The sequence below is a fragment of the Mytilus californianus genome, unplaced genomic scaffold (genome assembly GCF_021869535.1).
Source record: "Mytilus californianus isolate M0D057914Y unplaced genomic scaffold, xbMytCali1.0.p SCAF_1, whole genome shotgun sequence".
Classification (NCBI taxonomy): domain Eukaryota; kingdom Metazoa; phylum Mollusca; class Bivalvia; order Mytilida; family Mytilidae; genus Mytilus; species Mytilus californianus.
Window position 1 is genome coordinate 97,679,234 of NW_026262581.1, and position 240,721 is coordinate 97,919,954.

Consider the following 240,721-nt stretch of genomic DNA (forward strand, 5'->3'; position numbering starts at 1 on the left):
TGCTAGTGGGTCCTGATTATGTGTTGATGGTGTGTCTATATGGTATCAGAACAGCAATAAACAACCATTCTGTTGATAACTTTTAGCCTATAAGTTATACGTAACTCGCGTACATTACAACGGTTTTTTTTATTGTAAAAATCTTGCAAATTTCCTAATTTTGCTGACTTTCAAATCACAAACTGTCTACATATTGCTTTAAATGTCATAATCAGCGAAAGGCAAGTTATATCAAAGCAGAATATAGGATTTTGGGATTCGAATTATAGTTTGGTTAATGGTTTATTGTTTAGTCGTGATAAAATAAAACAATTGCCGTTTTCTCCCGACGTCCAACGGCTGTTTGCCAGACAAGCTGGGGCCGTGGGACGTCAGAGCTCGTCCCATATCAAAAAGTGGATATTTGCCCGTCCAAAATGGATGCGCTGCTTCGTTGCTTCTGGAGCCTACTGACGGCCTTGGATCCATATAAATCGTACCTCAATTTGTTCATTTTTCATTTATCTCTTTATTTATGTAGGTTTCATCTACCTGTCACCCTTTATTTTCTCAAATTTGGACAGTTTTCACAGTGATCCAAGGCCGTTAGTCGGCTCCAGAAGCAACGAAGCAGCGCATCCAATTTAGACGGGCAAATATCCACTTTTTGATATGGGACGAGCCCTGACACCCCACGGCCCAAGCTTGTCTGGCAAAACAGCCGTTCGACGTCAGAGTAATCTCGGACTACTTCAGAGATGCTCGAGGCAAAAATATTTGAAAATCCGAAACCTAATACAAACGTTGACGAGCTGATAAATAATTTTAACCGAATAGGACCAAAAGTATAGTCCAACACTAAAAAATTACCTGAGGGAATTACATTTATTATTTTCATATGCTTATTTAACTTTTATAACAGCCAATTTCAATGTAATAATATCCGTATATTCATGTTAGTACCAAAATAATGTGCTAATGGGCTCTATTCGATACCATCGGGGACGAACAGTCCACCAGCAGAGATATAGACCCAATGGTAGTAAATAGTACAAAGGAGTAGGTTCAGTAAGACCCCTTTTCGGCCCCAAAATATAGCAGTTTTACAAAATTGTTAAAATGTAAACTTTTAGCTATTCATTGGAAAGTAGAATACTTCTGTTACATACATATGGGCTGTTTTTGATAATACAATGCATATTTATCGGGTACTAGCATCATTAAGTCATGCTAAATTACTGAAATCTTCATAATTTTAGCATTTGAGTTAATTTTTAGACGGTTTCCGTCTTAAATGGACGTGGCCGCATTTGTGTTCATTCTTAATATTTAAATATAAGTTGTATTTGATGATAATACATAACATATATAAAGGTTGAGGATGAACACGGATGCGGCCACTTTCATTTTTGACAAAAACCATCTGAAAAGTGACATATTATGGCATATTTGATAGATTTATAACATTTAAGCTTGAATATGAGCGTCTTTAATGACTAAATCAGTTCAAATCTTTCACATAAATAAATTGATTCTACTAAAATAGACACTTAAGTGTTTAAAAAGTGTCCAAAATCTTTCATCAGATGAACCTGAAATTTGGGGCCAAAATCGGCCCTTACCGGACCTACTCCTTTAACTGCATCAGGTGCGCATTTCAACACTATTTCTATTGAGTGATGCTTATAAGGCCAAACTTTTCGAAAATACAAAATCTACTACAAACATTGAAGAGCTGAAATACAAAGTATAAAATTGAGAATGGAAATGGGGAATGTGTCAAAGAGACAACAACCCGCCCAAAGAGCAGAAAACAGCCGAAGGCCACCAATGGGTCTTCAACACAGCGAGAAAATCCCGCACCCGGAGGCGGGCTTCAGCTGGCCCCTAAAAAAATATGTGTACTAGTTCAGTGAAAATGGACGTCATACTTAACTATATTATATTCATTATAGACACCAGGATTACAATTTTGTACGCCAGACCCGCGTTATGAAAGTTTAAAAGGTCAAATACAGTACTATTTTAACCAAAAAAGGACCAAAGGTATAGCTAAACCCTAAAAAGGAACCAGAAATTTGCATTAGGGAATTAGATTTCTTAATTTCAAAAGATTTATAAGTTCTTAAACCACAAATTTCAATAAAACAATGTCCATGTTTTCATTCAAGTACAAAAATACTCAGCAACTTGGCTGGTGATACCCTCGTCCACCAGTCCACCAGCTAAGGTATCGATGCAGTGATAAAATTAAAAGGAACCTATTTTATTGCACCAGATGCGCATTTCGACAAATTATGTCTCTTTAATGATGCTTGAGGCCAAAATATTTGCATCAACAAATACTAATATCGAACAGCTGATATGCAATACAACCGAAAAGGATCAAAATTGTAGCTAAACGCGGAACAGGAGCTACAGCTTTGAAAGCAAAAAAAAAAAATCATCAAAGGTACCAGAAAGATGCGAGAGATACCTTCCCTAACTTCAAATAAATTTCTAACTTTCATTACTTCAAAATTCAATTAAAAAACAATATCCATATTTTCATGTATGTACCAAAGTACTTTGCTATTGGGCTGGTGGTATCATCGAGAACTATCGATCAACAACCGGAAGTATCGACCAAATAGTTGTTATTACATTATCTGATACCAATTTTACACCAGTAGATACGCTTTTCGACAATTTATATCTCCTCGGTGATACTCGAGGCCAATATATTTGAAAATCCATAAACGTGATGCAACTGTTGAAGAGCTGATAAACTTTTTAACCGAAAAGTACCAAAGTATAGCCAAACACGGAAAATAACCAGAATTAGTTTTATAACAACAGATTTCAATAAAACAAATTTTGTAATTCGTTATCACAGATTAAATTAGTTATAACGAAGTTTTTGAATACGTTATCACAGTTTTATGTAATTCTTGGGAACGGATTAAATTTCGTTATCACACATTTTTTTAAATTAAAATCATAATCACAAATTGTATAATTGTTGATCACGGATTAAATTTGTGATAACGAATTTGTTGAATTAGTTTTCACAGTTTGTTGTAATCCGTGATAACAAATTATACAATTCGCGATTATGATTTTAAACCGTTATCATGAATTGTAACTAAATGCCCAAAAGATCCGATATCGTTCACCTTGGTATTTGTGCATTTTCGACATTGAAGACTAGAATAAAATTCATGACTGAGGTCTTATCTTGCTGGTCATTTTTCAAGTTTTTCTTTATCTACAATGGTTTTGTGAAACATGCAAAATAGTGGTATAAATCACAATAAGGGTTAAATCCCCTTTGCAGTTAAACTGACGATTTCAACCGGTTGAAAAATTTATAGATCTCGTCTAACTGATCATTTTGCTTTGTAAAGTTTCCCTCTATTATAATTGAAAATAAGGAAAACCGCAAACAAATTGGTCAAATGGTGATTAAGGAACAATAACTCCTTTTAAGGTTAAATTGCCGCTTTCAATCGTGTGGAATTATCTGTAGATCTTTGTTTTCTGTTCATTTTCGCTATAATAATTGATTGAAAGATTCGATCTATCTATTATAATTTTCCAAATGATAGACAAAACACAAAATTGAAGAAAAAAGTCAATAAAGGAAAATTATTCCTATAAATAGTCATCTAAAAATTTTGATGTAAATAGACGGTAGGTAAATCTCGTCATTTTAAACAATTCCCTATCTTTAGCGGTTTTCACGATAAAAAAACAACTTGTATTTTACCCTTATGTTCTATTTTAGGCCATGTCGGCCATGTTGTCCCGCAAGTTGGTTCATCGCACACATTATTTAAACTGTATACCCTAATTTATTTCACTTCACTTCACTCAAGGCTAGACTTATCTAGTTTTGCACATTATATTCTATTTTCTTCTTCTTTATGTCTTTTTTTTTTGTTTTTAAATTACATGCACTCTTATTATGTTTTCGTCATTATCAAATAATTCTTAAATTATTAGCATGTCAACAAATACTTGAATGTGATTAGTCTGTTAGATTTTCTTTCCTAGGTTTTACACTTCGATAAACCATGTTGCCAAAACTACTTCTGTTGCCTCTGTGTAAAATATATCCATGTGCGATACACTAGAATGAAATTCGCCTGTCTAAAAAGAGTTTAAATAAAAAATAATGAATGAAAATGTATCGGTTAAGAATTATGAGGATTAGACACAATTTTTTCTAGAGATTATTGGTGTGTAAACTGGGTGGCTGGCTAACAAACTTTACATATCAGTTTGTGAGTTAACCCACTGGTTTACACGACAATTACTTCTAGGTATAATGTTTTTTTGTTTATATTTGTACAGGGAGAGGACGTCACTAATGTTGTTTCAGTTTGTGTCCAATCCCTTTTGCTACTTTAGCAAATAAAATGCGTCAAAACGAAATTGACTGTGGCAAAGTTTGTTTCAATTTGGCCAAAATGTTTCAGGGAAGGGAAGAAGATTTTTGTAAAAGTTAACGAACAACGACGGACGCAAAGTGAAGAGAAAAGCTCACTAAATACTTTGGGTCAAGTGAGTTAAAAATCTGTTAAAATGAATTTAATCCGAAATCACAAATTACAAAAAAAACTGTGATAACTAATTCCACAAATTCGTTATTACGATTGTAATCCGTTATAACCAATTATACAATTCGTTATAACGATGTTAATAGATATAAGAAGATGTGGTATGAGTGCCAATCAGACAACTCTCCATCCAAGACACAATTTATAAAAGTAAACCATTATAGGTCAAAGTACGGTCTTCAACACGGAGCCTTGGCTCACACCGAACAGCAAGCTATAAAGGGCACCAAAAAATAGTGTAAAACCATTCAAACGGGAAAACCAACAGTCTAATCTATATAAAAAACGAGAAACGAGAAACACTTATGAACCACATCAACAAACGACAACTAATGAACATCAGAATTCTGACTTAGGACAGGTGCAAATAATTGCAGCGGGTTTAAACGTTTTAATGGTACCAAACTTTCACCTTTATCTGAAACAATAGTGTAACATCACAACATTATAAGACACACTATAAAATATCAACTGAAATGACTTTACTCAAAAGACATATTAACACAAGTGAACATACACTGAACGAATAAATTTGATCTATGATACAATGTAAATACAAAATCAATAAAATAAGGGATGAATAATTAAAGTAACAGTATTATACCGCTGTTAAGTCTTTATCACAAATTACCAAAAAATGTGATAACGAATTTAATTCGTAATTACGAATTGCAAAATCTGTCATAACGAATTCCACAAATTCGTTATCACAAATTTAATCTGTGATAACGAATTATACAATTCGTGATAACGATTTAAATTCGTGATTTCGAATTCAAACAATATTTTTGGAAGGTCCTAAATGGGCTTCTGTAGGGTTAATGGGTTTCATGGCTAGTGAGACTAGTTCCATCGGGTACAGTCTACCAGCAAAAGAATCAACCTAGTGGTAGTTACATTACATAGTACCTATTTAACTAACACCAAATGGGAATTTCGATAATTTGTGTCTCTCCAGTGATGCTCGAGAGGCCAAAATATTTGAAAATTTCAAAAATGTTACAGACGTTGAAAAGCTGACAAACATGTACTTTGTTCATAGAGTGTCTATATGCCATTTTTGTATTTTTTTGTTGAAATAGTTTTTTTTTATAGTGATTAAGATTATAACACAATGTTGACTGCTGTACCCCAATCTTTGACATTTTTACCTATTATGTCTGTTTGTTTTGCTCACACATTGTTGTCAATATAATGGAATTCTATGCGACTGTCATACAAGTAAGAGGTTTAGCTAGCTATAAAACCAGGTTTAATCCACCATTTTCTACATAAGGAAATGCCTGTATCAAGTTAGGAATATGACAGTTGTTTTTCATTCGTTTGATGTGTTTGAGTTTTTGATTTTGCCATTTGATAGAGGACTTTCCATTCTGAATTTTCCTTGGAGTTCGGTATTTTTGTTATTTTACTTTTTACACAATTTAACCGAAAAGGACGAAAAGTATAGCCAGACCAGGAAGCAGAGCTATGAGTTATAGTAACTTCACCTTTAACCTGTTGACTTTTTTCCTGCGTGTATCAGTTTGAAAAGTAAGTGATGTTTAATGTAAACCTTAAAGTAACAAGAGTGCACACGCTGAAATGTCTCGCCTTCTTTACTAATCATTGATATTATGTTGATAGTCCTAAATATAAAGCTTTATTACAACTGTCACATAAACTTAACATTAACCAAGTAAACTAAACATTGACCAATGAACCATGAAAATGAGGTCAAGGTCAGATGAACCATGCTAGGCAGGCATGTACAGCTAACAATTCTTCCATACAACAAATATAGTTGACCTATTGCTTATAGTTTAAGAAAAACAGACGAAAACACAAAAACTTAACACTGAGCAATGAACCTTGAAAATGAGGTCAAGGTCAAATAAAACCTGCGTGACTGACATATAGATCATAAAATATTTCCATACACCAAATATAGTTGAACTATTGCATATAGTATAAGAAAAAAAGACCAAAACTCAAAAACTTAACTTTGACCACTGAACCATGAAAATGAGGTCAAGATAGGATGACACCTACCAGCTAGACATGTACACCTTACAATCATTCCATACACCAAATATAGCTGACCTATTGCATGCAGTATTAGAAAAAAAGACCAAAACTCAAAAACTTAACTTTGACCACTGAACCATGAAAATGAGGTCAAGGTCAGATGACACCTGCCAGCTAGACATGTACACCTTACAATCATTCCATACACCAAATATAGTAGACCTATTGCATACAGTATAAGAAAAACAGACCAAAACACAAAAACTTAACTATAACCACTGAACCATGAAAATGAGGTCAAGGTCAGATGACACCTGCCAGTTGGACATGTACACCTTACAGTCCTTCCATACACCGAATATACTAGACCTATTGCTTATAGTATCTGAGATATGGACTTGACCACGAAAACTTAACCTTGTTCACTGATCCATGAAATGAGGTCGAGGTCAAGTGAAAACTGTCTGACGGGCATGAGGACCTTGCAAGGTACGCACATACCAAATATAGTTATCCTATTACTTATAATAAGAGAGAATTTAACATTACAAAAAATCTGAACTTTTTTTTCAAGTAGTCACTGAACCATGAAAATGAGGTCAAGGACATTGGACATGTGACTGACTGAAACTTCGTAACATGAGGCATCCAGGTCTTCCATCTTCTAAAATATAAAGCTTTTAAGAAGTTAGCTAACGCCGCCGCCGCCGCCGCCGCCGCCGTAGCCGCCGCCGCCGCCGCCGTAGCCGCCGCCGCCGGATCGCTATCCCTATGTCGAGCTTTCTGCGACAAAAGTCGCAGGCTCGACAAAAACTGTATTAAAGAAAAAATAGAATTATATTTATTGATCTTTAACAATTATGATTTGCATTTTCTGTATTTTTCTACGTAACTAAATGTACTAGTTTTCGAAAACTGACAAAAATCTCTTAAACTTAATATTTTTTATTTGTTTAAATTGTTAATCTAAATAATATAACCTTAATTATGTATTACAAAAACTTGTTTCTGAAAAGCAAGATATAACTTTTATATACACGTGTACAGTAATTTGATGAATCTTAAACCTGGCAGCTGGAAGAAACAATGTTGTTTAATAAATAAATAAAAGGTATGAAAGGGTAGCACCACCAGTTCTTACTATTTCACAATATTTGCGTAATACAGAGCAGATGTACTTTAGATAGTAGTATTATAGCAAATTCTTGAGAAATTTTGAGAAACTTAACTGATCATGCGGTTTCATCCTGTAAATATGTTATTATTTTGAAGACAAACATCGAAATGAATTTTAAGTACATCTACGCAAGGTTTTTATGATTGAATGTTTACAAAGAAAATCATTTTTCTACGAATTTATGCTGTAAACATTCCAATTTAACTCAAAACCGAAAGCAGTCAGTAAATGAAGTAAAAATGTGACAAATCTGTTCAATTTGAAAATAAAAAGTAATTTTGATCGTTTTATGGCCGGATCATCCATTACACAAAATTTCGGAAGTCACTTTTGTGCATCACAATCGATTACGTCGATGAAAGAAATACAATAGTTTCATGAAAGCATATAAATCAGAAAATAAAATCCTCTTACACATAAATAGGGAAAAATACAAAAAGCAAGGTCACTTTCAGATAATAGTTCTATCTTTCAGTGAGTACTTATTTATCATATATCTGATCAGTGAAAAAGAAATTAAGGATTCAAAAGATAGTCTGCTTCATACATATAATTTAATGATTTCTTTATATTGACGCTGAAGAGAAACTCGAAAATAAGATCTATGACAAACAGTACGATTTTAATTTTCGTATTGTTAACTTTCCATTTGTGAGAAGAATCTTATTCTATGAATGCATTTTTTTTGTATTTGTATATGTATGAAAAAAAATTTATTCTACAAATCGGAATAATTACATTATATAAATATTCAATAACAACCCGTCATTTTGATTAGCTGAAAACAATCGCGAGACATTTCAAAATCCTATTTTATTCCCCAGTAAAATACAATATCCATGAAGGCACGTGCTACTCTCGGCAACGTTATTGTAATGTATAAGAAAACGAACGAAAAACTTAATTTAAAATGTGACTAGTATATGCCATCAAAACAAAATTCACGCCAAGACTTTAGGGAGATTTCCGACTTTGTAACAATTACATGATCAAGTGACGGGGATCAATTAGCTTCTTTAGTACTCAACCCTTTCCCTTTTAAGAGTTATACTTTGGTAAAATTAAATTCCTCTGGATCATTCAGTTGAAGGTATGTACAAAAAGACGTGTAAAAACGACGATAGTATATCCTCTGCCCCAAATGACCTTGGTGAACGGTGGTAATTTAAAAGCATATGAACACAATATGTGAGACATTTAGATTTTACGACATGAACAATTTATGCGAAATCACTTGTTACAGATTTTATTCGACGTGATAAACAACATTAAGATCCATTTGGATAAAATATAATGTTCGTGTATTTTCAAGCAAGACATATTAACGAGACTTTCGTCGTGTTGGTCATGACAACTACTCCAATTAAAGTAATAATAGCATCCGTAAAACTTATGAGGAGGACTGTAAACTTCCGAAACGACTTCAACTTTTTTATTCAGAACCCTTTGTTCAGTAGTCTCGTGTTTGTATCGAAAAAATCCTGATCCGAAACTCATGCTTTGGAAATATGTAATTCTTTGTAATGAACTAGTGGAACGTTGCTTTGTAAAATGAAAGATCCTTATTTGATAACAGAAGTAATTTCTCCTCTTTTTATGGTCAGTACTCAAAAATACTCATAATGTTAGTTGAAATTTGATTTCCGATGATAAAAGAAAATGCTTTGTTTTATATTCCATTGGTATTGGCTGTATAATATTTTAGATTTGTTAAATATTCGATCGGTAACGGCTGAATTACCCGTAAGATTTGTTTGTAATATATGTCATATATTCCATTAGTATTTGTTGAATAATCCTTAAGATTGGCTAAATAGTTAATAGCACCAGATGCGAGTTTTGACGATGGATATTAATTTCTTCAGTGATGTTCGAGGCAAAATATTTGAAAATCCAAAACCTAAAACAAACGTAGAAGTGCAGATTAAACTAAAAAAGATCTAAAGTACAGCCAAACTCCGAATCAGAGCTCTCCACAAGGGAGATATATTCCTTGATTCCAAAATAGCCTTAAAATTTTATATATATTCCATTGGTATTGGCTGCTTAACCCTTAAGATTTGTTATATATTCCATTGGTATTTGCTGTATAATCATCAAGATTTGTTACATACATCTTTGTCATTGGTATTGGCAGTAAAACCCTTAATATTTGGTATATGTGTGCTAGCGTGTATTTATTCATGATTGAATAAATATAATATGATTTTGTAATTTGCATTTTAGTTCTTATTTGAATTTACTTTAAAATAAAGATGATTTTATTCCTAATTCATATTTGTGTTTTCGTTTTCAAATAGATTAATTACGGATTGTAATTAAGTATGAGTTGTACTTTTCGTATTTTATATTCACAGACTTTGACGATTGACTAGTTTCGTCTTGATTGTTACTCACTTCTACTATTTTGATGTTCAGTGTTTTACGCTTGATTTGACCGCACACTTGCTGCTATTTCATTGGTTATATATCTTTTGGCGGTTTATTTCTATTGAAGTCTATAGTTAATTGTGGATTGATGTTCAAACCGAACAGACGTTTCGTATATTTTCTTTAGTCTGTATTTGCTGTTTCATATATTGTATTATTTGTATTGGAGGAATTCCACGATTATTTCAGGTCAGTTTGCTTACTTATCTCTTTAGATATTCTGTCTATATCTTATTTTCATCGTAATTTTATTACCGGATTAATCAGTATTTCACGCACGAGTAACTTTCCATTTTAGCATGACTTCGTAGTAAGAATGTGTATCGTTTGACTGGTGAATGAATGTTGTAAATTATTTAAAAGGTTAACGTAACTTTTATAACAGGCACATTATTATTTTACATTTGAGTTACATAATTTAAGCCTGGAAATAAATAAGTGTAAAGATAAACGTAATGAATGGCGAATATTTGAGCAGAATGAGTCCGAGAGTAAATGAGTAAAATGTTAACTTGATAAATACTTTTCAGAGTCTTTATAACATTTTTGTCTCAGATTAATAGATTTTAAGTACTATAAAAGTCTGTGCATAGTAACTATAATTTAGTATTTGTTATACAGGTTTTATGACAGAGTTCTAGATCTGCATATGATGTAGTAATACGTTGAGGCATAACCTTTGTACCTCATACGAGGTAAGAATGAGTGTTTCAATTGTAGTTGCTTATTATTTTATTAGCTTAGTTATTTTGCTTTGTTTAGCTTAGCTTAGCTTTATTAGTTAACTGCTTTTCGCTATTGGCTTTATTAATGCTTATTTTGCTTAGACTGTTTGTTTATAGTTTTAACGGCTAATTCGTATATTATAATGTTATTGCTAAATGAGAAACTATATTTCTATTTTGCTCTTTTGACAAGTTAAATTCTGTTTCGAATGTCACAGGAAGTAATATTTTGATAAGATAAGGTTTAATTGTGCATTTTGTTAATTTCATAAACTGTGACGTATTTTACAGTTAATTGGTTAATTTTTGTAAGTACACAGATTACGTAAATTTATCATATTGATATAGTACATGTTTTAAAAGAATTAGTTTATATACGTTGTTATTAAATGTGATATTATATTACAGGGTTTCATTTGATGCTTCGCGATAATAAAAACTATCCAGAACCCTACATAGTCTACTATTTATTTACGCCCCAGATAGTGCGACTACATATGTATTCCTTTGGTATTGGCTGTATAGCCTTTAAAATATATTCGATTGGTACTGGCTGTATAACCCTAAATATGTGCTAAATATTCCTTTCATCTTTACTGTATTACCTTTATGATTTGTTTTATATTTGATTGGTATTTGCTGTATAACCCTTAATATTTGTTAGATGCATGTTTTCCATTGGTATTGGCTGTATGACCTTTAAAGTTAGTTATGGTATTGTATTTGTAACAAAAAATTTGTTCCGGCGTTTTATTTGTTCCGCCGAAACTTATTTCATAGGAAATGTGTTCCACCGGAATTTATATCACAGAAAATTTATACCCGGAATATATATTATAAGGAAATATGTTCCAGCACTGTAAAATTTATTCCGGAACTTATTTTTTTACCAACTGTGAAATTCGTTCCGGAGCAAAAATTACAGCTCCATGAATTTTGTTCTAATATTAAATGTTTAAAAAAAGTGAAATAAGTTCCTGTGATATAAGTTCCAAAGGAACATATTTCATAGAAATCAATGAATAAGTTCCGCTCGAACCCATTTCACAGAAAATAAGTTCCTTTGCAACATATTTCACAGCGGTATATCTTCTTGTTACACTTCAATGATAATGCATCTAGTATCAAGCTGGATGCTGTACTGAGCTTGCATGGGATACATTTGCAATTGAAGGCTTGACTACAAGTGTAGGATGCAGAATAGAAATAAAAGCGATGGTAATGTATTATAATTTGTATTTGTTCATGTTTTATTTGGTATTCCTCCTTGTTTCCTGTTAACTGTCCTTGGTGGTATAGTTTAACGTGATGCATTAACCTTATATCAAGCAAAACATTCTATAGTTGTACCTGTCAAATTTAATGATCATCATTGAAGTCTTTAAACTACACGATAACATTCAAAATATGGCAAATCTTTTAGAAATTCACATTAAGTCACATATATATTGTATGTAGATAATATGATTAAAAAACAAATGCACAACTAAGATTAACAACTGTGATAAATATTTAATTTTATTAAATTTTGCTATACTCCACAGGATCCATATTGGATGTTTACACTTTTTATTTATTAACATTATCAATATAATACATGTTTTTATAATGTACTTGAATGATAACTTTAAACTCACTGTAACAATGCTCATTATTAAAGATAACTTGTATAACCAGTGGAACATATTTCATAGACAAGGAACTTATTTCACAAGGTAAGCAACAAAACTCACAAACTCTCTTATTTTTCTATTTAGAGTATTTTTTACTTCCCCTTAGCTTGACACCCTTTTCTGTATATTTTTCCTTTACCAGTAAATCAAATAATTTCGAAAAAAAAAACACAATGAAAGAAAGTCTGAATGGGGGATCTTCATTAAGGTTTCATTACTATTTTAGGCCACTTTCTTTTAGTGTATTCATTATTTGTTGCCCCTTATAATATTTTTTTTACTCTTCGTTTTTCTATATTCTTTATTCTTTCTGTTGATTATTCTCTATTCTTTATGAATTGCCCATCATTTATTATTTTTTAAACCCCATCCAGAACCATGTAATAAACCTATTTTATTACTCTGTTGACGTACTAAATTTTGACGATTCGAAATCTTTTTTCCAGGATAATACAAATATTCCATATCATGTTTTTCAGATATTTTTTTTTTATTATCCGATAAAAAGATTATATTTTTTTATCTTACATTTGATCAATTTGAAAAAAATAGAAAAGATCATATTTTGGAAGATCTAAAAATAAAATTTAAATCAAAATATCATATATGTTAAACCTTTTCAGATAATTCATAATTCATGTAGAAATGCAAAATGTTTGGATACTAGATCAAGGATGACTCTCACATCAGCTCTGATACAATCCTATTTCGACTATTCTTTCTCTTCGTGGTATAGTAGTCTGGGCAAAGGATGACAACAAAATTGCAAGTTGTACAGAATAAGGTGGTGAGATTCATCCTTGTTTGGGTCCAAGGAGTAGAATTGCATGTGAAATTTTAGACAAAGTCAATATGCTATGTATAAAAGATAGAGTTAGTCAACTTAGATTAAACCATGTATTCAATATATATCATGGACATGCTCCAGAGTATTTGTGTGAAAATTCATAATACCAGAAGTGCTGCACATAAAAATTATTTCGTACCAAATATTAAAAACTGTAATAAAAACAGCTTTGTCTAAAATGCTATACAAGACTGGAACAATCTACCACCCAATATAAAAAAATATATCAAATGGATCTGCTTTCAAGACTGCAGTTAAAGAACAATTAAAAATAACAGCAAGAAATATAGAAATTGGAGACCAAACAGTTCACAAAACACAACAAAGAAAACTATAGACTGAGCAACACGAACATGATGTTTAAATTAAGACCTTCTTAAATGTATTCTATAACTAAAAAAAAAACCTAAAAAATGCAAATTTCAATCGGAACAGTGCTAAAAAAATTGTCAGAAATAAACTTTTTATGATTAAATCAGTATTTATGTTGAACAGATTGAAAATATATTATTGATATTGAATATAAACAAAATCACATGCAGTTTGTTTAATGCGAAACATGTATTTTCATCTTTTTACTCAGGTAAATTAATCAATGAGTGATAGATTTCTCTTAGATTACACCCCAGTTCTATTGTTATACTTCATAGTTTCTATTTCTGAAACGTGTAAATTGAATAGATCTATGGTTACGAATAACAATGGATTTTGACCACAGGGTGTGACGAGCGGGGTTTCTGGAAACCCCTGCTTCTACATCCCGCAAACAAAGTCCATTGTTATTCGTAACAATAGAAATTGATTATTTTTTAAATAGCATGAATATACGAAATTACTAATAGTGTTCACCATAAATTGTTTCACGATATTAAAAAAAAACATTTTAGGAAATTCCAATAAGCATCTATATGGAATACAAAAATAATCCTTTAAATACTATTTTGCTTGAAAGTAATTTTGTTTTATCACAGTCATATGTCTCTATTCTAAAGCATTGATCTTTAAAAAAAATGGGGATTCTAACTCCCGGAAACCCCTCAATGTTAAATATTGTATGTTGAGCGTGTCTGGTAGTCGGGTTTCTAATGCAGACACACCTATCCCTTAGTATGTTCGAATATGAATGTTTGTTTGTTCTCGAGAAGAGGGAGAGGGGGCTTTTGTTTTTGATAAAATCATAAAATATAAAATACACTTATGATTACCTTTATCAAACTGATACAGGTAAGTACTTTGGGTTATAATATTGCCTTTATCTTTAGTATCTTCTACCAAATCCAACGCTTGCCACAAAATGTCGTCCGTCTTATACCCATCCATATTGACAACTGTATACCAGGAGCATGATGTATTTTTTGTTTGTAATTATAAGAATACACGAAACAGTCAACCTTGACCTGCTGATCCATATTAGCACATGGATTTAACGGGAATATGCAAAACAACTTTGACATTTGTAAAATATACTCACTTTTAAAGTTTGAACAAGATACCCTAAGAAAGGTTACTAGTGGGGTTTCATGTAATAAAAAAATATTCTTATAAATCATGGTTTGATATTGTCAATAAATATGCTATCGTTTTTTGTTTTTTTTTTCCATTTAATAATCAATGTTAACAAATATAGGGTTTAGAATGGGGTGTAAGTTAGTTATACACCTCGGGATACGGCGTGTCTGGATAAGAAACCCCTCCGGCCTCCGGCCGACGGAGTTTCTTATCCAGACAAACCTATCCCTCGGTGTATAACTATTACTGAAATTTAAAGGTCTCAGTGAAAAAACAAAACTACACAGAGAATAAAAGCTATTGTATTTATTCAATGGGAGAATAGTACTGACAAAAGTTTAAATAGATTGAACGATAGGAGATGAATCTGTGGAAAAGTTTCATTTGGTTCGCAATAATTTCACATTCATATATATTGATGATGTTTTTTCCATTAACAATCCTGACTTTTCTGATTGGGTTCCATAGTATATCCTCCAGAACTAGAAATTAACGGAGTTTGTTACTGGTTAGTCCATTTTTGGTAATATACTGTTGACGTGGCTCGGTACTTATACATCCCGCCATTGTCTTATTGTGCTATGGTCAATTTTGTATTCTTGTCTTTCATTTTTGCTTATGTACTTTGTCTATAGAGTGTCTATATGCCATTTTGTGTTTCTTTGCTGAAATAGTTATTTGTTTGTTATAGTGATTAAGATTATATTGCAATGTTGACTGCTGTACCCCAATTTTTGGCATTTTTACCTATTATGTCTATTTGTTTTGCTCATACATTGTTGTCAATATAATGGAATCTTATGCAACTGTCATACAAATGAGAGGTTTAGCTAGCTATAAAACCAGGTTTAATCCACCATGTTTTACATAAGGAAATGCCTGTATCAAGTCAGGAATATGACGGTTGTTTTCAATACGTTTGATGTGTTTGATCTTTTGATTTGTCCATTTTATAAAAGACTTTCCGTTTTGAATTTCCCTTGGAGCTCGGTATTTTTTGTTATCTTAATTTATACGAATTCACTACTTCTTATAAATTCTCTAATACACAATGATCTTTTTGTAGTTAAAATATCTTAAACTTAAACTTTAAAGGATTGAATCAAAATTTCGTCTTTTATGAACGCAAGCTTTTTATCTTTTCAAACTGTCAGAGTAAAGCTAAATATATCAATTACCTTTCAAATTTAATTGAGGCATATGTAATCTTTTGAGAGTATTTATGTTCAACTAATCTCATAATTTATTTCTAACTTTCATTATTTAGGAAAAAACGGCAACGTATCACAGTAACAATATTTATCACATTAACGAAAATGTGTTGGAAATACATGTCATACTGTGAAATAATATCACTTATAACATAGAAACCAAGGTTAACTACTAGTAATTACACAACACGTAACCTGTATTTCATTTAATGCGAACAAACAGTATTTGCGAAAATACGCACCTTTTACGTTTTTCTTTCCCTTTTTTTTTATAAAAATATAGGCGAGAGAATCATTTGTGCAAGACTACTAAACCAAAACCATCTTCCAAATAACCTTAACTTGGGAATAAAGACTACCTACATTTGATATGATTAAAATAAAACTTTACTAGACTTCTTAAAAGAATGAACCTACAGGATCCCATAATAAAACTAGTTAGGCAAGAGAGCAACATTAACGATATTATTAATAAAAAACTTCATAGACTAGATGATGCTCCCGCCGTATGTATGATTACAGTTCTGGTGACATTAGTTTTAGTTGAACTGTTCGTCCTTTTGACACAAATCAGGCTGTAGTTTTCTCGTTTGAGTTGTTTTACATTTTGTCATGTTGTGCTGACTATACGGTTAGGGATTTGCTCATTGTTGAAGGACGAACGTTGACCTGTAGTTACTTACATCCACATCATGTGGACTCTGGTGTATATTTGACTTATTGGCAATTATTTTGTATCTTCTCATTTTCATATTGATCGTAAATTTGTCACAAATTTGAATTGCATGTGTACTAAATCTTTGCATCCATATTGGTTCAAAAGTTTACAAAATGAAGTATCATATGCCATGAAAATTGGTGCGGTCATGGATACTGATTCACTTTTTGACGTTTCCTCATCAAGCAACACCCAAGTATTACTGCATGGAACTCTCGCAGTCTTTGCTAATGATTATATCTCATTTCTTAAGTAATAGTTATATGCTTATAAGATGACTATGGTCTTCTTTCGTTTGATATATGCTTCTTTTTGTTTTCACTCATGGTATCTACCAATGGTACTATTTGCTACTTTTGGTACTACAGGTGAATGAAGTGAGGATGCTGACAAATTTCTAGGAGCCCATTCATTCTGAATATCATTGAGAATACACATCAAATCGATGACAATTGGATAGCCTAAGAAATTTTCGACAAGGCAGTGAGGAATACATACAAAGATAGGAATAAACTATGGTAAATATTTTTCTGGTTGTTCACCCAATTAATACTCCAAAGAGATCCTTTAAACTCAAATGGAGTCATCTCATTCTTCAAAAACTGTCTTCCAATCAATATCTACGGTTCTTTTTATATCTATTGGCATATCTGCTATCTCGACATACTTCAATGTATTCTCGTTTTCTAAAATCTTCATTCGCAATATATTGTGACGATGAACCCAAATCTTAAAAGCAGAATGTTTTTAAAATGCATCCTTTTCTTGGATGAAATCAGAAGCTTTCCATACATAACTATGTTACCATTATAGATTAAAGATTCTAATTAACCAAGATATCTGGTGTTTTGATTGGCAGCATACTTCAGATTGACGATACACACACCTGTTATAATCCATACATTGAATTTAAAATCTTATGGCGACATCAACATATCATGTTTTAACCTTTAACCACTACAAACGAGGTTTGATTCTTGATAGCTTACCTTGAGGTATGAATCCTTGGCTGGCCTAATGGTGAACTGTAAATATTATGTTTTCTTATCTTTTGGTCTTCTGTGAATAGGTCATTAACAATCATGCCACATCTCTGTGTATTTTATATATAGTGACATGACTTCAGTTTGGTGCAAACTGTATCCTTCAATAGATACAGTGTAAACTATATCATTTTAAAAAATTTTACGATCTTCATCTCACATAGAGCTTTTCACATTGTATACGAGCACTAGACGGGATCATTTTTTTAATTTTTTGATAATGGTTAATTTCATGTTTGCAGTGGCTGAAATGTAGGAAATATAGCTATTTGACGGTATTAAATGGTAAGTGGAAACGGTATTCTTGCACAGTTTCATAATTGTACAGAGGTGTTTGCAAAAACGACAGCGTTTTAAATTACCAAAATTTAGCGAAAACGTAGCTGAAGTTGAGTGGAGTAGGGTGTCCTAATAACTTTTTCTATAGAATGATATTAAGTTGCATAAAAATGTATCAGACGTTGCGCACGATATTGGTGTCTCTTTGGGAAAATGCGGTAGATAGCGGGTTATTCCAACTCAGGCTCTTTTCCTATACACTAAATATCCATGTTCTGCATATCATTCGAAAGGTAATAAACCAAAGACATCAATAACATAGATGATTTTGTGCTTTGTATATTATGTAAAGAAATCTTTGCTCATTTCGATGCCCATAACGTCATTTTAGGGGTGTCCCGCTGTTACAGTTTTGTGTTGTGCACGTCACTGAAATCCCAGTGCGGATTAATAAGTAGGTTAAATGTGATAAAATTTTACAACTGTATTGTATACCTTTAACGAAAAAAGGCGTCATAGACGTTTTTAACTGTGAGTGAAAGAAGATCGTCAGAAGCGTTTACATTAGGAAGAGAAAAAATGTCCCACTGAGCTACTCAACCTTTATAAAAACTTTCTGCCTTCATTATTATAAGATATAACAGATGTAAGTGGCTTTTAATAATACCAGAAAAATTATACATGTCCTAAAGAAGCTATCTGAAGTCATCATTATGTAACTGCGGTCTTACTTTCAAAACATCGTCAATTTTCCCGTGTCCAATAAAATGTCCCGATGGACAAAATAACACAAAGAATAATTCGGAGGTTGTTTATCAAACGAAATTCTACTTGATCTCCAATTTTTAACACCTTTTAACTGGTATGAATGGAAAATACATTTATTTTCCCCTAAAATGATACGATATGTACAAGAGTCTATCCTAAATTGAGGTAAATTATATGGCCTTCCAAATACCGTTTCGATTCCTAACATCACTGAAGAGACATTAATTGTCGAAATCCGGATATGGTGTACAAATTTTTGCACCTCATGTTTGCGGTATACCATCTTTTCCGCAAGTTTATTGTTTTCTGTTTGGTAATAAATTAATAATAAGATCCATTTTGTAACATCTGGTGATCCGTTTATTTGGCAATCGCCAATGGCAGTCAGCAGGGTTTAAGAACATCAGTTGTTCGACCTGCTAGTCAAATGCGTTTTGTTAAAATATACTTTTTCACTTTTTTGGTCTTTTGGAAAATGTTGTTTGTGCTGTAATTAGACCACTCTACCAAGAAATTCGTTTTGCATGCACACGTATAAAATTGAGGTTTTTTATCCAACGCAATCATAGGTTTGAACGTTGTTTTCAATTTAGACTTGTATATATATATATGTATAAGTCTAAATTGAAAATAAGTCTAAATTGAAAACAACGTTCAAACCTATGATTGCGTTGGATAAAAACCGCAAGTTTTATACGTGTGCATGCAAAACAAATTTCTTGGTAGAGGGGTCTAAATACAGCACAAACAACATTTTCCAAAAGAACAAAAAATTGAAAAAGTATATTTAACCAAAACGCATTTGACTAACAGGTCTAACAACGGATGTTCTTAAACCCTGCTGACTGCCATTGGCGATTGCCAAATAAACGGATCACAAGATGTAACAAAATGGATCTTTATTATAATTTAATACCAAACAGAAAACAATAAACTTGCGGAAAAGATGGTATACCGCAAACATGAGGTGCAAAAATTTGTACACCATATCCGGATTTCGACAATTAATGTCTCTTCAGTGATGTTAGGAATCGAAACGGTATTTGGAAGGCCATACAATTTACCTCAATTTAAGATAGACTCTTGAATTTTGAAGAGTCGAAATAGGATGAACGGATCATATAAACCCGAAGGCAAATATAATACAAGCCCAAACGAAAAAATATAAACAAGTCTAAATTGAAAACAACGTTCAAACCTATGATTGCGTTGGATAAAAACCGCAAGTTTTATACGTGTGCATGCAAAACAAATTTCTTGGTAGAGGGGTCTAAATACAGCACAAACAACATTTTCCAAAAGACCAAACAAGTGAAAAAGTATATTTAAACAAAACGCATTTGACTATATATATATATACAAGTCTAAATTGAAAACAACCAATTGAAGTAAATTATATGGCCTTCCAAATACCGTTTCGATCCCTAACATCACTGAAGAGACATTAATTGTCGAAATCCGGATATGGTGTACAAATTTTTGCACCTAAAGTTTGTGGAATACCATCTTTCCGCAAGTTAATTATTTTCTGTTTGGTATTAAATTAATATTAAGATCCATTTTGTTAAATCTGGTGATCAATTTATTTGGCAATCGCCAATGGCAGTCAGCAGGGTTTAAGAACATCCGTTGTTCGACCTGTTAGTCAAATGCGTTTTTTTTTTAAATATACTTTTTCACTCTTTTAGTCTTTTGGAAAATGTTGTTTGTGCTGTATTTAGACCCCTCTATCAAGAAATTTGTTTTACATGCAGACGTATAAAAATTGCGGTTTTTATCCAACGCAATCATAGGTTTGAACGTTGTTTTCAATTTAGACTTGTATATATATATATATATAGATATAAGAAGATGTGGTATGAGTGCCATTGAGACAACTCTCCATCCAAGTCAAAATTTATAAAAGTAAACCATTATAGGTCACAGTACGGTCTTCAACACGGAGCCTTGGCTCACACCGAACAGTAAGCTATAAAGGGCCCCAAAAAATTACTAGTGTAAAACCATTCAAACGGGAAAACCAACGGTCTAATCTATATAAAAAACGAGAAACGAGAAACACTTATGAACCACATCAACAAACGACAACTACTGAACATCAGATTCCTGACTTAGGACAGGTGCAAACAAATGCAGCGGGTTTAAACGTTTTAATGGTACCAAACCTTCACCCTTTTTCTGAAACAATAGTGTAACATCACAACATAGATAGACACACTATAAAATATCAACTGAAATAGCTTAAATCAATCAAAGGACATTTTAACACCATTGAACATACACTGAACAAATAAATTTGACCTATGACACAATGTAAATACAAACTAAATAAATTAAGGGTAGAATAATAAAAGTAATATATATATATATATATATATATATATATATATATAGATATTTGGCAAGAGCCAAAGTAGTTGATACCAGAGAACTATAAACAACTAGAACTGAAAAAATTACCTGTGTATTACCATACGTTTCAACCTACAACCCAAGAAACAGTGAAGCATATAATAAATATTATGTATACAAATTTACCAACGTTAAATCGTAACTCAAGAATGAGAAGAGCCTTGGAAAATAAAAATATTATTAAAAGTAAGCGACAACCGAAATCTTTGAAAAAATTATTAACCAATGCTCGTTTGCCAACTGATAATAAGAGTAAACCTTCTGTTACAAAATGTAGTTCGACCAAATTGTGGAATGTGTAAAAATCTATCTGACGGTTACGAATTCTATTTTAAACAAGGCCAAATATTTTAAATAAAATCTGACTTTACGTGCGCTTCTGAAAACCTTCTATACATAAGAACATGTACTGGTTGTGGAGAAGATTACATACGTCAAACGGGAATGTCACTTCGAAAGAGAATGACGGATCACCGACAACAAATGCGCATACAGATTTATAGACAAATACCACTAAGTGGACACTTAGATACGTGTGCTAGTATGAACACCATCAAATACGACTACCTTTCAATTTTATCAGTGTGCTGATGGAACGACAGAACCACAGAGAATCAACAAAGAGACATTATTACTATACTATATAAAAAAATAAATGTTTTGGTGAACCATTTGGGTCGGAAAATTCCACAACAAAATTCAAGAGTAGGGAAAGAAATACAAATCATGTGAATACACAGAACCCCGATCCAATTCTTCTTTTGCTAAAAGAGTTCATTATTCCCTGTTTTATATCTACCACAAATACTGTATTTTACTATTATTTCCATTTTAGTCTGCGAATATCTGCATCAAAAATAGATATGGTCATCCACTGATTGGTTGAAATGCATTGAATATCTGCATGACAAATAGTTGTGGTCAAAATCAAAATTCCGCTGATTGGTTGAAATTTAATTTTCGGAACGCATTGAATGACGTCAGCGGTCTTCGGAATAATCTCAACTGACAGAAACATCTAAAAAAAGAAATATATAGGCCATCGTTTCAAAAGTAAATCGAACCAACTTAAACACTAACGTACTAGTGAGGACTTTTTTCTTTCAATTCTGAAAAGGGTTACAAAAATATATATATTCTAGCTGGAATGTTGATCGAATATTGAGAATACAGAAAATCTAGTGAGTCAACAAATTGTCTCCCTTGAAAGCATGCGGTTTTCTGTAACCCTTAAAATGTTACTTGTAAGTATAAATAAAGTACACCGATAAGGTAATCCTATAACACAATTTATGTAGGTTTGTATTTTCTCACCGAATTATGGTTTTATGAAGCTGTACGTGCACTGTGGGTACTATAAGAACGTACCCTGTGTACGCTGGGTACGTCCTGAGGGTACGGTTTAGTAAGGAAAAGTACCTGTGATAAAATTAAAGCTGCTAAAGGTGTCCAGGTTGAATTTACCTCAATCTTAAAGGACACCCGGGCTGCTGTTTCCGGAATCTTTTGGTAATTAAGTGGCTGAAGCTGAACCTGCACTTGCCATCATGGCAGCTTTAATTAAAATCATTAAAAACTTCAATATGCAAACATTCTAAATGGTTGGGGTACTTTTCTTCCTTCCAAGTTAACCTGGTTCATACATAAATATCATATGGCAAAATCAAAGGTACTTTATTTAAATCATTTGCACCACGTGACTTTGTCCCTTTTGATCAAATTACTTCCCTTAGCTTAAGATTGAAAATATAATTTATTATAGATTTGCGGATAATCCAGTCCTTTTCCGTCATGTATCTAAAACTAATATATCTTTAAAAACTTCCTTTGGCGGATATTTACAAAAATGCTGTGTAATTCTAAGAGAAAAAGCTTAAAATTTGATTTTTTACGAAATGGGAAGGTTGAAATCATCATGTTTTTAAAAGAATTTGGCCGAAAACTTAAGAAAGCAGGTAAGTTAAAAGTTATTTAACTCTAAAATTCAACCTACAAGGTGTTTCCCTATATGCGAACAAATCATGAACAATATCTTCTTGCATGTGTATTTCTGTTTTGAATCTTGCTATTTTACGATTTTACGTCATTTTATTTGATCTTATATATCAATTACACAATGGTTACGCTTCCGATTTTTAAACTAAAAAGGCCGAAAGATTTCAGAGTAGATAATGTCCATTTGTACACGGACAGAAGCCTAAAAACATGTACAATTCACCTATATGCGAACAAATTATTCATTCGACATAGGTATTTGCATATTGGCATTTTTATTAAAAGGGCTTATATAATCCTATTGTAATGGCTGCCGTCATGATAAGGCAAAATGGCCGCTATGCAAATTAGCAAATTACCCCAAATTTTGCCATATGTAAACCGAATTTAAGCAGATAATTTTATTTTCTGAATAACGGATACATAAGGATTGTGTAACACTTTATTTCAACATTACCTCCTTTGTTCCGAAGTGTGATTGTAACGTGACGTTACCACTAACACGTTTATTTTGTGAGATTGTATATAAGTTTCTCTAATTCTTCGTCAATTTATCCCTTTCTGCACCCATTGTATAAAAAAAATTTAATCAACGTGTTGTTCGTTTGATCTCAGTTCTTCATTGGTTAAAATCCGATTATGACGTCGAATTTTCTTGCTTTCCTCTGAATTTCCTATTGTGACGGCATGAAAAAAGGCGACCATGCCTGATGACGTCACATAGAAAGAACACATCTTTTTGCAGATCATTCGAAAAGAAGGAATAAATTTGCTTGCGTATTGTTTGAAAATCATTAGAGAAACAGATTCCACCACCAAATCTCGTGTAATACGATATTTATCCACTCTCAACAGTTAAATTTTAAATATTTAAAACGCTCGGCGAGCCTCGCGTTTTAAATTTTAAAATTTAACTGTCTCGAGCGGATAAATATCGTATCACACTCGATGCAGTGGTAGAATCTATATTTATCATGAATATCTTACGTGAGGAGTGAAACCGGTAGGAACAATGTGGACAATGTGAACGATTTTTAATTCAACGATATACATGTATATGCATTTTCTTCTTTTTTATTTTCTTATATATAAACATATATAAGTATACACACACATAGTTATTTCTTCTCCAAGTGTTACTATTGTCTTTTATTTCAATGGTGAATCAAATTAGTTTAGTCGATACAGTTTTCAATTATAGTCTTTATATTACTGGTAAACTTATGTGCAGTTTCCTCTGAAGTAAATTGTGACGAATAGTGGACAGAAATGTTTAAATTTAAATTTAAAACAGATGTCAGCACCAAAAATATTGGGGAATAATCTATTTTGACATCTGAAATGCATTGAACGTCTAAAAGTCGAAAGTTCTCTTCTATATCTGGTCTTACAACTACTTTATCAACGTTAGATAATGTGAAAACGTTAATGGACTTTCCTTTCCTCCGACCATCTTTAACCCAGCTTGGAATATCCTTCTGCAAAACTTGAATAGGTTTTCTGTTGTCTATTACCGCTGTCGTTTGGTCACGAATATTCCTTGCAATATCCCAGTATACGGTTTGTGAAGACTGTTTTGTGTTGACTATGACTGAAACTGGACACGGCACGACTGCTACTCCTGCGTAGTATCTATCATCATTGTCCATGTACCTACGTAAGTTTGTCCAAAAATTAAACTGAACTTTCACATCATCAGTACATCCTTTTGATTTTAAAAGGTTAACAAAGGATGTCACTAATGCTGCCAAAATTGCAGCATTTTTTGATACTTTTTCTGCTTTACATTTTGAAAAATAAATCTCTGTTATGTTGTTGTCTATTACTTGCCATTGAGTCGCAGCTATAGTGTTTAATCTTGTGGATAAGATATCGATTTCGTCCATGAAGAAATATTCATATGCTTCCAGTGCTGTAACAACAGGAGAAAGCCGACCGGACGGAACATCATAATCTGATTCTTCAAAAGATTCATCGCTGTACTCAAGACCTTTAATTCGTTCAACAGAAACTGGAAACAAATACTCTTCATAGTTTGTATTATGCATTTCATTTTGAATGTCTTTTAATATCGTTAAGAAATCTAAAATAATCACAAAAGAATATGGAAAATCTACAATGCTATGGTGCATTGAAAATACAAACTGAAGAAAATTATCTTCATTATATCTATCATTCTGTATCAAATTGAATCTCCACAGATGTAATTCGTCTCCAAAATGTTCTGCATACTGGTTTTGAGATACAGCATACCAATTAGTGTCGAACAAACCGAAGTTTATTGGCACATGTTTTTTTTCTATAAAATATGGACCGTTATTGTCCTCTTTAATGATCATTCTAAGCATAGGATGTCGTTTAACTAAGATCTCTAGAGCAGTTTGTATTTCACATAAAGCGACAGTCTTTTTGCAACAAAACAGTGCCATAGTTGGTATGATCTTTTGATCCATATAGAATATATGCTCAATTAAACCTAGAGGGCGTTGAGCTAGTGATGTCAAACTTTCAAACCTCTTACATACTCTCACAGAATGTAACCTATAATAGAAATGAACACAAATAAAAAATATAAGATAAGAGTACATACGCTGAAGTGTTTGGCCTGCTCCTTAATGGTTACTTTTGAGTTTTATGTTCAAAGTCTTTAAGATCCAGGTTTTACTAAAAATATCACGTAAACTCAACATAATCAATGAACTAATAACATGAGGTCAACGTCAGATGAACCCTGCCAGAAAGCCATTAGTATCACTTACAATTATTTCATAAGCTAAATATCTTAAAATATTAACGTTGATCACTGTGGTCCAAGGAATGAGGTCATGGGCAGATGAAACCTGCCTGACGGACAAATATATCTTACAATCATTCCATATGCTATACATAGTTGAAATATTGCTGAAAGTATATGAAAAACGGACCTAATAAAATAATCAACAATGAAAATGAGGTCAAGATCATATTAACTCTGCCAGAAGGACATTTAAACTTTACAATCATTCCATATACCATTATAAAGATGACCTATTGCTAATAGTACTTGAAAACTAGACCACTGAACCATGAAAATGAGGTCCAGTTTTGACGAACCCTGCAGACAGATACGTACACCTTACAGCCATTTCAAACACCAAGATTGCTTAAAGTATACGATAAAAAAACCTTACCACGAAAAAGTTGCTCACTGATTCATGAAATGAGGTCAAAGTCAGTGAACCCTGTCAGTCTTTAACCTTCACGAACACGAACCTTCAGAGGACACGGACTACGGACATATGTCTGACGGAATATTAAAACATAAGGCATTATATGTTTCACTTTCTTCGACATTCACAGGCGATACATTGATACAAGAGTAATACAGAACAGAGTTCCAATGTCCCCCGCGTTGCTCATATTTTATCTATCCATGGTACATGGACAATAACTAAAAAAAAAAAAACACTTTTTTGTTCTTTAAAATTTTTATAGAGAAATGAAGGCTTCAGAGCAAATGCAATGCGACGATTTCCGTTATAATTACTATTTCCAAGGGGCATAACTCGTAAAAAATATTTGACCAGCACTCAATTCAAAAGTGTCAAAGACATTGCTAATATTAACCTATGATGTAAGTTTCATAAAATTCTAAGGGCATAACTCTTTTAAAAATAACGTTGCGCGGGAGACAAAAAAGATACAGCGGGGATATGAGTAAAAACTAAACAGAAAATATTAGTAAATGTCAGCAAAAATCTTACCAAATTTAGTGAACTCATAGATGTAAAATATACATCTATGGTGAACTGGAACCACAGTTTACGCTCATTTATATTAAAAATAAAGCAGGTTTGTTCCAGAAAAAAATAAATCTGTCAATTACAGCAAGCGATATTAGAGTGTAGAATGTCAAGATTTCTTATCAGCAAGTGAAGTAATACTTGGAGCTTGATTTCAATAACTGATTGTATAAAAATAAGATGCTGTATGATTGCCAGTTAGATAACTATCAACTGGAGTCATATTGGCGTGGATGTATGGTATAATACTGTTCATTATTTTATGTTTTTGTTATCTGTTATTTTTAGTAGTAATTTGGGAAATTGTGTGTCAAAGGTAGATCTTTGATTTTTCCCTTTTGTATGCCGGTGATAATTTAAAGCATGACATATTGTATAGACAACTGCCTATTGTTGAAGACGCTATATTGACCACTATATGTCTTTTGGTGTTTTGTGCCGTTTTTGTCTTTATGTCGTATAATATATTCGCATCTTTTTATAAATATGCTGCCCGAGAAAAATTCTTCGTGAGCATTATACCGTGTGTCCGTGGTCCCGTTTATTTGTCCGAAACAAATGCTGTCTGGGTGAAATATTGAATTCCCCTTGCTTTATTAAAACGAAACTTATACCGATGGAAGATATAGAGAAGTGGAAGAAGCTTATTTGTTCTGTTGTCAATAGGCCAGATTTTAAGGTCGCTGTTACTAAAAATCGTATATTGTAAAAATTGCTTTCCAGATAAAATCCTGAGTTTCTTTTGTTTAATATGAACAAAACTTACAATGAAGGAAGATAAGGGGTATCCAAATATGTCTTTTAATTATGGGGCCAATTAGTCACTTGTACAAAGAATAGAGAAAAGATTTGATGTATCATAAAATGATCTACCTGATGATTTTAGAAAAAAATTCTAATTTCATTAAGTTTCAAAATATTTAAAAGTAATAGAATGGAAATGACTGGAAGGGCACATGTAGTTTGTGCAGATTATTAAAATATTTTGCTAATTTTTTACCATTTATATCATATGTCTTTAATCATTTATGCTATGCATTTTACCAGCTTTTTAATCATGCTTTGTTTATATTTTATTTGCCTTTAGCTTTAATACCTAGCTTTTAATGTTTATCAATCTTATTAAATTCTCTGAATTAGTTATTGTCATTAGTTATGATAGATCTAGATTTTAAAATTTAAGATTATTTATTACTCCATCTTGTGTTTTTATGTAACTTATTGCATGCCTGTTATGCATTTATTGTTATGACTTGTATTTCGGTTAAAAGCTCAATAGAGCTTATGTTATGTCTTTGTTCGTATACTATGTTGAATCTAAATAAAGTTTTTTTTATTATTATTCATAAATTTAGTTTCCTTTGTTGTTGGTGGTGGTGGTTATTGGTTTGTATCGTGCGACTACCTGGTAAGGTATTACGCACTCCGTAGTATAGGAAACACTCCCAATCTTCAAATTTGTGTCTAGCCTTCATCTTTGTTCTGTGTTACTGCTCGTGTAATGTTTCTACGTTTAGAGTTGACGGACGATCTCTAAATAAATGTGTGGTCTATATAAAATGGAAATCTCTCGGCGGCCGCCATTAAAGCACATGCGTTGCTTTCCCCGTACGTTTATTTGGATAATAAGAATTTGAATTGTAAGATGGAGAAACCGGAAGATAAGTTTAAGAAGTGTGTACGGTGTCCGGAGAAGATGAACACTCTGGATGAGCACGATGAATATTACAAACATCGTATTTTTAACGAGTCATTCCCATGCAAAATTTGCAAAAATTGGTCAAAGGAGCATCGGAGTTTGATCATGAAAATGATTGAAAAAAGTGTTCAGAAGACAATTAAATTGAATAGACTGTCTCAACCCGCCTGTCTGTGTAGACGGGTTGACAGACTTCAAAGACATAAGTCCACCTTTGGAGGCGGCAGTCAGAGCTTCAAATGACGACACTGTCACTGAAAATACACCTGACAACAGCACTTGTATGGTCGATATTTCGGCCATTGTACAAGAACAGGTACAGTTACAAATACAAAACTTATTCAACAAGAAATTGATTGATATCAATGCTAATGTTCTTGAAGTTCAACCTCCTGGAAAGCCTAGTTCTGAACTTTGCAAAACCAAAGGCCACATTTTGACAAATTCAAAAGCTATGACGATCAGATGTCTTTAATGACGAATGTTGATCAAGATCAGGTTTCTTATCTTGTTCCAGAAGAAAAGATTGATGATGGGTCTGCATCACCACGATCTAGTCAAATGTTTACATGCACCCCAGTCGAAATACCACAAGGGGTACCTGGTGATTCTGATCCAATTGAGTGTGTTTCATTTATTCATAAAATGGCAACAGTTCTCAATATAGAACCTGAATCTTCAGAGGCTCAAAACCAGGAACGTCCTTCTTTTGTTTCGGCAAGATTAAAACCTGACAAGAATGATAAAAAATCAGCAATTAAATTACCTTTGGAGGGTACAATTATTGACATGGTAAAATCTGTAGAAAAGGAAGCCATCTCTGGTCATTTGAAAAACAGAGCTTTCCGTGGCAGGGATGATAAGGCTTTCATGGTTAAGAAAGATGATTATAATGCTTTCTGTAGTACTCCTAAGTTAGATGACAATATTGAGGAAGGGCTAGCTATTGGTCATAAAGGCAATTCTATTAAATCTGGAGTTAATATTCCACCTTTTCACAGAGAATTAGATAATGATTTTCGTCATATGGACAATTCTGTCAGGGCACTTTTTAGAGCAGTTTCATATGGTACTATGATTTCTGCCTTTTTGGATGAGGCAACTTGTGAAGATGATAAGATTGAAGGACGTAAAGCATTGATTAATTGCTTTAGAAGTATGGCTGATTTATCGGGCAGAATCATGGCAAATTCAGTATTAAGTAGAAGGAAACTTTTTCTGAAAAATGTTAACTTCATTAGTAAGTCCACAGAAAAGAAGTTGTTAAAGTTGCCCGTTTTTGGAAGTCAACTTTTTAATGGACAATACTTTGACACACTGCATACATCAGCAGAGAATTTACGGGATGCTAGAGAGACCCAGAATGTTTATAATAATGCTTGTAGTTATAGCAAGAACTTTAACAAGTCTAGAGATGATCGCACTCCTGTAAATGACTTTAACAGAAAGAGGAAAGGTGACTATTCTGACAATTCTGATCATGGAGCTAAAGTTGCCAGAACAAACACTTATTCCAACAAAGATAATTTTCATGCCGGAAATTTTTCAAGGAAAGGAAATTTGTTTCGGAAAGCAGCTGGGAGCCCAAAATGTTTCCCAGCTCCAAGGAAGTAAGTTCAAAGAACCTTGTACAAACTGTAAGTATAAGTCCCCAGGTAGGGGCACGTTTGCTAATGTTTCACAGGAAGTGGACAAAGATCACAGGAGATCAATGAGTTTTAGAAACTTTACTAGAAGGACTAAAACTGGAGTTTATGAGTCATCCATGTTTAAACATAAAAGAGACAAGTGTTCCAAGATATGGTATTCTCGAGTCGGTTATTTTAACAGAAATAAGTGTTTTATTAGAAAAAAATGTTATAGAACATGTTCCTGTTGGGCAAGAAAATTTGGGTTATTACAGCACAGTTTTCGTAGTTCCGAAACGACAAGGAGGTCTGCGACCGATTCTCAATCTGAAACCTCTAAACCAATAAGTAGTGCCTCATCATTTCAAAATGGAAACTCTCCGTTCAATTATGAAAGCTTTAAAAAAGGGAGACAATGCAGTAACTTTGCAACACGACGGGTGCCACATGTGGACCAGGATCTGCTTACCCTCCCGGAGTACCTGAGATCACCCCTAGTTTTTGTTGGGGTTCGTGTTGCTTAGTCTTTAGTTTTCTATGTTGTGTCATCTATACTATTATTTGTCTGTTTGTCTTTTTATTTTTGGCCATAGCGTTGTCAGTTTGTTTTCGATCTATGAGTTTGACTGTCCCTCTGGTATCTTTCGTCCCTCTTTGGATTTAGCAGATGCATATTTTCATATTCAAATTCACACAGATTTCAAACAATTCCTGAGATTCCGATTTCTAGGTCACAGCTACCAATTTCGAGCAATGCCATTCGGGCTCAAATCTGCCCCAAGAGTGTTCACAAAGATCATGGCTGTATTGGCAGCATACCTAAGAAAGTTAATGATTCAGATATTCATGTATCTAGACGATTGGATGATCAGCAATTTAGACAGAACAGCTAATGCATTTTGTACTCAGTCTAGTTCAAGATTTGGGACTTCTGGTAAATCACAAAAAGTCAAACTTAATACAACCCAACATATAGAATACTTGGGAGCCTTTTCAATCTAAAGAAAGGGATAGTAACACCAACAGAGACAAGATTTCAAAGTATTTTGGAAATAATACATGCATTACTAAACAGTCAACAGATTCAAGCAGTAGTAATTTTAAAATTACTAGGTCTGATGGCTTCATGCATTTACCTAATATCCATGGGCAGATTACACATGAGGCCAATCCAACTTTATTTGTTAGCACTATGGAGGCCAAACATCCAGCCATTGAATCAGTTCATTCCTGTACGAATGAGCTTGACAGTACATTTAAAATGGTGGACAAATCGGACAAATGTTTTAAAAGGAATGCCTTTACAGGAGGCGACAATTCAGTTGACTTTGATCACAGATGCTTCAGAACTAGGATGGGGAGCTCATCTAGAAACTTGGCAGACATCAGGAATATGGCCAAAGTCTTACCAACTAAAGCATATAAGTTGGTTGGAATTGAAGGCTGTACAGTTAGCTCTTCTAGAAGCTGTACATATAGTGAAAGACAAGAATATTTTGATAAGGTCGGACAATACAACAGTGATAAGTTATATCAACAAGCAGGGCGCAACCCATTCGCCAGAACTGTTTACTAACTTGGGATCTTTACCAATGGTGTATTCAGAACAATGTAACTATCCGTGCAGTTCACATCCGGGAAAGATAAATCTACTAGCAGATGCTCTTTCGAGGGAAAAAAATCTTTTCAAGATGACAGAGATGACACTCAACACTATGATAGTAAATATGATATTTCAGTAACTGGGAATTCCAAGTATAGATCTGTTTGCAACAGCTCAAAACAAAAAGTTGGCAGCTTATTGCTCTCCGGTTCCAGGCATAGCAGCATTTCAAGTAGATGCTCTGACTGTAAATTGGAGCGGCATGTATGCATATGCATTTCCTCCTCCAATCCTTGTTCCATTTACAAATATTGTTTCATTCTTAAAAGAAATTGGAATATATTATAAAATATAAAAAATGTTGCTTTATTTAAAACGATTTTAATTTTTATCACGTTATCTTAGTGTTGATTTTTATTTGTAAATAATCAATTTGCTTTAGTCTAGAATTTTAGTTTATTGAAAGACCTTTTGTCTGATTTTAAAAATATACCTTAAATTGTTATAATATTCGAATTAGCTCTCGCCGCGATATAGCCTTTCTGTGCTAAACAATAATCAATCAATCAAACCTTGTTCTTCGGATATTACAAAAGATTCGAGAAGAATTGTTGTTCTTCTAATAGCACCAATGTGGCCGAGACAATCTTGGTATCCTCAGATGTTGGATCTACTGATAGATATTCCAATAAAACTACTAGTACCTCTTTTGCCAGATCTGCTTTCACAAATTCACAATCAAATACAATTATTTCATCAGAGTTCAGAAACATTAAATCTTGTGGCATAGAAATTATCAAATTGCGCCATAAGTCAAAAGGATTTTCTGAACAAACTGCAGAAATTATGGCAAATGCCAGAAAAAAATCTACTCAAACAGTGTATGATGCAAGACTCAGAATATATGACAGTTGGTGTAAAGAACACAATATCAATTCCACTTCTTCAACTATACCAGAAGTAGCAGAATTTTTGTTATATCTTTCTACTGTAAGTAAATGCAAACCACAGACTATTACAGGTTACAAGTCAGCCATAGCATTGATTCATAATAATGGATTCGAAATCTCAAACAGTTCTGAGTTATCTTCATTGATTAAAGGATTATTTAATATGAATCCACCAATTCGTCAATTGACCCCAAATTGGAATTTACCTTTAGTTTTATTGATGCTAACAAAACATCCTTTTGAACCTTTAGATTCAGTTGAATTCAAGTTTTTAACATTCAAAACAGCTTTTCTAGTAGCTATTGCACCAGCCAGTAGAGTTAGTGAAATTCATAGCTTATCATTAGATGATGGACATTTTAGATTTGAAAAAAATGGAATTAAACTATTACCAAATATGCAGTTTCTTGCAAAAACGCAGACTTTGAATAGGCCTTCGGAGCCATTATTCATTCCTTCATTTAATTCTTATGCAGCTGATTCTGAGGATTTGAAACTATGCCCTTCTCGTGCATTAAGGATTTACATTAATAGAACAAAATGTATAAGGAAATCAAACAGACTGATTGTTACTTATCAGAAAAACCATCATAAAGAAGCTTCAAAGGATTCTATTGCAAGATGGATTGTTAATACAGTGCGATATGCATATGAAAATGCAGATACAGACACACTAAAAACAGTAAGAGCACATGATACAAGAAGACTCTCTACTTCATGGGCTTTATTTTGTGGTGTATCAGCTGAAGAAATTTTAAAAGCAGCTCACTGGACATCTGAAACTACTTTCACTTCATTCTATCTGAAGGATGTTCCAGACCACCAGTCCATTTTTGCCAAGTCAGCAATTTTGGATTCTTTCAAGAGAGGAAGACAGAAATAGGTGAATATATTTTTTTTTATTCCTTATTGAATTCCTTTCCCACCTCCTTTAGTAGGGCTGCAAATTCTTTTGCAATTAGTTAAGGAGGCAGGTAAGTGGAAATATTGAAGTGAACTAGGATTTTTGTGGGTAAAATCATTGTTCATGAAATATTTACACTTACCTGCCTCACACGCCCTCCTCCCCTCTCGAGGAATTACTTAATATTGGTCTCGAGAAACTGAAGAGTTACGCAAGGGAGATAACTGGAGGTATTACCGTATTTATAATAAAAAACTCGACGAACGTATGGGGAAGTAGAGGGAAATTGCAAATTAGTTAAGGAGGCAGGTAAGTGTAAATATTTCATGAACAAGGATTTTACCCACAAAAATCCTAATCTACGTGTGAATCTTGCATCATCAATGTCAGAAACTTCAGAATACTTTGTTGAACCATCGTTGTAACGTATTTCTACACATTTGCTCTATGGTATGAACGGACTGTCTACTAATTGCATTCTAGTACTTTCTTTCATTTTGCTTTTCTTCTGATATTTCGTCGGCGTTACATCGCATCGAACATCTTTTTTGGTATTACGTAGACATGGTTATAATAATATAAAGATATGGAATGATTGTAAATTAGATAACTTTCCACAAGAGACAAAATGACGTAAAAGTTAGCAACTATAGGTCACAGCAGGCCTTCAATCATGAGCAAAAACCAATATTGCATAGCAAGCTATACAAAAGCCCCGAAATGACAAATGTAAAACAATTCAAACGAGAAAACTAACTGCCCAATGTATGTATAAAATAATAAATGAAAAACAAATATGTTATACAGCAACAAACGACAACCACTGAATGACAGGCTCCTGACTTCGAACAGACACAAACAGAATGTGGCAGGGTTAAACATGTTGTGGGCGCCAAACCCATCGTACTAACCTGGGGCAGTGGTGTAACAGCACAACATAAGAACAAACTATCAAATTCAGTTGCAAAAAGCTTCTAGACTCATCAAATCTTCTAGACTCATCATATCGATGAAAGCACGCAAAAACAAAAAACAACTAAAATAAAGACTTAAATACATATAGTACCTATCTGAGATTATTCGCAGTTACTATAAACTAGATCAAAGCCAGTAACAACCTTGTTGGCTTTAATTTTTTTCTGGTGATTGTTCTACCTGCTTTTCATGCTGCTCTTTGTATTGCTGAACCTACCATTTCAATGGTTGTTGTGGCAGTTCTGGCTTCTGATGAGCGTACAGCATCATATTTCTGTTCTTTTTTCCAATGGACGAGACGCTGAGCGTTTCTTTACATTGCAGAAAGTGTCGGTTTCTTTTTATTCAGGGCCTTGTTAGGTTGTTTTTCTCTTTTTGCTTGGGTTTCTCAACCTGATTCCATGTCGGTTTGACTGATATAGTTTGGAATTGACTTTGAGATACCAAGTCAATTGCTATGCGCCTAAGCAGCTCAGTTAATTCAACTGAAAGCTTCATTGTTGCGATTGAGTTGTGATCATAGAGCTATGTACAATGTGGGCAGATCAAAATACAAGAATTTCTTTTGTTGGTTAACAAATGAAACTTGCCTGTCTGGAAAAGGAGCAAAAGATGAATCCTGTAGATTATAAAGTTAAATGTCTAAATTAAAGCTGCAAAAATAGCTTGAGAATATAGAAATATGAGTAGTACTTTGTTTCGGATGATTACTTGTTTGATTTTTGCAAGTTTTAGATAGAAAGAAAGACACGAAACCTGATAATTTCGATGTGAAAATGTCAAAGATAAAGGTCCCAGTTACGAATAAAGGCTCTTAAGATCCTGTGTCGCGCACCTTGAACTATGTCACTCTACAACATTATTGACTAAAAAATAAGGACATGACATAATTCTCTTTTTTTAATAACCTTTAACAGGTAATCACTCCTATAAGGCGTCGACTTATAATTTCGGCTTTATTAATTAATTATGTGTGTTTGTAGATCTTGTCTTGTTGATCATTCTTACTGTTTACAGTTTCTCTCTGTCTATCAAATAAAAAAGAAAACAAAATGGAAAAAATCATTATTCAAGCGAAGCAATTCCTATCAGGGGGTCGACTAGTGATTCCAACTACCTAAAAAAAAAAGAGACGGAAGATACCAAGGGAACATTCAAATATCACAAGTCAAGAAAAACTAATAACGCCATAGCAAAAAAAAAAAACATAAAACGACGAAACGAAGAACAAGTTCACAAATCACTACACTGTATGAAAAAGTAAAAGATTGAGCAACACAAACCCACTAAAAACCGATAGTTAACACAAGTGCTCTGGAAGGGTAACTTATTTGTAGATCTTGTCTTGCTGGTCATTTATGCTACCTAAAGTGTCTTTCAATCTATTAACTACAAGGAGTTGTCTGGCAATTTTGGTCATAATCATGTAAGTAATTCCTGTCATTCTGAACATGTTTGCCCCTGTCAAATTTTCTTCATCTATACCGTTTTAAAGATAGAAGACAATACATGCATTTTATCCCAATGTTCTATCAAATCATTTTAAACTATATACACCAATGGTGAGTGTCAAATTTAACCAAAATTGGCACAATTATTTTAGAGGCGAAGGTATTTGTAAAAATTTACATACGACGATCAATAACGGACGCCAAGTGATAGCAATAGCTCACATATGAGAGCTTAAAGAGGGTTTCTGTATATCAAGGCTCTCGAGCATGTATTTGTAACACATGCCCGGTTAGGGGAGTAAATCTTAGCGTCTACTTGTTGACACAGGGGCGGATCCAGCTATTTATAAAAGGGGGGGTTCCTAACCCAGGATAAAGGGGGGGTTCCAACTATATGTTCCCATTCAAATGCATTGATCGTCCAAAAAAAAGGGGGGGGGGTCCAACCCCCGGAACCCCACCCCCCTTCTGGATCCGCCACTGGGACATGTAGTTAGATAATACTAGTATATAAAAGGAAACAATAAGAACTACTAATTTATATTTTTAACAGACCGCTTTACAATCTTGAACATTAAGATTCGACAGCGTACAAATTATTTAGTTCATCGTTTGTTCTGATGGATTGAACAATTATCCACATGGCTAAAACTTTCCTTGAAAACATCATGCTGTACTTAAAAAAGATAGTTAACTTTGATTGCAGATTAAACACTGTCAGTATCTATTTCTGTTATATTTTGGAGAGGAGGGAAGTGGATCGTAACCCTTGGCTAGCGAAGATGTATTTTTCAATGAATACTTTTGATTAAAACTTTTTGGATTTCATCTGTAAATCTTTCTACAGTCTCTGATGATGTATAAGACGATTCATATGCGACGCCAAGATGTAAGATTCCGTTGAACACGTGTGTCAACATCATAAATATTGGACAATAATCAATTCTTATATCCGATATCATCTGGAAATCTATCAATTGAAAATTGTCATTCTGTTCCAATTCCAGACCTACGTTTTCGATATTAGATAATGTAATAACACAATCGGACTTCCCGCGTTTTCTTCCATTTTTCACATAGGTTTCAATGTCTCCATATAGAATATCCAATGGTTTTCTGTTCTTAATGGTATCTGAGACTTGACCTTTAACGCATCTAGAAAATTTCCAAAATCCATCCCCTACCGACTCAACCAAAGAGACATCCATATCTACTACAACAGGACACAACACTACAGCCATACCCGCATAAAATTCTACACTGTTGTTAATGTATTTACGTAGATCGACTGCAAATACGAGCTGTACTGTAACAGTATCCCGACATCCTTTCATTCTCAGAAGTTTACAAAAGGAAATGACACTCGCTGCCAACATTGCTGATGTGACTGATACGGATTCGGTCTTGCATTTTGAAATAAATCTGTGAGAAGTTTCGAGATCCAATTTTCTACGGCAGCTGGCAGCAAATATTCTTTTGGCTTTTGCCAAATGTGCTATTTCTTGTTTAAAATAATTCTCATAAGCTTGCAATGACGTAATGTTATTAAAAGTTTTGGTTGAATTATTTCCAATGATCCTCCTATCTTCTGGATATGTAAGAATCTGTTCTATTGGTGGATGATAAGTGAACTTTGATCTTTGTTGAACAGCATCTGAACCATTCTGTAGATCTTTCATAATTTCCAAGAAATCAACAAGAATCAGATAGTAGTATTGAAAATCGGCTATACAGTGATTTATTGAAAATATAAAACGAAAAGTATTATCTTCTGTATTTTGCAGTGGTTTAAGCCATGTAAACATCCACAACCGTCTAGTACTGGCTGACTGCAAACTAGTATACTCATCTCCCATAACAGCCTCATAGTCATTATTGTTTTCAATACGTATCTCTGTTGACATATTTTCAACCTCAACAAAATAAAGTACAGTGTCTCGTTCTTGTACAGACATGCGCATCAGTGGGTGACTCGATGTTAATATTTCGAAAGCCGAACGTATCTGATTCACATCAACTGTATTCTTGCAAGACAGCATAAACATGCCTTGAATGAACTTTAAATCTTTATAGAACAGCGTTTCGAGATTACCGAGTTGTCTCCATACTTTTGTTTGGGTATTAGATTTTACACTGGATAACTGGAATTTTGATTGACTATCTGTCTCTACAGCTGACGAAGATAGTTCTGAATACCTGAACATCTTTTTAGCAGATGAAGAGAATTTCAAATGGCTTTCAAGTTTTCCAACGTTGAGAGAAGCTGCATTTACACACCTGTAACAAATAAAGTGGTTTGAAACACTTTAAATATTTGACTGTAACTGAGCAGCATGCGATGTAATTACAAAAATTGCAAAACAACCACAACCAACCAACCAAACAAACAAGCGAATAATAAATTGTTATAAAATACCGAGTAGTACTTTGAGGGGTACATATTAGATAAACATAAAGAGGTAGAACGTACAAAAGATACAATCAATAAATAGTAGTCGAATAAAAACAGACAACACAATGGGCATAAAGAAAACGACGAAAAGACACAGAAATCCACAAAAAACTTTACAGATAACTAATGATTGAGCAACAAAAACATCAACACGTTTTTGTTTTTTGTTTTTCTATTTCCAGTGTTTGAAACAAGGATAATGCAAGGCAGTAACAGATAAGCGACAACTTTTATTAAAATATTCACATCAATGACACCATTAAAACAACTGACATGAATCAGGAAAACGGCTCATGTTAATTAATGAATCTTGATTCTTATAAAAATAAAATGTATGAATATTGTGGATATTTGAATATCACATTTTAAAAATAATTTAGAAATAAATAAAACTATACATAATAACACGCCTGTCACTAGAATAAGAAACACACTTTTCCGACCGGTCGACAAAGCAGCCAACAATGTGGTATTGGTATGACGTAAATACTACACGGAAATTATAAACTCTTCTACATTCAAATCCGTTATCTTGATGATATGTTTTCGTTAAATAGTCAAGGATTTTCTAAATATACTACTGAAAATTATCCAAAGGAACTTACTTTAAATAAATCGAATATAAACGGTAATAACTGTCTTTTCCTAAATTTAGATATTTCAGTTTTACACGGGAAACTCTACACAAAAATCTATGACAAAAGGGATGATTTTTCATTACCTATTGTTAATTTTCCTTTTGGGGCGATGATGTCCTTTTGGCACCATCTTGCGGTGTTTATATACCACAGCTCGTCCGCTATGTCCGTGTGTGTAGTGACGTTATGGATTTCAAGGAGCATAATCTATGTAGTACTGGTAAATTATTGAATCAAGGATTACCTTACCACAAATTACTTAAAACTTTTACTAAGTTCTTCCATAGATTCAAAGATTTAGTTTGGAATTTTGGTTGTACCTGTAGGAGACTTATTACAAACGGGATAGCACATCCTAATTTTTTCAGTGATGTTGTTTACCGAGCCCGCAAATTTAGATACGATCTGGGTAAACTTATCGATCCTTTAAAGGGGCACTAGCTGTCAAATTCATGTTCACCGATTTGACTCATATTCTCATATTTGATTTATAACCATGTAAAACATTTATCCAAATTATAAAAAGTCTAAAATAAACAATTTACAGGGCATGGGCTCGATAATATGTAGCTTCGTTTCGTGTGTATTTTAGTCTTGACGCCATCTAATTAACTATCGAGTTGACCTCCGGAAACCTCCGATGGTCATATAAGCGATATAAACATAAATATAGATATAAATAGAAAGCGAAACTCTTGCAATTGGATTTTGCTAGGTCTGTTTAATTTCATATTAAAGATTAAAAATATATGTTTATCGTCTTTTTTATCTGTATAAGAACGATTTTTGTGGATCGAATCAGTCAATCAAATGATTTACTTTTGTTTCACTTTCAATGTTGACATTCTTTTCCTTTAAATAACCGAACACGCACAATGCATGCGTTATCCATCTCTAGCTAAGGGGTTAAATTGAATAAGGATTCAATGAGGTCGAATTATTCACTTGCAAGTGAATAATTCATCATCAAGGTTTCTTAGCTTAATTTGACAAAATTGAACCATACTGGCTGCTAAAAGCGAATTATTATTTCATTATTTCACTTTCATTAATGATTGAACAAAAAAAATCATACCTTAGTTTTTTTATAAATCTCATAGCTAGTGCCCCTTTAAAAAAATATATTCTAAAAGATTACAAATTCAAAGCTGTAATCAGATCTTTGAATATTGTTTTATCGGTACAAATATTGATTTTGTTATCAATAAATTAAATCCTAACTTAATTTTATTGTTATTCACATATGCACATTCCCGGTTTGTTTTACAATCTATCGATACCTATATTTTGGCAATGCACAAGGTCATATTCCTCTCTGACTGTTAATGACGTCTTTAAACTTAATCCATAGGATTGAAATTTTAGTCTTAGACACATGCTTTTTTATTAATTGTTATTGGCTTTGAACTAGCTTTCAGTAACTGAGAGTACTCTAAGATCTGTGTCTTTTGTTTTATTGTAAGGGTTTTATGTCTCAAGCCAGGAGCCCGTTATTCGGAGATTGTCGTTTGTTGCTGTAATATCATATATGGTTTTCGTTTATTGTTTTGTACCTAAATCAGGCCTTTAGTTTTCTCGTCTGAATTGTTTTACATTTTTCAGTTCGGGGCCTTTTTTAGCTTACTATGTGGTATTGGTTTTGCTCATTGTTGAAGGTCGTAGGGTGACCTATAGTTTTTAACTCATGTCATTTGGTTTCTTGTGGAGAGTGGTCTCATTGGCAATCATACCACATCTTTTTGTTTCTATATTGACTCAGCAGATCGGTACTAAGAACAAATAAAAATTCAGCAATTTTTCTATTTGTAAACACGCATAAATCTAGAACGGTTGTGTATAAGTTTTATAACATTTGGTTGAAACAAACTAAAGTTAGAGAACGGAAACGAAAAATTCAGCAATTTTTATGTTTATAAAGGGACATAACTCAAGAATGGTAAAAGTGTCGCCACCAAATTTCGTACTTAATCTGTATTATGTAGTAATAATCATTGTCTATAAGTTTCATAACATTTGGTTGAGGCAAACTAAAGTTAGAAAACGGAAACAAAAAATTTGTACTTGATCTTAGTTTTGTGGTTATGAATATTGTGTATAGGTTTCATAATGTTTGGTTGGGGTAAACTTAAGTTACAGAATGGAAACTAAAAATTTTGCAATCTTTCGATTTATAAAGGGGCATAACTTAATAATGGTTAAAGTGACACTACCAAAATTCAACTTGATCTGTGTTTTATCAGTAGAAGTCAAAATTAAACATTGCATTGTATAAAACATTGATTGTAGTTGATTCAACTATAATCATGGACAAAGGAAGATGACTCCAACTTTAAAAATTACTTGATATTTAGAAGAAAATAAAAATTTTGCAATTTTTCCATTTATAAAGGGCATAACTCTAGAACGGTTAAAGTGACGCCATCAAAATTCAAACTCGATCTGTGTTTTGTGGTAATAAGCATTGTGTATAAGTTTCATAATATTTGGTTGAGGCAAACTTAAGTTAGAGAACGGAAACTAAAACTTTTGCAATTTTTCCATTTATAAAGGGGCATAACTCTAGAACGGCTAAAGTGACGCCACCAAAATTCAAATTTGATCTGTGTTTTGTGGTAATAAGCATTGTGTATAAGTTTCATAACATTTGGTTGAGGCAAACTCAAGTTAGAGAACGGAAACCAATTTTGGGACGTACGGACGGACGTACGTACGTGCGTACAGACGGACAAGGGTAAAACTTAATGCCCCCTCCGCAACGGCGGGGGCATAAAAAAAAACGTTCATTTTACATTGACTCTATCAATCAAATACAGTTGAAACAATTATCATAGTCACTGAGCAATAGACAAAAGCAATAAAATATAATATTGACCCTTGAGCGATTAAAATGTAGCTTACATCATGTATCATTTATGATACGATCACTAACGATAGTGGACATGTAGCTAAAATATGGAAATCTTAATACATATTTACCTGAATAATTCATTTTGAAGGAAAGTCTGATTTTCTTGAACTTGAAATGTGTGGTCACTTTAAAGGCGAAGTTCTCTTGTAAAAAAAATCCGAGCAAGTCTGTATCCTGTGAAAACTGATTGATTTCTGATATAAAAACCGACTTCCAAAGGTTGATGTATGGAATGTACTAATAAAAATACTAACCTGCTAAGAAATTTAGTAAGGACTGATCTTCCGGCAAACATTTTGGACGCTTGACAGGTTACAATAATCTGTAACAAAATATCTATAACTTAATAGTGTCCATTCTGAAAGGTAAAACATATACTCTCACTATATACAGTGGAGATCACTTCTAACCTCTCATTAGAACTGTCAGAATAATCTGTCATAGAACTGTTCTAAACTGTCCGAGAACAGTTCTACCTAGAACAGTTCTACCCTAGAACTGTTCTAAGTAGAACTGTCAGAATCAGTTCTAGGTAGAACCGACCAAATCAGTTCTAGGTAGAACTGACCAAATCAGTTCTAGGTAGAACTGACCAAATCAGTTCTAGAGTAGAACTGTCTAAAACTGTTCTAGGTAGAACTGTCCAAATCAGTTCTAGTCGTAGAACTGTCAGCAGAACTGACTAAATCAGTTCTAACCGTAGAACAGTTCTAAATGACGTCACTGCAGTTAGAGAAATGTTAAAACAGTGCTGTGATGAGAATTGTTTAATATATATTATATTCTTTTGACTTATTTATATTTAAGACAAAGAGTTCTTAAAACTGTTCTATGGATAGAACTGACTAACTCAATTCTAGCCGTAGAACTGACCAAATCAGTTCTAATCGTAGAACTGTTCTAGTCGTAGAACTGTTCTAGCCGTAGAACTGTTCTAGTAGTAGAACTGACTAAATATTTGGTCAGTTCTAGGTAGAACTGTCTAAAACTGTTCTAGTGTAGAACTGTCAGGATCAGATCTAGGTAGAACTGTCTAAATCAGTTCTAGGTAGAACTGACCAAATCAGTTCTAGGTTAGAACTGTTCTAGCTGGAACTGTCTAAAAGGTGTCAGGATGACAGTTCTACATACTGTCCTACTGACAGATTCTGACAGATTTGATGAGAGGTTAGAAGTGATCTCCACTGTATATAGTTGTACAGTTTGTGAATTTTGTATTTGATCAAACTCACATTTCTGATTTTTATTTTTGTAAGATTACTATTCTGTTCACGTTGATTGCCCACTTATATCAAAACTATGTGTGTGTATGAATGAATTAGTAAATATGTTTCTTCTACGTTCAGCTCCACAGAGATTCAAATAGAAGACAATCACGTCTGACCTTAGCCTCCTCTGTACATTTGAAATCCCGTATTATGCATTGTTACTTTACCTACACAAAAAAAAAACCCATCTAATTTCATTTCATCTCAACTTCCAGTAAGTGTTCTACAACTAATCGTGTTGTCTTTAGTTCCCTTATAAATATTTCTTTCAATTTTGTTGCCAGCAATGACTTCGACTTTCTCAAGTACTCCTTCGAAAAATTTAATTGCATATCAGGTGCAACCCTTATAAGGTCTTCTTATGTAATGAAAAATATATATGCAGGATTTGCTACTGTAATTGCGCTGAGATGACGATGAGGTGATTAAAGATGTTCATTTTGTTTTCCTTTTGCATCTATGTTCGTTTCGGCAATAAATTTGTCAGCAGGATGTTTGTTTTTCCAAAGGATACCGTTTGCAACCTTTTACTAGCAGAGGTGTGTCCGTACTCTTATGACTCAAAATTCATGGTCAAACTCAATAGCTTCAACAAAGAACCATCTATTTCAATTTAATGGATGAAAAAATAACACTTTTAAAACGTTCCCTTTGGAGATATTTTTCCTTAAAGTAAGATAATTTATCTTATTATGTTGCAGAAATTAACCATAGAGAAGTGACTTAAAACAAATCTAAAATGCTTAAATTTTTTTTACTTCTACACTAAAATTTAAGAAAAAGGAGACGATTTGAAGTTTTCCGTTCCCTTCCGTCTATTTTCTTTTGGTCCCTTCTTACATCAGTGGCGGATCCAGGGGGGTTGGGGGGTTGTTCCTGGGGTTGGAACCCCCCTTCTTTTTACGATCAATGCATTTGAATGGGGACATATAGTTGGACCCCCCTCCCTTTATCCTGGGTTGGGACCCCCCTTTTATAAATGGCTGGATCCGCCCCTGTACATTGTGTGTTTCCCATCTCGTTTGCTATGACCATGTCTGTAGTGACGCCTTGTGGAATGATTAAATGAACGTATCTTGTATAACTGGTAAATGATTAGGCGATGATTTCGTTATTACAAATTCGAAAAACCTTTACCAAGTTTTTCTTAATGCAAATATATATATATAGTTGGTTTGGAATTTTGGCAGATCCTGTTCAAATTTTATTAGAAACAGGATATCACATTCTATTTTTTTATGATGTTGGTTGTTAACTGGGCACGTAAATTAAGATTCATATACTATCCACATAAACTTATTGATATTTTAAATAAACTGTTATAAAGTTATATCAAGTTAAAACTGCAGTAAGATCTTTGAACATTGGCAATCATTGACTTTATAGTTACTAGCAATTGTTGTGATTTTTGGCATAGTTTAATACGTAATTAAACATAAATATACATGTTTACTATCCAATCATTTTAAACAATTATGGTTCTGCATCCTGTCGTTCCTTATATTCTGGAACTGCACAATGTCAAGCTTTTCTCTGGCTGCTTATTTACACTAAACCCGTATGATAAGATCTGGGTTTTTTTTCTAGTCTGAAAAAACGTGATCTTTTTATAAACTGGCATTGGATTTTGCCTTCATAAATGCTATATTCGCATGTATCAAGCCGTTTATAATTTTTCTCTTTTAAATAGTTTTACTTTTTTTTTTATCCCGGGGCCTTTATACATTAACATATGGGATGTCTTGTTGATCATTTGTCCTACGGTCGCCTTTGGTTGTTTACATCGGTGGTCTCGTTGTAGCATGTTCGCCTCGAATGTCTCGAATGCGGACGGTCGTGGGATTTGACCCGTATTTATCAATTTGAGAAAAAAACGAAGACATAAAATGTTACTGAATGGCTAAATTATCTCTATCCCATAAAATACTGTATTACTTTCTGTCCAAATGATACTAGTAAATATTACCATAATTCAACACATCGGGGCTCAGCGGAAACATTCTTATACTAACCAATGATCTTACCCTGGATGTAAAGCGAAGCCTTATAATTCAAACATATTTAAAATCTCTATGATTTTTTTAATCAGAACAATCAGTTTACAATTGTCTTAAATATGCATGAAATGTATGCCACTGGACGTTAAACAAACAGTAACTGATTAATCACAACTTGCGATATATACATAGTGCAATTTCTACAGAAAAATAAATCAATAAATATGGTGTATTTATTCAATTAATATGGTACAAATTTCCATCGTCAATGTGTTTTTTCAAGAATTTTTAATAATGTCTCGCACAAATCAATCAGCACACATACGCAGATGTAGGGTAACGGAATCTGCCGAGGTTTGCCGATTGCTGTTTCCTTAGAATTTATGACAACTTTCGATTTCTTCGTTTATTTCCGTAATCGCGAAAGCTACCGAGAATGAGAATATTGCAGGGTGCCACACGTTGATGTGTAAACAACGTACCATGTTTCAAGTTAATTAACCGGTGCTTTGCTTTTGCGCCAATTGGTATTTCATTTGCGCCACAAACCATATTTCATTTGCGCCAATAATACAGGTAAATACAGGTAAAAAGTATAAAACATAGCTAGTGTTATTCAAAAGAGACTTTTAATAATAACTTTAAAACACAGTTTTTGATTGCATAATAAAACATATTCCTCCGAAATCAGTCTTCGTAACCATAATGAAAGCACTGTTCACTGATACGTTTTTAATAAGAGACTTTTCATAATAATGTTAAAACACAGTACATGTACCATGTGTACAATGTATAACCTATATGTGTGGTCAGAAAAAATTACAGAACTTATTTCCTCTAAATAAAAATGAGGAGATGTGGTATATGATTGCCAATGAGACAAATATCCACCAAAGTTCAAATGAAGTGGATGAAAGCAATTACAGGCAACCGAACGGCCTTCAAGAATGAGAAAAACCTATACCGTATAGTCGGATATAAACGGGCACGATATGAAAAATATGAAACAATCCAATTCTGAGAAAACTAACAATGTGCATCTTGACACCTCAAACACGTGAACACTATATAGTTTTAAACCTAATGACTCTCAGTTTTATGTTAGAAGTGAGTATGAACTTACTTAGTTACCCAGTGGAAATACACTTAAAAAATCTTATTCACGATGTACCAGTGAATATTTTAAACTTTTCCGTTATATGTTACCTGTGAAATGGCGCGAATGTAATTTTATTTTTTGGTGCTAATGAAATATAACCTTGTGGCGCAAATGATAGATTGGATTTTGTAAAAATTGGCGCAAAAGACTTAAATGCTACAGTTCGCCTGTTTGCCAACCGTGCAAGACCCTCATGGGTAGTTAAGGTCGTTAAAAAAAAACCTCGTCGTCGCTTGCTTGCAGATGACACCATCGCTTACCTGACAATAACATTCAAAAACTGCGGAAAAAAATTACAAGAAGGTCACAATTTGGAAGAAGTACAGGCAGCCAAATACTTAGGTCTCACCATTCAAAACAACCAGAAATGGGATCAACACATGTAGCAGCATGATAACGGACAAAGTAATAAACACTAGGATTTTTGCGGAGAAACATCAGAATTTTATCAACAAAAGCCTAGCTCATTGGACTAGTAAGACAACAGCTAGAATATGCCTCAACTGTTTGGGACCCAGCCACAAGATAATATATCTATAAAATAGAACAGATATAGAGAAGAGCTGCCATATATGTAACAAATAAGCGCAAACCAACTCGGCTAGTATCACAAAAAATGAAATATCACCTACAATGAAAAGCACTACAACAAGTTGAACGAAGAAAGGAAACTAGAATAGTGATGTTTTGTAAAATAGAGCATAATATGGTAGTGATATCTAAAGAAGGACGACTCATACCACCATTGCGTCAAGGGAGAAATATACATTCAAAAGCATAACATGTACCACACTCACGTATTGATGCACACATTAAGATGTCATACTTACCACAGACTATACGGGATTGGAACGCCTTACCACCGGACATCCGACAGGCAGATACACTATAGGTGCCTTAATGTGTCAAACCTCTAGAGCCTTGGAGGCTCCTACTGCTTTAGTCAGTTTTTTAAGTTTAAAATTTAAAATTCACTTGTATATCCTCGTCTAATGGGGGTTCGTGCTATTAAGAATGCATTGTGACGTCACAATTTCCATTGAAAAGGCATGCATAGTACGAATTCATATGACGTACGCCAAAAAACATATATAGACAGTTATTTCAAGTCTGTTGGATCACAGCACAAATGTTACACAAATGTTACTTACATGAGGCCTAAAATAAAATTAAGTTTGTGTGCCCATCTCCGACCAACCCAAAAAAAATGGCCCGATCCGAAATATTTTATTGCAATATCTAGAAAAATATTTTTTTTATTTATTTTGTCCGTCATGGATGCTACTATTAGAATAAACATTTTGATCAATGACTGAAATGATTTACTTGAATGAATGTTAATCATCCGTTTTTTCAAACGTCTGGGTGATGCATTGTTCAGTCATTCGGAAAGCTTTGTGTCTGTTGGTAGCTTTGTTAAGAAAAATCTGTTGTGTCCCGATGTAGCACATTCTAAAAACACGGAACAAGTCAAGAAAATTCACTGATTTTCGAAAAAATTATCGTAAAAAATAAATGATCAAATATATAACTAAAGAGATTAATAAAATAATGTACGAGTTTCTATTAACAATCCTGAGAGGTGGGTTTATCTGTTTATTGTTTCATCGACGACGAACTCGCCAGGGTCATGGAAGTTAAGGAAAAGTCTGAGGGTTGAAATTTTATTTCTGTCTTTGAGATAAAGCTGCGATGTTTTTACCGCAAAATACATATTATATAAAACAAGGGCTTTTACCTGGAAAATTGAGATTTAAAATGATACAATAGTTGAATTCTGTGGCTCGTATGAAGACACATTAAGAGTTTATAGATTAGTTTAAACGCGGTTCACAAAAGTGAAGGACCTGGGACTTGAAATAGTCTGAGTTTCTTACACCCAACCTCGAGCTCTGTAACCCGTAACAAAATAATGTTAACGGTATGTATGGAGCTTGTTCGTTGAGAAATTGGATCATATATGAGGACATATATTGAAGGTTTGTATTTTTAACATATTCTTTATAGGCACGATAAGGTGTATGGTTTCATGTTTTATAAATGAACCAATTTTTTATCAAGTTTGGACTTCGTAATTTTTCAGTCATTTTTTTATATCCCACTACCAAGCAGTTAACGGGATATCTTTGCAAAGAATGTTTTGAGAAATAAAATGTAAAAAAATATTCTAATGTCTAAAACACAACTTGGACAGCTGTCCAACATGATGTTTTTCAAATGCTTTAAATTTCTGATTGATTTTCTTAAGGTTTGAGGGTCATGCTGAGTGGTCATGTTGAAAAATTTGGGATGTTCAACATTGTAATTGAATATACTGAAAGATTAATTTTAATATCACTGTGTGTCTGATAGATAGTCTCTTGAAAGTATTGATTTTGAAAACCAAATATTTTGTGTTAGATTGTAGTTAGTTTCAATTTTCTAACCAAATCGCTGACCACAGATGTCCATTTCCATGTACAATACCATAGTGGTCATATAAGCAGATACTTTTAGTTTTGTTATGACATGATTAATTGACTTTTATTCAGATTGTGTATATACATAGATATTTCAAGATTTTGTCTGAGTTGATTAAGGAAATTAATCCCAGTATGCCTTTGAGTGGTCATTTGGTTATTGTCATGATTGTCCCTAATTGTGATGGCCTTGTAGTTTTGATTTCATTCCACATTGTTGTACAAAATTCAACTATTTTTTTGTTTTTTGTTTTTTGTTTTTAGTTTTTTTTATTATAACACAAAACAAAGCAATGCATTTATGAAGTTCTGTATTCCTGAAATAAGCGCTTATCAAAATTAATTTTCATCTTGAAAATAAAGGGATTACCTTACCAGCTAGGATTTAGAAAGTCTGCTTGTAACAGACTGTCTCGAAATTTACCTCTTTGTATCACAATTTTATAGGAATTGGCAGTCTTCTTTGCGCTCAGTATGTCTACCTTTACGAGACGCATACTGATATAAATGATTGTATAGGTCATAATAAACAGAATTGATGCATTTTTTTGAAATGGATTTTTCTTTCTATGCATGTACTTGCTTGTACACCTGATTTTATCTGGCAATCCCAAATCCCTAAGATTTTTTTCTAGGAAAACATTTATCATAAATCTCTGATTTTGAAGAAAACAAAAATATCTGAAATTTGTCAAGTAAATTAAAGTTCCACTCTTTAGTGATATACAATGTACCAGCGAAAAATGACTTGCATCTAAACTGTAGACAGATATATCTTCCATCTTGACAAAATTTTTACAAATTATCTTTTTATGATAATAACTGAATAAAATAATTTGCCTACCTACCCACATCTAAAATGATGGGTCGGAGATGGGCAAACAAACATATTTTTATTATTGGCCTGACGTCTTTTCCTGCAAACGGAACTTGTCAGAAAACAAACAAATTCTTATAAGATAAGATAAGATAAGATATTTTCCAAATTAGGTCCCCTAGGGGGGGGGGGGGGGGATATACACATAACATGTTACCCCGAGAAAACATTGTCAACTAGAACAAGAAAATTACATACCCAAACATTTCGACAAATATCCACCTCTAAAGACCGTTACAAATGGTCATTTTTTCCGCAAACAATCATCCAATGGAACATGTTACCACAAGTTGTAGTAGCATGTCAAACAATTGAAACCTATAGAGATCAGTTGACACCAACTGTTCTCCACAACATAAATTAATTCTATAAATACCAATGTACTATATTTTTAATCACTGTTGTCTTTGTTTCATGTAAATATCACCAAGTATTCTACAAATTTAAAGATAAATTTTTGTTCATATATAATTTTAATCATATACTCCGCGCATGTAACAGTTCGTAATCTTCAATATAAATGAAGCTGTAACTGTATACCAGAAGAAGAAGAAGAGAATAGTGTAGGTTTCCCTACCAAGGTGTGCAGTGCTGAAGGAGCTGTGTTATTTACACAGTCCTCCTCGTGTCTGAAGCAGACAAGAAAGCCACATAATTAACATATATTATATGGCAGAACAATTTTTTGAAGGAGGCTATTACCCGACAGAAACAAAGACATATTTTCTTTGATATTAATTGCTATTAATCACGTGATTGAACGTATACAACAACCGGATGCTGTAAAAAGGAATATTGTGAATATTGTTCCTTGATCATGTCGATGGCAAGTCATTTAACATGTCTTGTTTCGGTTTTTTGGTTTATTGGTAAGACAGGTTCTATTAACAAATGTACATACCCTTAACTTTCCACCAAACAGGCTACATATTTATGATATCAATTGATATTTATATTAACTGTGTCAAGGTCGGTTGTGTTTACTTGATTGAAAAGGGGGGAACCGATCTTGTGAGAGTCTGCTCTTGCCTCGGTAGGCAGCAAGACTAAGATTAGCTGCACATTTCAATAAATGTCTGATCTGAACTGAAATTGTATCCAAAGTTAAGATATTGTAACGAAAATTAAATTGGCACTGGCTACGATTACGTTGAAAACGTTGGACACTAATTGGAATCCGGGTCCGTTCGTCCAAATTCATGTTCGCCCCCTTTCACGTTCGCACCCTGGGTCCGTTTGCACCCTTTTAAATGGTTTTGTTTTGAATAATTTTTTAATCATGTTTTAGTTAGTGTGTTGCTAAAAATATGTTTTGTTTAATTGTTTCAAAATAAAGTGGTTTCCTTTAGCATGTATAGTGTTTTATTAATCATGTTAATTATTTTGACGAAATGAATAATAAATAAATAATTGTCATGACGATTATGGCAAAGTTCATTCATCTAAGACTTGTAAAAGAAAGGCGGAAGATACCAAAACGCTATCAAACTCGTCACAATGATTTTGCAACAACTGTTGCACAAAGAATAACACAAAAACTGGGCCACAAATCACATGTTTTTTTTAGGTGTTTATGGTGTTGCGTGTCAGCCATAAGTACCTACAGAGCATTTATTCCCATGTGTAAAGAAGATTGAAGGTACCAACATATACTTAGCCAGGGGGGTTAGATTGGTTCGTACGAACCCCCCCTTGAAAACAAATAAGCACGGTTAAAGTTGAGATATATATAAAGTCATTTGAAAGTCACTGATTGATTTTATAATAAAAACTATAACGCAAGTTTCTATACATTTCGGCCATTACGTCCTTCTTCATTGGAATTAACTTACAACATTGAAACAACAATTACATCGCTTGGATACATTACGTCACAATAACTTCTATGAAGTTCATCTGCCGCGCTTTTTCTTTTTTCATAATTCTTTTTACTATCGTCCTTTCATAGTGTTCAGTCCGTCAGGCTCTAAAGTTTTTAATTTTTTAATCCAAAAGTCTTTAGTTTTTCAGTAAATTTCTGTACCAAATACTCTTTCTACTGCAGTAACTTTTAGATTTTTTTGAATGAAGTGGTTTGCTACTGGATCGTTTGTTTTGTTTGTTCTTATTTTTGAAAAGTTCAATAACATCCTTTGATACAGTGTATCGCCTAACAGGTTGATTTTCTAGGCACTTTATAAATATTCTATCACCTGGTATTTTTTAATCATAAGAAATCCGATGGACAAGGTACAATGTATAATTTACAGTTGTCACTACACATAGGCAGACATATGTATATATATATATATGTTTATTTGATGTTGTATTACAGCTATCATTTACAATATAGAGCATTTGATATATATATACATCTAAAAAACATTAAATATTTGAATATAAAAATAAGGTGCGAACGGACCCAGTGGGCGAACGTGTATTGGGATTGAACGTACCTGATACCCACTAATTGCATAATGATAGGTTGTATTAGGACAAGTGTATTAGGAACTGATTTACCCACGAACATAACAATAATACCTGTGTCTATGGTTACGTAGTGTTATTGTTACTTTTAATGTTTTATGCATTTCATGTATGCTTGGAATAGTAATATATTAAATCCCATATGTACATTATATTTATCATATATATACTTAGCATTAATTTGATAGTTTTTGCATATGTGTTATGAGCGGAAATGAACTAGCCATAAATTCACACCCAGGAGTCGGTTTCACAAAATTACTTAAGACTAAGCTTGATCAGAAGTATAGCGAATTGTTCATGACTTAGGATCAATCTTAGTTGTAAGTATTTTTGTGAAACCAACTCCAGACTGATAACCCATATGATGGGCCTCTCATATTTTTTTTCAACGTAATCTTAGCCAGTGCCAATTAAATTAGACTGCTAGATATAACATCTCTTCACCTAAAATTCTTTTAAAAAGTGATAGATTTTCCAATTAGTTAAGTAAATATGTCCTGCACAGTCATGACAGTTTAACTTCATACTGAAATATGTTTACACGTTTTATTAACCAGATTTCTGAAGGAAAATATCGGTTATTAATTTGGTGATGTACAGCGGGCAGGCGGACTGGTCAGGCGGGCGGCTGCCAATCAGTATGTTCAATAACATGAAAATGCTTTGACTTTTCAAAGTTAGCTTTGTTGTTTCCTGTGACTCAATGAAGGTCAAATTGGATTTTCATGATTTTAGCTTTTATAGTTGTTGAGTTGTAGACCCTTAAGTAGTGAAAAGTGATACTTCGAGCATTGTATGTGCAATAACTTGAAAAAGCATTGACGAAATCTTTTCAAATTTAGACAAGTGTAACTTAAGAAAATGTTTTGACGAAATCTTTTCAAATTTAGATACATTGTATGTTGTTTCCTGAGACTAAAAAAAGGTCAAGTTTGAATTTCACGATTTTAGCTTTTAATGTTGATGAGTTATAGACCTTTAAGTAGCATAAAGTGATACATTGTACTTAGAGCATTGTCCATGGGATAACTTTAAAAGGCTTACAATGTAGATGCAGATCTTGATACTTTGAAGAAACAAGACAACAACAGTTTGAAAGTGGGTTCTGGAAAGTTGTTGGAGTTACCACAAGATTCTATGGTTTCATATTAGATAAGGTTATAATCTCATTAACATATTTCTTTCATTATTGACTTCATGATTTCTGCCTACCCACCCCTACTGAACAAATGTGTGTGTACTTATATACTCTCTAAATTCCAATATTAAGTCACTTATGATAAATAGGAGGTCAAGATATACCTTGGTCTTTCTATATCTGAATCCTACAAAAATTCATTAATTTTTCTTTATCCTGTTTGGGGGTCCCAATTTGCAAATATCATTTTCTTGCAGGAAAATCCGGTTTGATGTTGATTTGACAGCCACTTGTTTACACATATATACGTGATATACATGTATAATAATTCTTCATATTTCATTTCATATTAAGTTTAAACCCACTTGAAATTAAAATACATCTCAGTACATTCAAGAGTGAATTAAAGATACATACAGCCTTACAAAGTCAAGTGAGTGATACAGAGACTTACTATAACCACAGAGTGATATCACTAAAAATAGTAAATATATATATAGCTATGTTTTTTTTAAATAAACATTTCTGCAAACCAAATAAAAGATGGGTGCCCATATTGCAACTTGATTGACAGATCTGCTTATGTAAGCTAAGAATATAAGTGGCCTTTATAATGTATTTCTAATTGAAACAGTTTGAATCATACATGGTAATACCTGGACATTCTTATGGAAAGCTGAATTAGTCTTTACTGTCCAAAAGGGGATATCAACTAATTGACCAATACATCATGATAATACAAAGTTTGAAACAGACATTAGTCCAAAACTTTTTACATCATGATATTAAATAACTTGACTACTTTCTGTTGTATTATAAACTAACTTTATGTAACAATTTATAAATGTATTTATAGAATATTACACTAGATCTAGACATGCTAGAAAATATGATTGCTTGATTGATTGGTGTTTAATGTCACTTTCAACACTATTGCCCTCTTTCCTGGTTGTCAGTTTTATATTGGTGGAGGAAGCTGGTGTGCCTGGAGAGAGCAAAACAATAATTGAATTATTGAATAATGTTTACAGGCACTCATTTGACTCTAGCCAATTTCAACCAAATTTTAAATCTCATTCAATTAATTTTAAAAATTAGAAAAATTCTGATTGAACAATTTTATCTCTAAAATTCTAAAATAGCAAGTTAGTGTTTAAATATAGAAGACATTCACAAATTTAATCAACATTTTTATTTAGAGCTGTTAGACCTACATATAGCACATTCATGCAACAAGATTTCCATCAAACCTGCCTGATTATTACATAGTATGCATTTGTCAAAACTTCCCTTCCCCCTTTCCTGGCTTAATGGTTGATTCTACAAGCAGACACCTGTACAAGAAATACACATTTGTGAAGGAACTGCCCTGTTTAACATGTTCAAAGTGTGCATTGTCAGATACATGCATATATACAATGTATATACAGTACATGAATTATATAAGACATATATCTTTTAAATGAACGATCAGTACATTGCAGTTTATCTGACATTATGTTTTTTAAATGTGTTTCAGGAACTACAGATGCAGGACAGTGTATCAAATACAGTATTTTTAGTGAATCATATTATGAATATTGTGCCTTTGGTTGTTGTGGTTATGGGTCTTTAGAGTATTGTTGTTCAGCAGTATGGCCTATAATTGGAATGGTAGTGGGAATGGGTGTTGTGATTGCAGTTATTGTTACCATTATCTGTTGCTGTAGAAAAAGTCGAGGAGCTAGAGGAATGGTGTGTCAGACAAACCCTGGAACTGGTACTACAGTTGTGACTGCAGGTAAGTAAGCCAAACCCTAGAACTGGTACTACAGTTAATTTGTAGTTGTCATGACACCCTGCCATTTATTGTAAAATTTCATGCTTATATTACAATGTATGCAGACAGTTTTGTTAATGTTTTCAAACATAACACATTTTTCTTAATGTCTGTGGTATTTTTAAATTAGCCAATCTGGCTCTGTTTCTACTGCACATTTTAAGATGGATCAGAATTCTGAATTATAGGCATATACTGGTACATTAATCAAATCATATTTACATGTAGGAGATGTGTAAATAACTTGTTAAATTATAAAACACTATTTTAATAATTTGCATCCCATTTTTCACATGTAAGTAAAGGAATATGTGGCAGATGATCTGAAATTAAATCAGTGTGCTCATTCCAAACACTTAAAGGAGTTACAAGAATCCCTTAAACTCTGCATCATGAATATGTTAACTACAATACTAGTGGACCCTCTCCTTTTTTTGTGGTATTAATATTGTTTAATCTTTAGTTTGATGTGAATGTTTGTAGGGCTTTTCTTTATTCTTTTTTGTTATGGAGTTTTCTGTTCTTTTTTTAATCATGATTTTTTATTCTTATTATTTTTCTTAGTTTTGTATATTTGCCTGTCAAGACCCAGTAAGTTAAAGAACTAAATTTAATGTTTTATAGGACAAGTCCAGTCCGGATACCCAGTGCAACAAACAGTAGTGACTTATCCTGTACAGCCAGCTGGTTACACAGCAGGTTACACAGCAGGGTACCAGGCACCGCAGATGCAATACTACCCACCTAACACAGGCTACCAACAGGTACCACAAGGATATCCGCAATATCCAACACCTGTTCAAACTGGATATGTTGGTTCATCAACCACAGCATACACTGACCACCCAGAGGTAAAAGCTAGTGCCCCACCAATGGAACAACCACCACCATACCCTCAGTGAACCAGCTTTTTTTTTTTTAATTTGTGATAATAGTTATTTGTTACATATTGTAACATACATTTTGTTACTGAAGTTACAGACTCATAGCTAGGAGCCTTGGACTAACTTATGTGTGTACATTGGGCATCATATATATGTACAAAATTGTTTAATCTGAGTCTTGGATAGAGACTATTCTCTTCAGTTTATCAAATGTATTTAGGGAACAGGTAAGTTGTTTATGTTTATTCTCTCTGCTAGCATTCAGGGAGAAACTACATGTACAGTAAATAGCTAAATCTCATAAACTGTTGATATATCTTTTTTTTTATTCGACAATTTGATGTTTTTTTTTTTATAATTTCTTTAAGTTCCAAAATTATAAATTGAATCAATGAACTTAAAAAAGAAATGCTGTATTTGTTCAAAACATTTTTCTTTTTACATATTATGCTACCATGAAATGACATCATGTACAGATATTAGCAGTAGAAACGTAATAATACACAAATTTGCTGAGAATTGATATATGGCACAAAACATTGGTCCCTAAAAAAATTTCTGAATTGACAGTATTAGATATGAAGAGCATTAAACAAAAAATCACGTTAACAGTAATTTTGGTGCAAGACGATAAAATGTACTTTATTTATGATGATAAAAAAATCGACTGATTTTGATAAATCACGTTAAATTCTTTTAAAAAAATAACGGTAACTGAGACCTCTGACGAATCGTGATAAGGATATTTTGACGAATCACGATATAATTTTAACCTATTGGATGCTAACAGTAGCCGAAAATGACTGTTTTACGCCTGACGGTAAAGGGCATTCTTACCCTCCTATATGGTAATGTACCTCAAATCAGGGTTGGCAAAAACCCGGGTTTTATGAGTATTGCCCAGCCCAGTGGGAAATACTGGGAAAACACGGGTTTTACCGAGTAATACTGGGTAATATGAAATACTGGCCTGAATTTTAAAGAGGATTCAGTGATTAATCACAAATACAATACATTAAAGTCGAAGAATTCAATTTGTTCTTTTTAATAAATATAACTAATATTAAGAATTAACAATTCTATGTAACATGTGTAAGGAAAATAACTTTTAAACATTTTTGTTCATTACTAAAAATGTTTACTAAGTTTTAGCATATGTTTATATACATCACTAATTAATAAGTAATTATTCAGATTATAATACAGATCTGTTTATATAACAATAATCAGCCTTTTGATTACTATAAGTGTTCAAGGCCTGTCCCCTTGTTTTATTTAGCAATATGATTGTATAACAATTAAAATTTACAATTCATTTAAACACTGCAATAGAATGCATTTTTTCAACTTGGATTTAATATTGAAACAAAGCTTGGAAATTAACAAGGTATCCTGAAATGTCCAATACTTGTATTCTGCCTACATAGAATTAGTGGAGAAAAGGAAGAAATTGAATTTTCAATCTTCAGGAATGACTCTCAATGGTTATCTGTATAGAATGTATATATTTAGCTATAATACTATTAAGCTACATCAAGTCTTTACTATTTTGTGTAAAAATAAGCATGAAAAATCATTTTCCCAGTATTGCCCAGTATTACCCATTTCTAGGAGTATTGCCCAGCCTGGGAAAACCCAGGTTTTCCCACCCGGGTTTTCCCGCCTAGGTAATACTATGCTAACCCTACCTCAAATATGTATGATTGTTGATTTTGTTTTATATTAGTGCAATAAGTTAATGTTTTATCTTTTAAATATATTTATGACATTATAATGTTCATAAGTTGTCTATATGGTAAACTGTAAATTCAGAAATTAAACAATGTTTTTATAAATGCAATAAATTGGAGGACTTGACTGGTAGTGTTTCTCTCTACATATTGCAGTTAATAAAAAATTCCAAACAAATTGCATTTTGTTACATCTAGTCAAACAGATCAACTTGTCAGTCATTTAATCAAACTGCTCTAGGAGAGTTTTCATGGCAAATAATTCGACTTCATTTCCCCCTTTTATATGAAATAGTGAACAGATGAGGGAATAGTTTAAAGGTTAAATTTGACAGTGTTATAGCAATTAAAAAATTGTACCTTACCTTCAAATGACATTAAACTGCAATATGTGACAGTAGTCAAGTCACAGTAAATAATATCAAATTGTGTCCCAAAGTTGAAAATTCAAAATGATAAAAAAAATGCATTAAATTCTGTATTACAGTATTATAGATTTCTGATCATAAGTATTTAATATTTTTGTTATATTTATACACTATATGCATAATATAAATTGATATGCAATTTAAGTTATAATGATTCTGTGCTTCAAGATTAGTATAGTGGTTTATAGGGGATGGACAAACATAGTTGAGTGTAGTACACGTTCCTCTCTTCTTTGAAATTTCCAAAAAAACATTTTCAAGCATGAAAATTTACAGGCAAATTTTCTGTCTTCTTATTCTAAATCAGTAAAACAGATTTTGTTGGATTATAAAAAGAAGATGTGGCATGATTGTTTATGAAACAATTATCCACCAATAATTAAAGAACAAGGATGTAATAAACTACTGGTAAAAACGTCTCATTCAACATGTTTGAAACCCATTTTGTAAATTAAGCTTTAAAAGCCCTAGGGATAACAAAAGTCAAACAATTCTAACAGCCTGATCGAAGTTAATAGCACAAAATGAAAAACAAATATGACAGACAGCACTATAACAGATGTGCCTTCTTCTTTTGACAACTATTGCTTCCTTCAAATTTTATAAAGAAAATGTGGTCTATATAAGTTTTGTATTTTTATGCCCCATTTATGGGCATTATGTTTTTCTGTCTGTGTGTCTGTTCGTTCTTCCGTCTGTCTGTCCGTCTGTCCCGCTTCAGGTTAAAGTTTTTGGTCTTTCAGGTTAAAGTTTTTGGTCAAGGTAGTTTTTGATGAAGTTGAAGTCTAATCAACTTGAAACTTAGTACACATGTTCCCTATGATATGATCTTTCTAATTTTAATGCCAAATAAGAGTTTTGACCCCAATTTCACGGTCCACTGAACATAGAAAATGATAGTGCGAGTGGGGCATCCGTGTACTATGGACACATTCTTGTTTATTAATCTTTCAGACACTCAATCAGATCTATCACTTTTCCCTGTTAGAGATGTTTGTCGAGGAGCCATCCCGTTAGTTTAATTAACTTTAAATGAAAAGAATATAGGATGTACAAAGTCCAATGTTGACACTGTTGAATTCGTAACCAAAAAAAGAATCTGTTTTGTTTTTGTAGGGTGCTTATTTGCAATTCAAATCTATGACCTGGCCTGAAAGTATCCTCTTTGTTTTGAGATAATAATTTCATCACCTTAAACCCATTTTTTCTATGTCTTATTTATAATATTAAGTGGAATAAACTCGAGAGACAAATAACTGTCTAAAGTGCAGGAGCTTCTGGGTTCGATCCCAAATTGATTAGAACAAAAACATGAAATTTGTATTTGTTGCTTGATATGATGATGTGCAGATTTTCCCACACGATCATAGCTTTGGCACAGAATGTAGTGTAAACTGAAGTGTGAAGATTATTGTACCCAATCATATGTGGGGTTAAGGCATTGAAAAGTTAACATTTACATGTGTAATTCAATTCACCCTATCACAGTATGGGTAAGGGTTATATTGGCATTGAAGTGTGCAACCAATCACAGCTTGTATGAGAGGTGAAGTGGACAGAAAGTGCACAGATAACTTCACCAAATCACAGCTGGGTTAAGATATATAGTGGAAATTCACATTTGCAGATTATTTCTCCCTTTCACAGTCCGGGGTAAGATGTGATGTGAACATAAACACATGCAGATTACTTAGCCCTATTACAACCCGGGTAAGGGGTGTATTGGGCATTTTAGTATCACTTCACCATATTAGGGCCTGAGTGAGCAAAACACATTGCTCAATCTCAGCTGGGATAAGATGTGTAGTTAAAATTTACATATGCACATCACAACATGTCCCCTTTTTATGACTATGCATAGGTCTTTTTAATTGCATAAGTTTCCAATTTCACTCAGTGTAGTGGTATATCATTCAAGTAGTCAATAATCAGTTAAGTTGTTTGGATAGGACTGCAACCAGAATGTTATACCATTATAAAGGAGATAATGTTAACCCTTTTAGATAAAAAAAATATTTTCAAACCTTCACAACTCGATACAAAGTACAGATTATATTATGAATTGAACAATTGTGGTAATGCTTGTATACCATATTAAAATATTTTTATAGAATTTATGTTATTTTGCTCTTGTGATTCTATCATGCTTTACCTTTCCCTTTAAGGTTGCCATATTTTAGAAAAAATCAAATTCTCTTTTTATAAAAATGTGCAAAACAGAAGTTTTGTAACTTTTGTTTTATTGATGTTAATGATATAAAATTTTACACTTAATCATTTAACCAGGCATTATAACCACTATACCAATTTAATCTTTTTTTAAATACTCAGTTTATATCTTAATTTTTGATATGCCACAAAATCTCAAGCCTTGTCGATGATAGTTAATGTTGACTGGTGATCAGTTATGTGTGAAATAGACTTGTGTATAAATTCACATGATAGTGTAAATTTTTTATACTTGTATATTGTATTTGTTTAATGTTTTTCTCACAAAAATTGTAATTTAGTACATAAGAAAATATCAGTATCTTGTGTTTGAATTAAAATCAGGATGGCAAAAGTAAAGAAATGTCTGGGACGTATATAATTGGGAAAGTGGCACCTTTTTAAAAGTGCAGGTTTAAGCTAGAAAATGCTGATTTTATTTAGCATACCAAGGTAACAGGTACGTAAATGGATGATCTCGCAGAATTTTATGAAATTTTGCATACAACTAGAGCACGAGGGACTGCACATGAATATCGAAATATTTATACATATTACTTTTATACTTTCTGAGATATAGCAAATAAAATATTCGGAAATTAGTACTACAAATGTATAGAATACACTTAAAAAGTTCAGCAATTTTGACTTAAAATTAACTTTTCTGGAAATCCTGTCCCACGAATTTTCTTTGAAAATGAAATGTTATTGCTACTGAAATTTCCGTTATATTGATATAAATTTTATAGGGGGTCACTGAATTCGTTTTTTGAGTAAGAATAGTTTAATAATATTCTATATAATGTGGAAAACAAGCGGAAAAGGCAAAAATAATTCTGACGTCATCGCTAGAAATTATATTATTCGACGTTTTATGATATTATTAAGAGACTTGAATGATTTATACATCAAAAACGAATTTGGTGACCCCGTATAATTTTCATATACAAGTAAATAAAATGGAAATTTCAGTGGCAATAACATGTCAATTTTAAAGAAAATTTGTAGGACACGTTTTTGAGAAAAGGCAATTTAAAGTAATTTTTTTCTATATTTTTTTCAATATTTACGTGCATCCTAGACATTTGTACTCCTTTCTACAGAATATTCAGTTTGTTATTTATCCGAAAGTATAAAAGTTACTTATATAATTTTTCGATATTCATATGCAGTTCCACATGCTCTTATTGCTTGCAAAATTTCATAAAAAACAGTGAGATTGCCCATTTATGTACCTGTTACCTTAACCAGTGCACTGTTAATTTGACTTGCATTTCGGTTGTTGGCATGTGCTTATCATTAATGGCAGCCAAAATAATCGGGGCTTTTAGTATTTCAGACATACTGTTTCAGTTTAGGACTAACAGCTGAACTACTAGAGTGTTAACTTAATGCATAAAAGTTACATTTTCTTGTTTGTTAGTTGGACCATAAATGGCTAGCTATTTTAAATTTGAAAAACAAACAGTTTTTAAATTATTGTTTTAAAACCTGTCCATAGTAATACCAAAAAGTTATTTTGTTGGAATCTTTCAATATTTTGTCAGCAAACGGTATGTTGATTAATGGTCCTCCTAAATAAATCAGGAAACTTAACTGCTTTGGTTTTGTACATACTCGTGTATGTATGCTGTAAAAGTTTTTTTCTTGATTAGATGCATAAAAATATGAACTAGTTCATTTCATCAGATTAACAACTGTCAATTTGTTTACTAATGTTAACAGTTTTATAATGACAAAATGAAAACGGTATGACATATTGATTATTTCAAAATGGCAATTTATCTTCAAATATCAAAAGTTATGAGAGTATAAATGCCTACAAAATAGATAGTACATAATTAATAATAGGATTTATTTTATGTTTATTTTTGTTATGGATAATAAGGTTATATGCCTTAATACTCTAATGTGGTATTTGCTTGATTCAATTAACAGGTAAAGTTTGTAATCAAATTTGTGTTACTGTTAACAAACAGTTGTTATGAATCTCTACATTTGCAGAATAAACAAATAAAGGTTAACATTTACTTCATTTTTAGTTTGCCTCAATGATGCAATTGATGAATCGTTTTGAGCAGCATGAGTATCACCATTCAAAATCAGGTGACCTACAATCATTTAAATTGGTATATGCCTGTACCTTTATAAGATTCCTACCATCAATGACATATCAGAGTTTACCAAAACAATATTAATTGAATACTTTCTATTTAGATTGCTTGATCATATTTTCATCGAGTTCATTGAAAAAATAGTGTTCATGAAATATAAGCCCATTACCTTTAATTGAAAAAGTGGAACAGTTCTTTCTGTTTCAGAATAAAACTTAGTGAATCCATATTATATTAAGAAATACATACCAGGTTATTTTATCTGACTTTAATTGAACAAAAGCTGCCAGCCTCATGTCCACCGAATTGACTAAAACTCTCAGATTTGATACAGGTATATAATATACTTAAATTACTATAATTCCGTAGGAAACAGTTAACAATACATGAAATCCTTATAAAGTATCAACATTTTTGGACAGAACGCCATATTATTAACAATCGACACCACCTCTGAAGATTTACGATGGGTATGTGACCCCGATAGAAATAGATAGATATTAATACATGTGCAATAGTATAATGATGCTTTTTTATGCCCCGCCATAGCGGAGAGGGAATTAAGTTTTACCCTTGTCTGTCGAGTACGTCCCCAAAATTTGTTTCCGTTCTCTAACTTTAGTTTGCCTCAACCAAATATTATAAAACTTATGCACAATGCTTATTACCACAAAACACAGGTCAAGTTTGAAATTGGGTGGCGTCACTTTTACTGATCTTGAGTTAAGCCCCTTTATAAATGGAAAAATTGCTAAATCTGTCGTTTCCGTTCTCTAACTTTAGTTTGCCTCAACCAAATGTTATTGAACATTGAGAGCACTCAAACCGGCAAGCAATTTCTAATGACAACATGTAGAAATATATGTCATTAACTTTAAAAGGAAAGAAAATGTCAATAGTTAGTACATTGACTCATGCATATTTTCAAGCGGGGTTTCTGTGGCCCATAGACACATTCTCCATTTATTTAGTTATCATACATAAAAAATATAATGGACATGCTCGTTTTTCTAGAAACCTGTAAAAGAATAATTTTTTGCGGGTTGATTCAGTCGATGAATCAATCTTTATGTTGTCTATCATAGTTTCTCTATAACACCTGAATATACTGAGCACATGCACAGTTGACCTCCAACTGAGGTAATATCAAAGATTGCATTCATATGGAACCAAATGGGGTTGATTTTTGATTCAGCCATGCTGGATCTATGCGATCACTCTGGTTTTGGAGATGGTGCAGAATACTAAGTTGAAGACATATCATGAAGCTAATTATGTGTTTTTATGACTTGCAGAAACTTTCTACACCATTTTAATCATCAACTGCCATCTTTTGACGTGTTATTTGCCCTTAAATTAAGAAAAGATTGGTCGAACAACCCTTTTATTTTAGATATACACTTGCATATAGTTCCTTTGTAAATCAAAATTTATAATGATTTTCTTTATATGAATTAATTTGAAAAAGTATTTGTACATCAATTGAATCAGTTGATAAGAATTTTGAAAGTATTATATTAGTATCTTATGCTTGTGTAAGTTGTTGTTCAATGAAATGTAGGTCAACATGTGTATTAATATATCTAAGTTGATTCCCACACTTTTTTGAAATGATATTACTCCAATTCTTTCCATAGGCAAGTAAGAGTCAGTATGATTATCAACTGTCATGATTTTCAAATAATTACAATCAAAGGTGTAAGTATTAAATGGAAACGACCCCAGGCTTAATTCACCACAGTTAATATCTCATGACCTGTTACATAATTAAATAGACACAATTTATTACACACCTAACTGAATACACAAATTCTTGACCTCAATAGTAAACCTACAAATGTATTATTTATTTTAATCTACACTACACTAAGATATTCTGTTAATTTTGCTAGCTAGCTGAATGATTAATCAGATGTGTGTTTTTATTTCAAAGAAAAGACAAAAAAATTTAAAAAATATGTATAAAAAATGCAAGCAAATTTTATTTCACTTGTAAAATCAGTGTCATTATCATCTGACATAAGTCAATAATCAAGTTCTAATTATTTAGTTACAATTATCAGAAATTTGATTACAATAATATACAAAATTGCATAACTCTTACCTGAGCATTTTCTGCAATAAAATTTATCTCATCATTTGGTATTTGTACATTTAAATTTGAATACAGGAAATGTATTTTTTCTTAATGAAGAATGAACACCAATTTAGATAAAAAATAGTTATTATTTTTTTTTTTAATTTTTGTTGTTGAGAAAGTGCATTTCTAAGGCCTCTTTCTGGAAATTATTAAGCCAGTTATTATTAATGGCATATAAAAAAATATATTACTTATTTGAAGATTTCCCTTTCCATTCTTGTAAAAAAAAAATCTTACATAGTCTAAAATTGAAATATCTATATAATATATATATATATATCAATATTTGCATTAATATTGGGAAATTACCTACTTTTGGACAATAACATAGAAATTTTACAGTAAGATTGGAAATGAAAAGAGAAAAAAATATTGAAAAAAGTATGGTCAGAAAGAATATTAGACTAGCTATAAATATGGCTGGATCACAACATCAACGATGCTTTGATTTGTAAGACAGTAACGTATAGGTTTATTGTGACAGAATTGAACAAAACTTACTGCTATTAAATAGCTCATTTTTATTTAATGGACCGTTCTTGCATGTGTATGAAAAATCCTTATTTTATGTGTTTTAACTTAATCTGTCAAATTCGAAGCTAATACCGCTTAAAAAACAAGAAATATAAAAGATGATGTCTTAAATAGTTAAAGGAATATAAATGTAGATAGGATGAGTATGAAATACCACTTTTGAAATCATTTCTGCAGGTGGAATCATGCTTCAACAATATAAATCTATATTTGTGTTAAAAAGTTCAATTTTCTATAACCTTGTAGTAAAAACGTTTTAGCATTGAAAATATTAAATTGGAATGAGTGGAGGTGGAAAAAAGTTCATGTGTATTTTTAGAAAAGTATAGATTGTTTACATATAATATATCGTATAAATAATTGCAGGTATTGTTGAGAACATATATCAAGATGTGGTATGAATGCCAATGAAACAACTCGTATCATCAAGAATATTATTTTAGAAAAAGCAAAATCTATAAAAGTCGATATATTATTAATGTCTTATTAGTAAACGATAAAAAAAACATAAAACTAGACCCTTTATATTGGTCAACATAATCAAGTGGAAATATTGCCGGTCAATGATTCCAATTACTATAGAAACAGAAATGTATAAAAAATGAAAATTACAGAGTTACTGTCAGCAATGAAACCTAAGCTTTATATATCACGTGTTCAATAGCTAAGAAACAGACCGACACGCCCTTATAAACCAGACAATCGGAAGCTTCAAGAATCTCAAAGGATATTCCTCAAGGTATGTAGTACTGTTCAATATTTTTTATAAACCTTTCGAAACCAAAAAAAAAAAATAGCTTTATGAATATCATATCTTGAAAAATACTCGAATTACAGCTCTCTGTCGCCTAAGGTGGTATGGTCTTCGAAGTTTTTCTTGTAATGGTTAATTGTCATACATGCTTTGGTAATCGTTTAATGAAAGTTGTCTTTAATTTCTAAGAAAACAGATTCATTGGCATCGAATAATATTTTTGAGGGGAGGGAATAAGACACGACAATGTTTTCTGTTCATCAATTAGTTTTAAAAATTATTCAAGATGAGGCTAATGGAGTCAATCCCCTGTACTAATTATTTAGAATGCGTCAATGGCCTTTCGCTATGATAATAGTAAGGTCCAGATAAGCTACACAAAAAAGTCAAAGTCATTACATTGAACCTTTATTGATAAATATATATCGAACATCTTAGGGTCCCGTTTTCTGACGTAACACCCACAGTGAAATATGTGTTCACCATCTCATTAAACAGAGCTTTTTCTATAAAAATGGGAATCGTAGATACAAATTTCTTGTTTTGGGTTACAATAATTCATATTTTGTGAAGAACCAAACTGAATCTACCAGAACATTTACTGAAGATGATATTATCAAAATGCTGGACTTTTTGATCGACAATGTATTTGTTGAGTTTGATATTTCAACAAACAGTCGGTATTCCAATGGGTACTAATTGTGCACCCCTACTGGCCGATTTGTTTTTGTACTCGTATGAAGCAGAATTCATTCAGAACCTTCTAAAAGACAAAAAGAAAAAGCACCTTGCGAAATTCTTTAATTTTACTTTCAGATATATTGATGATGTCCTATCATTGAATAACCCATATTTCAGCCAATACTTATATCTCATATATCCCAGTGAACTTGAAATTAAGGATACTACTGATACTAGAAGGACTGCTTCATACCTTGATCTTTTCCTCAATATTGACACAGATGGACGACTTCACACGAAAATCTATGATAAACGGGACGATTTCAACTTCCCAATTATCAATTTCCCATTTCTCAGCAGTAACATACCCGCTGCCCCTTCGTATGGTGTTTACATATCTCAGTTGAAACGTTATGCTCGTGAATGTTCACACTATACGGACTTCATATACAAGAGTGTGCTCCTAACGCAGAAACTGCTCCAACAAAGTTTTGAGGAGGACAGATTAAAAATGACACTCCGTAAATTTTATGGTTGATTCATATACGATGTGTCTTTGTCCAAACTAACAAAGGACATTTTTACCACGTGTTAGATTGTGGTTTGCCATTACTTCGTCTGATCTTTTAAGTACCGAACGTGACTTATTCCCGATTGTGACTGTTTTGCTGAGTGTGACTTCGCATTCCTATAAGACGTGTCACGGTATTTTCCTATCCAAAATCCATGTATTTAGTTTCGATATTATATTTGTTATTCTCATCGGATTTTGTCAAATGTCTTATCGTTTGTAGTTGTAAATCTTATTTTTTCTGTTCTATTCGTGTGTTACGGTTAAGATAATTAATCACCCATTTCATTTATAAGATTTTAGTTTGGGTCAACTAAATTTATACGATGTATTTGGTTTACAGTTTGATTTAGAAGACATACCGACATAGTTTGATAATACAATTAATTATCTAATTACTACCACAATTGTATATTAATAAGTATTGTAATTTTCATTGTTATTAATACATGTTATATCAGTCTTACAAACCTAATCTTGAACTCTATCCTATTTTTTGGAAATTTATAGAAATTTATATGTGACGTCACATTGTGCTTCGATCTCTTCTGCTAACATATAATACGTTGTTCGGCTGTGCCTTTTTTATGTGCTGATTTAGGTTGTTTTACGTATTCGTTTTTATTCTGTTAACATGTATATATCTATTATATAGTCATTTTTATAAATTTACTGTTTGCAAAAGTATGAATTATTCTAAATACTAAGGATTTTCTTATCCCAGGCATATAACCTTAGCCATATTTGGAACAATTTTTTTGGAACTTTTGGTCCTCAATGCTCTTCAACTTTGTACTTGTTTTTGCTTTTGAACTTTTTTGATCTGAGCGTCACTGATGGGTCTTATGTTGACGAAACGCGCGTCTGACTTATTAAATTATAAGCCTGGTACCTTTTAATAGCTATTATTTGTGTGTGTCTCTGTCCTGTATGTTCTCCCATTTATTTGTATTGTAGTCCTGTCATGTAATCTTGTCATTTTAATGTTAAATTTAACATTGCCATAAAAGCGGGAGGTTTGGCTAGCCACTAAACCAGGTTCGACCCACTATTTTTTCTTAAAATGTCCTGTACCAAGTCAGGAAAATGGCCAAGGGTATCTACACGTCTCAATCTTCAAAATCGCTTATCTAAAAATACTACCATCGCTAACATTTTTAACAATAAAAATCGTGGTTACCCTTCTATCGATAAGTGTCATGCCAAAAAATGACTTACATGTCCCCGTCTTTCCACCAACAATACGGTAAGGTCCACGTTTAATGGTCGCACATTTTCTTTAAATTTTGAAACTGATATAACTTGAAAAACAAACAGTATAATTTATTTACTCACATGAAACAAACCGGGATGCGGTATTCAGTACGTAGGTGAAACTGGACGATGTTTATCTAAACGCACTCAAGAACATCTGTATCGTTTTAAAAGACCCAATAAATTCAAAAGTATCATTTATCAACACCTTAAGAAGCACAATCATCCTATTAAATATTTAGCAGTTCAACCTTTAGAAGTAGTAAATAAGCAGCCTGGTGAATCTCATTCAAAGTTTGTACGATCGCGGAAAATAATTGAATTAAATTGGATTAAAAAATTACAGACAGTCTACCCTCTCGGTCTTAATGATAATATCATGGGAATTGGTAATATATCAAGAACCGATTCTGTTAACATTTTGGATATAGTTTCTAAAACTGTTCGTAAAAACCGTTCTCATGGTCGTAGAAAAAATCGCAATCAAAGAAAATTTCGGACCAATCATACCAATATTTCGGACCTAATTTCTATTTCAAAAAACAACGGCAGACATTATCTGTTAACAAAGCTCTGTTCATTACCGGTTAATAAGTTAAATAAAATTTTAGAGGATTGCAACACAATTTCATATAGCAGTCCTAAGTATGAAATCGTTCAAATTATAATGGCATATTGTTATTCTAAACTGTTTCCCAAAATTGATCGCCCTGAAGATCATAAAAAACAGTTTATTAAAATAAAGTATGTCAATAAAGGTTTTGATTTTGTTAATATTGCCGGTATTTTTAACGACCATTCTGTTAAAGAACAAATTCCGGGATATTTTGATAATACTGAGCTCCCTCTTATTTGTTATATTTACAAGAAATCTACCCGGAAATTTGTGTTTAATTATAGCCAATTGTGTAAAGATGTTAATATCAGTGAAAATACACCTACTTTATGTAATTGCAGTAATTCCGAATACATTTATGGACCATTTCCCATGTTATAACAGGAGATCTTAACATCGTTCAAGACCGAGAGTTAAAATCATTCCTCAGTAAAGGACCTAAATATCGTCCCCCGTCAATTATTAATTGGAATGAGTGTCGTAATATCATCCACGACTCACTCCATACTTACTGTTTGAAATGGATAAAACGGGAAAAAGCTGACAAAAAATCTTTGGACTCTTTTTTTAATTCAGTAATGAACATAGTTGATATACGTATTCAACATTTTAAAGAACATTTTACTCTTAACAATAACCACAATAAACCTATTTCTCGTATCAAACATAAACTAAAAGAACTAGCCAAGGAATTTGTTTTTGTCCCGGCTGATAAAGCTGCTAATAATATTATTATTGTTTGACGTAAATTTTACATTGAGGTTCTGAAAAAAGAAATCACCAATTCACCAACATTCCAACTGACTCCATTTTCAGAAAACGACATCTGTAACAAACATAAACTTTTAGCTACCGCTCTACAAGCAGAACCAAATACAATGAAAGTCCCAACTATGTATTGGCTTCCTAAGCTACACAAAACACCTTACAAATATAGATTCATTTCGTCTTCAAGCCATTGTTCCACTACTAAATTGTCTATTCTTCTTACCAGTACACTTGGTACAATCAAAAACCTGATAATGAATTGTTCAAATAAGGCCTTCGAAAATAGTGGAATTAATTACTTTTGGAGTGTCAAGAACTCGTTGGAAGTACTTGATAAATTGCATGCATATATTGGTGATTTTGAATCTGTTCAAAGTTTTGATTTTTCTACCCTATATACCACATTGCCTCACATTCTCATTAAGAAAAAATTCCCACACCTAATTAAATGGGCATTTAAAAAGTCAGAATGTGAATATATATGTTCAAACTCTTTTAGGTCATTTTTTAGTAGCAATAAACAAAAAAACTATGTCAATTGGACATGCTTTGATACTATATATGCCCCTGAATTTTTACTAGATAACATTTTTGTTCGCTTTGGAGATTCCGTATATCGTCAGGTTATCGGAATTCCAATGGGGACTAACTGTGCACCACTTATTGCGGACCTTTTTTGTATTGCTATGAGTTACAATTTATGACAAAAATCAGCATAGACCCATCGAAACAACATCTGATACACAAATTTAATAATACTTTTAGATATTTGGATGATATTTTGGCTCTCAATAATGACGACTTCAGTATGTATACTAAAGAAATTTATCCTGTTGAACTTACTTTAAATAAAGCTAATACTAACAATGACCACTGCCCTTTCCTCGATCTTGATATCTATATCATTAACGGAAAGCTTAATACTAAAATATATGATAAAAGAGATGATTTTTCATTTCCTATCGTTAATTATCCATTTTTAGATGGTGGCGTTCCCTTGTCACCATCTTACGGTGTTTATATATCTCAACTTGTACGATTCGCTCGTGTATGTAACAATGTTTTAGATTTTAACGAGAGAAATTTATGTATTACTGAAAAATTATTACACCAGGGTTTTCGATATCACAAACTAGTCAAAACATTTACTAAATTTTATCATCGGTATAAGGACATCATTCGTAAATATAGCTCAACATGCAGACTTCTTATACGTTCAGGTATTTCACATCCAATTTTTTATGGAAATATTCTTTATAAAGCACAAAAATGTCAGTATTCACCTCTGAAGCTAACAAAACCTTTAAATAGACTTATTAAGAAGGGATATAGTTACGATACTGTTGTCAGGTCATTAAAGATTGCATATTTTGGCGTTAATATTGATTCACTTATAGGGTCTTTGCATCGGCACTAAACACATTTATTTAAAAACCAGTTGTTGGCATGACACGGGTTATGTTCTTCTCATATATGTTATGATGGTATGATACTAAACCCCTAACGGGAAGGATTGTGCCTGATATTCATATGATGAAGACATAATCTTTCAATCAGTTTAATTGAAGTCTGGAGCTGGCATGTCAGTTAACTGCTAGTAGTCTGTTGTTATTTATGTATTATTGTCATTTTGTTTATTTTCTTTGGTTACGTCTTCTGACATCAGACTCGGACTTCTCTTGAACTGAATTTTAATGTGCGTATTGTTATGCGTTTACTTTTCTACATTGGCTAGAGGTATAGGGGGAGGGTTGAGATCTCATAAACATGTTTAACCCCGCCGCATTTTTGCGCCTGTCCCAAGTCAGGAGCCTCTAGCCTTTGTTAGTCTTGTATTATTTTTAATTTTAGTTTCTTGTGTACAATTTGGAGTTTAGTATGGCGTTCATTATCACTGAACTAGTATATATATTTGTTTAGCGGCCAGCTGAAGGACGCCTCCGGGTGCGGGAATTTCTCGCTGCATTGAAGACCTGTTGGTGACCTTCTGCTGTTGTCTGTTCTATGGTCGGGTTGTTGTCTCTTTGACACATTCCCCATTTCCATTCTCAATTTTGTTGTTATATTATAGTTCGTTTCTGTGTGTGTTGCATTTTAGTGTTGTGTTTCTATTGTGTCGTTGTTCTCCTCTTCTATTTGATGTGTTTCCCTCAGTTTTAGTTTGTAACCCGGATTTGTTTTATTCTCAATCGATTTATGAATTTCGAATAGCGGTATACTACTGTTGCCTTTATCTTTCATCGAATTGATAAAATTAGCGTAATTGGATCAAGTCCCTTGATTCATATTTAAAAATAAATGTCTGAATACTAGTATTTTGGATATCACATTTAGAAAATGATTTGGAAATTAATAAAACTGTAAGTGAAAAGTAAAATAACAAAAATACCGAATTCCAAGGAAAATTCAAAACGGGAAGTCCCTTATCAAATGCAAAATCAAAAGCTCAAACACATCAAACGAATGGAAAACAACTGTCATATTCCCGACTTGGTACAGCATTTCCTTATGTAGAAAATTGTTGATTAAACCTAGTTTTATAGCTAGCTTAACCTCTCACTTGTATGAAAGTCGCATATAATTCCATTATATTGACAACGATATGTGAACAAACAAACAGATATAATAGTCAAAAATGTCAAAAAAAGGGGTACAGCAGTCAACATTGTGTTATAATCTTAATCACTATAAAAATAAACAAATATGTTAACAAAGAAAAACAAAATGGCATATAGACAAAGCAATAAGCAAAAATGAAAGACAAGAATATAAACAAATGACCATAGCACAATAACAATGGCGGGATGTATAAGTACCGAGCCACCCCAAAAAGATATTACCAAAAATGGACTTAATAGTAAAGGTTAATAATTTACAAGGACAAATAAAAGAACACTATAACACGTAATTAAGATGATAAACAACATCAGTACCTAAAATCTATACTTCAGGACCATCATGTATTATTTGTGAAGTTGATACGAAATATTTATCAACAAGGTCTTGGTATATTCCGACGAACCTTTAAAGAAAAAAGGACGAGACGTTCTTTGACATAACCCTGGTTCACCAACTGTGTGCTCCAACACTGGTAACGTTTTATAAAGTTTGAGTAGCATACATCCATCTCTAAGATAAAAAAAAACTTCAAGTACCCGCAAATGTGAGTATCGGCCGACAGATCAGCCAACAATATAGAGGAGATATGACGTACATACCACACATGTGTTCTTAAGTATCAAATTGTACATTCTTCTACATGCAAGGCCGTGAGATCTACACATAGTCAAATAGAAAACAATCGTGTGATTATAAGATTTCAGCTTAAGGAATCCTCTGAACATTTGAGGGTCCTTTCTTTGTATTGGCTACTTTAACTATACAAACAAACCGTCAACCATTTTTTGATATCGGCTTCTAGTAGGTTTTTCTACTACTAAATCGTTCTGTAACTAGTTCCTTTACTTAAATTACAGTACTATATACTAATTTTTGTTATACGGCATTTATTAATAATGAAATTACTAGTATAGAAGTTAAGTGTAAGAAACTCTTTTGATGTTTTACATACGTTGCGTGCTTCTGATAGTCCGTCCAATTCGGTTGATAGTTTTGACTATTCGAGTCTCTATACTACACTCACAAATAATCTTACAAAACAGAAGTTTTCCTATTTAATTAAATGGTCTTTTAAAAATCGGATTGCAGATTTATTTGCTGCAACTCATATAAAGCCTTTTTCTGTAATGTAAAAGGTGAATATACTAAATATACTTACTTGAATTTTTTGAGATGGTTAAGGCTGTAAATTTTTTTTTTTATAACATCTATACACGTTTCGGCTCTAAAGTATATCCACAGGATTTAAGTTTTGCTACGACCACCTTTTCTATTTGATTGATAAACTTAATAGTTGTCTCATTGGCACTCATACCACATCTTCTTATATCTATTAATAACATTTACAATTACTTTGATGCTATTTTTCTTTTTATGAGGCATCATTCTCTAATTATACTGCGGAAATTTACACAAGGGAACTTGTTTTGAATAAATATAATATAAAAAATAATATAAAAAACATTAATTGTCCCTCTCTATATTTGGTTATTTTGGTTTCACTCACACGGGAAGCTAAAACTTACGCCAAAATAGACGGTTTTTTCGTTAGCTATTGTTAATTTTCCTATTTTGGACGTTGATATTCTTTATGCCAACTTCTTACGGTTTATTTATGTCCTTACTCGTTCGCTTTGCCCGTGTCTGTAATGATGTTTAAGATTTCAAAGAACGTTCACCTCACATTACCGATCGGCATTGAAGGCCCGTACGTTATCTAGGTATAACTGGTAAATTATCAAGTCAGGGATTTCGTTATCTAAAAATTACTTAATACGTTTACTAAATTATTTCATACTTACAAAAAATTGGTTTGGAAATGTGAGTGTTGTCTGTAAAGCCCGTAAATTAAGATATGACCAATGTAAACTCATTGAACCCTAAGATAAAATTATTCCTGAAGGGTTTCAATATTGTTTTCATCAGTAATAGCATTGATTTTGATTTTGATAAATCAAAACATAACTAAATATGTATTGCTGTACAGTTGTGAAAACTTATGACTCTACCTTCCTTAGTTGATTACTTATATTATATCATTTCACAAAGTCATGCTTTCAGGCTGTTTATGATGTCTTTACAATAAATCCATTGGCTGCATACTGAAAAAAATATCATCAAAGCTACCAGGTCTATAATTTGTACACCTGACGGGCGTTTCGTCTTTAGAAGACTCATCAGTAACGCCCTAATAAAAACGTTAAAAGTTATAGATACTAGCTTTCAGTATCTACGATCACTACAAAATCGGCTACTTTGTTGTTGTTTGCACCTCGTGAAAATCTGACGAGTTTTAAAAATAAAGAGACGTGGTATGAGACAGCTATCCACCGGAGTTCAAATGACCAAGGTAAAAGCAATTAAAGGTCACCGTATGGCCTTCAAAAATGATGCTATAAAAGGCACCGACAAGAAAAATGTGAATTAATTCAAACGAGAAAACTAATGGCGTAATTAAAACAATACAATTTACGAAAAAGAAATATGACACATGAACTAACGACAACCAATAAATAACAGGCTCCTGACTTGGGACAGGCACATAAAGAATGTGGCGGGTTAAACATGTTTATGAGCGCTCAACCCTCCCCTAACCTGGAAAAAAGGAGTCATCATCATTCCATCATGTCACAATCATATTATTTTCTTTTCCCTCTTATTTTCTTAAGTTCCTATAGAATAAATAAATTAAATTATTTCATTTCTTCATAAAATGGATTACAATAAGAAGAAAAAGTATCTAGAATTGTTGTGCGAACAATTGCAGGAGAAGTTCACTACTGTATAACTTTCACATTCTAAAATATATTTCGAAAAAACATGTGATGCCGTCTGTCTAGAACGACAAAGAAGTATGAATGAACACATTATCGGTTAGTTTATTTATTATAATGATTGTATCAGATGACACAATATATCTGATTAATAGAGAAATCCCAATCGTTCTTATGAGCATTAATCAATAATTTTTCATTTCTTAAATGAGTTACAGGGAAAAGACTGAACGTGCGTGTGAGAAAATAGAAAAATATAACACCTGTTATTTTTGTCTGTGATATATACCTTGTCTCAATTAAGGAAATATAATAGTTGTTCAATGATAAAACTGATTTCGAAAAAAGTTCATTGACACCATACTAAGCATTCAGGTTCTTGGGGTGCAGCTATTTTTTGTTCAATAGCATAATCAAAATAGATAAACGTTGATAAAAAACAAATATGCTGCCTTTTCTTGAAAATTTTGAAATAAAATAAAATTTGAACTCTTTATGGCAAGACTAAAGATGCAAAAGACCTTTTAAGAAACACCCGAATTCTCATCAGGAGGATTACGTTAAAATTTGACAATCATACCTTGAGTTGTCATTTAAATCATTCTCATGTTTTAATGCCGAAATGCATCCAGTGCAAAAGCACTGATAAAAACAAACAAGAAATCACCCTTTCGAAAATTATTTCCCTTCAGTGATACTTGAAACCAAATTCAAATGAATTTTATATTGGAAAGAATCAAATACTTATGAGCAAATTCAAATTTAAAACTCATGAAAGATACCAAGCTTATAAATATAGAACGCCGGACTTATAATAAAAAAAAACGTTACATAAAAAGCAGATAAATTAAAAAAAATTTTAAGGATTTTATGGAAATTCCATTACCTTGAGAGTTCATGGTTAAAAGGAATATTCAGTTATTCCCTTGAAGTGTAATGCATTAATATGTTTAGCCTCTAGTAAATGGGAGAGTTTTATAACTAGTAAAAAAAAAGGAAATATTTTCAAATGAATAACATGAAAATCTAAACATTACAGTAGTATTACTGTTAAAAAATAACCTCTTAGCCTTCAATTAAGCTTTTTATTTGTATTAAGAAGTAGCTGTGTAATAATCATAAAGACAGAAGGATATAATTCTAACAGTACTTTGTTCTTATATTTCTTTTGATAATAATGCTGATATGACTTTCGATATCGTAGAGATATATGTTGTGAAATTTCTGATGAGATAAACAGTCCCCCTGAATAAGACTAACTGCAAACGAATCAAATTTTAGACTTTTAAAATTAATAGAAAGAATAAAACAATAACATTCAAGTCACATTAATTGATCTTTCCTTAAGAAAAAGTACATTTCTACAACATTTATTGTAAATATAAAGTTAAGGCGACAGTAGATTACCTCAAATGCAACACAAAAGCACTTTATTACATTAATATGAATAAAAATAAATGGAGATATAGTTTAGCCTTTTTAATCTGTGTCCAATCAATATAAAAATAAGGAGATATGGTATGATTGCCAATTAGACAACTATCCACCGCATTTCAAATGAAGTGGATGTAAGCAATTATAGGCAACCGTAAGGCCTTCATCAATGAGAAAAAACATACCGTATAGTCGACTATGAAAAATATGAAACAATTCAATTGAGAAAACTAACGGCATAATTTATAACAAAACAATTAAGGAAAAAAAAATATGACAGACAAGAACCTACGACAACTACAAGCTCCTGACTTGGGACAGGCACATCAAGAATGTGGCGGGGTAAAACATGTTTATGAGCGCTCAACCCTCCCCTATCCTGGATCAGTGGTGTAACAGTACAGCATAAGAACAAACTATAAAAATCAGTTTTAAAGGCTTAACTCATCAGATCGATACAAAGCAGAAAACATCTAACAAACAGACGGGACATGGCAGGGTATTTATACATCCCTAACAACAAAAAAGACACAAACTTCAGATCTGAGAGTACTCGCAGTTACTGACAGCTAGTACAAAGACAATAGCAATTTAAAGAAAATCATGTATCTAAGACTAAAATATCTATCAGTACATATCCAACATCCAATTGATTTAGTGTAAAGACGTCATTAACAGTCAGAGAAAAGCATGACATTGTGCAATGCCAAGGTATATGTAGCAGCAGATTGTAGTACCGTGAAAGTGCATATGTGTATAACTAATAATAAAATTTAGTATGGTTTTAATTTACTGATAATACAATCAATATTTATACCAATTAAACAATATTCAAAGATCTAATTACAGTGTTGAATTGGTAACCTTTAGAATAAGTTTATTCAAAGGATTAATAAGTTTACCCGGATCGTATCTAAATTTCCGGGCTCGGTAAACAACATTGCCGTAAAATTTAGAATGTTCTATTCCGTTTAAAATAATGTGTCTACATGTACAGGCAAACACTGCAAACCAAAATATTTGTATCTATGGAAACCTTTATTTAGTAAAGGTTTAAAGTAATTTGTGGTAACGAAATCCCTGACTTAATAATTTACCAGTAATACATAGATTACGCTCATTGAAATCCAAAACGTACAGACATGGGCATAGCGAACGAGTTGGGATATTTAAACACCGTAAGACGGTGCCAAAGGAACATTACCGTCCAAGAAAGGAAAAATAACAATAGGAAAGAAAATGATCCCTTTTGTCGTAAATTCTTGTGTAGAGTTTCTGGTGTAAAACTGAAATATCTAGATCTAGGAAAAGACAGCTATTTGATTCATTTAAAGTAAGTTCCTTTGGGTAAATTTCGGCAGTATATTTAGAGAATTCTTGAATATCTAAAGAAAAATATCATCAAGATAACGGTAGTTGTTGTTGAATTTATTAATTAAATGAATTTAGACGGATCTTTACTGAGTTTGGCCATACATTGTGATTAATAACAGTACAGGAACAAGTCTGCTATTAAAGGGGCACAATTGATGCCCATAGGAATACCTACAATATGTCGATAAACTGTATTGTCGAAACGTACTTAAATGTTGTCAAGTAGGAAATTTACGGCTGATTTATGACTATTGAACAGCGGTATACTACTGTTGCCTTTATTTGATCATCTCATCACTTCTGCAGTAAGGTATATCTAGCATATTTACCTTTCTCATTTGAGAAAAAGGCTTTATAAGAGTTGCAGCAAATAAATTTGCACTCAGATTTATCAAACGACCATCTAATTAAGTAGGGAAACTTTTTTTGTTAAAGGAAATGTCGATTGCACCAAGTGAAACAACACTTGGTTATTAACTGAAAGAAACCTTTATAACTTATTTTTTTCAACTTGATCAGCGCTCTTTGAAAGTTTATCGTTTCCCTTAAAACTCTATCTTAATGGCAGAAATAAATTGGTATGTTTTAGGTTGCTGAATCATTGCCAGAGTAATCTGTCATGATTTTTTCTTTTCTTTTCTTCACAGAAATAGCAAACAATATGTTATGACATGACTTCTTACTATGACTACTGTCCTTATGGTTGCTGTGATGAACAAGAGGACACAATATGTTGTAAATATTTTGGACCTTTTCTTGGAATATCTGTAGCGTTGGCAATTTTTGTTTCTATCCTTATTGTTACCCTACTTTGCTGTAAACGACAAAAGGGATCGCCTGGTGAAATTATATTAAAAGGAGACATAAACACCAGCATGATTATTGAAACACGTAAGTACATCTTTCTATATATAAATAAATTTACATTGACACCAAGCATCAAGTCAAATGAGTATACAGATTAGACCATGATTAGTAACATAAAACAAATAACTGTTTGGAACTTAGTCTGACGGTGTTAAAAAATGATCCACATTTAGCTCTTAATTGTGAATATGGTCAAAATCGGCAACATATCATAAAAGATAAGATGGGAACCGGAAAGTAAGATTTATGTACAACATGTTTAATGGAACTAATACTGACGTTAATTCAAAGTAACATATTTTCCGTAGAAACACGTGTGACGAAGCCGAGGGATATGGATCGGTGATGCAATTGAACTGTATATATTTGAAATGACTGTGTATTTACTTCTTTATAAACGTTTGTATTTTCTTTTCTTGATTAACACCCTACATTGAAACAGTTTCTCCTGAAGGGGAAAATAAGACGAGCATGTGTTTTCATGCTTTTCGATTAATTCTGTGTAAAAAACAAATGATTAAATATGTCCTACTATTAAATATTTATAACGTAATAATTATATCTGATAAGGTACATGGTATTAATAATGTAAATGTTTTGCAGGCACAATGAAAGAATGCTCAACTAAAGTCAACGTTGGTAAAGACATTACCGTTGTTCCTGTGCTGCCACCTGGTTACGCTTCTATTAACTGCGGTTACAAAGGAAGTATTAATGGAGAAGACCTTGGTGAGATTGAATATAATGGCCACCAAGACGATCCACCTCCATATCAGCCATCAGAAAATTTCTAAAATTATAAGACGATGACAGAAAAACCAGAGGGACTTTGTCAAAAGTTGTAATAACCGTGTACAGTGATTGTAAATTCAACTCCATTTTCATTTTGTCAAAAATGTAATGAACTAAGTATTTGCTTATTTCCCGATTTGAATTTTATAGAATTAAACAAATGTACGAATATATATATTTATAGGTATACTGAATAAAAAAGCATTTTCACAAAAAAAATTAAATAAGATTAAATCTAGTTTTGCAATTTTACATACTTACTATATTGCATATGCTGGAAGATCTTTAACTTTTTAGATGTAAGAAGTCTATATTATCTTTGTTTTAATAATGCTTGCAACCCTACTTTTAGTATGGTACTTGTGATTCACATATAATTTCATAGATAAAAACAGCAAACTCGTACAGCATTGAATGAAAAAATTACCATTTAGTATTCATTACCAAAAAAGAGATGTGAAGTATGTGTCAATCAGACAACAACCTAACACAACATGCTAACTAGTCACTCCAGTCTAGAACAAGTTTAGTTCAAATGTGACAAATACTAACGCATTTCTGCCAAGAACACCAAATTCAAAGAGACTTCCTAAGATATAAGCAAGGAAAATCATCCATAGGGCTGCCATAATTTGGATCATATAAAATTTGATATGAATTAAAAAGGTATTTTTTTAAATTAATTGTGTTAATATAAGGTATATGTATGTAGGAATTAATATGACAGGAAAGGTACAGAATCTCAATATTTGTTGAGTAGATCTTATAATCAATTATTTAAAGCGCAACGTCGTTAGAATAGACCAAATAATGTATTGAAATACAGCGACAGACGATGAAATGATGACCCATCCTCTAAAATGTGAGATTTCGTTCAAATTCCTTGACATAGCTTACGGTTTTGGATAATGTTTTGAAACTTAATTTTAGCTTTCGATACGCAGCTGTTTAAAAAAGAACTAAACTCCTATGCGTAGCTAACGGTTTTAGATATTGTTTGAAACTCTTATTCAAGCTTTCGATACGCAGCTGTTCACGTTTAAGAAAGGACTAAATTGAAAATGAAACACAAGTTTCATACAAGCTGCACTTTGATCCCTTTTATGAAATTTTTAATAATGTTATCATTTTTTATTATGAAGGTTTACTAGCAGGAAAGGTTCAGTGAAAGAAATGACATATTTCAGCTTGTTGAATTTTATTTAACAAAGTGTAATTAGTATGTGTAGAAAATCTGAAAATTAAAGATTTATGATTCTGTAATGATTTTCTGTGAATCGTTGGCGTGCAATGACATTTTAAAACATTCATTGTTAATTTCGTTTAAATGTACCGATAATTCAGAAAGTCTTTACGCAATAGCGGTAAATATCTGTTCTATGTTTTTAAAATTTTGGAGTGAGCGAATCCGAAGAACTATGAGTGCCTTAATGTTATTTTGCCAGTTGTTTTCCATTCGTTTTGATGTGTTTGAGATTTTTTGATTTTGCCATCTGATAAGGGACTTTTTGTTTTGAATTTTCCTTGGAGTTCGGTATTTTTGTTATTTCACTTTTTTTTACTTTCTGTCAAACTATCAAAATCAATGTATCAATATATTCTTTCAGACAGATTAATGACCATAGAATCTGTAGAATATAATAGTTGCTTTAAGAAGTACTTCAAGGTTACTTTTATTGTCTGTATTTTTTATTATGTTATTGCCATTTTATAATTATAAGTAATTATTAAAACTATGAATTAATTATGTGTATGTTTTAAACCTCATGAATAGTAAAAGATACTTCTGTCCTAGGTATGAACTAAAAAGCAAAGTAGATTGTAGAAGTTCCATGTCAGGAGTGTCATTTTTGTTTTGTTTGATGTCAGATCTTTTATTGCTTCGCATCACGACGAGAAGCTGTTAGTTTCAGTCGATATACACGCCATCTTGAAGTTATTACTTAACAACAGTAAATTCTGATTGGTTGCTTATTGGTATGGCTAATATTCTATTGGCTTGAATGAGTTATAAATTTGTGAACACGTCAGGAAGGGGAGAAGAAATATATACGAATGGTCTGACAGTATGGGTATTCGAGACCCTATCGATGATTATGATGCTATATGGTCGCATATTGTATAAGAACTGATAGTCCATATTGATACATTTATTATTACACATTTCCTTTGATTTAATCTGTAAAATATGAGTAGTTTCATTCACATTATTTTCTATGTATTATGTGTATGGTGTTTATCATAACATCAGTTATTACACAAAATATTAGAAAACGATAGCTGAAAAAAAAATTGTCATTTTCTCAAAATATCACAAAGGGCAAACAAAAGACTGAGTTAGTTTGATACTGCAAAGCACTTCATACCTTTTTAGAAAGCTTAAACTTGTAATTTGATTAATTCTAGTCTGATAATTTTGTTCGTCTGGTTAGTCCGTACATTTCAATAACTTAGCGTTAAATGAACGGCTTTACAGCTACATACACGTCATTTCAACTCTGATGGAATGTTGTCTTATTGGCAATACCTCATCTCCTTATTCTTATATTACAGGTCGGACAAATCGTATCTATCAAATTCTTAACCAAAACATAATAAGGAGGTTTTGTTCATAACAAGTGTCTTTTCTGTTGTAAAAATCTCCTTTTATGTATACTTATTATACGACCGACTCAAATATCTGTCTGTTTTATAATGTACAGTGGATATAACCTTTGCGACAAAAATGTCTCACTTACAAGTTGCATTGATTTTTATATATCCGTACAAAGATATGATACTTGTACACATACTACCATCCTACAACCTTAAGTTTTACCACATTAATTCATTCCATCGAGGTGAACTGATATATCTATGTATCGCAATGCTCTTTATAACTTTGTTACATTCCTTTGGAAATTGTGAATTTCCTCTGTGGTCAAGTTGTAATCTTGCTCATGTCAAACACTAAAGGTTATGAGGGCGATATCCGGGTCTTAACAGACTGTAAGATTACTTATCCACATATGCAGATCACCTATCACATCTGTGGTAAAGGGTGAAGTTGACATCGAAGTGCGCAGACCACTTTTTCCTTCAGAGTTTGTGTAAGGGATGAAGTGGATTTATCCACATTATAGCTTGGGTAGGATAAGTAGCAGATATTGTGCGCAGATCACCTCACCAAATCACCAGGGGGAGTGGGTGAGAATTGTAATGTACTTATATGAATATTGTCATGATGAATACATTGATATCGAAGTGAAGATTATATTATAAATTGAATTGTGATAATGCTTGTATATCATGTATTTTTTCATAGAATTTATGATCATTTTTTTCAAATTCTCCTTTTTTTGTACTTTATTTTATGATAGTTATATATCAGAAATAATCATATTCTATGTGTTTAAAAATGGAAATAATAAAGTGTTTATAAATTTTGTTTTATTACTGTAATTGGAAAAAAAGAACCCTTGCAGTAAATGATCCTTATAATGTTGCTACATTCAATGGAAAATTGTGATAATTTCTGTGGTCAAGTTGTAATGTTGCTTGTCTTGAACACTAGAGGTTGTTTGGGGCGATAATCAGGTCAAAACAGACTGTAAGATTAACACATATGCAGATCAAATCCACCTATCACAGCTTGGGTAAGGGGTGAAGTTGACATTGAAGTGCGCAAATCACTCTCTTCATCAGAGTTTGTGTGAGGTATGTAATGGGCCTTAGAATATTTTGATCATTTAACCAAATCATAACTTTGGTAAGACTAATAGCAGCTATTGTGCGCAAATATCTTCACCAGATCACAAGGGAAGTTGGTAAGACACGAGCAGTACTTTCATAACTCTAAACAAAGTGAAGAATGTTATAAATTAAATAGCGATAATGCTTGTGTATCATGTTGTGTTTTTTCGTAGATTTTATGATCATTTTTTTTTCTAATTCTCGTTTTATTCTCTTTAATTTAATGATAGTTATATATCAGAAAAAGTATTATGCTGTGTGTATGAAAATAGGGGTATAATGGATTTTACGGATAAATTGTATTTACTGTTTTTTGAAAAAAAAAACTTGCAGTAAATCATTCGAAAAACATTATGTTCAGTAATATTGTTAACTATAAATACTTGGTTAGTCTCTAAATTTTAAATTGACACAATTTAAAAAACATTCTATTTGTCCATTGATTCCGTTGACTGATCATCCTTTACGTGTGAAATAACAAGATTTGTGTTTAAACCAGCATAAACTTGTTGGTATTAGCTTGAAAGTGCTGATCTCATCAAATATACCAGTTGGATTTAAAAGGGTCATCAGCAGTCAAGATCGTAATTAGTAAAAAAATAAATATGTTTCAGTAAGTCTGATTTGAATTCCAGTGACATTGCTGATTTTAAGATTCTGCAATCAGAGATGCAAATTCTTCTCAAAGATCAGGGACACAGTTTTTAGCTGACCTTTTTTAGTACTTCGTGCATAGGAGTTTAGTTGGTTTGTCTGTAAGGTGAAATAATTAATAACAATGTTGAATCGATAACCTTTGAGAATAGGCATAGTAAACTATTTGTGATATGTAAACAACGTAAGATCCGTTATCCCGAATTATAGGAATATGGCATAAACAATTCAATCCGTGGTCCTAAATTACAAAAAAAATGTGATAAGTCATTCCCTGTATTTCTCAGATTCGTTATCAAGACAGTAGTTTGTGATAACGAATTGTAAAATTTTCTATTAAGATTTTAATCCGTGATCGCGATATATACAATTCGTTATCTCGAATTCCAATTATATTTGTAAGGCCTATATGGAATTCCATAGAAAACAAAATTCCTTTAAACAAATAAAAAAAGATAAAATACTATAATCCATAAAAAAATTACTGTTACTATAGAAACAGAAAAGTATAAAAATTCAAAGTACAGATTTACTATCAACAATGAACATTATCCAGACATCAAATTACTACTTAATCATTTATCTCACATATTGACTTGTAAAGAAAAAACCCCGCCCTTGTTAACCAGAATAGTAAGAAGCTTCTAGAAAAGCAATACATAGACATTTTGTAAGGCATGTATAGTAGATCTTTATTCAATATGTTTCATAATCCTTTCAAGTCGGCTAAAATAGCATTGGGAACGAAGTTTTGTTGTAAGATTCAATTATCATCAGTGATTTTTGGTAAATTGTATAATCGGATCTTAAATTTAATTAAATGCCTGCTATTTGACCGTGATAAAGTCAGTATATCAAAAACAAAAGTCCTTTACTCAATATTCATCTTTTTGTTTCTTCAGTAAAGCAAATCATTTAAAAGTGGTTGTTGTATCTGTCTCACTATAAAATAATATACACTTATTTACTGGCTATGAGGACATTAGCAAGTTTATTGTCCAACGAGGAGGAGCGAAGCGGACGGAAATAGTTGCTGTCGATGGGGACAATAAACTTGCTAATGTTCGAATAGCCAATTAATAAGTGTTTTATTATACAGAAAGAAACTGGTATATAATTCGAGACAACATATAGTTATTCTCTTTGTACTGTTACTCTCACAACTGTTCCAAATGAAATATCATGGATAACCCATCATGTTTTGTTTTTTTTCAATTTGAAGCGAACGTAAATATTCCGCGAAGCTATATTCTGTATTGACATCATAATAATTTGAATGCGCAAATAGCAAAGTTGCAGTATAAACAATCAATCGGATGTTTCGGGAGAAGAATAAAGGCAACAGTAGTATATACCGCTGTTCGAAATTCATAAATCGATTGAGAAAAAAACAAATCCGGGTTACAAACTAAAACTGAGGGAAACACATCAAATATGAGAGGAGAACTACGACAAAATATAAACACAACATTAAAATGTAACACACACAGAAACGAACTATAATATAACAATGGCCATTTTCCTGACTTGGTACAGGACATTTTAAGAGATAGAAGAGTCATATCAAACGATACAGAAAGTACAGGAAAATTTCCCGTAACAAAAGAACAGAGTTCCATTGTCCCCCGCGTTGCGCATATTTTATCTGTCCAAGGTCCAAGGACAATAACTAAACTAAACTAAACTAGAAATAAAGGCTTGAGAGCAAATGTAATGTAATTTCCAACATAATTTATATTTCCAAGGGGCATAACTCGTTAAAAATATTTGATCAGGAGTTATTTTCCAAATTGTCTGAGACATCGCTGATATAAACCTATGATATAAGTTTTCTTAAAAATCTGGTAAGAATTGTACACATGATAGCGCTAACAATGCAATTTTTAAAGTAATCAATATTTCCAAGGGGCATAACTCTTTTAAAAATAATTGATCGGCACTGATTTTCGAACTCGTCCGAGACATTGCTGAAATAAAGCTATGATATGAGTTTTATAAAAATCTGGCAAGAATATTTCACATGAGAGCGCTCACAATGCAATTTTCCATATAATTTATGTTTCCAAGGGACATAACTCTTTTAAAAATAATTCATCAGCACTGATTTTTTGAACTCGTCCTAGACATTGCTGATATAAAGCTATGATATAAGTCTGGCAAGAATTGTACATGTGAGAGCGCTAACAAGACTGGACGGACAGACGGACGGACGGACGTACCAGGTTTAGAATTATGTACGCCAGACGCGCGTTTCGTCTACAAAAGACTCACCAGTAACGCTCTGATCAAAAACGTTAAAAAGGCCAAATAAAGTTCGAAGTTGAAGAGCATTGAAGACCCAAAACTCCGAAAGGTTTTAGCAAATACAGCTAAGGTAATCTATTCCTGAGGTAGAAAATCTAAGTATTTCGAAAAATTCAAAGTTTTATTAACAGTTAATTTATGATTATGACCATATCACTGATAATTCATGTCAACACCAAATATACTAAGTAAACGTCACAATACATCATGCACTGTGTTACAACATAAGATAAAGCTGACGATAAAAAGCCAATAACTAGTTTATAGCGTAGTTGATCGAGTAGTCTGGGACGCCGGACTTAGTGCATATTCTGTTGTCACAATGTCACAGAAGCATAATTTCAAATCCCGTTGAGAGAAAAAATAAAATAATTTGCAGATCTAACATTGTTGGGCTAAATGTTGTTTGTGCTGTATTTAGACCCCTCTACCAAGAAATTGTTTTGCATGCACACGTATGAAAATTGCGGTTTTTATCCAACGCAATCATAGGTTTGAACGTTGTTTTCAATTTAGACTTATTTATATTTTTTCGTTTGGGCTTGTATTATATTTGCCTTCGGGTTTATATGATCCGTTCATCCTATTTCGACTCTTTAAAATTCAAGAGTCTATCCTAAATTGAGGTAAATCATATGGCCTTCCAAATACCGTTTCGATTCCTAACATAACTGAAGAGACATTAATTGTCGAAATCCGGATATGGTGTACAAATGTTTGCACCTTATGTTTGCGGTATACCATCTTTTCCGCAAGTTTATTGTTTTCTGTTTGGTATTAAATTAATAATAAAGATCCTTTTTATTACATCTTGTGATCCGTTTATTTGGCAATCGCCAATGGCAGTCAGCAGGGTTTAAGAACATCAGTTGTTCGACCTGCTAGTCAAATGCGTTTTGTTAAAATATACTTTTTCGCTTTTTTTGGTCTTTTGGAAAATGTTGTTTGTGCTGTATTTAGACCCCTCTACCAAGTAATTGTTTTGCATGCACACGTATGAAAATTGCGGTTTTTATCTAACTCAATCATAGGTTTGAATGTTTTTTTCAATTTAGACTTATTTATAAATATAAATATATATTTATATACAAGGTGATTATATTCGTATATTTTTTGCGAACCATTTTTAAAGTCACTGGCGATTCGATTTGAATTTGAAAAATATAAATACATAAACAGTTACAATTTTGCACCAGATGCGCATATCTACAATTAATGTCTCTTCAGGGATGTTCCAGCCAAACGTATGTAAAAATCAAAAAACCTAATAATGGAATTTGTTATTAACCAATAAAACGCGTCCTTATATCCTTGCTAGTAATTACTGGGATTAGATCGACTTTGTCAAGGATAAAGATTCCTTACACATTTGCTCTAAGGAAACATTGTTAAACATTATAAATAAATATAAAATCATTGTAGAATAAATTTACTAAAGACCAAAATGACCTTGATGCGACATTTATGCATATTAAGACAATTGTTCGTTAGTGATTTTTTAAACCATGTGTTTCGAGTTCGAAAGTATCATGCGTCGAACGGTAACAAATCCACGAGAAAAAAAAATGAACACTAAAGCAAACAAAGGAACACCTGACCTGTTCATTTAGACGATAACAATACAATAACAAATTTGATGCAGTCGATTATCTTTGTAGAAACATGCACCTGGAAACATCTAAAAATGGTTTGAACAGCAAAATATTATATACTTGGATAGCTATATATGTAACAGAATGAGTTTAAAATGGTTTTTGAATACTCCATAATCCAAGATTTTTCACTTTTAAACCTAAGTTAACTGATCGCATTTGTGAACTTAAGTGTACCATTAGGCTCAGGTTTAAACTTGCTTACCCTTTTGCTGATTAATTACAATCTTTTGTGATTCGGATTTCATGAGAATTTGAATTACTATGCTGCTGTTATAACATTCAGAAACATTAATAACTAATTAGTAACTTTATGAAATACTTGGGACATGACTTGTAGTTATCCTCTTCCATAAAAATACATTTGAGATTTATTATTCAATGGAAAACGAAAACGCCCAGTTTAATTGGTCCTAGGAAATATGATCAATTTTCCGTACGTCTATAAGAAGATTCTATTCATCAACACGTGTCGTTTGTGTACAGCAGCATCAACAAATCAATACATTTAATGTAGTGAAGAACAAATATGTTTTCATGCTATTTCGGTATATTTTTATATTGTATATTATCACAGTTGAAGTATCCTGACTGCAATAAATATATTCTGTACCTAATAATACACCACAAATCAAATGGATATCTAACAGAAGCTTTCGTGCAACCAGTCAACGTAATTTCGAGGATAAGTTTAGGCAACAGTAGTTTACCGATGTTCAAATCTCATAAATCGATTAAAAAGACAAATCAATTTAAATCAATTTACCAGAAAAAAAACTGAGGGAATCGCATGAACTCCGAAAGGTTCGAGACATGGTGCGTCGATAGAGTAACCATCTCTTGTTATGCATGCACAACCGACCAGGCAAATCCACACTCATTCAAAATGTCACAATCGGGAATAATAACAGATAAGACGACTATTCTGTTATGCAAAGTTCTAAGATTGCGAATGTCGCTAGTGAGCTCAGACAAAGACATATTTTATCGGTCAACCAATTCGTGATGGTGACCGTATAACTTATGTAGTGTCTGTTTCAGTCGAGTCGTTCTTTCTAATAAGTTTATTGGAGTAGTTTGCGTGTAAGGAGCACACCCCTGCAAATGAAGTCCTTATATAGTGTTAACATACATGGCTGTAACGTATCAGTTACGACATGTAAACGGCATACGATGGAACAGTGGTCAATAGTATAAAAACAAGTCACTAAGTAAGGATGCACAATGAGTACCCATTGGAAAAGACTGTAAAAATATCAATCCACCAAACTAACAAAATATGTTGTCGATCAAAAAGGCAAGAATTTTGATATCATCTTCGGTTAATTTTTTTTTAATCAATGCGGATTGATACACAATCTGATTTTGATATCAGGATTTTTAAATCTTATAAACTGAGTTTTTTTAATATGATATTCAATGCTATATGTTCAAGTATCATTTTTCAAGCTCTTTATCCTCCTGCCAGAGAGTTTTGAGCAGCGAATGGTCTACAATCAACACCAAACTAATCATGACAAAACATTAAGAAATAACAACCACCACATGATAGGACTGACACATAATATATGCCAGGTTCAAACTTAAGATGTTTTTATATTTATTTCTTTTGGTGGGCGTGTTTTTCAACAGACTATGAACATTCCTATGGGAACCAATAATGCATCTCTTCATCTCGACATGTCTCGTCTCTTTATTCGTGAGGCAAGACTGTTTACAATTCTTCTCAAAAGGATGAAAAAAGCTTACAATGTCCTTTAACTCCACGTTCTGTTATATAAATAATGTCCTTTCACTAGATAATTCAGTTTGGTGACTATGTTGATGGCATTTATCCAATTGACCTTTAATAAAAGATACCACCGATAGAGTCGAGCCTGTTTCATATCTTTCTTACATTTGGACATTGACGATGGTGATAGGCTGAGAAATGTAACTTCAGAAGATATATTTCAATTTTTCCCATTGTGAACTTTCCTTTTTTGTGTACCATTATTCCTGCAGCGCATACATATGGAGTATATATCTCCCAGTTGATACGATATTCATTGGCTTGCATTTCCTATCACAATTTTCTTGATAGAGTGTTGCTACTAACAATGAAGCTTTTGAACCAAGGGTTCCAATGTTACAGTGAAATCCCTCCTTCAAAAGTTTTACGGATGTCATCATGATTTGGTTGACTGTTGTTGAATATTTGTATCGCAGATGACTACGGATAAGTTCCCTTTGTCATACTGTGACATCAAATGAATTACCATGAGCAACACGACGATAGCCATTAGTGAAGATGGAACTGATTAACCTTTATGAGCATCTGAATTCGTCCCACTTGAGTCTTATGTCTTATAGAGGGTTTTTTGTCTTTTCCTCGTTTTCTTTTTTTTTGCCATGGTGTTTTCTGATTTTCTTATAGTTTTAACTGTTCCCTCGGTATATTTTCTTTTGTTTTTTGTTTGTTTTTGTAACCCTTCCCTATTATCTCTAGCAGGGAGTAAAGCAAGTACTGTGAACAACGGTTAACCAAATATTAGTAATATTACATTGTAAAATTGTCCCAATTGTCTAAGTGACTCTTAAAAGATGCATGTTGCAATCATTTACTTGTAAAGAATATTAAAAAGGGCGAGGGCCGAGATATAAAAAAAATAGATCAAACCCAGAACATCTGCATGTGCCACTCAGGAACTTCGTCAATAGTTGTCGTATGTCATATGTTAAGATTTTTTTTTATAATTCATTGTTTATGCCAGATATGTAATTTTTTTTGTTAAATTCGTTGATAACTGTTATTGACTCGTGACGATTAAAGCTTGACATGTTATAAAGACAGTGTCAATTGTTGAAGACTGTATATTGTCCTTAACCTTTATTTTGGTAATAAGTTGATGGCGTTTATTTGCTGTCTCATTGGCTTATATACCACATTTCATGTTATTCGTATACAAACATATGTTCATGCGAGTAGTAATGGTTTTTCCAGTCTGTTTCAACTTGTTTTCCCCTTACACTGTTCAGTGCAAAATGAGTATGGGATTTCATTTTCAGTAAAGATAAATCTAAAAGAGGGACGAAAGATACCAGAGGGACAGTCAAACTCATAGATCGAAAACAAACTGACAACGCCATGGCCAAAAATAAAAAGACAAACAGACAAAACAGACTAAACGTTACATTCAAACTCTAATTACAACCCAGAAAAGTGTTTCTATGTCACCAATTGATGCATAAAACGTTGTAAAAAGAAAAATTAACAAAAATACCGAACTCCAAGGAAAATTCAAAACGGAAAGTCCCTTATCAAATGGCAAAATCAAAAGCTCAAATACATCAAACTAATGGAAAACCACTGTCATATTCCTGACTTGGTACAGGCATTTCCTTAGGTAGAAAATGGTGGATTAAACATGTTCTTATAGCTAGCTAAACCTCTTACTTGTATGACAGTCATATAGAATTCCATTATATTGACAACAATGTGTGAGAAAAACAAACAGACATAATAGGTAACAATGTCGAAAATTGTGGAACAGCAGTCAAGATTGTCTCTATTGTCTAAGTGACCCTTAAAGGAGTTGTATGTTTACTTGTTAACCTATTCTTTTATGATAAATAAGATCATATATTATTTAGGTTTTTTAAGACTTAGAACAACCTTATTATGAGGGACAAGACAATAGTTTCATGGTCGAATCACTCATAAGGTAAATAAATGTAGGACTGAAGGTCGCAAGACAAGCAGGCATGGTTAAATAGTCACCGAAAAAAAACATGGACAAATAATCAGAGGACAAAAAGGATATAACAAATAGTCGAAGGACAAAAAGGCATGGACCACTAGTCACAGCTCAAAAGAGCATGGACAAGGTCATAGGACAAAAAGGCATGAACAAATAGTCACAGGACAAAAAGGCTGAGACAAATTAACAGGACAAAAAGACATGGACAAATCGTCAAAGCACGAAAAGATATGGACAAATTGTCAATGGATCAAAGGCATGGATAAATAGTCACAGGACAAAAATAAATGAACAAATAGTCATAAGACAAAAAGCATCGACCAACAGTAATAGGACAAAACGGCATAAAAAAGTCACAGGACAAAAAGGCAGAGCAAATAGTCACAGGACAAAACGTTATGGACAAATTGTCAATGGACCAAAAGGTATGGACAAATAGTCACAGGACAAAAAGAAATGACAGATAGTCATAAGACAAAAAAGTATCGACCAATAGTAATAGGACAAAGAGGAATGAAAAAAGTCACAGGACAAAAAGGCAAAGCAAATAGTTACAGGACAAAAAGGTATGGACAAATTGTCACAGGACCAAAAGGTATGGATAAATAGTCACAAGACAAAAAAACATGGACATAACAGTCACAGGACACAAGGGAATAGACAAATAGTCAAAAGACAAAAACGAATGGATAAATAGTCACAAGATAAAAAGAAATGAACAAATAGTCATTAGACAAAAAGGCGTGGACCAATTGTCACAGGACAAAAAGGAATGAACAAAGTCACAGGAACAAAAGACATGAAAAGGTATGGACAAATAGTCACAGGATAAAAAGACATGAACAAATAATCACAGGACAAAAAGACATTGACATATAGTCACAGGACAAAAAGACATGGATAGCCATCAGACAAAAAGGCATGGACAAATAGCGACATTACTATAATATGTGGACAAATAATCACAGGACAAAAAGACATGGGCAAATAGTCACAGTACAATAAGACATGGGCAAATAGTCACAGTACAAAAAGGCATGGACAAATAATTACAGGACAAAGGGAATGGACAAATAGTCACAGGAAAAAAGATTTGCTGTTCAAAGTTTCTGTCTATTCATTATTACTAGTATATAGTTTTTAAGATAAATGAAAAGACTCTAAAATTAGGGGGAAATCGTCATTTAATGACAATTACTCCGATAACAAGTTGGGGTCTCGGTAACCGAGTGGTCTGAGTAGTAAATCTTCTGTATCACTATCCTGTAAACGCTGAGGTTGTGAGTTCTTACCCCGCAAGTGGAAGGTGTGTTCGACTCCAATCTTAATTAGCTAGGTTTGTCAGTTTTCCTGCCAAAGGTCGATAGTTCTCTCTTGACACTCCGGCTTCATTCACTAATAAAAACTGACCGCCACGATATAGCCAATAGTGCTGAAAGTGGCAATCAAGCAATCAATCAATCCTATAACAAATTAAATTATCTTATATGAATGATGCTTTTTTGTTTACAGTTGTAGTTTTCAAGAAATTGGTCAGAATAACTCCTTTTATAAGTCGTCTGAAAGTTTTTAGTGGAATTGTTATTTAAGTAGTTCTTTACACTCTGAACATTTCATTCTCGACAATTTTTTTTCTATTTACTAGGGTTTTCAATATATAAATTAATAGCATTTTACTTTTTTGTTCAATTGTAAACCATGACAGCTATATAAATTATACTAGATTGTCATAGAGTCATTCAGCCCATGCTTGATTATGTAAAATTGATCCAGTAATTTCAAAGCAGAAGATTTTTCTATGACAACAGACGTACAGTGATGGCAATAGATCATCATGACCCAAATTGGCAAGATGACCTAAAGATATTTGATTGGAATCTTCAACAGGTTTTTTTAGACAGCATTTAACTGTATTCAACGTGTCATGAGAAATAAATACATGTGGTTCTTGGCTAAGGATCTCAAAGGCTTTGGAGAGCACTTTAGTGTACTTAGTATATGAATGGTCGTCAGTGGAATATGGTTAAACAAATAAGCACATAAATGGTTTCGGAAATAATTAATCAACCGCTATTATAAAGTTTACATAGATTAGTTTGTATGAAAAACCTAATATTGCACATCATTGAGTTATTTTTTTTAAATCAGCATGTAACCTCCAAACTTTCTTGCCTGTTGTTCGTGATCAACCTTGAGATGGTTATTTTCTGGAATTGCACACCGTTTAAACTATTGCTAAGTAAGTAATTCATGTGATAATTAAACATATGTGTGTTTATTCAAGGAAAAATAAAACCACTGCCATCATATCTTAATTATGAATAATCAATATGGGGTAAACATCCATGAGATAAGAAAAATAGTTCGTTTGAAATTCTCTAAGGGTCTTTAACTCAGATGGAATTAATACAATTGTATATTCTATAGTGTTTTGTTCCTTAAATGGCTGTGATTCTTAGAGTAAAATGTCTGTATGAAAGGACAAAGATAATTTATCAAGTCGGTGCAGTGATCCAGCCATGTTTAGCTAGTCATACCATTTTTTTTCTGAACTAATTTTCAATAAAAATAATTACTTTATACCAACTCCTGTCAAACATTTCAATACGATCAATAAACCTTTGGATAAGTAAGTTTGGCCCAAAATGTAAATTGGTTTTCGGACACAATTTCTATTTATAACACAGAGAGAAGAAACCAAGGCCACTCAAAAATCATTTCCATTAAAAACAGACAACACACGGATTAAAATGTAGGAGGTCACTAATATGAACTTAAATTAATTTTAATTTTTAAAATACTAGTAACCCCTTTCGAAATTCTGAGAAAGTGGACTTATTCTGAGGTTCTTCTGACAATCAAAGTGAACGAAATTATCGATAGAAAGATTGGAGGAAATCTGTACATAATTTCAAATCATATTTTCGTAATCCGTGGCGGTCTGGTGGTTGGCCAATAAAAGCTTGATATTATAACACTATTACAATATTACGATAATCAATTTATTTCAGTAGATAAAATGAGCTTTATGTTTGTCAATGTCAGTTGGTCACTAAATTTGCAAAAAAAAAAATTAAATTGCAATTAAATATTTTTATGAAATTATGCTCAGTTTCAAGTTTTCATATATCCCAGTTGAACTTGAAATTAAGGATACTACTGATACAAGAAAGACTGCTTCATACCTTGATCTTTTCCTCAATATTGACACAGATGGACGACTTCACACTAAAATCTATGACAAACAGGATGATTTCAACTTCCCAATTATCAATTTTCCATTTCTCAGCAGTAACATACCCTCTGCTCCGTCGAATGGTGTTTACATATCTCAATTGAAACGTTATGCTCGTGCATGTTCACACTATACTGACTTCATATACAGGAGTGTGCTCCTTACGCAGAAACTGCTCCAACAGAGTTATGAGGAGGAAAGATTAAAAATGACACTCCGTAAATTTTATGGACACCATCACGAATTGGTTGATCTATACGATGTGTGTGTGTGTCTAAACTAACTAATGACATTTTTACCACGTCTTAGATTGTGCTTTAACATCTATGTCGTCTGTCTGCTAAGTACCGAACGTGACCTATTCCCGAATATGACTGTTATACCGAGTGTGAATTTGCATTGCTATACGACGTGTCTCGGTATTTTGTACATCCAACATTCATGTATTTATTTTTGATGTTTCTGTTATGGTTTCGGTTGGATAATGTGTTATGTCTTATCGTTTGTAGTCCAAATTATTATAAAATTGCCTTTCAATACCATCATTGTCAGGAAAATTGTTTGGACTGGTATTGTGAAAATAATTGTATAAAGTTCGAGATTGCATGTTCGTTACGTAAGTGCGTGACTGTTTTCGATGTCCTGTGGTGTATGTCGTTGATGGAAGATGTTCGTTGTTGTTCTGCGTTTTGCATGTTGTGTCGACTGTTATATTATTTGTTTGTGCGTTTCTCTGTGATGAGTGTTCTTGCGTGTGTTTGTGCTGTATTTCTGTCAAGTAGTGTTGTCATTTTAGCGATATTTTTTAACATTGTCATAAAAGCGGGAGGTTTGGCTAGCCATAAAACCAGGTTCAACCCAACATTTTTTCTTTAAATGTCCTGTACCAAGTCAGGAATAAAGCAGTTGTTATCAATTTCAAATAGTTCGTTTCTATGAATGTTGTTGCACTTCAGTGTTCCTATTGTTCCTTTGTTTCCTTCGGTTTTAGTTTGTAACCCGGATTTGTTTTCTCTCAATCGATTTATGACTTTTGAACACCGGTATACTACTGTTGCCTTATTTATTCAGCTAACATTTCACTAAATAGAAGAAACTACCTAATAGGGTTCATCTAAAAAAAAGTTGTCAATTGTAGTTGCTCGGTATATTGGACAAATTGGACAAAAAGTCAAAGCAGCCAATGTGTTGGTGGTATACCGTAAATCTACACGGACGTTCTTAAGAATGAAATTTTAAATTCATCTACATTCAAGTCCGTGCGCTCCACAGAGAGTCATATAGTAAACAAACACATCATAACCACATCACAGGTTAAGGCCTCTTCTGAACATTTGAAGGTCCCTACTATGTATTGGTTACCTAAACTACACAAAACTAGAGGCTCTCAAGAGCCTGTGTCGCTCACCTGTATTTACTGATGCTTTGGAAATCATGTAAAATAAGGTTAAAATCATGATTAATAGTATTAGATATGAGATAGTATAATGATATTTAAGATAATAACAAAAAACTGCAAAATTTCTGTAAAATTACTAACTCAGGGGCAGAAACCCAACAACGGGTTGTCGGATTCGTCTGAAAATTTCAGGGCAGATAAATCTAAATCTGATGAACATTTTGCCACCTGTCAGATTTGCTCTAAATGCTTTAGTTTCAGAGATATAAACCAAAAACTGCATTTTACCCATATGTTCTATTTTTAACCATGTCGGCCATGATGGTTGGAAAGCGGGGTCATCGGACAAATTTGTTAAACTAGATACCCTAATAATGATTATGGCCAAGTATGGTTAAATTTGTCTCAGTAGTTTCAGAGAAGAAGATTTTTGTAAAAGATTACAAAAATTTACGAAAAATTGTTAAAAATTGACTATAAAGGGCAATAACTCCTAAAGGGGTCGACTGACAATTTTGTTCATGACAACTTATTTGTAGATCTTACTTTGCTGAACATTATTGCTGTTTACAGTTTATCTCTATCTATAATAATATTCAAGATAATAACCAAAAACTGCAAAATTTCCTTAAAATTACCAATTCAGGGGCAGCAACCCGACAATGGGTTGTCAGATTTATCTGAAAATTTCAGGGCAGATAGATCTTGACCTGATAATCAGTTTTACTATTGTCAGATTTACTCTAAATGCTTTGGTTTCAGAGATATAAGCCAAAATCTAAATTTTAACCCTATGTTCTATTTTTAGCCATGGCGGCCATCTTGGTTAGTTAGCGGGGTCATCGGACACATTTTTTTAACTAAATACCCTAATGATGATTGTGGCCAAGTTTGGTTAAATTTGGCCCAGTGGTTTCAGAGAAGAAGATTTTTGTAAAAGATTACAAACATTTACGAAAAATTGTTAAAAATTGACTATAAAGGGCAATAACTCCTAAAGGGGTCGACTGACAATTTTGGTCATGACGACTTATTTGTAGATCTTACTTTGCTGAACATTATTGCTGTTTACAGTTTATCTCTATCTATAATAATATTCAAGATAATAACCAAAAACTGCAAAATTTCCTTAAAATTACCAATTCAGGGGCAGCAACCCAACAATGGGTTGTCAGATTTATCTGAAAATTTCAGGGCAGATAGATCTTGACCTGATAATCAGTATTATCCTATATCAGATTTACTCTAAATGCTTTGGTTTCAGAGATATAAGCCAAAATCTACATTTTAACCCTATGTTCTATTTTTAGCCATGGCGGCCATCTTGGTTGGTAAGCGGGGTCATCGGACACATTTTTTTAAACTAGATACCCTAATGATGATTGTGGCCAAGTTTGGTTAAATTTGGCCCAGTGGTTTCAGAGGAGAAGATTTTTGTAAAAGTTAACGGACGACGGACGCCAAGTGATGAAGTAAAATATCGTTTCATCTCGGCCTCTAGTAAGTGTTCTACAACAAATCTTTCAGTGCTTTTAACTAGTTCCTTAACTACTACATGTATCAAAGAACTTATCATTAACTTTTGTAATAAAATATATGAAAATAGTGGAATTAACGATTTTTGGAGTGTAAAAAATTCTTTGGATGTTTTAGATAAATTACGTACTTTTGATGGTCCTTTATTTGATTCTGTTGACAGTTTTGACTTTTCAATTCTTTACACTAACACTTACACACAATCTTACAAACAAAAGTTTTCCTATTTAATTAAATGGTCATTTGGTAAATCTGAATGCAAATATATTTGCTACAACTCATTTAAAGCCTTCTTCTCTAATGAGAAAGGTAAATATGCTAGATATACTTACTGGAGGTGTGATGAGATGATTGAAGCTGTTAATTTTCTCCTTGATAATATTTATGTACGTTTCAGCAATAAAGTTTATCGACAGGTTGTAGGTATTCCTATATATATGGGCACCAATTGTGCCCCTTTAATAACAGACTTGTTCTTGTACTGTTATGAATCACAGTTTATGACCAAACTCAGTAAATACCCGTCTAAATTGCATTAAATTGATAAACTCAACAACACTTACCGTTATCTTGATATTTTTTCGTTAAATAATCACGAATTTTCTAAATATACTGCCGAAATTTACCCAAAGGAACTTACTTTAAATAAATCAAATATAAACGGCAATAACTGTCCTTTCCTAGATTTAGATATTTCAGTTTTACACAGGAAACAGTAAATTAAAATCAAACTTAATATTATTGTTATATACATATGCACATTCATGGCTCTACAATCTGTCGATACCTGTATTTGGCATTGCACAAGGTCATGTTTTTCTCTGACTGTTTATGACGTCTTTACACTAAATCCATTGGATGTTGGATGTGTACTGATTGATAATTTAGTCTTAGATGCATGATTTTTTTATTAGTTGTTATTGGCTTTGACCTAGCTGTCAGTAACTGCGAGTACTCTCAGATCTGTGCTAAGTGTCTTTTTGTTGTTGTGATGTACAAATACCTGTCCACGCCCACTTTGTGTTTTTGTTGGATGCCGGTATTTCTATTTGTATCCATCTGATGAGTTAAGCCTTTTTCGACTGATTTTTATAGTTTGTTCTTATGTTGTACTGTTACACCACTGTCCCAGGTTAGGGGGAGGGTTGGCGCCTTCAAACTAGTTTAACCCCGCCACATTCTATATGTGCTTGTCCCAAGTCAGGAGCCTGTAATTGAGTGGTTGTCTATGTTGCTGTTTCTCATATTTGTTTTTCGTTTATTGTTTTGCATAGTTTGTTCTTATGTTTTACCGTTAAATCACTGTTCCACGTTAGGAGGAGGGTTTGGCGCCAAAAAACTAGTTCAATCCTGCCACATTCTGTCACTACGATGTGCCTGTCCCAAGTCAGGAACCTGTAATTTAGTGGTTGTTGTATGTTGTTGTGTTTCATATTTGTTTTTCGTTCATTATTTTGTACATAAATTAGGCCGTTAGTTTTCTATATTGAATTGTTCTACATTTGTCATTTCGGGGCCTTTTATAGCTGACTATGCGGTATTGGCTTAAATTGCTCATTGTTGAAGGCCGTACGGTGACCTGTAGTTGTTAATTTCTGTGTCATTTGGTCTATTGTGGAGATTTGTCTCATTAGCAACATCTTCTTTTTATATTGAACTTAAGATCTTTGTCTTACCTGTAAATTATTGTTTTGTCTATTTCTGTGTTCATACAGTATACTATTCTTTGAATTCCTCTAAGGATTGCCTGTTCAATTTTGATAAAGATCATATAACGTGAAAGATGAATGATTGCCGAGTTGAATAGGGTTATTTTTATATTTCTTTTAATCTAAATATAAAAATTGTATTCTGTAGTTCAAAAACGAAGAATATTTTACTGTTAAAAAGCAATATACTTTGGAACAATCACATTACTTAAGCCCTCCCAAGAGAGTGCCACGTTCTTTGCACGTTAAGAACCCTTGCAACAACTCTTTGAGGGGTCCGTAGGTGGCCTGTTGCAAGGCTAAATTTCTGTACTTATCCAATATACCCTCATTTTCCCGTGGCAGTCCAAATTTCCCCGACCTTCATCCCGGACGGCCTCTATTACAGAACCTACCTATTGTACTTATTGTTAACTTGTTCTTGTCCTGAACATGCATGAAATATTTGCCACTGGACGTTAAGCAACCAACAATCAATCAATCAATCAATCAATCAATCATTACTTAAGATATGTAATTTTGTTTCATTTATTGTTTAAATCCCTATAATTGTAATTTGCTTGAAACAATAAACAAAATTGGATAACTCTAACCTAAGGAAACTGCTGATAATTGTAACCTTAATTAACATAAGTTATTCATAAATTACAAATATTTATGGCACTGATTTAAAAAGTAAAATAGATTGACCTTGCATTTTTCACTTATACATTTTTTCTATTTTTTCTCTTTTAATTGAAAAAAACTTAACAATAAATCATTTATCTTGGAGGAATAATATTCCGAATAATGTTCTGCAGTGTAGATTAAAAAGTTATTGGTAATTGATCAATCATTTTTATAAACAAACATCAATACATACTTTTAAGGGGAAGAATCTTTTATTGAGTTAAATACTATCATTCATCTAAGCCAAAACTTGGTTAATTAAGATTGGCATTAAAGAGGAGAATGTTGTCATCATTCCAATAAAAACTTTACCCTTTGTGTGTATTACTAATCATTTGTTACTCATAACAGTTGTCAATCATACTGGTATCGATCAGAATGCTATACTCTTATTTTATACTAATTTTAAAAATCATCGTTGGTTCTTAGATCCACCTAATCTGACTTAAACATCCACAATGTACACTATAACATTAAATAATTTCTTAATTCGAGGCAGCAGTTTACACAGACCTCTTGTCAAGGACTGAAAGGGATATGCATGCGACTGTATCGATCTTATTCTAGCAGAATTTTGATATTTTAATGAAGCATAATCAACAGTTATGTAAACTTTTGTTGATAGTTGTCTTATTTAATTATCTCATAACTCCTAATTCCTAGTTTAGAAATGTCAACTGTTCTTCCTTTTTGATAACCGACTTCATTTTTTTTCAGCCAGACAAAACTTTTTTTCTTCTCATTTTTCAAACCATTTACAAAATTTTTTCATTATACAATTTTTTGAAAAACATTTTAAGACAGCCATCAAAACTTGGGATAAGTGATTTTGGCCAGAACTGTAAATTTGTGGTTTGACATGATGTCCATTAGAAAAGACTAAAAGTTTTCCTGGTATAAACCACCCATCAATGTAGACATTAAACCAATACTTGTACCAATTATTCAAGTATAACCAATACTTGTACCAAATATCCAAGTATAACCAATACTTGTACCAAATATCCAAGTATAACCAATACTTGTACCAAATATCCAAGTATTATATAAACACTCTGAATATGCACGCCATAAAAGGCTATAATAAATACCAAAGACTTTGTAAAGTGGATAGTCGCACGACAACGCCGATGCTCTATATTTAATAAGTATAATAAACAACATAATTCATACATATATCTACACATATAATATATAATTCAAACATCAGTTTCAAACAAAAAACTCTTCAATATAATATAAAGCTGAATTACCTTTGACCAGAAGTAAAATTTACCAAGAAAATTCGACTGCTCAGATTGACGGTGTCGTGCTGAATGATTACAAAGGCAATAATATACCGCGAAAATAATTTTGAAGCGGGAAAACATAACGCCCTCTATGCTACATATGATGAAAACACCCAGGAGAAATTAATTTCATTCTAATGCACTGCCTGTTTAAACGAATGAAATTACAATTCTCCTGGTATAAACCACCCATCAATGTAGACATTAAACCAATACTTGTACCAATTATCCAAGTATAACCAATACTTGTACCAAATATCCAAGTATAACCAATACTTGTACCAAATATCCAAGTATTATATAAACACTCTGAATATGCACGCCATAAAAGGCTATAATAAATACCAAAGACTTTGTAAAGTGGATAGTCGCACGACAACGCCGATGCTGAACCCAAAGAACGGGAAGCTATTTGTTACTATATAATAATATATGGAAAATTGTATAGTCCAAAATCTAAATAAAACAAAAAAGAAATTCATTAAATTCCCAAATTCTGAGAAACGATCATACGTTCTGATAAATCGTCTATCACATAGCCATTCTTTGAAGTGTCCGACTTCCAACGTCCATGACATTTAAAAAGTCTATCTGGAACACCAAACCGTGCAGCGGCCGTAGCACCACAATATCGTAAACTATGTAATCTGTATGATTTTATATCGGGAACAAATGGAGAAATGGCATCAATGAAAATTTCCCTCATCCTTGTATAGAGCTTAAAGGCTTTTTGTTGAATGAAAAACAAATTTTCCTTTCACCTGTGACAAATTCTTGAATAAATACAAATTTGAATCATATTGAATGCCACTCCATTGCATATATAATTCCAAATTTGGACTGGACGCAAAGTTGTGCCGTTCTTTACAATAATCAACCAGTTTCCATCTCTGTAAATATTCGTTTTTTTTTTCGATAAAAATTGAAATGTGTGACGGCTTGCAATTAATATCATAATAACGCAAATTCAACAATTCTGATACACGCATAAAAACCTGGATATCCCAATATACACCCACAAATGGTACGTAGTGTAAAACCATTATATGCACAAAATAACTTATTATACATATCCTGTAATAGCTCAGAAGTTATCTGTTCTTTCTTCCTGATTTGTGAACCCAATTTCTTTTTAGCATTTTCAAAAACACATTTCACTAATTGAGAATCTGTTGGAGAATCTTCACCAGTAATCGAGTGCGCCCCTTTATACTGTAGTATGCATCACATACAGGACTAGGGGTAGCAGAAAAAATGTACCACAGAAATATAAAGCTATAAATAAGATTTTGTCTGTAAAATATCGACATCAGAAATGTGGTTGTCATTTCGCCCACTTTTTCCATTGCAAAAATCCAAAGTAGTATTTCTTCACTATGTTGTCCGATTTAATATATGCTAACGAATCAGTCATAAAGCCTAATTGACTGTCAATATCATTTGGTAACTCTGCAATATCGTTTCTGAACACCTGGAAAACACATTCAATAACATAATTTTAAATAAGTTTTCACATAGTTAATCAATATACCATAGTAATACATAATAGACCAATAAATTTTAAAAATACAATACGCGACAAAAATGTCACCAATACATGAAAACTACCACTAAGTTAATACTAATTGTTAATTTAATGTCTCCCTAAACTCCATTCTAAGAGCCAACACCTTAAATGGTAAATCAATATGCCAAAAACAGAGTTATTCCCTCTACCAGGTAAAAAGTTAGCTTTGTTAGTAGTTAGGTAATGTAAATACATCACCTGGTCAATAAATCTATCTCCTTTGGGACATAAAACGGCCAGTAATACGCCGATCTCCACAAAGGTAAAATAACAGTACCATATGCCTTGCACTGCTGCATGTATACATAATGACTTTCAATAATAGGCAAACTGGGGGAACATACCACCCATTTATAACTTGCCAATTGACAATGAACGCATCAATACCCATTGAATGTACATTCCAATACCTGGAGTAAAATACTGGTAATCGATGGTTATGATCACTAGCAAACCAATCAATTTCATGAGGACCCCAACAGGGAATCCAAATATTCAAAAATATGTACTGCAGTACGGCAGTCATCAGTATTTATGATACGACTTATATAGTCTGCAATTTGATTATGTGCCCTAGGTATCCATTCAACCTTAAAGAACACGTTGTGCTTCAAACAAGTCACAAAAATATCATATGCAATATCTTGCAAATAAGGCTTCATACTGCCCTTTAATATACAATAATAGAAACAACGTTTTGGTTATCCGTAAACCATTTAATGCGTTTATCTCTCATAAAATCTATCAAAGAAAGCAATACACATTTAACAGCCGTAAGTTCTTTTCAAGTAGAACTGTGGAGTGCATCGTTTTCATGCCACATGCCATGAGCAATATTCTAAGGATTTTCTACTGAACATCCACCATATCCAGTGCCACTAGCATCACTATAAACAATAGTGCGACACAAAAAAAATGGATACAAAATGTTTAGAATTAACACATTTAAGATTTTCCAGCCAGAATATAAGCTGCTCTTTACTTCGAACCGAAAGTCCAACATTAGATTTCGAAGAATAAGCTGACTTAACATCAATACTAAGGTATTCAGTCATAATATAAGCCACATTCCTATGACATACGACATGGATATAATCTGACCAACGGAAGCTACAGTTCTCAAATAAACTTAACCTAAATATTCTGAAGATAGTTTAACTTGTATTATGGTATCAAACAGTTTTGTCAGTCTCTTAACTGGTATGCTTAGGATAGCTTTGTCTGTACATGTATCAATGAACCAATATTAAATATTTCAATGTTTTACTGGGAGACCACATCGACAAAACCACTTTGAAACAATAAGGTCTTGTTTAACTTATGTGGCAATATCTGTACACGTGCAAATATCAGAATGGGTGCCAAATCCATTACCTATACATGAGAATTTGTTTACCTTCCCCTCTAAATTTCTAGACTAAATTAGTGGTCAGGTAACTTTAGTAAATATATATTTCAGGCAGAACTTTATCCAAAAGGGAGAACAAGAATAAAATATTTTGTACTTTCATCATATGTCCAGTAAAAAAAAAAAAAAAAAAAAAAAAAAAAAAAAAAAAACACCAAGATAATCAGAATGCGACTCGTATATATCTATATGGTGTTAAGCTGAATAGTAGATTCAATAATAAGTCCTCTAATCAAAAGATCTTGAGACTTCAATAGCTTCTAAAAACAAAATCACTGTGTGTAATAGCAGAACGATTGTTTTGTAAACAAACGGAAAGCCATGTAGTATAAAAATGTATTTTATATGTGTGTAAAGTAAAATGGTATCAGTAATGAAATCATAACAACCAATGTTATACCAAAAATCAATGTCTCTTTAATCTACCTTTGACGATAATTTTAGACTGACCTTGTTCATATTCAGAATAGTCGTGTGAAAGAAAGTGTGCACTCGATTGGGTATCAATAGAAATATTTAAATACTCATCTTATATGAAATTATTCCGTATTTTTGGCCTATCGACTGCTTTCTGGTTGAATGGGCATCTATTCCTCAAATGTTGGTTAGATCCACGACCATAGCAGGCTCCTTGCTGTAACTTCGGCTGACTTCCGCTCGTGCTGGGCATGTTGGAATATAACGGGAAAACGGCATACCAACCGGGATGAGATTCTCGAAAGGGCTGCTGTTGGAATTTTATTTGTTGTTTAACAGCTCTGAAAATGTCCTGTTGTGAAACATCAGGAGATTCCTCAAGTGATGTTGGAGAATCTGTGTTCATTGTAAATTCAAGATAGGCAGCGTACCAAGAAAATTCGACTGCTCAGATTGACGGTGTCGTGCTGAATGATTACAAAGGCAATAATATACCGCGAAAATAATTTTGAGGCGGGAAAACATAACGCCCTCTATGCTACATATGATGAAAACACCCAGGAGAAATTAATTTCATTCTAATGCACTGCCCGTTTAAACGAATGAAATTACAAATACAAAAAGGTCCAATAAAAACAGATAACATAAGGAATAATTCAAACTTAGAACAACATTGTATGAGCTTGCAGCCATTTTCATTATTATTTCACTAAAAAATCACCAGAAAGTTAATCTCATCTTTAAAAATACCACCTTTCAGCTGTACGAATTCTGCAAAAATTGTGTATGTCTTCTGAGGTACTTCCCACAATCTAAGTGATAGAAGTCACTAATGGAAAGATTAAGTGTTGTGTGCATAATTTCAAATCATAATTTAGTCTTCAATTAATATATGGTGGTAGACAAATACAAATTGATATACACTATTGCATTAAGTTAAGAAAAATAATCATTTAGATGATAAAATGAACTTAATGCATTGTGTGTGTCAATTTCAGAGGGGGACTAAATAAACTCATCATAGATACCAGGACTAAAATTATGTACGCAAGACGCATGTTTCGTCTACAAAAGGCTCATCAGTGATGCTTGAATCAAAAAAGTTTAAAAGGTCAAATAAAGTACGAAGTAGAGGAGAAAATTTGCATAACAATTATTCTCATTTTTGTGAAATCATGTTCAGTTTCAAGTTTGTGAAATAGAAGAAATAACCATATAAAAATCATCTCTTTATCCTTCAAGTTCCACAGCATAAATCTTTGACCAATAGAAAGAGATTTGGAAAAATCTATGTCTCCCTAAATTTACTTGTAAATGGTTGCTTTTTGGGATTCTTTGATGTTTAAACATAAGTATACAATTTATCTACCTCCTCTAATGATTGTTAATTGATTTTTATCAAAATTAAATGACACTGAAGATGAATGGTTGAAGGGTTGCAGAGGGCTATTTCCATATCCATAATCTAACATATTTCACTCAGTGGAACAAAGGCAGTCAGTTTTACCATAAACCTTACTAAAAGCTGAAGACATGTTTTCATTAAATGATTACCTATTCAAAACTCTTAAATTATTGTTAATGTGCTCCTTTAAAGCAAGGGATTTTTAAAGAAAACTACATATAATTGGAAATGGGAAATGTGTCAAAGAGACAACAACCCAACCAAAGAGCAGAAAACAGCCCAAGGCCACCAATGGGTCTTTAACACAGCGAGAAAATCCTGCACCTGGAGGCGGGCTTCAGCTGGCTCCTTAACAAAAATGTGTACAAGTTCAGTGAAAATGAACGTCACACTAAGCTCCGAATCATATAAATGACCTAAAATTAAAAAAACATACAAGACTAACAAAGGCTAGAGGCTCCTGACTTGGGACAGGCGCAAAAATTTGGCGGGGTTAAACATGTTTTGTGAGGTCTCAACCCTCCCCCTATACCTCTAGCCAATGTAGAATAAACAAACACACTGCAATACGCACAGTAAAACTCAGTTTAAAAGAAGTCCGAGTCCGATGTCAGAATAGGTAACAGAAGAAACTAAGCAAAATGGCAATGATACATAAATTAACAAAGGACTACTAGCAGTTACTGACATGCCAGCTCCAGACCTCAATTAAACTGATTGAAAGATTATGTCTTCATCATATGAAAATCAAGCACAATCCCTCCCGTTAGTGGTTTAGTATCATACCATCATAAAATATATGAGAAGATATAACCGTATCATGCCAACAACTGGTTTTAGAATAAATGTGTTTATTTTCGATGCAAAGACCCTATGAGTGAATCAATATTAATACCAAAATATGCCATCTTTAATGACCTCACAACAGTATCGTAACTATATCCCTTCTGAATAAGTCTGTTTAAAGGTTTGGTTAGCTTTTGAGGTGAATGACGACATTTTTGTGCTTTGTATAGAATATTACCATAGAAGATTGGATGTGAAATACCTTAACATATAAGATGTCTGCATGTTGATATATATTTACGAATGATGTCCTTGTACCGATGATAAAATTTAGTAAATGTTTTGACTAGTTTGTGATATTGAAAACCCTGGTGTAATAATTTTTCAGTAATACAGAGATTTCTTTTGTTAAAATCAAATACGTTGTTACATACACAAGCGAATCGAACAAGTTGAGATATATACTGAAGGTATATGACACTCCAATTGTAATTAATTCCACTATTTTCAAAGGCCTTATTTGAACAATTTATTACCAGGTTTTTGATTGTACCAAGTGTACTAGTAAGTAAAATAGACAGTTTAGAAGTGGAACAATGGCTTGAAGACGAAATAAATCTAATATTTGTAAGGTGTTTTGTGCAGCTTCGGAAGCCAGTACAAGCTACAAAAGTCAAGGGTTTAAAACTCAGTTAAAGAAAACTTTGAACAGATTCAAAATCACCAATATAATAGATATAAGAAGATGTGGTATGAGTGCCAATGAGACAACTCTCCATCCAAGTCAAAATTTATAAAAGTAAACCATTATAGGTCACAGTACGGTCTTCAACACGGAGCCTTGGCTCACACCGAACAGTAAGCTATAAAGGGCCCCAAAAAATTACTAGTGTAAAACCATTCAAACAGGAAAAACCAACGGTCTAATCTATATAAAAAACGAGAAACGAGAAACACTTATGAACCACATCAACAAACAACAACTACTGAACATCAGATTAGGACAGGTGCAAACAAATGCAGCGGGTTTAAACGTTTTAATGGTACCAAACCTTCACCCTTTTTCTGAAACAATAGTGTAACATCACAACATAGAAAGACACACTATAAAATATCAACTGAAATAGCTTTAATAAGCATACAATTTATCAAGTACTTCCAATGAATTTTTGACACTCCAAAAGTAATTAATTCCACTATTTTCAAAGGCCTTATTTGAACAATTTATTACCAGGTTTTTGATTGTACCAAGTGTACTAGTAAGTAGAATAGACAGTTTGGTAGTGGAACAATGGCTTGAAGACGAAATAAATCTATATTTGTAAGGTGTTTTGTGCAGCTTCGGAAGCCAGTACAAGCTACAAAAGTCAAGGGTTTAAAACTCAGATAAAGAACACTTTAAATCTTAGCCAGAGGTATAGAGACAAGTTGCAAGCCATCTTCACATTAATGTTGACCAGTACTTATTTCTAACTTAAAAATAGTTAATGATGATATACTTTAATCAGTTTTAGTTACACTAATGATAAACTCAAAGTGCAGGAGCACCAACAAGACTATTTTACTTTCAAAGTGCATATCTCATTTCAAATTTTGACCAGTCCTCATGTTTGACAACTAAAATAAGAGATATTCAATATCAAAAATAAGGTATATGAATCAGTCAAATGTTGGAATCTGGAAATCTGGAAAGATGAGCAGAAAGGCAAGGACATGTGTCAATACCTTCACATAATGAACTGCTATTTTGAACTTAAGCTTTAATAATTCATTAATTAAAACTTTATTTACACAAAATATATCACAGTTGTTTATTTTGGATTTTCAATCGAGTTGGTATCAATTATCACTGGTGAAATAACATGTAACATGATTTCAATTCTTAATTTTCCAATTTCTTTAATTTCCATTCAGCTCGATTTCATTTATGATTTGTTTGGATGTGTAATCCTCTTTACTTGCCATAATCTGATTATAATATAACTTATTAGTCTGTATCACATGAATGTTTCCATTTATAATCAGGAACGTTAGGATCATCGATCGACAAATGTAAATGTGGCTGGTTTGTCTGGAACCATTAAAACTTGATACTTTTGAGTCATATCTTTCCCGTGCCACTGAATTTTAAAGTTTTGTAACATACGTCCCAGTAATACATATAATTCTTGTTCTGCAAATCTTCTTCCTAAAGGAGTAAAGCAAATGAAAATATATTACATTGGTTGCAATGAAATACTGTGATTTACCAGTAAAATAAAAACCGATAATTTCACTCCTCTGACATTATACAACAATGGGTGTTGTCAAAACAATGTCACTCACTTTGCATCAAAACTAATTGAGAATGTGTAGTAAATGGGATTTTACATTTATTCAAGTATTGTTGTTCAACACAAAATTTGTTGAACATTGCATTTATTATATGATATATGTTTTAATGTACTTTCCTATGATAATAGGAATTATATAAATCCCAAAACAATTGTCAAACTGAAATTATGTATTGTTTTTCATTACTTTTGTCAAAAATTTAAGATGTTAAGTGCCATTTAACATTTATCAAACAACAATCAAATACTTGTGTAGAAATTCAAAACAGAACATATTTAATGTTATTTTATAAAATAAACTACTTCAAAGATTTCTCAGCCACTGGCCTTCTTTTATTTCTCTGTTATCTCTCTAAGCTACATGGTGGACAAGTCACTTTTCAAAATGCATTTAGATGTTATACTCTAAAACAAAACAGAGAAACTGAAGACGGTTAGTGGCTAAACATCTTAATAAAGTTTATTTCCTTCAACAATCAAATAGGGAAGGAATTATTGCACACAGATTTTAATGTGGTAGTGTCCTTTCCTTGAGTGTAGTAGATAGAGGGTTTGATCCCTATCTGAGTCAGAGCTAAGGCTTTAACAGTAAGATTTTGCTGCTACTGAACTATGCATTTAGGTCAGAATGATGTGACTAGGCAACATGTCTTCCTTTGGATTGTTATGTATCAGTTAGCATGTTAAATTCAACACAGCATTTCAGTTTTGTACAAAATAGGGTATAGTCATATGACACTAACATATCATCTTCCTGAAAGAGCATGAAATATTTGTGTCTTGACTTAAAGCACCTAATCACAACTTAAAAATTAAACTTTTTATTGGATAAAATGGAGAACATTTTAATCCATTTTCTATGCACCTATGGTCGATATAATAAGAAGTGCAATACAGGTATATTTATTGACATATACCCAACATCTCCTTTTATTCATATTTGAAAAGGTTCCTTAAAAAAAATGAATTGTTCCTTTTAACTTCAAAAGAGAAAAATTAAGACAAAAGTTTATATTTTGAACATTCTTATGTAATTTGTGTCCCATGTACAACTTCCTAGTTTGAAAAAAAAAATCTGTGCTTCATTTATCAGGAAAAAGGGTCTTGCAAATATTGATCATCATTGTCAAACAAAGAGAATGAATCATGTAATTGTTTTATTTTTCTAGACTGAACAGATCATTTAAAATTAAAATTAATGGATATATTAGATATCATCAATTTTCGCAGTAAACAATATTTTCACAAATTCAATATTCACATATTGTATATTTCCATTATCAACCGTTCTCACTAACCTGCACACATCCTTGGACCATGTCCAAATGGTGTTAGCAGATAAGGGTGTATATTATGTGCAGATCCATCCCTCAACCATCTTTCTGGCAGAAATTCTTCTGGGTCAACAAAGTGGTCAGGTGACTTAAACAACACAAAATTACAAAATTCTACAATTGTCTGAAATAAAGATATAAGTATTTGTTAACATAAGGAAATGCATAAGTTACTCAAAACAGCATAACTCTGTAATTGTAAACATATAGAATACAGAAACAACTACATACATATGTTCCTCAAGTTTTATGTCAAGATGTATAATCAATACATGTGATCTGATTTATTAAAAATTACCATACATAATGTATGACAATGAAGACATTTTATTTTGGACTACAATGTCCTCTGCTATGTAGTTGTTACTTTAGTGATAACATGATATTCTTGATACTTATACTAACAGATTATCTAAGGTTTTTAAAACATGAAGGAGTTTCTCTGTTAAAATCTCATAAAGGGCAATAGCCCTGAGATGAGATGCAGCAGGGAAACTTCCTTGAATTAAGAGACCATAGATAATCTGTTAATCTCTATTTTTTCTAGGCAACTTCAATGAAGTTGGCTTATGACATCATTGTGTTCTCATTTTACTCCACTTAGTAAAAACTATTACAGTCAAGTCGCTAGAGACAGAAAATTATTACACAAAAATATCAAAGCAAAATTTAAGAAAATAGCACTAATATATATTCACAGTTCTAGATATATATGACAAAATATTGGGGCAAAACAGGTTTATCTTATACACATTATTGTCTTTAATAAATTTCTCTGTCATGTTAAGACATCTTATGTTTGTATGTCCCCATGCTTTATTTGTTTTGTATATTAAACTTACATTAATTGAACCTGCTGTAGGATTTTCCAAATTCATGTATCATGTGCACAAAATGTTATAGTGCTTTATATACTTATGAACTAGTGCATCATAATTTTAAAGAATCATTTTGTAAAGTAATTTCAGCTGAAATAACCATACACAAACATGACAAGACACCGACAAATATAAAATAAAATGTCAATATCTCCTCAACATGTCTTTATTAAATGTAGACATCAAAGTCATGAAAGGATGAAAAATAAGTTAAATCAGACAAATGAAAATTTTGTTTATAAAGATTCATTATAAACTATCATCTCTTTTTAAAGATCTGACAAACAAAAATGATTCAAATAAACATTTGTTTACCCCTGCTGGTACTTGGTATCCACCAATCACCAAGTTTTTCTGTGGAATTCTTTTTATATCTAGACCTATAGGCATAAACCTGTAAAATATGTATACATAATCATATTTTATCCAGTCTGCCTACATAAATGAATATAAATGGTTTATACAGTGCTGCAAATGGATACAGAAAAGCATCTAAATTCATCTCATCTCCATGTTTTAAATTCCTGTTGAAAAACTCACAGTTTACCACAAAATGCCATTTTTTTCATTTCTGGACCTCAAAGGTTGCAAAAAAAAAAGATTAAATAATCCAAATTGAAATTTTATCTCTACCTGGCTTTAAAAAGAAATAACCTTAGTGACACTTTTTACATTTTAAATATAGCTTTTCAAAGAAACTGAAACAGTAATTAAAATTGTATTTTATTAGTCAACATACCTAGCAGCCTCTTTAACACAAGCTTTAAGGTAAACCAGTTTGTTGATTATCTCAGGTGTTATCTCCCCTTTGTGTGGTAAGAATTGAGAAATTTCTTGGTATGCTTTTTCTTGAGCACGCGGACATTTAGCAAGACAAAACATTGTAAAAAGTAAGGTTGGAACCGTCTGGAATGAGCAAAAAGAATAGTAAGGATCAACAACTGAGCACCATTTTCCAAAAGTTAAATATTTGTTCATTCTTTTATATCAAATGTTAAGGTGTCCAACCTAGTTTTGTAAACTAAATTGATATATCAATATTCTGTGATTTGTAGTGGCTGCAATTTGGACCCTAATGCTTCCGTTCCAAGAAAATTAATCAGGCATAAAATGTAGGTCAAGGAGAGATGATTATTATTAGAAAACAACATATTTATTGATACAAGAATATTTGTTGATTCAAAGATGTTATTTTAAAAAGCATGAAAAATGCATTTCACTGAAAAGTACATTTTGTTGTTTTATGGACCATTACTGTCACAGATAAATCAATAATTATTTATTTTGTGGAATTCAAATGGCACAAAATCAACTAAAAGAAGCAGATATATAAAAATCAACTTACTGTGTTTAATCCATCACCAAACAATGACAACGTTATAATACTGACATCCTTATAACTTAGTTCTGGTCGAGAAATCAGGTAAGTAAGGAAATTATAATCACCGTCCTGTAATTTTCCAGACTTCTCTAATTCTTTTATCTTATTGATTGTTTCATCTACTAATTGTTGTCCATTTCTGAAAAACAAAATACCTTTGTTATCTAAATGACTACAACCAACTTTAATAGTCAAATTAGTCCTCAGGAGCCTGTATTGTTCACCATACATCTAAACTTATCATTACCTAATTCTGGGTAACAATAATGTAAAACAATGGTCCTCAATCGTAGGTCATATCATGGAACACAATTCTGAAGCTAGACACACAATCCCTGCCTACTCCTGTTTTTATTGGTTAATTGTCAAAAAAGAAAATATCTTTAAGTACTGCATCATTCATGTATTAAACATGAGTGCACATGCTGAAATGTCTCGCCTGCTTTACTGACCATTGATTTTATGTTGAAAGTCTAAAGATAAAGGTTTTACTAAAAGCATTACAGAGCGTAAAATTTCTAAAAATCTATGACAATGAGGTCAAGGTCAGATAAATTGTGTCAGACAGACCTATACACCTTAAAAAAATTTTATACACCAAATATAGTTGACCTATTGTGTATGCTAAAGAAAAACAGACCAAAACACAAAATCTTAACATTGACCTATTAACCATGAAAATGAGGTCAAGGTCAGATTATTCCTGCCAGACAGACATGTACACCTTACAATATTTCCATACACCAAATATAGTTGACTTATTGCTTACAGTACTTGAAAAACAGACAAAAACACAAAAAACGTAACATTGACCAATGAACCATGAAAATGAGGTCAAGGTTTTTTTATGAAACCTGCCAGACAGACATGTACCCATTACAATCATTCCATACACCAAATATAGTTGACCTACTGCTTATAGTATTTGAAAAATGGACCTAATCACGTAACTTTAATCTTAATCACTGGTCCATGAAATGAGGTCGAGGTCAGGTGAACTCTGTCTGATGGACATGTAGACGTTGCAAGGAACCCATATACCAAATATAATTATCCTATTACACATAATAAATGAGAAATTCACATGACAAAAAACTCAAATTTTGTTTCAAGCAGTCGCTGAACCATGAAAAATGAGGTCAAGGACAATGGACATCTGATTGACAGAAACTACATAACATAAGGTATCTGCATACAAGATATGAAGCATCCAGGTCTTCCACCTTCTGAAATATAAAGCTTTATACAAATAGTTTACGCCATCGCCGCCGCCGGATAGTCACACCTATGTCTCGCATACTGCAACTTTCATAGCAGGCGAGACAGAAACTAGTTAATATTATGTTCTGGAGTTGGAGGGTTAATTGGATGCTCATTAAGGTCATTTGAAATAAATGATAAAGCCATTTACCTAAGCAAATTTCCTGCCAAAATTTGTTTGAATAGGCTTGAATGATATACAAATCTTTCCAAAATTTCTAAATTACAGAACAGAATGATTCCATACATGGTAAGCAATGCATGTGCATTTTTCTGATTTGTCAGATACTTTGAATTTTTCAATATTTTGTGAGAACAAAAAAATTTCATCACACTTTTCTCTGAAGTTTTCCTGTTTTCCAATTCTATAACTTACAAGAGGAGAATGATTAGCACGAAAACGCAACATGTGCATTCTTGTAACCTTTGGAATATAAAACAGTTTACTTACCCAAAGAAATAATCCTCAGCAAAAACTAATTTCCTCCATAGTGGTGTTGTGAACAATTTATGAATAGGAAGACTGACTTGTAATTTTGCTGACAAAGCAAATATTTCATCATTATAGTGTATCATTTTTAATAGATGATCTTCAGTGTTTGGTAATAGACAACCTAATCTTGTTTCAAAACATGTCATTCCAGAGGCTGAAAATAATACATACATATTGTTAATATAAATGAGTTACTTGTTTTTGCATATATTTTTAGTTTGAAAATACTTTATTCATAGAGCTCGATAACCAATCTTTTACACCAAGGTATTTCAACTACTGTAAATTTAGAAATTGTTGCGTGCATTTATTATTGCGATTTTTCAAGAATGAACAAAAATGCGAGTTTAATTATTGCGATTTCAAAAAAATCTGCATACAGATCTATGTTTCAGTTATCAAAATGCGAGTTCTTATTATTGCGATACTCATCCGGTCGCAATATTCGCATTAATAAAAACCTCGCAATAATTTCTGATTTTAAAGTAATAAATTTTACATCTTCAAATTATATATAAAAAGATGGTATTGGAGTTTAACTAGAGTTGATTATAAGTTACTTAGATTCTGATACTTGTCACTCAAAGAAAACATGTGACAAAACTGATGATAAAAAGGTGATGGAGACCAAAAACATATTCTGGAATAATAAGATAGTATTCACATTTATGATGGAGAAAAATTAACAAAATTAACAAAATACTTACGTTACAACTTAAAAATTTGTATAAGCATATCTGGTATGCAATTCCTTCCAAAGTACATGTTACGATAAGGTAGTATTAGTTTTCCAATTAATAAGTAATAACTCATTGTACTTATAAATAATTAGCCTCTATGGTCTTTTCCCATGAAAAGGAATGATAACATGGCTTTTTATCTGTGGTACATTAGACAAATCACATCAGGAATGACCAGTATGAAAAATCCAATAGCATTATTATAAATTAATTGTTTGGAGAAATTTTATCACTATCATTAAGGAAAGAAATGGACATCTCCACTAGAGGGATTTTGCACTGTAATTCTATGACCTATTATATGATTAAATACATAAAAGTATCACCAAGTAAGGACATTCCAGCAGTTTCTATATAACACCAGCATCAGTCACATATATTACTTATCTATCATTCAGGAACCAGTACACTGTCAAAAGATGATATTGCTATTTGATAGATATCAAATTTCTAGTGGCAAATATTTCACGTAAATTCAGGAGAGAACAGGTTTATGCCAAATGATTATCTTTTCATTGTACGAGACCAATACAGTCCCTTGATTGCCTTGAATGAAATATCATTCTACCCAGAGTCCCAGACAAATAATTCTGTCCCCAAGTCAACTGGTCTTTCGACTTTCTCTTAACTTTGCATGCTAAATGGAGCTGCAAGTTAGTCTTAAATTAGACAGTTTGATGCAGCTTGGGATCAAACCCTTGACCGCAAAAACTTGAAACTGGTAGTTCACTGCCAAAAAAAACTAAGTGAGAAAAAATACCTTGATGTTAATCACACAACAGTTAATGACATATAACCATTACTTACATTCTAAATTCCATTTTGCAGCTTCACGTCTAAAATCCTGAATTTCATCATTTTTGTTTTTGATATTTTTGATATGCTTTACGAAATCATTGACAACTTCTTCCATAAGGGGTAGATATACAGTGACCTCCTTTGGTCTCATCATCATCTGTTGTACTGCACTTCTTAATCTGTACCATTCATCTCCATTGCTGAGAAAATCAGTGGAATTCTTTATGTATCATTTTGATATTACAAAAAGTTTTGAATTCTGGATAGTATTTTAGAAAGAGTTCACCAAATAAATATGCCTGGTTGATTAGGTCAAAGTCAACTCAAACCTAGGTTATGACATTTAGCAGTTCTTTTTAGTTAATGACTTATTTTAATGCAGACATAGCAATTTTTAATTGATACAAAAGCGAGTGAGGTGGCACATTTTGCATGGAGCATGGAAATGCCTCTTACTTTACAATGTGCAATGACATCATTTGCTTTTTTATGGCCTTAAAATATATATAAAATGTGTATACAATTTTCATGTTCACAGTCATTATAAAAACAAGAATGTGTCCATAGTACATGTACATGGATGTCCCACTCGCACTATCATTATCTATGTTCAGTGGACCGTGAAATTGGGGTCAAAACTCTAATTTGGTTTTAAAATTAGAAAGATCATATCATAGAGAACAAGTGTACTAAGTTTCAAGTTGATGGGACTTCAACTTCATCAAAAACTACCTTGACCAAAAACTTGAACCTGAAGCGGGACAAACGGACAAACGGACAGACGGACGAGCGGACGAACAAACGGATGCACAGACCAAAAAAACATAATGCCCCTCTACTATCGTAGGTAGGGCATAAAAATTATAAGCATGATAATTTCATAAATATCATAGTGCAACTGGTATCTTTGTGCTATATAACCCTTATGAGCGATCCAGTATGACTGGCACCTACATATTATCATATATGAATAAAAGAAGATGTGGTAAATACCTCAAACAGACAGCAACCTAGATGACACAAATGTTAATAACCACAATGAGATATAGTAGACAACATACATTCTTCAACATGTTCAATGGCATTATGCAATATATCAAGCCCTAAATCATCAAATATTCTAAAATGATTGTGAATAAATTAAATAGAAGCTATCAAAGATCAGCCATCTACAGGATCATCATTAAGATATGATATTAATTACAAACAATGACAATGTACTTTACTTGTGAGGTATCCAATAAGACTTATACTTACGTGTTACCTAATCCTGGGGAAAGATTCCTTTGTTCTCTGTACTGTTTTGTTGTATCCAATAATGGGGCTACATATGGAATTTTTCCTTCATACTGATACATAGTTCTGACAAAGTCTGGATCAAACAGTCTTACGGCAGTTACTCCACCTATTGTTTCTTTCATTATAGGACCATATTCTTTGAACCTGGACATCAAGGCATCCTGGAATATGTCCACATTAAATCTGTTGAAAGGTCCTGGAAAGAACATAATTTTGCATTTGTTTAAACATGAAAAAACATGTTTATTTTTAACTACCACTTTTGAGTCATTTTCTTTTACTCCCTTTCTAATCATTTAAATATTTCTTCAGTTCATATATTAACTTTTTTAACATGTTTAAGGTAAGAAAGACTTAGTAAAATTTCAAATAATACATGTGTAAATGATTTTCAATCAAAGAACTGCAACAACTAAACCTAAACTAGTTATTGTATTTTTGTATCTTATGTTGCATATCAATTTAGAACAATTTCCTAATTAATAAAACTTTCCTTTATTGATAAACATATTTGAATTATCACCTTGACACTGCTCACTTAAGCAACTTGTTTTAATTCCTACAGGTAAAGTTCGGTTATTTCCATTTGTTTTTCAATAGGTGGAGTGCAATTGGGATTACGAATAAACTATTAGAAATCCTAGTTATAGAGTTGAATCATATATACAATAAATATGAGACTGGTGCCACCTGATGAGGGCCTGGGTTAAATTGCTAATTGTCTTAATTTTAAGTGAAATAAATGCAGAGAAATTTTCTGCCATGTTGTTGAAGGTTTTTCAGTGCCTAAGTGGTAAAGACCCAAATCTGCTTTTCAACCATTTATGTTCCCTTTTAAGGCACATACATGTTTAAGCATTTTTATGTTCCTTACTAGTTTGCATTACAATTTAAATTTTTTGGTTTGTTTTTGTTAGGTAGTCACATCACATTCAGTGCACATATGGGCACTTGCATCATGGCATGCATCATCTCTAGAGGTCCAATCAAAGTGCTTTTGAGCACTGAAGGGTAAAGATTGCTTTCAATTTGCAATTTTGTGAATTTTTAAATAAAACATTGAATTATATTTTGCTAGGCAAATTAAAAATTAGAGTTGGAGTTATCTTCCTTTGTGCATGATTGTACATTTGTAGTCCTATTTTTATAACAGATTCATACAACATGCATTACTTATGTAATTTTTAATTAAAAAATGTTTTCTTGACAAGTATGGTAATTCAAATACACATCATATTGTAAATTAAATATCAAAGTATAACATATCATCAATAAATTGCATGACCACTTCACTGCACTATTTTGTTTGAACTATCAAAGGTATAGTGATAAAACTTGGAAGATATAGATATCAAGTCAGTACCATAGGGTTTTGATTGCATAACATGCAATTTTAACCCAAAAACTGTTCAAATCAGAAAACTGCTCCAAACACAAATCCCAAAAGGGATTGCCCTTTGGATTATACTTTTCCTGTATTAAGGTTCATCATAACAAATGGACAAATATGGCCGTATTTTCACCTCAAAAACTACTCTGTGTACAGGCTTACCTGTGCAGTTTGGAAAGTTTTAAGGCCTGGCATCCACTAGATGTATAAAAGTTAAATTTATTTTGCATATCAGAAATAAAAAATCTTTTTTGGATTATGATGGGCATTTTTTTCCGTCCCTGCTGAAGGTGTAAAAATAAACTAAGTTGGGATATACATATCCAACTAAGTCAGACATCACGTGACTTTTGTGACGTATACTAGCCGCCATTTTGTATTATATTGCCCCATATAAAATGCATAGGTGCTTCAATAAAGGTTGAGTTTTCTCATGAACCTGACCCGTTTTCTAACTTTTGCAAATCAATCCTTGATATTCAAACATATTTCTATCAAACAATGTTGGTCCTAACAGTTTAATTTTTGATTAAATTCTGTCACTGGAGAATCGTAAAAACATATACTTTTTCTCGTTATTTCTCCGTTGACTCAATGCTAAATTACCGATACCCATGTCTACTTGTATAACAAATAAAGAAATTCCGTTAATAAAAATAAAACTTTGCAACTCGATTAAGTATATTCAAACATATATCTGGCGAAAAATACTATTTAAAACAGTTAAATTTCTGGGCAATTTCGGTCAAAAATCGATTTAAAAAAGTGAATATTTCGGGATTTTTCAAAATGGCGGATGATGTATATGGAAATGTTGCATCAAATCGAGGATTTGTATAGTAAGACTTTCCTTGATTTAATTTAATTTTCATGTAGAATCTCTGATGTTTCTGTTATTTTCTTTGGTGATATTTCGATATGATTGATTTCAAAATTTATTGATTAAAAAAATATTATTTTAAGTGTGACACGGGAACATTTTATTTTGACAGATATCCAGGATATACTGTTACCAGAAAAAAGTTAACAATAAAATTTATAATAAAATTTTTTCTCTTCTTTTTTTAAAAGGTTTTTTTCCTGTTTTCTGTATAATTTATCTTTCTTTAGAAATATATTTATACATTCCTTTTAGAACAAAAAAATATTTACGTCCCAAGAGAGAAAAAAATCCCAACAATTATTATAGATAAATATTCCATACCTTCAAAATCCCATCACTTGAAGAACAGGTGAACTCTGACTTTGGATGTCTTCTCTTCCCCGTGTCAAACCAGAAGAAGTATGTATCATAATAAACTTAAAGAAAATATGAATATTATAAAAAAAAATCTTAAAAAAAAAAATTTTTGCTTTAAAAGATAATCAAACTAATATTTATGTTTCTATAATTATTTTAAAGAAATATTTTGATTCAAATTTTAATTTAAATGGATTTTGTATTATTTCGTAAAAAATTAAACGAGATTTCATTGAATATGATTTTATTATTTATTTTTTTAATTCAATATTTTAAGCAAAATCCAGGCATTCAATAAATCGATATAAAGTTAAACTTGTGTAAAAAAAATTGTTATTGTATACATTTCAACAGAGACATATAATACAATTGCTCTGATTTCAACAACATTGTATACCCGACAATATTTATCGACAGAGTTATCGGTCCTGAATAGGACTGATATAGTTGGGTATGACTTTGAGATGCTCCATCTCAGGTAACAACTGATTTGTATTGTATTGATTGTCCTTGATTGGCATGGACAATAGATATCTACACATCTATAGGTGAGTTAAAGGTAGTAACTGAGTGGACAGTATCAAATGCAATTCAGGTGTTTGTTTATTTTTACACCTTCTGCAGGAAGGAAAAAAAATGCCCATCATATTCAAAAAAAGATTTTATCTTTCTGATATGCAAAATAGATTTAAATTTTATATATCTAGTGGATGCCAGGCCTTAAAACTTTCCAAACTTCACAGGTAAGTCTGTACACAGAGTAGTTTTTGAGGTGAAAATACGGGGTTACACTAATGTCCTGACAATGTCCTGACAATGTCCTGACAAAGTCCTGACGGATATGAAAATGCTAATTACGTTTTCATTATTTAAAGGATTTACTTTAAATTTGGAACCAAGCAAGATGACAACATTAATTTATTAAATAAAAGAAAAAAAATAAAAAAAAATATTTTTAAGAGTTAGAAAACTTGACCTGACCAACTTCGACTTTGAAATCACTAATGTCCTGACCGATATGAAACGGCTTAATACTTTTTTATTATTCACAGGATAGACTTCAAATTCGATATCAAGGAAGATTAAAACATTTAATCCAAAAATATAAGAAAAAAATGCAAAAAAAATAATTTTTAGAGTAAGAAAACTTGACCTGACCAACTACGACTTTGCCGCGATTAATGTCCGGACCGATATAAAACTGCTAATTTCCTTTTTTTCTTTGGAAGGATTGACTTCAAATTTGACACCAGACAAGAAAGTAATATTGATTTAATACTTATTTGAAAAGAATTGGGAAAAAAATACTTTAAGGGTAAAAAAACTTGACCTGACCAACATCGACTTTGTCGTGACTAATGTCCTGACCGATATAAAAGTGCTAATACTTGTAACATTGTTGGTATGATTGAGTTCTTATTTGAAACCAAGTCAAATTATAACGTTTTCTTTTTAATACTTTTTATAAAGTAATTGGAAAACAATATTTCATACGAAATAAAAACTTGACCTAACCACCTTCAATTTATTAAACTTAATACACAAACAAAAACGTTTTTAGTTCTTACCTTATATTGTCATTGAATTTATATTTATCTTATCCATAAAACACAACATCCAAAGCAAATAAATTTTGTTAAATGAAAAGATAGGGGAAATATGAGTACAAGTTGCTGACTGTGAGTATTGTTTACCCCTCATCACAACTCTACTTCATTTGATTTGATTAATAAGTGTGACTAATGAAACTAATTATTGAATTATTAAACCCAATTAAATAATTATAAAAGTGAAATGTAATTAGTTACCTACATTAATGATTTTAATAACTAAGTAAATGGAAAGGTTTTTTCTTCTTGATGTAACAATTATAATAAATAAAAAAAAACTGTATAAAAGTAAACGCAAAGGAAGGTGATATGAACCATTAAAATAAAATCACACCTATATTAATTACTATAATCACAAATTGGAATGTTTTCTTTCCTATCTGATTATTTATTTTTTGTTTATCTAGTTATTGAGTGATTATACATGTCATATAAAGGCAGGAAATGAGATTCGTATTGTTTAAAAACGATGTATATACAAGCATATAAATTACAATTATGTTAGAATCACTTACAATACAATACAATACAATACAATACAATACAATACAATACAATACAATACAATACAATACAATACAATACAATACAATACAATACAATACAATACAATACAATACAATACAATACAATACAATACAATACAATACAATACAATACAATACAATACAATACAATACAATACAATACAATACAATACAATACAATACAATACAATACAATACAATACAATACAATACAATACAATACAATACAATACAATACAATACAATACAATACAATACAATACAATGTTCAAGCATCGCGATGTTCATCACAGTACCAATCTTCTGAAACTCCTGAACATGTCTGATGAACCCACTTAGTACAGCTGATCCGTCCTCTTTTCGCTTCACATCCAATCATGTTCTCAAAAACATCTGGTTTACCACACTGACAACTACACTCAATTCTTCTGGCAAAAATCCTAACAAAGTCTGTACTTGATGTTGTATTTTGAGGAAATGGTGTAAAATGTCCTTTTTCCAAACACGATATTAAATGTGGTCGCATGTATTTCTCAATAAACTTCGTACGTCTTTGAGTGTTGAGTTTTTCTTTATGACAATATTCCACCATGTTGGCAATAGCATAAACACCACAGTCATATCCATTTGTTTGTTGTTGAACATCAGGTAATTTAACAAGCAAGTTCTTTTTTCCATGAGAATAAATAGCTGATAACTGAATTTCTGTCGATGGTGTTAATCTGAAATCTTTACTGTAACTATCTAACACATAAACGGCACTATCCTTTTTAGTCTGAAGAGATGTAATCCAATGAGATTTTCCGGTATGGTGAATTTGCACACATGGTGTATCTTGACTGGTGAATGTCCCGAAATTTTCTGTCCAACACTGTTTATCTTCATCAAAAAGAGGCGCTAAACCTGTTGATTGAAATCCAGATATAATTGGAAATTGTTTCGCTAGCATATTCATGCACACATTTATAATTTCGGAACATAGCCATGAATTATTCTCCAACATAAGTTTGTGTTCTGTATTTAAACTTGCAACCCAAGGTGTATGGTTTATACTTTTAGCGTCTGTTGTTAATTTACGCTTTTTCATCGGAAGTCGGCAGGTACTCTTCGGTGACACGGACGGCGATATAAGCTGTATTTCATCCTCATCCTCCGAAAATCGCAATTTCTTTCCTTGTTTAGGTGTATCACAAGTGTTCATATCCTGTTCCTTACATTTGAATTTATTTTTTTTCTTCGATTTAGGTGTTTCCGTTGTGGACGATTGTTTTCCTGGTGTTTCTGGCATATCGATATTTTCCACTATTTCTGAATCCGGCGCTGGTAAAACTTCGGTGTTATCATAATCATTCGCACGTGGTTTCTTTCTTCCCGATTTTTTGTCGTTCCTTTTCAAATTTCTCTTGGATAGTAGTCTTAAATTAACAACTCTCGGTTTATTATCGGTTTCAGTTGTTGGTATTTCCTGAGTAGAGTCTTTACTGATGAACCACGGGAGAGGTCGTTGGCGCCAACGTGAAGTACCACGGTGTTGTAGTTGTCGATGGTTGGTTGCAGTTCGTTGAACATCTGGTCAATACGAAAACCTGAATAAGAAAGCACATTAGTTTCAGATAAAGATAAATATTGATTAAAATACTTGGCCTGGGAATGGCCAGCAATCAGCACTGGAAATGAAGACATGATTAGAATCAAGTAATATGTAACAAAAGCACAAAAAATATATTTACAATTTTCTACAATTAATTACACTAAACAAAAGCAAGGAGATTTATATACAAAGAAAAATAGCACTAAAGCAATATATCAATTCGAATAAAAAGCACTGAGGTTGTATGTATTAGAGCACTATGAAAACTTTTGAAAGAGACTAAAAATATGTATTATATTTATAACTGTAAGTAACTAATGTTCACTTTTAAAAAGCAATCACCAAAGCTTGTAGAAGCCCATAAATACCAATGTATTGTTTATCATAAATTATCAGTCTTAATAATAGCTGGTCACAGTTCACGTTCATAATTAATTAATTGGATTAACAAGTAGGTGATTAATCTAATCATAACAAGCCCCTAATCAGATAAACAATTAGAGCAATAACAGAAAGTTAACATGCATAAACAATACTCACATTCAGCAACTGGTTCTAATATTTCTCTTTCGTTTCATTTCAACAGTATCTTTCTGCGTTCAATGTTGTAATATCATTGTGATCGGATATTTTCAATTTCAATAATTTAAGGTAAGAGGTTAACATTTTCTTTCAGTTAGAAAATTGATCAGGACAAGTTCGACAATGTCAGGTCAATATATTTTTACCCTTGCAATACTTGTTCACATTTTTTTCTTTTTGTCATTTAAATATTTAATAAAATATTGATATTTATCAAACTTAAAGACATTTATTTAAGAAATATACATAGTCTTTCTATTTTTTAAACGAACATGTCTTTTTTTGGTGAATAGCCTATGTTGGTCAGGTCAAGTTTTTTGGTCTTTTGAATATTTGCTTTCTTTTCATTTCTTTTTATTTCTTTGTTAAATGTCGAAATCTTCCTTGCTACTAAATTTGAAGTTAATCCTTCCAAAGATAAAAAAGAAATTAGCAGTTTTATATCGGTCCGGGCATTAGTCGCGGCAAAATCGTATTGGTCAGGTCAAGTTTTCTAACTCTAAAAATTATTTTTTTTTCATTTTTTTCTTATATTTTTGGATTAAATGTTTTAATCTTCCTTGATATCGAATTTGAAGTCTATCCTGTGAATAATAAAAAAGTATTTAGCCGTTTCATATCGGTCAGGACATTAGTGATTTCAAAGTCGAAGTTGGTCAGGTCAAGTTTTCTAACTCTTAAAAATATTTTTTTTAATTTTTTTTCTTTTATTTATTAGATTAATGTTGTCATCTTGCTTGGTTCCAAATTTAAAGTAAATCCTTTATATAATGAAAACGTAATTAGCATTTTCATATCCGTCAGGACTTTGTCAGGACATTGTCAGGACATTGTCAGGACATTAGTGTAACCCGAAAATACGGCCATATTTGTCCATTTGTTATGATGAACCTTAAAGTAATGTCCCAATGTGAGAGAGTCTTTGGAACTCTCTGGTCATACGTTTCCTGTATTGAAGTAATATGCCAATGTAAGATAGTTTTAGGAACCATCTGATCATACCTTTCCTGTATTGAAATAATGCCCCATGTAAGATAGTCTACGACTATGGACCCCTCTGGTCATACCTTTCCTGTACTGAAGTAATGTCCCAATGTAAGGTAGTCCTTTGGGTCCAGGAATCTCTTCGAAGGGTTTTGCTTCTTCATATCCTGTCACATTTTCGTATTTTTCGACAACAAACGTACTTCTACATCTATATCTATAGCTTTGGCTTTGGTGCAGCCTGTGGTCGAACTTGGTTTTGCAGCGAGTTCTACTGATTAGTTTAATAGTTTTAGACATTGCACTGCAAAAAGTTCACAATATATGCATAACTTCTATCTCTTATCTAAAATTATCTTCTGGTATAATGTCATATCCAAATTTGGCAGATTTCCTTTGCCATAACTTGGATAAAAATTCTGAGAAAATTATTTTGCAGACAGTTTTTTCCGAAAGGATTATCTTTTCTTGGTGCTAACAAATTTAGACTTCTTACCGGAACGTGATACGGTGAATTTCCGTATATTTATCAAATATTTTCAGGCACTGGCTACGATTACGTTAAAAACATTCTTCGGTTAAGGATGTTTACTCCTCTGTTTAAAAAAAAACAAGCTATTTAAAAGACTGTTATAAATTGACAGTATAAAATTTACAGAACTTAAAAAGTAGAAAATAATGACAGTTCCGTGTCCTTGTTTTTGAGATATATGACCCCCCCCCCCCACCTCGATATATGTCATCAATTGAAAATTTGTCGGGAAATGATTCTCTCTAGATTTTTCATCCATTATAAAACATTGGCAGCTTTTTTCTTTCAAAAACCATGAAAAAATAACAAGGATTTTCAAAGGTTTTCCAAAATGGCTTTTAAACTATATGTAATAAAATTATGAAAAGAATAGTAGGGGTTAGAGGACCAAATTTGTATTGACACTACATGGATGAAACTAGATGATTAAAAAAATCTGACAAAAAGTCAAAAACACGAGTAACGAACATCCTTAAATGCGTTATAATTGTTACTTTAGATTTATTAAAACTTACTTTATTAATTATAAACAAACTTTAGTTTTCTTATAGCGTGTTTAGTGTGTCAATAATTATCAGTACATTTCAACAAATAATGTTTAAATAGTTTTTAAATATTGTTTCAATGTTCTTCAAGATAATGAATGATTATTATAGAGTTCACTTCTATGGATTTTACTGGGCACTTACCTTAATTATTGCTTATTACTGTTACTTATACTTTGAACAATGGAAGAAGTTATTCTCATTGCCAATTTGTCTTTGAGAGAAACTTTGGATGTATTTTACTCAAAACTAAAAAATAATCAAGATATGAATTATGTACAATTGTATAAACGAAATTCGCGAAAAATCGATGCATCAAAAGCGAAGTTTGACGGTTGTGAACACAGCAGTGAACTAAAATATTATGAACTTGTATATGCATGTATCCATGGAGGACGTTATTTCGTTTGAGTGGTTCCACCAAATATGTGTCGTCCTTAAACATACCCCCAAAAGCACAAACACGATCTGCAGCCGAAGTTGCCAATGTAACCGTAGACACGACTATTATTGTTTTGTTATTTCCGTAATTAATCAGTTCCCAACCTGACCTTGTATTCCGGCAAGTAGTCTTAAAGATTACAATATTTTTTCGTTATTCGGTAATATCAAAACGTAATCGTTGCCAGTGCCTTTATTCTATTCTTTATATTGAACATGATACTTCAGAGGAGTTTGGCAAAAAAAAAATGAAATATTGAAAATAAAGAGGAAAAGGTGCTTTTATTGCTTGTTACTTAAAGAAACTAGTCCCCCCCCTCACCCGCCCCCACTTTTCAGTCGACTCCAGGCTTACGGCACTGCTCTTTTCAATTAACTGACAGAAAAAATGGAAAAAAAACGTATGCAGTAAATTAAAACTTAATACTTTTAAGAACATTGCAGTCAACTGTTTTAACGCTTTTTTTTGGGTAAAGTATTCACATCAGAGATTAAAATATATTCCAAGTAGTGAATGAGATTCAATGTGCATATATCACAGTCGCTTTGGAAATGGACCCCCTTTCTATACATGCATTTATTTGGTCACTATTCTTTAATATTTTACTTTATTTTTACTTATTTAATGCGTTCTTCCTCTTATCCCTACGGTATTACATTACAGTTTATATGTGATGCCTTTCTATTCTTTATTATCTTCCACATGTCCTAATTTGTCACGGTGACGTGCCGTATGCGAGAGGATGTACGATATTCAAATTTCCTCTTTTTCGTGCCTTCTGGAAAATAAGAATAGAGAGGCTTTACAAATATAAACTACTGTAATTGTAATATCGAAAGATCGAATGGATAAGAGCAAGAACGCAATAAGTAATTAAGTGAAAATAAGTAAAATATTAAAGAATATTCGAAAAAAAAAACACAAATAAACCTTTTAAGGTAGATGGGGTGTCTAAATTATAATCCATAGAATTTTTTAATAATTTGCCAAAATGTAGTTTATATCATGCTTTTTAAAAAAAAATAATAAAAAGAATGGGTCACCGGGCTTATTTTCACGCTACAGGTTTTGCAAAATTGACAGATTTTGTATAGATTATGCATGGAAAACCCAATTTTCTGTCATAAAATGAAAACTACACCATAGAATTTTGAGATAAAATATGAGAAGATAGCTCTAATAGTATGCTTTCAGATAAGAAAAAGAAAAAATGGGGTCACGGGACCCTTTTTTTGGCTACATAATAAAATAGGTAAATTCCTAACACATTCTATTGTAAAAGTAACTTAATCTGAATTATCTGCCCTTACATTTGAGTTGCCTCCCCTTGTGTGGCAAAGTTGGAAAAAATAGAATTAAACAAACGTATTTGGTTTTTTTGTAAAATACAACTATCAATATGATAAAATATGTCATTTTCTATATTGAAATGAAAATTCTTACACATGAATTACGTACTACTCTCAAAATTTGCACCTTTTATTAAAGATCTAGACCGATTGTTTTCTGGTATTTCAAAATCCAAGATGGAGGAAGACACCCTATCTACCTTAACAGACTTATTAAGAAGGGATATAGTTACGATACTGTTGTCAGGTCATTAAAGATTGCATATTTTGGCTTTACTATTGATTCACTTATAGGGTCTTTGCATCGGAATTAAACATAATTATTCTAAAACCAGTTGTTGGCATGACACGGGTTATGTTCTCATATATTTTATGATGGTATAATACTAAACCCCGAACAGGAGGGATTGTGCCTGATATTTTTATGATGAAGACATAATCTTTCAATCAGTTTAATTGAGGTCTGGAGCTGGCATGTCAGTAACTGCTAGTAGTCTGTTGTTATTTATGTATTATTGTCAAATTATTTTCTTTTGTTTCCTATTCTGACATCGGACTCGGACGTCTCTTGAACTGAGTTTTACTGTGCGTACCGTTGGTTTTTCCGTTTGAATGGTTTTACACTAGTAATTTTTTGGGGCCCTTTATAGCTTGCTGTTCGGTGTGAGCCAATGCTCCGTGTTGAAGGCCGTACCTTGACCTATAATGGTTTACTTTTATAAATTGTAACTTGGATGGAGAGTTGTCTCATTGGCACTCATACCACATCTTCCTATATCTATACACTGAACGAATAAATTTGATCTATGACACAATGTAAATACAAAATTAATAAAACAAGGGGGTTAGATGTTTAACAATATCAGAAAGACAACCATAACCTTTGACAAAATGCCGCCAAATAAAATAACGTACACAGGTAAATAGAAATAATTATGTTGTAAGGTATACATGGAATACGGAAATAATTTTTACAAAACAAATAATTTTGTTGTTCCTAGTACGAGAACAAAAGTGAAAATTTATATCGTCATACTACACACTTATCAAAGGTGGTATATATTAAAAATAGTGAGACTAGATATAAAACTGAATAAGTAAACATTAAATAACAAAAATACATTACAAATTGTATCAACAGGTCAAATTAACACGAAAGTAAGATTTGAGAGTACTCGCAGTTACAGAAAGCTAGTTAAAAGCCAAAAACAATTAATAATAAAAAAATCATGCATCAGAGACTAAAGTCAACTAAAACACATCCCAGGGATTTAGTGTTTTAACGTCATGAACAGTCAAAGAAGACATGACTAGTGCAATGCCAAAATAAAAGTATACACGTTTAAGGTTAGTCTCATGTATTTCATTTTGCTTCATTCATGAGCACACACATGTAATTACATTTTCTGGAAGTTTTAATTGAGGACAGACATACACATTGAACTCTGCACTTTCTTTAGAAACTTAGGGGATAACAAGTGGCAAACATGTGCTCCAATAAAACTAGAGACAAAATAAGATTATACAGAAGAATAAGCGATTCCTGCCTCACTCTGACACTCGTCCAGCTGCTCACGGTAAAAGTCCTATATTAAGAAACCAAATAAGAAAGCAAGGACGGGTTCCGACGGATTTTATAGCTCAATATACGGTATCGGTTTTGCTCATTGTGCTAAATTAAATTCGCTTCATTTGGACTCTGTTATATAGTTGTCTCATAAGAAATCATCATACCACTTATTGAGTCACTGACCCGCGATGTTGCGGGTGTGTTCTAGTGACAATAGCATAAGCTCTTGTAAGCTTAACCGAAAAATAATACACAAGACATACAAAATGTAAACATAATACACTTTAAGTTTTTGCGCCTAATTTTATTTTAAGTAGTTTGTCTATGAATTCATTTGAGATGATATATAATTCTAGTTCTTGTGTAGCAGTTCTGCCGTTTGCCTGTATATTTTATCCATTTTATGGTTTTGGTTAGCAGGTGTGTTGTTGCCAATGTCTTTTGTCACATTAAAAAATTCATTGAAGTGTTCTGCTACTTCAGCTAGCTCATTAATTTATATTTTTGTCGTCACAAATTTTGCGTGAAGTATGTTGGCCCTTTGTTATTTATCATAATAAAAATATCTTTATTCTCATATAAACATATTTAGTTTGTGACAAAAAAAAAACAACATAATATAGCAAAGAAATAACAATTCTATAAAAAAAATGCACACATGATAGAAGGGTTTATCATTTCTTTGATCTTATGTTCTTGCGTAAGACCAGGAGCAGGAAGGGATAATTTAAGTGTTCGTTTCCATCATGATAGATCGCCGGGTCATATTTTTCATCATGCATCTAAATGATGTCATACAACTTTATACATTCAAAAATGATATTTTCACAGGGCTACATCAAAATTGAAATTTTAAAAGTCACTTAATTGAAGAAGTGCATTTCCCCTTTATTCATTTCTCCGTACTGGTTTTGAGTTTTCTAATTTTAAATCAGCACATACAGAAATAAAACAGCATCTGATTGTTCATGCTCCAACATAGACTATAATTATCTCTGCATTAGTCCCAGGATTAACCTGTATTTGATCATTTTTTAGTCTGTGGTCCTTTATAAATTGTTAATTTTCGAAATTTTAAAAATAGTTTGTGGCCCGGGTTTTTTAACTACTGATAACCATTTTCAATCAAAAAATCAAAATCAAATAATTTTATTGGTGTAAATTCCAATACAGGAATGATACCAGCTGACATTTACAAAATACAAATACAAAAACAGACAAAAATAAACAAAAAACAAATATAGAGAGATATGTTTTCTCAATGATAAGAGACACATATTTTATATCTACATTGCGTGGAGGTGTTATTCAAACTATATTATCACTTCAAGCTATTACAATAAGCTTTAATACTACAACAGTTCTTAACAACATTATGTTTGCTTTAAATGAATGTTCGAATCATACATATCGCTTATTCCAGCTACACGTACAGTACAAATGTCAGTATCATTACTTTTCAAAATGAAACTAAATTTATCTTGTTCAGACATATTAACAAAAGATGGAACTATATATCACTTAAATTACCGTTGAAAAGAGTATATTTCTATTAAAAATTCTAACGCTTTACATTTAATGGGGAAATGGAATTCATCTTCAATTCCATCCTTGCAAAGTGGACAAATTCTCTGTTCTAAAGGTGTTCTAGTATATCTACCAACTTCTATCAGTAATTTGCTATTATAATTCTAATTTTTACCATTTTAGAAATAACATTTTTGTTAAGGTCCAGTAGGAGATAGTTTTTTTCTAATTCGTGATTATTTTTAACTTTGCGATACGTTCTTAGTTTATTACCATGACTATCTTTATTAGAGTCACAAAAAAGAGCTTGTTTCCAGGATTTTATGAATTCCTCCTCTAATTTCTTTTGAACTGAAAAAAGTAATTTTGTCTTTGACATAGTATTTTGATTTTCCCAAACATGCTGAAAACCAAGTTTACCCTGGGACTATTATACTAAGTATAATAGTCCCAGGTTTACCTAATAACACTTTTATTTTACTACAAAAACCATTAGACATGTTAAAGTTTTCACTGTATGCTTTCTTAATCATGAGATGTGGCAAGTCAATTGTTTCCGGAAATAACAATTACCGTTATAGTTTGCTGGTTTAGTATTAATATCTCCATTTCAGTATTTTTATTTTCACCACATGTCCCCTTTTCCAATGAGAAGTAGAAAAATGTCACCACATCAATTTGAAACGGAAGTACATTAAAGAATTTTTAAAATATAGATTTAACCATTAGCATTCGCTATAAAGTTTTCAAGACGTTGGATTTCGAAACAATAGAGAGTACCATAAACATTTTGTCACGTGACCAAATATTAAATTTCTGCAAACAATATGATCAAAAGACTCCAAATAATTAGATGCCCTGGAGCGTAAACACTTCAGTGCAACTAGATGTACACAAAAGACCACGTGTTAACATGTAGTTAATTGTTAATTATTGGTTTCTGAAGATTAATGAGTGAAACGTTAAAGGAAAGCTGAACTGACATTTCATTTGTTTTCGATCCAAGATGGCGGATCGAAATGTTCGACAACAGCAGCCTAGTATATATGATACACCCGAAAAGTTGCAGTCAAACACTTTAAAGGTACATTCGTCAGAATTAAATTTCAAATCTGCATCTCATTATGACCTAACGATTGTCTACGACAGTGCATTGTCGAAGAAATTTATAAACTTTCCACAAAAAGACTGCCCACAACAAAAATTTCACCAACCACCTCAGTGGTTTTATTAGCAGGCTCACCTAATATCCATAGCTTGATTGAATGAAAACTGAACATTGCATTTTCATATCTTCTCATAGATCTATAACGCATACAACAGTAGGAATGAAACGACCAAGGCATTACTTAAGGTTCATCAGAAAGAATTGATAAATATGGCTGTGTTAACGCCAAAATTTTGACATTGAATACAGACAAACCTGTTTGTTTGGAAAAGTTGTGTTTCAGAAAATTAATCATTATAGGGGGAACTGAGGAAATAGAAATACATGTATACCCTTTAATATCAGTTGGAGTTTGTGTAATAAAACTGCCAGTAGGTATTGTATGATAATTCCTAGGGCCCAGCAAGTTACTGTTTTAATGCCCCAAAGATTAACGTTAGACTAATGATTGATAATCAATGTTACCTGTGATATCGACTGACTGCAGGATATTTTTATTTAGTTCAGATGAATTACTTTTCTATTTAACAGGTTGGGACCAAATCCCAGATATATGGTGATAATACCTGCGATAGAGTGATTACCCTTCTATAGAGGGATAACATTGTCACGCTATAGAGGGATATATTTGTTAAGACTGGATTTAAAGCGGGAAGATGGTGAAAGTGCCTTTTCTAGTTATATTGGGTGTAATCTATAGCATTATAGGTATCAATTATTGCACTTAACTAAAAATTTGGGATGCCCAGTTTTCTGCTAAAGTGACACAACTTGCAATCTATTGTGTACCTACCTGAACACCTGATCAACAAAAATAGGGACAGTTGACCTTTAAATTTTATGTTAAATCTGACAATAGTAATCTGTTCATTGAGGCATAACTGAGTGGAATTTACCTGATCAGCTTTTAATAATGATGAACAATAGATTGTATTTTCAAACACTTTAGCAGTGAACTAGACATGTGCATATTAAATTAAGTACATGAATTGGTGCATCTAATGTTGCATTTTACTGCCAAAGTAAGTAGAAAATGCACATTTGCCATGTTCTGCTTTAAATCCAGTCTAAACAAATAAACCCCTCTATAGAGGGATAGTTTTATCCCTCTATAGAAGGGTAATCATTTGCACTCTATACAGATATTATGACCATATAGGGGGTTTTGTCCCAACCTGTTTATACAGGCCATAAAAAAGGGTTATTAGATATAGGAAGATGTGGTATGAGTGCCAATGAGACAACTCTCCATCCAAGTAACAATTTATAAAAGTAAACCATTATAGGTCAAGGTACGGCCTTCAACACGGAGCATTGGCTCACACCGAACAGCAAGCTATAAAGGGCCCCAAAAATTACTAGTGTAAAACCATTCAAACGGGAAAACCAATGGTCTAATCTATATAAAAACGAGAAACACGTATGAACTACATAAACATACGACAACTACTGTACATCAGATTCCTGACTTAGGACAGGTGCAAACATTTGCAGCGAGATTAAATGTTTGTTTGCCCTAACCCAACCTACCCAGAAAATAGCTGCCTACTCAAAATCTAATCAGATAGGCATGAAGACTCAGGGCTCACACTACCATTCGAATGGGGCGACAAAGTCGCTTTCCCGGCCGTCACTTCGCTTTCCCCTACCGTCAAAAGCGAAATCTAGTCGCCCTGTTGTTTACGATACTCGCTTTCAGTAGTTTTCGTCATCGGCAATATTCAATTTTGACCAAGTCGATGAAACAGCAATTTTTCATTTAAAAGTAAAGAAATTCAAAGACATAAAACGATTTATTTTCTTCAGAAAAGAGGTTAAAGCATTGATTTTAAAGTTGGTTGCATGTTATTTCATAAAAACAATTTTTGATCACTTCCGGTACTTGTAACTGGAGAGCGTACATCAAATCATTCTAACTTCATTAAAACGTGATGAAATTTGCCTGAAGTAAATTTGTTATCCATGTATTGCATTAAAAACGTCATATTCCTTTCCAAATAGTGTGTCAAACATTGTTTATTTTTGTAAATTTTTCTTAGTCCGCCATTGAAATATTTATGCTAATTACTGATTGGAACCGGACCAGCTATGACCGAAATCCGGATTCTTACAATAATGACTACGGAGGCATGAATGGCACAGCTAACAGAGGAATATTGATCCCAAAAGGAAAAATTACGCATTCCACGCGCATTAACATACTTTTGGTTAGATCTATTTAATTAATGTATATATGTCCATGTAAATGCATTGTTTAAATTTATTAATTAAAATTGCTCAGCTCTGGGACTATTATACTATGTCTAGGCTTAACTGTGTTAAATTTATATATTTTTTTGATGAAAAACACTGAATTTCATAAACATGATAACAGAGTACATTTTAAATTGAATTTTAATTGATATAACAACATTTTTTCCTTTTTGATACATGTATAAAAATATATTTTTTAATTATTGCTAGATATTTAACTGTTTTTTTTCTGTCAAGAGGACTAATATGATTGTGCAACTAGATATGATAAAATTAAACAACTTTAAATTTGAACTGTTACTTTTATTGTATTCCCAGGTACAAATTGAACAATATAAAAAAATAAGATACACATGGCCCTTTGTATTATTGTAAAAACCAAACATTGAAGCGCCACGAGCGAATGAGTACTTTTCTTTCAAATCTCACCACTTCTCCCTCTCAGTTTCAAAAAGAGAAGTCACTTCTACCTATGATTCTGAAGTAGTGTGAGCCCTGAGACGAAAAAACATCTGACACTTCAATTTCTCTTTGCCGAAAAACAAAGAAAATGCCTACCTATACCCACTGTACCTTTGGGTAGGGTTTGGTGCAAACCAAAATATTTTTAAGTGTGGCCTGACATGTTAAGAATTTTTTAACCAAGGCTGTCTCAACAATTTAGATATTATCATTAAAAATATTTATACACTTTGTAGAGGATAGTATTTTGTAGTCGAACATGCTTTTGTTCTTGATGCTACATGCATGTGTGCAATACACCCCTTTTTAACAGGTACAAGATTAAATGCTTCGTCATGAAAACACAGCAAGTCATTTCTTTTTACATGAGTAAAATGATTATGAGCCATATCTATATGTATATATATATACATTTTACAAGTAGTCAAAGTGAATTAAAAATTACAATCTGACAGTTACTGCCATTTTGATAAACTGATGGAACCCTTATTGTAAATATAGCATGATTGATTCTGAAGGAATTGTAATTTTTAGTCTTGTTTAAATTGTTTAATTCTAAACTGTTATATGACACAGATAATTTTTTATGCCCAACCTACGATAGTAGTAGGGGCATTATGTTTTCTGGTCTATGCGTCCGTCCGTCTGTCCCGCTTCAAGTTAAAGTTTTTGGTCAAGGTAGTTTTTGATGAAGTTGAAGTCCAATCAACTTGAAACTTAGTACACATGTTCCCTATGATATGATCTTTCTAATTTTAATGCCAAATTAGAGTTTTGGTCTCAATTTCACGATCCCCTGAACATAGAAAATGCTAGTGCGAGTGGGGCATCTGTGTACAGACTGTGTACTATGGACACATTCTTGTAAACATTTAAAAAAAACAACAGGTACATGATTTCATGTAGTTTAGACTTTATTTCAAGTCCTAAAACCATGAAAACATGTAAAACAATGACAAAAATTAATTATGTAAAAAAAAATTCCTGATCCTTTAATGGCTTTATTATGGTTTGGATAGTTTCCAGTGTTCTACATAATTAAACATTTATATATATATATATATGTAAGATTTACAAATTTAGGGCCCACATATTTCAAAAAAAAAAGAGTTTTTATGCCCCGCCGTAGTGGAGGGGGCATTAAGTTTTACCCTTGTCTGTATGTCCCAAAGTTGGTTTCCATTCTCTAACTTTAGTTTGCCTCAACCAAATGTTATGAAACTTATACACAATGCTTATTACCACTAAACACAGATCAAGTTTGAATTTTGGTGGCGTCACTTTAACCGTTCTAGAGTTATGCCCTTTACAAATGGAATAAATTGCTTCGTCGAGCGCAGCTGGATACAACCGCAGAGGTCCAACCCTGAACAGTTGGGGCAAAAATGGACACAATATTCACGCTTGATACAGGTCTGAATTTGGATTGTAATTAAATATTTGACACATAATAGGTTTCTGACACAGAATAACTGTAGTCAAAGAACTTAGAATTGGTTATATGATTTGAATTTATATTCATTTTTTTGAATTTCCAATGGAGTTTGCAACCATAATTACCCATTTAATGGAAAAATTGCTGAATTTTTCGTTTCCGTTCTCTTACTTAAGTTAGCCTCAACCAAATATTATGAAACTTATACACAATGCTTATTACCACAAAATACAGGTCAAGTTTGAATTTTGTTGGTTTTACTTTTACTGTTCTAGAGTTATGCCCCTTTACAAAAAGGAAAAATTGCTGAATTTTTCGTTTCCGTTCTCTTACTGAAGTTTGCCTCAACCAAATGTTATGAAACTTATACACAATTTTATTAGCACAAAATACAGATCAAATTTGATATTTGGTGGTGTCACTCTTACTGTTCTAGAGTTATGCCCCTTTACAAAAAGGAAAAAATGCTGAATTTTTCGTTTCTGTTCTTTAACTTAAGTTTGCCTCAACCAAATGTTATGAAACTTATACACAATACTTATTACTACAAAACTCAGATCAATAATAAATTTGGGTAGCGTCACTTTAACCATTCTTCAGTTATGTCCCTTTATAACTTTAAATGATATGCAAGAGGGGGCATCATCTGTGTCCCATGGACACATTCCCCATTTATTTTTTTTATAATTAACAATTTTATGAGATGGAGATGAAGAAATATCTGCCTTTTATTTTACCCAAACACACACATATATATATATATATATTTATAAATTTACCTTTTCAGAGACATCCAAAGATGGATTTGAGCAAAAATGAATTATTGAAATTGTTGAGTTATCTTGAAGGTGAATTGCAAGCCAGAGAGGTTGTCATAGCAACACTTCGGGTAAGAGTTATGGGGATATTTAAATGATATTTATTTAATAGACTATATAAATGAAAGTTCCACTTGATGGGAAGTTGTGTTTTTAACCTCATTTCATGTGCTGACTTTTTTGGGCAAGTTGCACAAAGTGCAGGGGAAAAGCGGGTACCTAGAATGCACTTTATGTAATCTTCTAGATCTACTCCTACAGTTTTATATCCAGATCCTTGAAACTTCATGCTGAAGTTTTCACCTGCTATTGAATATAATAAAATGGAGCATGTATCAATGACAAAGCAATCCAACAACACAAAAATTTTGACAAAAATCCACATATACATGTATGTGTACATAAGTATGTTTATCAAAATATTTGGCAAAAGAGATGATTTTCACAAGTCAAGCGTGTATTGACACAGGCAGTACAATTCTTATTTGGGGCAATTTTAGTCAGTCAAAGGTGAAAAAAAGTTTTCTGTTTACAATCCATGGTCAAAATTATTTTCAGATCAGCCTTTTAAAACAATTTAAGTATACAAGGAAAAAGAAGTTTATTTTGTTTTTCAATTGGTTTATTCTATATGACCACACAATTATATTTCTGCTTGGCATTATGTTTATTGTCTTTGGAAAATGACAAATCAGCACTATCTGCTAGACAGTGTTCTCCCTACAAATGGCATATAGCATTCTGGTTATCAGTAAAGTTTAGGATACAAAATGCAATTTGGTTCTAGAAATATGTAAAATTTCATGCATCCATAATACAATCTCTAAAAAAATCTCATCAAATAAGATCACTTATAAGCAATTAAGCATCACATTACCATGATGCTGACAGGTTATTGGGATAATATAGTGGTTAGATATAAATGTGGGAATCAGTCAAATATCTTTATAAAAATTAAATAATTTCCATTTGGGAAAAAATATATATATATATATCCATTCAATAATTTTAGAAATATCCATATACTTTTGGAGAATGAAGGGCAGTTCTGCTACTTTCTGAATATGTGTATTTCATACAAGTATATCTTAACAATCAACCTTGTATTTATTACATTAACTAACTTACAAATCTGGCTGAAGATATTAACATAGTTTTTCTTGTAACTTAAAACAATTTTACATATACAAGAAGCAAAACTATTATTTTGAGTTTGAATTGGTTTATTCTTTATGGCCAAAAAGATGAATTTGCAGATGATCACCATATGTTCACACTAAATTTCAAGTTGTATTATTTTTTTAATTGTCAATTCTCAATATATTTTGTGTTCATATTGAAAACTGAAATGTTTTTTCTTGATTTTATAGTCTGAAAAAGCCAAACAACTGATATATCAAGCAAAATATGGAAAAGTGAACACAACAGATCCTTTCTTGGCTTTGCAAAGAGACACTGACAGGTTGAATGATAACAGTTTTGATGAAGGTGCTATAAAATCTATGTATGACAACCAACTGGCTCAGTTAGAAAATTTGATAGCAACGCAGAGAAAGGCACAGATGAAAATGAGGGATCAGTTATCTGTAGCTGAGAAAAAACACAACAAGGTTTTTATACAGCCATATAAACTCATCTTTATCATGCATTTCCAGATATTCAACAATACATGTACATTTAAAATTGTCTACATCTAATTTTACTATAAACATACAATTAACTCTTTTACTTAAACTTAAAGAAATAAGGCTTTTAAGGATGAATAATTGAAAAAAAATGGCAGGGTTGAGGAAAATAAGAAACCAAAGCATTCAATTATCATTAACTAAGTTGTGAAAGTAGAAATATAAATGCCAGTTTGCAGGAGTGTATGTCTTATTCTCTCAAGTATGCACTAGTACAGTTTTTCATCAACTCATAGAAGACTGCTTGGGAGTGATCGAGTCGTTAATGATTTTAAGGTTTGAGCTGGGAGGTAAATTTCATGAGATTGATTAAGGAGATTTAAATCTTTTGACACAACAGAGGAGGTCAAAGATCACAATATTTAAGTTTGTAGGTACTGTAGACCTCCAGCCCTTATTTTCAATGCATGGCCATGATGAGAACTTTGGCTTATATAATTTCAGAGTCATATGTCTAGGTCACAACAGGGTTTTAGGAAAAGTAATATTTAAACCACAATATACATGTACATGGAGCTGGGGTAACTGCATCCAATCCATAATCATACATTGATAAGGGCAGGGTCATCTCGACAGCATAAATCCTATTGGATTAAAATATGAGCTCACAGCTTAAAGACACCTTTGTAAACATATGCAGATATTGCTCTGTGCTTGGTTACCAGACAGTTAAAACACCTATTTGATTTTAGTTCAAGGTCACTTGACAGTGCTCTATTTATTTATGAATGCTTCCTTAACATTGCTTTTAGAATTTACACCATTGGATATGGGTCACTGAAGTGTCTTATCAATATTTCTGATTTTGTTCTAATATATAGGTTTGCCAAGAATTAGAAGATGAAAAACGTAAACATGCTCAAGATACAGCACAAGGAGATGATGTTACATATATGTTAGAGAAAGAACGAGAAAGATTAAAACAAGAGGTATATACTATTGAAAGAGAAAAACAAATTGTAAAATGTGGTTTACTACTTTATGATAATATTTACAAACATGTGTTTTACTGTCGACTCTATTCTGCTTTGGTTAAATGTAGAAACCAAGATGAAAAGATTTTAATGAAAAAGCAAGAAATTGTTTTACATTTTTACTCTTTTGCAAGCCTCATTGTAGCTAAAAATAATTGTCTGTTCAAATACTGTTATTCTAAGCAAAACAGTGATCCCACAGTGTGCAAATTAGTTTATATTTTATATCGAAGGGGAGTGGTTTGTGTTTGCATTGGTATAGTTTGTCACTTACTTGTTAAAGGTCTGTATTTACATGTGAAAATCATTGTCAGATATTTGTTGAAGGTCTGTATTTAGTGTTTATGTGTTATAAAGTTTATCCCCTTCTTATTTAAGGTCTGTGTAAGTGTGTTTATGTGTGATAAAAGGTTTTCTTAAACTTGTTAACAGTTTGTGTTTATGTTACTAAAAAATGCTGTATACTTGTTGTCACCTACTTGATGAAGGTCTGTGTTTAACAGCTAACGGTCATAGAGTGTGATTAATGTAACAAGTCATGATATAGCATTTGCATACTAGCGAGAATAATGACAAAAGAAAAAAATACCATATCAAATATGTCTTCATTTTGAATTGACTAAGGCTTTCAACTATATGTTGTACCCTAAACACTACATAAATATTGAAAATGTAACAACTGGGTTTGTTTTTGCTGTTTTTCTTGTTCTGAAATGTTTATTTAGATGTCTGTAATCTCTAAAAGGAAAACAAAATTATAATATTTATTGGTTTGCTAACTATAGATATAGCTACATGCAAATGTTAAATGCATAAAGTCAGTTTGAGAACATCTTTTGTGATTGGTAGGATCCTGAAGATTGAATAATTGGTGAATAATTTTAACTGTTACTTAAGAAATAAGGCATATTGTAGGACAAGGATTGTAGCTTCACATCAGGTCACTTATGGACCCTCTAATGAATTGCTTGTGGTCTTATTATGAACAGACAAAGATCATTTTATTTACAATTTTCATTTTATAAAATGTTTCTTGTCTGACTGTACATAAGTTGCCTATGTATATATATCCTGTACAGCCAAACATACAGGTCTGTCATCAAAGGTTGATTTTTAGAAGATAAGTAGTTAAACTGCTTTTCTTCTTTAATTGTTCTGTGTTTAAGATATGCACATTTCAAGGAGCATATCACAAATCAGAAAAAACACACAAAAAGGAGAACAGCTACATTAAATGTTGACAGCTGTTACTTGTTCAAAACAAAGTCCAATGATATTAATATTAGTTCAGGAAGAAATATTTTAAGGCAATAAATCATATTAGAAAAATGAAAATTTTTTCATAGACCTCTAGTATGCTGGACCACAGAACTGAGTAACGATAGAATTAAATCGGTAGAAAAAAATATTATATACAAGTACTTTCAAAAGTATTATTTTTCCAGACAAAAAATAATGTGCACAAAATTAAACAATAAATTACAAGCATTTTGAAGAAAAATATGGGGGAAAAAGAAATGAAAACAACACAGGTAAGAGATCTTGCAAATACATAGACAAAATAGCATGGCTAAGAACATTTGTCAATAGGTATTCTTAATGAAAAATAGATCTACAGATGTACCAAAATTTATTTTCTTCAGTTGGTTTCAAAAGTCTTAAATGCTTTTCAAACTGATACATATTTATATACATATCAAAAAGCCCAAGTTATATCGGGTATGCACATGTTTTATTACTTTGTAGATTGATTATGAAAAGAATCAGAATAAAAAGATAGAAAAAGATCTGAAGAAAACCCTAGCTAGTCTTGAAGAGGAACGTGCTAATTCTGTGAAACATAAACAGGTTGCAGTTATGCTTATAAAGGAACAAAAGAAACTCATAGAAAAATTAATTCTTGATAGAGAGAAACTGAAAAAGTATGAACAAGCTCTAAAAGAAGAGAAGAACAAACATGTAAATGTTGTTGAAGGACTTGTGGAGGAGAGTAAAAAATCATTGAAAATGGAGGCTGTGATGGAGAAACAGTTAAGTGATTTTGATGTTGAAAGGGAACAGTTAAAAGGAAAGCTTGCCAAAGAGGAAGCCAAAAATAAGGAACATCAAATTGAGATAGAATCATTAAAGAAGCAAATAGAAGCCTTACAAAAACATGTTCATAAAGATTCTATACAAAGCATTGAAATTAGGTCGACAGCTTCTCCACGTCAATCGGCAGATGTTTCACTTGTTACAAGCCCAAAAATTGTGCCAAAACAGAGTGACATGAATGTGATAACAGACACTCAAAACAGAGTTATGTCTCCTGTTTATACTGAGAGTGAGGTACAAAGGAAGGCTCGTTCTATAACAATGTCTCCTGATAGATCCAAGGAAACTTATGCAAGGAAAAGTAACACTGATGTTCGTTTTGCACCTGTTGGTGCAGCTTCAAATGACAAAATGGGTTTAGAAACTAGTAGAGGCGGTTCTAAGATGTCGTCCATTTCTTCAACAACGATATCAGGAGGTGGAAAAGTTCTGACTGTTAATGTGAGTGGTCATCCAAATGTTAGTCTTTCATCTGGAAATGTGTCGCCGAGGAAAATGGTACCAACAGGTCGTGGTACTCCACCCCCTTTACCACCCAACAAACCAGTTTTGTCAGCCGTATCAACCTCAAAACCAGCTCCGCCCCCAAAGGTGGGTATTTCATTAACCAAAGATGGGGCCGCTAGGTCACCAAAAGCAGTACATATACCTGTCAGTGTGGTGCACAGCAGTGGGACTGAAACCTCATCGGTCAGGAAACCCACCACACAGGTTTGTGTGAATGCAAAATAAAAGGACATGTTAAAGTTTGTAAATAGAAATTTTTGGAATGAATCTCAGATCATTTGATGGAAAAAATTGTTACATTCAAATTATTAACTTGTGGACATTGCAAATTTTTTGTTGTTGTGTTGGAAACACATGCAAGCAAAAAATATTATTTTAAATATCAGGTAGTTTTTTTCCATCATATGATATGGTGTATGTGTCTCTTCACTGAACCCTCTTGACTAGAAATCCATTTTTATGAACATAAATGACTTTTTATTGATATGATTATTTGAAATCCATAAATTTACATAATACTACTACATACAGGTGCTCTGTCAGGAAGTATTTTACTTTTTTTGTACAAATACATGCATATGGAAGGTTCAGTGAATGGCCCAACATTTTTATTAACAAGGTGCAATATTCTTTTACAATTACTTTGTGTGCGTTTGTTGGTTATTGATACATAACTTTGTTCCTTTATTCAGTTTGATTTGCTCATGCACATGTAAATTCATAGAAACATGGTTCACTGGATGGAAGCAGATTAAGATATATCATTGCATGCTGCCAGGCAAAAAGGAATGTTTTAAGTTGGCAAAATGCATTTGCATTGCTGGTGAAGTTATTATTTGAAAAACACATTAAACTTCATTCACTACTCTTTCATTAGAATGTCACCACAATTTTGTTATTCATAGAAATGTTTATAACAAATTTGCTATATTGAATATTCTTTTCACTAAAGTATCCCATAATTTTTCCTTTGAATTTTTTAAGGTAAAAATGCTTATACCATTAAGTTAGTTTTCATGAGGTTACCTAAACACTAAACAGATTGTCTAAAAATGAATAGGATTATTAGGTTACCTAAACACTCAACAGATTGTCTAAACATGAATAGGTTTAATGTCTAAACTTAGGATGTTACATACATGTATCATTTTTGCACTCAGTCTTTTATCTAACATAGTTGAAGTGACAACAAAATTGGAACAGGAATATGAATAACCACGTGTATTTGTGAACACCAGTTGAAAAAAAAACAGGAAGATACTGATTATGATTTCTTGATTTGTCTATGACATAAAAGACTGATTTCATTGGACATTTTAAATATATAGTACAATGTACTTAACTTGGTAGAACCATGGAAGTATTATATTGACAGGAACTCCAACGAAAAACTAGCACATTCCCATCCCACTGATTTCTTTAAAAAAATAAAAGGTTCTGACTCAGTTTGTCAAGTACGTGATAACTCCTCTGTGGGGTATCTGTGATGCCGCCTTCGCCTGTTCTGTTAACTGAAGCTGTTCTTATCACGTGATTTGGTATCGAGTGTCTTATCTACCTACCAATGTAAATAAACACGGAAACTCCCGTTGTTATTTGTAAATCGCTACATGAATAACGACACCTGTTTCCATTCAATAAATGAAGGCAAAAGCTGAAAAGATCTAAAAAATCGGTCCATATTTAACAGAATGACAAAGAAAATTAAGTGCATTCGGAAAGAGGGCAAGCTTAATTTTAGTTTTGTTTAATATGTTTTAATCAATGAAACTTGGAAATCGGGAAATATCCGATATTAAAAATTACATGTACCTAAAATCAGGTGTTTGTGGAAAATAATGTGATGCCCGTGTAGTGTGTAAGATGGCAAAGGATAGCTCAAATTTAAGTTAAAGGTTGTAAATTTTAATTGAATGTTACAAGAATATTTATGGTTTTCTCTATCGTCTCAATGAAGAAAAATGTTATTAACGTATTTATCAAATATGTTTTAAAGACTAAAAGAGGTTAATAATTACACGCAAGTGATGACCTTTACATAGCATTATCAGGTTATGAGACAGATGAATTGTTACACCTTTTATAATAATTCCAAAGTTATAATCAACCTTAAACATTCAACCTAGTCCGAGATTACTCTGACGTTTGACAGAATTTTTTTTTACGAATGGCTTTAAATATTTCTGGATGCATTTAAAGAACGATCACCATGATGGGCCCTCAGCAGTATAATGTTTTTTTTATTCTTTAAATTTTATCATGGGAACCAAATTTGAATATTTTTATTTATGTGTGCTTAACAGTTCTGAAACAAGTTACACCGTATGTTAAGCAATTTATGTTTTTGTTTCTTGTTGAATTGCATGAAATATTTGCCATTTGACTTTCGGTAAACAATTAATCAAAACATTTGATATTTTTTCCGAACAAAGCCCTTTAACCTCCCTCGGCCCCCGCCGCTATGAACATAACTTTTGAATTAAATTTTTGTTGGAAATTCTTTCAGTAAACACTTAATTAAAATATTTGTCAAAGTTAGCAGTAAAAGGCGATAATAATTGCTGATAAAAACTTTTCCGTTTACTTTTTATAAGAATTTTATGATTTTGAAGCCTAGCATGTATATAACAGTTACTAATGTGTGTTTAGTAAACGACCCTCTCACGAATAAAAAAATCTTACTATTTAGATTGATTGTAACTTAAACTGAAATGTTTATGGCTTTTGAGTATTTTTACTCTTCAGTTATTTTTGGTGAAAACAGTTGCGGGGATTTCGTTTCTTTCTTTTTTATTTGTTTTTACGCAGCAAAACCCGTCAAAGCTGACATATTCGTCATTAAGAAGCATCGTCGGTAAATGTCATTTCCTTGACAATTAAGTACACATCCGGTTATTTCGGTATGTTCCGTAATTACGATCAATCACAAGGTTCCAAAAATTTGATCGGAACCCATGCATCCATATGACATGTTGAGTTAACAGATACTTAACGATTTTGCGACATCGCACTATAAACGTTTGAAGTCCGTTTGTTGGAGTTCCTGTCAATATTATACTTCCATGGTAGAACAAAGTTATTTGATTTCCTTTTTTGAATTTCTGCACAAGAACAATGTTGAAGAAAATGATTCATAATTAAACTACTCAGAAACTTCAGTGACTTTTGATTGCAGAAGGAGAACCTGTTACAATATAGACTAAAAAGCACATGACCTTAAGCATGGTTAAACCAGCTAAAAGTATGTGAATTATTTCGCAGGGCATTCCATTTATTTTCAGAGGAAACTTGGACATTTTCAACTATTTACGGTTTGTTTCTTAATTAATTAAATCCTTTCCTGGAAATCAGATTAATAAAAATTAATAAATTTTAAAGCCTTAACTCTGTAGACAGTATTTAGCAGTGACAAAAAAAGTGCAACATTTTGGTCTTTCCCCATTTTGTTTCACTGAAAGAAAACGGACAGGTTGGTGAAAATAGATTAATGGTACGAGCATTCTTGAATAATCTGTAGGTCATTTTTTAATTTTTACATTATTCTTGTACATGATTAATTGAACATGTTGAAAGGTTGTAATTACATTTGAGGTTGTTTGCTTCAGTTTGCTTAATTTCACTTTGCATTTTACAACAGTGCAATAGATGTTTTTTTTTACATGTTTTACAAACATTAAGTTTTAAACAAACATTTAATCTACCCATATGTGATATTTTTGTACTTACTTTTGTGAGGTTGTTTCCATAGACAAGATATATAAGAGACCAAATTGAATGGACTGGGTAATGTTATCAAATTACTTATTTTAAGAACTTCATTACAAAGTTGTATGTCGATAATCAGGTTTAGTCACCTTCATTACATTATAATCATGGTAATCAGTATACAAAGTCTATAAATTTTTTGTAGCACAAATGTATTAAGAAAATGTTTGAATATCATCTGTCCATGCTAAAGTGGTATGACTAATTATATAACCCAACTGAGAATTAGCCAAGTTGTGCATTGGAAAGTTATTTCATTTCACCCCATCTGTCCCTGGGGCTAGGCTTGATTAGTTCTATGTTCTCCATTTCCTGGACCACCCTCAAGGCAGTGCTCTTCCCAGGCCAATGACACACAGTTATATCTTTAAATCTGTCTTGTAAAAACTTCTTATTATTTTACACCATTATTTTCTTTAAAACAACTTGAATACCTATAAGAAAGAAGAATAAACACTGTCATTTGAATGTCAACAGGAAATATTTGCTATTCATTGGAAGGAACCAGTACAACTCCACAGGGAACAGGATCTTTTTTTTAATTCCAAATTTGAATTTAGGCTTTACAAAATTATTTCTATAGGCTGAGTAGATTTTTTTCGATAAAGAAATTGTTTTACAGCTACTTAAAGAAAGCAATATTTACTCAATTTTTCATACATGTATGGGACATTGTGAACAAGACCATAACATGTTTGTTATAACTGCAAAGGTGTACCAAACTTCAGAATGTCAACATAATACACACTTATATGTGTGTAGTAAATTCATATACATGTACCAGTTATTTATTAATTAGACCAATGTATTATCATATCTATAGATTTCTGTGTATCATTTGTTAAGCATAAGATCATAGATACAGTTCATTATATTTTCCTATTTTCAATATATCAACTATGAAAAAAGTCTGTTGTGAACCTTCTCTGGCATTATGTCAATGAACCAAGATTATCATGGTTGTTAAAATTTTATGGTCTAGAAATTTTACAATAGTGATAAACATTATTTTTAAGGATTAAAATGGGGTGTTAAAATTTTATGGTCTAGAAATTTTACAATAGTGATAAACGTTATTTTTAAGGAATTAATTGATGGATAAAATTGGTCGACTCACAAATGAAGCCAAAAAAGACTGAAGGACTTTGTGTAAAGTTTTTGAGTGAAAAGTCGTAACTTACACATCATTGAACCCCATAAAAATAACCTGTATTGAAATTTTTTTTTAAATGCACTTAATTGTACATGTATGTCCAGATAAAGGAAATTCAGAAACACTTACATGTACATACTTGTGATGTCATGAAACCGGTTTATCCATGTATAAACTGTTTGGTTGCCATGACACTCACCAATAGAATATAAATTAACATACCACATTGAAATTATACATCTGTAAGCTTTAATTAAACTTTGTCTTTTTTGAGTATGATGTTATAAGATATTCATATAATTTGATTTTGTAGCACCCTATCCTATATCAGTTTGTATATCATGCTATAGATGATTTTGGTACCATGGGCTATCTAGAAAATATCTATTTATATGATCAATCAGTCTTATACCCTTGTCGCCATGTTGTTTAAATGAGATTTATTGGTATTTTATTAAATGGTCACGTTAGATTTTCCCAACTGTTAATCCTGGTGTTTACTGTAGAAAGTTGAGTTCTTTTTTTCTCTAAAACATTTAGAAAGTACAGAAAATAAAAGAAGCTAGTCATTTTATTGAAAATACTTTCATTCACTTTTAAAGAAGACTGTATTCCAATAGTATTTTTTCTTTAAAATTCTTGGGGGGGGGGGGGCTTTTCTTGTGTCACAGTTTTCTATCTTAAGCTCGACAATGGGACAAATGTTTGTCCCAGATACAAAAGGTGTTAAATCTTTTATCAAAGTGAAAAATCTAAGTCTAAAAATACGTCCACTAATAAATAAAGAGAAATTGTATTTAAGAATGAAAGCTTTGATATTTTATGTACATGATGTAGGGCCTTTTGGGGGGATTTTTTTTCTCTTGTTATTTAGGTTATTAAAAAAGTCATGATCTTTATATACTTTATACACTGAATTTAGTTGTCTATTCATTTCTGGATATATTGAATGCTTCATGTGTTTTACAAACTTCAGGATTTTCTAAATTTAAGGAAAAATTAGAAATGAGAGAAATATCAGTTTGGTTCTAAATTGGTTTAAGGCTTGGAATTGGGATAGTATAGCAATTGTTTTTTAAACCAATGATCACTGGACAACTAATAAGATTTATACATGCTTGGAATTGTATACAAGAATATTATCTGTTGTTTTTTATTATCAATAGAAACAATACAAAATATAATAATTGTGCTGTTCAGGTAAAGTTTCAGAAAATTCTTTTACGATTTTAAAGATAGTTCCCAGTAAAAGTAAAAAAAAAAGACAAATTGAAGATTTTCAAATAAAGGTTTGAAGTTTTATTAATAATAGCAGACATATTTATATGTTTGAATAGGTTTCTCTCTTATCATTGTCAGATTTAAGTTGCTTTAAAATTGCAGAAGAATTTTTGATCTTCACCAAAGTTTTATAATAATATTATGATATGTGCAATATTAATGTATTATTTAGAGAGGAAAAAACTTCCTTCTTTTGAGGAAGAAGTACACATTGTATATTTTAGTGTATTTAATAAATTTGTATATTTTACTGGTATGCAAATAAATTATGTAGAAAAAGTTGTCATATTGCATTGACGAATGTTACTTCCTGACTTCTGTGTATTCATTTATTTTCATGGGTACTTACTTTGTTTTGAGTAGTAAGCATATTCAGTGCACACTCTTGCTCAAGAAGAATAATGGTATGTTAGGAGCAAAGGTTATGTCTGTCTTTCACACTGTCAGTTTCTTGATGTTAGTTGAAAGGTCGTCTTTACTGAGTTTTACGCAATATTTTAAACCATAAAACACAGATTAATTTCAATATCTGCAGATTTTACAATATATTGAACAAGAGTTATGCCCCATTATTGATGAAAACTAGAGGTAATTTAGTTTTCCAGTTGATAAGGTAATGCTTGTCAGAATCTCTGTCAACTTTTACAACAAAATAAGTGTCAACTAAAAAGTAGATGTGAATGAGACAGCATTGAACAAATTTTTAAGACATGCACTACCATAAAGCAACTTCTTTTATTCTATGTTTTGACTTTTCCAGAATGTTTTTTCCCAGTGTTTTTACTACATTGTTATATTTGTTCAGGAGAAAATGGTCAAGTTTATTTTGTTATGTTTTGGAAGTCTGTTACAGAGACATCGTTGGTGTTCATATCTTGGTTAATGGTTTGTCTCAAATGCCAGGTATCCAATAAAGGTGTCAATATAGATATCATATCCATCTTTGCTGTCAACCCACTTTTCTTTTGAAAAGCATAAGTCATCTTTGAAAGGATACAGATGAGAATAAGTAAAATGTGAAAATTTCTGGCGCCTTAAACTGTCAACTGTAAATGTCCATCACTGCTGATACTCAAGAGGAAGAGTCCAGGATTGGTACTGTTGAAATCCAAAATGTTCTGGTTGGAACAGAAAAGTTACTACAAGAGAGCCTCTGGGAAGACATGGGCACACACAAGTTGCAGTATTCAAAGAAAATGCAAAAAAAAGTCTCTCTTTAAAAAAAAAGAAATGCTTGAATTAACATTTAATTATATAGCTGAATCTCATCTCTACAGTAAATTCTTCTGCTTTTCAAAACAGAAACATGAATTTTTAAGAAAACTCAAAATTAAAATTAATACCTTTTTTTGCATATTTAATTAAAAATTCTGTATGAGAAGCAGTTGAACTATATAAGTTTGTTTGCCTGTAATTGGCTTTTTTGCATGGACTGTTGTTATAATCTGTATTTAGAATCTTCCTAATTTCTGTTATTTTATAGGATATTTATATTTTTTTTTTGTTTTATGTTTATTTACTATTATCTTATAAAGAATTACTATTATAGAAATTTGCATGTTTTGTTGTAAAACTAACATGTATGTTTATATTCATTTAGCATGTTATTCTCTTGTGTTAGTATTTATTGGTTTGTTTAGTTGTTTTCATCTTTTATAGTGAATGCTGATTTTTTTCATTTGCATTTTTCTGTTTCTTAAGATCAAAACTTAGTAGTTTGACATTCAAATTGCTTTTTAATACACAGGTTTCATTAAATTATTTTCAAGTTTTTATTTTTAGCAACCATTATCACTGTTATTATAATGTATTATATTCTTAAGGTTATTTGTTCGTGAAGACTAAATTTTTTGCTTTGAATGTTTTGTTTGAATTTTATGTATATAAATATTTTCGTAAAAATAATCCAGCAAAAATTAGCTCAGTACTCAAGTTTGTAAATTCTTGAACTTGAGGATTTCTTTAAACAACACATTTTTCAGCAAAGTTACCAAAAAATTCATCTATAGTCAGAAAACATGATAAGTAAAAAATAAAGGGTTTTGTTTTCATTATCATTAAATACTTTTTGTATATTAATGGTCATTATAACTTCCTCATTCATTTCTGGCCAGAACATCATTAAACTTTCACTTTATGGAGGAGAATATTTCTAGAATATACATGTATGTCATAGTTACACCCTCTTTAGAGTATAATTGGTATACAGCCCAAATATAATAACAAGTTCTTAGTTTTTGGTACAAATCATTGTTAATTTATTTTGAATTATGATAAAACTGAAATGGGAAAATTAATAAAGAAATTTCTCAGCCAAATAAATATGTTTATTGACTATACACTAGCGATACAGTAGAACATCTCACTCATTTCTCATACATATTCATTATTTTTAGATCAATTTACATTTTAGTTTACTGAAATTCAGTTTAGTGTTTGCATGTATCGTTGTAAAATTCTTTTTTATTTTGGCTGAGCATTGTTGCATGTTTATTATTTGCAGTCAAGTCCTGAGAATGCTGCTTTAGATGTTGAAACGCCCCCTACTTCCTCTGATCCTTTGGAATTCCTTGGGCCAGAAATGGCTGATCTACAACAACTTCTTACTACTATTATGTCAGGTAAATTCTGTCTTCTAAAAACATTACCAAAGTAGTATACTTCAACATAGTAGAATTCAAGTATATATAGTATATTACTCACATATCCATTGCAAATTGACTATTCATTCTTTGGATTATAAAGCTACAAAGAGAGAATGAGAGAAAGTTTGATTTTTGAATAGATGTAAAAAAATATCGTTTGGTAAAACATTATATGGAATTACTGTTTTTTATGATATACATGCATTTAAAAATTTTATGATATTTATATTTTGACATACAGAATATGCAACTAGCAACAAGCTATATCTCACTCTTTCTCTCTCTCTTTCAATAAAAGTAATAGAAATTGGGGTTGAATTATTTAATTTGCAGACAGGACATGTCTTTCCAAATTTGGTACTAAAAAAAATCAGAAAAAAACATTTGTGTGGCCTAACCATAAATGATAGCGTATAGCTCCTCTGCACATTATATGTTGGTTCTACTACAGACAATGTCTTATAAATGTGCAAAAATTAATATAAAGTAAAGATTTCACTTTAAATTTTTGGAGAAAATCTCTTGTAATCTGATATCTGAGTATTCCACTATAATGAAGTATACTGTTTTGGACAGTTATGGTAGTGGTACTTTTTAGTGTTCTATATAGGCTATGGTGTTATTTTCACTCTTTCCTCATTGACATATCTGGTGCTTTGATAAAATATCTTTAGTATATCTAGGACTTTACCCAAGATGAGAAATTTTGGCAAAACAGTATTAACCAATTAATTGTGAGTAAATTATAATACATGTATTTTCCGCCTCAACTCAGAAGAAAACACAGTCTTAGTCTGTCAGTCCGTCTACATTACTAGTCTCAGACCAGTTGCCAAAAATGTTTTCATGCTTATTTCTTGTCATGTGTAGTTGGCCATACAACAAGCAATTTTGTTGGAATTTGACAATTTTGCAAGAATTATGGGACTTTACCATTTTTGGTCTAATGTAGCATAACAACACCTTGCAAACAATACTGAAAGCTTTAAGACTTGGTGAGATTGTTTGTCATCATGTAGTAGTTGCCAATACTATATCCCCATTTTGATTTGATAATTATTGCCAGACTGAGTTATGGGACTTTGACCATTTTTGTTCTGTCTTGAATAGGGAGGATTTGCAGGCATGTTGATTTTGCAGTTGTTTTAACAATTGTTAAAATTTGTGGTAAGTTTAGTTTAAGACTACCCACTAATGGTAGTTATATGATTCAATGGTAGGCAGTTGTCATAGCATGGGCACATCTTATTTCCATCAAGATTTTGTGGTCCTGCTTCCTCAGTCATGGTCCATTGACTGAAACTTTTCTACATTTTACATTAAAATTTTTTTATTAGGTCACCTTTAGAGAAACTACTTGCGATAGGTCAGTGATATTTGGTATGCAGTTGCCTTAGCATTGACATACACATTAATATACATTAACAGCAAATAATATTTGATACCCAAAAAATTCCTGGTGAGCAAGTCAGGGCTCTTAGAAGCTTCTTGTTTCATATTCATTTTCCTCTTATAGAAATTTGGATTTATTGAATAATTTAAATGGTGCAGTCTTCAAACAATCAACATGAATTTGTGTTATACAATAATGAATCCCATTTCAACAAAGTTCTTATTTTCTTAATGATTACATGTTTGCTTTCCTTAAATTAGCATACTGCATTTCAAAATGTTGCAATGCCACCCCAATTTGTTGTTCATGCAATTGTTTCAAAGCAGATAACCAGATATGTCTAGAAACGAACACTGTAAAATGATTTTCTCCTGTCATATATCAACACTGCATGATACTCTAGTGATCAGAAGTGGTGTGTGTTGATGTAAAATAAATACACGTCAGTCTTGATTTGATACCCTTACTGAATGCTGCTGATATTCAATTTATTTGATATCTTTTTGAGATGTTAATTATATTAGTGATAGGTTCTGTAGGCAATAAAATTTAATGTCATACAAGATTATATGTGGCATACAATAAGCCCAAAAAACAAAAGATTGCATATGCTTACATGTAAACTGCAATTGAACTCAGATGAAATAGAATCATGAGCTCCCCCTAAAAAAAACAGCAAAAAAAACCCAAAAAACAAGTAAAGTGAATATGCGTGCACCATTGTAAATTTTGACTCTTTGAAATCTACACTTGTTATATACCAAATTAAGATTTGGACCAGTAAACCTGGCAGTCTGTTTCATCATGTATTGTTGGAAGAAGCACATTGAAACACTTGCACTGTTGTATGCTTTGGATGAAGAAGTAAGCAACACCTTGTGATGATAAAATTTCAGAAATTTAAGGAGCAATGAAGGTAATCTATTGCCACAGTCTGTTGTATTGGCACTTGTGTGTTTCCTCTTAGTTTTGCATGATTTTGTCTTTGTATTTATTCTTTATTCTTTCTTTTTATTGTTCTGTATTTTCTTAAATTTAATTCTGAGTTTTGTTTTATATAATGCATGAATCAAGAGCTCAGTTTCCTCTTTGTTTAGTTTCTTTCTTATTTTGTTAATTTAAAAATAAAATAATTTAATTTGGTATTATTTTGTTTCTTATTTTGATTATTTGCTGAAATCACATGTTTTTACTTGACATTACATGCATCACATATAATAAGTATGCTGTATTTTCATTTGTGAAGCTTAACTAGGTTACTTCACTAAATAATTGATCAAATTTATTCATTATTGATGCCTACCTTCAAGATATTGTTAAAAACACTTAATTCATTTTAAAGCAATATATGATATAGAGAAATGGATTTCACTAAATAAATTGATAATCAATACATGTATTGTATATTTAAAATAATTCTTTGATGAATATATTAAATATTTTATGAAAAAATCAGTTTTGTAATAAGTATCAACAAACCTTGTGTCTTTGTGACAGTTACACATTCATCTTTCAAGAGGTTGTTTTTGGTCTTTTAATGTTTTGATGAGAAATTATTCGTTGAAATCAGATGAAAGAATATGCTTTGTGTACATTTAAATACCCAGGTTATACTTTTCAGATTCGGATACTACACATACTGAAATAGACCCCACCTCATCATTGCTACAGTCCGATTCATCATCATCATTATCTTCATCATCCTCTGCTAATGAAATTGAAGCTTCTCCTCTCCATAAATTTGCATTCGATGGAAACTTTGATTCTCTGCGAAAACTAATATTAGAATGTGATGCTGATGTAAACCTTCCTTTGAAGGATGGATCAACACCATTGCTTAAAGCTGCTGAAAAGGGTCATGATGGTTTGTATGGTTTATTATATTAATGTATTTCAAGTAGATATTAGATGTAGAAATATCTTATGACATTGTTGAAATTAACCTGTTTCGTTTGAAATACAACATTATTTTTTTCATTCTTCAAAGTCGTAATTGAATTTTTATTGAATTTCATAGCCAACCAAGTTTTTTTATTGCCAAACAATGAACAATACTATTGCTATTTCTATGGGTAATTTCATTTTACTTTTAAATTTTTTTTAAAAAACTTAAAAAAAATAAAATTTGAAAACTTGGGATGAGTGTAGCTTAAATATACATGCCACCCTATATCATAATTTCTTTGTTTTTTTAATGATAGAAATATTTGTAGAAAAGGATATCATCAATAATTGGTCCTCTATATAGAGATTATCAAAGCATTTCATTAGGCCTAAAATAAAATTTTATTTGTTTGGCATTGCCGCCCGACCCACTGAAAAACTTGCCGCCCAAAAAATTTTATTTGCGTTTTAGAAATTTATTTTTTTTATTTAAAAAAAATCGAAATTGTGCAAGAATTTTATCGTATCTGCCGATTTTGTTCCTGGCTTTACTTATTTCAAATCACAATCTTAAAAGCGCTTGCCTTACACTATATTGGGAGCAAACATTTAAATGACATGGAATAGAAAAAGTCTGCCAAAAGTAATGTCAAAGAGGCCTACAGGGGGAAGCATCTCCCTATGCTGCAATGCATCGGTTAATGGAGATGGATTTTATCAAAAATCAAATTTTCAGCTATTCTTTGAAAGAAACGTTCTGAGAAACCTTGTAGAGGACTCAAATTTTATCTTTGTAAAGCAGAAACAGTTGATGCCTGCTTGACTGTCGCTTCATGAGATAGAAGCTTTTCACCAGGACATCACAGAACAAATATGCGTGGCTCTTACATTTGTTAAATTTATTAAATATTTGAAATTTATCATTGACAAATTTTCCCTTGAACCAGAGAACAAAGTATCTACTATAGTCAGAACCACAATGATGCATTCAAGATAATTATGGCTGAAAGCACCAAAGCTAAAAGACCAAAATGGTCCCAGATTTACAGGTTTATAGTAGTTTTGTACCAGTAGATGCTAGCCTGGTACAAAACATACATATTTTAAAAGACTAGCATCTTGTGTCAATTGAAGTACTTCCCCCTTTTCTTGCCTTTCTTCTTAACATGAATAAGATAATTCTTAAAACATAAAAGAGGTTGGTAAAGGGTTATTTTCATGCAACGTGTTTTGCCATTTTTATTTCACGTGCGACCGTGAAAAAGGTTTGTTATTCACCATGTTTCGTGAAATCGGTATAAAGATCAACGTGCAAGAAATTTTTAATTGTTCGTTCATCGTGATATGGCAATTTTATTTCGCGTTCTTCCGTGCAGATACCCCCCCCCCCCCCCCTTTACGCCCATCATAAAAGATACTGACAGAAACATATTTATAAATGTATCTAGTGTACTAGTGATGAATAAAATCCCCTCCTTTTCCACAATTCTAAGGGCTCATTAATTTATCTGTATTCATGTAATGCATGTCCAGATTTCTGTTAATCAAACAAGCATTACAACCCATAATTTATTTATCTGCAAAAATTGTCCTGCTGCATATTTCTATTTTGAATTTATCATACGTTTTAAACCTAGCCCTGAAAAACCTTGCACTTGGATAATATTAGTATAAACACCATGTCTATTTGTGCCAACCTTCCAAATTTTTAATATTTTGCTATCCTAATTTGGTACAGATCCTTTATCCTCAAAACTTATCAGGGGCAGTAGGCGTGTTTGTATGGTAATTTGTCACACCTTACATGCAAGATAACTAGCCTCTAGGTGTTGGTTTGAGCCCTAGTTGGGCAGTTGCAAAATTAAAGTTTGATTTTCATGTCATATGTGATAAGGTTAGTCAGTTTCCTCCCGCAAGTTGGCACTTTCCTTCAAAACAAAACTAACTGCCATGAAATTACCCATATGGTGTAGAAAGTGATGTTTATAAAACCAAAGCAAACAATCAGTTTTAAATCATTGTCTATTTGTACAAGGAGCTGTAGTGGTTGAGCCATTTAAAATATGGTAATTTTACCAAACTGTGACCACAACTTAAATATGTGACATCTGGTCTCTGTTCAATGGGCAGTCCCACAATTAAAGTTCAATTTTCACGTCATACATTTTATATGGTTAATTTGTCAGTTTCCTGCCTCTATTCTGTGTTTTTTTCTGGGTACTTTGGTTAACTCTGCCAATAAAACTGACTCTTACATGAAATTATCCATATGATGTAGAATGTGACATTGACGGTTGACCCCTTTCAAAGAAACCATCAGCATGTACACACAACAATGCTGCAATGCTTTAGACACCATTGATCTAGAGACTTCATGATTTACATGTATAAAGCTTTTAAATATAAAAAAAAAATAATTTCCCTACCTACCTACCCACCTGCTGATAGTGTGGGTCGGCAATGCCAAACAATTTTTTAAGGGTGGCCTTATGTTTTGAACAAACAAAGAACCCACATTTTGACCTGATTGGAATCATTGGATTAAAGTCATTGCTGTCAAATGCAGTCCTTGTTCAGTTTATAACTTTTTTCTTTACTAAATTTAATTATATATCTATTTAGGATGTGTGAAATTGTTGTTGGAGTATGGAGCCAATCCTAACTCTGTGAGAGATGACAGATTTAGTCCATTACATGCAACAGCCATACAGGGATATAAAGTGTAAGTCATTATTTAGGAATTATCAAATATATTGGACAGTATTACAGACCACACCAACACCTGACTCATTGGAAAATATAGTACAAACAATGCTGGTCAAGATGACCTCCCTTGGTACAGGTTGAGTAAATTTAATGTGTGATTAGGTGACAAACACAAATATTAAAAATTGAATGATAAAAAATGCTAGAGGTGGTATAGCAGTAACATATGTTTTTTTTTGTAAATCGTTTGAATAGGCTTAACTAAGATTTAAAAATTCTATCCATATTAATCCTTTTATTGTAGAATGAGGTACAGGAAATGATTATAAAAGGTTTTTTTCTAATTGAATATGATTAAAAATAGAGATGTGGGATATACATTAATATAACATCAACCAAAGGATAAAAAAAAAAAAAGACATCTACAACTTACAGTCTTTAAAAAACTGACAAGTGACCTTACAATATATATTTATTCCTCTAAATTGCCCTTAGTCCAGAAAAATTGTGAATATTTTTAAAGGAGACGATTAAGTATCTGCCATCAACAAGAAATCTCATACATTACAAAATATATTAAACGGGCATGAGCTGTCAAATTCATGTTCAATAACAAGGCAGTTGATGACAAAATGTGTTAATAGCTGTAATGAAGATATACAATCATTTGTGAAATGATTGTTGTGGCTGGAATGATTTATCTATTTTATTCTTCTAGTATATTATTTCTTGCAGATGCTTAAAGTTGCTGTTAGATCATGGAGCTAGTCCTAACCATGGTGATCACAACAATTGGACTGCTTTACATTTGGCAGCTACAGAGGGACATACTGAATGTTGTCATTTACTATTAGAACATGGAGCTAAACTCAATAGTATATCGAATGTAAGATCATGGTTAAATATAAGCTTATATTAATATGCCTAAAGCATTTTTTTTTGTGTTTATGCTTTTACTTTTTGTATGTCATTGCAGGGGATGAAGAATTTTTTGGCAGGCCACTTACCCAAGGGAAAGTGATAAAAAAAAATTCACTTTCCCGTGTGCAAATTCACTATCCCAGGTTGAGACCCTCGAAGCGGGTCGAATTTGCTAGGGGGGTTTGGGGCATGCCCCCCAAGAAAATTTTGAAATTTAAGATGCAAAATCCTGCAATCTGAGCATACTTTTAAGGGTTTAACATGTCAACTGATTATGATAATTTTGTGTGACTTTTTTAAATTTATATACTATAAGCAATAGACAATCCATATTTTAAGCAAATTGTGCAATACGTCTTGCCCTCATTGAATTTGACCCAGGGAAATTTGTCAGCCCACTTGACTTGGTAGGTTCTGTTCCTTTTTTCCCTGCCACATTCATTATCCTTCTGTTTTTTGGGGATACTATTCCCATTAACATCGTATTCTGTTTTTCTGTTAGCGCTTGAAATGTCAAAGTATTTATGCAAGCTCATTTTCTGAGCGTCCGCAATATTTACATTATCATATGAATCCAAATAAAAGATGTGGAGTATACTTCAATGAGACTTCAACTGAACTAAATATAGAAAGAAAAAGTTGAATGTGATAGATATAAGATGTGCATATTTTACAAAATTTTGTTACTAGGAAAACAAAAATATATATTGTACAATTATCAATAAAAGTAATCATTGCTGATGTCTATATTCAGCCTTGGAAAAAGAGTTAATGAATAAAACATCACATTTATTTAATAAAAGACACTGACATACATGTACTATACGCAATACCCTGTACATCATTATATCTCGGATTTATTTTTCTATCAGAGTTTTGATATTCAATATTAATTTTATTTAGACCACCTGGACACCATTACACAGTGTAGTGCATTCAAATCTTGCTGAATGTTTGAGATTTTTGTTGACTTACCATCCTAAATCCGCATCAAGGACATACAACTTAAATGAAGTAGTTGAAGAAATGATAAAGATGGCTGGACTATAACCCACATAGCAGCTACTCATAATACTCCAGTAAGAATATTAGAATTGATAATATGTACTTGTTCCATAATACTGAAATTTAGAAAAATAATATACTCTATATATATTCTATTTTGTTGAAATCTAGTAGAATAATAGATAGTTGCTGTTAAATATTAAGATCTATATCACAATGGTTATGTGGAAAAAAGTTTATTGAAAAATAAGTGAGTCAATTTTTAAAATATATATATATTAACTTGAGTAGACTGTAAAACATATTGACATTAAAATTAAGGATTATCTCCCCCTTAATAATCTTGAATTTCATGATTATATTTTACAGAATTTTGCATTTAGAATAAAATAACGGTATCTTCAAATTTATTGTCTCTATCACTGTTTAGAAGGAGGTCTGTCATGTGGCACTTTTGTAGATTAAATAAACTTTAACTGAATTGTAAAAGGTTAAAATTAACACACTCCTAATGGTAAAAATCATTGATAGGAGTTTCAATTCCACCTAAACATGCTCTGAAAGTTAGGATACAATATATATTGATAATTTGATCTTCATCTAAACAGAAAATGTGCCAATCATGACAGTGGCAATGTAATACTGCTAATGTGAAATCATGTAAGCTTACAAATGCTATCTATTTTAACTTTCAGGATTGCTTAGATGTAGTATTGAACCACTGTAATGTAGATTTAGAGAAGAAAGATAGGTGGGGTCGAACTGTATTAGATGTTGCTTCACCACAATGTAATCAATACCTTAGACAAATAGGCAAGTATTGTCTCCCTTGTTGAATACTTTTATGTTACTGTAGGTTGAGATCTTACACTTATTGTTATAGAAATATGTGACCTCATGTTTCAGGCCAGTTAAATATTAAAGTCGCGATGGAAATGTACACAAAGAAATCATCATATATATTTATGTACTTGACAAAAACTGCTGTCTTTGTATTTCTGCTCCTTAACTGTAAAATATTTTAAAATCCTAATTAAAATCTTGTTATATCTTAGGCCCGAGAACACAGTTATTTTTTAGTGCATTTCTTTTAGACAATAAATGAAAATTAAAAAAATCTCACCTGCGCTTCCTCAATAATATTTTTTACAGTGTGATGTTCTACTTTTGGGACAAATTATATCAAAATTATAGAAAACTTCATTAGCTCTAACTCATAATATGGACAATTTTATGTTAAGGGGGTCTTGAAGTTGGTTTGACAGCTTCAGACATACTAATTTTTAACCTTTTTCAACTGGACCAAATCACTACTTTTATACTTTAAAACTCAATCTTTTTAATTAAGTGTAATTTCATCCCCTTACTTGCTATTTGGGGCATAAAACATGAAGAAATAAATTTGAAAGGGGTATGAAAAAAAATTACAAGTTATACACTGTCCACTTTATTTGTAGGCAACGAAAATCGAAGGATGATAACTGTGTTTCCTTGACCTTATATGAAAATTTAATATTTTACGTAAAATGTGCATTGCAATTTTGCACTTGACAGTTTAATTTAAAATTTTAAAATGAATAAAAGCTGAAGGGTTATATATATATATGAGTTTTTAGCTGTACTGATAATCTTAAATGCCTTAGTTTTTGTTTTTAACAATGATGTATTTATATTTTGCAGTTGATTCCAAGGATGTTTCCCTGTCAGTGATACTAGAAATTTCATATGTTTCGTCATCCAATACAGACATGTTTACTTTACCAACACAGAAATTTAACATTGGAAGTGTACTACTAGCACCAAACACACCCTGGGTCATATTGGAGAATAAATTACAGTTTGTTTTGACTTCTTTCTTATCACAGCTAGATGTTGGTTTGAAAACAAAAAGAACCAGTAGATTGGATCCAGAAATAGGCGGGGACAGCATGCAGTATTCACTAGGAATCAAGTTTGATATCCTAGATAGGTTTATGCTAGGTATTTAAGCATAGTTTGATACATATGAAAGGTTTTGGCTGGATATTATTTCATGATGATGTAGGTTAGAGATATGATATTTGCTAGTCGTTAATTCCTGTGTATTGTTGTTTAACCCTCTTGCAGCCTTAATTTGATATGGTTTCATTTCATTTGCCTGGAAATACAGCAGCTTGAGATATCTTATGTCATGCCCTCATGATATTATAATTGAGACCCATTTAAGAAAAAGATTACACTGTATAATCTTAGTATTCAAATTTATTTGAATAAGATTCAGTAATGAACAGGTGCTTGCATAAATTAATAATATGGACAAAGGTGTCCCTCTGGCAGCAAGAGAGTTAATTTATTATAGAAACAAAACTGTTTTATGAATTCTAAATAAAACAAGTTGCAATGAATCTACATGTATAAGGTCCAACTATGCAATTGTCTTACTGTCCATTCATCTCATACTCCAACAGGATTGATTGCTTGTGGTTAACATTAAAGTAGTAATTGGGTGATATCTTAGGTTGATGTAAGTAAAATTATTTATATTGAACATTTGTATAAACCATTAAGTATAATTCTTTGGATTATTTTGACTATGCAGCTTCCACTGTTTCGAACAAATGACAAATTTGAAATGCCTAAAATTGGATGGTTTATGGATCAATGTAGTCTTGATATAAGTAAAACCAGGAATGTTTGACTATTACTTATAGGCATATGTGGCTATCAGTTTGGAACAAGTACACATTTCCTTGTAAAATGTGAAAAGTTTTAGACGTGGATTTTCTTGGATCATTTCACAACTTTTTTTCTTTTGAATAAAATAAAATTTGGGTTATTTCTCAATGAAACAGCAACCCAACAACAAAAAATAAAAAGACACTTAGTTCTCAACAAGTTGTCTTCAACAATAGACAGATGCCTGTATAATATTTCAAACTATAAATCACCCCAAGTTGAAAAAAGTTGTGAAAGAATTGAACAGAGATAATTCTAGGATCTGCCATTAACATCACATTCCCCAAATGGTAAAGACAAACACTGATGAGATTTCTGACGGGCCCATGAACATGTCAGAGGTTGGAATAGTTTTTGAGATCTCAATCTTTCCAGCTTTTAATCTTGTTCAATGGACTAACAAAGGTACATAAAAGAGCATACATTAAAAATCAATAGACAAAAAAAAAATGAAACCAAAAAAAATAATGAACCCTTTCATCCCCAACAATGCCTTGAGGCATCACCTGGTGCATGCCCAACAATGCCATAAGGCATCGTTTTTTTGGTATTTATAAAACCTGTTTGACAACTAAATGGCAGGTCGTATGAACGAAAAAATTGACCAAGTCATAGAACGTACTATGAAATTTATTTCTATGCTTCGTTTTGTGCAATCGTACCGTTTTAAATAGGAAAAATACAATTGAATCTGCAGGTGAAAATTAATGGCTGCGTTCGAGGAGCAAAGTGGGTACAACAGCAGTTTAATTCAATGTTTTACGTCTGAACAAGAATCTTCTCCGGTGAAAATCACAAATATTTAACCTGTGACACCATTTGCTATAATTTGCATATTAATGCGGGTATTTAGGGTGCATTTAATCCAACATTTCATTGAAAGTTGTCGTTTTCTGATTCGGATGCTCTAACCTTTGTGTTGCTTCATTATTTCTTCCATTTTGCCTGCAAACGGCCATGGAAAACATTTTATTCAGTCCAAAAATGAGACTGCATTTGTTTTTTTGTTTGTTTTTTATTATATCATATGAATAAATTGACCTTTAATGACGGACTTCAGTTGACCAATAAAAATTGGGATTTCGTTTCTGACGTAATATCATGTGAGATGTCATGTGCTTAATTAAAAGAAATATGCACGTTTAGGAAGCTATGCGCACGAACTATTTTTAAAGGTTGAGAAATAATTTTTGGCGAAAGGGACAAGGTATATAATGCTTCTAATTGTATTTCTCCAAATAGGTAAAACTGTGCAAGTCTTGAACTTGCATTTTCAAATATGCAGATCACAAGTAAAGTCACATTGACAATTAACAGGCTACATCAAAATAAATACACAAGCTGAAAAAAAATACACATAAATATGTTCAGTCCTGTTACTTGGTTATATCATAGAAGTATTATTTTAACTTTCATTTTCTTTCCATGCTGATATGTTGGAGTAATATGGAAAAGGAGTTGAGCAGATTGATAATTAAAATAAGATTGTGGACATACTGAAATGTATTTCTATACAAGAATAATATCACAATGTTTAAACCATTTACAGGTAGATTTGCTTGGAACAAAGGTGACAGCTTTCAACAGCTGCCATATGATGTAATGTGCAATAATAAGGCTAATACTGTTAGTATTATAGTTGAAAGTAAGTATTGACAATTGGAGCAATTATAATGCATATAAGTAGCTTAGATGGAAGAAATCATGCAGGTGATTTTTATTTTGTAAGAAGATAAGATGTATTCTCCCTTTGCAATTTATTAGTAGGCATCAAATGTAAATAAAATTAACAATATGGCAATTAACATAGATCAGGAATTTCATGACTTAATTTCTGTTAATTTTGTGATAGGCACTTTGAAACTAAAATTCGTCTGCAGAAATTCTTCTACATATAGAACAGAATAGAATGGATTATTGTTCATTGATTTAATGGAGAGTTTCTTTTAAGACATGATTACGAAACTTGATCCTACATCAGTTAGTGAATATAGTTGTACTTTCAACAGATAACATAATGTGAGAAAGAGAGAGAGAAAAAATTAATAAGAATTACATTTGAAATGTGGTCAACAAAACTTTGGTTATCTCCCTTGGCACAGTACATAGACAAGTTTTGTCATATCATTTATTATACTTTGTTTATTACATTTTGTCAGACAGATAAATTTTTCAATAGTTTTTCAACTGTCTTAGCTACAATGCCACATTATATGACTAAAGATTTTCTGAATGACACTGTGTGACCTTGATCTTCCTCATTTCAACCCTTGTGTAGGATTATTTGTAGAATACCCTAATCAGAAAATATTGAAGGGGTGGCACAAATGTAAGACACTAAGGGATGATGCATATAGACCAGAAAATGAATATTTCATAGATATTGCTATAGAAATCTTAAGAATTTAGCAAAATGTAAGGAATCTTCTGATTATCAAATCAGCAAAGGTAGTAGGTTATGTAGATGGCAAGGAAGAGATCTAGACACCTGCACATTGGATAGTTTACTAGCTGTCAACTTTCATTAAAGACAAAATTTAGAGTAATACTGTGTGAACTCAAAATTGTATAGAACACAGTACCTACAAAAACATATAGCAATAAAATGTTAGTTCAGTTTTTCTCCCTATATTCTAAAATTTTAAGGAGATGAAGGAATGCAATGCATATATATTCACCAGAGATTTCTCAGAAAATTGTAATAGAATGAGTGTGCCTATATGATGTTTCATATATTTATTATAGATAGTATAGAAGCTTTGGCCTGTGATGTTTTGTTCCCAGTGTCTGTTCTACAAAATTACATTAGATTGGTAAGTCTTATAGATAAACACTACAGAGGATGAAAGCAGGTTAAGATGTTTTTTTGTATTCCCATAACAGTGTATTTAATGAGTCTGATAATCCATGGTTAACTAACGTTGTCTAAGTGATGTTGATTGAACCAATTAAGTAAACTTTACTTTAACTTTGTATACTTTATTCAAACATAAATTAGATTCAAATTGCACTGTTAATTATGTGTTTTTGCATATCCTCGCAATGATGCAGGCCTGAACTTCACCCAAGTCGAAACTGGTGCACACATTGAAAAATAAAGGTTTTAACATGAATTATTAGAAGAAAACATTAAAAACATTATAACCTTAATAACATGACTCAGTCTTAATATTGTAATATATGCTCATCAGAATTGATTAACAAAAACAAGGTTAAAAATTTGCCATACTGTGGATTCATTATTATTAGTTGGCTACCAATTGTCATGGATTTCCTGGGTATGGGTAAATCATGAATTTAAATAATCAATGAAGTACACATTTTATATTGGCATATATGCAGCAGACTTTGGAAAAACTAGAAAATCATATATCCATGAAAATATAATTTTCCCTCAATCAACAGAAAAAAACAAATGAATCCACAGTTTTAGAGGGAAAAAAATCAAATTTGTAGCTGGACTTTCCTTGAAAATGTATGAATGTAACTAATAACCTAATTGATGTCGAAAGGAGGGTTTGGTTGATTGAATTTTTGTCGAGCCTGCGACTTTTGTCGCAGAAAGCTCGACATAGGGATAGTGATCCGGCGGCGGCAGCGTTAGCTAACTTCTTAACAGCTTTATATTTTAGAGGGTGGAAGACCTGGATGCTTCATACTTTGTATATGGATGCCTCATGTTACGAAGTTTCCGTCAGTCACATGTCCAATGTCCTTGACCTCATTTTCATGGTTCAGTGACTACTTGAAAAAAAAGTTAACATTTTTTGTAATGTTAAATTCTCTCTTATTATAAGTAATAGGATAACTATATTTGGTATGTGCGTACCTTGCAAGGTCCTCATGCCCGTCAGACAGTTTTCACTTGACCTCGACCTCATTTCATGGATCAGTGAACAAGGTTAAGTTTTGGTGGTCAAGTCCATATCTCAGATACTATAAGCAATAGGTCTAGTATATTCGGTGTATGGAAGGACTGTAAGGTGTACATGTCTAGCTGGCAGGTGTCATCTGACCTTGACCTCATTTTCATGGTTCAGTGGTTATAGTTGAGTTTTTGTGTTTTGGTCTGTTTTTCTTATACTGTATGCAATAGGTCTACCATATTTGGTGTATGGAAGGATTGTAAGGTGTACATGTCTAGCTGGCAGGTGTCATCTGACCTTGACCTCATTTTCATGGTTCAGTGGTCATAGTTGAGTTTTTGTGTTTTGGTCTGTTTTTCTTATACTGTATGCAATAGGTCTACAATATTTGGTGTATGGAATGATTGTAAGGTGTACATGTCTAGCTGGCAGGTGTCATCTGACCTTGACCTCATTTTCATGGTTCAGTGGTTATAGTTGAGTTTTTGTCGAGCCTGCGACTTTTGTCGCAGAAAGCTCGACATAGGGATAGCGATCCGGCGGCGGCAGCTACGGCGGCTGCGGCGGCGGCGGCGTTAGCTAACTTCTTAAAAGCTTTATATTTTAGAAGATGGAAGACCTGGATGCTTCATACTTTGTATATGGATGCCTCATGTTACGAAGTTTCCGTCAGTCGCATGTCCAATGTCCTTGACCTCATTTTCATGGTTCAGTGACTACTTGAAAAAAAAGTTCAGATTTTTTGTAATGTTAAATTCTCTCTTATTATAAGTAATAGGATAACTATATTTGGTATGTGCGTACCTTGCAAGGTCCTCATGCCCGTCAGACAGTTTTCAAGTGACCTCGACCTCATTTCATGGATCAGTGAACAAGGTTAAGTTTTCGTGGTCAAGTCCATATCTCAGATACTATAAGCAATAGGTCTAGTATATTCGGTGTATGGAAGGACTGTAAGGTGTACATGTCCAACTGGCAGGTGTCATCTGACCTTGACCTCATTTTCATGGTTCAGTGGTTATAGTTAAGTTTTTGTGTTTTGGTCTGTTTTTCTTATACTGTATGCAATAGGTCTACTATATTTGGTGTATGGAATGATTGTAAGGTGTACATGTCTAGCTGGCAGGTGTCATCTGACCTTGACCTCATTTTCATGGTTCAGTGGTCAAAGTTAAGTTTTTGAGTTTTGGTCTTTCTTTCTAATACTGCATGCAATAGGTCAGCTATATTTGGTGTATGGAATGATTGTAAGGTGTACATGTCTAGCTGGCAGGTGTCATCTTACCTTGACCTCATTTTCATGGTTCAATGGTCAAAGTTAAGTTTTTGAGTTTTGGTCTTTTTTTCTAATACTATATGCAATAGTTCAACTATATTTGGTGTATGGAAATATTTTATGATCTATATGTCAGTTACGCAGGTTTTATTTGACCTTGACCTCATTTTCAAGGTTCATTGCTCAGTGTTAAGTTTTTGTGTTTTCGTCTGTTTTTCTTAAACTATAAGCAATAGGTCAACTATATTTGTTGTATGGAAGAATTGTTAGCTGTACATGCCTGCCTAGCATGGTTCATCTGACCTTGACCTCATTTTCATGGTTCATTGGTCAATGTTTAGTTTACTTGGTTAATGTTAAGTTTATGTGACAGTTGTAATAAAGCTTTATATTTAGGACTATCAACATAATATCAATGATTAGTAAAGAAGGCGAGACATTTCAGCGTGTGCACTCTTGTTGTGTTTTGGTCTGTTTTTCTTATACTGTATGCATTAGGTCTACAATATTTGGTGTATGGAAGGATTGTAAGGTGTACATGTCTAGCTGGCAGGTGTCATCTGACCTTGACCTCATTTTCATGGTTCAGTGGTCATAGTTGAGTTTTTGTGTTTTGTTCTGTTTTTCTTATACTGCATGCAATAGGTCTACAATATTTGGTATATGGAATGATTGTAAGGTGTACATGTCTAGCTGGCAGGTGTCATCTGACCTTGACCTCATTTTCATGGTTCAGTGGTTATAGTTGAGTTTTTGTGTTTTGGTCTGTTTTTCTTATACTGTATGCAATAGGTCTACCATATTTGGTGTATGGAAGGACTGTAAGGTGTACATGTCTAGCTGGCAGGTGTCATCTGACCTTGACCTCATTTTCATGGTTCAGTGGTCATAGTTGAGTTTTTGTGTTTTGGTCTGTTTTTCTTATACTGTATGCAATAGGTCTACAATATTTGGTGTATGGAATGATTGTAAGGTGTACATGTCTAGCTGGCAGGTGTCATCTGACCTTGACCTCATTTTCATGGTTCAGTGGTCATAGTTGAGTTTTTGTGTTTTGTTCTGTTTTTCTTATACTGCATGCAATAGGTCTACAATATTTGGTATATGGAATGATTGTAAGGTGTACATGTCTAGCTGGCAGGTGTCATCTGACCTTGACCTCATTTTCATGGTTCAGTGGTTATAGTTGAGTTTTTGTGTTTTGGTCTGTTTTTCTTATACTGTATGCAATAGGTCTACCATATTTGGTGTATGGAAGGACTGTAAGGTGTACATGTCTAGCTGGCAGGTGTCATCTGACCTTGACCTCATTTTCATGGTTCAGTGGTCATAGTTGAGTTTTTGTGTTTTGGTCTGTTTTTCTTATACTGTATGCAATAGGTCTACAATATTTGGTGTATGGAATGATTGTAAGGTGTACATGTCTAGCTGGCAGGTGTCATCTGACCTTGACCTCATTTTCATGGTTCAGTGGTTATAGTTGAGTTTTTGTGTTTTGGTCTGTTTTTCTTATACTGTATGCAATAGGTCTACAATATTTGGTGTATGGAAGGATTGTAAGGTGTACATGTCTAGCTGGCAGGTGTCATCTGACCTTGACCTCATTTTCATGGTTCAGTGGTTATAGTTGAGTTTTTGTGTTTTGGTCTGTTTTTCTTATACTGCATGCAATAGGTCTACAATATTTGGTATATGGAATGATTGTAAGGTGTACATGTCTAGCTGGCAGGTGTCATCTGACCTTGACCTCATTTTCATGGTTCAGTGGTTATAGTTGAGTTTTTGTGTTTTGGTCTGTTTTTCTTATACTGTATGCAATAGGTCTACCATATTTGGTGTATGGAAGGATTGTAAGGTGTACATGTCTAGCTGGCAGGTGTCATCTGACCTTGACCTCATTTTCATGGTTCAGTGGTCATAGTTGAGTTTTTGTGTTTTGGTCTGTTTTTCTTATACTGTATGCAATAGGTCTGCAATATTTGGTGTATGGAATGATTGTAAGGTGTACATGTCTAGCTGGCAGGTGTCATCTGACCTTGACCTCATTTTCATGGTTCAGTGGTTATAGTTGAGTTTTTGTGTTTTGGTCTGTTTTTCTTATACTGTATGCAATAGGTCTGCAATATTTGGTGTATGGAAGGATTGTAAGGTGTACATGTCTAGCTGGCAGGTGTCATCTGACCTTGACCTCATTTTCATGGTTCAGTGGTCATAGTTGAGTTTTTGTGGTTTGGTCTGTTTTTCTTATACTGCATGCAATAGGTCTACACTATTTGGTATATGGAATGATTGTAAGGTGTACATGTCTAGCTGGCAGGTGTCATCTGACCTTGACCTCATTTTCATGGTTCAGTGGTTATAGTTGAGTTTTTGTGTTTTGGTCTGTTTTTCTTATACTGTATGCAATAGGTCTACCATATTTGGTGTATGGAAGGATTGTAAGGTGTACATGTCTAGCTGGCAGGTGTCATCTGACCTTGACCTCATTTTCATGGTTCAGTGGTCATAGTTGAGTTTTTGTGTTTTGGTCTGTTTTTCTTATACTGCCTGCAATAGGTCTACAATATTTGGTATATGGAATGATTGTAAGGTGTACATGTCTAGCTGGCAGGTGTCATCTGACCTTGACCTCATTTTCATGGTTCAGTGGTCAAAGTTAAGTTTTTGGGATTTGATCTTTTTTTCTAATACTATATGCAATAGTTCAACTACATTTGGTGTATGGAAATATTTTATGATCTATTTGTCAGTCACGCAGGTTTTATTTGACCTTGACCTCATTTTCAAGGTTCATTGCTCAGTGTTAAGTTTTTGTGTTTTGGTCTGTTTTTATTAAACTATAAGCAATAGGTCAACCATATTTGTTGTATGGAAGAATTGTTAGCTGTACATGCCTGCTTAGCATGGTTCATCTGACCTTGACCTCATTTTCATGGTTCATTGGTCAATGTTTAGTTTACTTGGTTAATGTTAAGTTTATGTGACAGTTGTAATAAAGCTTTATATTTAGGACTATCAACATAATATCAATGATTAGTAAAGAAGGCGAGACATTTCAGCGTGTGCACTCTTGTTTTTTGTGGTTCAGAATTCAATCAATGACTAAATTATATTTGTGGATGAAAATAATAAGGAAACCAATGATGCTTGACAATGGATCTGTTACGATTTGGAGCCAGAAACTTGATGTCCCTAATCTTGATAGTCAAATTCCATGTTTTCTTTAAAGACTGCCCTCTTTCACCCAAGGCCGTTGTGTCTTAGGCCTGCAGAACTTTTCTAATAAACTTGTATCCTTCTTTTATAGCTTGAACATTACAAAAGTGTAGTGTTTTATGGGCCAGATTCTACAGGGAAGACTTACTTAGCCAGGAGATTAGCCAATTACATTGCTGTAAGTTCTCTATCTTAACTTTAAATTCAGAAATTATTGTGTGCATTTATTATTGCGATATTTGAAGTATGGACTAAAATGGGAGATTAATTATTTTGTTTCAAGAAAATCTTCCTATAGCTATATGTATCAGATGTCAGAATGCAAGTTTTTAGCTCACAGGGCCCAAAGGGCCCCATGTGAGCTTATGCCATCACTTTGCGTCCATCGTCGAGGTAAACTATTTCAAGAATCTTCTCCTCTGAAACTACTGGGCCTAATACTTCTAAACTTTAACCGAATGTTCCTTAAGGTATCTAGTTTATAAATCCGAAGTTTTAATCCATCAACAAACATGGCTTCCATGGCTAAAAATAGAACATAGGGGTCAAATCCAGTTTTTGGCTTATATCTCAAAAACTAAAGCATTTAGAGCATATCTGACATGGGGGTAAAAAAGTTTAATAGGTCCCTGAAATTTTCAGCCGAACCTAACAACCCATTGTTAGGTTGCTGCCACTAAATTGGTAATTTTAAGGAAATTTTGCAGTTTTTGGTGATTATCTTGAATATTATTGAAGATAGAGATAAACTGTTAACAGCAAAAATGTTCAGCGAAGTAAGATCTCCAAAAATTTTCAATTGACCTCTTAAGGAGTTATTGCCCTTTAAAGACAATTTTTCACACTTTATTCATCTAGTTTGCTTGCCTTACTTAAAAATCTTCTGCTTTGAAATTGCTGAATTTTTTTGAGCCAAACTAGGGCTGAATGAGTTTCAGAGTATCTAGTATAAATTTTGTATTTTATTTCCTTGCATGTCAAGAAACATAGCCACTATGGCTATAATGGAACATAGGGGTAAAATGCATTTTTTTGCTTTTGAAGAAAATATGACAGATACAAAGAACATTTAAATAGCATTTTTAAGCCACTCATTAATAAATATTGAAAAGCAAAAATAATCATTGATGAAAGATTTTCAGCAAAAAGTTACAGGTGAGCGATTCAGGCACTTGAGAGCCTCTTGTTATTATTGCGATGCTCACCCATTCGCATTATTTGCATTAATAAAAAGATCACTAGAGACTTATCATTATGTTAACAGATTATTTAGTTTTTGTTTGGTCCCAATGAAGCCGAAAAAGCAAGACTTGAGCATGTTGTTTCAAGCGTTGGCGTTAGGTTAGTTTATGGAGAACCTTGTATTGACTTTCAAACAATTTCATAGTTTTAATGTAAAAGTTTGTAATTAGGTCAGTTTAAGGGGAACCCTTATGGTAAGTCTTTGATATTTGGTATGCAGCTGTATCGGCATTGACACATCTCATTTCCATGGAGATTATTTGTCCCTGCCCCCTCAGTCATGGTCTATTGACTTTGAAACTTTCATAGTTTACATTGTAAAGTTTGTGACTAGGTCAGTTTAAGGGGAACCACTATTGATAAGTCAGTGATATTTAGTATGGAGTTGTATTAGCATTGGCATATCTTTTTTTCATAGAAATTATTTGGCCCTGTTCCTTCAGTCATGGTTCATTGACTATGAGTATTTTGTGTAATTGACATGTTAAAGTAATGCTATTTTAATTTAAACATTTACATTTTACAATAAAATTACATACACACAGGACATATCTCTGTGTCAACAATTCATTCTTTAACTTATTTTTCTTTTAGTTGGTCTGAATGTATATACATAAGGAAATACTTACGTGGTATAGTTAGTTTTCATTTGAATTTGTATATTTTGCAGAAAAAAGAGCAGGAAAGTGGAAAGATTACAGAAATACACCATGTTTCATTACATGAAAATTATAGTCACAATGATCTAGTCAAATTACTGAAAAATACAGGTATTTATAACTAGCCTTTATTCTATTTAGAAATCATCTGCACTTTTTATCGGGTTAAAACATATGCTGTTTAAAATTACAATTCTGTATAGATTGGAAATTGATAGTCTAAGTGATTGAGTCCTAATAACAAATATCAATCTTGCTTTTTTTAAATTATAAAGTGTTAAAAGACATGTTCTTTAAACATATATGTAACTTAAAGCATAAACAGTAATGCTGTAATTTTTATTTCACTCCTGTCTGTGTGTCTATATGTCTGTCTGTTCCATTGAATATCTGTTTGCATTTTTCTCTGGAACAACAAAAAATAGCTTCCTGAAAGGAGTAGGCCTGGTAAGACCCCCTTTTGGCCCCAAAAAAAAGCATTTCAAAAATTTGTTATAAATGTAAACTTTTAGCTACCGTAATCAGGCTTGTATAGTTCGCACTGGTGTATTGTCCGCACCCCCTTCTCGCCAAGAAATTTCAGGTAAAAAACTTTTTGTAACTGTTAGAAAATGTCTAATGAAACTCTGGTAATTTCAAATTGTGTGTGGCCGTTTGCGGTATTTTCATGGAAAAACCCGTTTTCCATCATCAAATAGAAGTTGAAACTGCTTGTAAATGATTCTAGATCACTTCACGAGTGTTAAAATGTGTCAAAATCACACAAAAAACAATTTAGAAACTTGTGTATGTTTAAACCGGAAGTTTGAATAGCACATGTAAAAGAAAATAAATACGGTGAGAGTGTACAAAAAATCCATACTTAATAGATATCTCTAGTATACGTATTTGAAAGTAAAACAGTTCCATCCTTGTGTAAAACAATGTTTAATATATCTATCACATTAATGTTTGAAGGATCTTAAGCTAAAACAAAACACATGCGTCAGTATTAAACACCAAAATGGAACGAATAACCGATTATGTTTTGTAGTTTATACATCGTAAGCTGGTTCTCGGTTGACTTTTATACTTTTTTCTTTCCGTTAAATTCAAGCAGATTCCATTTTTCAGTGAAAAGAAACGAGAAATTTGTAGTGAAGCATTTAATTTTTAGCTCACCTGGCCCGAAGGGCCAAGTGAGCTTTTCTCATCACTTGGCGTCCGTCGTCCGTCGTCGTCGTTAACTTTTTACATTTTGAACTTCTTCTAGAGAACCACTGAATGGAATGAAACCAAACATGGCATGAATGTTCCTTATGAGGTGCTGACCAAGTGTTGTTACTTTGAAGCCGATCCATAATCCAAGATGGCCACCAGCAGGGGACTTAGTTTAACATAGGACCCTATGGGAAATACATACAAATGTCTTCCTTTAGAGAACCACTGAATGGAATGAAAAAAAACATGGCATGAATGTTCCTTATGAGATGCTGACCAAGTGTTGTTACTTTGAAGCCAATCCATCATCCAAGATGGCTGCCAGCGGGGGACTTAGTTTAACATAGGACCCTATGGGAAATACATACAAATGTCTTCTTTTAGAGAACCACTGAATGGAATGAAACCAAACATGGCATGAATGATCCTTATGAGGTGCTAACCAAGTTTTGTTACTTCGAAGCAGATCCATAATCCAAGATGGCTGCCAGCGGGGAACTTAGTTTAACATAGGACCCTATGGGAAATATTTACAAATGTCTTCTTTTAGAGAATCACTGAATGGAATGAAACCAAACATGGCATGAATGTTCCTTATGAGGTGCTGACCATGTGTTGTTACTTTGAAGCCGATCCATCACCCAAGATGGCCGCCAGAGAGGGAGTTAGTTTAATATAGGACCCTATTGGAAATACATACAAACGCTTCTTTTAGAGAACCACTAAACAGAATGAAATGAAACATGGCATGAATGTTCCTTATGAGGTGCTGACCAAGTGTTGTAACTTTGTAGGCGATCAATCATCCAAGATGGCCGCCAGCCGGGGACTTAGTTTAATATAAGACCCTATGGACAATACATACAAATGTCTTCGTTTAGAGAACCACTGAATGGAATGAAACCAAACATGGCATGAATGTTCCTTATGAGGTGCTGACCAAGTGTTGTTACTTTGAAGCCGATCCATCATCCAAGATGTCCGCCAGCCGGGGACTTATTTTAACATAGGACCATAAGGGAAATACATACAAATATCTTCTTTTAGAGAACCACTAAATGGAATGAAATAAAACATGGCATGAATGTTCCTTATGAGGTGCTGACCAAGTGTTGTAACTTAGTAGGCGATCAATCATCCAAGATGGCCGCCAGGGTGGACTTATTTTAACATAGGACCCTATGTAAAATATATACAAATGTTTTCTTTAAGTGAACCACTGAATGGAATGAAACCAAACATGGCATGAATGTTCCTAATGATGTGCTGGCCAAGTGTTACTTTGTAGCCAATCAATCATCCAAGATGGCTGCCATCGGGGAACTTAGTTTAACAAAGGACCCTATGTGAAATACATACAAAAGTCTTCTTTTGAAGAACCACTGAATGGAATGAAACCAAACATGGCATGAATGTTCCTTATGAGGTGCTGACCAAGTGTTGTTACTTTGTTGCAAATCCATCAACGAAGATGGCTGCCAACGGGGGACTTAGTTTAACAAAGGACCCTATGGGAAATATAATCAAATGTCTTCTTCTAGAAAACTGCTTAATGGATTGAAACCAAACATGGTATGAATGTTTCTTTTGAGGTGCTGACCAAGTGTTGATTCTTTGTAGCTGATTTGTCATTGTCTTTATAAAGTCATTTTCTACAATTTCAATGAATTTATTGGTAATTTCTGTAAACTTTACAAAAGTCTTCTGCTTTTGATTAAATTACGGGGCCAATATTAAACCAAATTTGGCCTCAATGATTATTAGGGTATCTGTTATGGTTTTAATCTATTTTTACATGATTTCCAAAACCAAAGTAGAATCAGGTGAGCGACACAGGCTCTTGGGAGCCTCTAGTTAATCTATCAGTATATATTTGATATTGAATAAAAATAACATATTACTATGGATTAGATATAATTATTAGTTTATTAGTGGTGGAACGAAAAACAAACCACCTCGCGAAATCAATTTTTTCTCATATTACTTGCTTGTTATCGTACTCTATAGTCCGCACCCTGTCTGGCAGGTTCAATTTTGGAAAATAAAACCGCGGACTATACAAGCTTTTTAACAGTATTTATTTGAAAGTAGAATACTTTTATAACATAAATAAGGGCTGATTTTGACCTTACATTGCACATTCATCAGGTACTAGCATCATTAATTTATGCAAAATTACTGAAATCTTTACAATTTCAGCATTTGCGCTAATTTTTAGACGTTTTTTGTCTAAAATGAAAGACTTGTGTTCAGTCTTATTATTTAAATATATGTTGTATTTGATGATAAAACATAAACATATATAAAGGTTGAGACTGAACACGAACGCGGCCACTTCCATTTAAGACAAAAACCATCTGGAAAGTGACGTTTTGTAGCAAATTTGATAGATTTTTCATATTTAAGCTTGAATTTAGGCATCTTTAATGCCCAAATCAGTTCAAATCTTTAACATAAACTAATTGAATTGACTGAAGAAGACACTTCAGTGTTTAAAAAATTTCAAAAATCTTTCATCAGATATACTTCAAATTTTAGGCCAAACTAAACTTTTGCCGGACCTTCTCCTTTGTTATCAAGCTGCATGTCAGCATGCTATACTGTGCGACTTGGTTTCAGATTCATCGCTCATTGTTTTCCTGTTTACCCAATACGTATATATTCTAAACATAATTGCAATGTATGAAACTTTGTTGCATTTTTCTATAAAACTAAAAAATTCTGAAATTTGTTACCAGGCAATACAGTGTGACACAGTTGCTCAGCAACTTCCTGATTAGCGAATACTTATATTATATAAACATAATGGCCATGTATGAAATTTTTCTATTCATTTTGTGGGAAACTACAAATTAAAGCTTTCCTGAAATTTGTTATCATGCTGCATGTCAGCATGCTTTACCGTCTGACACAGTTTCAGAATCGTCCTTCATCAACTTCCTGTTTACCAATTATTTATGTATTATTCTAACACATACTGGCCATGTTTGAAACAATCGTCCCGTTTTTCTACCACACTACAAATAAGAGCTTCCTGAAATTTGCTATCTGGCTTCATGTGAACATGTATTATAGGATTTTAACAAAAACTGATATATAGGTGTACTAGTTATTTCAAAATGATTGACAAAATGTTTAAAACTGACTTATTGTTCAAAAATGACAATTTTTGAGAAGCATCTTATTGTGGTAGGATGTTATCAAAAATTGATATATAATACAGGCATAATATGCATTCTAAATTGTTTCCTCAAATGTAGAGGTTGATTTTAAATTTACAAACATTACCGGTAAAATCATGGACCTCGCAAAACATATTAACAATAATAAGTTTAGAATTAATCCACTAAAGAAATATGAAGTTGAATACCTATCACAGGGCTTACATGACTTCAGAATCATAAGGGAACAGGGATTGGGAAGATGACATATTTGTTTAAATCATCCACTAGTATGAGTCCAGTATCATTCTTGACAGCAGAATATTGTAGCAATCCATCTTATTTCAAATATCATATATTTGGTTTTGTAGGTTGTATGGTAAAAGAAGACAATGAAGAAGCTGATTGCAGAGCACCAATTTTGATTCTAGATAATTTAGATAATATAAACATTGCTGAGTTGTTTGGCCCTTTACTGAATGCCGTGGAACATAGAGGACAGTTTCATTCTTTCACTCTTCATGGTAATCACGATTAAATACACCATTTTGTAGTTTTAGTAGAATGATAGTAATTTTATTGAAAGTATAAAGTAACTTGAACCAAAGTAGAATTTAATGTTCAAAGCTTTCTCATTTATGACAAAAAACTAATTTCTGAATGTATGGTATTTAAAAATGTTGCAAATGAAAAATTTATAAATTTGGAAAAGTGCTTCCATCAACATGCAGGAATTGTTTTACAAAAATAACGTCTGAATTTCATCTAGGTAATTTTGGTTTAAAAACATGTCATTTTCCTAGACAGCTATTGATAAAGGAGTAGGACCACAAAGGCATTGATTTGGCCCAACAAATGGAATTTTGTAATGCCATATGCAAAAATCTATAATTATGATCTTTAATATGCAGAATTTAGATAACCTATACCCTTTTTCTCTCCATGCTGTTAATTTTTACCATTTTGACCGCTTTAAGAGTATGATATTCTACAGGATTTTAGCCAGATTGCCCTCATTATGCATTGTAAGGTTTATTAGATAATTCTTCTGAAAATCATTGGCCACGCCCTTCGACCAAAATGAATTTGTTATACAATGATGTATATTGATCAGATACACATCTTAACATGAAATTATTGTGGTTCTTTCATGTAACCAATTTTGTTTGTAGTAAAAACTATTAAAATTTAGCCAAACAGTTTGTCAAAAATTATGATTTTCTCTAAGAGTGCCCAAGTATGATGTCAAAATGACATTTTAAGTGTTTTAATGCATCAGAAGTTATTGCTTTTGTATTTGTCATCAGATGTTTCCTATTATTAATTGATTTGAATTTCACAGAATTATAGGGCTAATAACCACCCTTCATGAACTTACTCCTTTTAACTAGGATTGAACATTTGAAAAAAAATTATAATCTGTCATATTGTTTCGATTGTAACCAGAAAAACAAAGCTCTAATTAAATTTTACAGGTGCTACAGATGAGGGTGGTGAAGATCTCTATTTCTTTGTAGATAATTTATACATACTTGGAACTATGAATAAATCAAGGTATGTTGTCTAATTTGATAATAATTTTTGACTTTAAACTCAAAATGATAATTCATCTTCTCAAAATGCTGACTTTTATAAAAGACACAGATCTATACATTCCAATATTTATTATTGGATATATTTTTTAACATATATTGAAATCTTTTCAGGTCTATTGGGTTAGACTTTGGTATACAACAAAGATTTCGATGGGTGCATCTACGTATTGACATTGAACCCATACGTAACTTGTTAGCCAGACATCTACTTAGAAGATTTATCCATATAAACAAGGGCCAGTTGCCATCTTCAGACAGTACAATATTTCGAGCTGTGGAATGGGTTGTTTGTGTGTGGCAGAGATTGAATGATGGACTAGGAAAACTTGGTTTACCAGATGTGGTGTTTGGTCCTTACCAGTTTTTATCGTGTCCCCTGGAAACTAATGATCCACAAAGTATTCAAAGGTAAGTCTAAAGATGGGTTCATATACTGAATAATGAATAATCTGACAAAAGTTAGTTCCATTTACTGGTTTTCTTCCTTCAACACTCATATGTTATCAAGATTTGCATACTGATGTGTAATAGGTACCAGTTCCTGTCACATATAAGTTACTGTGACCTATTTAGCTCACCTGGCCTCAAAGGCCAAGTGAGCTTTTCTCATCACTTGTCGTCGTTAACTTTTACAAAAATCTTCTCCTCTGAAACTACTTGGCTAAAGTTAACCAAACTTGGCCACAATTATCATTGGGGTATCTAGTTTAAAAAATGTGTCCGATGACCCCGCCTGCCAACCAACATGGCTGACATGGCTAAAAATAGGAACTGTGAGCTTTTGCCAACACTTGGCATCCGTTGTCGTCCGTCCGCAACCAAACTTAAGCTGAATGATCCTTAGGGTATCTAGAATAAAGTTTGTATTTTATTTTCTGTTTCTTCAAAAAACATGGCCACCATGGCAAAAAATAGAACATAGGGGGTAAAATGCAGTTTTTGGCTTATATCTCTGAAACTAAAGCATTAATAGCAAATAAGACAATGGATAAAAATGTTCATCAGGTTAAGATCTATCTGCCCTGAAATTTTCAGACAAATCAGACAACTCATTGTTGGGTTGCTGCCCCTGAATTAGTAATTTTAAGGAAATTTTCAGTTTTTTGTTATTATCTTGAATATTATTATAGATAAAGATAAACTGTAAACAGCAATAATGTTCAGCAAAGTAAAATCTACAAATAAGTCAAACATGACCAACATTGTCAATTGACCCCTTAAGGAGTTATTGCCCTTTAAAGTCAATTTTTAACAATTTTTCGTAAATTTTTGTAATCTTTTACAAAAATCTTCTTCTCTGAAACTAATGAGACAAATTTAACCAAACTAGTTTGTTATACTTGACTGTCTCCAGGTCTTTACTCATTTACAATATAAATTATATCTATATTTTGTGGTATTTTTCACAGAGCTCCAATTCCTTCATATATTACCTGTCCAAGGCCAATAACTCTAATATTTATGCCCCTGCCGTAGCGTAGGGGGCATTAAGTTTTACCCTTGTCCGTCTGTACGTACTTACATACAAACGAACGTACGTATGTACGTCCCAAAATTGGTTTCTGTGTTCTAACTTTAGTTTGCCTCAACCAAATGTTATGAAACTTATACACAATGCTTATTACCACAAAACACAGGTCAAGTTTGAATTTTGGTGGCGTCACTTTTACCGTTCTGGAGTTATGTCCCTTTACAAATGGAAAAATTGCTGAATTTATCGTTTCCATTCTCTAACTTTAGTTTGCCTCAACCAAATGTTATGAAACTTATACACAATGCTTATTACCACAAAACACAGATCAAGTTTGAATTTTGGTGGCGTCACTTTAACAGTTCTAGAGCTATGCATGCCCCTTTACAAATGGAAAAATTGCTGAATTTTTCGTTTCCATTCTCTAATTTTAGTTTGCCTCAACCAAATGTTATAAAACTTATACACAATGCTTATTACCACAAAACACAGATCAAGTATGAATTTTGGTGGCGTCACTTTAATCGTTCTAGAGTTATGCCCCTTTATAAATGGAAAAATTGCAAAAATTTTATTTTCTTCTAAATATCGAGTAATTTTTATACGACCGCAAAAAAAATTTTGTGGTCATATATTGGTATGACGTTGGCGTCGTCGTCGTCCGAAGACGCATTAGTTTTCGCACTCTAACATTAGTTTAAGTGAATGGATCTCTATGAAATTTTACCATAAGGTTCAATACCACAAAAGGAAGGTGGGGATTGATTTTGGGGGTTATGGTACCAACAGTTAAGGAATTAGGGGCCAAAAAGGGGCCAAAAATAAGCATTTTCTAGTTTCCAGACAATAACTGTGGAACGGTGTATGGATCTCTCTGAAATTATACTACAAGTTTCCATACCACAAAGGGATGGTTAGGATTTGCTTTGGGGGGTTATTGCTCAAACCGTTTAAGAATTAGGGGCAAAAAAGGGGGAAAAACAAGGTTGTCCTGGTTAATGGACAAATACTTTAGTACAAAACATAATTTAAAGCAGTGTAAGGGAGATAAATCAAATACATCATTGAAATTATCTCCCTTACACTGCTTTTAAATTATGTATAAAGTAATGGTTAATGAACAATTAAGATAATTTAAAACAGTGTAAGGGAGGTAATCCAAATACAACGTTTTGGTTACTTCCCTTACACTGCTTTTAAATTATGTTTAAAGAAATGCATATTTATAAAGGAAGACCAGTAAAAATATCTGCAAATGTTGCATTTTTTTTTTTACAAAAAATTCCATATGAAAGAATTGACACTATATTTTAAATTCTATTATAAAATAGATTAAGTAAGCACTATGGTAAATTTAAATGGGTAATTATGGTTGCAAACTCCATTGGAAATTTGAATTGAGATTATGACCATATCTTGAGGGAACGAATTTTTTGGGGGAAAAAAGGGGGGGGGGGGTCAATTTTTTCTCATTTCAGATTTCAGAAATTAAAAAGAATTATTCTTCAAATATTATTTTTTTTTCAAATTTCAAATATTGAAAAATTTCAAGAAGTAATCTTTAATTGCACAGTATGGCGCATTAGATTTGTAAAATCTTTGACCACATTTATTTATTTGTTATGCCGAATCTAACCATGTATTTAGATTTTTAATTTTAGGTCCAGTTTTCAAATTGGTCTACATTAAGGTCCAAAGGGTCCAAAATTAAACTTTGTTTGATTTTAACAAAAATTGAATATATGGGGTTCTTTGATATGCTGAATCTAAACATGTATTAAGATATTTGATTTTTGGCCCAGTTTTCAAGTTGGTCCAAATTGGGGTCCAAAATTAAACTTTGTTTGATTTCAACAAAATTTGAATATATGGGGTTCTTTGATATGCTGAATCTAACCATGTATTTAGATTTTTTATTTGTGGACCCCGCTATCAAATTGGTTCATATTGAGGTCAAAAGGGTCCAAAATTAAACTTTGTTTGATTTCATCAAAAATTGAATTATTGGGGTTCTTTGATATGCCAAATCTAACCGTGTATTTAGATTTTTAATTTTGGGTCCCATTTTTTAAATTGGTCTACTTTAGGTCCAAAGGGTCCTAAATTAAACTTAGTTTGATTTTAACAAAAATTGAATTCTTGGGGTTCTTTGATATGCTGAATCTAAACATCTGTTTAGATTTTTGATTATGGGCCCAGTTTACAAGTTGGTCCAAGTTGGGGTCCAAAATTAAACTTTGTTTGATTTCAACAAAAATTGAATATATGGGGTTCTTTGATATGCTGAATCTAAACATGTATTTAGATTTTTGATTTTTGGCCCAGTTTTCAAGTTGGTCCAAATTGGGTTCCAAAATTAAACTTTGTTTGATTTCAACAAAAATTGAATATATGGGGTTCTTTGATATGCTGAATCTTACCATGTATTTAGATTTTTTATTTGTGGGCCCGCTATCAAATTGGTTCATATTGAGCTCAAAAGGGTCCAAAATTGAACTTTGCTTGATTTCATCAAAAATTGAATTATTGGGGTTTTTTGATATGCCAAATCTAACCGTGTTTTTATACGACCGCAAACAAATTTTTGTGGTCGTATATTGGTATGACGTTGGCGTCGTCGTCGTCGGCGTCGTCCGAAGACACATTGGTTTTCGCACTCTAACTTTAGTTTAAGTGAATGGATCTTTATGAAATTTTACTACAAGGTTCAATACCACAAAAGGAAGTTTGGGATTGATTTTGGGGGTTATGGTAATAACAGTAAAGGAATTAGGGGCCAAAAAGGGGCCAAAAATAAGCATTTTTGTAACTTCCAGACATAACTTGTGTGTTAGTGTATGGATCTCTCTGACATTGTACCACAAGGTTCCATATCACTAAAGGAATGCTGGGATTGATTTTGGGGGTAATTGCCTCCAAATTTTAGGAATTAGGGGCCAAAAAAGGGGCAAAAAACAAGCATTTTCTAGTTTCATGACAATAACTTGTGTGTAAGTGTATGGATCTTTCTGAAATTGTACTACAAGGTTCCATATCACAAAGGGAAAGCTGGGTTTGAGTTTGGGGGTAATTGCCCTAAACGTTTAGGAATTTGGGGCCAAAAAGGGGCCAAAAAACACATTTTTTTCTAGTTTCCAGACAATAACTTGTGTTCAAGTGTATGGATCTCTCTGAAATTGTACTGCAAGGTACCATACCACAAAGGGAAGGCTGGGATTGAGTTTGGGGGTGATGAATCATAATGGGGGTTCAAAAAATTTTGGGGGGGGATTTATTTTTTTTTTCCTTTTTTTTCTTTTTTTCCTTTTTTGTTTCTTTTAAAATTTTCCATTTTAAGTTGGTTATTTCTGATTTATATTTAAAATCAAATAATAATGATATGGTAGGAGATACACACCAAACAGGATGTGTAAATTATTATATAATAAGTATTGTGCAATAGCAAGAAATTTTCAATTGCACAGTATTGCACAATAGCAAGAAATCTTCAATTGCACAGTATTGCGCAATAGCAAGAAATCTTCAATTGCACAGTATTGCGCAATAGCAAGAAATATCCAATAGCACAATATTGCGCAATAGCAAGAAATTGTCAATTGTACAGTATTGCGCAATAGCAAGAAATATTTGATAGCACAGGATTGTGCAAAAGAAGATACTTCCTATAAATTGCTTATTTCTTGACCAATTTCAATGGGGTTTTATTCTTGATTTCATGGGGTTCTTTAATATGCTGAATCTAACCGTGTATTTAGTTTTTGGATTTTGGGCCCCGTTTTTAAATTGGTCCACATTGAGGTCCAAAGGGTCCAAAATTAAACTTTGTTTGATTTCATCAAAAATTGAATTATTGGGGTTCTTTGATATGCCGAATCTAACTGTGTATTTAGATTCTTAAATTTTGGTTCCGTTTTCAAATTGGTCTACATTAAGGTCCAAAGGGTCCAAAATTAAACTTAGTTTGATTTTAACAAAAATTGAATTTCTTAGGGTTCTTTGATATGCTGAATCTAAACATGTATTTAGATTTTTGATTATGGGCCCAGTTTTCAAGTTGGTCCAAATTGGGGTCCAAAATTAAACTTTGTTTGATTTCAACAAAAATTGAATATATGGGGTTCTTTGATATGCTGAATCTAACCATGTATTTAGATTTTTGATTTTTGGGCCCCGTTATCAACTTTGTCCACATTGAGGTCAAAAGGGTCCAAAATTAAACTTTGTTTGATTTCATCAAAAATTGAATTATTGGGGTTCTTTGATATGCCGAATCTAACTGTGTATTTAGATTCTTAATTTTTGGTTCCGTTTTCAAATTGGTCTACATTAAGGTCCAAAGGGTCCAAAATTAAACTTAGTTTGATTTTAACAAAAATTGAATTCTTAGGGTTCTTTGAAAAGCTGAATCTAAACATGTATTTAGATTTTTGATTTTGGGCCCAGTTTTCAAGTTGGTCCAAATTGGGGTCCAAAATTAAACTTTGTTTGATTTCAACAAAAATTGAATATATGGGGTTCTTTGATATGCTGAATCTAACCATGTATTTAGATTTTTGATTTTTGGGCCCCGTTATCAACTTTGTCCACATTGAGGTCAAAAGGGTCCAAAATTAAACTTTGTTTGATTTCATCAAAAATTGAATTCTTGGGGTTCTTTGATATGCTGAATCTAACCATGTATTTAGATTTTGGATATTGGACCATAATAGGTGAATGTCCAATTTAAAATTTTTAAGTTCTTAGACCACATTCAATCTGTGTTAGAAACCTATGCTGTGTCAAATATTTAATCACAATCCAAATCCAAAGCTGTATCAAGCTTGAATGTTGTGTCCATACTTCCCCCAACTGTTCAGGGTTCGACCTCTGCGGTCGTATCAAGCTGCGCCCTGCGGAGCATTTTATTAGATGTTTAATTTTGGGTCCCGTTTTTTAAATTGGTCTACATTAAGGTCCAAAGGGTCCAAAATTAAACTTAGTTTGATTTTAACAAAAATTGAATTTTTGGGGTACTTTGATATGCTGAATCTAATTTAGATTTTTGATTATGGGCCCAGTTTTCAAGTTGGTCCAAATTGGGGTCCAAAATTAAACTTTGTTTGATTTCAACAAAAATTGAATATATGGGGTTCTTTGATATGCTGAATCTAACCATGTATTTTGATTTTGGACATTGGACCATAATAGGTAAATTAAAAAAATTGAAGTACTTAGACCACATTCTTTCTGTGTCAGAAACCTAAGCTGTGTCAAATATTTAATCACAATCCAAATTCAGAGCTGTATCAAGCTTGAATGTTGTGTCCATACTTGCCCCAACTGTTCAGGGTTCAACCTCTGCTGTCGTATCAAGCTGCGCCCAGCGAAGCATTTTATTAAAATTGTAGTTATCTTCCTTTGTCCATGATTATAGTTGAATCAACTACAATCAATGCTTTATACAATGCAATGTTTAATTTTGACTTCCACTGATAAAACACAGATCAAGTTGAATTTTGGTGGCGTTACTTTTACCGTTCTGGAGTTATGCCCCTTTACAAATGGAAAAATTGCTGAATTTTTCGTTTCCGTTCTCTAACTTAAGTTTGCCTCAACCAAATGTTATGAAACTTATACACAATGCTTATTACCACAAAACTCAGATCAAGTTTGAATTTTGGTGGCGTCACTTAAACCATTCTTGAGTTATGCCCCTATATAAATGGAAAAATTGCAAAATTTTTAGTTTCCGTTCTCTAACTTAAGTTTGCCTCAACCAAATGTTATGAAACTTATACACAATGCTTATTATTACAAAACACAGATCAGGTGTGAATTTTGGTGGCGTCACTTTAACAGTTCTAGAGTTATGCCCCTTTATAAATGGAAAAATTGCAAAATTTTTATTTTCTTCTAAATACCAATTATTTTTTTACAAAAATTGGAGTTTTCTTCCTTTGTCCATGATTATAGTTGAATCAACTACAATCAATGCTTTATACAATGTAATGTTTAATTTTGACTTCCACTGATAAAACACAGATCAAGTTGAATTTGGGTAGTGTCACTTTAACCATTATTGAGTTATGCCCCTTTATAAATCAAAAGATTGCAAAATTTTTAATTTCCATTCTGTAACTTAATTTTGCCCCAACCAAACATTATGAAACCTATACACAATATTCATTACCACAAAACTAAGATCAAGTACAAATTTTTTGTTTCCATTTTCTAACTTTAGTTTGCCTCAACCAAATGTTATGAAACTTATACACAATGCTTATTACTACATAATACAGATTAAGTACGAAATTTGGTGGCAACACTTTTACCATTCTTGAGTTATGTCCCTTTATAAACATAAAAATTGCTGAATTATTCGTTTCCGTTCTCTAACTTTAGTTTGTCTCAACCAAATGTTATAAAACTTATACGCAACCATTCTAGAGTTATGCGTGTTTCCAAAGAGAAAAAATGCTGAATTTTAAGTTTCTGTTCTCTACTTAAGTTAGCCTCAACCAAATGTTATGAGACTTACACACAATGCTTATTACCACAAAACTCAAATCAAGTTCAAATTTGGGTAGCGTCACTTTACCGTTCTTCAGTTATGTCCCTTTATAACTATATGATATGCAAGTGGGGGCATCATCTGTGTCCACATGTGGACACTATCCACATTTATTTCTTTAAAACTTTTTTATTAAAAATTTGACAAGCACTTGCAATACAATTTTCTATATGATTTCTATTTCCAAGGATCATAGCTCCTGTAAAAATATTTGGATGGCACAGTTTTTTAACTTGGTCATAAAATTTGACAAGATATTTTGGCATGGGAGCACTTGCAATGCAATTTCATACATATTTTACCATCCAAGGGAAATAACTCCTGTAAAAATAGTTGCTGGTCACTAATTTTCTAATTTGTTCCATGGAATCAAGAAATTGCTGATACAGTGTTCCAGCTTGATTGTTTTCACAGGGCGGTCCGCCCGCCCTTTCCTGACTGATGCCCTGTGCCCTTTTTAAAACGCCCTGCTGTTTCTCGCAAGTCCATGCCTTTATTGTCGTATTACTTTGATGAAAATACTATAATTCTACCTGTATTCATGTTTCTGACAAGTTTATGACCCTCAGCTAATTAACATTTACAGCAGGTGTTATAAGTTGTGATTACAGGTAATCCGCTTATCGCCATCGGATGGGTCACTAATCCATTAACTAATAAACCTCATAATTGACCATTATAATTATTTTCCCAGTAAAATCGATCAGTTGGCATTTCAATTTCAATATTTCTCAAAAGACCACAATTTGCAGTTCGTTTATCCATAAACGTTTTTGTAGTTTCGTCAGTTGAACGAAATTGTTTTCCCCCGTGCATTTCGCTTTTTAATTCAAAATTTTTCAAACCATCACTATTTGCAGCTCGGTTGGCGTAGTTTCGTCATATGAACGTATCTTCGTATTTGGATTGTAAAGAAAAAAACTTTATTCAAAACGTTCAAAAATATTTTCTCTATCATGTACTGCGCATGCGTAAACACATTCTTATAAATTTAATAGACACTAACTAAAACGTAAAATACGAAATCATTTAGTGTCATATTAAACGAGATAGACAAGAATATTTCTTACTGAGCAACTTAATTTAAAAAATGATAATTTCCTGCCTTTTTGTTTAACACAAATCAATCCGCAGATGAATCCGGATTCATTCTAAATATATTATCCTCTTGTCACTTCCCGTTTTCATTTCGCTCGAAAATCGTAAGTAAACGTGATCTATTCTTCATAAATTTAATGTATACATACATTTTAATCGTTCCAAGTTTATAAAAATGAATTCCAAATATCAATTTAAATGTTTTTAAAGGGATAATGATTATGCAGTGAAACAGTCGTTACAATTTCATTGATGCTGTGATTCCTGGTTTTAAAAAAAGGAACCCAACTTTTGTTGATCAGGAACGTCCCCTGAAAATAACTGAAGTGAAATTGTGAACTAGATTTCTGGATCCTTGTTTTAATCTTCATATTTAAGCATCATATGAGTCAAATCATGCAATAACTGCCTACATTTGTAGCATGCCTGCAGGCCTCAAAAGATCCTGGTCCTTGAAGGACTTGGGCATATGTCTAGCTACTAATATAGTCCATGGTCCCTTACTGTTACCCAAAATAAGGTTGATTTTCATCTTGCATAAACGTGACTAAAGCCATCAATCTCCTCTCTGAAACCCCTGCGGTTTCCATGTTTGACATGCCCTTTTTGAATTATCAATGAGCGTGCTAAAGTGCCCTTTTGAAATCCTAGCTGGAACACTGTGATATAAATCTTTGATTTAAATTTCATAAAAATCCGACAAGAAATGAAGGCTTGAAAGTACTGTAAATGCAAATTTCTTTATGATTTACAATTTTAAGGGGCATAACTCCCTTAAAAATAGTTGTTTGGTGCAGTTTTAAATATTCTGAGACATTACTGATATATACCTGTCATATTAATTTCATAAAGATCTGACAAGAAATTGAGATGGATAGGACGTAGAAGACTAGATTGACAAATGGATGTATTTCTATATCCCAGTTCTGTCTTTTGGTTGGAAAAAACTTTAGACACCATGTATTTTTTTGTTACAGTTGGATGGCAACAATGTGGAATAATGTAATATCCCCAGTTGTAAAAGAAGCTGTGATAAAGAACAGTGGAAAAGATGCCTCAGATCTTGGCCAACAGAAAGTTGTCAGTACAGCATTATATGTCTTAATGCAAAGGGCTGTTGTACCAGGCTGTCCATTGTCTGGTCAAGGTTAGAAGCAGATAACTTTACAAGGGAGAGCTCTAACTTGCAAAATATATATTTGCAGTCAATAAAATGATGTTTGGTTTAAATATTAAGGGCTTTGGGTCTATTATTTTGAGTCTAAAGTTAACCGCTGTCAGCAAAATTCAGCCAATTAATATTACATTCAGTAAAATTATATTGACAGGCGTAACCATTTTCTTCGCAAAATCAAAACTAAAGATGTGTCCATATTTTTATGCCCCACCTATGGGGCATTATGTTTTTCGGTCTCTGCGTCTGTTCGTTCGTCCCTCCCTCTGTCCCGCTTCAAGTTAAAGTTTTTGGTCAAGTTAGTTTTTGATGAAATTGAAGTCCAATCAACTTGAATCTTAGTACACATGTTCCCTATGATATGATCTTGCTAATTTTAATGCCAAATTAGAGTTTTGACCCCAATTTCACGGTCCACTGAACATAGAAAATGATAGTGCGAGTGGGGCATCCGTGTACTATGGACACATTCTTGTTTTTATACGACCGCAAAAAAATTTTGTGGTCGTATATTGGTATGACGTTGGCGTCGTCGTCGTCGTCGTCGTCGTCGTCCAGCGTCGTCGTCCGAATACATATTGGTTTTCGCACTCTAACTTTAGTTTAAGTGAATGGATCTTTTTGAAATTTGACCATAAGGTTAAATACCACAAAAGGAAGGTTGGGATTGATTTTGGGGGTTATGGTATCAACAGTTAAGGAATTAGGGTCCAAAAAGGGGCCAAAAATGAGCATTTTCTAGTTTCCAGACAATAACTGTGGAACGGTGTATGGATCTCTCTGAAATTATACTACAAGTTTCCATACCACAAAGGGATGGTTAGGATTTGCTTTGGGGGGTTATGGCTCAAACCGTTTAGGAATTACGGGCAAAAAAGGGGGAAAACAAGGTTGTCCTGGTTAATGGACAAATACTTTAGTACAAAACATAATTTAAAGCAGTGTAAGGGAGATAAATCAAATACATCATTGAAATTATCTCCCTTACACTGCTTTTAAATTATGTATAAAGTAATGGTTAATGAACAATAAAGATAATCTTAAACAGTGTAAGGGAGGTAATCCAAATACAACTTTTTGGTTACTTCCCTTACACTGCTTTTAAATTATGTTTAAAGAAATGCATATTTATAAAGGAAGACCAGTAAAAATATCTGCAAATGTTTTCAGCTTTTTTTTTTACAAAAAAATCCATATGAAAGATTTGACACTATATTTTTATTAATTCTATTATAAAATAGATTAAGTTAGCACTATGGTAAATTTAAATGGGTAATTATGGTTGCCAACTCCATTGGAAATTTGAATTGAGATTATGACCATATCTTGAGGGAAAGAATTTTTTGGGGGGAAAAAGGGGGGGGGGGGATAAAAAGAAATTGTGGGGGGCCAATTTTTTCTCATTTCAGATTTCAGAAATTAAAAAGAATTATTCTTCAAATATTATTTTTTTTTCAAATTTCAAATATTGAAAAATTTCAAGAAGTAATCTTTAATTGCACAGTATGGCGCATTAGATTTGTAAAATCTTTGATCACATTTATTTATTTGTTATGCCAAATCTAACAGTGTATTTAGATTTTTAATTTTAGGTCCAGTTTTCAAATTGGTCTACATTAATGTCCAAAGGGTCCAAAATTAAACTTTGTTTGATTTTAGCAAAAATTGAATATATGAGGTTCTTTGATATGCTGAATCTAAACATGTAGTTAGATTTTTGATTTTTGGCCCAGTTTTCAAGTTGGTCCAAATTGGGGTCCAAAATTAAACTTTGTTTGATTTCAACAAAAATTGAATATATGGGGTTCTTTGATATGCTGAATCTAACCATGTATTTAGATTTTTTATTTGTGGACCCCGTTATCAAATTGGTTCATATTGAGGTCAAAAGGGTCCAAAATTAAACTTTGTTTGATTTCATCTAAAATTGAATTATTGGGGTTCTTTGATATTCCAAATCTAACCGTGTATTTAGGTTTTTAATTTTGGGTCCTGTTTTTTAAATTGGTCTACATTGAGGTCCAAAGGGTCCAAAATTAAACTTAGTTTGATTTTGACAAAAAATTAATTCTTGGGGTTCTTTGATTTGCTGAATCTAAACTTGTGTTTAGATTTTTGATTATGGGCCCAGTTTTCAAGTTGGTCCAAGATAGGGTCCAGTATTTAAACTTTGTTTGATTTCAACAAAAATTGAATATATGGGGTTCTTTGATATGCTGAATCTAAACATGTATTTAGATTTTTGATTATGGGCCCAGTTTTCAAGTTGGTTCAAATTGGGGTCCAAAATTAAACTTTGTTTGATTTCAACAAAAATTGAATATATGAGGTTCTTTGATATGCTGAATCTAACCATGTATTTAGATTTTTTATTTGTAGGCCCCGCTATCAAATTGGTTCATATTGAGGTCAAAAGGGTCCAAAATTAAACTTTGTTTGATTTCATCGAAAATTGAATTATTGGGGTTCTTTGATATGCCAAATCTAACCGTGTTTTTAGATTTTTAATTTGGGTTCCGTTTTTTAAATTGGTCTTCATTGAGGTCCAAAGGGTCCAAAATTAAACTTAGTTTGATTTTAACAAAAATTGAATTCTTGGGGTTCTTTGATATGCTGAATCTAAACATGTGTTTAGATTTTTGATTATGGGCCCAGTTTTCAAGTTGGTCCAAGTTGGGGTCCAAAATTAAACTTTTTTTGATTTCAACAAAAATTGAATATATGGGGTTCTTTGATATGCTGAATCTAACCATGAATTTAGATTTTTTATTTGTGGGCCCCGCTATCAAATTGGTTCATATTGAGGTCAAAAGGGTCCAAAATTAAACTTTGTTTGATTTCATCAAAAATTGAATTATTGGGGTTCTTTGATATTCCAAATCTAACCGTGTATTTAGATTTTTAATTTTAAGTCCCGTTTTTTAAATTGGTCTACATTAAGGTCCAAAGGGTCCAAAATTAAACTTAGTTTGATTTTAGCAAAAATTGAATTCTTGGGGTTCTTTGATATGCTGAATCTAAACATGTGTTTAGATTTTTGATTATGGGCCCAGTTTTCAAGTTTGTCCAAGTTGGGGTCCAAAATTAAATTTTGTTTGATTTTAACAAAAATTGAATATATGGGGTTCTTTGATATGCTGAATCTAACCAGGTAAATTAAAAAAATTCAAGTTCTTAGACCACATTCTTTCTGTGTCAGAAACCTATGCTGTGTCAAATATTTAATAACAATCCAAATTCAGAGCTGTATCAAGCTTGAATGTTGTGTCCATACTTGCCCCAACTGTTCAGGGTTCGACCTCTGCGGTCGTATCAAGCTGCGCCCCAGCGAAGCATTTTATTCATAATTATTAAAATATTTTATTTATTTCATGACAAATTAGATAATATAAACTTTCAAACAGAAAAAGTGGATTGCCAAAAAACTAAACTTTGAAACTTATTTCCTTTTGGATTATTGACCTACTATTGATAATTCTGATACAGTGTAACATGTAGAATTACCTTTGAATTTAGATTTACGTATAAAGAGAATCAGCTCATTAGAGTAAGACTTTATTATTAGACCGGAATAATACAATGACTTTTATCATAAAAATTCTACTGTAAAATATATACATTTGTGGCTTATTCGTTACTGATTGTGGATAAAGAAAAGTGTTTTAAGAAAATCTGTGACTTGTTATAGTAATATAAGACAGTTGCAAAGACTTATGATGGTACTGGTATTGATATAAACATAATGTTATCCCTTTCCAGATAAAGAACATTTCCTTCACAGTTTGTCTGGGACAAATGAACTAGATATTCCAATAAAACAAGATAAGACAACAAAATCAACAGGACTTTCTAGACGTTCTAGGGAAAATAGTCCAGTCAGAATTCAAAGGTATGTCTTATCAATGATGAGATGTCTTATGAGCAAGAGTATGTAGGGTATCTAAGTGTTATGCTTTTCCTTAAAACTGACCACAGTAAATTTCTATTGTGCAACTTTCTTTGAAATGGAACTTTAACCAAATTGTGTATAGAGATATAGCAAGTTATTTTTTTATACCTGCCACAGCTGGGGCATTAAGTTTAACCCTTGTCAGTCTGTACATCCGGCCCTCCGTACATTCTAAACTTAGTTTCCATTCTCTAACTTTAGTTTGCCTCAACCAAATGTTATGAAAATAATACACAATGCTTATTACCACTAAAAACAGATCAAGTTTGAATTTGGGTGGCATCACTTTTACTGTTCTTGAGATATAGTCGAACCTTGTTATATCGAAGTTGAAGAGACCGGACAGGAATATTAGACTTATCCGAGGTTCGACTCATCCGAGGTCGAGTGTGTCGTCATAAATTTTGAATGCATTAAAAATGATATGAGATTTGACACTCTATTATTGTGTATTCAATCTCCGTATTTTTTGGTCCCTCATAATAATTAATCCACAAGAACAGATAATTTACATTCACAAAAAAGATCAATACACAAATATTTACAAAGGTCAGTCACTATAAATTATGAAATCACGATGGAACGTAAAAATATCTGATGAAGGTCATTCAATTATTATCAATTTATCATAATTGTCTTTATCCTTTTATTTATTGTAATTGATGAATTTTTATTCTAACTTTCGCTTAATCTCGGATTTGGTCATATACATTCTTTTCATTTTTACGTCGGGTGAAATATGTTCAACAACTAAAGTTCCGCTTGGATGACCAACGAAGGCGTTTATTAGTGGTCACCATAAACATGTCATTATAACTGTTACACAGCTTTAATCTCTTTTGAAAACAATAAGTTAACATAAGAAATACATCTGATTTTAATTGTTATTATTAAGTATGCATCTTTCAAAATTTCTTTTTTTCGAACTTCGAGACATCGGGGTCAATTTACATTAATTTTACATAGAACTTTAAAATTTACTCGACTTAACTGAGTACTCAAACCAACCGAGTTCGACTCATCAAGGATAAAAATGCATTGATCAAACAGGAATTTTACAGGGACCAAGAAATTACTTTGACTCGACCGAGTTTTCGACACGAGGTTCGATTGTATGTCCTTTTATATATGAAAAATTGCTAAATTTGCCATTTCCGCACTCTAACTTTAGTTTGCCTCATCCAAATGTTAGGAAACTTATACACAATGCTCATTACCACCAAACACAGATCAGGTTTGAATATGTGTGGCGTCATTTTCACCGTTCCTGAGTTAAGGTCAAGGATCAGTTAATGATTAGTACATAGATTTTTTAAAGCAATTGCTTTTATGCCATCGCGTATGGCCATCTTTGTGACGCAAATCAGAGACTCCGCCCAGATCAAGCCATAGTATTTTGTTAAACAGGCTCCTGGTCTGTCATTCTTAAACAACTATGTATGTTTTCTAATGCAATACATAGCTTGAAACTTTTGAAAAACGTTAGTCGATTTAAGAGGTTTCAGCATATGTTCTTGTAGATGAATTTTTGTATTTAGGAGGACAACCGTTTGACTATCAAAAAACATAGAAGTCTGAGTGAAAAAAAGTGCATTTTTATACCTGCGATTCCGTTCTCCTTTCGTACGATGTTTCAACAAAATATCGAATCATTTCAGTTGTTGATTTAGCATTGAAAATTTTACTGAATTATCTCTTATTAAATACGGTTTTATATGTTTAATTGGTGTTTCTCTAAGAAAGAGGCCAGGTGCTCTTGTTCATTCATAAAATTATCGTTCATTCATAAATTTATCGTAAAATCAAAATCACTACACAGGTTATACGTAGTGTCAAATGATTACCTGTAATCTAAAAATAGACAGACTTAACTGACCTATTTTGTTGATTTGTTTGCGCAAATAATTTAACGGAACGAAACCCTTGTTAAAAACACAAACAATAAGTTTGTTTTCCTTTTTTGTCATAACTCCTTAAGATTTATCGATCACCTTACTAATGAAATGGACCCGTCAAAACGTGATAGATGCCAAGTCCAGATGAAGAGATATTTACAATTTGGAATTTTCTAGTTTCATAGATTGAAAGAAAGTACGTCCTTTTGGATATCATAATCAAAACTGGGTATGCATGACAAATGATGAAACCATTATCCTCGTCTTTCCAGTGGACGAGTCTACTACGTGTGTTGACACTCAACGGTCCACCGTGTTTGCAATTTTATTTCACATGTTTTCGAAATATTGAAGATCATTTTTCGCAATGTTTCCTGAAAATTGATAAATATCAAAGCAACGAAGAGCTGTTTGTTCTTGTTCGTATAATGACGATTTAATGTCATGTTTGTCTGTGTTGACCGCCTTTTTGGGATTGCATGAGAATTATAGTTATCTCGTACCGCTTGAGGATGACACATATTAACTGAGCAATAATGTTTGGGACTTAGTTTTTAAGAAATGAAGACAAAGTAACATTATGAAAATATTTTTAATAAGCTGAAATATATATTTATTTTTTACATGTTTATGTCTTGTAAGATATTTTATTTCTTTCCCGTTTTTCAACATTTGCGTCTGGAAAGTTGAAATGTTTTAATTGAATGGTTAAATTTAAATTAATTATGATAATTGTTAAAATTAAATCAATAAAGGAAATTATTGCCCAGTTACAAACACTACCAGGGGATAATTTCTTTTTGTATTATATGTTTCAGCACATGTAAATTTGACCCCAACTTTAGCCTGGTAAACGTGTTGTCTCCTTGTGAAATATAAAACATATCAAAAATGACTTTCTGCTAAAGTCTTTTATTGATATAAAGTTAAAACCTTCTTACTTCTCACTAGAAAACACTCCTGTCAGGTTTAATTCTTATATATATGTGGATGAAACAGTCCCCAAAACATTAACATGGCAGCAATTGCTTTTACAGCCTTTAAGGCTTTGATTTAAAATTTAGTACTCGATTGGATATTGAAAATATACATCGAAAAATGTGAAAAAAAGTATATGTCACCGACTTCGTTTTCGAGAAAAAGTCCTGTCTAAAATGGTCCTAGAGGGTACTAAATTACATTGAATATATAGGAAAAATCCTTATTTTCTTCTACACTTTTCGGTTTCCTGCATAGATCTTGTGACTGGGTACATAGATTTTTTTTTTTAATTAATATTTTTTCCTTTTTGTCTAACAAATTAAATGATGTAGAAAAAAAAAATATTGTCACCGACTTCATTTTCCCTGTAGAAGTGATGCAACCTTAACATTTGGGCCAATAAAAGATAAAAAAAAATCATAACATTGTCATATTTATTACATAATGTCAAGTTATCATGGTATGAATTTCCAACGTTCTTGGTGTTGATTATGCATGATGACATTGTGTTTAAACTTCAAGTATATATCGTTATTGGTAGGTTCTTTTTATTATAAGGGTCTGGAAAGAGGGTCCTTCATTTATTAGTTCTTTATTTTTTATTACCAGTATTCCCTATTCTTTATATTTAAGCACCCCATTATTCTCTATTTTTTATTTGTATGCCTATTTTTCTCAATTTTTTATTGCTGTTGCCTTTTATTCTGCACTTTTTGCCCATTATTCTGTATTCTGTAAACCCCAATCAGACCCTCTTTTATTGATGCATATTACAAATGAAATTATAACAGTTGTAAAAAATATGATATGTTAAATATACATGTATAAATTAATTACTTATTTCATGTACATGAACGCAAAAATAGTAATAACATAAAAAAGAAATCATCATAATGTCCTGATTCAATAAAAGATGTAATTGAAGCTATATTTTTTCTGTCTTTTGTGACTTTGGGTTTTCCAAAAAATAAAAGTTCAGAGAGGAGATTGGCAACACCATCAGACCCCTCACGTTCATATGCCAATGTAAGGTGACATTGTTCTAGTCCGGATTTAGCCATTTTTCCTACCATTCCTTTTGATAAAACTGACGCCGGTAAAGAGAACAAAGTCATTCTCTTATTCATTGAGTTCAACTGTCTGACAGACTGTGAAACATATTTCACTGAGAATGAGTGTGTTGCAACTTTCTCAGTGGCATTATTTATTTTCGCTATTATTCTTTATTCTGTAAACGTTAATCCCTTTCAGAACCTATTACATGTGACAATGAATTAATGTGCTTCCATATAGAGAGCAACTGTAGTTGACATGAATAAATATTAAAATAAGGAGATGTGGTGTGATTGCCAATGAGACAACTATCCACCAGAGTTCATATGAGGCTGATATAAGCAATTATAGACTACCGTACGGACTTAAACAACGAGAAAAACCCCATGCCGTATAGTCGGCTATAAAAGGCCCTGACATGAAAGATGTGAAACAATTCAAACAAGAAAACTAAAGGCCTTATTTTTAACTAAACAATCAAGATTGACCAAGCTCTTGAGAAGCGTATCAACCGGAAAGTTTTGTCAGGCTTCATTATGCTCTATAATTGTTCTTCGTGTACTGATAATTATTCAAAATATATATAAAATTGCGAATCATCTTACCGAATCCTGTGGTTTCTAGGTCAAAATAAACACGTCGTTCTGTTTAATGCTATGGCCTTAGCTAGGAAAGTTGAGTTATGAATTTTCTACTGACTGAACTATAGAAACTAGTAAAAAATTTCCATGCGAACGAGTTGGCAGTAGTACATTTAAATCAGGGTGGACTGTAATAAGATGAAGATCTTTCCATGGTATTTCCAAATCGGGGTAAACAATATGGTTGGCCGATTTCGCTATTAACTAGGCTAGCAATTAAAGATCAACATTAACTCTTTCTTAAATCTCCCCCAAAGAACAAGTCTTATTTCAATTGTAGAAAAATGGAACACACAGGTAGTTTTTATATTTTTATATTTTTAAAAATTTTCCAAGAAGACCAAACATACGGAGGTTGAGACATGACATAAACACTTGTCTACTGTTGAAATCCGTAGGTACAGATGTACTTATATATGTTTTTTATGCCTACCAAAATATTTAAAAAAAAAAATCATATGAAGGCTGAGACATGACAGGAACACTTGTATATCAACAGATGTCTTTTTCTTTTCCTTTTTTGTGGCCTGATGTTGTTTGGTTGCTTTCTTATTGAAGCACTGAATCCCCACATGTTTTTTTGTTTTACTTCGGGTACTGAAAGTGTGTGTGCATATTTATCTTTTTTATAGTAGAATAGTATGATATCGACATGATCAATAGAATCTTGTTCTCGACCTTTGAAGTTTTAGGATTGATAACAGTTCTATTCTATATTTGAGATGCAACTTTCAGCCTCGGGTACATAATTTTTTGTTCATTTTTTAACCATATATATAACAATTTCCTTTGAGGAGACAACCATACGAATCAACACCAAGAAAATCCTTTTGAGATCTGCTGAATGTTCTTCTATTAGGAAAATATATCATGTATAACTCTTCAAACCATGTACTATTTATACATGTGTCTATTTAAGGATTTCTGTTCTATTTTTAGCTTCAAAACTTTCCACAAAATTGCGGACGTAAAAGAAAACACCATTACAAAAAAAATGTAGCGATGATCCCAATGTCAATGATTGCGAAACATCACTTTTATTTATTAGTCCCCTAACGATGAAGTCGAAGGGGACTTTAGGGTTGCACTCCACCCATCTGTCTGTCTGTCTGTCTATCCATCCGTCAGTCCGGCAAATCAGTTTTCCACTTTTTTTCTTCATGCTTGAAGATATTGATTTGATATTTGGTGTTTAGTTTTATCATGACAAGTTACAGTTCAAGTTCAAATTTTGTTCCGGTATGATGATTTTGTGCAGAGTTATGGTTCTTTGACTTAGAAAATTCACTCAAATAATCAGTTTACGGCACTTTTTTTCGTCATGGTTGAAGACATTGATTTGAAAATTAGTATATAGTTTTATCATGACAAGTTACAGATCAAGTTAGAATTTTGTTCTGGTCTGATGAATTTGTGCAGAGTTATGGTTCTTTGACTTAGAAAATTCACTCAAATAATCAGTTTACGGCACTTTTTTTCGTCATGGTTGAAGACATTGATTTGAAAATTAGTATATAGTTTTATCATGACAAGTTACAGATCAAGTTAGAATTTTGTTCTGGTCTGATGAATTTGTGCAGAGTTATCGTCCTTGGACTTAGAAAATTCACTAAAATAATCAGTTTTCAACACTCTTTTTTGTCATGCTTGAAGTTATTGACTTGATATTTGTTATATAGTTACACCATGACAAGTTAAAGATCAAGTTAGAATTTTGTTCCAATACAATGAATTTTTAACCGGTAGGGGACTATGTATTGCCATGCAATACTCACAGAATGCTTGTTATTTATGTGTTATAGTCTTAAAAGATATGATGTATAAATATTAAATGATTGTTGCAACCGTGAAGAAGGTTGATGTAAATATAAAATTGTTTTATGTCTTCTGTTGACTGACTGACGCAGCTGAGAATTTAATGTGCCATTATGTGGTTCATTTTCTTTTCTTGAATTTGAAAATATTTTTACTTGTTCTGACTGGTGTGGTAATTTTCGAAATAGGAGATATCTTACCAAGACTAAGTTTATAAGTAATGTCCCAAACTTGCACCCCCTAGCTTCTTCTTATTTCAGCAGGAAGATATATTTTCCCAGTGAATACAGGGTTTCTGTAAGCACAATTTTGGCATACTACATAAAGAATACCCCCGAGACCACACTGTTTTTCCTCTCCACAATTATGAAGAAATAATGGGGAGCTACAGTTTTTACACTGTTTTAACTGGTCGGCTAGATATCCAAGCTCTACCACCCTACGATGGCCAGTCGGGTTCCTGATTTTCATTTTGAAGATCATCTTCATGATTATTTTCATACTCATTTTCAAAATCCTTTAGCATTTCTTCATCTTCAATTTTAGCAAACCAATTACTTCTCCTAGAAGATACATATTTCCCATCAAATTTACCCTTGTCCCGTCAAAAAATCGCAGGTTGCAATATTGCAAAATCTGGTCAAAGGGACGTTACTCGTACAAAACATCGCAACATTTTGCAGTATCCGCTAGACGGAGTTCATTTACTGTAACTTGACCTTAAGTTCCTTTATAAATGGAAAAAATGCTGAATATGCCGTTTTCGCACTCTTGACTTTACTACGTTGACTCTTGCACATTTATAAGTGGGGCACCTGTGTATCATGTACTCATTCCTCTTTTGTTGATTTTTACATGAATTAAGTGGTAGCATGTTTTTTATGTTAACAGGAATTCAATAGGAAGTGACAGTAAACCTGACATCATGTATGCATCATCCAGTATCAAGAGAAGAAGTCTCTCTGATATGTCTCTTAAATCTACTTTCGAAGCAGAAGAAATAAAACAGGACACACAACAGGCCAAAGTTCCCAAGTTAGAAATTAGATCTCCAGTGATATTTTCTAGAAACTCTCCATTACGGGCCTCAACACCTGCTGGAAATTATTGGGAAACAGATAATAATTCTTCACACATAATTAGATCCTACAGTGTATCAAATCGTCCAAATTCCTCTCAAGGAAGGACCTCTTCCAATATCCCACAAGTATCTCGCAGGACACGATCATCAGAAAATTTAACCAGTGTCGGAAGTCCTTATGGATTTAACAAGTTTAATAATAACAATATCACATCAAAATTAAAGTCACCATTTTCATTTTCCCTGGCCACACCAACTTCGTCTTTGACTTCATTTAAATTCTTGGAGGCCAAATCAAAAGTAACTACAGGAAGTCATATAAAGCGTACAGCACGGAGGAGTTTAGATTCCGCTGACAGATCATTTAGTGCTTTACCTTCCAGGAATGAGAGACGGTCCTTTCAACAAGACCATTATCTTGGTACAAATTGTTGAGAACAAAAGTAATGTCCCATCAATGTGTTCATTTATTTATTGTACTGGTTTATTTTATATAGGTAATTTAGTTAATTATTTCTCAAATTATAGCATTCTTTTGTTTTGTTTTGTTTAGATAGATAAACTATTTGTTCTGGAGTTTGTTTTAGATGGTGGAATTGTTAATGCTTTTCAAAATCTGTCAGACACCTACTTTCTGTTTTCTGATACATAATAACTTTGAATTAATAATGGGGGAATGCTTATCACGACAAATCAGACTCTTCTTGGATTTTTTTTTTTTTTTTTCCTCTGATAGATATTTTGTTGCAGAAATAACTTCTTAAAATTTGTAGGCCTAGATTGAACACCTAAAATGTAGATTTAGTACAAATGGATTCATTTCTTCAGCAATGAGAGAGAGAGAGAGCAAAAATTAAAAAAATCAGTAACAAGTTGATAGTTTGATCAAGTGTTATTTGTAAATTTATTCCAATTTTAAGTTTTTCTTGCTATCAATTTTTATTCAAGATCAATAAACAGTAATGAACTTTTGTCATTTTATTTGCAACAACTAGCAACTTGAAATGCTCAATATTTCAATGTTAAAACAGGTAAATCCTGATAAATATATTTTATATATTTGAATGGGTAATTTTGATGAATCAGTTCATCTGTCAATGGGTAATACAGGAAGTTTCTTATTAGAAGTCATTCACTTTTAAGAACTAGTTAAGTGTGTCATTAAAATTATAGTGTTCCTTTCCTGGTTGAGTAGGTTCAAAAAATCAAAATCTTTATGTTTTAATATTTTTTTAAGTTCTTAAATATTACATAAGAATTATTCCGATGTGATGCACATTTATTAGACTAAAGTGTTAGGATTGTCATTGAAATGACACAGATTTAAAGTGTCCTAAGCTATAAGTGTGTCAGGTTGTGTATTAGTCATATCACTTCAGTCATTCATCTCATGTAAGCCAAAGATCCTAGATATAAATGGGTCACAAAGAAAGCTAAACAGCAATTAAATGTGTAAAAAAAAATATGATTCATACATTCACGGTTTGCTTTATTTGATTCTGTTCAAATGATATGCTCACCAGACCCTTTTTACTTTGTAAATTACATATGTTTAATATTAAGCTTATACAGACAAGCATAACATAGTTTATATACAGTAAATATATTTATTTTTGCCACTTCTTTTTCATTATTTGTTCAAGGCTATTTCTCATATTGTTTGATAAGATGAAATATGTAGCCAGCTATATACAAATGTTCAGGGGTGTTGTAAGCCACTATTTAATATGTACTTCTAAATTAAATGTTCACTGCTTTAGTGCTCTGTGATGCTTTACTATTTTTCTAGGTGCCATCGAGAAGACATATTTAGCCAAACAAGGACACCTTTCAGTTTATAAAATTCTGTACATATTATTTTTTTTTTTAAAGTTAACAAATTTAGTGACAGGTCTGATGAATGTAAGCATTGTATATATTTCTCAAGGATTGTGCAATTTACATCTGTTTATTTTGTGTTTTGGATGCCTTCAAATTGCAATTTCCAAAAAAGCAAAGTTATGAATTTGTATTATGTTGATTGCAAAAGAGTTGTTTCAGTAAATATGGATAACTTATTTTACTTTAAAAGGACATTCTTTACATGTTGGTTTTAAAATTATTTATTATAAAATCAGGAATCATTGTTGTTTGCAACATACTGTTAATGAAATAATGAAGAAATTCTCAGTATTTTGTGAATCAAATTTTAACCAAGATATAAAGTGTAATATTTTATGCCGTTGTGAAAGTAATGTATATTACCGACATTATTTTTGTAAATAACTTGTACCTGTATATTATATATGTGCCAAATGAATATGTCAGAAATTTGTGATAGAATTATAATGTATATTGTGATAATTACAATGTATAACAGTGGTATACTATATCTGCCATGTATTGGGCATTCATATATATATTTTCTTTTTTGCATTTGAAAAAATACAATACAGAGAAATCTTTCAGTAAATTTGTCTGTAATCAAATGTCAAACTTATATATTAGTCTACCAAGCTCTCAACTCAACATATTTCTTCTATGAAAATTGTAGGACACAAGTCCTACAGAGACTTTGTGCTCAATAACAGGCAGAGGTCATTCCTTAGTTTAGAGTTCAGTTGTATGAACTAGATAGAAAACTTTTCCCTTGGCATTTCATTGCACAGCATTTTTCCAGCACAATCAAGATTAGTTAATTCATTGAGTGCTTTACTTATTGCTTGCCACAAACTCTTTTCTGCCATCCCACAAATAAAGATGAAAAATATTTCATATCGCTTACAAAACTGGTGCTTGTGATATGTTTAATAAAGACCATTATGTATTAAAAACATTATAAATTATAAATTAATTAAATTAGATCATTAGTTGTGACTAGATTTTTCAAGGGTTCTTCATAGCTTACATGACAGGGTTGGCATCTGCCCATTGTTGAAGGTATAGCAGTGACCTATTGATAAGTTTATACACCTATAAAAAACCTAGACAATTGTTAGATTTCAAAAGGACAGAATAACCGAATAATGGACATAGGTAACACTATCTGTCTTGTTCACATAGTTGTGGGGCATAAAATTACATTTCCTGGAATCAGATAAGTTGTGACTGCTTTGATAGGCAAGAAAACATGTAGACAGTAATAGTGATACTGAGCTTGAGGTCATAATGTGGTAGCATAAAAATACCAGCAATGCTTGAAACAAGTACATTAAGAATGAATTTTAGAATGTAGCAGGTTTTTTCCTCCAGATACAAATTGTTTTTTTTGATTCTCAGAATTTAAATAATTATCTTTTTTGTTAACACTGTACAATGTATATATTGACAATTTTATATTGAAGAGCAATATTATGAATTTTTTCTTGGTTTTGTACATTATTTTGATTGATCTTGATTGTTTTTAATGGAATAGAAGATCTGTACATCAGGCAGCATTTAATGTATAGGTTGTGTTTTAATAGAGATTATATTTAGTTGTGTTTGTTTTATCATGTTGATTACATTGCTTTTTAATCTTCTTTTCTTGTTAAACATTAAACCAAAAAATAATTCTTATTTTAATCATTTTCTGACATTCTTCCTCTGCTATAGATCTCTTCAATATATCATTTTCTGAATGCTGGATCGACTATTTACTTATAATGGAATAAGGAGTTATTCCCTTTCTAGATTAAGGCTTTTTCATTGCAATTATTGACAGTTATATTTGGTTTATATGAGTATGATCATTTTACCTCTAGCAAACTTCTAATCATACTTGAAAAGCTGATAATGTCTATAGATAAGTAATTGATGTTTCGCCATACCTCTCTATTGTTGTCAATCAGTACTTTTCCTTTAGAAAGGAAATAACTCCTTTCAAAATATATAATTTTAGAGTGAAATTCAGTATTCATGGCCTATTGAAAAGTGCTGTAATAAGATGTTTTGATTGTTCTTAATACAAAAAGCAAATTTGTTTATTGTTTCAGACATTCATTGTTGTGATTTTCATTTCAAGAGCTTGGCTTTTATATTGATTATCATTATCATTATGGAGACGACATTTTCAATTCCAGTAAATAGTGCTGTAAATTCAGAAATTATTGCGTGCATTTATTATTGCAATTTTGTCTTTTTAGACCAAAATGCTATTATTATTTTGGCGATACTGAGAAAAATTCTGCATCATTCAAATAAAAAAATCCAAATGTGAGTTTAAATTATTGCGACGACAAACCCTGTTGCATTTTTCGCAATAATTTTCGAATTTACAGTAGTCTCTTCTAAATATGAAAAAAATGTCATTACATTGGTCATAGCTTTATATTCAGCTGGAAATTTATACATCAGTATACAATGGAGCAACATGATAACTTTAGTATATGGGAAGTTTTGAATATCAGTTCAATGTTACATGAAATAGACCTGTTTTGAGTCAGTTCCTGAATGGATATTCATTTTAACACATTTGTTTATATGTGAATTCATTAAAACAAATAAGATCTTAAAAAGTATTTTTCTTATTACAGTGTATTTTATAAATATCCATGAAATCAGTCCTCAAATTTTGATGTAGTATAAGGTACTAGCAGTTTTTGTTATTTTCACTGACTTGAAAAGGTTATTTTTCAGGACTCAAACCTACCTGCGAGAGCAAAACAACCTAGTGCAGTGAGGATTAACATTTCTTAGATCCTTCATTTATCTATTAATTCTGAATTTCATATCATATTTATGATTAATATGGTACTCAGATAGTCAAGTTATAAAATGATGTGTATTTGTATAATCATAATTGTCAAAATGTATTTTTAATTGAAATTACATAAGTTGTGCAAGATTCAACTACAATTATGGACACTGGAAAATAACTCCCAATTCAAAATATTGCCTAATTGTGTTCCATTTCATAATGTTTAATTTGTAAGTTCACATTGCAAAATGAAAGCTATCTTTACCCTCAGTGCTCACATGCACTTTGATTTGTTATGAGGCTTGTTAGCATTTAGTCCTCATTGAGCAGAGATTCAGAACTAATAGATAAATGAAGAATTTTTTGTAAGGAACTTACTTAAAACTTGACTATTACATATTGTAGCAGGAAATGAAATATTGTATCCCAAATTTCTTTAGTGCTTCTTTATTTCTTAACTATTTATAATTATATCTCATGGAAAATGGATTCAGGAAATCAGACAATAAAATAAAATATCAAATGAGTTTCTTCAGTTTCTTGTTTATGTTTCCCTCTCATAGTTATATAATATATAATTATATTCACTTAATGGCCATTTTTGCCACTGTCATAATTTCACCATTCACAACTTTCAAGATACAAGACAATTATTTACATTTTATTCATGTTTTGCCCCTATGTTCTGTTTTAAGTCTGGATCTCAGTGGTTGAGTGGTCTACGAAGTTCATTTACATAGATCACTAGCCTGTCAACTCTGAGTTTGGGAGTTTGAACTCTGCTTGTAGCAAGGTGTATTTGCCTCCAACCTTGATTGACAAGGATTGTCACTTTTCCTGCCAAAGGTCAGTGGTTCTCTTTTGGGACTATGACTTACTACACCAAATAAAACTACCCTCCCTGAAAGAGTCAAAGTAGCTGAAAGTGGCATTAAATGCAAAAACAAACATTCCTGTAAATATAAAAACAAGGAGATGTGGTATGATTGCCAATAAGACAACTGTCCACCAAAGTTCAAATGAAGTGGATGTAAGCAATTATAGGCAACTGTACCTTTGTGTATGTCAAAGTTCAGATATAGAATTGATCACATAGTGAATTTAATTTCTCCAGAACTTATTACCATGCTATATTACACTACATAACAGAATCAGCCTATTATCTTTCATATGTACTGCAGCTGAACCACTGTGATATAGAATTGATCACATAGTGAATTTAATTTCTCCAGAACTTATTACCATGCTATATTACACTACATAACAGAATCAGCCTATTATCTTTCATATGTACTGCAGCTGAACCACTGTGATATAGAATTGATCACATAGTGAATTTAATTTCTCCAGAACTTATTACCATGCTATATTACACTACATAACAGAATCAGCCTATTATCTTTCATATGTGCTGCAGCTGAACCACTGTGATATTTATTAGAGTGGTTATCCACAAACTGACTGGGGATTTTCCTAGTGTTGCATGCCATTGATAATTAGCTACAGCAAAAAGTACATCTGCCATGAAAACTTCACATAATAATTTAAGTAAGCTAAGGAAATGAATAAGTGAGATCTAAATAAGTATGTCAGCTGAAAAAGAACATTGCTTATCATCATGTTATTCCATGTATCACTAAGATAGATGTCAATGAGACAGGAACTCAACAAGACTAATAATCTGAAAAAGACATCTAGAATTGAACATATTGTATTTTACAATAAACAGGTGTCTGTACTTGTTTTATTAACACTCAACCCCCCTTTTTATTTATATCCGTGGATACAGACACAGTAATTCACACACAAACAAAGTTTAAAAAAGTACTCAATCATAATGGTATTGCAGACTTGAACACTTGCCAGGAAGTTGAACAATTTACCAAGTGTAAATAATTTATTAAAGTAAAACTACTTGGTCAATATTTTAATGGGATCATCTTGTAATGAATAATCATTCCAGTTTAATATGCATGTTTAAAAACAATATTATTACATACAAAATGATTTATACAACTAATTACAAAAAAAAAATATATATATCAAAATTATTTACAAACTCCGATTTCGTACAATCATTATTAAACATGCAAATGAATACATATGGTTTAACCTAAGTTAAGGTTATTGTAGAGAATACATTATAAAAAGGTTGTAAGGCCAAAAAAGAAACCAGCCCATCTCTCTGGCAATTAAGCATGAAGAAGTATGCAAAACCACTCAAAATGTCTTATGGTATTGTTGAATATGAATTTCATAACTTAAGTGTTGTCAAAAACAACAGGCGCTTGGGGAATAAAAGGAGAAACCAATTAACATAACAAACTTTGATTGTCAAGAGTCCTTTTTTTCGGTGATACTGTCCAAACAGAAAAGTTAAGATTTCCATTATTCTGGCTGAAGGTCATGTAACCAGTCCAAACTATAGTAGAATTAATTTTCTCTGTGGGTATCAATTTGCTGTGGTATATAAAAACACAGTCCTCTGAGGAGTTTTTAAGTATTTGTTTTAAGAGTAACTGATTTTGATTCAATGGAAAACATGTATTTGTTGGATGCCAAATTTCATGGTTGTTGGGTTCACCATACACTGAATTATATCAATTATCTTGTAGGATATCAGTTGAGTTGAACGTTCATTGCTCTTGTAATTCAAAATACTTGCAACATATTTATTTGTCATTAGGAAATGGGATTTCCAAGTTTATAGATTATTACATAATTGGAATTCTGTCTGTTCAATCTGTTATTTGATGACTTTACCAGTAAAAATTTATGTGATAAATCAATTAAAAACAACATTGTTAAATTGCTATGCATGTTACATTCATATACAATTTCATATACTGATACAAAGTAACTGTACTTGTAAAAGCATTGAATTAATGGCATTTGGAAGATCATGTCAATATTTATCTGTTCTAAACTATGCCTCTCTTATGAATAATTCTTGATAGCAACTGCTTCTCATGGTAATGAATCAAAATAAATGCATATATATTGTATACTTATTGCTTTAAGAAACATGAAACAGTATGTATCTTCATAGATTTGAAAATTTAGGTCTCTTCAATAAAGTCTGAATGCTTATAAAAATTTGTCCTTCAATCACTTACATACTTAAGATATACCAATAAACGATGTTTTCTGTGATTAGGAATTATTTTGATGTTTTATATTTTGTGAAAATGAGGACGGGATGTATTTCGCAAATATAAGAAATTGCATTTTAAATTTTGATGGCATTATTTGTATGCAGTATTTCCTGAAATTACAAAAATTAATCTGACATTTGTGTTCATTGTTTAACAGTCACAATAATTAATCTGACATTTGTGTCCATTGTTTAACAGTCACAATAATAAAGGCCCCATCCCCAACCAATTAACTCTGGATGGAACGAGCATCGTATTAGCGATTAATTAGTCACAAAAAGATTTATCAATAAGCAAATAAATAGGAACACTTAAGCAATCAACAGTTGGCAGGGACCAAGTTATAAAAATATCCCCTTGCATACTATTTACAGTCTATTAAATAAATACATACAAAAAGGCGTTAAAATAGATATAAGTTAACAAAAAAAACATAAACACAATCACAAAAAATCATGGAATGTTTATAAACTACCATAACTCACACAGTTCTTGCTACACGACTGAAATAATTCAATGTTTTGTCTTGAATGTTTTTCATCTAAAAATGTATTAATAATTTTTTAACACAATTTTATCTTTTTTTCCCAGAATTCCTTCTGCTACATTCAGATAGTTTTCAATATTGATGATTTAAACCATGTTCTTCATTGGAAATAAGTTTCATTTAAGAAGTACTTTTATAAACAATAGTATGACTGTAGTCCAGATACTAGCTGTGATACATTGTGAATTGTCTTTGGGTCCAGTTTGTGAATATTTCCTTTCTCTGGGCTCACATGATGGTGGGGTTTGGCCTATTGTAATGGTTTCTATGAACTCTGCTGCTGCAAGACCACAGTTTTCAAATACATAATTCTCCAAACAACTCATGGCTATTTTATTAAACCTGAAAATTTAAAAAGTTTGGTAATTTAATGACCAAGTATACAAACAATTTATATAACATAAACACAAGCATTTTATGTGCTGATACATACAGATGTCTTTTGGCTTTTATACCATTTGGTTACATCCTTATTGACTTTTACAAAAATTTCTTTTCATTCATAAAAAAACAATAATTCTACTGCACTGATAGATCAATATAAACTTTGGTATGCAGTTCATGTATTTGAACAGTAGTGAGTAGGGAACATATTTTTTCTTTCCTAGGAAGAAGGAGGGGTGGGGCTCTCAAGTAATTTTTAAAAAAATGAAAGGGTTGTAGCCAGTTTGTACAGATTATTTCACATGGTCTGTATACATTTTTATTTTTACATCAGAAGTAAAATGTTTAAGTATAAATTAAAAATACTTTCCACAGGAGAGAAAGAGAGATCTAATGAATAAATATTTTAAGTACCGGTATATGAGCTTAGGGATTATTTCAATTCTGTACAAAAGAGAAATCAGCACTGCTAATTCTATGGTTCTGTTACTGCACACTTTTCATTGATGTAACTTTATAAAAGAATTAGTTTATTCAAATAGGGTGAAAATACTTCTCTTTGTTCTTACTTTAAATAACTTTGCTTATATCCAGAAACCCTTTTTCTTTGTTCCTATTTTCAATTCTCTAACTCAAACAGGTAAAACATTATTGTTTCTTCTTTGCTGGGTCAAATCAAAGTCTTAAATTGTTTGCATCTCTACAAAGTGCATGGCATTTAGGAGTTTGAGCAAAACTTGTTTGTTATACAGTTAGACCAATGTGTCCTATGTTTTCTTGCCAGAGTTATCTTGTGAACTAGTATGTTAAATAACTCAGCAAGTCTGTCTAGTACAAAGTAGAATATATTTAATTTGTTCTTGTCATTGCACAAGATCATGTCTTCAATCATCAATTTAGTAAAGCAACAGATATTGCAAGACATAATTACTACAATAATAGCAGGATACTTTGAGCTTGCTTTCAGTAACTGTGAGCATTCTTCAATGCAATATAAAATATTTATCTATATGTTTAATATTATCATATCATTTGGAATAAGCATGTAATATTTGCCACTGGAATAAAGTAGCCATCAATCAATCAAACAGTCAAAAACCCTTTCTCTTTTTTGTTTATTCAATGACTGTTCAAACAGACAGAAACTCAGTCTCTTTGTACCTACTTTGACTTGACTTAAACACAGAAACTTCTCTTTGTACCTACTTTGACTTGACTTAAAACACCTAGAAACTTTTCTTTGTACGTACTTTGACTTGACTTAAATACCCAGAAACTTCTCTTTGTACGTACTTTGACTTGACTTAAACACCTAGAAACTTCTCTTTGTTTCAAATCTAATTGATATGAAATAAGGAGATGTGGTATGATTGAAAATGATACAACTATCAACCTGGGACAGCGATGTAACAACGTAACAATACTGTCAATAGAACAAACTGAAACGGCAAGAAAATCCTCTTCTTTGTTTCTACCTTGAATGACTTTATGACAACAATTAGAAAATTTCTCTTTCTTCTTACTTTGAATTAATTCACTCAGTCAGATGAAGACTCCTTCACTTTGTTCATACATTCAAAAGCTAAACTTAACGGTCAGAAACTTTATCTTTATTTCTATATATAGGTAACATTTAACACAAAGTGTTCCTCTCGTTTTATTTTCATTATATTTACACCATGTAATGTGTATAAGTCCATACATGATCTCCCAAACAAAATGAAATAAACCCTTCTAATCTTCTTGACATGACTCACACGGATGACTCAAAACTCTTTTTATATATCCCTATTTAAAAACACTCACTCAAAAAACAGATAATATTTTTTTTTATATTCCTACTTTAATAACTTTACTAAACTAGAGGCTCTAAAGAGCCTGTGTCGCTCACCTTGGTATATGTGCATATTAAACAAAGGACACAGATGGATTCATGACAAAATTGTGTTTTGGTGATGGTGATGTGTTTGTAGATCTTACTTTACTGAACATTCTTGCTGCTTACAATTATCTCTATCTATAATGAACTTGGCCCAGTAGTTACAGTGGAAAATATTTTGTAAAAATTTACAAAAATTTACAAAATTTATGAAAATTGTAAAAAAAAGACTATAAAGGGCAATAACTCCTTAAGGGGTCAATTGACAATTTTGGTCATGTTGACTTATTTGTAGATCTTACTTTGCTGTACATTATTGCTGTTTACAGTTTATCTCTATCTATAATAATATTCAAGATAATAACCAAAAGCTGCAAAATTTTCTTAAAATTACCAATTCAGGGGCAGCAAGCCAACAACGTGTTGCCTGATTGGTCTGAAAATTTCAGGGCAGATAGATCTTGACCTAATGAACAATTTTACCCCATGTCAGATTTGCTCTAAATGCTTTGGTTTCAGAGATATGAGCCAAAAACTGCATTTTTCCCTATGTACTATTTTTTAGCCATGTCGGCCATCTTGGTTCGCGGGCGGGGTCATCGGACACATTTTTTAAACTAGATACCCTAATGATGATTGTGGACAAGTTTGGTTAAATTTGACTTAGTAGTTTCATCAGAGAAGATTTTTGTAAAAGATTACAAAAATTTACGAAAAATGGTTAAAAATTGACTATAAAGGGCAATTACTCCTTAAGGGGTCAACTGACCATTTTGGTCAAGTTGACTTAATTGTAGATCTTACTTTGCTGAACATAATTGCTGTTTACAGTTTATCTCTATCTATAACAATATTCAAGATAATAACCAAAAACGGCAAAATTTCCTTCAAATTACCAATTCAGGGGCAGCAACCCAACAACGGGTTGTCCGATTCATCTGAAAATTTCAGGGCAGATAGATCTTGACCTGATAAACAATTTTACCCACTTGTCAGATTTGCTCTAAATGCTTTGGTTTCAGAGATATAAGCCAAAATCTACATTTTACCCCTATGTTCTATTTTAGCCATGGCGGCCGTCTTGGTTGGTTGGCCGGGTCACCGGACACATTTTTTAAACTAGATACCCCAATGATGATTGTGGCCAAGTTTGATTTAATTTGGCCAAGTAGTTTCAGAGGAGAAGATTTTTGTAAAAGTTAACGACGACGGACGACGACGGACGCCAAGTGATGAGAAAAGCTCACTTGGCCCTTTGGGCCAGTTGAGCTAAAAAACAAGAAACGTAATCTCTTTAATTCTTCTTCAAAAGGCTTATATAGCAACGTCATATTTATTCCTCCTCCTCAAACAAACAAAAACTTCTCTCTGTGTCCATCTTAAAGTACTACTCAAACAGCTAGTCCTACTATCTCTTTCTACTTTTAGTGGTTTAATGGTGTAGCTCAAAGAGTCAAAAGGTCCCTTGTTCCTTCTTGACATGACTGTACTCGGTCAGTCAGAAACCCCTCTTTGTTTCTACTATAAACGTCTTTAGTAATACATACTGAATATAATATCTTTCTCTTTATTCCTACTGTATATAAATGGCTTAACTCTAACAAACAGAAGCTTCCTCATCATTCCTAATTAAAATTAATATATACTAAAAGAGTATACTAGTTAATTCTTTCACTTCGGATTTCCTTTAACATCATTTTACTGAAACCGTAAAGTGCCCCTCCTTGCTTCATATAACTGATGGCTAAACATACCGGCAATTGGCTTGTATAAGTACATCATACGTAGGATTTCCTCCGTATATCGTCCTGTATCTCACAGCTTCATCACGGGTACAGTTTATTACCATTTCATGTTGATTAGCTATACATTTTGCATTTTGTTCATAAACTGGAATGTAAATATTACTTTTATTTACCATGATAATTACTATATTTTTTTCACATTGCAGAAGCTTTTTTAAATGCCAGCGAACAGCATTACTGAAATGTATGGCTTTGGACGAATTTTGGTTCAAGTTTTAAAGCAAAAATGCCGCAGCTTTTCACATGTTTTCTGTAAATTGGACAGAGTTGTCCTTGTGTGAGTAGAATCAATTAAACGTGATTAAGTTCTACATAATTTAGGCATGCATATACATTGTAAAAATGTGTATTTCTGTGATATTGGTGACATTATGTCAGATGAAGAACAGAAATAAAGGCGTTTTTCCATTGATTTTGGGATTATCAATTTACACGGTATAGGCAAAACATGTTCGGAATATGCATGCGATGAAATATTTGCCACTGGGCATTTACCCAAAAAATCAATCAATATCAAATATGCAACAAACAAAAAGTCCAAAATTAGTAGTTCCCTCTTTTAACGATTAACATCATAACAGTGCAAAAATAATAATGGGGATCGGTAATTCAGACTTAATATTTACTGATTGATTGGTTTTTGTTTGCTTTACTGGCAAATATTTCATGCAAGTTCAGGAAGTTAACAAATTATAAATTAATACAAGGTAGGTTCAGCAAGGAAGGGATCGATCGGGATGAAAGTATGGAAATTCGAACTGCCACTGGAAAATGAAGGTATGTTGGACGGGACAGAAATATTGCCTTGCAACAGGCAACCTTATGACCTCTCCGATAGTTGTTACAAGGGTTCTTTAACGTGCAGTGGGCATGAGACATCAGATTTAACATCCCTAGACCGACCAGACGTGGCTGTGTATGTATACATCCTGCACAATCCAACGGACTTTGCACTTAAGCACTTTGGCAAGGGTTTTACTGTCTGTCGGAAGAAGACCATGGGATGACCATATATAGATATAAGAAGATCTGGTATGATTGCCAATGAGACAACTCTCCATATGTCTTTACCATAGTCAACCCTTTGGGTAAATGTTAATATTGAAGGTGATGATAGCAAGATGTCGTGAACACTTTCATGTTGTCAAACAAAATAAATATAGAACTAATGTCTCAAAGTATTTTACATTTAAAAAATGTGTATAAACAGGTACAAGAAATTTTAGAATCAATAAACTTAATGTGCAAGAAGAATTATTTCAATTTGACTGGCCCAAACACTTTCCTCTCAAAATGTTTTTAAAAATGTATGATTATACTATCATCCCATGCAATGTTCTTACTCTGGAAAACAAGACATGCTTGTAACTCTTGAACAGAAAATAACTCACTATTCAAAGAGGAACAGAAATATCGAACTGTTTCTATAATTTTCTCTTTGTCAAATAATCTTTGTAATAATTGTTCCCTGTCTGTAGTTCCTTGACATTGGTCCAAAAAATCTTGCATACATACAGCAGAGCTCTCTAATTTCTTTGATCTGAAAATAAAAGCTGTATGATGGTAATAGATTGAAAATTGTATCGATTGTTAAGGGCGAGTTCTCTGTATGTTTCTAGTGATAGATTTCACGATGTAAATCAAACAGTTAAGTGCACAAGTGTAATCAATAAAAACGGTATTTTTTCACGTGAAAACTTTCACTGCAGAAACTGTTGATAATGTAAAAAAAAAGATTAAATATTGGCATATGTTATCTGAACTTTGAAGATTAAATTAAGATTTGAGGAAAATCAATTCACCATCATGTGGTTTCGTTGAACGATTGCTTGATCCGTAATTTTTATTACAAAATTCCGTTTATCGTTCTAATAACGTCGAATTGGAAATAATTTGAATAAACCTGTTTAAAAGGATTCAAAATTATCCTTTTAGACAAAACAGCATAATACTATTCCCAATTACAATTTAAACATGTTTTTTTTTTATTCCTCGTATTGGCAAACTAATTGGCAACCTCTATGCAAATTATTTTAATTGTAGCGGTAAATTGCCCGATTATGTAAATTAAGTTCATGCATGCAAGTATGAAGTATTTCCAATTTAAACAATGACTTACTGGCATGAATCTTTAGACATCTCAATGCTAGTTTTCAAAGCATTCGGCGGACTAGCATCATTTGGAGGTCCAACGCCAAAGTTTGGCAATGAAGATTTAATGCATAACTGTATTCTGTGTTCTGCATCTGGTGGACATTCTGATAGTACAAACGATATCACTGCAACGAAAGAAACATTTGATACAGTCTTGAAAAAAGTGTAGTGGATAGTATTGGGAAGGGATAATTTAAAATACCATTAGTCAGGTGGATTAGATTGAGACTCTGAAAATTGATCAAGAAAGCAGTATAACATGTTTCCTTGTTTAACGGTGACAATAAATGTTTTCCGATATAGCAGTAGCAGACATATTGTTTAGTTATTTTTTAAACCGACCGTCAATTTGACAACGTTTTGGTCGATGTTTGGTAGGGTTAGGGGTCAGACAAAACTTGAAACAAAAACTTTGACAGCCTAGAAATCTGTCCTGATTTTACTTAAAGCTTTCACCTAATCCGATTTAGATTTTGTATTATTTTCATGACCAAAGCTCATGGTAAACCAACGTGAAAGCCAGGTTAACTAATAGAAAGAGTAATAGAAAGTGCATTTGGACAAATGAAATAGTAGAAACATTTACAAACCTAGTGGAGCACAGAGATATGATTTGGAATATAACATCAAAACACTTCAATGGCAAATATCAAAGAACTTTGTATCAATGGTGTAATTTTTTTCCAGGAGCATTCTGAATGTTGTTTTGTCTATCTGAACCATTTCTGGATTGATTAAGATCTTCTTCTTCTGAAGTGTTTTTTTTTTTGTGGTGTAAAACATCTTTTTTCGATTCCTTCGCACCCAAGCAAGGGTGACATTCCAGTAAACGTTACGTCAGAGACATTTATGCATTTATTCTCAGTGAGTAGAATCATCTTCCATAGTCCAAATAAACTTTTAAACAACTGTAAAAATCTTTGATAATGTCAACCGACAGCTTTGAATAGGTTTTTAAAGACAAAATGTTTGAGCTTATTGAAATTTTGATGTTGGCAACATGGCTTAGGTTATATCTGATCCTACTATTGCATAAACTAGTCAAGATAATATGGCATGCTTCTAACTGGACCGAAGGGACAAAGCGACATCATATGTTGTATCATAGTTACTGAAATGTTGTTGAACCAGTGAGAATAGAAAATAGACCTGATTAATGCTGCTATTATAGTCATGAAGCAATGCAAGCAAAACAGCTTATCTTCTGATAACCTTTTATCGGTAAAGTGTTGTGTCATGAACAGAGAATTAACACCTGCATATATTCTATTGTGTATATTGACATAGGGTATCAAACAACATCTCAGATGTATATGTTTTTGCGTGCACCTAACAGATGGTGCATATCGTATGTCAGAACTGTCAATATGTGGATTAATCACTTCAAAGTAGATTCTATTCCTGTAAAAATTTGAACTTCAAAATGTCATCGCATTTTGTCAATTATTTATTATTATATCACTTAATAGTATTACCAGCAGACTGAGTGTCGAAAATAAAGCAAGTGTAATTTTGATTCAAAGTAAGAGAGTGTACCTCGTAACGGGATTACCTTTAAACAACCGCGATGTTCGCAATTGAAACCGGCAGTGCTAAGACAAGTGACATTGAAGCTGATGTGCTTTTACTCTTTAAATATAGACATCACGAGCAAATAGAACATGGATAAAATTTATAAATGATCGCCTTACAATACTAGAAGGCACTTAGCTGAAGCGGACACTTGATTGTATTTCATTGTACTATTACTTATCATTATGTTTTTAATAAGAAATTATGCTGAGTAGTTCGTTCATTTACTACTTTATTGTACTGTTACAACTGTATTGCCATAATCTTTTTTTGTAAATGTGGCCAGGAAAATAACTATTGTCTTGTTTTCTGTTTATTTATAGTATTACTGTATCCGAGAAAGCAGGATATGATATTTAATAATTTAACCCCATGCTACGAAGTAGAGAGAGAATGTAGTTTTTATGCGTCCGTCAGTTATTCATCTCGGTTTCGAGATGCTAACCATCTACTTTATATCGAATTGTAACCTTACTTGGGATATGTGATATATAATAAGAGGAAGATTGTTTTTGATTTGCGGTCACCACGTCTAAGGCCAAGGTCAAAGTAACCAAACATGTTGAAGGCTGTACGGTTGCTTATAATTGCTTACACCCACTCCATTTGAACTGCGGTGGATAGTTGGCTCATTGGCAATCATACCACATCTCCTTATTTTTATATAGACCGACATATGTGCAGGAACGCGTTTTCCGGGTGCTCAACCAATTACAATATTTGGGATTACAACCTTAATAGGATACATGGTCATCTGTAGTGAGTGGAAGATACTTATTGATGTTGAGGTCACAATGTCTAAGATCATGGTCATAGTTATTCAACATAAACTGAAATTATGCAGAAAAGTTGTTTCCGTATGCTATATCAAATATTTTTGTCATGTAATGAGAAGAAGCTCTCTTTTGATTTTGAGGACACTACATCTAAGGGTAATGTCATGTATACTTGTAATTGTTACTAAAATAGTCCGAAATGTGTGCAGAAAAGTGGTTTATGTAGTGACTTAAAATAGATTTTTGTTAGATAATACCACAGTCTGAAATCATATCATCCTTTTAATGTTTTCTATGTAACAAAAATCGTACTTGCTATAGTGTTTGGTAGTCCTGATTTATTGGGGAAATTCCTGCCAGTGGACATTACAAAAACAACATTAAAAGTTATATTAGAATATTTATTTACGCATTACATAATTAACCAATATTTAGCAAGTGTTTTAAATAAAAGTGTTGAAGGTAAGAGGAAACACTTTATTTGAGACGGTACGAAATAAGTATGAAAGTGTTGTTGCCATCACATGCATAATTGTAATGAAATAAATATAAGATTTCAAAGTTACAGGAAGGAAATTTTACAAAAAGAGATAGGAAGTACTTTTGGAACGAAGTGTTTAAATCTTTGTGACATCCTTTCTCTCCATCATGTGATTGTGTTGTTGCTATGATTTTTTATTCAAAACCCAACCCCTTCTGCGTATTACCAAACGAAATTATAATTAAGCATCCGCACTTGACTTTTCAAGAGGAGTGGTACATATTCAATACTTAATTGATTTCTCGAGTTACCGAAAATGCGGTTTCTAGACATATTATTTGCCTTATCTAATTCATATTGTTTATATAAGTCCGACTTTATGGTACCAACGCCTCTATTATCTGTTTGAACTTTTTTTTTCAAGAAGGAAGACTACTACACTGGATCCTTTTGTCATCTTTTCGGGTTCTTTTAAATTTTAAAATTTTTATCGGGCCCCATGGAAATTCATTATAATATCATTAATAATGACCATGCCACTGCTGTTAATCGTTCTTTTCTCATCTCCTTTCAATTGTTTATCTTTGTTAAGTAGCTTTATTTTTGGTTGCATGCACTACGTTGGTTGACAGCGTTGTTATTATTGTTGGATGTATTCATTCATGGATGATAAGTAACAAAGTTCTTTGCTGGCTTCGAACCAGGTGGTACTCTTAGATCAGAACTTTATGTCTTTTGTCTTTTTGTATTTGTCTTTGTGCTTTGTATTTATCTGATTAGTTAAGTCCTTTACAACTGATTTTTGCAGTCTGTTCTTATGATGTATTGTTGCACCAATTGTACCCCGCCACACTCTGTATGTGTCGGTTCCAAGTCAGGAGCCTGTAATTTAGTGGTTTTCGTTTGCTGTTGCATATCATATTTCATGAGTTTTCATTTATTGTCTTGCACATATAAATCAGGCCCTTACTTTTTTCTCGTTTGAATGGTTTTACATATATTCGGGCCTTTTACAACTGGCTATGCTGTATGGGTTATGCTCATTGTTAAAGACCGAACGGTGACCTATAGATGCTAACATCTACGTCATTTGGTCTTTGGTGAATATTTGTCTCATATGCAGTCATACCATATCTATCTTCTTATTTTCATAAATATATTTCGCAAAAGGGTACGTCGATCCACTAATAGCAAGTCCTTAAATATGCGACTGTCCAGCTTTAGATAGTACTTCTATTGTAGGATTAGAGAGTGATAATCTACGAGTTCCGGATTGATACGGAATATTATCATACACAATTTTAAGCATATTGCAGTTGTATATTTCAAAAGTTTTTAAGTATGGTTTGTGGTTTTTTCCTTTCATTTATATTAACTACAACGAAACATATAAAAAGCTTTGCTGCAATACAATATTACGAAACCACAAACAATTTGTAACAGTTTAAGGTTTTATAACATTGCATTATGTTTTATCTTTTCGTCATCTGTTTCTGTGGTTATCGCAATGCAAAAAACATACACATCAATAAAAAAGCTATACATACAGATTTGTAGATTATGTAATATCAACTTAAGACTGTTGTTGTATACATGCAAACCCTTCTAATAAATATTTTGAACGTTCGGCAAATAAGTGAATATCCCAAGACAGAAACTTCGCCAGTGTTTATCTCCGGTTATTAACTTAATGTTTTTAATTGGTGGCAATCTATGTTTGATTTATTCACAATTTTTCTATAGTTTGACTGATTGCAGAGTTTGACACTGTATAGATGCTTGTTTATTGCTAACGACCATACGTTGACGCTTATATGTCTTTTTTGTGTCGTTGGGTTGGTGTCTCATTGACGTATACCACAAATATCATTTTTATTCATAAATACAGGATGAGTACATGTTCTATATACTTGTGAAAACCAAAAAGAAGTACTAGATGAAACACTTACTAAACAAATCATGATATTCATGAGACTTTTGTGGATATTCGTCTTTTCACTATTTTTGTTTTATGATATTTTTATATCAAGTAGACTATTTTTGACAATCTGATATATTTTCTAAGCTTGTTAGATTTGTTTGCATCGATATCCTGGTTGTGTTTTGTTGACATTGATCGATGTAGTCAATGACAACCAGTTGTTGTTGAATCAGTTGTCAGATTTGTTTAATTAGATCTCTTATAGGCATCGATTGTCAGATTCCATTAAGCATCGATAACCTATATCAATCGACAAAGAAGTCGGACAAATATCCCCTGAATTTAATACAAACCCGTTTTCAAAATGTCTTTAAATATTGAATAAAATCCACAGTATTATAGCTTCCGTGTTTATAGTTCGTAATTCTGATGTTTGAATTGTTTTACTAGTCATTTTGGGGCCCTTTATAGCTTGTTGTTCAGTGCGAGCCAAGGCTCCGTGTTGAAGGCCGTACTTTGACCTATAATTGTTTACCTTTTGTACATTGTGACTTGGATGGAGAGTTGTCTCATTAGCACTCATACCACATCTTCTTATTTATATGTATACAGAATCATAAATATTTAAAGAAGTAAACATGTAAAATGTGTAGTCAACACCAATGTTAATGAATAGTCTTGAATAAGACTTTAAAGGGGCATCAGCTACGATTTAGACAAAAACTTAAAACACGATTCTTTTTATTTCAAGTATTAAAATAAATGCGAAATTTTTAAATAATATTTCGTGATAAGCAGTAAGTTTGCCTCATATTTGTTAAAATAAGCTCACAATTAAACATCACTGATTTGCAAGTTTTAAATTTAACCTCATTGAATCCGTATTCATGTGACCTTTAATTCAAATCCTTAAATAGAGATAGCTTACGCATGTGCAAGGCGTGTTTAGCTATGAAAAGGAAAATAATGTCAACATTGAAAGTGAAACAAGGATGAACCATTTAGTTGACTGATTCGATCCACAAAAATCATTCTTATACAGGTAAAAACGATGATTAAAATATTGTTTTAACATATAATAAGAAATCAAACAGACATAGAAAATTCAATTGCACGTGCTCGCTATCTATTTATGTTTATATTTATGTTTATATCGGGCTATATGACCGTCGGCAGTCTTCGGAGATCGTCTCAATGGTTAAGTAGACGGCGTCTAGACTATGATACACACGAAATCCTGATACATATTATCGAGCCATGTATTGTTATTTGTTTATTTTAGACTGTTCATAATTTGGATATATGTTTTAGTATGTTATAAATTAAATATGAGAATTTGAATCAAATCGGTGAACATGAATTTGACAGCTAATGTCCCTTATGTAAATCTTAAGTACATTACACACAGACGTTTCAATATAAAAAAAAATCCGCTATGTTTCGTGAGTTTTCTATTCTGGCTATGTGATAGAGCTACACCTCGCAAACGAATTTGTTTAATGCAATAATTACGTATGTAAAGAGATTTCTATTATAATTCGGTATATATAAAGAGGTTTCCTGTTATAATTATTTCGGTACTATACAAAGACGTTTTTTACCAAAATTCCGATTTAAAGACGTTTTTCTGTACAAGTTTACTGTAAAGAAGTTTTTCTACTATAAATCGGTATGTTTTCTATTTTAATTCTGTACATTTTGTCTTTTCGTAATTCAATTTGGTACAAATAAAGGTTTTCTGTTACATTTCATGTACTATCAATTTGTTATATAAGAACGAAAACGGATATTCACTGCAAAACTTTCCTGGAATTTCTATAAAATGCTCCGTTAATAAATACTTGTAAAGTAGAAATAAAAATAAAATATAAGATTTTCTTTCTGATACAGGATATCACTGGCAATGAATTGCTGCAATGTTTTGTTGGGCTTGCTACAAGATGGCATGTTGTATCGTTGGTGACAGCTGTCTTGTTATGGTGTTGGAATGGAATTGTCAGCACATTTTACAAGCTTTTATTTGGATTCATGCATGTCCATATGTCTTCTTTTAATTATAGTTTACAAAGGGGCAATTAATCTCTCTCATCTTATGATCGTAGCCAGGTAAATATCCTCTCTTCTGTTTAATTTTTATATATATTCATTGAAATGTATATTATATACAAACAAAGTTGACTTATCTGTCTAGACTTTCTTTGAAATCAATTGATTCACGGTTTTAATCTTACAACGATTATATCCGTATCAAACAATATCCTATGCACTAGCCACGTGGCCTACATGACTAACATGCAGTTTTATTGTGAATCATATAACACATTGCACCTTGTTAAGTCATGGTCAATTTCAAATTAATTTACAATTTAAATTCCAACACTGCAAGTTACTGACACTTGTTTTGTGTGGTTTTCAAGGTACGAAAGGTCCCGTTGAGTTATTTTTGTTAGATCTTAAAAAAAAATAATCGCTATTACTGATTAAATTGGATGAAACGTAACCTTGAATTCGGTAGGCGCTTCTATATATCTGTGTTTGGTTGATTTGATTGTTCGGTGACTAACAATTTCCTTGTTTATAGGTAAGGATAATATATTTTCGTCCTTTCATTAACGATTAAAGGGGTGTTCATAAGACAACAACTCAACGACACAAATTATCATGGCAAAAGACATCTAAAGGTCAACATCAGTCTTCAACAATAAACGTATCAAAAGACGTCTAAAGGTCAACATACATGCAGTCTTCAACAATAGACGTATCAAAAGACGTCTAGAGGTCAACATACAGTCTTCAACAATAGACGTATCAATACAATCGGCTCTCAAGTCTAAATCAAGTAGTGAATAACAAAAAGATGCCATCAACATCAGATTCCCCAAATAACAAATTCATAAGACGACCATTGTCACCGTTCCTGATTTTCTACAGACACGTATACATGCGATGAGTTAAAACTTGTCTTTTGAGTTTTCACCCCAACCCTTCACTCACCTTCCAATCATGAGATCAACAAGTTGATTTGTACAGATATTATGAAATTGTCTAAATTTTCAACTTATACAATACCCAAACTAAGTATTAGATACACCTATAAGGTTGTTAGCCCGATTGGGTGTATATAAATTACACCTAGATAGTATTGTCAATGCAGAATGATAGTTTTAAGTGATCTAGGAGGGGGTCTTTCAGCGATTTGACCATATGCTATTGAAAAGCATGATCAATGCAAGTTATCCAATCTCATTTAACGACATCTTAATTGGTGTAAAAAAAATACTGCATTGTGGACTCTTTTATTTATATTTACATTATTCTATTTTAAGTCAAGAAAAAGGACCAAAGACAAAAATGACCGGGTTGCACATCATGTTTTCTAAAATGAATATTTAAACACATCAAAATATACAATGCAAAACATGATGAAAATATTCAAACATCTCTACAATGGCCGTTGCACAACTTTAAAGGTGTGGAAACGTTTTGTGAAGGGTTGAAAACTGTCGCAGAGTTGATAACACAAATTTGGAAGTCTTTTGTAAGTTTTTTTTCCTGAAAAACGACTAATTCCCAACTCTGGACAAAGAGGAAAAAATCCTCAAACAAATCAATAATAGCATATGCACAACTTCAATATATATGGAACCTGTATATATTGTCTGTGAGGTTTCAGGGATCTTAGCTGACATAGTTTGTGGAATTGATTACACAAAACAGGTGCCCGCTTTTCCCCGCCCGACCGACATCGCCACACTTTGCATGTAATTTGATTTTGATTTTTGGTGTTTTAACGCCACTTTTAAGCACCGCTTTTGGGCTATTTCGTGGCGGCCAGTTTTTATTGGTGGAGGAAGCCGGAGCGCCCGGAGAAAACCACCGACCTTCGATAGGAAAACTGACAATCCTAGTCAATTAAGATTGGAGTCGAGTGCACCCGCACGAGCGGGGTTCGAACTCACAACCTCAGTGTTGACTGGCTAGTGATTACAGTAGTAACTACTTAGACCACTCGGCCACCGAGGCCCCTTACACTCTCTTTGCATGTATAAGCCGTTTCTGCATGCACCACGGGTAAACCTACCAAATGGCACATTTAACTTCAAAAAGTTATATAGTTTAAATCCACAAAAATCTTCAAATACCAGTTTAATTTTTAACGATTTTGATTCTAAATTTGTAAAAATATTTAAAAATTGGGAATTAAGGCTGCATAACATTTATACTCTAGCAAGAAGAGGATTTCAGATGATCTGTCCTTTCTTTTCCATATACACTTTTCAAGGATAAGTTCCTATTCTGTACATTGAGAAATTTCTGATCTACTTTCACCCTAAAATTAGGGGGACAAGATATTTAAAGCGATCTTTAATGGAAAATAATTATTTCCTGCATGCTTCTGGCCATGTTGACTAAAATGTTATTCGTATAAAATAACATACAATTTCTGGGTTTTTTTTTGTGTTTTAATGGAATGTTGTACATGTTTATCAATGGGATGTTGTGTGATAGTAAACTTATTTTTATAACCTGCATGTTTGCGAGAAGAACTTACGCTTTTTGTCCTCTCATCAAAAAGAGAGATAAAGGGTAAACGTGAATGAGAAAGAGTCGTAAGAACTAAATTTAGATGACTGTAGCGCTTTCAGTCATACTATTCTGTTTCTGTGCCAGGGATCTGACACATGGTGTATCATTAAAGTGAATACCTCTGACTACATAAATATTACTAACATTCATTATAAATGCATTTATGACAACAATCTTAACCTCAACAGAAATTCCGCTGCATCTATTCAAATATTCTTAAACATGTTATAATAGAAGACATTGCGTCTCTGTAAGATACAATCCCTGGTAAGTTAAAAAAAAGAATAAGCAAAAAGCTACCACAACTTTAACCAGCGTCGTGAATGTCAATCATGACGAACGATATGTTTCACGATTGCAAAAATGCACCCAAGACCCTCATATGGTAATTAAAATGTAATTCTTAAAAGAGTAAACATGTAACAGATAATTGATTAACAATTGTGAATATCTAAAATATGCACTTATGAAAGATTATCAAAGTAAATCAAGTGCATAATTTGTTTTCTCCTCTAGACAAAAGGATCAAACCAGTAAAATGTCGTTTACGTAACACTATATAAGATATATGACCTGAATGCAAAATCAGATTTATATATCATGCAAACTAAACCTAGCAAATGATCATGTATCATATGGAATATACGCCACCAGACTGCAAAATCTTACTTTAGTTTCATTTGCTAAAATGCAAGACACGGTGACTAAAATGTCACAATGAAACTGAACTATGTTGTACTACATCAGAGAACTACAAAAATAAAATGAAACATCATCGTTGATTCTTGAAAAATAAAAGCATGAATGCATGTCATGGTCAATAGAATGCTATTTAGCAGTGTTTTTTTTTATACAATATGTCTTTATTTGATGGGAAATTTTGGAATATCGTCGACATTATCAGAAACGCTAGCCAACTAGTGGAGAGTATAAAATAGTGCGAATGCATATGTCGCAGTTCCCAACATTGCTGAAAAATACAGTTTATCCAAAAATGTGGACATTATATCTTTATCATGCTACTGTTCAGGATTGCTTTGTACTTTTTTTTATCTTGTTTTATTTTCAGGTAGGTTAACTCGTTATCGACTAAGCTTTTTTGCTGTAGCGTCAAGCTGCTAGTTTTTTCTCATTATTGGATATAAAGTTTCGATGCAGTGTCAAACTGTATGACTATGAAATTATCAGTAGCTCAAGCTGATGGTTGTACTCGTTATTGATTGTGACATTTTGCTGTGGTGTGAAGCTGTTGTTTTTACTCGATACTAACAATAAAAGTTTGATGTAACTTCAAGATGTTGGTTGTGCTCGTTATTGACTATGACATTTTGATGTAGCGTCAAGCTTTTGGTTTTACTCATTATTGACTATAAAATCTGCTGTAGCGTCAAGCTGATGATTTTAATCGCTATTGACTAAGAAATTTTGCTGTATCGTCAAGCTGATGGTTTTACTCATTACTGGCTATAATATTTTGCCGTAAAGCGTTAAGCTGTTGATTTTGCTGTAGTGTCAAGCTGATGGTTTTACTCATTTCTGGCTATAATATTTTGCCGTATAGCGTTAAGCTGTTGATTTTGCTGTAGTGTCAAGCTGATGGTTTTACTCATTACTGGCTATAACATTTTGCCGTAAAGCGTTAAGCTGTTGATTTTGCTGTAGTGTCAAGCTGATGGTTTTAATCATTATTGACTTTGCAACTTTGCTGTAGCTACGTACAAGCGTTGGTTTCATTCGTTATTGAATATGAAATTTTACTGTAGTTTTACTCGTTATTGACAATGCCAAATTCATGTCGGGTCAAACTTTTTTTTTTCTCGTTATTGACTATCAAATTTTGCTGGAGTTTCAAGTGGTTGGTTTTACTCGTGTACAAACCTTGTGTATGAGTTTTTAATCGTTGTAGACTGAAAAGTTCCATGAATTGTCAGGAAAGAATTACAGTTGCGATGTTCTCCGTTTGATATTTTAACAGTTTAATAAATTTACTCTAAGAAACAGGTCTGACATTCATACATATAACGATATGACATTTTAGCCAAAAACGTTTCAATGGTTTATATATAGTTTCCCTTAAATAGTCTTGACACAAATGACGCATGTTATTTCACTGGTAAGTATGTTATACATTAAAATGATTATGAAAAGTCAGGGGCAATTGTCTCCAAATGTTTTAGAGTCAGACAACTTAATCTGTCGTCCCGCATAATACACTCTGATCGATAAGGCGCAATCCAATACCAATCTCATAATAAATATTTAATCGTATGTCTAGTTTAATTTCATTATTTCATAAACTTCGTTATTTACAGAAATATTTGATACTAGAAATCTATGGAGTTTATGTTCCGGTAATTAACCACAGGAACGGTCAGGGTATCATCTGGCGCTTTAATGTTTTTAATATAATGATCTGTGGTTTTTGGGTGCAAACTTGTGGAAAACATTAGGTTATATTTAAAACATGGTTGGAGTAAATTTACATATGAAATAGGCTAATTGAAACCAATCACCTTATTCGCGGTTTAATCTTTCGATCTTGCAAGTGAAGAGCCGTATTGGATGTTCTTTATAAAACTTTGATGGTATCAGAGAAGACACTTGAATAAATATAAGTGGTAAAATATACAACATATACAATTGTTATTCCATCCCTTTTGCTGTTTAATAAAAGCCACAATAATGATTCTACTTTTCAAGTGCTAGTGTATGGAAAAGAGTCAAGTCTTTGGGTAATCATCATAGCTATGCAACTGTAAAGATTTCGTTGAGTTACCACTGTTGCATTTATATTCGCTTTCTAATCTATATTGTCACACGAACAAAAAGAACTGTTTTCGTCTTTCCCTTGACATAATTTATAAAGGCATGTTATGCTAAGATGTAAATCTTTACAGTCAGGCCATGCAGTGTCAGTTCTGGACAAAAAAATTGAAGCAAGCATAATATTCACTGATAATAATGCCCTGCAACCTTATAAATAAAATATTGGCGTAATAAGCAGTTCTGTGACTTCTGGTTCAAACTTCATAAACAAAACTTGAGATTATGGTTATCAATAGTTGTTTCTTTCGTGATAAAATTAAAGTCAAGGTTAATTGCATCTAAACTTTCTGATTTTATCTCGGAGGATTTAAAGTACGCAATGTTTTTTGAACCAGTAGAGTATGCATTTGACCTTTAAAATTGTTTTGTTACAGCATATATTCTTTTCTCTTAGAGAAGGGATAAAGCAACAAGACTATTCCAAGACTGGAGTTTTGGCATCTATAGAGGGTCGTGATAAGAATAATTTAGAACGTAAAAGTGACCGGCAACACACAAAGTGTGAAACAAAAACACACACACACCACTATAAAAGAACACATGTTGAGAGTTTAGTTTCATTTAAACGTAATACACACTACGGTCTCTACATAGCTTAACCTCCTTAATTTATATCAAGTTTTAAATCATATACTAGTAAGCAAGGATTTGCTAATCGTTAAATCGACACCGTCTCTCATCATTTCTTCTCCATTTTGAAAATTTAGAGTAAGACAGTGTCTGTCATAACTTTTGCATATTTATATACAAACACAAGGAGATGTGATGTGAATGCAAATGAGACAACTATCCACATTGAAGAGGCCAACTGACGTGAATGTGAAATACTATAGGTCACCGTACAGCCTTCAACAATGAGTATTAAAAACAAATACCATATAGTCAGCTATAAATGGCTTATCATACGACATCAATCGAAAACAATATTAATTTCATTGGGGGTTTGCCGAACCATATCTCACATGACCTATGCATAATGTACATCGGTACCCAAATCTAATTAAAATTCATATTTATATTAATATTCTATAATTTAATTAGATTGGTAGTACCAATATAAGCCAGGGTATTCAAAAAATGTCTGCACCCATTTATCTTTTAAAACATCTTATCCATCCAAAACCAAACGCCTGAATAAAGAGGGAAGGAACTTTCGAAAATCGGACAAAACAAAACAGAAAATCCATTGTTTTGGTATAAAAACTATTAATCAATGTCTAATTATAAATAAAACTATTTCAGTATCACTGGTTCACTACATTTTGGTCTTATCGAAGATTTTATCCACTGATTTATAACTATTTGACAGATATGAATATGTGTATCAAGCCATAAAAGGCTTTTGAATATTGTGATACACATAGAATCAATAAATCAGCACGTGTTTATTACAAAATATATATTGATTTTTGTTATCAGACAAGGATAAAGACACAATATTAAATTAAAGGTTGACTTACTTACCGGTATATAGAATAATCACAGCATACACGTGTGGAATCATGATCACTGAAAACTTGAGTAATTGGTAGAGACTTATAACAATACTGGTGACTCATTCATACATCCTCAGTATAAACGTACTTCAGATGTTCAAATTGTACAGTAAAAACGCACAGAAATATTTTGTATAATATGGTTGGTTACATCTTTATAATGAATTCTTGTAATCGATATGGGATAGTTAAATATCCTAAATATAATAAAGTTGACAATGATAAATCAAACCTGCATATATATGTGCAGTATGTCATATAATGACAAAAATAAACGCCTTTATTTAAACAGGTATAAAAATATATTAACTGTTTATAATATGGATTTACGACCGATACGTTTTGCCACGGGGAAATAAACTGGGATCTGAAACTGAAACTGAACGATTTATGTTTTATTATAAATATATAAACCGTCTGATAAAATTGAGAATGGAAATGGGGAATATGTCAAAGAGATAACAACCCGACCAAAGAGCAGAAAACAGCACAAGGCCACCAATGGGTCTTCAACACAGCGAGAAAATTCCGTACCCGGAGGCGGGCTTCAGCTGGCCCCTGAACAAACGTGTACCGTTGAGTATTCTTACCTGGAAAAAATGGGGGCCTGAGGGGTTGGGGTAATAGTTTTGGCGATATTTTATGTGCAGGTTTTCAAATAAAAAAATCCTAAGAGGTACAGTAAAGGTATTTCAATCACAGGCACTTGTCTCTGAAAAAAATGACCTATATACTTTAATATAACACAGGCACTTGTCTCTGGAAAAAAAAGAACCTATATACTTTAATAAATTTTTTTTCAGAGATAAGTGCCTGTGATTGCAATGGCTGCTCAAATATGAAAATATGGTTGTGTGGATTTCTCTTGACCGACATAAAGACTCTTGCTGAGGTAAAGGCGAAGATGGTGGGGGTTAAACCCGATGACCCTTATTAGGAGATAGCCACAATCTCTACACGGAAAGAAACATTGCATTCATTCTTGATGGGATCCACAGAAAACCTTTTGCAAAGCAACATTTCTGTCCCTAACTAGAAAAACTTTTTTTCAAAAATTTCCGTTCTTTATCCACTATTCATAGCTTTTTTGTAATTTGTTTTTCTCCGGCATTAGTATGGAGCGTTAGCCACTGGACTTTTAGTAAACAATAGCCAATACACTTAAGGGAATGAATATTATTTCGCTTTATTTTGATATACATAATAAAAAAAGACAGTTTGTTGTATTGCGGTCATAGTATTGTTAGAATTCCATTTACAACAAGTGATATTGCAAGAGAATTTCATACCTTATACGACTTTAAGAGCTAATACCTATCCGTGCCCTGCATTTGCGTCCACCCAACTACGCAGTCAAAACCTGGAGACACCTATGAGAATTAATCGCTCACATAGCAAAAATATTATCAAGTACCCCATATTAGAATATCAATTGTCATGAATTTCGTCCATTTTTTTCATGACGCATACTATTTATTTCAAAATATGCGGCGTGTATAGGGTGTGTTCAGGTGAAACGACCGAAAATCATTTTGTTTTTTTCTGGATCGCAATATTTGTTTACAATAATTGAAGCTTTCACAGCTAATTTTATTTACAAATCACTCAAGTCACCCAAATGAAATGGTTTGTAGATTTTTGTTTGCTTGTTTATCAATTTTGCTGTTTACAGATGAAATAAGATATTGATTGATTGGTTGATTGTTGCTTGCTTAACGTCCAGTGACAAAAATGTCATGATATTGGTCATGACGATTACCAATAAACAATTAAAACGTATGTCGAACGGGATGGAGGGCGGAAAATGCAGCCTGTCACTGGAAAATGAGAGTATATTGGATAGAGGCAAACATTTTACCTTGCAGCAGGTCATCTACGGACCCATCAGAGTTGTTACAATGGTTCTTTAACGTGGATAGAGCGTGACACTCGGATTTCACGCCCCTTTTCCGACCGGACGCATCTGTTTACTTACACATCCCGCACAGCCCAACATTAGCAAGGGTTTTATTGCCGACGGGAGAATTTCAATGATGTTCATTTTTCTATACCGTGGTCAAATCTTCGGTCATGAATAAAGAGATAAGGTTATACGTCGATACCCAAACAAGGGTTCTAACACGTGCATAGAGCGTGGCACTCCTTTCCGATCGGACGTGACTGCATATGTATTCCTCGCGCACAACCAAACGGACGCCCCACTTGAGCAAGATTTTTTTCCGGATACGAGAAGCCCAGGAACGATCATATTTATATATACTCCATTCAATCTTGCGGTAATGAATAAAGAATAGAGAGATGTGGATTATATGTGAATGGACCTAGCAAAGCACTAAAAGACATCTGGAGTTCTTCAAAGGTAAACAGGTTTCTATACAATTAATACAGCTTCTTTCTATAAATTTAGGTTTTCATGATTAATAAATAAAAAGAAAACTCTATCAATATCATCATAACTGCTAAGTACACGAAATTGGGTTATATTTCGTATTTTGGTGGAATGTTGTATGCATATGGAACTGCCTGATATATGTAGCATCAGAAGTCCTTTAGTACTATTTATAATTCCAAAGACACAACAAATCAAAATTTCGTGAAAAAGGCTATAATTGTTTATAGCGTTCATGGAAAACGGCTAGAAAATTCATTTTTCATTTTAAATTGTGTCTTTTTTTCGAACATCCGTCCACACCATTTCGTTTATTGTTTTGTGAAATTTCTTATGTGACTGTCTCAAATTGTCTTTGAATGTTTTCTGTCATAAGTGTTTTTGTTTGTTTATTATTTTAGCATAAAGCAGACCGTTTGTTTTCTCTATTGAAATGCTTCACATTTTTTATTCCGAGGCCTTTTAGAACTTATTATTCGGTATGATATTTTCTCTTTTGTTGACCTGTATTTGTGTACGTCTTTGGTAAATACTACTAGTCTCATTGGCAATCAAACCACATCTTCTCATTTCTGAATAATAGTTTAAGAAGTGTGGATCTTTGAAACAAAATGCAAAAATGTGTAATATCAGCTTTTTAGGACAATAAAAGTTTATTTGGACGACTTATTTATAAATCTAGCTTTTTTTTATCTATGAAATTATCGGTAATAAGGACAAAACGCTGATATTAATCATGATTGTTCTTTAATTAATAATTACTTTAAGGAGTCTATTAATGGTTTTGAGTCCAAGCACAATGACAGTTTATTAGATCGTGTATTGTTATTAAATATTTTTTTTACCATATGTATCTATCCATTCATGGTTTTTAGACGACGGACTGACGACATACACCAAGTGGTTAAAATAGTTCACATTGGCCTGTTGGGTCAAGTGATATGAAATATAGGAGATGGAGATGATGTTTTTTTGTCATGGAATACTGGGAAAAAACAATTTAGGAATGGAGTAACCGATCAACAGCTGTAAGACTGGTAGTCTTACTTCAACGTCTTTTTTCCCTACTTAACCTGCAACACCATAACTAAAAATTAGACTATCACATACCTATTGACAAATTTTGCATGTTTTCGGACAGTCTTATAATCTTGTTCCAAATTGTCGATGAGGGAGTTGGGGTGAACAATATCTGATAAACCACAGTTAGGAACCTCTTCATATGTTAGTGCTTTATTATTTGGAGAATTTGTTGATGACGGATGTATGATAGCTTCCGTTTAATTCATTCACAACTTATTTAAACTATTAAAAGCTTGTTGTCACAAATACCCCTTATGAACATGAATCAAAGTACTGAAGTACTGAACATCGGATGACTGCAAGTTCTTGTGGATGGTCACAAGCACTTGTCTCAGAAAAAAAAAATCACATCTCTATACCTGAAAGTGGGGTTAATATACAGATATAATTTTTTTTTCTTAGACAAGTTCGTGCGTGAATAATAAATAAATGACAGGGAATTCAACCTCACCGTAATAAATAAGATATTGAAGTGATACAAATCAGTATACTCTGGTTTGTTGTTATATATTATATTAATATTTGTATATTACAGTTACATGTATATATAATTTTCATCCATTTGTATATCATTCTATTCTACTATATTAATAATAGTGCAGTGTAAGTGCATGGTGGACACTCTTCTGTAATAATTCGATTTTTCTAATAGATTGGATTTGAGTAGGCATTCATATTTTCCCGCCAAACTTTCAATCTCACATGCAGAATTATCGGTCCTTGAGAGAGAGCGAGGACCGATAACTCTGCATGGGAGATTGCAAACGTTCTTTAGATATTCTTCCGCATGCGTTAACACACATTTTCTGTACGTGTGCATAGATATTAATGATTTTTTACTTATATATATATATTTCTAACGACAAATCATTTTCATATTATTAATTCATGTTCTAAAAAAAATATTTTTAGGAGTATCCATTGAAAAAATGAATTTATAACAAGCGATAAGGAATGTTATTTGGCACTCGATAATGTCCGCGTATTTATCATGTATAGATCGGTTACAATCCCAACACGAAAGTTACGTAATGGAAATCTAGGCGACTGCAATACACCGGAATGCCCTCACGGTCATCCGATGTAAAAATCTATTCAATATATTTAGCATAGCCTTAATGAACCCAAATACATTTCACCATGCATCTTTTTCCTGGAAGTTTTATACCAACATGAGTTTAGATCCGTGTGGAACACAAAACAAGGGTAGTAATCCTAAAAATTATGCCTCAAACAGAAAAAAAATCGCTTCTGGTACGTTAAGTGACTTCTGACAAATTGGGTGAAACATTGTGTCTTTTTATGTTGTAATGTTATACCTCTGTTTCAGGTTAGGGTGAAGGTTGGCGCCTGTTAAAACGTTTAAACCCGCTGCATTTTTATGCACCTGTCCCAAGTCAGTAGCCTGTTGTTCAGTGGTTGTCGTTTGTTGGTGTGGTTCATAAGTATTTCTAGTTTCTCGTTTTATATATATAGATAAGGCCGTTGGTTTACCTGTCTGATTTGTTTTACACTAGTCTTTTTTGGGGCCCTTTATATATAGATTGCTGTTCGGTGTGAGCCAAGGCTCCGTGTTGAAGGCCATACTTTGACCTATAATTGTTTACTTTTTACACATTGTGACTTGGATGGGTAGTTGTCTCATTGGCACTCATACCACATCTTATTTATACATAGACACGGAATTGTGCTTTGATTTTATTCATTGATGTTAAGAGGTGATTATTACATAATTACCGTCACATCTTCATCATTGCATATTTATAAGGCGCCAAAAGGATAACGAGAATTAAATAGCTAAATTGCTCATTATTTTACTCGCCTTTCATTATAAAACATCCATTTTACACCATTAACTACAATGAGGCATCAAGTATATAGACTGTGGCGTTTGAAGTGCATCCATCAAGAACACCTTACTTGAAGCCCTAGGAAAATTATTGTGCAGAACACCTTAAATAACCAAAAGAGGAAGTAATAAATGATGAAGCTTAGGTTAATAAGAGGGCCTACTGAATGAAATTCTGTCAACTTTTTCTAAAATCACAACAACAAAAAAAGGAATCATAAAAACAGAGGCCATGCATTCGCGAAATAAACAATAATCAAGCTAAAGCTCCATGGGAAATGCATTTATTTATCTAATTTCGTTGTCGACAAAATCAATTTATTCATATACATGTAATCGAATACGTGGTAACTAGCAAATTACTAAATACATATAGCACTAAATTCAATGATAAACAATTTGTTACTTTTACATGCTAAACTGGTAAGTGAAGCAGAATCTGTCGTCTGCTGATCGTACTTCCGACTCGCTGAGGTCTGCAATGGAGAAGGACGACTTTGGTGTTGTCAACGGGAGACGTAAGATGTTTGTTGATTCTATCGTTGTTGGTTGTATTGGCATTGGCGACACTTCTGGTAGACTAGGTAGTGGAGACCATAGAGAAAACCTTTGTCGTTGCACTTTGGTTCTTGTTGGTGTCCTTGGCAGTGGCGATATAGGAGGAGGTGGATAAGAAAACATGTCTTTGATGTCTTTGTAGGATGTTGAGTCAGGTGATCTGTCTTCATGAAGAATGGCTACTTCCTTAGCGATGTCTAATCCACTGTTAATGCAAAGGAACTGCTGTTGTTGTTGTACCGTTGGTAATTGGAGCCATGTTGCATGTTTCAGAGGAACAGTAGGTGGCGGGGATGGAGAAGACTTTGGCGATGAAGATGTACCAGATGAAGGACTGTCTGAATTGGTGCTTGGACGACGTCTGGAACGTCTATGCCTTGCTCTGCGATTCTGGAACCAAACCTGAAAATAAAAATAGATCAGTTAAAAACAAGTGAATAAATGAGTAATATAAGCTATAAAATATTTAGACAAACAAAATTTAACCATGAGTCCTTCTTTGATTGATTGTTTGGTGTAACTTTGCATTACGCCTTATCGGAATAAAAACTATTTATCGTAGCAAAAGCTTATATGTATATACGCAAACATATTTTATACAATAAGAACGTATAACTGGATATCCTGTTATCATAGTAGTATAAAAACAATAAGCGTCCATTTGATCGGAGACTAAAATAACATGTGAGTAGTCTCAGTTTCGGTAAGCAAAACTTGGACAGTGCTCTTTTTGCCAACTTTACAATTATGTAAAACTACAAAAAGAGACATACATTTGTAAAAATAACACTGTATGACAATGAATGAATGATAACGAAGAACAACTATTTATTGTCCAATTATGGGTATACGAGTTTCGTGCATATAATGATTGTATTATAACATTGCATTCTCCTACAAGACAAAATTTCAATCCTGGTATCTATGATGAGTTTATTTATCCACAATAACAAATTATGTGGCATATAGTACTGTATCAAGGAATGATCAGTGAAGTATACATTAACCGGTGTATATAAAAGAAGTTATAGATTGAGCTAATTTTCAACAGGAGCAATAAATTATTAATTATTTTTTGTTAAGCTAGTCACATCTGAAGACATGCAGTGACAGTGCTTAATTATTTGGAACTCTGTACAAAAAAAAACTTGTCCAAGGCAAAAAAGGAATCTAGTCTGTAGCAAAAAATAGCAGAAGACAGACGGTCTCCAGTCGGGTAATAAAGTTTGGCAAATTTAACTCGGAGGGTAAACTTTCAAGTCCAACCATACGCGTATGGTCAGGTTAATTAACACGCATTAACAAGGGGTCCCCATATTTAGAGTTTCTAAAAATGATCATATTGTAATCATTGTTACATTATTAATGAGATAAGGTGAATTTTACTTACAATTAAGAATTATAGCAACATCATTTATACATGATCATTATTGATTTGTCCTTACATTTGTACGAAACGCAATTTGTCGACTTATAAAAATAACTTCAAGAAATATCTAAATGAACTGAAACAAGAAGTCAATTGCTTAACTCGCAGGAATTTTGGTCATTCTTTCTTCTCTTTAAAAAAAAACATATTTTGGTGTTTTTCTTACATTAACATTTCTTAAACATTTGAAATTGTTTTTAGTTATTTAATGTGTTCTTGCTCCTATTTATACGATCTTACGATAACAGAAAAATCGTATGAAAAGGAGAAAGAACACAATAAATAAATGAAAATAAGTTGAGATTAGAAGAAATTTTATTCCTGAAATGATAATTTAAACACAAAAAAAAAGAAAGAAAAAAGGTCCATGCCCCAAAACGCCAGTTGTTTCACTTGCGGACGAAAAGAAAGATAAAACGCTCTAAATTAAGTCAAGCGAAGGCAAGATAACAGATACACCAAGATTCATACAATATGTAAAGATAAATTAATTCAGTTAGTAATTCGTATTGGTATGGGTTTGGAGAATGAGCTGTGTTCTCCTGCGAAGGAAGTTAGAATTTATTTTAAAAATATCTATATGGTCCGGTCCGTTAATAACAAAACGAGTATAATACTCCTATATATATGGTCCGACCATACGCGTATGGTCGGACCATATGGGTATACGTATATGGTCATAACCATACGCGTATGGTCCAGATACTCATATTCGTAACCATCACGCATGCCTCAAACTATGACATGTATAACATGTATACGTGATATAGTTAATAATTATGATCAAATACATGTAATCATTGAAACAAATACTAAAATGTAACGTAACATAATTATAAAGGAATGAACATGCCTCTCGTTTGTCAAAACTTGCACCTGAAAATAAATTACCCTTGTGTTCATTTTGGACGAATGCCTAGCAATAGTTTAATTAGAAGATACTTAGTTAAATACTGTGCGAAATTTATTAAGGAAAATTTAATCTGACCTAGGAGGGGTTTTTTTTCAGAAATGTTTGCTAATTTTGAATTCCTTGTATGAAAAAGTAATAAAATAATTATAATCATTTTTTGTTTATCGAGGACGCTTGAAATATTTATACGGGGTAAGTTTATAATTGGACTCCCTTTGTTTACTTATGTTACCCTGATTTCTCAGGGTTAGAAAAATTGTCTATAGACTCATTAAATTGTTCCTCTCCACGGAAATCTTTAGTAAAAGGCGAAAGATTTATTCGTGGTTTGAAGAGAAACCAGAGTAACCAAAATTGGAAGTTGAATGGACCCAACTAAAAAATAAAATTGTTCAGTTTTGGTATTTAATTGACACATTTTTTGCAAAAAAAAATTCAACATATACCAAAAGATTTATTAAAATACTTAATTTTATTTATTATAAATATTCATTTTCAATCATTGTATTGATTTAATATTTTAGAAATTAATATTACTTAAAAAGAGTTTTTTTCTAGCAGCCCATATAAAGGGAGATAATTCATAAATATTTCTCGATACAAATTATTATTTGACATGTAGGTCTCATGGGCATCATAATGTGAGATAATAATCCATGCTTGTGGAGTGGAACCCTTTTTTAGTTTTTAAGATTTTCGTTTAAATATATATATCTGAAATATTAGATTTCTAAATCTCGAGAATTTTATTAAAAAAAAATTATATGCACATCGAGTGGCATCGGAATCGTTTGAAAACATGAAGAATATGTCTGCACGTACGCTTAATTTCCTATAGAAAAAAATGGGCTATTATATTGGAGACTGTTTTGAATTAAGGAGATCAGGTATGATTATTCAATTGACACTAAGTCTAGTATAAATAATTTGAGAATGAATGCATATATATAATGTAGTTTTATTCTTTTATTCACAATATCTAGGAATTGTATATTTAATCCTGTTAATATGTATATTGTTGTTGGCTCTGACTCTGACCCGGAATGCTAAAATACTATTTATTGTTGTAATTATCAATATTATGTCAATTAATTGTAACTGATTTATGCCCTTTATGGGCACTGTAATTTGGGAAATAAAAATATTCCGGCTATTCTATTCTATTTTTTAGAAACACTCACCTGAACTCTGGCCTCTTCTTCGTTGATCTGTTTAGCCAAAGTGATTCTTTCTTTGATGTCGGGATACTTGTTCTCGATGAAGGCTTTCTCTAGAAGAACAATGGTGGCGTTAGAGAACATGGTCCTGTTACGACGCTGACGCTTTTTTGGTTGGTCCGAGTCTAAAATAAAATTTAAAATAAGATATGTGAATGAACATTTATCAATTATGAGTAAATATAATGCCCCGCAAAAAGTGTTTCTATATACAACTGTAATAAACGTGCTTTATTCTTCTTAAATAAACGAACAGACAAAGACAAAATACCCAAAGAAATAAACAAATAAAAACTGAATAACACACCAACCCCTATCCCGCACCATATATGTTTATTTTTGCACAATAAACATGTGGGTTTTTGAACTCTAAAATGCGATAAAACGACGTTCATTATACATGAGCTAGTGGTCACTCAAGTAAATTTAAAATCATGCATATCTTGCTTCATTTTTTTTTATAATTCTGTCTTATTTTTTTTCATTTTCTTAAGAGTCACATAGGTAACAGTTTGTATCTGACCTAGCTATTAAAATAAATATTGAGGAAATTGGTATTTTAAAAGTAGGAAAATAACTTCATATAGACTTACCAAAACCCATTATTTTGCTGATAGAGTGGTCTGTAACAAAAGCTGGCATTGTTGGTTGTGAAGTTGAAACTAAACCGATGGTCATATATGTCTGATTTATACTGTAAATGTTCTTGTGTTTATTTAATATTGAGTAATGTATTATAGTATTATGATTGGATATTGAAATAATATTCAATAGGAAGCCAGTTTTATCTTATTAAAATAATATCAAATTGTGACAGTGTATACATAATCACACTAGAGAAGCCCTTTTCCTGATTAGTTAATTGCTAGAACAACAAAGTTAAGGCTTATAATAATTTTCTCACATTTCTTTGAAGTTCAATAGATTTTAATAGAAAAATTGAATTACAACCAAGCTGGCGTTTACTCTAACATGATCAATCATTTTTACAACCTTTTTTGAATTGGTTATTTAGTATTTCTGAAGATTAATTAATTAAATGATTATAGATTAGATTCCACTCTTGATGAACTGCATATGTATCAGCTTTTTTTTAACATCCTTGATGTATGTTTTTGTACTCCTTTCTACAAACGGGAACTTGATAACATATTTGATTTACATTCAATGTAAGATTATCTTTCATTTTGTACCAAAAGGGTAGATTTGATATATTATCATTTAAGGTTTACGCAACAGGTTCTGTTGTTCTGCATATGTTCAACCAGAGACATATAATACAATACAATATTGTATTATATGTCTCTGGTTCAACGCAACGAATGCATTCGAAAAAAATCTTTCAATAAACTCATCTCTGTAATATTTTCACTTTGACCTGTGTATCTTAGATATGTCTGTTGTGTAATGTAGTAAAGAGTTTGGTGTATGAACAGAATAAGAAGTTATAACAATTAGATTTGGCATTTCTGTTTTATGAAGTGTTGGAACAAAACTACAAATATCAATGCAAACATTACAACCCGGCAGAGGTGGATTTGGTAGGGGAGGGGCGGGCGGCGACCGGGCACCATTATGAAGCTATACATATACGGTTAATGCAAGACCGAATTCTGACGTGGTCTTTCGGGCCCTCACTTTTGCAAAATCCTGGATCCGCACCTGACATTGTATATGTGTGTTGTGTGACCAATGTTAGTCCTATCATGATTCTAGAGCCCTATATCAGTCTAACACACGTTTAATGAAAATAAAACCTGAGACTACTATAACACATATACTGTGTTATTATATTGAAGTATAAGTTAAAACCAACAGATAAGTCAACGTTGGCCATCTTCGCACTTAAAACGTTGGTTCTACAAAGTTTACTAGAGTTGGGTCATCAAAAATCGATTCCTTGGCCCAACAATACATGAATACATTATGCATATACGGCCTAACGATGTGCCGGTGCACACACCTAGATTGATAGGATTTCTTGCGTAGAAAATACTTCTAAAATGTAAAATGGAATCTACATTTTAACTATTACATCGATTTCATTCCGTTGCTTTGTTTTATTCGGAAAATAAAATTGCTTGTACGTGCTAACATCACGTGACATAATGGTACCTTTGGATCAGTATTATTCCAAAGATTATATACAAGTATAGATACTCGAGGATGTATTTTCCATGTTCAAGTTCAATATTTTAGATACATTATTTCGGATAGGTCTTTTTCGAGGTAAAAGACATTAACAGAGTTGGAAGAC

The 240,721-nt window shown here is 32.4% G+C and overlaps 6 protein-coding genes, 3 long non-coding RNA genes and 1 other non-coding gene across 14 annotated transcripts; 4 read left to right on the forward strand and 6 right to left on the reverse strand.

The window, feature by feature from the left end:
- Window positions 1-24,341: 24,341 nt before the first annotated feature.
- On the reverse strand, window positions 24,342-51,108 carry LOC127726778 (uncharacterized). Of its 2 annotated transcripts, none has more exons than XM_052234244.1 (3): window positions 51,026-51,108; window positions 42,619-42,686; window positions 24,342-25,915 (listed from the first exon to the last, which is right to left on the reverse strand). In XM_052234244.1, the coding sequence occupies exons 2-3, from the start codon at window positions 42,657-42,659 to the stop codon at window positions 24,550-24,552; spliced, it is 1,407 nt and encodes a 468-aa protein (XP_052090204.1). In that variant the 5' UTR covers window positions 42,660-42,686; window positions 51,026-51,108; the 3' UTR covers window positions 24,342-24,549. The 2 variants fall into 2 exon arrangements, with proteins under 2 accessions (XP_052090204.1, XP_052090196.1); XM_052234236.1 differs by lacking the exon at window positions 24,342-25,915 and adding an exon at window positions 36,895-38,643.
- Window positions 50,359-62,824, forward strand: LOC127726797 (uncharacterized). Its single transcript, XM_052234254.1, has 3 exons — window positions 50,359-50,993; window positions 55,251-55,511; window positions 56,175-62,824. The coding sequence occupies exons 1-3, from the start codon at window positions 50,942-50,944 to the stop codon at window positions 56,450-56,452; spliced, it is 591 nt and encodes a 196-aa protein (XP_052090214.1). The 5' UTR covers window positions 50,359-50,941; the 3' UTR covers window positions 56,453-62,824.
- A 46,537-nt stretch (window positions 62,825-109,361) lies between these two features.
- On the reverse strand, window positions 109,362-126,486 carry LOC127726808 (probable cytochrome P450 CYP44). The gene is made up of 9 exons (XM_052234264.1): window positions 126,118-126,486; window positions 118,069-118,306; window positions 116,821-117,011; window positions 115,232-115,427; window positions 113,485-113,659; window positions 112,879-113,045; window positions 112,455-112,533; window positions 111,226-111,385; window positions 109,362-109,782 (listed from the first exon to the last, which is right to left on the reverse strand). Exons 1-9 carry the CDS (start codon window positions 126,332-126,334, stop codon window positions 109,631-109,633), a joined length of 1,575 nt encoding a protein of 524 aa, XP_052090224.1. The 5' UTR covers window positions 126,335-126,486; the 3' UTR covers window positions 109,362-109,630.
- A 6,313-nt stretch (window positions 126,487-132,799) lies between these two features.
- LOC127726843 (cortactin-binding protein 2-like) lies at window positions 132,800-205,970 on the forward strand. The gene is given in 23 exon segments (XM_052234275.1): window positions 132,800-133,083; window positions 138,105-138,206; window positions 139,506-139,745; window positions 140,642-140,749; window positions 142,541-143,599; window positions 152,098-152,215; window positions 155,254-155,496; window positions 158,139-158,238; window positions 158,958-159,108; window positions 160,047-160,164; window positions 160,167-160,222; window positions 160,844-160,961; window positions 161,829-162,128; window positions 164,413-164,508; window positions 165,609-165,676; window positions 171,313-171,399; window positions 173,134-173,233; window positions 177,855-178,007; window positions 178,959-179,037; window positions 179,190-179,486; window positions 189,175-189,344; window positions 193,131-193,260; window positions 200,597-205,970. Coding segments are annotated over 23 exon segments (4,596 nt in total). The 5' UTR covers window positions 132,800-133,005; the 3' UTR covers window positions 201,222-205,970.
- On the forward strand, window positions 166,717-169,665 carry LOC127726925 (uncharacterized). 2 transcript variants are annotated; one of them, XR_007993686.1, is made up of 4 exons: window positions 166,717-166,812; window positions 167,654-167,834; window positions 169,126-169,238; window positions 169,386-169,665. It is a non-coding gene; the product is annotated as an uncharacterized LOC127726925 (long non-coding RNA). The 2 variants fall into 2 exon arrangements; XR_007993685.1 differs by lacking the exons at window positions 166,717-166,812; window positions 169,126-169,238 and adding an exon at window positions 168,685-168,797 and having other exon boundaries at window positions 167,738-167,834.
- On the forward strand, window positions 180,643-183,656 carry LOC127726917 (uncharacterized). Of its 2 annotated transcripts, XR_007993684.1 has the most exons (3): window positions 180,643-182,239; window positions 182,637-183,254; window positions 183,576-183,656. It is a non-coding gene; the product is annotated as an uncharacterized LOC127726917 (long non-coding RNA). The 2 variants fall into 2 exon arrangements; XR_007993683.1 differs by having other exon boundaries at window positions 182,637-183,656.
- Window positions 183,820-186,210, reverse strand: LOC127726938 (uncharacterized). Its single transcript, XR_007993719.1, has 2 exons — window positions 185,789-186,210; window positions 183,820-185,317 (listed from the first exon to the last, which is right to left on the reverse strand). It is a non-coding gene; the product is annotated as an uncharacterized LOC127726938 (long non-coding RNA).
- Window positions 205,971-207,321: 1,351 nt separating the features above from the next.
- On the reverse strand, window positions 207,322-230,337 carry LOC127726892 (uncharacterized). 2 transcript variants are annotated; one of them, XM_052234279.1, is made up of 5 exons: window positions 230,316-230,337; window positions 215,333-215,492; window positions 214,605-214,753; window positions 213,163-213,298; window positions 207,322-209,487 (listed from the first exon to the last, which is right to left on the reverse strand). In XM_052234279.1, the coding sequence occupies exons 2-5, from the start codon at window positions 215,350-215,352 to the stop codon at window positions 209,262-209,264; spliced, it is 531 nt and encodes a 176-aa protein (XP_052090239.1). In that variant the 5' UTR covers window positions 215,353-215,492; window positions 230,316-230,337; the 3' UTR covers window positions 207,322-209,261. The 2 variants fall into 2 exon arrangements, with proteins under 2 accessions (XP_052090239.1, XP_052090238.1); XM_052234278.1 differs by lacking the exon at window positions 230,316-230,337 and adding an exon at window positions 228,995-229,240.
- Window positions 230,338-234,755: 4,418 nt separating this feature from the next.
- Window positions 234,756-239,067, reverse strand: LOC127738457 (paired box protein Pax-6-like). The gene is made up of 3 exons (XM_052249716.1): window positions 239,058-239,067; window positions 238,429-238,589; window positions 234,756-235,307 (listed from the first exon to the last, which is right to left on the reverse strand). Exons 1-3 carry the CDS (start codon window positions 239,065-239,067, stop codon window positions 234,756-234,758), a joined length of 723 nt encoding a protein of 240 aa, XP_052105676.1.
- LOC127716785 (U5 spliceosomal RNA) lies at window positions 237,478-237,595 on the reverse strand. Its single transcript, XR_007989126.1, has one exon. It is a non-coding gene; the product is annotated as a U5 spliceosomal RNA (small nuclear RNA).
- Window positions 239,068-240,721: the final 1,654 nt, after the last annotated feature.

Excerpts from the sequence above, each read along its gene's own strand:
- LOC127726778 (XM_052234236.1), bottom strand. The coding sequence starts at position 42,659 with ATGTTTGCCGGAAGATCAGTCCTTACTAAATTTCTTAGCAG. Across the intron at positions 38,644-42,618 it reads CTTACTAAATTTCTTAGCAG|GTGTGTAAATGCAGCTTCTC; the intron begins GTTAGTATTTTT and ends TATTTGTTACAG.
- LOC127726797 (XM_052234254.1), top strand. The coding sequence starts at position 50,942 with ATGTCGATGGCAAGTCATTTAACATGTCTTGTTTCGGTTTTTTGGTTT. Across the intron at positions 50,994-55,250 it reads TTCGGTTTTTTGGTTTATTG|GAACTACAGATGCAGGACAG; the intron begins GTAAGACAGGTT and ends AATGTGTTTCAG. Across the intron at positions 55,512-56,174 it reads TACTACAGTTGTGACTGCAG|GACAAGTCCAGTCCGGATAC; the intron begins GTAAGTAAGCCA and ends AATGTTTTATAG.
- LOC127726808 (XM_052234264.1), bottom strand. The coding sequence starts at position 126,334 with ATGTCTAAAACTATTAAACTAATCAGTAGAACTCGCTGCAAAACCAAG. Across the intron at positions 118,307-126,117 it reads ATTACTTCAGTACAGGAAAG|GACCTTTCAACAGATTTAAT; the intron begins GTATGACCAGAG and ends TGTTCTTTCCAG. Across the intron at positions 111,386-112,454 it reads GATACCAAGTACCAGCAGGG|ACAATTGTAGAATTTTGTAA; the intron begins GTAAACAAATGT and ends TCTTTATTTCAG.
- LOC127726892 (XM_052234278.1), bottom strand. The coding sequence starts at position 229,034 with ATGATTCCACACGTGTATGCTGTGATTATTCTATATACCG. Across the intron at positions 215,493-228,994 it reads TGTGATTATTCTATATACCG|TGATATCGTTTGTACTATCA; the intron begins GTAAGTAAGTCA and ends CTTTCGTTGCAG. Across the intron at positions 209,488-213,162 it reads CTTATACAAGCCAATTGCCG|GTTTAATAAAATAGCCATGA; the intron begins GTATGTTTAGCC and ends TTAAATTTTCAG.
- LOC127738457 (XM_052249716.1), bottom strand. Across the intron at positions 235,308-238,428 it reads AAGAAGAGGCCAGAGTTCAG|GTTTGGTTCCAGAATCGCAG; the intron begins GTGAGTGTTTCT and ends TTTTATTTTCAG.